The sequence below is a fragment of the Molothrus aeneus genome, chromosome 2, assembly GCF_037042795.1.
Source record: "Molothrus aeneus isolate 106 chromosome 2, BPBGC_Maene_1.0, whole genome shotgun sequence".
NCBI lineage: Eukaryota > Metazoa > Chordata > Aves > Passeriformes > Icteridae > Molothrus > Molothrus aeneus.
In genome coordinates this window covers 35840850-36129207 of record NC_089647.1, presented here as the reverse complement: position 1 = coordinate 36129207, position 288358 = coordinate 35840850, and positions in this window count along the sequence as shown.

Genomic DNA, 288358 nt, shown 5'->3' with positions numbered 1-288358 from the left:
AAGACTGTTTCCTGGTTATCAGAGATTCCATCTCTTCTGTTGAAATTGTGCTGAAGTAAAAAAAAAAAGCAAATTCCACAGGATGGGAGCCCGGCAGAAGAAAGAAATTTGGTTCTGTAGGTTTGCGGTTACTTCATGGACTTAGGAGGAGGGAAGGTGGGGACATTTCTAGAACAAGTGGCTTTCTCCCTGTATTTTTCCTTGCCCTGAATTTCTTCCTCCCCAAACAGGAGAGATATTTAATCCTTTCAGAGAACCCTCTTGGTTCAAGTAGTCTCTTGGCAGTTGTGACTTGAACACAGGACATCTCCTGTGGCTTTCCTAAAGACCTGCCATTTTAAGGAGTGTCTGATTCTTGTGTCATCTCCTTTACCACTTACCCTCCTCAGCTTATTCTCCTCTTTCAAGACCTTGAAAAACACTTTCTGCCTCTTGTAGAGTAACTTTACGTCCTGAAAAGTTGCCATTCCAATTTGAAAATAGTATAGGAAGGAAAAAGACAGATTTTTTTCTGTTTCTTACATCTGTATAATTTAATGTTTCTCAAAAAAATTTCTTTCCATTTTCCACATAATTTTTGCAAACTTCATACTCTGCTTGGTCCGTCATCTCATCTTTTTAATTTTTCTATTACATTGACTGCCAATGCCTCCTTTCTGATCTCTTAGACCACCCTCCCTTTACAGTAAAGATTTGCCTCATGATTATGCTGAATACAATTTCTTTCAGAGTACAATAAATCACACTATCCAAACTATCCATCTTTTCACAACTGTGCCTTAGCTTTGAGTTCCAGACAAAGAGCATTCATGTAAGTATACCTTTAATGGAGAGTTGACTGAATGCAAGTCTGACTAATGCCTACAATAAGTATTTAACTTACTTCAGTGTTACTATCTAAAAAGGTCTGTACTTTCTTTATGGGAAGCTTCTTTTAAAATTAGCTTAAATCAAGCCTGGGAAGAGATGTAATTCTGCTTGACTTGCAACTCATTTGTTCACTTATTTTATACAGTCATTATCACATTTATATATCTTACAAAGTTCTGTTAAGGTCTGGTTTCTTCACAGGTGGGAATGGGAACTGCTGTCTCTCAGCAACTGCTTACCAATTCAAATTAAATTAATTTTATTAAAATTACAACAGCACTCTCAGCATACTCAGTTAATTGTAATAGAACTCTGAATTTATAAAGCCTTTTGTCTAGAAACCCTGATGTATATTACATGTCTAGGTCAAATCAGTTCTTCTAATACCCCTGCAAGAGAGCTGAGTAAATATACCCCTAAAGACTGATTTTCTTCCGGGCTTGTGTTTAGTTACTCAGATATATTTATAGCCTTGAAAAAAAATCCTGAAGTCAGTTTTAGCGCAGAATAAATCCCTGTTAATTTTCCAGTATTTTTTTTTTTTCAGGTGCTTGAAATTACTGAACTGCAGCTCTTGGCAGCACTAAACTAGAGGCCTGTAAGGAACATGTGGCTGTATTTCAGAGGTGGGCTAGTACAGCCTGCCTTTCAGAAGTGCATGAATTGTGGCTTAATTCTTGGAGTTCAGATACTCACGTGGAGGTGAGATAAACGCGACTGGACATGCCATCAGCAAAATACACTGTAGATGTTTCTCTTGCTATGTCCTAAAGCTACATTCCTATTTAAAATCAAAGTAAATTTTTACATCTCTGTACCATATATATTTGGTTGGAAAAGTAATCTGTTTGTTCTGACCCAATGTATTTTAAACTGATTTTTAAGTTTTCCCAGTTTTAACTGGGATAGAGTTAATTTTCTTCCTGTTTATTACCTGGTGCAGTGCCATGTTTTGGATTTAGGACAAGAATAATGTTGATTACACACTGATGTTTTAGTTGCTGCTTAGTAGTGCTTACCTTAAGCCAAGAATGTTTCATCTTCTTATGTTGTCCTGCCAGTGAGGAGCTTGAGGGACACAAAAGGCTGGGAGGGGACACAGCTGGGACAGGTGACTGACCTAAGAGGTGTACCACACCATATGTCAACATGCTCAGCATATAAAATGGGAGGAAGTTTGATGGCCTCAATGCTGAAGAACAGGCTGGGCATCGGTCAGAGCAACTCTATGTGCTGCATCTCTTGTTTGCCTTGGGGTTTATTTCTCTCTCTCTCTTTCTCTCTCTCTCTGTGTTATTTTCCTTTTAATTATTCTTCTTGTTATTTTATTTTAATTATTATATTGGTCTTCTCTCAACCCACAAGTTTTCTTACTTGCACTCACCCAATTCTCTTTCTTAATCTGCTGGGAGCAGGGGGACTGAGCATGCAGCTCTGTGATGCTTTGTTACTGGCTGGGATTGAACCACAATACAAATTCAGATTAATTACGTTAACAAGTGCATTTTTATTTATCTTTTAAAATAAATTCTGCAGTTTATGTTTAAAAAAAATTGCCTGTTGTCTTCAACGAGAGTTTGACTATGATTGGTTTTGAGTCTACAATGTCTCTTACCTCTTTCTTTCCACAAATTAAAAAAAAAAACCAATAAATGCATCATTGCATTTTCATAGACATCTGCACTATTTAATCCACATTTTATATGTATTATCATTAAATTAACTTAATACCATTCCCCTTTCTCATTCATACCTTCATCCCAGCTGCTAAAATTGCAGTGTTCAGTGCTTTCTCCACGTTCATTTGACTTGGAAACCACACTGTTTATGTTAAACAAGAATGCTTATGTCCCCATCAGTGAAACCATTGGGTATTTTGTTTCATAAATATATGACACGTATTCCCATCTAAATGGGAAGATAACAGAGTTTGGGTGTCAAGGGCTGCAGACCAAAGAACATCTACCTGTTTCTCTGTCCATCTCTCCTATTGGCACCCCTTTGTGAATTAATTTAATGTGCTCACCTGGCTAGGAAGTAACTGAGAGAGAGTGACTGGGTCATTTTTTTCCACATTAGTGAGCTGAATCAGCTCAGAGTACAATATGAAAATAAAAATACTTTAAATGGTTCAAGTGAACCATGTTTTGAAGGTGCCTGTTTCTCAAGCTGATTTTAAAAGGAGTTCGTGAGGTGAGTTCAGAATCAAATGCCTACACTGAAAACATCTCTAACTAGGGAAGATAAACCTCACCTTAAGCAATTCTTGCTTGAGTAACCCAGTCTGCCCATGAATTTCAAACTGAGTGAGACATGCTGACAAGACCAAACTCCTCAAAAAGGAATGGCTATAAGTTTCCAGCAGCCGAGGTATTGGAACTAGGGTGGGAGACACCTAACTTTACTTCCTCTCTGACACTCCTCCCCTAGAGCTGTCTTCTCCCATTACTGTAACACAACACATTAATTTGTATTGTAATCAGGTTACATGCTGCAGGAAGGAAAGAAAACTTCTACAAATGTATCAGCTGTTACTGTCTATTGTTTCTCTGTAGAATTGCCTTTGTAATTCTCTTTTCATAGAAAAAATATCCATTAGAAAAAAAAATGTGTGCTTTACGTAACTGATAGTTTACCACAACAACAAAAGAATGGATTGAAAAATCAAACCTTGGAAAAGAAAATGCCTTTTCTTAATACATGATCCTTCCTAATAGCAGCTTCAGATCAGTGAAGGAAGTTCATTGCCTAGTTTAGATACTGATGTTAACATCTCACTGCCATCATGTTTCTTTGGCTCTTTTAGTAACAATTAAACAAATCAATGCTAATTTTGATCTGAAAGAGGAGATAGAGTACAGGTGTTAGGTAAAGGAATAAAAGGATTGATTCATTTATCATTTTAGCTAACTCTTCTGTTTCCTAAGAATAAAACAGAGATGGTTGTAGCCTGTTAAATGCCTTAGAAGGCAGCAGAAATGGATTAAAAAAAATCCCAAAACTTTTCCCTTCTTGCCTTCCATGAGAGAAATGGAAAGCTGAAAGGAAATTAAAATGCATCAGCTAGCATTTTCAAATGAGGAGCACTTAACACATGTCAGAGCAATGCCATCATCAGGATGAATGAGTTTGTGGAGACTGACTTCTCCAGCATAGCATGTACACAGACCTGCAGTAATCCTTCACGTGGATAACCATGCAGTGGTTACATAAGTGTTGTGAATATTTTTGGCAGTACTGAGTTTGCTGTTGGGAAGAAAAATATTACTTGTTTGACATCTAAGTATAAAAGTATGTTAGGGAGGAAAGAAAGAAATTGTATGGTCCCTTTAAAACTTTTTTATATAGACAATTGGTGGACAGTGTAAAAGCTAAAAAATTAAAATCAGACACTTTATATGGTGTACCTTATGTTTTTTCTCTCATTTGACACTTAGTGTGAGAAGACGTAAAAGCAGAAGAATAGGAATAGAGGTTCAGCACATGAGTAGGAATTCCACTGCAGAAGAGACAAGATTGATGTCTGGGACAACTCTCATGTTTAGAGCTCTGCTGAACAAGAAAATTGGGGATTGAAACCAGGAGACCAGTTAACTGGAATTCTTGCACACAGAATGATCTGCAGCTGAGGCTAAGATTGGTGACCAGGGTTCAGAGCAACACAGCTATGCAATGGTGGGATCCCTCGTGCCTTGCCCCCACAAGTTCCTTGGGCAGGGAAAGGAGATAGGGGCTCTTTTGCTGCCTTGTCATTCATTCCCTGACACCTTCTTCACTAATGGTCCCAGTTCATCCCTTGTTCTATACACCCTGAGGGAACATGCACTGATCAACTGACACCAGCTAATGCTGGTGTTGGTCATGAGAGGATTGCTTGCACGTCCCATTATGTTATTGGCACATCTGTCACTTGACAGAGAAGGTGACAGAGCACACATCTCTTCCTGTGCCTCCATGAAGTGCAAGAAAGCCTTCCCAGTGGAAAGCTGGACACAAGCTGAGGATGTGACTAAGTAGTCCTGGAGTTCAGCTGAACTCTGGGGAGCCCAGGAGCTAAATGAATCTATGCCTACATTTTCAAGTTTCTGATGTTCCAGACTTGTTACTTTTCCAGTAAAAATGTTCTCTACAACTTGGCAAGAAATACAGTCATATTTTATTCCTTTCAAGAAAACACACACTTAATTCTATTATGTTATTGTTTTCTCTAAGTCCTCATTCTGCTGTAAAGAAAGACAATGCAGTGTAAACAGAGAGAGATAGATAAATTATTAATTAAGCAGCCCTTTGCCATTTAGCTACAGGCAGTGTCAGTGTGCTTCTTCAATTCACTCCTGCTTTTTCCTTGGCAAGACACAAGCAGCAGATTCTCACCACCTCCAGGGTCCAGAGGAGAGGGAGGGTTGTGCTGCAGACCTGGAGACAATTAGGATAATTAGAGCACCTGAAGATCCTGATAGGGTTTTCGAAGGGACATAGGCACTAATATGATGGGTAAGAGGCAACAGTTTTAGTATACAATCACCTTGGGGTTTTTTGCCTTGCTTCTACTTTAAAAAAATAAAAAGGCAGGAAAAGATCTCTATCTCTGAGAAAAAGTGGCTAACAGCACTTGAAAACATAATAAATTTTATGGATAACTTATCTCTCTATTTAGCAAATGCTTACAAACTGAAGCTGAGATTCCCCGCAGGAGATTTCTCTCTTGCTGAGAGGTGTCAGCACATAAACAGTCAGGAGAACAGACCAAGTGAATAAGATTAGGCTTTTTTGTCTCAGTGGATGATATAGTTTTGGCTACACCTGTAACAATAACAAAAAGAGGAGCAAGGACCTTTTTGTAAGCACTGAGGCTTAGTTGTGTGGCCCAGCTGCATTCATACTAATCAAGTCTCTCTAGCAATTCTGTACCTTCGGTGGTAACCCAAAGAGAAAAGTAGGTTTTTTGGTTTAGTTTGGTTTGGTTTTTAAAAAACTTTTTAAAATAATGTGAGGTTAGTGTATCAGCCCATCAGACTGGAGGTTACACAGCACAGTTCTGGGTAGCATCTCTTGCATGTGCTGAGGTATCTGAGGCAGAAAGGTTTGCTGGGATAAGTGTGTAACACCTATACACAGCAGAAAGAGCCAATTGCAAGTTGTTGCTTTCTTACTGATGTTTATTCGTTCTCTCTAGGGAACTAATTCAGAACATTTTTTGTCATGGCCTTGGTAGAGCAAGTTGAAATTAAAAAAAAAAAGCTAGCAACCAAGCAGAGGAACTGAGCCAGGGGAGCAGTGCTGACATCTCTGGTTCTGTTTTTTGTGAATGTGCATGTGCCCTGGGTATCTATCAGCTGAGCCACTCTGCCCCACACAGAGTTAGCTATCATGTGATTCACTCCTAGCTCCATCATAATATCCAGATACATAGGTAGATCCAAGAATATCCAATACGTTTTAACAGCCTTTTCCAGACTGACTTCAGAACATGAACTCGGCTGCTTAAATTCTCCAAGTGTTTACCTTTCTGCTAGAACATTTTCCATAAGCCTCAATGACAGGTAAGGAGAGACACATCAGCCCTGACAAGAGTAAGACATTTCAAGTCCAGGTTACCTCTAAGTTGTCTTTGATCCTGTCCATCTTGCCTAGGCAGTAAAATCCAGGAGACCTAATTCGATGCTAATCCCAAGCAAAACATGGAGTCATTTCACCAGAAGTCTATAATGCCTGGAAGTTTATTTTTTGCTTGTGAGACTTAGTATTTCTACAATTTACTCAAAGAGCTTGCAGGGGTGGAAAAGTTACACCTCTCTTCCAGAAGGTTCTTATGAGGATAAATGATCCATAAAGGCATAGAAAATATCCATTGGTTAAACTTGCAGTTGACAGCAGTTTGGTGACACAGAAGTAATGCAGACAGCTGGATTAAATACAGGAACAGAAAAAGCACTTAATACTTGCAGAACTGGGGACTTCTGGAAAAAAATAAAGAAAGACCTTGGAGTTGTACTTACCTCAGTGTGAGCTCTCAGTGGATTTCTGTGTATTTCTGGACATCTGAAGGATTAAAGCCATTCTAGAGGTATGAACAAGGAATCCCTTCAACTCTGGTTTCTATTCACATGGCAGTGATACTATTCTATTCACATGTCACTGTGTCTTGCCAACATGTATTGTCCTTGTCAAAGAGAGAGCAGATATACTTGCACTCAAAAGGATCCCTGTAAAATGATCCACAGATGGAAAAGCAACCTTACAACACAAAGGTAGATTCTGTGCTCTATTGAGCTCTATTCTGTGCTGAATTCTGATCATGGAAGGAGGTGCTTTTTTTTCTCCCCACATTTTTGGCAGAGGAAAAACAAGATTCAGCACCTGAAAACAGAAGTTATACAATTTAAGACATAATAGCCTACTAGTGAGGATAATTAAAACTTTGAAACATTTGATCCAGTTTATATCTTTGTACTTGGGAAGGATCCACTGTCTCCTGATGTATTTCAAATGAAATTGTGTCAGTCAGAAGACAGATGCCTTAATCTAGCTACAGTTTGTACGGGTCTCATGGCCCCTTCTGGCCCTGGAATGAATTAGTGCAGATCTCCATCTGTGAATATTCTGCTTAGTTCTGGGTTTGGTCACAGAAGGTGCAGAAAAAGATACAAAGTCTTCAGAATTACTGATTACACTCATGGCTTACTGTTAAGACTGCAGTGAAAATCAAGGCTCATGCATTAAGCCTGTAGCCACTTGCCCTCAGGGTAAAGGAGTGTGAATATGGGTTCTAGATAAACAGAACTGAATGAAAACTAGAACTTTAAATTTTTAGTAGAAAAAGAAAGCAGCTTCCAGCAGTTTGCATGGCATGCACATGAAGTTACTGTGGAGTAGTATATATTTGTTTTAAGTCTATAAATAAACTTGTATTACAGGTTTCTGTTGCTATTAATACTTAAGGTCCCATGAACTGTAGTGTTAATAAAGTCTTGAATCTTTGTTAGTGTGAGATGTTCTAAGTGTGCCAGACCGGGGAGAGAGACAATTAATAGACTAGTGGAAGATATCCAGGTTAGGGAAGGCTCAGTTAATGGGAAGTCAAGAGCATGGAAGATAAGGCATCATGCATTGTCAGGAGCCAGAATTTTTTCCCAGCATTAAATCTTGTCTAATTTAGACCATTCAAGAACTACTAACAAGCTGGTTTGTTTACTTTTTAAAGGCTCCCAAACTAAGGAGGTCTCTCAGTATTTCTGTCTTTGTCTATTAGAATCCCAAAGTGTACTTTAAGAATAAAATTTTGAAAATAGGCTCCACTTTAACCTGAGGACAAAAACAGGGGATGAAACTTACTTAAATTCTGATACATAATCCTCTTACACATAAATATATGTGAATCTATAATGTTTACATACACCTCCTTCAGTATTTCCATGTTGCCCTTCTTTTATGCTACATAAGTTTAATAGAAATTCTATATCAGTTCATCTGATCAGTCTTGCAGCAAACTAAAAAGAGAGATGAAGAGATAGATTTTCAAACTATTTTGGGTTGAGAGCATTGATACCTCTGCAATTTCTCTCTCTTCCTCTGGAGGGACAGAGGATAGTGATCTGACTATCCTCTATCATGGCTGACTTCTGTATGGATGCAAGTAGAGGATGTTTGGTGGCTTGTGACAGGCACAGTCTGACAGCAAAACAGCTGTTCTATAAAGAACAGCGCTTATTCCACTGCATGATTTGGGCATTTGAGCAGTTGGGCATTATCCTGGCTTTTAAAAAGCACTTTTGTTTTGTGCTTAATTCTGTAATTGTGACACCGGTTGCCACCATGCTCCTACTTTAATAATCCCCGTCGGTCTTCAGCCATATGAAACTAAGGAATAGGAAAGATTATATAACAAGGTCAGATGTTTAGGATTTTCCTTGCCATGAGTCATATCTTCACCTTTATAAACACACATTTCTCACTAAATCAGTCACTCTCAAAGAGAATGAAACTCTGGCCAACAGGGAATATGCTGCCTTTCCCAGGTCCTAAAATACTGTACACAAAATGGGCTCAGCTTTGTTTGGTGTGGTTGTCTGGAGCCAATGGGAAGAAGGTTCAGGAACATTTCCAATGTACATCCTGAGCAAGCCATTGAGAAGCCAGCACTCACTTTTCATGTTCTGGAGAGAAGAAAGTTGAATTGGTGCTAAAATATGAAGTAAATGTCAGGTTTGGATCTGTTCTCCTCCCTGCTTTTCTAGAGCTCTCCGTATGACAAGCTTTCTGTGTGTCTCAATGTCTGAACAGACTCAACCAAATGTGTGTTGCTGAATCAGCAGGTCAGGGTGATGTGGACACAATCCACACCCAGCCCCAGAGAGCTTGGAGCTCCCAGCAGCAGGCTTGCATTTGACAAACAACTTTGAATTTACTTCTTCTTGCAGCTGTTGAGGAGATTTTAGTCTCTGAGTTTGTCATGCGACTCCTGAGCCCAAAATTCACATGGAGTTTTAAAATCAATGAATTAATTTAGTGTCTTGCAAAAAAAGTACATAAAGAAAGAGAACATTTGGAAGGAGAAGTAAAATACAGCTCTGTCCTTGATCTGCTCTATGAGTTTAGGTGAGTTATTTCATCCTTAGTCTCTGTTTCTCTTTTATCGTTCTTGGCTATTCAAGTATAGGCTCCCTTATGACAAAAACTGTCTCTCTCTATTTTGTCAGACAGCTCCTTGTGCAACAATGTCTTAGTCCCCAGGTATATATTTGATGTTTAGTAATGCAAATAAAAAAAATTAATTTACCACACTGCTAACATTTAGTTCTGTAAAATGCAAATTGTTATAAAGGCTTTGTTACTAAAAAATCATGAATGATTTGAGCTAAAATGGCTAACTGTTGTAAGTTTCTATCTGCTCTGCTCTCATCTTCTCCAAGGAAAATCACCTTTTCCTTGGAGAAGATGAGCTTCTCCAAGGAAAAGGTGATTGTCCCCATAGCCAAATAGATTTTTTGGGTAGCAGGAAGAACGAAATGTTTTTTCTGTTATGAGCAAGCACAGGTATATTTGGATACTTTTAATGGATTTATAACACACTGAAATTAAAGAGGCTACTCAGGAAATGACACTCATTATGATCCAGGACACTCCAGGGCACATCTCCTTTAGGCTAAAGATAAAGGTGTATAAATTTATGAGCTGTGCCAGGCAAGCTAGCTCTGGAAACAGAAGAAAAATAACCAAGTAAGTGTGTCTCTGTGCCCTGGTTAATTAGCATTGCCAGCAGACCAGGGTAATTAACTTATCTGCTGTGATGAATTAATGCTGTCCTGTGTGCAGGGTTCAATTGGATATCTCTGCCAAGCACTGGTAATATAATGTAAATGTTCCAGCTAGTCCAGCATGATGCACAGCACAGATCCATCCAAAATCAAGCTGTGAAGACTGCTTGGAATCACAAGCCATTTATCTGTGTAGTCCAGGTAGGAAAGTGTTCACCAACTGCTACATTACCCTGATTAAATACTTTACAGTTTAAATACTTTACAGGCATTTCCAAACTTCTTTTGAAACATCAGGCATGAGAAAGTGCCAAAAGCTTAATAACAGGTGAGAGACAGTGAAGTCATTCTTGTTTCAAAAATGTTTAGGTAATGATTCAGGAGGTAGAAATGTCCCAAACTGCTCAGCTTTCAAGCATAACTGCTTAGCTTTCAAGCATAACTGCTTTTTGACAGACAATCTCATGGGAGAAATCAGGCAGAAAAGACACGATCACCTTTTCCTACCAGCAGACAGACCATGTTGAGTAAGGATAGTGATATAGAAGACTGTGAGGTTGATATATTAGACCTGACAAGCACACTGCATGGAGTATGGAATATTGTGTGGCATACGTGTATACTGGAGTTGACCTGTCAAAATCTGCGTAAGACGGAACCACAGACCTCAACATTTCACTCATTTTGGAAGGCATGAGTCTCACTAAATATAGACATCCATACTGGAAATATCTACACCTGAGCTAGTTGCTCCCAGTTCAGTGGAGAAGATGAACTTTCTGAGTAGAATACAGACAGTGCAAAAGAAGCCATCTAAACCAGTTCGCATGGATCACTACAGGCAAGCCTATTTTAATTTCATTTGTATTAGAGGAAGTAGATGAGAATTATTAATTTACATAAACACATCTGCTAATACTGCAGATGTTTAATACTATGTCAGATAAATCCCACTGTCTAATTTATTCTCATCTGATATTCATGAATAGAATTGCATTACAACCTGCATTACTGAAATGTAGTAGTGATAAATATGAATGAAGAGTAAGTTGTATGCCTTATTAGATGACAATTAATATTCTTGGCCACACCTATCTTTTTCCCCCGAGAGAAAAATTGTGTGTGGCTATAAAGGTGTATGGAAAAAGATACACATATTTTGTATACAGAGCACAGCACAGAAGACTTTCTAAAACACACAAAGGTGGCTAGACAAGGACTTCACTGGATGGAGATTCAAAACAGCTGCCCATGCAAAGCCACCTCTTCTCATTGAGAACCAGTTCAGGTTCTCTGTGATAGGAACTATTCAAGGGTATACAGTCAGTTTGAAGGTGCTGTCATTTGGTACACACGTTCATCCTCTGCTGTCAACAGAAAGGAAATGGCACCTTCATAGGTCACTTCAGAAGATTTTAGATGTGAGCATCCACTGAAAGTCTGTCTCCTCCACTGACCTTGCAATCTGTGCCAGCCTTTGTTATGAAAAATGTCTATCAATCAGTCTTTGTAAGATGACAGTGTATTAACTTTGTTAACATAAATTAGTCCACATTATTCAGTGTACTGTAAGGATGTAGTGAAATTTGATATGGTTCATTCTCCTGCAAAAAAATCCTAAAGGTCAGACCAACTCTGTAAATAAGGATATTGTTTCTTGGAAGCTTATAGAGGCTCATGAAGGATAAAAGACACCCCTGGAAAACCAAGATAACACTAGCACCATAGTCCCTCTAGAGTCACAGAATCATTTAGGTTAAAAACACCTTTAAACCCTTGAGTTAAATCTTTAACCTAGCACTGCCAAGTTCACTACTAATCCGTATGCCCAAGTGCCATGTCTTAGAAGGAGCTTCAGGGATGGTGAGTCAACCATTACCCTGGTCAGCTTTCTCAAAGTCTTGAGAAAACTTTTCCTGAAAACATTTTTCCTAATATCCAATCTAAACCTCCCCAGAAAAAACCTTGAGGTGTTTTCCTTGTGTCCAATTGTTTGTTACTTGAGAAAAGAGACTGATCCCCATCTGGCTACATCCTCCTTTCAAGCAGCTATAGAGAGCAATAAGGTTCCTCCAAGCCTCCTTTTCTCCTGGCAAAACACCCCCAGCTCCCTCAGCTGCTCCGCATCCTACTTCTGCTCCAGACCCTTCCCCAGCTCCATTGCCCTTCTCTGGACACACTCCAGCACCTCAATGTCCTTCTTGCATTTAGGGACCCAGAACTGAACATAGGATTTGAGGTGTTGCCTCATGAGTAGCAAATACAAGGGAACGATCTCTGCCCTGGTCCTGCTGGCCACACTATTGCTGTTTTTCTAACAAGTCTTTGAAACCCTCCCAGCGTCATCTGGCATCACAGACAAGAAATCATATAGAGAATGTCCCCAGGGATGTCTGGGTCAGTAGACAAGCAGCAAAAGTGCTGCAGAAAAATGGTTGCTTGGCGAAGTTTTACCAATATTAATAAACAGTGAGTGATCAGTCAAATCATGTTTACCTAAACATTTGGAGTGCATAAGAACCATACCTAAAACTATAATCAAGGTGCTTAAATTTGTCTGAGACACCTGATACACATTAACAAATATGTACATCTGTACTTTGCATCCTAGCCTCTCTCCTCTGTCAGCAAGGGTCACTTGCAAATTTTCATAACATCTTACTTTACGATCTAATTAACTCAAGTAAGATAAATGCGAACCAACAAGAGTAGGGGATTGTGATGCTAAATCACAAATGATAAAATTGTTACATAATCTAAATTAGTACCAAGATTGCCTAGACAGAACAGGAATGTTTGGACTACAAGACTATCTACCTTTCTATTATAAGTCTTTTTGTATGCAATGTTATCACTCATAATTAATTTTATTACCAAAATTAAACAGACCTTGTACATGTGTAAGGAAATATGTTAGATAAAATCATTTAATGAACTGAGCTCAGATTTGTATGAACAGAATTAGATTATTCAGTAGAAGCAAGGTATATATTTTTTTAATAGTGAGCTGAAATCAGCAACACAGGGAAAGAAAAATGACTGAATCACACCCCCGGTTTCTAATGATTCAAAAAGATAAGGAGGACTTTTTTCTTTTTATATTATTAATAGCATTTTTACCAACTTCTTTTTGGAGTCAGGGTATTTTTAAACCCTTCACTTTTCAGTGGTAAAAGAAAACAAAAAGCAAACCCACCACAAGTGAACCACAAAATAAACTGCTATTTCCTCCTGCACATAGTTAACAGATTGTGTACCATCTCCTCAACTTTTAATTTTAAGTGTGCAGTAATATAATCCACAAAGGCTTCACATTGTATAAAACAGAGAAACTGGAATACTGAGCCATTCAATACATCACCACTATCCCCCATGTGCCATCCTGATTATCTGCTGGATACTAAATATGGCATCCTGATTATCTGCTGGATAGTTAAAAATTCTTAATTATGTACTGAAAACTTTATTTTCCAACCAGAAAATGCACTTTTCTCTCTGCAAGCAACAAAGAAGAGTCTCTGAAACTGTCATTGAAGACTTAGTGGGCTGTAGGGCTGACAGTGGAAATAGAGACATAGTTAGGCAATGCTTATTTCAATGGTATTCCTGAGCCTGTCAGAAAATGGAATGTAATACCTTTGACACTCTAAACTTGAGCCCTTCAGAAGGACTAAGTAAGGTGCTGAGTGGGGTGCAATCACAGCAACTGATGGGAAACATCTGGTGGAAAGATTTCGGTGGAACAGGCCACCTGAATCTGGTTCATACAATGTGATATTCCAGAAGCAAAAATCACTTGGCAGATTTCTGTGTTTACAACTAAAGGTCATACTCTTTCTCACACCTTGTCCAAAGTGAGAGCAGGCAACAGTTCATATGCAGTTTGATGTATGTTCCCTGCTGACATGAGCCAGAGCAGCCATCGGAAGCAGTCCTGAGCCACTCTCACTCCATCTGCTTATTTGTGGCCCCCTTCCACTCCTGATCTTATGTTGGCACATGTCAAATGACTGTTGTGCAATGGAAATGACCAGGGAACTGATCAGACTGAAAAATTACCTGTCCACAAAAAAAAAAAAAAAAATTTTCTCCCTTCTATAACTCAGTGCTCTGAGTTAAAGTGCTCTGACCTTGTCTGCTATGCAGTCAGTTCCTTTCCAGTGTAAAGGTAAGATATACTATGATTCCTTTTTTCTTTAAGATACATATAAATTCAGAGGGCGGGACTGAAGCTCAAGGTGACATTGCCCCAATCATATTATTTGCTACATTGCTTGTTGTGTTGCAGCATTACAATTGCTAAGCTTTAAAATGTCAGATATCTGTTCCTTCCCCTTCCAGTATTCTATTTGATATCTTACAGTGTTTTTGCCTCTCTGAAAAGCAAATCTGGAAATGAGAGACATTGATTATTAGTGTATTTCTGCTCTCAACTTTAAATTAGCTTCCAGGCTTTGCATAACAAGACACAAATTATTCATGTGAGAAAACCAAGAAGTGATTTATTATCATGACTGATTTCCAGTGAAGAATTTTCTTCAGATCACCCAGGAAGGAGGTTTTCCTATTTTAAATAAGATAAATTACAATTGACATTGGAATTCAAAACATTACTCTAACCTTTCTAGTTCTTTTGGTCATACAGAAACTAAGCCCATGAATTACATTGACAGCAATGTTCGTTAACTGTGTTTCTGAGCCCAGCTTGAAAAATCTGAAATCTTTTGCACAAGCTCAGCTCTGTCTATTCCTGCACCACCAGAGCACTTTCCTTACCTTAGGAAGACAATAATGCAGAGGTGATGTCTGGAGTGGGCTGGGAGCAATTTATGGGAGCAAACCTTTCTTTTGCCTGCTATGTAGAAATAAATAGAACAGGGAAGGTTATGCTTTTGGGATACACACATGGAATACACACTGACATGCAGGGATGAACACCAATGTTTTAATAAAATCTTCCCTGTGGTAAACAGAAAATCCATCTTTAATCCAGACCTGCAGAATGTGCAATTTCATGGAAAATATTACAACCTACTGCTGATATAAGGCAACAGGTTGATGAAATAAACTGAAGATTCAAGAGAAAAAAGAGGGCAATGGAAGGTTGCTTTAGGAATTCAGGTGCTAAAATCACTTATGGTAAATGGTAGGAAGCACTCTTTAAAACAAGTGAAGACAGATAAACTATCTTGAGTGTCCATTCTTGTTCTCGAACAGAAGGAAACTCTCCAAAGTAGTATAGACAAAGGTGAATGAGCTCAGGCAAAGCAATATATGGGGATGAGAGATTTGTGATGAGGATATTTCTCTTAAGATGCATCCCTCAATAAGCCCATCTCTTCTCTCTGTCTTGATTTTTGGCACCACAGACCTTCTCACCTTCCATCTTGAGAAAAACGAGTAGCAAGATGGGTTTGATCCCACTTATCTCCATTTAGGTACGTCTTCATCTCTTGCTGTGGATCTGTTGGATAGCTTTGTGGATGACAAATTGGTGGTTTCAGTACTCTGGATGTCGCTAAGAAGCAATGGCTGCAGCGATGGGAGACTTCTCTAGAAGAGACTGCTCTGAGTTCAGAGAGCATGAGAAAGAAAGGACTGTAAGCTAGAGCATGCAAAGTTTGGTGGCCTTGGAGTCTAATTCACTTACTTCGTGATGCCATCTCAGATAGTTCCTTTGGTATCTTAAGGAAAAAAAATCTTAAAATTCTTAGTAATGCTTAAAAAAAGGAAAATTTCTTTACAGAAAATAGTCATTGAGTTTCTTAATTTAAAGTTGCAAATGCTCAAACCTGAGTCAGCATTTAGATTTAAGAAAACAACAAAACTGTACATGGGTGACTGCTATGTGGGCAATTAAGCATCCAGTTAATATTTTAAGGCTCTTCAGAGCTTTAGAGCAGGGTGAAGATGATTGGACTATCAGACTTTTGTGCTGTTCTGAAAAAAAGAAAAAAAAAGGAAAAAAGACTCATCCATTAATCAACCTTTGCCCTAATAACCTAATGGAGTTCTAAAATGAATGGTAATTTTGCTATTCACTGTAATGAAAGGTGAATCTAACCTGTAGCTTCAGTTATAGTAGAGCCTGGATGCAATTTTAAGATGTTATATAGAATGGCTTTAAAATTGGTCTAATATTATTAGACCAGCTTTTAGCAGGATATATCTATTATTTTTCTCCTGTTTTATGCTCTTACCCCTTTGGCAGTCTTGAATCTTATTGATTGTAATATCTCCAGGCAGTGGCTATGTTCTTAGTGATATCTGCCTGCAGAGTATGTGGCACATTTTATTCAATATTGTAACCCAACAAATAGAAAACAATAACTTCTGGAATTATGGCTGCATTTCAATTGGCTTGTGTCTTTGAAAACCTTAATGTGTATACATTATATATAGGAAAAAGTAATGTGTGTCAAATTTGCTTGGAGACCCACAGCCCAAAAAACCACATAGACCTTGTGTTTAAACATATAGATTATGTCTATAGATATAGATTCCCACTCAAGGAAAGCATTTAAGTGGAACCAAGGAGATTAAATGACTTTGGTGTTTCCAGTCTGCAGGGGCTGCCTGATCAGAATGTGGCCCAGAGTCTTATCAAACTATAAATTTTACAAGTACTCAGTGAAGACTGATTCCAAGCCCTGAGGGCTTGCATGCTAAGCAGAGGACAGTTAGACAAGGAGTGAAACAAGATCTAGTCTAGGCCTGTTTCAGGGCACACTGGTTTGAAATCCATTTGGAATGACATAGACACAATCATTGTTTGTAAGATGCTGTTTCATCAGCTGCTTTCCATGTGTGGGCATTTCCACTGAGAGGCATTTGTTGTCTTTTATACAGAAATTTTCTAAACATGAAAAAAAGCTAGCATGAGAGGGAAGAATGAACTGATGTGTGTAATAAAACCCAAAATGGCTAAGAGAAGATTGTGATTATTTTGCAACAGCAGATATAAAACCTCTCTGAGTTGTGGTCCCTCTGCTACTTCCATCTCCTATTAAAACTGATGCTTTATTTTTGATTTAGAAATGTTTACAGTTAGTAAGGAACAACACTTAATCAACACAGTAAAGTTGCAAAAGATCAATCACTTCTCTCTGGTTTTCTAGAGTGGAGTTTCTAACACTTATCTGAATTTGTGGTGGTAATTTCAAGGACAGAGTTTGGAAGCAGCAACTGGAGAAGACTTGGACTACCTCTCTTTAGTGCCAAGAATCCATTGCACAGACAAAATGACATAAAGTCTTGTAATATAACACCTAGAAATTCTCAAATGAAAGTAGAATGGACCTGTTTCAAACAACTAGCTTAGATGCTCTCCTTAAAATTATCAGTAAAAGGGGAGTTATAACTACAATTTAACATGCATGTTCTGAGTTTTCCTTCCCAGCTGTCTGCCATTTTCTTCTGAATATTTTAATCTAGGCTCTAAACTCAGCATCTCAATCTGCTACTGAATGCTTTATATGGTAATACTGTTTTAAAGACTTGAATGAAATCCCTAGATTCACTCAGTTGTTAAAAGTTAAGCAGGTGCAGAATGAGAATAATATTTTTTTACTTCATGCTTTCAAGGATTGTTTTTCTCCTACAATCTGTAAACTATCTAAAGTAAAGTGTAAACACTTTAGAAAAGTTACATGTTGGTAAATACTTGAAATACTTTATACTTTAGCAGCAATATTTATGATTGAGCAGTGGAGAGACCTTGAGTGAGTGACTGAGAGGCCGTAACAGTCACAGACTATTTCAGGGAGAAACAGGCAAACTTGTCTACATAAAAAGTCAGTATTTTTCTCTGTTTAATTACTTAATTTCAAGAAGCTAGTTACAAAGTTATAACAATTCCGGACGGCAAGTAGACCATTGTTCTTTTCAGCTCCACAGGGAGACAGCAGGAACATCTGCAAGACACTGCCTCCCACCAGGCTGAACAAGGCAGGTAATGATGAGAACCCACATGAGAATAATTATATCAAAAACAATTTTAGAAACACAGCTGGGGAAATTCCAGAAGGCTTGATAGACCTGAAGTGTGAGATTCCACTCTTCATTAGGAAAATCTGCAGAATTCCTATGAATGATGTGGAGTTGTGTGTCAGTTTGGCCAATAAGCCAGGGTAGAATGTGGCCCAAAGTCTGCCCTGTTAAAGGTGTGGTTGATGAAGGAGATGTCTGCCAAGAATTCCAGAGTAAGAAACTTTGAGTATGTGCTTTCTGAGGAAGGGTCATTATTCTTTTGCACAAAAAGAAAACACTGGAAAGTTTTCAGACAGCCTCTGTTGAAAACTGTGTATTAAGTTTTGAAACATTTCCAGAGGAGGCCTGTTTCCCCATTGCCATGCAAAGTCATTTACAGCTTAGGCTGTGCATGAAACATACTAATGGACTTCAATTTATTGCTGAATAACAGTAAATACAGTGCGATGGAGAAACAGTTGTGGCAACTGTTTAAAGCCCAACTGAGCAGGACACCATCAGAAAGGTGCTGACAGCACTGTTGACATTGATACTTTTTTATGAAGTCTCTGTAATATGAATGACTCCACTTGGTACTCACAGCTACAGGCCCAGGGCCAATGTAACCAGACAGGCAACTTCTGTGCATCGCTGGTTGTCATCAGGTGTCAGGGATTTTCAGAGGAGACCCAAAGCAACTGGCAGCAGACCACATCACATGTTTGAGAAGAAAAAGTAGGTCACACCCTGATGTTCGTTCCATGTCCACCCAGCCCTCTCTCCTCCTCCCCACCTCATGGATGCTATCTGCTGGAAAAATCGACAACTGGACACACAAAAGCAAATAAGCTAAACTAAAGAGTATTAATTAGGATGATGTGTCAGCAGCAAGAGGCTAGAGAGTAATATTGATTTAAGAGTCTGCTGCTCCTTGACTACAAGTAAGCTGACTGCTGACTTGTCTAATAATTCTTCTGTAAACTGATAGTGTGAGCAGAATTGCCTTGAAGTTCCCAGATATATTCCATAATCAAAAAATTTTGACTAGCTGAAACTAGGTATCTCCCTTGAGAATATAAACATCAGTGTGAAAAATGGATATGGTTTCTGGTCAAAATAGAAATCCTTCCAGAATTTAAAAACAAGTTTGAAAAGTAAAGGTCTTGCACATGGCTGTACATGAGACTGAAACAGAAATGGGAAATAACACATTAGAGAGAGCAAAGATTACTTCTACTTCTCTCAAATCTCTGTTGGTTGCTCTCACTGCTGATTCTTAGAACACAGCTGAGATGATCTCTGTTTCAGGATGCTTTCCACAGTGTCCAAAGATGATTATTTAAACACAAAAACATGCCTTGAATGAGAAAGACTATTGGCCACTTACCCTATACAATAATAGTTCCCTTCCCAGGAGTCTTCAGATTAAATGTAATGAATACTGAATTACATGAGGCCACAGATTTAATGCACCAGCTTGAGGCTATGTTTGAGTCTAAACCTGCCCTGTATCTTCACTCCATAGAGATGCAGCTCTCTGCTACTCAGCTGTGAGCTGGAACTGACCTCTCAGACCCACTGGATCAGAACCTTTGGAAATGAACTGACCTTTAGCAAGGACACTGCCCTGTGCCTGCCCATGGCATAAATGGTTTCTGCAGGAGTTTTATCTGTCTTTATAGTGATTTTGAATGACTTTTTCTTAGCATTTTAAAGAACATCAAAGAACACTACAGATTGGTCGTCTACATAGAACATGGGATATGGAAAATTATTGTTCTTCTCACCTCTAGGAAGACAATGATGAAATGAATCTTTTTCTCCTTTTTCTAAGTCCTGTCCTAGTCTCCCAATTGGGAGACTCTGAAAAAAAATCTAACATCAAAGATTATTTGACAATTAGACATGTGTTTTTGTGTTTGATAGACTCCAGTGGATTATCTTTCAACAATAGAAAAGATCACATTCAGTTGTCTATGAAATTTTAAATATATCAAAATTTTGATTATTTTGAAATACTCCCATTTTTTGCTATGACTGATAGGAAAAAGAAATTAGAACCTCCAGAACAATCTTCCATTCATAAACTTGTTTCTTGAATTTCTGATTAACACATTAGTGCCAATTAAATATGGTACTCAGCATGATGCATGAGAAACTAGCAGAATAGTTCTAACATTAAAAATACAGTGAAAATTTTCTCACTGTCATACTCAACTGATACTTGTTTAACATATAACAGTAACATTACCAAAAATTTTAAGGGTATGTCACATTTGCAATAATAAAACTTCATATGCAGTAAACCTGTTTTCTTTGAATAAATGCACTTTGCACACATGCTAAAAGAATTCTACTAAAAGCATTTGAGATATTACAGAGCATAAAACATTAATTCATAAAAATCCACTTAGAATAAAAATACGCTGGTTTTGGCCAGAGTGGAGCAAAATTTCTTCATAGTAGCAAGTGTGGGGCTGAGTTTTGGATTTGTGCTGGAAGCAGTGTTGATGATTCAGGATGTTTTGCTTATTGCTGAGCAGTATTTACACCCTGTCAAGGCCTTTTCTGCTTCTCACCCAATCTCAGCCTGTCAGAGAGGAGGCTGGGAGTGCACAAGGACTTGGGAGGGGGCAAAGACAGGAGAGCTGACGCCAACTGACTCAAGGGATATTCCACACCATATGGCATCATGCTTGGTGATAGACCAGGGGGAAGAGTGGTGGTGGGGGTCGATCCTCTGGGACTGGCTGGGCATCATTTGATTGCTGGCAAACAATCATTTTCATTTCAGACACTTGTCATTCTTGTTTGGTTTTTTGCTTGGTATGTTGGTTCGTTTGGTTGGTTGTTTTTTGGTTTTGGTTTGTTTTGTTTTGTTTAATTACTGAGAAAGAAATCCTCTCCTGCAAAGAGGCAGCCACTTAGAGCACTCACAAAGCAGGAGACATCAGTTGGTTCTCAATCCTCCTTGGTCTCGTGCCTCTTTGAAGTGTTCAAAGCAGTAGGCTACGGAACAGGTTGCACAGGGACACTGGTAACTTCTTTGGAAGCAGTGGCAAAATGCTACAGCCCTGAGGCAAGAAGGATGACAAAAAAGAACAAATGTAATTCAGAGGCTCAGTTGTCAGACTACTTAACAAGCACTGGAGAGACCGTGCTCTGATTCCCAGGCAGCTGAAGGATTTGGCATTCAGATGGCAGTTGGAGGTTTCACATCCACTGGCAGCAACCACAGTTCCTGAATTCAAGAGTGCCTGGCACCCAGCAGAGGGGCTTTCCTGATACTCCTTGTGAGAGGAAGCATATGACACCTACATAGCCATTCTGAGTGCCCTGGATCCACACATCAAAGCACTGATTCACCCCACTGCACACTGGGCATTGTAGTGAGGAAATCACATACTGGAGCTTAACTGTCCTCTGGGGGTCATTCAAATGTTCAATCAGATGAAACCTATCTCAGCTGGCTGACAACAAAATCCAGTGAAGATAAATAGGTTTCTAAATTAGGAGCTTCATCTTGCTTGCTAAAATTAAGATGAATCTGAATCCCAGTCCTGAGATACTGAAATGCTTAAATAAGTACTTACTGAGGTGTTTTGATCTCTCCCTTAGATTTTCAATGCCTGTTTTTCACCTGTAAAATAGGGATACCACAATTCTGTCTTGCAAAGAACGTTGAAGTAAATTCAAGGGTTTGAGGAGCAACGATGGAGGCATTATCTTCCTCACCTGAACAAGAAAAGTGAGCAGAGCTCCCCTGAAGATGAGAGTAAAATACTTTTAAGAAAGAAAAAAAACAAAGCTGAAAGAAAAGCCTTAAGATGAACACTGGTTTCTTATTGATAATCTCTTTGTTTAAAAAGTGAGACTTCAGCAAGAACAGAAAGTTTTGATTTTTCTCAGTTTATGATCTATGTTCCCGAGAAGCTGAAAAATACATCTGTTCATTTTAAATCTTGATCAGGAAGCTTTAACTGAGTTTTTGAGATGCACATTTTTAAAATTTACAAGATGACTGCAGTGTTATGTTTTAGGCTTTCTTATGTCAAACTGTTTTCATTGACACTGGTACTCACTTCATACACCAATGTTTCACTCTTCCTCATTAAGCAGTCACCTCTTTGAAGAACAGGTGACTGCTTAATATTTAACCTATATTCAGTTGCAAAATACTCCTGATCAACTAAATAATTTTAAATGACACAGTTTCCATAAATGTGTTCTCACAGCTCTATAACTACAGAACATTGTGATGCTGGATGGAAAATAGCTGGAGGAGGTCTGGCTACAAAATTTCCTCTGTGGAAGTTATATTTTGAGGACAGCATTAAAAAAGATATTACATTGAACCGTTACAAAAATATTAAAACAAACAAACAAAAAGAAAATTAATTGAGAGTTGATGAAACATTACCTCCAAGCAGCTTCCCATGTCATTCAGACTGTGAATTTTTAATTTAAAATGAAAAAAACCCAAAACCAAAACAAAACACTGAAAAAACTTGCTAAGGAGGACTTAATTTAATTATATACTTATAAACATACCTGGGGTTTTTTAGAAGTAAAAGCCTACGCTCCTCCTCTGACTTGCTCCATGGGGATGAATTTCTGTTGTGTGGCAGATAGGTTCCACTCACATGCACTGAATGCTATGATAAAATTCCAAGGAAACTATCAGGTAAAATGCAATAGCAACAGAGAGCACTTGTGAGTTTAAAGATTTCTAGTGAAGCTGATAAGTAAAATAAATATGTACAGGGATAGAAACATGTGAGTGAGAAGATACACCTTATGATATTTTTTAGAAATTCAATGATTTTGAGTTTATATCTAACTTGAATAAAACACATCTTCAGAAAATAAATTCTTTAATCCATGCAAATTACCTGCTATAGGCTCACCTTATAATCAAAAATATTACTCTTACATCTGAATTTTACTGGGTTTTATTACCTGTTTTTCCCTTCTAGTTAACAACATTGAAGGTTTTGAAAGGGCAAAAAGCTTCACTAGAAGAGGCTTGAGATGCTTTCTTCTGTTGCCTAGAGATACATACTACTGTTTTCTAGGAGTTATATCTTAAGCCAGTAAAAAATCACCAAAAATTTTGTCGTTGGTACTAGTGGATACAAATGCCTTCCTGAGAGAAGATGGATGAAATACTAAAAAGGCAAATAACGTGGTGTAATATCATAGTTTCTATATCCCAGTTCCTTCTGTTTATCATAAGACTTTGTCACAATTACTACAAACAGATATAGAAGGTTATTAATTAAAAAAAAAAAAACATTAGGGGCTCTGACGTCAACTGTAACTTTTAATGATTGCTAATTTAAATTTACGTTGATGAACCATAAGGATGATGTAGCAGGAAAATTATGATGCCATGATTTTGTTACAAAAAGGCTTTTATAAGGAAATAGTCACAGGGAAAAATATATATGAATGGAATGTTTCTATCCTCTTATCAAAAAAGGCATATCAAATAGCTTACCCTTTCAATCTTCTTTCCAAATTCCTTCTTGTCATAAGCCTGAAGAGTGAGTGTGGCCATATTTATGTGCCCTGTGTTGAATACTCTATTGCTATTATGCTCAACCCTTTAAAAAAAAAAAAAGTAATTATTCACTGTAAGTTTGAAATCTATAACTTATTTGGAAGTTTTTGTTCACTGGTTTGTATCATTAGTATTTATCAAACTTGAATTTTTTTATCAGTACATGAGATGCCTTGTCTGAGCTAGTTATCTGTTGTCTATGGTTTCTCTAGAGTAAATGGACAGAGAAGGCATCCCAAAAGGGCAACTATTCACATTTATCTTAGATACATATTCTAGAATTGGATGGGCACTAGAGAAGTTTGTTTCTCTGCTCACTATGGCCAGTACCAGCTGAGGCAACTAATATGAGTTTCTGCCCATTTACACATACTAAATTCCAGACCTGAATTTACACATACTGAATTCCAGACCAAAGAAAGAAGTCACCTTTCAAAGAGTAGTTTCAAAACATCTCATATAAAATAAATAAAGAACTTCATATATATCAGGAAGACAAAAATCTTCTCAACTGTTAGCTGAATTTTCCTTCACTTGATTTTTTAGTTTGAGAATTTAACTGGTAATCAAAGGGCTTGGCTATGACAAAAGCCAATGTTCTGTCTGGGTCTTTTTAATTAAATGGCTCATTCCATAAAACACAAACACTTTACAGAGAAATAAGTTAATCTAGTACACCTAATTAAGCATTATATATTGAAGCCACACATCAGTGATTTGTGTTATATCAATGGACCATTTCATTTATCGAGGCTGACAGCACAAGTTCTTAAACACAATGATAAATGAGTTCCCTTCAATGAAATGATACTTCACCTTGGCAGTTCTCTCTCTTTTTTTGATACTTTAGAGACAGCTAAGAGTGATCAGCTCATAAACAACCTAAACAAGCACTCTTCCATTTGGTTAGTTTCTGTAGTCTGTCTCCCTCCCTAACTCTTCAGGGTTGCCTAGAGGTGACCACACTTTCCCCATCTCTCAGGTCTTTACAATAAGATTCTATTTGAAAGCAAATTTGTATGAAGATTTGTTGGCATAGCCATCATGTCTCTTTTGAAGTAATTTTGAAGACAAAAAACAACTCTGACTTTGTGAGACATACAGCTGGCTCTGTTTAATGTTGATAAGTGTTCATCTCAGGCCAGGGTGGAATTTACTTTACCCACATAGTGTTGAAGAAACATTTCTTTCTCCTCTTTTGCTTTTTGTGAGACTGTGGAAGTATGTAGTTCTCCTGAGCTCATTTAATTCAGTGAAATACAACATAAAGCACATTGATAAAAGGGAATGTATTGTAGCTTGCTTAAAGGCACTTTGGCTGAAACGCAGCAAATAATCTATAACCTATATTTTCCGCTCACCTTCATTTTTTATTTTTTCTCCCTTGTGCTTGATGTTTTCCATGGAGGTGTTTAAGTTTTACAAAAGATCTAAATATAAAATTCCTATTCACTTTTGTTATTTGATAGAAGTTGCAATTTTTTTTTTTCTGTGTGTTTTAATTTTGATTCATGGGCTGTACCTTTGGCCAGGTCATGTAATCTTGGATAACCAGAGACAAGCCATTGTACATTGTCTTACTGAGGAATAAGGAAACTAAATGTCTGGCTTAGGAAAGACTTGGAAAATCTTCTTTACTGTCCTTTTACAGTATTTAGGACTAATAACTACAAAATTGTTTTTGAAAACCCTGTGGCTTCTCTTAAAATTGTTTTACATTCTTGCAAATCAAAATCCTCTTATCTGGAATTGTTCCATAATAAAAGCTCTTAATGTTCTCAAACTGAATATGTGCCTGGATTACACAAACTGTTGGAACGCTGCCTCATGTTAGCTGAGTTACTGTGGATGTTGCAGGATGTCCTGTCTATTTCAGAGAGGCATGCATCTCCCTTAAACCTTGCTTTATATCCTTTACTCCTTGGTCTCAAAATCTTTGAGATTCTAAAATCGCACTAGATGCCTCAGTTCCGGTGAGAACTGGTTTAAGTCCCAGTTGGATGGAGCTTGGAGAAACCTGGTCTAGGGGAAGGTGTCCCTGCTCATGACAGGAGGTTTGGAATGGAAAATCATGACAGGAAAATTATGATCTTTAAATTCCCTTCCATTCCACATCATTCCATGATTCTATGATTCTTCTTTCACAGGTTTACCTCTGAAATATTTTGAAATACTGCCAGAAATGTAGTACCTTCTACACTGTGGATTCAAAGAAGCACCATGTCTATGTACTTTTTACTCTTAGATCTTTGAATTGTCTCCCAATGTGCTAAGACTGAATAAGGCATTAATTAAAGAAAAAGTTGTTCTCACTAGTTCTGTGTATGTTGCTGCTTGACTGTGAGACAAGGAAGAAATTGCTCAAAGTTTCTCCAAGAAACTATCAATTTCTAGACAAAATTAGTCTTTATCTAGCTATTTCAGAAAAGAGACTAATCAGTCATTGAAACCAGAGGCTCAGGCAAGAAGCTTCCCAATACTGATAGAAAAACGGGGTAATGTCTCTTGTATGGTATGAAAGTTTGGCAGGATACTCAGTTTCATATATGCTTAGAAATATTTATTTTCTTAACTTATTGCATGTCAGTAGGATATACAGCCCAGAGAAATGGAGCTCCTGAAGGTAGTCCCAGGGGGAGAGACACCAGGGTGCATTACAGTGTGAAGCACCATTGTCCTCACTTGTTCCTCTGATTACTTCAAGTGATTGTATATTAGTTTTTCACAGCTGTATCATTCATGGTGAACCACTGCTCTGGGTCTGGTTAGGATGGAGCTTTCCCTATTGCAACCCATATAGTGCTGTGCTTTTCATTGATGCCAAACCAGTGTGTTGATAACACACCAATGTTTCAGCTGCTGCTGAACAGTATTTGATAAGTGCTGATGCCTTTTCTTTACCCCATTCTGCCCCTTCAGTGAGTTGTTTGGGTGTGGGCAAGAAACTGAGAGGGGACATGGTTGGGACAATTGACTCAAATTGACCAAAAATGCATTCCATACAGTCTAACATCATGCTCAACAATAAACCTTAGGGGGAGTGAGGACCAAATTTTTCCAAAGTAGCCATTTCTCAAAGACTGGCAGGGCATCAGTCTCCTAATGGAAGGTGCTACATGATTGCCTTTGCATTACTTGGGGGTTTTATTCTTTGTTTCAGGGTTAGGGTATTTTTGATTTTTAGATGGGGTTTTCCGTTTTTTGTTACTTTCACTTGTTGACCTGTCTCTATCTCAATCCATCTTTTTATTTTTCTCTTGCTTTTGTCTTTCTGATTCTCTCTCCCATCCCACTAGGGGGAGTGACATAGAGACAGGGTAGGGGCTCAGCTGCTGGCTGAGGTTAACCCACTGCAGCCATGTAGCTTCTCTTTGTCCTCTAGACACATGATGGCAGCAAGCAGAGCTCTGAGCCTGCAGTGGATTGAACCCAGCCACATTCACTGTCTTGGAGAGATGGTGCTCACTCTCCTGTGCTAACAGCCTGTTAGCAATAGAGGCTGGAGGAACAGTTGAAAAATCTTTGTTCCTTCACTCTGAATTTGAAATCAAAACATAGAAGTAAGAATATGGAAATATGAAGCTCTTCAATACAACACCAGGAAAATAACCTGCAGTCTTGGCCACAACAATTCCTGGAAACTGTAACTCAGAGTTGTGTAGGTAGGTACAGCATACCTAGGAAGTATTTTAAAAGCCTAACCACCTTCCAGAGTTGTTCCAAAAAGACTTTATCTTCATCACCCAAAATAGGCCAGAATACAAGTATATAGCATTTAGAATTATCCTCAAATTGTTACTCATGACTTATGTCTGAAAAGGAGTTGAAGTAAAGTTTTTTACTTTATACTTTATAGAAATAAATTTCTATAATTATTCCAGTTTTCAGCTGCAACATGTATGGAGGAGTTAAAGAGAACATTTATGCTCTGATAATAGGAACAGAGCCAACCTGCCCCAGGTGGTCAGCGAGACCAGTGATCCTGACACAGTAGCCAACATGACTATCTTTGCTGAGGGGTACATGCGGTCTGGAGCAGAGTTGTTCTAGTGGAGGCATACTGCCCTCAAAACCTGGTCCAGGGTTCTCTGCATTTCTGCTCTGTCCTGCAAAATCATGGCTCTTGGAACTGTGGTCCACCACATGTTGCAAACATCTCCTTAGCTAGCCTGGAATTACTAGAACATATGCAAGAACACTGATAGGTGCTCTTCTTAGAAGTAAGTTTGAAATAATTACCCTAGGATAAATAAATTTTAAAGCTGTTTAGGCTTCACACATGGTTTTTCAGTTTGCTGTAGTGCCTTCAAACTGTGGCTTGGACAGTAACAAATGCAATATTCTAAAATGGAATGGGTGGGAGGGTTAAGACATTGCTTTGGTCTTGCAAGGGTGAAGAGAAACACTTAGAGCACAACTCTATCTGTGTATGCGCGTTACAAAACATTCTTCTAAGGAAGAATTAATAGAAGACACCCAAATAGTCTGGCCTGGGAATAGTATCACACAGGTCACTATACACATACATATTTGCATTAAAGTTTGAAAGATCTTTTATGAGTTTTTATCTTAAATTAGACCACGGCTACCATGCACAATTGGCAAGTATCTGATGTGTGAAATCAGCCGTCTGCAAGATCTAAGAGAAGAGGAAAGCTGAGACAAATTGAGCTCTGTTGGCCTCTCCAGTCTGATTAGTCCATGCTGTCACTTGAAGTGAAGCTGGATCTTTGGATGTCATTCTGCTGTTGTCTTACAGAGTGATGTTAGATATTTCTGCTTGTTCCCATTAGTGCCTCCTTGGAATCATAATTAATTTATATTAGCAAAGACAATTTCCATTTGCTATGGCAGTTCTCCAGCTCCCTCAGGCTTTTCAAGTAATAATAAATTATCTAAATAAGAGGTATTACTTCTCTTCTGTTACAATTTTTCACATTTTGAAGGTCCCTAAACCTATCCAGTAATGCATGTTTAACAAATTGGAATCCAAATGGCCTGATAGTCCTCACCCATATTCTTAATGTGGCTTTACTTCAGTGGCTTTTTTTTTTTCCTTGCAGTGATGTGCCAATCCACTGATCATAACAAGCTATATTTGGAGACCCACACATGCTCTTGTTGGGAGAATTAAAAGGGTGAATTTATAGCTTCCCAGTTGGATGGCAGAACCCATTTTTCATACTTGTGTGCACATACAAATGATTAAGAGAAAAAAAACATGTTCTGTCCTTTTAGCTACAGTCAAAATCAATGATTAGTGTCCCAAATACTTTCTGTCAAATACTGAACTTGGCATAATTGCACCATAGCTCATAGCTCATCTTATATAATTAATAAATGTTTTGTTGCCAGCAGAAAAAGTGAGGGGAAAATGCAAATTGATGGATGGAAATGATCTGTTGAGCTTGTATTTGGGGTTTAACTCAAGCAGTTTATTATTTTTCTTAGATGCCAATACTGGAAGTCCTGCATGCATAGATTCATTCATGTCATGCTTCAGCACTATTGGCAAATGTCAATAATTGCTACCATTTATTTTCTAAATGTCTCCATTTTAAGGATTGTGATTTGGCAGCTCTGTGCAATGAACTTGAGGGTCCGCTGCTCTGTTATCTCTCATTTCTGCAGAACCCAAAGTACTACAGCAGCTGGAGTGATTAGTAAGCCCAATGAGAGTGTCTCCGTGATCTAATGAGTGGAATAACCTCAGGAACCAGGAATTTTCCTTTTCTTCAGAATGGATGTTAGATTGCTGCATGAACAGCAGTCCTAGCTGTATTGTACCTTGCATGGGTGACAGTGAGCTTATGGATAGTGGAGTCTGGGTCCATCTTTGCCTCACTTACAAGCTGGGGATGAAGGGATTGAGAACAGCCCTGAAGAGAAAGACTTAGGGGAGGTGGCTGACAAAAAGCTCAATATAAGTCAGCCACATGCCCTTGCAGCCCAAAAAGTGCTTCATCCTGGGCTGAATTAAAAACAGTGTGGCCAGCAGGGTGAGGGAGGGGCTTCTTCCCTTCTATTCCTCTCTGGTAAGGCCATTCCTGCAGTGCTGTGTTCCTCTCTGGCACAATTAGCACAGGAAAGACATGGACCTATACGAATGGGTCCAGAGGAGAGCCACAAAAATGGTCAGAGGTTTGGAAGTTCTCTCCTATTAAGAGACAAGCTGAGCTAGTTGGGGCTGCTCAGCCTGGAGGAGGCTTCAGGCAGATCTTATTGAGGCCTTTCAGTACTTAAGGGGTACAAGAAAGTACAAGTCCAGTACAAGAAAAATGGGGCAGACTATTTCTGCAGGGCCTCTAGCAATAGGACAAGGGGCAATGGCTTTAAAGTAAGAGTTTGGGTTTGACCAGATATAAGGAAATGATTTTTTATGAGGAGAGTGGTGAAACTGTGAAATATGATGCCCCATCTCTGCAAAAATGGGGTCAGGGCAGATGGGACTCTGAGAACCCTGGTCTAATTGAAGATGTCCCCGGTCATTGCATGGGGGCTGGACTAGATGCCTTTTAAAATTTCTTTATGAGACAAACTAGTCTATGATTCTTGCAATGTCTTCTACCTCCTGCTCCTAGAACTGTGTACATCAGTCCTTGTAGGTTATAAAGCCTAATCTGTGCTCCACATTATTGCTGTCACTTCATCCCCCAGTTATTGGATGAAAAGTCACTTTTTTCGCAAAGATACACCTGACATGCACTGCAGATAAAGCCTGTACCAAGTTGTCAATGTATTCAGATGGGATTATACAAATTCTCCAATGTTTTAGCTTTTCACCTGAGGTGGATGGGTAGAGAACCCATCCTAGTATTTCCATTCTGCCAGCTCAGAAGCTGCATAAACTAGCAGCTGACATTCTTTGCAGTGATTATCCAGAGAACCAGCCCTTCTGCCTCCATCTGTGTGCATATATGGAAGGATTGAAAACATAAAAATATCTATGTGTAATTATGGAGGAAGACAAGATGACAATACATATAAGGAAGTTTGAGTTCATGTTTGATGCAAGAAAAATAAACCCTACATGTGTATAAATAGCAGGGTAATATTATATGAATAAAGCTTGGTCTTTGCAGTTTTATTGTTACACAAGTAGGAGAGACAGGCTCATGCTTTAAATTGAGATGGATTATTCAATGCTTTTTGTTTGTTTGTCTGTTTGGGGTTTTTTTGTTTGCTTGTTTAGGTCAAGTAACACCTGTTTGTCCACTTCAACCTTGTTCTTTTTCTTGTTTTGTATGAAGTGTAAACACATACTTTCCATAGGAGATGTGCTTATGTAAGACAGATCATGATCCACAAGATTTCAGACTGGGAGAGGTGCTCACTTTTTGTATGAGGTACAACATCACAGCTGCTCCCTGATAGAGGTCTTGATATCTGTTTCATAAGCTCACATCATGGGAAAACAAGTCTCCTGCTATGGGGAAGAGGAATTTACCACAACAAGAAGGTAGGAGTTGAGTGGTAAAGAAGTAATTTAAAACTTTTTTAACTTCTTGCCTGATTCCAGCCATGCACAGCTGCACTAGACCATGTTTTCAGCTGTTCAGACACTTCTGAAAAGTTCAGGCCCTCACACTGAAAAAAGCCAGTGTTTTCAGTCTAAAAGTTCAAATGTCATGAATTTGACTGCAGATAAAACTGAAAAGTTTGGACTAGAAATAATGAGAAAATTTCTGCACTTTATTATTGTCTTGCAGCTTTTGCACATTCAGAGCACATTTTTATCTTCTCTCCCAACTGGACTTGAAACAGGGTTGGATACTTTTTAGGTCTTTTATATTTTTTTTTTTACTAAAAATTATAGCCACTGTTTTGAGGACCCGCAGTTAAAAAAAAATCCCAAAGTCACAAAACTTAAAATGAAATAAGAAAAATGGTCAATACTGAACTATACAACATAAAAGCTGTCCAAGTTCAAACAGATCCATTTTCAAATGTCTAGGAAAAGAAGAATGGAAGAACAAATACAAGGCTGCCAATAATGAGAAAGCATAGTTACTAAGAAGGAGACAGAAGCAAGTTTGGGTTAACCAAGGACAAATCTTGACTTTAGTAATTCTGAGTACTCTGCAGGTAACTCATCTCTGCTTCACTCTTGAATGAATCAGATCTAAATTGCTCATCCTCTCCTATATCTGCCTGTCAAAGCCTGATTCTTCAAATGCAGCCACTGCTCAGTGATTCTCCCCCATGATATCCTCCAAGCCTTGTCTCTCCATTGTTTTTACAGAACTTCATTTTTTATCAAAATCTTGTATATGATTGGATTCTTCTGATCCCTTATATTGCAGGGCCAAGCTGACAAGGAATTACTACCTGCTATTAATGTTGCTATTTAAGGGATACACAAAAAACATGACGTGTACTTCCCTTAATCTCTATATATTTGAATTCATATACAATATTTTCATACACATACCTTAAAATGCACCCAGTGATCTATCTAGCTCTAGGTATTTCTACCTGTTGCAATGATAGGAGGTTGAAAAAAATAATATAAAAAAACAGCCATGTGGGCAAAATTTAGCAGTAAATATACATGGAAATATAGGGTCATTATATCTTTAATGGAAACAGCAGTACCGGTGGAGATTTATGTCCAACACCAAGTAGGATCATTTATATCAGTAACAACAGTATTGAGGATGGTGTTATTCTCATTCTTTCTTAAAAAAGGGAAAATAATAAAAAATTAGGAGAGCAGACTAAAATATTGGTTTTCAGCAGTTCCTTCCTTTCTTTTTTCCTTCTAGGGCCTGATATGAAAAATCTAAAACTTTGAGAAATATTTAAAACCCAAAAATCTCAGTATGTTGCATTTCGTTGGATGAATCTCTATTGACATGTCCATGGTTTACATTTATAGGCTTTGCAAAACATTTCTATTTCTTAAAAAAATTAGATTTCTTTTTTTGCTTTATAAAACAACATGAAGACACTGTGTTTTTATAATCACTCCATCTGTTTCAGAAATACTGTAGCAGACAAAATACATGTAAGTGCACAAAATCAAGTTACTTGTGAGTATATTTATCTATGTATATATTTTGTTACTGAAATACATTTTAAAAGTATGTTTACCTGTTTTATAATATTATATAAAGACAATTTCTGTGTACAGAGGAAATTATGTGTAATTCAATTCTTAATCTGAAGGAATTAAATACAGTTCCAAGAATTAAATAACAATTGTGTACATTCTAATTTTGCTCCTAAGAACCTTTCTTTTTAAATTAAGCTATTTTTCATTAAACCTAATAGCTGTGGGGAAGCCAAGTGGCAGAAAGCTAAAGCTGTGCCAAATCTAAAAAGAGAGGAAGGGGAAAGACCCAAAGAATTACAGGCTCATCAGTCTTAAATTTAGCCTAGGCAAAACAATAAAACAGCTGGTATGAGGCTTGACTAATAAGAAAGTAAAGGAAGAAATAATTAATGGCAAGCAATACAGAATTATGGAAAACATACTTCTGTTGACTAACTTGTTTAGATTAAAGTAATATTCAGATGGATACAAATAATAATGTACTGTAATGTAATAAACTTTGGGTAAATAAATGTACAGAAATTTTCCAATGAATTCTACTTTATTCTACAGAGGCACTTATTTAAGTGCCATAAATGGCTCACAGAAAATAGATGGGATGGGCTGTGTCTGTTGGAGCTACACAGTAGTCCAGAGCTCTTGGTTCTTGTCCCTTTCACAGCCCAATGTTTTTAGTCATGTCCTATATGAACAAAACAAAACAACTCCATAAAATTATTACCAATCCATATGGAGGAAACTGAAAGATTGATAAAATTATAAATAATGAATGAGATAAAGAGTTCTTTTAGTAAATAGGTGTGTGACTAACACTTGCAATAACACTTCAGTGTTGTGATGGTTGAAATAAGAACTGCTTGTAATTTAAATGCTGAATTTGGTCAAAGATTTCCTAGGGGTCTATGCCGTGTAAGAGGTCAGATTACCTTATCACTGTAGTACTTCTTCATCTTATAAATGTGAATGATAATACTCTGTTTTCTTAAAGCCCAGTATCTGGGAAATGTGATTGCATTTTCAGCTTCTTTTGAAAAAATAACTTGCAAAAATTTGTATAAAACTAGAATAAAGGTTGAGAAAGTAGAAGACAAATGGAGATAACTTTATACTTCCTATTTTTAAAGAAATCTTGTAACTTCTAAGCCAATCTTAATTTTTTTTCTGTGCATTTCTTGACAGATCAGAGACAGTTCCAGTTTTCTACTTCTGTGCTGGCTCCCCCAGGCAGCAATACTGATGTGTTTTTGCAAAGAATGTGTCAGATCTATGTGAAGGCAAAACTCTCATTTTCAGTGCAATAGTCCGTTTCTTCACTTCTTATTAAAGAACAAATGTATGAAATGATCAGGCCTCATCTTACTTTGCAGCTTGCCTAATGGTATCGGGCCATTCTCTCCCTACATTTTCCTACTACACCGGGGGGTTGCGATAGGACTTTGCTGCACAGTTACTGCGCTCTGAAATTTTTTTCATGGAGTCACTTAGCAAAAGAATGAGGAGTCCTGGGCTGAGCTCTGGGCTGGTACTTATAGGCTTTTTGAAATCATAAATACCCTTAATGTCTTTAGTTTTAGTCTCCTTCTAAGTATTGTATTTTTGAAAGAATAGAAATTAATCCAATAATTAATGACACTGTAACTATAGTACCATTACTATACTTAGAGGATATAAGTATAGTACAACTACTCACTGTGAGAGAAGTCTTAGTTAAAACATCAGCAAAACTGGAAATAGCTCTAATTATCCCACTGTTTGTTATCTGACATTTTCTTAATTCCCTGTGTTGTGAAAGCTGAAATATTTCTTCTCCTAGAAAAGTAGTTTCTGCTTTTTAAAAGATATAAAAGTGAATGGCCTGTCATTAGCAGCTGTATGTTATTTGCTTTCTCTCTAATAACAAGAATTCAAGTAAATTTCACAGAGAGAGTCAGCTTTTTTGTGCTGACGCTCTGCCTTTGGAAGGTTTTCCATTTGGCAAAGATTTTTAATTTTTTTTTCCATGCCTTTTCATTCATACCTTCCCCTCAGTGGTCTGTCTTCCTCCTTGATTACTTCCACTTGTTTTGCAACACGTGTGAGCTTTGTTTTGGCATATTTTGGTCTCTTCAGCTGACACCCATGTTGTCCTGATCCATTTTCTTGTAGTCACAAAATGTCCAAATTATCTTTTTTGTTTCTTTTCAATAGCATTTCATTTCACCATATCTCCTTTCTGAAGTTTTTGTAAGCCCTTATTTTTGTAATTTGTAATATTTAGTTTACTTTCCCAAAAGAGGCTCTCACATTGGCTGAGATTTCTTTGGTTTCTTTCATGTTCTTCCTTCCAGTATCTATGCCATGTCTCTCCTCTCTTGCCCTCACAGGTATGTCTTCTTCCTTGATTTTTTCCCCTGATTCAGCAGCATCTGTGAAGTTAGTTTTTGCCTTATTTGGTCCTTTGCACAGGACCTCATTTCCTGCCAGAAGGTTTGCTTGCAGTCCATAAATGCCCCAATTTTCTGGTTTTTTGGATTTTTTAAAATTGCATTTCATTTGATTCTATCTCCCTTGTAGAGAGCTCATAAGCCTTTCTTTTTCTGTTTCACAAGATCCCATTTCCCTTCTGAAAAGGAAATGAAATTTCCTTTCGGGAAGGGAAACAAAATCTTACGATTTCAATGGGGATCAATTGAGCAACCTTTGATGCATGCCCCTGCACTTGATGGTATGCCATGCTTTTTCATGGCTTTTGATTCACCAAAGATTTTTCTTTTTTTTTTTGTTTTTAAATGATCCATGCTATGTCCCTCATATTTTCCCCTCCAAGTTGTGTCATCCTCCTTGACTTTTTTCACCTGCTTTTGCAACATCCGTGAAGTTAGTTTTGCTCTTATTTAGTCCTTTGCACTGCACCTCACTTCCTCCCAGAAGACTTTCTTGTAATCACTAAATCTCTGGATTTTCTGGTTTTTTTGGGTTTTTTTCAAATGAATTTCATTTGATCATATCTCCTTTCCTGAGTCTTTCTTTTTGGTTTCACAAGATCCCGTTTCCCTTCTGAAATGGAAATGAAATTTCCTTTCGGAAAGGGAAACGAAATCTTGCGATTTCAATGGCGATCAATTAGGCAAGCTTTGGAGCATGTCCCTGCACTTGATGGCATGAAATTCCTTTTGAATGGCATTTATATCATGGAAGGTTTTTCTTTTTTTCTTTTTTTTTTTTACATATCAATGCTATGTCCTTCATATTTTCCACTCCAAGTTGTGTCTTCCTCCTTCACTTTTTTCACCTGGTTTTGCAATATCTGTGAAGTCAGTTTGGACCCCTTTTGGTCCTTTGCACTGCACCTGATGTAATCCCTGTCCATTTTCTTGTAGTCATTAAATTTCCCAATTTTGTTTTTCCTTCAGTTTTTTTTCCCTTGGTGCTATCTCCATTCCAGAGTGTTTGTATGTCCTTCTTTTCTGCTTTGGCCTTCAACAGGGATCAATTTGGGCAAGCTTTGCTGCATGTCTGCATGTCCCTGCACTTGATTGTATGCCATCTTTTTCATGGCTTTCGATTCACCAAAGATTTTTATTTTTCTTTTTTTTTTTTTTAACTATCCATGCCATGTCCCTCATATTTTCCCCTTCAAGTTGTGTCTTCCTCCTTGACTTTTTTCACCTGCTTTTGCAACATCTATGAAGTTAGTTTTGGCCCCTTTTGGTCCTTTCCACCGCACCTCCTTTCATCCCAGACCATTTTATTGTAGTCACGGAATCTCCGGATTTTCTGTTTTTTTTTTTTTTTTTTAATTGCATTTCATCTGATCATCTCTCCTTTCCAGAGTCTTTCTGTTTCAGAAGATCCCGTTTCCCTTCCAAAAAGGAAATTTCATTTCCTTTCGGGAAGGGAAACAAAATCTTGTGATTTCTATGGGTATCAATTGGGCAGTCTGTGGTTCATGTCCCTGCACTTGATGGCATGCCATGCCTTTTTGTGACTTTCCCTTCAGGGTTATCAAGTTACGATATATTTTATCTCATATGTATAATATGATATTTATCCCCTGACGTGGTGATAAATAGCACGGACCCCATGACCCCAGGAGGCCGAGCAATTGCTCCTTTATGCCTTACATATTTAGAAACCCATCACCCTTACAGACAGTCTGATCTAGAACGGACCTAATTGGTCCCTGAATCCAAACACCAGCACCATTGTCCAATTAGGAAATCACCCCTTGGTAAACAGATCTCCTCATCACATTCCACGTGTTCCCATGAACAGGTGCAGCAAGTGAAGATCAGCCTTGATTACCACATCCTTCCCTGGTCAGCTCACAGCCTTCCCCAGGACAATGCCCAGAGAAGGTCTGCCTCTTGCTGGCACCCTCTGACCAGAGAGATGAGGCCACAACTAATAGAAGAACACAGCCTTTGTGCTATACGTGTAAGGCCATTATTTGAGTTCCAGAGATGGATGGCTTTCCAATCCACTCTCCTTTGTTGTACTGTATCTGTGATTACCCTGGAGAATAAAAATAATGAAAAAGTGGCTCTCTTGCCTCTCTTCGTTATTACTCCAAGCAAAGAGTATCATTATCAGACTTGAACTTGATGTAAGAAGAACCCTCAGGTTAGTGAAAGTACAAGTAGTGAAATGGTAGCTTAGATTCCTTTTGGGCCCTCCCTTCCCACATGATAGCACTTGTGTAGAATCCTTTCAGTCATGTTATCTGTCTAGCAGTCAACCAGGATTCAACAACCTGGAGTATAAAAAACAAATTCTTAATAATCATCAAACCTTTTCCTTCTATAATGATACTTAAAAACCCTAATATTTTCTGTTTTCCTTTTATAACTCAGCATATTACCCCACTCCATCCTCCTTCTTATAAGCTTTCTGTTCTTCTACATTTCTAATAAAACATAATTCCACACCCTTATAGATTATACACTCTTCACATTTCCACCCTTCCTTTCTGCTGTCTGTTACATTTGTCACCTGTATCCCCAAGTATGGGTAAGGAAAATATGAGCTGTATCCTGGGGAATATTTTTTAATGGATAGTCAAACTTTTGAGGAATAATTCTGTAGCAAAATTACAGTTTTCATCCTGTCTTTCAGCCATCCCACTCAGTGGGAGAAATTTATCCACCTCTGCTGCATACTATTTACTAACCATTTTTTAAAAATGGTGTCTGTCCAAGTGGTTTACCATTGCTTGGTTAATTTGGCCAGAATTTGGACATAATATTCTGTACTTGCAAAAGCATCACAGATTAGAATTATAGGAAAAATATCAGAAAAATGTAAGTTCTTTTTAGAGTTGCAAGATGGGGCCTGCAAGAGACAGCAAGGAAAAGGAGCTTTGCAGGTTGGACAAAATGCTGGGAATAGTAGGAGCATTGCTGATATTGAAGAGAAGTCACATTGATTGTAGATTAGGGAATCAGTTTTTCATTTATTCCTTTAACATGATTTTTGGTCAATATGGCAGACTCTGTGTCACATATATAAGAGTCTATGTGGAATAAACTCTATTCATGCAGTAACTGAAGCAATAAATTCAAGTTCTGTGCTTGTTGGTTTTAGGGTTGTTTTTATTCAGTATGAGTACAAAGGACAAAAAAAAAAGAGCAAGGGGTTAGATCTCATGATTTTTCTTTCATTGAAGTAATTATATTTTATAGGGGTATTTTTGGTTGTTTAGTGAAACATGGAAAACTTCTCAGTTCCCTTAGAAACATCCTAGGCATTTAGAAATTTTCTGCATACGTTTATGCTGATGGAGATGGTAAAAGCCTTCTTTATTTTTTTTTTTTTAATTTCTTCTCACAACCTTAAATAAGCACGTTGTTCCAAATGTTCCAGTGTTCCAAAACTGGAACAAGAGTCTAGAATGTGATTTCACTGACACCAAACAATATTTTGGAGCAATAGAAAACAGAAAAAATAGTGCTCCGATTCACTGTCCCATGATTTTGGCACAGGACTTGATGGGTCAACAGAAAGGTTTCCAGGGGACAGTTATTTGTCTTGAGCCAAAATGCAATTTTTCCTTTGTTTTTTGTAAAGATACTTCCCCCGCCCCCCCCCCCCCCCCGCAGCCCCGATTTCTTAGTGGCATCCCAAATCCCTTTTATTTATTTTTGAACTGATATAAGAATTTTAACTGAATTTTTAGAAGTTAGAACAGTTTATAAAGGAAAACTCCTATTTTGAAGCAAAAAGTGGAACAGTTTCACTCTGAAGGATATAAGAATACTGGAAACCTGTAATCATCCTTGGTTATATACTGAATTCAATCCATTTTCTGTTCCAAAACTATAAACTTGAGAGGTTTCCTATTTGTTACTGAAATATTACCATTTCCACCTTAAATATCCAAGGGAGCATTAATCACCGACTATTAGGAAATTAGTAATTAAAAAACTCAGTTGAACTAAGAAATACCTAAGTCACAACAGTCCTTATTTGAGCTTTTCCACTTCATGGGAACTGTCATCAACAGGCTCAGTGGAAGGGAATACAATCCTGAATTATTTCTTCCATCTTTGGCTGAACAGCTTTGTTGAAAAAAGTGCTTATTCTGCAGTCATGTCTTGGAGGCAGAGGGAAGCCAGGATTTAGAGACTGGGACCTTCCAAGAGCATTATACACTGTGTTTGCTTTCTGCATACTCCTGCATCTTTTATTTTCCTTTTTAATGAACCTATCAATTAGGCAGATGAAGCAAAAATAGCATAATAGAAATAGCGAAGTTTTCCAATTCTTTAGTAGGGAATATACTTCCTTGGGGACTTGGCATAAAACCTTTCTCATTTTCAGGAAGATTATTAACTGTTTCTTGCCTACATGCAGCAATGTAAGTTTTTCCATGTGCAAGAGCCAGAGTAGTAAAGTCACGGAATCACAGCTGGCCAAGGATAAATATTTTAAGGTGCTGACCTGTGATGGCTCTGTTCTTGTGACTGACAGCTCCATAGTAACTGTGGCCAGAAAAATATGAGTGCATGTCCTTTTCTGCTGAGTGTTCTCATATAAGTGCATGAAGATAAAACAGAACTGAGTAGGAATGACATAGTGATCTACTGAATATTAAAACTAATTTGAAAATCTGTGGGGAAATCTGGATGCAAGTGAAGGTATTTATAACAGTTCCCCCATGACATAATGGAGCCAGAATTTCATCTTGTAGAAGGCAGAGGAGACTATTTCCTTGTTATAAAGGTTTTATTTTAGTCTATAAATTGAACTGTAAAGACACACATTTTCCCTTCAATTCCAAAGCAGAAACTATCCAAGAACTATAGAAAAATAATTTTCTTTTTTTCTTTTTACTTTTATTTTCTGTTTTTATCTTAGACTTGGCAATGCTGAACACAAAAATCAAATGTAAAGAAACTGGACATTTTGATGACCAGAGAATATAAAAATATTAACAGTCTAAATCTGAGGTCTATAATTTTCTCCTGGTTTTTGTCAATGTACTTATTTCAAGGCCTTACAGCATTGCTGTGGTCATCAGGGCCCAGATCTTCTGCACTACCCACACTGTGACATTTTATACAGGATGTCCTTCACTGGAATAAAATGTTCTGTTAAACCTGTTTTATTCTATGGCTGAATTCCTATGTAAGTCACACTTTCTGAGTGACACCTTAGGACTGGGATTCAGTAATATGACCCACTTCAAGTAGCATCAAGTACCCATAAGTTTTTTGAGATCTGTAGGGGTTTTATTAGTTTTAACCACCATATTGTCATAATACTGCCACAAATAGCTGAGTACACAAAAAATGAACTGTAGGCTATGTGAAATTATCTACTTGGTGGTGACTGGGGCCTTAATCAAGGTTCTCATACTTAGTTACTCTTCCCAAAACTCTTACATGTGTTGCAATAAAGCTAATTGAACTGGTTTTATCCTTACACAGTTTGTTTTATACCTTCCAGAGAAAAGAAAAAGTAGGATGTAATTCACAATTGAAAGTGTTTAAATCACTGAAGCTGAAGATACACAAGCTCTGAATCTAACTTTTCTTGATTCAGAGTTCCTGGTTTCATACCATCTATTAGGTTCAGCATTTACCAGTCTGAATTAAAGAAACACACTACTGAAAAAATTCTACTAAAATATTGATTAATGTGGCATGTGGTTTGGATAATTCAGACTTAAATGGCATGTGTTTGCTTCAGGTCATAGAACAGAGAACATTTTCTAGTGAGAGAAATAAAGCTTATTCTATCTTGCCTGATAGTTAAATAAATAAATTTACTTTAGAATGTACCAATATAAAAATAGGAGACCAGAATTAGATCTTTTTTGCAGAGTATACTCATTCATAGATGTACAGCATGCTGGTCCAGCATGCAGCATACTAGAATCAATTCTGATTGAATTAACCTGGCAAAAGGGAAGTTTCCTCAATGTCTTTTGACTTTGTGTTAGTTCAAGCATGTCTTTTAGATATAATGTAATGCCCCAGGTTGCAGATGTGAAACATATTAATATATATATATATTTCTATATATGTATATCTGCTTCCAGATATCCAAAATAAATATTTTCAATTACAACCACTTTCATTAATGTTAAAATTGGTTATACACAGATAGTAGTCATTGAAACATTTTTTTTGGGGGGTGACAAATTAGTGGGCTTTTTTTTTTTCTTTTTCTTGTTGTTATTTTAAAGAAGACTGTATTTTGACAGACTATAGGAAAGTGTCAGTCTCTTCTCCCCAGTAACTTGTGGTGGGACAAAAGGAAATGGCCTCAAGTTTGTACCAGGGAAGGTTTGGATGAGATATTAGGAAAAATTTCTTCACAGAAAGGGTTGCAAACATTGGAAAAGGCTGCCCAGGGAAGTGGTCAAATTGCTGTCTCCAGAGGTGTTTAAAGCGTGTAGATGTGACACTTAGGAAAAGGGTGTAGTGGTAGACTTGGCAGTGCTGGGTTAATGACTGGGCTGAATGATCTATTCCAACCTACAAAATTCTATGATTAAAATAAATATTTCTTATGTGTTAAGTGAAGTGTTCTATTCTAGAATTTACTTGTAAAATAAATATTAACACTGAAGTTAATTAGTTTTTTCAGTGCTTAAGCTGAAGAGGAATGTCTCTAACTTTTAGATGAACAGAGCAATGGTTTCTTTCTTTGAAACTGACCAAGTAATTTTTTTTTTTTCTGAACATGCTGAACAGGTAAAACTGTTTGTTTCCATGATAACAAAGGTTAATTAGAAGATCTCTTAAAGTCATCACATTAAGTGCGTATAACAAGCAAAACTGAAAAAAACCCAGGAGCGAAAAATTATTCAAAATTAAGTGTGAACTGAGTAACATGAAAATTTGATCCACCTTTACCAAAAACTACCATTTTGTGGGACCAATTTAAAATTAAATTCCCTTGTCTTTGTTTAAATTTTAATAAACTCTGGTGAGAAACATATTTCAGGAACATATAGTTCTCATGTACAACTGCATCAGCTTTCTTGATATACGCTTAACATACTAATACCTAGGAATTCTGTACAATGGGGCATCTCTTTTGGTCTATGATATGTCAAGTATGTACTTTTCTTGGTAGGGGTTGCACACAATCAAATGAGTGTTTTTGGATGCAAGATTTGTTAGGGAATTCTCTTTTCAGGCAGCTCTGGAAGTTCTATAATTTTACAGTATCTTATAGCTTTTCTGTAGAAAAACCTTTAATCTACAATTGGGCTTAACAGACCTTCAAAACGAAAGAAAATACAGAGATCAGAAAACATTGCTTTCCCTGTAAAAACTGGAATTTAAATTTTGCTGACTTACACTGCATTTAAAGAATTTCTGTCACCTTTTTTTACAACAGCCATTAAGACAGATTTTGTTGTTGTGCTAGAATGACAGCTGAACACAAATGATTTGTCTGAAGAGCTCTCTAGTTCACCTTCAGAAAGATTAACAAAACCTTCCCCCTATAACATCTGCAGTAAAAACCCACTCTTTTAAAGGGGCATTAGCAGAGCTGATGGGGAAGAATATTTCCTTTCCCCAAATTAACGTGCTTCCTGACTATGCATTCAGCTACCTTAGCTGTTAGGTGAAGAATACCTGAGTAAGAAGAGCTGCTTGTTCTCCCATGCTTCAGACCGAGAAGATTGCTACTAAGAAACTACATAGTTCAGCATCTTGTAAGGGCAGATGTCCTGCAAGGATAAAGTCTGAACTCAAGTAACGCTTAAGGACTCTTATCAATACCATAAAATCACAGAATCATAATATATCTTAAGTTGGAAGGGACTCACAAGGATCATCAAGTGCAACCCCTGGCCCTGCACAGGACACCCCAAGAATTACAGCATGTGCCTGAGAGCATTGTCCAAACCCTTCTTGAACTCTGTCAGGTTTGGTGCTGTGACCACTTCTGTGGTAAGCCTGTTCCAGTGCCCAACCACCCTCTGGGTGAAGAACCTTTTCCTGATATCCAACCTAAACGTCCCTTGACACAGCTTCAGGCCATTCCCTCGGGTCCTGTCACTGGGCACGAGAGTGAAGGGATTGGTACTTGCCCCTCCACTTGTAATGATACTGAAGACCACAATGAGGTGAGCCCTCAGACTCCTCTTCTCTAGGCTGAAAAAAAATGGCATAAGGGCTCCTCATAAGGCTTCCCCTCCAGACCTCTCTCCATCCTCCTGGCCCTCATTTGGATAACATTTTAATAGCTGAGTGTCTTTTTTTTTAATTGTGGTTTAAAAAGTTAACTTTGCTAGCATTTGGAATGTTTTTCATATCCTACACTCCTGGGAAATACTAGCTAACACAGTAAATCTCAATAAGAGTGATTTTAATTGCCTGGATTGAAAACAGTAATTTAAAAGTGCATTAACTTGCTCTTGCTTTACTCAGTTGCTATGTATATCTGTAACCCCGTGGTATGTGCGCCTCTCTATTACACCACCAGTCTCACTGCACTTCAGTTTAAGATGCAAAAAACATGGATGATGTTTTCATATTATCCTCTGTGAGGTGTAGAAACATTGTCACTGAGATATTAAAGCAGCAAATTGATAGATATGCTATTTCTTTTCTGAGTAGATGCTTCCTGGTTAACCAGAAGTTTTGGTATACTCTGCATCATCATTCTTGTCACCATCTTTTCTGACTCCCTAAATAATTTTTTTGTGCTCTTGCTCACGTTAAGAGGTGAGCAGTTCAAACTCTCCAGTGCAGTCACTCAGAACCCAAAACTGTTTCTAGAGCAGAGAGCTGGGCCACATGAAAATGCACGTACGTGACACGTATGCTGGCTGTCTCTGGAGAGACGCTGGTGAAAGGAGCTGCATGGGCTCTGTCAGGAGAGGCAGGCTGGCTCCAGCTGGCTCCAGCAGACCCATCTCAGGAGATAACTGGGCCAAATGTGGGGTGTCCCTGTGGAAACATATTTAAGAAATGGAAAAAAAATGCTGGATAAGCAGAGGAGTGAGGGGTGAAAAGTGAGAATCAGCAGTGTAAGCACCAAGGAGAGAGCAGGATGAGGGGGAGGAGGTGCTCCAGGTGCTGGAACAGGCGCTGCCAGCAGCCCACAAAGAGGCCACGTGGAAGCAGAAATTCACACTGCAGCCATTGTTAAGGACACACACTGGAGCAGTTGCCAGTGGACTACAGGAGAATGGGAAGGACCAGCAGAGTCACAGTTACTTAGTGACCATAAGTCCCATTCCTCACTCCCCTACACCATGTGGGGTTGGGAATATTAGGGGACTCAGGAGTGAAGTTGAAGCTGGGAAAGGGGAAGATGTAGCTTTAATTTGTGCCTCAGTTTCTTACTGCCAAAATCTATTTCAATTGTCAATAAATTAAATTAATTTTCTCTATTCAGCAACCTCCCTGGCTTTATCTCAAGCACCAATGGTTTTTCATCCACTGTTCTCACTGTCCCATTGAGGAGAAGCAGAGAGTGGTGGGACTGTGGTGGGACTGTGGCCCTTAGCCAAAGTTAGCCCACCACAACCATGAGTGTAGCTCCCTGCTTCTACACCTGGTTCATGACTACTGTGGCCAGACTGGGCCTTGCAATAATAAAATAAATCTTATACAGTGCGGTTCTTTTTACACCCTCACCAGCACCTGGTGACACAGCCCCTGCCCATGCTCTGCCTGCTGTGATAGAGCTGCTATCATAACAGGGTGAGAGAGAGTGGAGCCAGCCCAGCCCTCAGCTTCCCAAGAAAAGCTTTTGTTTGTCAGATTTGCTTGAATGCAGAGGAGCAAATGATAACTCAGGCATATGAGGACAGTGACCAGCATGGACAACCTGCTGTCACTCCTGTCTGTGCAGGGACAGCTTGACACCCAGGGCTGTGTTCACATCTCAGACCCTCATCACCCCCAGCCCACCCCACCTCCCCTGGGCCTCACTGCCAGGGCTGGGGCAGAGGGAGGTGGAGCCCAGCATGAGGGTGCAGACAATAAATGTGGTGTCTAAACACTGGGGAGCTGTTCAAGGCTTTGACATACTGACCCAGTGCCTCTGTGGCTGTCTGAAATCTCAGTATCCTGTGATCCTAATATTCTCTAATACCCTCTTGTGTAGTTTGTAAAAGGATACATGAGCACTCTCTCAGAATATTAATCAATCGGCACTTAAGCTGGAGAAATTGTTTCTAGGCTTTTAATGAGGATTAAGTGTATGTTTAAAAAGTAGTACAATACTTCTAATGAGAAATTAGGAAAATCCCAATTGCAACCATGTGAAATTCACCTGGTAATCCACTTCAAACAGGAATCTGCAAGCAGAATGCATTCAGGCTTTCCTAATAATTCGTTGTTTTTATTAATGTGCTTAAGCTTGGAATTCTTGGATGAAAAAGCATTCTATAAATTATAACATTATAATACTCCTATTAAACTTTTCATGAAAATTCATGTTCTTATCCTACAACATTATAAAAATCTGAGTGGTGCAATACACACACCCAATTTTTTAATCTGTTCTAGAAATATAGATTAATTACACAAGTTCACAAGTACCATTCACATTGTTTAATTACAGACCTTTAAGTCTGGGGAATCATGATCAATGCAATACCATACAATCACTAGTCCTGGATCCATGACCCTCTCCTTTTACAAATCTGCTGGATCCCACTATGACTGTCTGCCTTGTAACCTGATTTCAGCTGCATTAGGGGAAGGGAAATGAAGTTCTATATCACTGACTCATCTCACTCATCTCATGAAAATGCAACACCAGCAGTGTACACTGGTTTCTGAGAAATGTTCTCAGTCTCACAATTTCAATGTAATTTTCAATTCCTTACATAGCAAACAGAATACATCAGTGTTCTGGGTAAATTTTGGAAAACTGTAAGGTTTTCTGTTACCTGTAGTGGGGTGTTAACTGCTGGCTAAAATATTTGCCCATCATTAGTACAACTACTGCAAAAAGACCTCAACAAATTAGAGATGGACAATTACCAGCCTTTTGAAGTTTAACAAGGGGAAGTGTCAGAATCTGCCCCTGGGATGGGGCAACCCTGGATATGTTTGTAGGCCAGGGAAGGAGAGGCTGGAAAGCAGAGCTTTGGAATGGGACCTGGCTGATGACAAATTGAACATGAGCCAGCAGTGCCCTGGCAGCCAGGAGGGCCAGCCCTGTCCTGGGGTGCATCAGGCACAGCAGGGCCAGCTGGGCAAGGGAGGGGATTGTCCTGCTCTGCTCTGGTCTGGGGTGGGCTCACCTCCAGTACTGGGGGCAGTTTTGGGTGTCACAATAGAAAAGACATTAAACTAGAGAGAGTGTCCAGAGGAGGGCAATGATGATGGTGAAGGGCCTTTGAGGGAAAACCCCCACTTGTGGCATTCACATTCTCTGAAAAGAGAGAGACATAATTTTCTCTAGCAGGATTTTTCCTGGAGAATCACAAAGAACAGAAAACAATTCTTATCTCTATTCTCTGTTCCTGTTGTTTTTGCACATGTAGGATTTGTTATGAAGATTGTTTACCTGAAGTGATTTGTTAATTGGATTCTGCTGAGGATTGTTTTGTTTCCTTGGCCAATTGGGTCGAAGCTGTGTCCTGGCTATGGCAGTCACAGGTTTTTCTTTAGCATGTATCTTTTGTATAGTATAGTATCTCTTTAGTATAGTTATAACACAGTATTAATGTAATATAGTATAGTTTTATTAAAGCAATTGTTCAGCATTGTGAAACAATGGAGTCAGATGCCAATCATTCCCAGATGTTGGAATTCGATACTCTGTATCTGATACCCACTCACAGCTGAGGGCACTTGGTCTGTTCAGCCTGGAGGAGACTGAGGAGAGACCTCACTGCAGTCTGCAGCTTCCTTGTGAAGGGAAGAGGAGGGGCAGGCACTGATCTCTTTGACTTGTCTCCGTGACCAGTGACAGGACCCCAAGGAAACTCAGCATGAAACTGAGTCAGGGGAAGTTTAGGTTGGATATTAGGAAAACGTTCTTCACCCAGAGGGTGTTTGGGCAGTGGAACATGTCCCCCAGGGAAATGGTCACAGTACTATGCCTAACAAAGGTCAAGAAACATCGTAACAACACTGTCAAACACGTGTAGTGACTGTTGGGGATGTGCTGTGCAGGGCTGAGTTGGACGTGATGATGCTGGTAAGTCCATTCCAACTCAGCTTATTCTATTATTCTACTGAAGGGATTATTATACCTCAGCTTTTACTACCATTATTTATAGGAAAATTAAATGTTTTTGCTTTAGGTACAAGGTAAACTGTAATTTAATTTGGAAAAAAATTATGAAATATTTCTGAAATTATTTAAGTGCTTGTATCTGCAGTGTGTTTCCATCATATTTGAAAATAGAGAAAAGGTATAGAACACTTCAGTTTTCCACTTTCTAGAATGTCACTGAAGTTTAAATTAAGATGGTATCAGTAGGCCATCTGTCATTGCTTCTTCTGTATAACACATGACACCCCATTGCATTTTATTTAATTACCCCTTTATTAAGCATAATAAATTATGATTTACTTATGTCTTGTATTTTAGTAATTGCTTTGGTCTCTTTGGAATAGACCCTTTATTTCAATTACTCTGCTACAGACCAAAATATCTATCTGAGAAGCAGTTTAATCAATTTAACTAAAACTGATGAACACTCTCTTTCATGATTATGTTGCTTTTTAGTCTCCAGATAGTCTCTCATACTATTCCATGCTCCATCTGAAATTCAGATAAATAAATAACTGCATTTTTCCATCTTTTAGGAAAACGATACTCACATACTGAACTTTTCCTGTTACTTTAGTCTGTACAGCAGACAGAAAAAAAAACTTGTTCTGCTCATTCCTCATTACAGAAGTATTCATTTGAACACTGATACAAAGAATTCCAGCCTTTACCCAAAGAGAGCATTTTATTTATTTATTTAATATTATTTGCAAAATAGTAGAGATAGAAAGAAAACCTGTATTGCTAATGACATCAGCACTTAGCTGGCATTGCCTCTTTCCCTATTCTAACAATCCTAGAATGTAGAAAAACATCTTACCTACGGAGTTGTTACTGGGGAAGAGAAAAAATAACTGATGTTCATGAATACTTGCTAATCATAGATCTATTAATCTGCATGGAATAACAACTAAATAGAAAGTCATGATTTTAGGTTTGCATTAATTCATTAATTCACTTTTTTACTGAACCATAGCTTGGTGAGTGCACTGATTACTTATGCCCATATTCATTAGTATTCTTTCTTGTGCAGTGTGAGAAGCAGGCAACTGAATTACAATATAATACACATGACATATTTATACCCACATTTTCCTTGCTTAAAATAGTTTTGCCAGATGATTTCTTTGCTTCTGCACCAGCCTCAGATATAGTGCTCAAATCTTAATAGCAGAGTTACTTTAACTTCTCTGATAAAAACACATAACACAAAAATTCCTTACTGTGCTTTTTGAAAATAATGCAGGTATTTGTCTCAAAAGAGAGATTTCTGCAAAGAAGACCAGCTCAACATACTCAGGCATGGTATGAGTTGTTCAGCCTGTTGGAGAGCTCTGGGGAATCCTTAGGTGGCCTTTCAGTGTTTAAAGGGGGCTATAGGAAAAATCATAGAACCATAAAATGGATGATCTTAGAAGAGATCTTAAACATCAATTAAGTTCAATCCACCCTCTATGGACAGGGCCACCTTGCACAAGACCAGGTTACCCAGAGTCCTATTCACCCTGGGCTTGAGCACCTCTGGGGATGGGGAGTCCAGAGCTTCCCTGGGCAGCCTGTTCCAGTGACTCACCACTCTCACAGTAAAAATTTTTATTCCTAGGACCTAATTGAAATCTACCCTCCTTCAGCATAAGGCCATTCTCCTTTGTCCTACCCCTACATACCCTTATGAAAATTCTCTGGCTCCCTTGTAAGCTCTCTTAATTTGCTAGAGGGCTGCTAGAAGGTGTCCCTGGAGCCATCTCTTCTCCAGGCTGAGCAGCCACAGCTCTGTCAGCCTGTATTCATGGGACAGGGGCTCCAGACCTGTGAAAAACTTAATGACCCTCAGCTGGACTCATTCCAACAGGTCAGTGTCTCTCTTGTGCTGGGCCTGTTGTGACAGGACAAGGGGCAGGGGTTTGAAACTATGAAAAGGTCCATTTAGATTAGAAATAAGGAAGAAGATTTTTATGATGATGATGGTCAAACACTGGCAGAGCTTGGTGAGAGAAGTGGTAGATGCCCCATTTCTAGAAACAGTCAAGGTCAGGTTGGATTGGGCTCTGACAAACCTGATCTAGTTGAAAATGTGGGATGTTTGACTAGAGGAGCTTTACCCATTTTTTTTGAAGCCAAACTATTCTGTTGTTCTGTCCTTAGTGTAAATAAACAGAACAGCAATCTTCCTGCCTTCCAGTCCTGCAAAAAGGGATAAAAAGCATGCAAATGGTGAAAAGTAGGAACTGCTCTTTCCTCCAGCTTTATCTTTACAAATTGACAGACTAATTATTTGAACATATTTCAGTCAAAATATACACATTTGAAAATAAAGTTATTTTCAAAATCCACATTTGAATAGTAGCATAATAAGACATAAAAAAAGAGAGAAAGAAAAAAGAAATTAATTTAACAAGTGTATAGTCATTTAAAAGAAGAGTTGCATAACTCACAACTCAAGGTTTTCATGTGGTCTTTTCATAGGATGATAATAATAAATGGAAAAAACACAAATGTAACAGAATTTAATAATGCAGAAATTTGCCTCTCAGTAAAAGCTTAAATCACCTGTGCTTCCTATGTTTCTCATCCTTTTTGATACCCCAGATCTTCTTTGTATCAAGATTTTCAGTGCTTTTTTCCTGTCCAAACTTCCTGAAATTATTAGCAGTAAGGCAAAGGTCACAGTTCTCAGACTGTGAACCCATGACATCTGAATGAAGTTGGTTGGACTTAGTATTTAAATTCATTGAATCAATTTGATATCTAGATGCCCAAACTCCAAAATGGCTAAATTAATTCCTCAGATGCATCTTGCTCTCTCAAAGTTGGCATTATCAGGGCTCTCATAGCAGCATGAATACAACCTTAGGTCTTATAGATACATCAGGTGGTCATAAAGCCCTCAATGTGTCACGCTCTCCTCATTATTCCTTGGAGAACTTTTATGTTGTGAACATATGAAACCATAAAAATAACAAAGAAAGCCCTGCTCCCATGTTTTACTGTAGCTACTAGGTCAATGTAACTATGCCCCCTCACCAAAATCCACTGTCTAGTACGCTAAACTTTGTGAGCGTCATGAAACTAAGTGATTCAAAAGCTTTAAGCAAGCCTAAGTGGATTAAAATTCCACATTTTTCTGTAGCACAGTGAGCATTTTAGTTTTTCCCACTTATATGGTCAGGAATGCTGTACTTGCATCCTTTTACTTTTCTGAATACTACACTTAATTCTGCACATTATGAATTAACTGGAGGTATAGATGAATTCCATGGATCTATCCAGCTTGTCTTTTCCAGAAATTTAAATTCATATGAAGATATAGATAAGTTCCAAAATTAAAGAAGACAGTGAAGGAAAATGAATGACCATATTTTGTTATGTATTACTTGATATTAACCACTGGTTGCTGCCATTAGTTTAACTTATTGTTTTTCTTATCCACTCTAGCTCTTTGTGATGTGCGCTGGTGCGAACAGAAGGATTTTTGTTTACCTTACTCTCTACAAGTGGGGTCAATTCTTCTACATGTCACAGTTCTCTTGAGCTGTTTGTTAGAATTAAGGCCAAAATATATCTGATGAGAAAGCTGCACATTCTAATGTACAACTGTAGAATAAGTCATAATACTTTATTATGTTACCTTAGCAATATTTCTTCATTTTCTTTTTTTGTTAGCTATTACTTTTTAAACATATTATCTGAAAAAAGAGTTTTGAGTCTCTCAAAAAGAAAGAAAATTTTACATAATCACATATAACATTTTAAAACCTGTAATACATTGCTATTTGTTGAAAATTCCAAAACTATAGCATGTCTTTTTCCACAGAAAGCTTTGATTATGTACTGGTGTTTCTATGAGTCATATGGTCTGATTTTCCTGCTGATTCTAAGGAGAAGAAAGTATCTTTGAATTGTGAAACTCATGGAAATCTCCTACATATAGATATATATTTTAGAATTGCTTGCATTTTCCAGATTATTTGGTCATTGCAATATCATTCTGAGAGTCAGTGTGCACTGGAAAAAAGTGTAACAGAAACAGCTCCATGACCTACAGGGCTTTCTTGATTCTCATTCTGAATAAGGAAAAATAAATAAGTGAAAGTGAATAAAGCCAAAGCAATTTATGAAATTTGAAATAACATTCTATATGCATTGTATTTCTCCATTTGAAGAGACTCCTTTTGTCTAGTTTTTTGACTTGTATCTGTAACAGTCAACAAGACCAATTTTTTTTCCTAAACACAACTTCCATAAAGCTAGCAAATACTATCCCATTTTATATAGAAATCAGTAGAGAGTAGGTACATTAAATGACATGACAACACAGCATAGGACACCACAGATCAACCAAACCTAGATTGTTTCCACTGGTGACATCGCTCTCTTGCTCCTTTGTAAAAATCTTCTCTTGCCTCTTTTTCCATGCAGGCTCTTATGCACATAAGTTATCTGTCACACATAAATGTGTAAATGGCTGTTAAGCCACACCTGTGATTCTGAGATTTCAGGTTTTTCATGGCAGCCACTCTTGGTTGGGAGTAGCCTGCTGCAGTCACCTTATCCATTTGCTGCATCTGACCTGGCTCATATTTTATACAAATTGCAAGTGATGTAGGAAGGCTGTAGGAACATATGGTTAATTTTTTTTGCCAGGCACCCTTTATCTTTTCTCATAGAGTCATTCTTCACCTACAGAGGGAACAGAAGGACTCTTATTACTGTGTTTTGTCATATGTGACATCCATCAGTTCTGCACTTTATTTTCTACCCAATACATTTGTGGGTTCTTAAAAATTCTGCATGAATTCCACTTCTACTTATTGAATTTCAGAACCTTCAATTCTATGGCTGAAAGAAATTGAGAGGTGGTACCACCTTTATATATCCCTGTCACGACAGCATTGAATCTGCCTCTTTGCAACTGGATGTGTTTCATTAGACCTATCCAATGCACGGCACAGCCTTCCAGATGGCATAGACATGACTAAGACATGTGAGTAGGATTAGAAAGAAGTGGCCAAAACTTCCTCAGACTGGAATTTGAACTTCTCATAATCTGGGATTAAAACTATTATTGAATTCTTCCTTACTAATATTCCTTGTTTAATTTCTCTTACTTATTTGCTACTTTTTCTTTCACTGATAAAATTTATGTACATTAGTTCTACACACTGCTAAAGACCTATGATGACATCAACTATATCATGTACCCATGGGGAAGAGAAACAAATTTTCACCAAAATATTGGAGCCTTATTTTCAGTCCTCCCAGACAACCTCCTTAATAGAGCAGATATTTCTCTTTGGAGAATCTGTGCCTTCCACCTTCCCCTTTCTTTCTTGGCCTAACTATTTTTAAATTTTCACATTGGAATGCAGTCAACCAATGCAGAGACTACATTAACTATCTTAGTTAGAACACATATGCTGGTTGGAATTTTTTCATTTTTATAATTTATTACAGAAATGGCTTATAGAAAAAACCCAGAACACAACCTTTACAGTACTTTCTATCAGCTTGCTAATTTAGAATATTTGAAATATTTTCTGTTAATTGTCTTCAAAAAGAGAATTAAACTGAATTTCCCCATCAACTTGTTGGGTTTTTAAAATATTATATTTGGATACCTGTTCTTTCAGAAAAGGGTGAGGGGAACACAGCCATTCAAGATGGTTTCTATGATATATATAGTCAGACAGCCATAAAGCTCTAATGTTTTGGGGCAGTATTGCAAATACATAATTTTTTGCTGAATTTAACAGAAAATGAAATGAAGTGAAGATAGTTAATTAAAACAACTGAATTTTTCTTCATTTTCTATTTGCAAATGCCAAAACATATAATTTCAACTTTTTCTAAACTTCCATCCATTATGGATCAATTAATCTAGAGTTTTTAAAAGAAGTTTATTAAAGGAAAAAAAAGATAAATTTATATTATTTCATTAAAAATTTTGAATCATTAATAAATTATTCAGGATTAAATTTTCTCCTTTTTGCCTCTGTTATGTCTGAATCTCTTCTAAAATTTCATCTTAAAAACTACAGATATATCCTTTTTAACCCTCACAGGACAAAGATCTCATCAACAGTGTTTCGGTTCTTACATTGATTGAGGCAGGAGTCCTCTATGATTGATGCTTCAATAATTTGAAAATAGGAAAAATTATAACTTTGGAGTTCATCTTAATTCAGGTAATTCTGACTTTTGAATTAAGAAAAAATATAGAGCTACTTCAGATGAGTTCTATTCTCTCTACCTCCTTCACCATGAAAGGTTGAGATAGGGTGTACTGATAATAACTTTTTTGAAGTTACCGCTTGAGTTCAGATGTTGCCAAGTTCTTCTACTCTTTCCTGAATACCGGCAAATCTTGGAATTGTTTGGCAGGGACATGAAACAACTGTGAAATAGCAAAATGACTGCAAAGCAGTGATGGAGGAGGTATCTGCGCATCATAATACAGATGCCATATGACACTTTTCAGAGTTTTATGATACCTATTATACTGCTTGTCTCTTTTTTGTGATGTCAGAAACTTTTTTTTACAACTTCTGATCTTAAATGTTTTACACAAACTCAAATTTATAGTGTATTCTTAGATGGATTGCTGTCCTTAATTGAAATATTACATCTTCCTAGGGGATTATTCCAAAGTGATGGACTCTACCTTACAAAATCCTTTCTCCTGTGGCTTTTGGATTCTTTTGAGGGTCTTTTTGTTTAAGTCTTTAGATGCCAATTTAATAGGTGAGATATTCTTTTTGTCAAAGAATATCCAAAAACCAAAAAACTACACCACTCATATAGCATAAAAATTATGAGACTTTAATGTTACTTCTCAACCTTAGGAAAAGATCTGTTTATTTGAGAATTATTCAGTGAATTGGCATTCTAATAAGATTGATACTTTCTGAGATACGTTTCTCATTTCATCCACAAACTATTCCCAGGACTAGTAATCCTTCTGCCAACTACTCACCTGGTTTTAGCCGCTGGTGGGTGCCAGGCATGACCCTTGACCAACCTCCACCTAATTTCAGTCTCTTCATTCACTATCTTTTCTGACTTTTGTGTATCCTGATCCAACCAGTAAAATTTTGTCTTTGTTGCCAAAATTTTCTTGAGCTCTGAAGAGCAAATGCTGGAAGAATGGAAAAAGAAGGGTTTCTTACTCTCATACAGTGCAGACTCAGCACTGCTGACTTTTTAAGCTTACCTGGACTAAGGTTTTAATAATAAATATGAATTGAAACTTAGGCTATCATAAGTAAAAATCACATTTTTGACAGAAAAGATGGATCTGCTCTACAGACTGCCAGTCCCAAACTTCTGTGAATTATAATTTCACCAAAAAAATTGACTTGTTTGACTCAGCATAGGCAAAATGATTATAAATGTGAGGCTGAATATCTGCTTTGACTTACCTCTTTTAGAAAAGCTTCGCTTCTCTCAGGCACGCATTGCGGAATGTTTCCATCCAAAGATTTGACTAAGTGGTGGGCTAATACACAGGTTATCTTAGAATGGCATCCTCAGCAATGGCTGGTGCTAGGAGGTTGTGTACACTAAATTTGATGCCTTCCTTTCACTATCAAATGCTTAAGGCATTTCTCTCCTTTTTCCCTCAGAGGGCTTTGTAATGAAATTTAAATCAACATTGAAAATGACTATTACTATAGTGTACCAGAAAGGAGTTTGATCATCAGTAACTCCAGTGAAATAAAGAATTCTCTACAGTTATCAGCATTTAACCACCAATGTGCTCAGCAATATATTAAACAGAAAAACAGTTCTTCAGTTGGAGTGTGAAGACAATTATTTTTTCAAAAGTAACTTTTTTTTTGTGTGTGATAAGGTTCTAAATTGTAATTTGAATACATCAGACAAAAGATACACTGTCTACTGACTTGGTTGGGTTAGGATTTTAGGATAAGAAATAAAATGCTTGGTCAAAAAGACTGGTTTTCTAAGGAATTTTGACTCTGGAAATAGAACCAACTAATGGAGAAAACAGCTCAACGATCCTAGTTGTATTTTAATGGTGCATTTGAATATTCCACAATGTTGTATTTTACTAATTTCTGTTTTCTTGCACTTTGCTAAAGCACCTGAGAAGGAGACAAAGAACTGCAAAACTGGACTTAGAGTTGGATAAACTCCATCTATGCTGCTGAATTGTAAATAGGTGGGTGAGGGCATTAAGGTAAGACCTCTGGGCTGAGGTGTGGAGGCAAGTGAGAAGCTGTGTGAGGCTTAGCTGGAGCCAGGGCAAACCCACTAGAAGAATGTAAAACTTTTATGAAATAACTATCTATGCATACATTAGTAGATGTATCTTTGATCTCTGCCTCCCATGACTCCCAAATTACATAGCCTAAAGGGAGGATTTAGAAATTACCCTTATTTATTTTTCTCAACAATTACTACTTTGGGCATATCCTAAGTGTTTTGAAAATGATAGGAAACAAAAAGAAATACCAGATCCAAAGTGACAAATTCTACCTGTCTTTCTGCACAGCTGCCCCATGTTTTTGTGTGCCATACAACCTGTCATTTGAATAGTGTGCTGCGAGTTTAATCATAACAGAAGATGTATTTTGTTCTTACCCTTGCCACATGTACAATCTCTGTATTCCAATAGGTCACAAACATAATTGATTTTTTGCATCTGTGGATTATTCAACCTTTCACACACCTGACATTTTTTGTCCTTTTCCCTTCTCTATACTTATCATATACCTATGAATAGCACATCCTGAAAGAGGTAGAAAAAAATTAAGAACAGAATAAACTGGGTTTAGTAGAAAAGTTACTTTTCTGAAGATGTCTATGAATTGCAATATTTTTAAATGTTTGACTTAAAAAAAGAAAAAGAGAAGTGCTCTTTGATTTTTAGTATAAACCTTCAGATTTTGAAAGGACTACATATCACCTCAGTGATAAAACTGTCTTGTGTCCTTTAAAACAAATGTAATGTTTGTGTGTACAAATGACCCATTTTTCTTGCTTTTCCATTCATTTTAGCTCTTCTAATCATCCCTTCAGTCTCCTGGCTGCTTGTGGGTTGTGTCCTGCTTTTCTTTCCCTTAGGGTGATATATAGTCCTAGCAAGACAAAGGTCAAGTTGTGATCAGGAGAGGGATAATAACTTCACATATCAATATACATTTCTTCTTTCTTGACAAATGATCACCATTCCTCCTGAAAATTCCCTGCACCACATGGTCCCCCTTGACCTTTTGGTCAATAAATAATGCATTCTCTCTAAAGTGATTGAACTACCTTATTTGGCTGCAGAATCCTGTGTACCAGAAAATGTGGTACATAGGACAATGAAATATTACATAGTGGAAAGACTGCAGCTTTAGTTTAGCTTTTGCATGAAGACAGATTCTTTTGCATTCTGACCTTTTTTCCCTCACTACCCAATAACTTGATTTAAACTGAAGTAAAATGCCCAACATATCATAGACCAAATGAGATTTTGTTTTTTGGGATTTTTTTTGTAATTGGAGATGTGTTTAGAACAAAAGGGATTTAAATCTAAACGTATTTGGGAGTGGAGAGCTAGGAGGAGGGGAGGTGTCTGTTTTATTACTGCAAAATGACTTGGGAGCTGTACATTCATAATTTTTTGTGTTCATCAGTAGCAATTTGTCATCTGCTAACCTCCCACACACAAGCCCCCCAAAATAGAGTTCACCATTAGACCTGACTTACAAGTTCACAGCAACACTGACAAGACCTGTTCATATGCAACATTCCGTGTACAAGATAGAACATTCCATAGGGTTTAGGACCCATTTCTAGGTATGAGAAAAGATTGCAGGAGACTGTGGAGGTTGTAGAACTTATAAGCTTTATAAGAACTTATAACCTTTATAAGAACAAAATATTCTACACTTTAAATTCCTGTGGGAAATGAATCTAAGCTAAGATGAGCTAAGTGACACTGTGGGAATTCTGCCTACTTTCAAAGAATTTGTTCCACCAAATAAATTATCTTTTACATTTATTTGAAGAACAGGATCAAGACCACAATAAATAAACTGTAAAGGCTGAGCTGTTGTGTACTAGCTCTTTGAGTTATTTTAGTATTTTGTTCCTCAGAAACCTTATTTTAAATCCCAGACTTTCTCCTGGATGTATATCAGTGTTTTGAAAAGAGATCCTTGATCAAATGTATACTAGTTATTTTGTACCTTCCTTGCAGGTTAATAAAGTGTTTTATTCTGGAATTAATGTATTATATTTCCTACAGCATGGTACTGAGTAGTTTGGGAACACATAAATCATACTGAAACAGATTGTGATGAAATCAAACAGCATTGTTTCATGATAGACTGTTGGGTTATAACCTACCATTCCCTGGTGGAAAAAGTTCCATTTTTCTTTGCTTTCTAGGCTTTTTATTCCTTTATTTTTTTTTTTTCCTAAGAAAAACTGTACCTGAAAGTGCTAAAGCTTAAAGCTATAAGGAAATTGCCATGAAACTGAAAACCTTCAGGAAATTGAATGGACATACTACACACAACATCCAAGATATTATGTCTTGGTTCTGTTTCTTGGGATGTAATGTTGGAAATTTTTACTATACCCAGCCACAGATACATTTCTCTGAACAGAATTTTGACCAGCCTTGAAGACAATAAACCCATTAAACATATCAGAGGGAGCTCTCATGCTAGGCAAGAGGTCAGTTGCTCTCCCCAGAATCCCTACTTTTGAAAAACACCTTCTAAAGAAAATCATTACAAAGGTCTTCTCTGTGATGCCTGTGGAGGAAACATCTAGAAATATCTCAGCGATATACTGTTAAGAAGTGGTATTGGAAGAGAGATATTTTTCCTTCCATCCACTTAATTCAGGGCAAAATCTTTCATCCAACAAAGCTCCCAGTGCCTTGATCAATAATAATGTTAATTATGGGAATAAGATTTTAAAAAACACATCAAAATATAGATTCTGAGACTAGCCAATATTGTAGTGAAATTTTTTCTTTACTGCACAATCTTTCAGTTGATCCCCTGCCAAACTTCTGTAGAGATACAAAGACTCAAAACATGCTTATAGTTCAAGTATTTAAAGTTTTTCTTGCAGTGAATCAGTTGAATATTTCTGCAAAAACCTTAGAGGTCAGACATGGTCAGGTCCTCATGGCTGTCCAGCTTTTAGTAGTTTCTGGGTCAAAATCCATTCCAGATGGAATGCATTTCACCACTTCTTTACAGTTGGTCATAAAAGCTTTGGCTTTGTACCACATGCTTCTGCTTTTGCAATCTGCTTGCCCTCGTTACTGTACACGGTGTGCAAAGCTTCTCTTGTAACAATCACCAGATCTTCCTTCTCTGAATGTTGTAGAAAGGTTTACATACAGAGATTGCCTTATTTAGTCATTATGAAAAATAACATTTTATCAATATCTGAAACAAATGTGAAAAGTTCACAGATATTCTGTGCTTGTTCTCAGGAGTGCCCTTCTGAGAAGACAGAAGTTACTGCCCAGGAGTAACTTGTGCACATTACCCATGTCTTTCCCATGTGACTCCTTGTAAAAAAGGAGTCTTCATCTTCTTTGTAGCCACTTTTTAAATACTGGAACATGGTGACAAGGCCTTCCCTAAGCCTTCTTTTCTCAAGAGGGATTACATCCTGTTCTCTCAGCTTTTTCTCATGCAGCAGGCTTCCCATTCTCTATTTCCAGTTTCAGCCCTACAGCCAATTAAATTTTTGATAGTTTTAGGGATATTCTTCTTCAGTACATGCACAGAGATAAGTGGTTTTTCAGTTTGGCAAGAGCAATTTTAAGGGTAAAGTTAAATCTTTCAAGCTCTATTAAGTATCCAGAAAATCAGAGCCATCATGGCCCTTCTCTGGACCCTCTCCAGCCTGTCCACATATCTCTTCTATAGCAGGGAACAAAACTGAACATAGTATTTCAGGTGTGGCCTGCCAAGGGACAAGGAGAACATGATAATTTATTCAAAATTTGAAGCTGAGATGTCATTGTTTCAGGAGGAAAATAAAATTTTATAAAACACTTCAAAACATGTATTCCGAATTCTGAAAGTAGTCATTCTTGTAGTGGTTTTCTTCCATTTATGGTTCACAGCACTTTCCTTTTCCTGATTGTAAATGTAGAAAAAAGATAATGCTACACAAAGAGAAGGAAAAGACTTCTGAAAACATATAGGTTAACAGAGGAAATTGAATTTACCACCACAGATGGGCAGGGAAAAAGACATGGGATCCTGGCCTCATGCCTTAATCATGCATTATCCCACAGTAATGAGGGCATCAATAAAAGAAGAATGGTACCATGAAGCCAATTCCCTGTCTTTAATAAAATGTGCTTTTCCAAGTTGTAAGGATATCTAAGCAGGGCCCTGGGGTTTCAGGCCCATACATCTTTCATTTTTTTCTTTTTTAAAATGAGGCAAACCTTTTCTCAGAAGTTATTTGCACTCAAGAATGATGACAAAACAGATGATTATGTTTGCTTAAATGTTGTCAGCCTGACAAGAACAAAGCCTGTTTGAAAAATGCAAGTCCTTTTTTCCCTCACCACATGAACAGTTTGAGCAAAAGAATCTGGCACTGGAAAGAATGTGCCAAGACCCACTCACAGAAGCTATTATTTATATAGTACAATATGCTCATATCATCAAGACCTTGCTCTCTGAAATATATACCTCAGCTTGAAAACTGTCAGTACCTACAAGAAATGAGATGTTAAAAAAAAGAAAAAGTGATACCTACTGTTCAAGCATTGCTGTTTCGTTAATAAATCTTCACTGAGGAGAATTATTAATTTATACCTAGGAAATAGTTAGCGTCTTCCAGACACTTTTACTGCCATCATGCTATAGGAGAAGTATACTTTTGTTCACATGTGCTCTTAATCCTATTCAAAGTTAATGACAGTGTCTACTGATGCCTTCAAACAACAGGCAGCTGTCACTGCTCACTTGAGACTATTAGGACAGGAAGCTGCTGTTTAAATAATAGTGACATTAAACCTACAGCATTTTCTTGATATGATTGTTCTTATGTTTACCATTGTCTTTTCTATTATTCATTTAGATTGTGTTCCAAAGGTGTAACAGTAAACCATGAAATATAGCACAAAATGAAAATTAAATGTAATTCAAGTTCATTTTCTAAGTCAAGATATGGTGGCTTGCTAGAATTGCTTTTCTCAAAGGAGGAAATGAAAATATTTAGAAAAAACCCTGGCCAATCAGTGAGAAGATAAAATTCTACTGACACATGCACCTATACCTCTATCCATCCATACAATTTTTTAAATTAAATGAAAGTGGGCTTTTTCTAAGTCTTTCTAAATAGTTAGAGCTCCACTGGCAAATACAGTCATTTGTCAATGCCAACAACTGTTCTGGTGCCATCTTCTGTTAAGTGTATAGACTTATACATGCATATATTTATTAATTTATTTATTGATAAAAAATAGAGAAATTGATAAAATAAACTGCAATTATGGTAGAATATCATTCCTTAGAGGGATTTCTAGAATTACCTTGGAAAAGGCTGCAGATTGCAGGAATGGAGAGGGAGAGGAGCACATCACAAGATGGATAAAAGGGTGAGTCAGGAGCCAGTGCCTCAGCTATGGCATATTACTGTGGCTTCGTTGATTTCTGTAACCCTCCAGCCTTTCTACAGCAATATCTCTTATCTCAATAATCAAGCAAGGCATGACAACAAGGAATACAGTTCTGTGAGAACAGTCTGAGAAAGCAGGAAAAGGAGTGAACTACAGCTTTTAAATTCCATGACCCTTCCCCCAGCTTCAGGACTATAGTGAGGACTAAGATAGCTTCATGACAGGATGGAGATGTGACATTCCATTTTTTTTGGAATCTAAATTCAGAGAGTAGTAGAAATAGTTTATTTTTACTGAGTCATGTTCAGCAGTATTGTCTACTTTGAGAATCACAGAACTTGACACTTCTCCAGCCCAAACCTTAATCTGCAGTTTTGAACTGAGTCGCCTTTTATGCCTCCCTTTACATACATTTCATTACTATTCTTTTCTTTGAAAGTAGAAGTATTTAAAGTATTTCAGCCTTCCACTGCATGGAATACTTTGTAAATAATGATCAGGTTAAACAAATGTTGCAACAGAAGCCCAAATTAGTTTTCATAGATTTTAATATAGTTCAGAAAAAGCATTCCATTAATACCCTTCACACTTTACAGTGTGGATGAAGCAGAGTTAAATATTCTGTGAAGGTGCAGTCCAAAAATACTCCAAGGGAAGAGAAAGCCAAATGACAGAACAAACCAAGAAATGCAGCAGCTACACAGTGAAATACTGTGATCTTTATGTTTCCAGAGGGTTCAAAGCAACAGAACCAGCTCAGCTGGATAGGATTCAGCCTTGTTCTGCCCTACCTGAATAATAAAGAGACCCCTCACCTTCACAAATTTATGCTTGGAAACACAGATGGGTTCTTCAAGGTAGAAAACTATCCTTGATGTAGCCACCAAAGCTTTCTCTTCCTTTTGCTTTTCCTTTTCTTACAGCAAATGAACCTCCCCCATCTTGAACACTCCATCACCCTGGAATCTATAGTATTTGCTATTTTAAGATCATTATTTGAATAAAATTAAAATTTTATCACTATAATACAGTAAGACAAAACCAAGCTGTTTACATTATGTAAAGAACAAGAGCCCTTTAACATACACCAAAGAAAAAAGAAAGAAAGAAATTATTTGAACTTCCACTAGTCTTGCTCTTTGTTGTAGGCTATGGAATTGTTTTCTTTAAAGATTTTTTAAACAGAAGGCTATCAACCTGCTTACAGTGACTGGACCAGACCTGGTCAGTGAGGGAAGGATGTGAGTTACAATTAACTGTTCTGCAAATGTAGCTGTTTGCTAGCAGCAGGTGTAAGCAAATGGGAGATGGAGGTAGGGAAAGAGGGCCCAGAGAGAGAACAACAAAGGAGGAAGGAGGCAGTCCAGGAGCACAGACTGACATGCCCCAGTTTGTTGCTCCTTCATACCTTTTTAAATAGATGTGTGTCTATATACATTGAAATGAGAAGATTCAAATAAGTGCAATGAAAACTTTGTTGAACATTTACTTATTATACACATGAAAATACTGGCCATATCTACATGATTATTTTAGAATTAGGTATCTAGTTACAAAAATCTTACATTTTAACAGTGTAATGATAGTGGATGTAGAGTCATGTAGTAATATCTAATACTTGTCTAAAGTTTGCTGACCTCTGTAACTTAGGTTTAAGTAAAAGCTCTTTTTAAAAGACAATTAAAACTATTTATTAGTTTTATTTATACCCGACCTGCATATTGTGCTTCCACATCTAGACTGGGCCAGAATCAGAATCCTTTTTTTTTCCTTTGATGTTTTCTAACACCTTTGCTGCACTGAGACACAGCATCCAGCTGATGGCAAATAATTCTTCAAAGCACTCAACTGGGGGAAGATGCATATCAGCTGGGGGAAGATGCAACAGTGTCTGAAACAAGCAAAGAATCCTTTTCTGCTGTGCTAAGGTAATGCTTTGTCGTGCTCTGGCATGATGCTCTGGCATTGTAGTCATGCACTGGCACAGAGTCACCCATATCAAGTAATTCTTGCCATACTACGTGGTACCTCTTAGGTGTGCAATCTCCCAGAAAACAGTCTTGACATAGCTGAGGGGGATAGTCCTGCCATGGCCCAAGGACCTTTCACAGTAGTTAGTGAAGAGGATCAAAAGTGTAGATGAAGAAGACTTTTGGGGGTTTTTTAACAGTCTAGAAATTTGTTTATATGGCTTTTTTGTTTTCTTTGTTAGCCTCTGACTTCAGTAGTAGGTAGTGAGACCCAATGGAGAGATCTGTAAAGTGAAGACATTGGTGCTGAGGACCTGGTGTAAACTGTGCTTTTTTGGGTTATTAATTTTTCCTTGAACTGACCACCTTTTGGAGATGAGAATGCAATAGGTGTGCTTCTGGAGCACATTTTGTTAACTCTGACCAAAAAGGTGCCTTGGGACTACTTTGTGTCATGAAGCAAAACTCAGTAAATGATGGCTACTAAGAGATTAAATCCAGAAATATGTGTCAGATGAGAATCAAAAAGCTAAAGAAAATGCAACCACAGCCTGCACAACTGATGTACAAGGGCAGCAGATCACAGGCACAGTCTGAGCTTTTCCTGGTTACCTGACCAAGCCTTTCCTAAACTTAACTTCAAAGCTACAACTCCCCTATCACAGGGAAGAAGTAACTATGCCTAAGTCAGGAAATAGGGTAGGTGGTCTGAATTTGGGCTCATCCTTGTCCAGAGCACAGCCCTGGAAAACTCGGTATTCTTCAGTTGTTCAGGTAGCTTTAGAACATGCTGGGGGAAAATGGTAGTAAGAGTACCCTTGAGAAGGGATTTTTCTTCTAATAAAATATTTAGCTGATAGTAGATGTAAAGTCAGTGAGCCTCTAGTTGAAAGAAAACACCTCCTCCCCCTTGGACTTTCTCCAGCTCACAAATCTCCATCTGCTAATTGGCCCTAATCCACAGAAAAGAGCCGTCATAGAACATGGAAAATGCTGAAATGATGCATCGATCCATTTTCATGTTGTAAGCCAAAAAATGCATTTCTTTAACCTGGAAAACTAGGTAATTGAACAAGTAGCTTTAAAAATAAAACCAGAAGTTAGTGGGAGGAATTAAAAAAAAAAATAGGCGGAATTAAAAAAAAAAATAGGCTGGAGAGTCAAGTTAAGAAACATGATTATTAAGTAATAAATTTTTTTTTTGCTCAGCAAATGTACACACTTTAAATTAATCAAAATCAGCCCTCCCTCAACAATTGGAGCTGGTAAAAGAATTACACACTTAATATGTTTTCCATGCCTTCTCATTCTGCAATTAATGCCCTTTTTTTGCTATGTTAGAGCAGGTCCCTCTGCATGAACACAAGTTGCTCTTTGAACCAAACCAAATCCCTCAGGTTTTCAGTTATAAAAAAAGTCCTGATAAGAATAAAATATAAAAAAGCCCTTTAGGGACTTTTAAGCCAGAATGAAAACTGTAGCTTGCCTTGTCTCAGAATTTTCCACTCATTTTCTTTTCATATAAAGCCTGAGCTTCATCAATAAAACTAAATGATAATAACAGATTAGTCAAGACGTTTCTTGACAAAACCTCTCCCATTAACACACTAAACTCCACTCCCACAGAATTGAAAGATTAAAAATAAACTAATTACCCTTACTTTAGCATCCTTAGTAACTGGTTCCAACCACCTGGCTCACAGCTGCTATGGAAACTGTTCAATTAATCAAAATAAGGTTGCTTTTTTCCCTGATTATTTAAAGAAAAAAGAGAAAGGAATGAAAACCCGTACACAGTCAGAAAAACCTCACCCTTCTAAAATATTCCAGACAGACTTTAATCAGTCCAAAATATTAACATATGAGTACTACTATTGCAGAGGAGTTAGAATTTATAATAAGATGGTGAGAAACTTTTACTCTCTTCCCTGGCCTCCTAACACCATGATATGAACATCTGGTACAAGAGTTTATCCTTTGTTTAGTATTTGGTGAAAAGCAGAGTGAAGGAATGATAGCTTCTCTCAGCTGTCTCTTGCTCCATTTCCATTATGTTGGTGAAGACAAATGTGTGCTGCATTTCTTACAAATATACTAACCTCTGTGTGAAAGGTTCTGCACAGACAAATTTTAAGTTTGTTGATGCATAGACGCATGGTATGTGTGAGGAGGAGGAAATGTTATGTGTACAAACATGTTTTGTCCTCACCTGTGACTTGTAAACACATTTCTGGGAGATTAGGATTAAAATGCTAATTTAGTATGGTCCAGCATTTTCACAAGACATTAAGAAAATTCAGTAGTAAACCCCTCACAGGATCCTTGAAAAGCTGAATAGGCATTGCCTTTAATTATACAAATTCAATTACTTATTGTAAGGATGATCTGTTAAGCCTTACCCTTGGTTTCAATGAAGAATAAGATTATTATAATGTAGGAAAAAAAAACCCCAAAACATGAAATAAACAAGAAATTGGTAACTAGTGTAGTCCAAATTTAGATCTCAATAATTAATCAAGTGGAAATATTTCTCCCTTTGTCCTGCAGTCCTGTGGATTAGGTTCAACTATTTTGTAAAATAATCTCTGCTGAGAGACTCTCATTGCAAGTTCATGTAGGAATAGGACAAGGGGGAATGGTTTCTAACTGAAAGAGAGTAAGTTTTGATTAGATATTAGGAAAAATTCTTTTCTTTGAGGGTGGTGAGGCACTGGCACAGGTTGCACAGAGAAGTGGATGCCCCAAGTGTTCAAGGCTAGGGTGGATGAAGCAATGTTGAAGGTGGAAGGTGTCCTTGCTCATGGAAGGGGGATTGGAACTAGATTATCTTTAAGACCTCTTTCAAGCCAATGATTCTATGATTCCATGAACTAAGAATAAATATGGTATCAGTACTTTTAACTTTGCCAAGTAGCAAAAAATATCGGAAAATTTTCTCTGTTAACAAGATAGCCCTACAGACATATACTTGGTAAACTGAAATTGTTAAAATAAATTGTTCTTTAATGCATCCAAGTACAAAATGCATATTCAGGGCCAAAAAAATAAAAGAGGAAGATATGTTTACAGAATTTTCAGAGAAGAAGCATGTGAAGGCACATGCCTGACACAGAATAATGTCGACAAAATTTAACTATCTGAAAACATAGTAGCTCTCTATTAAACAAGGGAAAGACATTTCTCTTTGGGGCCAGTTCACTTATCTCTTTTACAAACCTTTCCCATAACAGAATGGATCAACTTTTGAAAACATCTGTTTTGTACTCTTCCCAATAGAAAGGAATGTAAACATCAAAATACCAGTCTTTTTCTGGGCTAAGCATACAATCAGTGTGGGTTCAGACCTACAAGAAAGACCTGCCTTACACTGCTGTGCCTGTGTCCTTCCAGTTCCCTCCATTTTTCCATTTTCTGAACTTTATGTTCTTTTTTTACGCTCCTGTAAAAACAGGTCCTGAAGAGCTTGGAACATCACAGTGAGCTAACAACTAAATACAGATTCTCATGTGAAACTAGGGCCAAAAAGACAGTGGGATTCATAGTTCCTAAGCCAAAAGGCAATGAATAGAAATGGTGTATGTAAGGATCTCTTTGCTCCTGTATAAATCATTGATGGAAGCAGCATGGGTCTAATTTTTACCATTTTCAGAAGAAAGCTAAAAAATCAGAGTTGATACAGAGAGTAGCAATGTTCTGATCCAAAGACTAGAGGATACATCTTCTAGCAAAAGATGCAGAGATCAACACAACCTAGTAAAAAGACAGCTGAAAATTAGTAAAATGTGTAGCATGTTTCTGTGATGGAGATATCATATATTAAAAGGACCCTGTAATGCAATAATTTCATTTGTTCTTTAACTCTGCTGAATACAGATAGGCAGCGCAGCCCTGCCAGTGTAGAAATGCTGTAATGTAATAAATAAGATAAAAAGTGTGTGATTACATTGATCTTGAGCAAAGTGGTATTATGTGTGCCTTGTGCATTGTGAGAGGTTCTGGGAAAAAAGAGCAACATTCTTCTGGTTGGGAAATAATAAGTATGTGAGTTAATCTGACTGGATTCCTTTGCATATAATAAAAATTGAAACAAAGGTATCCAAATGGAAAAAAGCAAATAGTCCATTTCACACTGATGTATTCACTTCAGTTTCTGTGAACTGTTTGATCTAACCATGTAGCTGATAAATGTTATGATGAGAAGTGTTCAGGAATACACAGAGAACAGTAGCAGATTTTCAAATATTTATGTTTTCATCTTCTTTTTTTTTCCTGTTTCAAACTATCAAATAGCATGAGTCTGCTTTAAAAAAGAGATTTTCATGCCAGCAAAAATGTTTCAATCTTTCAAACTGGAAATTTAAATGTGTTCTCCTTTTGGATTATTTTTGTAGTTTTCATAACTGGCATTCCACTGGGACTGGTATGTCTGCTGGCTGTGGGTGGGTAATGGTCCCACAAGGATATGCTTTGCTTTTTTCAAATAAATATAGGCATACATTAGCTGGAAAAGCATCCTGGGAGAAATTTGCTTCTCAGTTCGTCAACATTGCATGCAACCAAGCATTATTATTGCTTATTTGTGTTACAGTCGTGTGTAGAGAGACTGAGACTGTCGTTATTGTAGACATTTGAAGATTATACAGCAAAATAAAGACTCTCCAACAGGAAGTCTTTCATTAAAATTTTATGTATAGGAAAGGAATTAACAGTTGAGGGTAGTGAAGTAACTTGCAGAGGGTCACACCGCAGATCAGAATCAGAGCTACTGAGGAAATCCAGGATTGCTGATTCCCTTTGTATTACACTGCTGAACCAGTCCAAGGAAAGATTACTTTCTATCCCCATTGGGTATAAATATAGATAATCTGTCCAGAAGTCAACCAAACCTCACTGTAGACAGGAGAGATTAATTTATTTACACCACTGATAATTTGCTGTAGGGTTTTTCATCAGAATTTATGAATTGAACTTAAGGACATCAGAATTTAAAAAGAACAGAAAAATCATAATGCAATACCAGCATAATAACAACAAAGAAGAAAAATATTCTGAGAAAACATTGATCAAGTGGTAGATCTGATTTAAGACAAGACTAATGGGATGAGCTCAAAGGGGGTCTCCAGAGCCTCCAGAGGCCTTCTTTTTTCATTTAGTACCCACTTGAGTCTTCTCTCAGTTACTACTTATCCCTTTTTCAAATACTGCTAAATCAACCCTGCCTGACACCATTCATCCCATGGGAACCTTAAATACGCTTAAATACTGATTTTTTTTGTTTGTTTGTTTTGGATGTTTGATACTATCACAGAGCAGGTATCTTTATTTTCTCATTGTTCCATGATCTCCTGGCCCTGAGCTACCACTTCTCCACTATATTATCAGCTTAAATTATACACATTGTTTTGCTCCCACTATTCTCTGTGTTTTTCTAAGGATCAAAGTACAAACTACAGGACTGTGAGCCAACAACCTGAGAGCCTCCAGCTGGCAAGTTTTCAGCAGGCATTGCATCTCACCTTCTTCATGTTGGTGGGAAGTTCTGTGGCAGATTTTTATGCTGAAAACTCTTTCCTGCTCAGGTTTGGACCAGGCAGAGCTCTGAAAGATAACTGGATTTAGCTGAGAGGTGTTTTTCCTTTCCTTACATATATCCTGATTTGTATCCTTAAACAAAACCCAAACCAAAACAAACTCCCAAAACCCAACCAAGCAACCAAGCAACCAAACCTCCCCAAAACCCAAAAGAACCCCAATAACTGAAAAAGATTGTTTTCATTCTCACTAATCCAGCTAGACAAGACACACCTAGGTACTTGTAGACTAAGGAAGGTCATGAAGAAGCTGTAATACTTCCAAACTCAAGCTATACATAGCACATCACTTCTAGCTGTTGGTCCAAAAAAAGTAGGTCTACAAAACCTAGTGCCTGTAGTGTGTGTTTGATGGAGAAATTGCTGGGATATACAAACACTTATGCTATCTCCCTGCTCATAGTGAGCCAGTCCTTGTAGATCAATGAATCAAAACCTCCAGGAGTCCCCAGGTTATTTATTCTTGCGCTTGTTGCAGCATGAAGCTGCTGGTCTTCTAATATTTTCCCTTTCAGTTTTATCCACTCTTTAACAGATTTCACAGTCCAGGCTAGCATGGCGTGAGGTGATGCCTGCAAATTGACCAGACATTGCATCATAATAGTATCCGTAAAAGTTGGCACAGCACAATAAACAAAAGGAGAGGAAAATGTCAGGATAAAGTAGCACCTTGATTCCCAGGCTGCTTATCCCACATATAAGGAGCTAAAAGAAAAATTCCCTGGAAATTCTGTTCCCAATCTAACTTTTGGGAGGTAAAAAACTTATGGTCTCCTGCCAGCTCTGCCTAATTTGTAGTATCAGACCCTGAGAGAAGATGACAGCTGCAGACGGTGTGGAAGAAAAGCCACCTTGCAACATATTTTGTCAAGTTGCAGTCTCTGGCACTGGCCCAGAGCCGGTATTGCTGGAGACATGATGAAGTGTGAAAAGTCCTGGCAGGCATTTTAGACAAATAAAAGATGGGAGGCAAGGGAAAATCAGGACCAAAAGAGATTAATATTTGTGAGGTTTATAGCAGAAGAGGGAAAACAATAGGAAGTAAGAAAACCTCCACAGGGGATTTATTGCGACAGCAACAGATTAAAACCAGGATGGACCTGAAGAGGAAGCTTGTTTTTTCCAGCTGGACATTCACCTGAGAGCAGAGATCAGGTTATGAACAGCAGTCTGAGAAAACTAAATGGGCAATAATGAGAGAATTTGCAGCCTGAAAATGTCAGAAGGGTCAATGAGACAGTGTGTGTCTGTGTACAGAGAGGGAACAATGGTGGAAGAGTGCAGGATTTTCTAGGCTGGGAATGGTAATGGCACCATGAAGCTGTCCATTTATGATGGGACATAACTGCAGTCTTGCTTTTGTGTGTATGGGTTGATGATGTCCCAGCTACATGTGAAGGTGGGAATTGCTTGTCACTCCTCCCCTGAGTTCTTGTTCCCTCAGAAAGAAAGACCTGAGGGGAGAGGGGAAACTTCAGAACGAGCTTTATCTGGAGGATCAGGGACAGTCATAAGGACATGCTAGGTGACAGAACAAAGGTGGAGCCACTGCCTGGCTCAACTGGTCACACCTGCTGGGTGGTGGGGTCTGTTTGATCCGCTGGAGATCCCCTGTGTCCACATGGAAGTAGGACAAATAAACCACATCATCCAGGGAAAAGACAAAACCATTTGGAATAAGCTTAAAAAAACCCAAAAACCAGCAAAGTATGAGGTGAAGCCTGAGCGAAGGCCCCTTAGGTGGAATGCAATGTACAAAGTGCAAATTTCTCAAGAAAACAAAAAAGGTGTTCATGTTTCCTGGTACACGGGAAATGTCTGGATTGCATTCCTATGACAATTCTGGCAACTTTTTTCTGTCCAGTTTATTATATCAAAGTTTGAAGCTTTGGGTGAATTTTGTTACTTATGGGCCACCAGTAGTTATGAGAAGAAATGTAATGTTATTTTTGGCAGTAACATGCCATGTCTAGCAAAATCAATGACTTTTTATTTTCTCCATTATAGTTTTCGCAGGAAAAGTATATCCATTTCCTAACTGTGCAACGCATCACTGGTAGACCACAGAGTACCTATTTTGAGGTGATGAAACAGAAGTAACCAATGGAACACAATTCTCTCTAGTGAGATACAGACATAGTGCAGCAAGGGTAACCTAGAGAAACCAAACAACTACCCCCTGCTCCTATTATGGAGGACCAAGTTTAGAGTACTAGGACATGGCTCTGACTAAAGAGAAGGGAGAATAAAGATAGCTACATGGCAAAGTCAGAAAGAGTTGGCTGGGTAGTTGTCCAAGTTGCAGAGCTGGTGTCCTGAAATCAGCAGCACAAAAAATGATGAGGCACAGGCAGCCCTTTGATGGGAGGAAAGAGAGAAAGTGGTAAGCATCCATGGTGCATGGTAGTTCTTCTGGCTCTTCCTGTTGACTTCTAGTTTGCTGAATCCCCACCATCTCTTTCCTCTTAAAAAAAGAAAAAATCTTCATTCTGATTCTCTTCTTCTCATGAGTCATCTTTATTTGTGTCTTTTACCCTGTAACTTTTAAATCCCTGATTAAAGTATGATTTGATTTCATCAATTTCTCCCATGGAGTAATTTTGTCTCAACTTTGTCTATCTGCTACTGACAGAGAGTTGTGATGTCCGACCAAGTTTGAAGGGTAAAGAAGACAGCCTTCTAAGATGGAAAATCAAATTCTAGTTCTTGTCTTGGAAATACATATATATATATATATTTCTCTTCTTTTTCCTCTAGCAGAATTTGCAGGGAGCCTGAAGTAATCAGCCTGGCTGGAAAAATTTGATTCCACCCATAAAAATGGGGGCTTTTCAGGAGATCTTGTGAAAAGACTTAAGCTCTCCTGATCTTGGATGATCTCAGTAATACCTTCCTAGAAATGCAGAAAACTTTTGTTTTTGGACTTTCTCTAAACTATACTACATCTGTAGCTTGTTGCTGGGGATTTGAGTGAATAATGGGATGCATTTTTATACAGAGATGGAAGATTTATCATGTCTTCAGATATACTGAATGGCTACAAAGTCTCTTTCAATACACTTTTCCTGGTATTTTAATTGCCATGTTTTGGAATTCATTTCAGTTTCAAGTGCCACTGGCATGAAAAGGCCCTTCATTTCTAGCATATTGTTGAAGCACTATAAAGATGAGAACTCTGCACTTCTGCCAGGAAAGCTTGCTGATGGGCTGAATGTCTTGAGGATCAAAAGGTACAACCTTCCCTTTCTTTTAGGCTTCAATGAAGAAATTAATGCTAAGTCAAGATGGGTTTATGAAATTTAATACGTGCATGAAAGAAGGATTGAAGCAATTTTTTTGTGATAACAATGTACATTTTCAGGTAGGAAAAGGCTTGACTATTCTGTTTGTCATTGCCGTTTACTCTCTAAGTTAACATAATACCTTGAAGATGTTATTTATATATATATATATATATATATATATATATATATATATATATATATATATATATATATATAATAATTAATACTTTATATATACCAAGAAAATTATGGATCACAAAAGTTTCCCTCAGACATCCTGACTTACAACATATGTACTTATGCTTGAGGAGATAGGAAATATCATATTTTGTTACCACCCTCATCTTCTTGACTTGATTGTCCCATATCAAATAATTTAGAAAAGGAAGACATTAATTTTCCTAGAGCAGAAGAGGAGCAAGTGTAATGGGGCAGGCAAAGTGAACCAGTAAAACCAAGATGTGATCACAAAACCATGTCAGATTTGCTGTTACTCTATTGATACCTACCTGACACTTGTTAACTCCTTTGCCATGCAGATATTTATGTCTACTCCTCACCTTCAGCAAAGGTTTGTCCCTCATGTCTGTGCAGACCCACCTGAGGTCAAAAAGTACCTCAAGCCTATAGTTCTACCCGCATGGATCTTCTAGCAGGATCCTGTCCTGGATTTCTCATGTCATGCCATGAGAGATGCAATGATGTAACAGTCATGCCTGTGAGAATTACTGAAAATCAAGTGTCCAGTGGAGCAGAAGGATGTTTAGTAGCTAGAGGCCTCCCTAGGGATTAGAGATTTACTTACACACACATTACATTTATCCTATATGTTTTCCTTGGCAAATAATTTTAATTTTTTGCATGTGTACCATTCCACCGTATATGAAAACACATTAATTTCCTCTATGAAACATTCTGTGAACATATAGTTATTGAAAGTGTGAGAGGTTCCTACTGTGATAGGGACCATATGTAAACCTCATTGTAAGTCCATACAGACTGTGGTCTGTGGCTATCATTGACTTCAATTGCAGTCATAATCTTCAAAAGAAAAGGATATATTTTTCTCTTCTGCTGTTTCAGCCTTGTTTGTATATTATGCATACACATAGCTGTAGAAGTCCCTTTACAGTGTAGATTTAGATTTCTATGGTTTTCTCTTACAGAGCTCACTGCAGCATAGAAAAGGTTTGTCCCTATCAATGACACAGAAAAGATGGCACAGTTAGATAGAAAACAGGACTTAAGGACTTGGAGTCAGTCTTGATGAGTGGAGCTGGATCAAACAGTAGGATCTCAAGAAACAACTCAGAAAAGAATTCCCACAAGACAGGAGACATAGAGAGTAACAACTTCTATGCATTTTGAATACTTCTTTAAGCAATGAAAAGTTTAGGCAGAAGGGTAGAGCAAACTCGGAAGTGCCTATGAGCCCTCCTCCACCTGCTCCATTTTCACATGGCAGCTTCTCAGATAACCTGCAATTGCACTGCCTCCTTTTGCATTTGGACATGCCTACCATTACACCAGCCTGTTTATTGACATGGTGCTGACATAGGAATTGGAGTACAGAGGATTTCTCATGTATCAGAGAATAGGACTCAGTGTTTTTTTTATTAAAGTCATTTGGTCTTTGGTTGTTCTGCAGATTGCCCTGTGTGATACCATGCATCAGTGGTATGATAAGTACATCAAGCAGGTACTCACACTATTGCAATATTACCTTATTGTTGTTATTGGCTTTTTTCCCATCTCAGATTCCTCTGTTCAATGAATGCATACAATGTTTCCGTGTATGTAAGAGAAAATGAGAATGTGTTCTTTTTTTTCAGATTTTTTTACACATGCATGGGCACACCAAAAATGGTGCAGACTGTCACTTTGCCTTTTGTGAGCTTTTCTTTGATTTAATGTCTTTTCAAGACTAAATACTGTTAACTAAAAATAAGTACTATAGGCACCTGAACACCTATTTGAGAATGAGAGATGGCATTATAGGATGGACATTTTTCTTCCTGGCTTTTTGTTCCTTTTTCACAGACTCTCCTGCTAATACTAACTTAAGTAGCTCACAAGGGTGTTGTGCAGATTAATTAAGTGCTAAGTATTATTAAGCAGACTGCAAACCTAATAAAGTTTAAGTTGAACTTTTGAACCTATGCTGTTCATGTGGGTGCTAAATTAGCTAAACGAGCTTACATAATATTGCAGTATCCAGATGAAACAACCACGGTGAATTTAGGTATGTAAATGTAATTACTTGGCTTGGAATTTGGCCAAAACACCATAGACAGAGTACTAACCATGCTCCTATAAAAGCAGCTGCAGTTTTTTAACTAGTAGAATAGTACATATCTTACTTTAGATGGATTTTTATAACGCAGATGATTAGACTAGAAATGACAGAAATTATATTTTCTGGATTTTCACAAATAAATCTCAAAGAAACCCCAAAATATTCTGATTAGAAGCCATGTTTGGTAGGGTTTTTTTAATGAACAATCATAAAAATGGGGGCAAAAGCGAGGTTTTAGTAGAGATGTTTTTAATCCTGAAACAAAAATTATGTCAAGCTATATTTTTAATTGCAGGGGGAAAAAAAGTAAAGGGAAGTTCCACAACAGAAGTTAATCTATTTTGAATGTCATTGAATAGAGAATACCATGTCCCAGAGGATGATTCATTGGGTGATTGTTTCATCCTTTGCTCTTTAACTAAAAAAGATGGTAGAGATTCTGTCATCTCATTTATATTGACTATCCAAGTTATCTAAGTCTTGATGAGAATACTAAATTCTTTCTGTGTTCAAGAGAGCAAGATGTGACCAGGAATGACTCAGTTTATCAGTTTTAGATGCTGATCTAGAATGGGATAAATCTCCTAGAGGTGTCTACCTGCACCAGTTGTAGAGATCATGATCAAGTGTCAAGCTTTCATATGACTAAAGGCAGGTGAGAGGTGAGAAGTGAACTTCTCCTTAAAATGGCCATACTGCTAGTTTATGCCTCTCACCTGATGTGGCTCAGCTAGGTTAAATGAATCTGCTCTTTTGTGCAGATGCTATGGAAAATTGCTAGCATAAATTAAATGCATTCCAGGACTTGAAGGAGCATGAACTTCAGGCATGTAAAACATGACAGTTACTGGGACATGAGCACACCTTGGACAGAAGTATTTTTGCAATGGAAGAACTAAGTCAAAGTCTACTGTTGAACTTGGTAGATTTCAAGGGTTACTCCCAGATTTGAATACCTTTTTTAAATTTCCTATTTTTTAAATTTTTTTAAATTTAATCCCTATATGCTGAAATGTTATAATTTTATATAGAGGCTTAGTTTTTATGTCTACCTATACATGATCTTCTAGCAGCATGTACAATGCCAGGTCTCACATCTCATTTTACTGATTTTATAACTTGAACTCTGGTCATGGCATTGTCAAGCCACCTGAAGGTTGTGACCTTTGGGGTGCAGAAGCCATGAGCTGAGTCTGTAATTTATGAGATCATCTATCCCATGATGCTATTAAGAACTGGAGCCTTTTATTAAGGTTTTTAGGTCTTCAAAGCTGCTGAGGACTTTGCATGTGGTTATTGTAAAACCCAAATAAACCTGCCTTCTCCTGTGTGAGCACACAGATCTTTGCTAGGAAGTGCATACAAGCAGTGACCATTTTAGCGTTTATTATCCGCTACTTTGAATATAGCACACTTTCAGGTATAAGTTTGACCATCCATTTGGTATTCATCTCCAGGGCCTTCTTTCAAAACATGAAATAAATCTGAAATGTGTCATAGCCTTCAAAAGTCTGTTTGTTCTTGTGTGCATATCTTTTCCCAAAATCTCAATTTTAAAGACAATTAAAGCATGGCTTGCCCCCATGAAATGCTATTATGTAACAGCAAAGGGTTTGAAAGTGTTCACTGTGCAGATAACCACCATTTTACTAAAAATAATGGTTCCAGTGACACAAAAAATTTGCAAGCATTAATTATAAAGTTAATTCAAGGTAAGCAACCCCATCCAGATATCTTTATAATTGTCATAAAATTAATTCAAGGTAAGTAGTCCCATTCAGACTTTTTAATAATTGTCTCATTGTCCTGAGGAATAGAAGCAGTTTATGGGTTTTATTTCTTTCTACATTGCTCATGTATGGTCTTTGGAAGACTTTGCAAACACTGAATTGAAAACATTGAATTTTACAGTATTTCAGGAAATTATTGTACCATTTTATAAATGAAGAAATGAAAAAGAGTGGAATCAAGTGAGCCAAGGTGAAAAAAAAAGGTTTTGTAACTGAGGTAAAAATAGATAAGCAATTTTCATTATTCTGGGATACTCTTCAGTCTACCATTCTTCAGTTTGAAATTTCTTTTATAAGGAAATGGATTTATTGAATATTTCTTTCACTCTTTGATGGTCTTAGGAAGAGCGTAACAGTCAACTGAAAACACCTGATCCTAAGCAGATTCATATCAAGGACTTTCAAAAGCAATTTATGTTATGTATTTGAAGACATGTTTAATCTTAGAAGAAACAAAAATAAAGTAAAAAGGGGAAAGGGTGTGTGGGGAGCAAGACTTTTCTCATTCATAAAACTTCTGACTCTTAAAGAAGGGTGAAAATTAGTGATATTTGAGCAGGCTATTGGTAAAACTAACCTAGCAGGTAGACTTCTTGGGTGGCAATATTTGCTTTCCTCTTTTTACGTGATGATTCATATATGCAACTTCTCCTTAACAAGCTGAAGATAAGGCTCAGCTAAACATCAGTTAAGGCTTTGGGCTTTGCATACCTTTCCACTGTGACTACATAAAGCAGGTTTCAATGGCCTGAACTGCCAAGGCAGTTCAGACTAATGGTCCATTTTACCACTATCTTTCTGCCTGATAGTAGCTGGTGTTCAAATACTTAAAGACACAGAATAAGAACCAAGATGGATGTTCCATAAACTTTCCTGGATTCTGTCTTTTGTTGTTTTAAGAACTTCCTGAACTGGGAGGTTCCTGTGGTCCATTCTCTTAAATGGGAACTCTTCCCCATCACTATGAGGAATAGGGTCTTGAATCCATTGGCTTTTCTGCATTGTGTTAATGAGTTTCACAGTTTAATTCTTCTAGCACAAAAAGTAGGTTTCCATTTTCTCCCCTCTTTAACCTGCTTCCTGATCATCTGATGCAGTGGCAGCTGTTTCTTTACTCTTCATTATGTTTGAGCACTATATCATGCCACAGATGTTGCTTCTTGTCCAGAGATTTATGCATCGTTTATAGAAGTAATTTCCAGACTCCTCCAATTCCACAATACCAGGGAAACCTAGAGCTGTTCAAAATTTAAATTTCAATTCTGCTGAAAACATTAGTTGTGATTCAAAAAAAGCAAAATGATGTCTCTCTAGTTGGTAAATGGGAATATTCACTTCTGTTTCTAGGAAGAAAGCAAAATTTATCTAAATCTGCCAAAAAAAGGAGAGTAAATAAAGCAGAGCTGCTACATAGACAGCATGACTCCATAAGTGCCCTAGCCCTGAAGCCCAGCTGGAGGGAAAATTGTCAAATTCCGCTTCTGCCAGAAACTCAGTTTCTGCTGGATATGGAATTTGACAGAGCTTTTCTGCTTGTGGCTGGAAGCTGACAGCTACATCTGAAACAAGTTTTTCCCACTCCCCTTGAGATTCCTTCCCAAGGTATTCCTCACTTGTGAATTTTCCTTAAAATCATGAGCTTTTCCTTTTCCTTTTTCTCCTTCATGGCTTTCTATACTTTTTTATCCCAGCTGCAAGATCTGGTGAGTCCCATAAACTCTGGAGGTGCCTTAGTGCAGAATTTCTGTCAGTTGTATTTTACACCATCATTTGTCAAGTTAAATTTTAAAGTGCCAAGCGATGGGGATTTATTTAATGGCATTTTTCTTTGCAGAGTGACTTTGGTGGGTTTTTTTTAAAGTTCGCTTCCATAATCTCCTGCTAATTAAGATCTTTTGAGAGAGGAATATAAAAATTAAGCTTCCACTGATACCTCATTCTTTGTGAAACTCTCTGACAAGGCTCACTGCCTTTACATAAAATGTGATTCTTCTCTGAAATTGAGTGTACAAATTAATATATGAGATTCATTTTTACTTTCCTTATTGCTCTACTACTGGATGTCTTGCTACCTTCAAGCAGTACCAGTCTCTTACAAGAGACTCAATGACAAATTCTTGAACTTGAGTGACTTTCTAAATTGTTCCTGCCAAAATTAGCAGCTGTCATTATACCAGCTAATTACTGAGTCTTGCTGCGTATTTTCTTATGATCTAATGTCTTACATAACTTAGTGTACTAATTTTTCTAATTTATCTCAAAAATTATGGAATTTGAAGATGGAATCTCTCATTGCTAGAAGGAAAATGAGTGATGATAAAAAAGGCCCAAATGCATGGCTGAAGTATTAGGGACACCTCTGCAAAGCCTCTGAGCCTGGTTCTCTGTCAATCCTGATGTTTCTTCCATTAGATTAAGGTGATTTGGTGCAGAGGTGAAGGCTGCACCAGTGAGCTAAATTCATTGAGAAACGTTGTATCTGCTGGCTTAGTGTGAGTTAAGCTGAGGTCAGTTCTAGGTGCAAGTGTAAGGAAAAGCACAAAAGGATTATTTCCCATGCAGTACTTGCCTCCAGGCATTCAGCAGGCCTGCTCATTCTTCCTGAGGAGGATAGTGAAGCAAGGAGCTTTTATGTCAGACAGGCAGTTGCACATATTTTTGGCTTTTTACATCAGAATAGCATCAGAGGGCATGTAATAGCTGCTTAAACGGGGTTTATTATGTTCAAATTAAAACTGAAGCAACGTCCTTATAAAAAGGGGTTTGAGCTTGCAAGCTGAACAGGGTTGAAGGGGGGAGTCATCTACTTGCTGATTTCTGAAGTCAGCAGAACAGTCTCAGTGTCCTTCCAGGGGGTAAGATGTGACCATATTTACACAGACCCCTTTGCAAAAGATTATTGTTCTCTGAGATGTCATTATTTAAGGAAAAGTCATTTATACAGTCTAATGTCTATATAAGAGAACTATCCAAAATTTCAGATTCAGATCTTGAGGATATTATGTATTACAATGTAATAATATGCTGCTGATTTTTTTCAGGATATTTTCACTGGCAGGAAGTTGTTCCAGGGTAATTTTCTTAATGATAACAGGTGCTGCTCATACACTACCTACTCAGTGAATGCTCTTCCCTTCAGATCTCCAGTTGGCTTGGGCACTTATCAGTCAGCATTTTCAATAGGAAATGATAACTTTGGGCCAAATTAACTTGTGTCCAGGAACTCTGCTGTTATTGAATTATTAGATATAATGGCATCATTAATGAGAGCCCTTGCTGTTGTGTGCTGTGTTGTGTGAGGTTTATGTCATTATTTGATTTGAAAAGTTACCAAATGCTTGTGATAAGGTTGCAAGCTATACAGCATCACATGGGAAAACATTCTTGTTTGGATCTAAGCATGTTTTTGATTATATGAATTCTGAGTTCTGGACCACTTTCCACACCATCTGCAGCCAATCTGCATAGCCTGGGAAATTCAATCAGACATCTTGCCCATCTGTAAAACCAGAACTGTTCTGTTATTCTTTCACCCTAATTAATGGAATTTATTTCATTTGCTTCTTTGTTTACTGATAGCCCTGCACTCTAAGTCCCATTAAGATGAGTACAGGCTAGCTTCAACACCTGATTAAAACACTTCTAGAAGTATTATTCAGGTTATCTAAAAAATAATTTTAGTGATCAATTAGATATGTCAAATTGTGTGAACATAGCAGATATGGGAATATACATATTTTGTAGTTCCAGTCTTAAATAGGTGACTGCTACCAAAATCTCTTTTTGACTTACTGCAGTTTGGTATTGCAAATAGTTTTAGGAAATTAGATAATGTTGCTCAAAACAGGTACATTAAAATCAATGTCATAGAAAAACAGGGCAGGGGGATAGTAGAAGGTTAGAGAACCACTGACAGATTTAAAACTGTGAAAAAGGAATACTAAGATTTGGGCCTTGTGCTGCTGTTTCGTATAAACTGAAAATAATAATTAAAAAACCCCCAAAGCTCTTCAATCTGTCTCAGATAAACCACATTTTCTAGGCTGCAAATTTATTTTAAGAACAGATAAGACACAGAAAGAAGAAGAGTGAAAGGAAGGACTTGACACATTGCTATTACTACATCACAAAACTGCTTTGGGGGACACGAGCTTGCTCAAAATACCATTTGTTTTCTGAGCTGCTGCATAAACAGAATCAAATCCCAGCTGCTTCTAGGCTAATAGAAACTATATTAATCAAATAACAAAAAATGTTAAATAAAACACTCAAAAAATCTATGTTGTCCCTTGGTTTGAATTTCTGCTATGAACTGCTTGCCAGGTAGAATTTCAACTTCTAATGAAAGCTCAGTTACTCACTTCATTGTTTCATCCTTCGACTGAAGAAAATTCTGGTTGAGATTTTTTGTAGCAGTACTAAATTGATAAACTTGTAAAGCTAGAGAAAAATCCCTCTAGCTAATTCAGAATCATAAAATCCCACCCACACACATGCACACACACCTTTCTAGCTCTTGATGATCTCAAAAGTTTGCGTTTGAGGGGATACAGTCTCTAGAGGCAGAAGGTCAGGTGTGGGCAGCTGATATTTAAGAAGTGTTTTATGTCGGGATTTCATTATACCCACATAAAGCATAAGAAAAAATGCTTTCATAGGTCAGACATCTGACCCAGAGTTACAGGATGTGATTATTTTTGTGCTCTTTCAAACAAAGCCACAGCTCAAGCACCCGTAGCTTTGGAAAGGGCCTCTGGGGACTAGCAGCAGGCAAATGTTCCCTGTGACCCAAGGACAGCACCTTCCTCCTATGAAGAAGGTGTACTGCCCTTCCTTTGTGTACTTCACCTTAGCCAGAATTGGGCATTCAAGCATGAGAGGCTGCAGTGCATTTCTCAGTACATGTGCATATACTCACTCTTGCTTTACAGGCTCATATCCTAACTAAGCCCCATATTGCATCTTCTGCAGAGCAAACCTTTAAATCAAAAGATGAATGGGTCTAATACAGATTTTCAGTGAGTCCAAAAAATTAAATACTCTTTTAATGAGCTCTTTTTTGGACTCTCATCTACTTAGGGCAGTTATTCTCCCTACTGAATGTCTGGAAATTGCTGAATATTTTGTGGTCACTACCATCAACTACTAATGAATAAAAATGATGGTGATTATATCACAAGAACCAGAACTCTGAAAAGCTTTAATCACAACAATGTAACAGATTAATTAGGATGTCCAAAAAACAGAAACAATGCATCTGATTTTGAAATGCTTGACTGGGAATTTTTACAAGTGTACAGAGAATTTTAATAACATGGAAAATCAATTATATTTGTAAGAGGTATAATAATCATAAATACATAGTAAATGTTAGTGCCAAGTCTGATATAGTGCCTTGTGTCATTAGATCTCAAAGTATTTTATAAAAGAAGTATTCATTAACATCATAATGAATACCAAATTAGTTTTGTTAATTTGCATTATTTGCAGAGCTGTAACAGGGTAGAAAAGTAGGCAGATAGCTGTGTGTGCAGGTAAGTCAGTAATTTAGCTTATTTATTGGGGTGTAGAAAGTTTTAATGGAAGCTGAAAGGTTTTGCAAGCCTAACAAAGAAAGGAAAAGAAGTAAAAAAGAATACTATCTGATTTGATCAAGATATGGTAAACTGCAGTAAAAAAAAACAAAAAAGGAGCAGTTTGGCCTTTGTAGTTTGAAATTGCCTATAATGTATTTCTGAAGCTATGAGGTTTCATATGATTAAAGAATGGACTTCACACCTGTGCAATGGAATATTCTTCCCTGCTTTCAGTAGTTTAATCACCTGGGGCCTGCAGAGTTCTGGTAAATCCATTTGCAAGACATCACGGAAGCAGCATTGGAGAAAAACCTTGAGAATGGCAATCCAGAGGGGCTGCTTATTTTCTGTTTCCTGAAGTGTACTTAGATTTTTTTTCAGTTTGACCTAAGATTTCCTTTGTTTACCCACAGAGATATGGTGTATGTCTAGAGAACATGTACTGCAGAAAGTTCCTCTGAAGCACTATAATCATAGAAACAAACTCTATCACAGGCATTCTGTGGAGAGCTGCCTTGCATTCTGGTCACATGCTTTCCTAAGGAACATTTTTCTGCTGGGAAATGCTATATCACCTCAAGAGCATGAGGACAACTTTGCATTTGTAAATAAAGTTTACTTGCTGTTCTTTCTAAAAAGCATTTCAGTTTAGAAAGTTGGGGTTTTTTCTTTATCTTAATCTGATTTTATTATGGGTAATTTAATTGGGAAACTCAAACAGCTGAAAATAAAACAGCAACAACAAAAAAAATGTTGTAACTATCTATTCCAGTAAGTCAAAAATTACATCTTGTATTTTCAAATCACCTTTTGCAGAGCATTATAGATTTATACTTTGTTGTGGTGGGTTTTTTTTTTTTTTCATTTTCTTTGATTGTTTGTTTCCCCAGTCTGGAAGAAAATTGCACAGGAGATCTGTGGAATTTTCCATGAAGTTCAAGTTCCAGCTTATTAGCTCCCTGGTATAGGCATCTGAGTGAGAAATTTGGAGTAAATCTACACAGACAATTAAACTTCATTTTCTTATCCCTAATGTCACACACAGAGAGGGATTTAATTTAAACATGAGTTCCTTTGGTGCTAGCAATTGTTTGACCTGTTGTTTGACCCATGTATTTATTGAACAGATCCTTGCTCAGGACTCTTTGGTGAATTGCTCATCTGAGATTTTTGTAACAAACTTTCTGCCTGACTGTGTTCACTGGCACCAGATTTAAAACCACCCCCTTCCTAAGTTGAGTTTTCTGCATGACACCTGCTGTAAAGATGTGGAGCATCTCTTTCCAAGTCCCTCTGCTTGAAGACATTGGCAGCTGTAACTCTTAGTCACTTCATATAACCTGGAGAAATGTATAACTGAATGCATTTTAGGGATGCATAAGAGCTGTGACCCAAAGAATATATTATAAATGCATTTAATAAGTAATATTTATGGAACTTAGCTTGTAATGACAGAGTATTTTTTCCCTCAGCAGCTGTGTGTTTTACTCTCTAGTGCCATATGCTGTTATGTAGAAATTGTGATTAAAAATTCTGTCCAAAAAGAATAACGTCCTTTTTCATAAGTTTTTGACCACTCTCCATGTGGTGGTCTCAGGGAGACCTTCAGCTTCTCCATCTGGTCCCATGTTGTACCTCAATAAACACAGATGGAAGAGAAAAAAATAGTTTCTACTGAACAAACTTATTTACAGGCTGAGGAAGCAAGAGGTTCAAAAGTGTTTTGATATTAAGGAGCACTTCAAGAAAGATTAGAGAAATTCTTCAGACATTCATCACAAACAATCCTCCAGATGCTCACTACAAACTATCAGCATCCTCTGTTAACTCAAGCCAAATCCCTTTCATCAAAACGTTGCCTTGGCTAACTCTTAGGAAGCCAAAGAAAAATAAATGGGTGAAGCCTTTGAGTCAAACAGTGATGTGTGAGTTTTCTTATTATTTAAATGCTTGAGCATTTGTGGTGCAGTTTGTGCCCACTAACAGTGTATCAGATCATGTTTGGACAGGTAGGAACTTTACCAGATAGACAGTTTAGCCAAACCTGTCTTTTTCAAGCAAAAGAAACTCAGCCTGGATGGACATCAGCTGCTTCTGCTGCTTGCTCTCAGGGTCAGTGGTCAAGCCCTAGCCTGCTTTCCTACAATAGTCACAGCCAGGGAAACCACATGGCCTCTGTTGAAGAGGCTAATTTGCAATGTAATGAGAGTTTTTGGATAGCCTTTCAAAGGCTCTGTGCCCTAACTCCCTGTTACACAGGGACTCGAAAGGTCATTTGGAGTTGGGACAGAATCTACTGTGGCTTGTAACATGCAAAAAGTGCCACAGCCGGATGTAGATTGTTTGACTTATTCTCATTTCTTCTGCATGACTTTAAACTATCCAGAATCAGTGTCTCCCAGGGCTTTTAAAAGCCAGAAGTGTCCTGGAGATTTTCTACGTGAAGCAATTCTGGGTCTGCTCAGGCCAGATTCCCACTGTGTGCAAGCTAATGTCATACATATCTCCTTCATACATGCCTTCATTGCTGCTCTCCTTAAGTGTGGAGAGGCAATGCTAACCCAGATGAAAATAGTCCGTGTGGTACTTTAGGATTTTAGCTCATACATTTTTAAAATCCTGTACAGCATTAGTATATAACTCTAAACTCCACATAGAGTGTTAGTTACTGTCTCCCCATTTTGGTCAGACAAAACAATCCCTCCAAGGCTGAAATTCAAGGACTCCCTACTGCCTCAGGCCCCAAAAAGCATTTAAAAAAGTGAACTGGGGGGAGAAAACTGGGGGTATTTGACTTCATTACCCGAAGCTGTAATTGGAGGATTAACCCCTGACATGTAAATAGATCAAACTTATATCTGCCTGAAAAACCTGTGGCCATTGCCCATTTTGGATGTAGCCCCTTGGGGAGGCTTTGTCTGCCCTTAATGTACCTGAAGGCTCTTCATTAAATATATCTGCTTTATTCTTTTAACTTTGTCTGGCCTCTCTTTTTAGGTGAGCCCAAAAAAGGCATCACATGAATGTGGCTTATTCTTAGCCATTTTTTCAGGATTCCATGGCTATCAACAGCACTGGAGTGATCAGACATATGCAACACCCATTTCTTTGCCAGGCATGGATCCAGAGTGGTGCTGGGTGCCTCCTGATAGGGAGCAGGCATGCTCTGAGCTGTCAGCAGGAAGTGAAATACTTCAGCATCTCTAAGACTGGACCCAGTGTGGTGCACAAAAAACACTGCTGCCTGCTAGCATGTACCTAATTGTATTGAATTGTAGTACTATTTCTACAGTGAGATAAGTTAATGAACCTCAGCTGATTATGCCCTAGTTTACTTAATAGTTCACATTATTATTTAAATGTGAAGCAGTAAGTATGCCAGCCTGTAATTGCTTCCACTATTTCTCTTTTTTATTATACTGCATCTGTAGCATGTGATTTAATTATGCTTTACTCTATACTCTACATGTAAATGAAGAAATGGTCTCTTTTTTTTGTCTTACATTCAACAATGGTATTAGGGAAGGGCAAGCTGCTGGGAGGGTGAGGTCCAGGAGTGGGAGGAAATGCAGCAAGCAATTTGTGAGTAACTTTGACCAAGCCATATGGGTTGCATTTTCCAAAGGAGGACACCAGAGATCAGGGCACTCAGCAGCCATCTGCCTTTCTCTTATGTGTGAGAGGCTCTTCTCTGCTGCCGACGAAAACTGAGCAGCGTGGTGTGAAACAGAGATACAGCTGTGAAATGGCTGTAGATTCAGAAGTTAATGGGTAGTTTTTCAATCCTACTGAGTGCCCAGAGCTCCTGCTCCCTCCAGGGAAGTAGAAGCTGTAGAAAATCAGGCCACTGCTTGGGTTGCCTAAATAAAGATTTGGTTTCTTAGCTGTTATGAGTCTCAGTTCCAACATACACATAAAAAGGGTAACAGTCCTTTGGCAAAACACTGCTGCTTAAAAACATCACAGTTGTTTCTTTACCACTCATCACATCCACCTGGAAACTATTTGGGAGGAGCAGGGACAGCATGGAAACCTGCATGCCATCAAAGCCCAGGCCTCTGCCACTAACCCTGAGGTGACATACTTAGCACTAGCACCTCTCATGGTTCTGGCTCTGGAGCTCCTAGGTAGCAGCTTTCTGTGTGTGCTCTGGTCTGCTGGTTTGGGACCACTGCTGTCCTATCTCTGACTAATGAATGGTTTTATGCAGTGGGCAAGTTTCTAAAGGAACAGATTTTTACCTGGCAGTGTAGGCAGAAGAGAAGTTGATGTTCATACTCATAATCCTGTGACTGGCCTACAGCAGAAGGAGTGCCTGGCAGCAGGAGGGGAGGACAACATAGAGACTTGCAGAACAGATGGAGAATGAAGCCCTCAGGACCATCAGTGAAAAATACCCCAGGCTCTCCATTAGTAGCTTTTCTGCGGGGTTTCAGGTGATTTAATTCCAGAAATGCTCTGAGATTTGGCTAAAAGTTTCTTATATTATTGCCCCACATAGATAAATGTGAGGAAATATAGCCGGCATTGATTTTATTTTGCAGTTAATATACTGTGTGTCCCACAATTAGTGGTTGTGCTGTAATGCGCATATGCAAGTGGGGAAAATAAAAGCAGACAGAATATTTGGCCTTAACTAGTGCTCCTTAAATGCTAGGTGCTTATATATGCAGCCATACAGTAGCACTGGCGTACGTGATGATTATTGCCATTATCTGACAAAGTATATTTCTCCTCCTGGAGATGGAATCTATCTAATGAGTCTAAAATGGTATAAACATGAGCAGTGTATAATAAGGAAGTCTGCATTTTAGTTGTTTTACAGTGTTCACAACATGGGGGAGCTGATTAATTTTACACCAACATTTTCACTCTATGACACATGAATTGCAATCCTTTGTTTTAAAAAAGACATAAACAAAACCAGAAGCTAATAGGAAGATAATTGTTTTGCCTTTCTTCTGATCTAACCAACTATACACTGGGCCCTCAGTGAATATTATTGCAATTCATTTTGTCCTTGTAAGTTGTCCAGTTCAGAGCTAATTTTTTTACCCTATAGAGAGAATGACAGTGCCAAAATATGAAACATTTCTTTTGGTTTTTTGCTATGATTCCTGCACTAGAAGTGTGGCCTCTGGCTGGAACTGCCATCTCCTGCTTCTCTGGGTCAGTGACCAGTGTCATCTGCCCCTTTCTGCTGTATCAAATCTGACTGCATAAATGGAATTTCAGTGGACACAACAGCTACTGCCAAAATCCAGGCTCGATTGTGAATGGATTTTATGAAGTCTGACATGAGGGCTCATGCTGTCCTACTGTCTCCAGCTTGTTAGAGCAGGCAGCAGGCATTTTTCTCTAGTTTAAAAGAGAGCAGTAAATTCCAACCTAGCAGTAGTGCTGCACAAAGCAGATTGTTTTCAGCTAAGAATTGTTTTGGAAGAGAAAAACCAGAACTGTATTCCAATGCTTATGGGGAGGAGGAAGAAGGGGGGAAAGAGTCCTGAGGGTCAAGATTACAAGGGATTACTGCCCTTAAGGACGCAGATTGGTGTGTTACACTGAAGGTCCAAGAGTGGTCTCTGCTTTGTAGGGTCATGGTAAAATATAAAGATCTATTAAACAGACTTCTGATTTTGGATAGCCCCCATTTTTGATTTCTGCAACTCAGATGACCTGAGGAATATGGAGTTTTTAAGGCTGGTTTTACAGCTTTGAAGTAAATATCCATTTGAACTTGTGAAAATGAAGCTCTGGAGAGACGAGGAGAGATGATTTTTGGGAAATTTGACTGATATCCTTAGAAAAAAGCTAAAGGCACCTGATGAAATATAACAAAAAAAGCAAATATCTTTCCACTCCTATTTCCATTGCAGCACAGTTATATAGTCTGGATATAATAGAAGCTCTTGAGAAAAGGTGCCCTCTGATTATTACTTCAGGGTTTTAAAGTGACAAGCCATAAAGGGTGAATGCTGACTCTTTGATCTTAAAGAGCTTGAAAAGAGGAAGATTTACTCTGCTCAAATGATTCCAGGTAATTGTAAGTAATCCGAATTGAGTCTCCAGGCTGCAGGGCTTTACATAAGTGATTCACATTTGAAAAATTTCTGAATAAACATTGATTGAAATTTCATGAGTCTCTTTTTTAAACTTTGGTTAACCCACTCGGGCTGAGGCCCACTGTGCAAGAGGCCATGGGAGAAATGATGACAGAGGCAAGAAGGATGGAGGAAAAGGCTGTGGTTATGCTGTGTGTTAGTGCCAACCAGATCTGCAAAAGATGCTGCCCTTTCTTTCACACCTGGGTAACAAGCAAGTTAAAGAGTGTTATCAAATGAGCTGGTGTCAGCAGGAGGCATGAGCTCAGGGATGTTGGAGGGCCTTGTCCTACAGAGATTTTAGAGACAGAAAGTGTCTCAATGCCTCCTTTACAGAGAGAGATGTCCATGATCCTGATGTTCTGCACTGAATGTCTTGTGCGCACAGCCTGTCTGCAACTCTGTAGCACTGGGCTCACATGGATCCAGTCTTCAAATAGCTGGCTGCAAACTGAGAAAGGGCCAGTATCGGGAAGAAATTCTTCACTGTTGGGCTGGTGAGATCTACAAGTTCTCTGGGCAACCTGAGAACTTGTAGATGCCCCATTCCTGAGGCAAGTGTGCAAGGACAGTTTCAATGGGGTTTTGAGCCACATGGAATACAGGAAAAGTGCCCTGACCCTGGCAGAAGGGGCTGTAAAATACAACAGGCTGTACATAATCTCTTGTGTAAGGTATTCAGTCTCATTAATGCATTTTTATTCTTGAGAGCTGTAACAGGATCTAATTTCATTCTTAAATAGCTTTATTTTTAGAGCATTTTCTCTATTTATCTATTTATTTATGTATTTCGCAAAGATTTTCGTCTCCTTAAGTTGTCTAGAGATGCCAAACACTTCGAAATCAGATGAAGCACACATCAGGGACTCCCAGCACAGCAGTTGCTTTAATTCAGTTCTACACTTGAAGATAATTAAAATAAGTGCTGACTTGGAAGTTGACTCTGGTTGTATGGTTTTCAAGGAAGACAGGCTTGTTTAGTGCCTGGAGGAGAGATTCCAAACTCTCTCTATTGAGTCCAAGAGAAAAAGAATATTTTTCTTCAGGCTGTCCCTAAAGCATATGGGTATTGAGGGGGTGGATTTTTTTTTTAATATAACTTTGGTCTTTATGTACAAAAATATTTTTACTGTTCAAATTTTAAAGTAAACAGACCAGATCTGATCTGATATTTTTTTGGATGTTCAGAAAAGTGTAGATTACCAAAGGTTAGATGTAGGTATGATTTTTGGTGGCAAATATGGAGAGAAAAATTGCCACTAATATTTATCTATACCTGCCCTCCTAGTTCAATGCAATACAAAGCTGAAGAGTTTAATGTGAATCACTACTCATATAGACCCAGAGAAACACTGAAGTGTTTTAAATGAAGCCAGGTATTTAGAGAATACTCAATGACACCATCTCAGTTTAAGTGGCATTAATTTACTAAGATTGCATTAACTCAAGCTCTTGCAGCTGGACATAATCTAATGTTTCTCCCTATTTTCAGTCTTTAAATCAAATCTAGACAAATAAAAAATGCATTGAAGGCTCACTGAACAATATTTCTGGGTGGCTGCAAATTCTGCAATTACTACAACATGAATCATATGGGAAGAGAGAGTGAAAACCAGCCCTGTGAGTAGGGCAGAGCACTTTCCACTGGACTGTCTTTCTGTAGAACTGCTTACGCTGGATAATAGTTGGAGAATATCTGATTTATATGAGGAAATAAAACCAAGAGGAGTTTGTGAAGCATGAATGGAAATCTGAGGAGGTGAGAAAACTGCAGGACCAAAGTCATTATTGGAAGAGGGATGATTTGGAAGCTGGGCTTAATGCATGAATCAGTCCATGCACAGCTTCTTCAAAGTGAACATGCAGGAGGATGAAATGGGCACATGGAAGAGACATGGCTTGGGAATCACTGAATCAAAGATATGTATGGGGTTTTTCCAGAAGAAATGAAGACAAACTAGTGGAGCAGAGGCAGATTGTTGCTCAGCATGTGTGTTTTGCTCTTCAACTCACCTGTTTATGTATCTCTTAAAGTATTATAATTCTATGCTGAGCTAATTATCAGCCTACAGCTTGATGATATTCCAGTGTCATTCAGTGGATCAGAAAAAGACACATCTGTTTTCTTAAAATATTTCACACTTCATTTCAGAAGTTGCCAGTTTTTTATGTGCTCTCAAGGGCATACCCAATGCATTCATTTTTTTGTCTGTAATGTCAAGAAACAGGAAACTTCTTTAGGATTCAAATGATGTTTATAAGGTGATTCTTATGTTTTACTGAATGTAAAACTTTATTTATGGTATTTTTCTTGCAGAACAATCAAACAATGATTGTCATGTTAGCCATCAAATAAACCCAGGGCTTTTTTAAGGATAAAGAGTAGGAAAAGTGCCTACAGCATGGAGTTACTGTTTTCCTTTTGGCATCTAGGCTGAGAGTTATTAAATCTCAGGGTGGGTCACTTCTGTTATTATAACATGCCTTAAAACTCTGGAAGGTCTTAATACTTCAGGCTGTTAATGCAGGGAGGGCAAGTCCATGTAATGCAATACTGAAGCTTTTAAAAGTTGTTGCACCTTTCTGAGTATTAAAGCTCATTCTTAGAAGAAAAAAGTGTTTGCCTCATGGCCTATTCAAAATACAGCTAAACTGATGTGCACTAGGGCTACTTTACTGAATTGGCTGGAAATGCCTTTGTTTCAGCTTGTTTACATGTTTACATGCAAAGGTGCTGTTCCAAGTATGCGTGTGCTGTCTCTCTATGTGTTATGCAAAATCATTGTGCAGGACAATCATTTTCATGTGGGCTAAAGTGAAAGCTAGACTGGGAATAGCTGCACAGCTTGTTGCATAGAGGTGTATAGGCATTAGGAGGCTATATTGAAAAGAAGGACTTGTACCAATTTATATTCCTTATGCAAAGAGAGGACTTTATCTTAGGTACCTGTCATGCCCATGATCCCTTACTTGTCTCAGTTCTGTCAATTGCCTTTAAATTTCAGTGGGAATCTAGGCTGTAGAACTGATGGTCTCCTCTCTCTTTCAATGAACTCCTTCAATATTTTAAACTTTTTTGTTCTTGCCAACTGAAGCATATTGCTTGGCTTCTGTTACTTGGTGGTTTTCCACTCCTTTGAGTTAGCTGTCAGTATGTTAGGACTTTTCAAGCGATAAAATTGACTTTTGGGTGACTGTACCTGATGCAATTTTAAAACTTTTTTGTGCCATAACAGGCACCTGTGTGAAGGTAACATTCTGTGTGAAAACACTGGATGAAATTTCATATCCAGGGTTATTTGGTGTTTGGATTAAATCACACTATTGATTCTTCCTGACCTTAAAATGTTACAAACTATGAACTATATAAATTACATTATTAAATACTACAAGAACAAAAAACTATTAAATATGCTATGATGCAAAGTTGTTTAAAATATTTTACAAGTTATTTAATGATAAATAAAGTATAAGTTTTACTTTCAGAGAATGAAGGAATTTGAAGGAGAAAATTTTATTCTTTGAGAGAAATATTCTCTTCTACTTTAAATAATTCTGATTGCATCAATACATATTTTGGCAGCTTTATAAATAACATCTGTTTGTTTTGCATGCATGCTCTTAAAAGTTTATGGATTTGTATATAAATAGCCATTTAAGCACACATAATGTAAGTAGGTATTTCAGGTTCATTTTCCACACAAGTATATATCTTTAAAAGGCCTTCCTCTTAATTCCTTGTTCTGTTGAAAATACAAGTATTGCACAATCATTGACAATTTACTTGAAACTTTTAATCAATTTCCATGCATGTTCTATGACAGTGGAACTTTGGCAGGTCCTTTGCAGGTTAAATACTAAGAGCACTGCATATGAAAAAGACATTTTAAAACTCTAAAAAGCAGCCAAATTAAAACCAGTTTATTTAGGATTACATGAAACCATGGCATGAAGTTATGCTTCACTGTCCAATTTTCAAGTCTATCTTCTCTTCCCAAGCCATCAGAAATATTTTAGAACATTTACAAGAATTCTGTAACAATAAGACACTGATTTTTCACCCTCAAATGTAACAACTGTTTACATTTAGGTTTTTGAAAGCCATTTGACAGCTGTCTGAGAACACATTATTTAATTTTAAAAGGTTAAATTTATAAGCTTGTGGTAATGTGCTTTAGGAATGGAAATGTAGGCACAATGTTAACTTCAGGCATCAGTATAGACCATATAAAAAATGAAATTCCAGATGGAGGTCCATTCAAAATGCCAACTTTCCACACAACATAATGGTGCAATATTTTATTAGTATAAGACACATGACTGATGAATCAGGACCAAAAATAAATTTTTATTAGAAGGAAATGGGATTCAAATTTTTTGTGCATTATGTGTTTCCACTCCATTGTCCAGGTTAAGATGCAGCTGAGGACAAAGAATACAGGCCTTATCCTCAGATCTTAAAGCCTATGGATGAGAAAAGGGCAGGTGCCCATAAATGGTAAACAACACCAAGTACAGAAGTGATACTTGCCATCATGATCAGGACATGGTAAATTATGAAGGAAAAAATACTGTGGCATACCACTGACATTTTGTGGACACCACGGAAAGTAAAGTATTACAGAGATTTTCGGAAGAAAAAGGAAATGGGTTTATAGATGTTTGCGGTAAGTTTCTCCTAAGCAACAGTAGTTTAAGAGGACAAAGGACACTGTGGTTCCTTTGAAGTCTGATGCTACAGGTCTCTCCCAAACTTTCAATTCTAAATGAGTGGTAAAAAACTATTTGGGGCACTGGGAGTAAAGATGGATGAATGACAGCATGATGCCTCAGCTAAGGGATTCATGTACTGGGGCTCTGGGAAAACAGTAAATTATGGAATAATCATTGCAGCAGCTTTTTGGATGGATACTGACAGGCAAAGTCACCTGAACCCTGAGAACAACTGCTGAGTTAGGTCTGATGAGAAAGACAAACTCTTGTAAGAGTCAGAGAATCAGATTACACTGACTCCAGAGTTATCCCCCAATGGCACTGGAGGTAGAGGAAACTTGATTTCTTTTCTCTTGTTTCATTTTGTTCTAACTTTTACACAGTCATCTATATTACTCTTGTACTGTGTTGGGGTTTTTTTATATTTGAGAATATGCATGGCAAGTATTTAGTGACTGATTACAAAAATGAGTGCTTGAACAGGAATATTTAGACTTGGATACTTAGACTTCTACACTTGAGGCAGTCAATACAATGAAGAGTGAGGTTTTCCTCTTGAGACAAGTCTATGACCTTGACAGAGCTTCTAGACAGCTAGACAACATTCTTTCTCTCAGGTGATGAAAGAGAGTTCAGAATGTCTGGCTGATAGACATTTCATTTGTCAACACTAAACTCAAGTGAGATGCAATAATTCATAGTTTTCTTAATTAATTTCTTTTAGACTTCTTGTACTGTGTTGGAATTTTCATAGTTTCATCTTGATTCAGGATTATTTCTTTATTCCTTGTTTTTGGGGGGTTTATTTTGGTTGTTTGTTTTTTTTTTTAATTTTAGCTTCCCCTAAATGGCAATCTCTCACAAATGAGAAATCCTATTTTCTGGACTTCCTCCTGGGAAAATAAAAAGAAAGTTCTGCTGATAACCCATCAAAAAGTCAAACAAGAGGTCTGCTAAGCTGAAGGGCCTTATCTATCTGTTATCTACTTTCTACCTGTTTTTGTCCTCACTACTTAGTGGTCCACAGTTGTTAGTGAGTTGTGTTTTTCCCGTGTTCTTACACAGAAGGAAAAAAATACTAATTCTGTCCTACTGAGAAGAAGTTGTCACTAGGGAGACATGGTATGTAGCCTGATGAATGTTTCAAACTGACATGACTGATCAGTGCTCTCCAAAGTGCTCTTTCCTTCTGCTTTTGGTCTTCAGCTGTTCATCTCTACAGTTTCCCCTTAGAGCTGCAACTGAAGTTGGTCCAACTGATCTGTGGAAAACTAACCTACTAACACATGAATGAACCAAAAAGATTTCCATGAAATCTCCTTGTTTCTCTAAATCCTGTAGGGGATTATTCAATTTCACATGTTGAAGGAGACATAATGCCCAGTGGATGGGATGGAGTGAGGAGAGAGGAGAGGCGATGGTGACTGTCTCTTTGGCAATGACCTGAGGAGCTGCTGGATTAGGTGCAGGGTAAAATACCACAGATATTGGCTGGCTGAATCAAAACTCAGTCACACTTCCTACAAATTCTATATCCACATTGTTAGTCTATGTGAGTTTTGGCTGGAGATGAAGAGCCTTTCAGTGATCTGAGTGTTTTCTGAAGACAAGGCAGTATTGTTTGATTTCCCTGTGCTAAAATGACCTCTCCCTGATTTTGCCTGTTTCTCCGTGCTCCTGCTGCTACATGACAATGCTTTCCTGCCTTGTGGAGCAGTTCTAAAGACATTTTCAGTAAATACTGGTGCTCTAACATATTTGGACATGGCTATGTGGATCAGACACCCACATTTAATCTTCATTGTGACTTATTTGTCGGCATCAGGGATCAGATTCAAATTTTAGGGCATCACTTGCAAATCCCTAGCCCAAGGGTCACCACTTAATCCCAGGCTGATATTTTCCTTCCCACATACTTTTCTCCTGCTCTTAGAGGTTGTTAAGCCTTTCCAGGGAGCAAGGCCACAACTCATCATTCGGTGAGGACACAGCAGCCTACTCTCCCTTGGCCTCACACAGTTCCTTGCTGGTTTAGGCTGTCCTCTTTGTTGCAAACTCTGTCTTGCACCATTCCTTGCCTTACTTTTGTACCTGCTCTGACTCACTCTAGTTATTTTCTAAAAAAAAAATAAATAGTGAATTAAGACAGTCTCTCATGTCACAGATTCCAAGTGGAGTTTATCTTCTCTCTTCTCAGAGAGGACTCTTCTTCATCTTAGTATCCCATATATTTTCTGTACAAGTACTGGAGGTTGTTATTCTCATCCGTGGCTCACCACTCAATCCATGCAGATCCAGGCAGAGAAACCTATCTGACCCAGACTGTTGCTGCTATCCTATTTTCTCCAATTTGTAAATCCCTTCTTAACAGAGAAGCACCTTATCCACACTGACCCACTAGGAGTCCAGGCCTTTTATATTTCTCTCCCTATAGCTTCACCAGAGGCTGATTGAGATTGAGTGAGAGAGATTGAGTGTATTTCAATATTTAGACTTGCCTGTCCTTTTCCTGGGGGAAAAAAAGGATGTTCCAATGGTTCCTTTTACCTTCTGGCCTTGGCTATCTGGCTATGCATGCATCAAACATAATTATTACTGTACCTCACATTTTTTCTTATCTTCTCTTTCTGCTCCTGTCCCTTCCTGGTACCTTATTTCCACTGTATCTTACATAGTATATTTTCATCAAGGGGACCTGTGTCTGGGCACTCAGGACATCTTTTATATCTCAAAGATGAGACATAAAAATTGGGCAAGACAGTGAAGAGATTTCTTGATTGCCATTAATACTCTTATCAGGCTTTTCTGCTCTAAAATAATTCATGGCACATGCATGATAAATATTTGTCAAACAAATTCTAGCTAGTTACATGGGTCATACATTGTCTGACTTGTAGATAATAATTGTCAAAAATTACAAAAAGGCAGGTTGGAAAAATGCAGATACAGTAGGTATTTATTTGTGTAACTTTCAGTGGATAATGAAATTAAATAATTTTGAATATGTAATTTTTCTAATCACCAAATATATTTACATAATCCCTTTTTCTTACAGTGATTATAGGATTTGTGTGGCAAGACTTACTTTGAAGCTGCATATTATTTATCTCTCCATTTGGTATTCCATTTTTCAGCATAGATAGGTTTTATTTCTGATTTTCTCTTGCATGTGCAATCACTTCTTTTCCTAAGCAGCACTGTTCAAAGCTGAGAGATACTCTGGGGATTTAGCTTTACTGTATGTACTAGAATTTTAAGCTTTATGCAAAATTATTTGCTATCAGGGCTGAATATCCCTGCATACCCCTACAATAAATTGAGAGCTTCTAAAAGCTTCTGCAGACTGGAGGATCTGACAGAGTAAAGAATCACAGTATAAATGGTTGTGTTATGTTATCCTTCACACCTGTGTTTGTAGTGTCAACACATTGTCTTTGAGCTCTTGAAGAGACTTGGGCAAATATTTTTTAGTGATTCACCCATAAATTTTGCTTAATGTTATTGTTTGCAGGTAGGCTGCAGAGCTCAGGTCTCTACAATCAAGTGTTCGCATGCTCTGTAAAACTCTGCCTTCTGCCTTTGATAAAACTAATCCCAAATTCAAAATTAACCATTAATTTAATGCACCAAACTATTTTTGAGGTAGGTCAATAGTCCCCATCCAGAAAATGCAGAAGCCCCTTATGGTGACTCTGACTAAATGAAGGCATAGAAGCATGGTAATGAGCATCCTGCATTTTGTCTGTGCAAAGATCCTGGAATGACATGGTGAGAACTGCATAATTCAATCCATAGGTCAAGAATGCAGCTTTAAAGGTATCTGCCAGCTGGGAAAATTTTTCTTGCTTTCTGCTAGCCTGTGCTATGAAGCATAACATGTTTTCTCTCTTAAAAACCTTTATCTTCAATATTGTAATAACTAGTAGCTGGGGTTACCCAGTAAGTTTTTTGTGAATCTTTCCCTTACTTCTGTCCTCAATGTCATTATGCAGCAAGGAGTTTCACTGATGTACCTCAGCAACAAGATTTAGAGATCATATTAAGCAACACCCCTGCTCAAATAGGTCTCATAGAGTCAGCTGCCCACAACAAAAATGGTCATATAGCCCCTAAAAGCACAGCTGTTGCCCCACACTACAGCATTAATGGGGGTCTAGTGCGAGCCAAAGCTCTTTAAACACTTCCTACCTGATGATTTTCCCAGAAGTTACAAGAATGTATATTTACTTAGAAGAAAAAGCACTTCTTGTTGTAGTGTAATTTTTAGTTTTGGACAGTTTTTTTCTAACAACTTCTGTAAATGCATTGGAAGACAAACTAACCATGGCTCCCACTGTATGTGTGTCTGGGCTTTTTCCAGCTCAAGTGTTAGATTTTTACTAATGACTTCCAATGGGATGGATATAAACAATGTCTAGGTAATTGATATCACTAAACTCTGATTCTGTTTTCATTTATATAGGTTTGCTCTCATCATGGGAACAATTCCATTTCACCCCATGGTAACTTTAATCAGAATTTATTCTTCAGTATTTCATAAATTCTCATTTTGCAAAACTACTTCAACAATTAGTGTGAATGAAGATGTCCTGAACTGAGATTTTTGCTTGTCTGTCTATATTGAGCTTCGTTTTTTATTTATTTCATTTTTTCCCAGATAAAAAACAATGGTAAACTTCTGAGGGCATAAGTGACCTTATCTGTTTAGATGTCTGAAAAGCAAATGTAATGAACTAGAGATCTCACAAGTTAGAATTTCTGCTTAAAATATGTATAGTTTTAATAGGTTTTCAGCCTGCATATAGGACAAATCTCAGTCTGAAGTCTCCTCCACCAGACCTGCTCCTGCTGTTACACTCTTTTCTATTATGATTAATAACGTCTGAAATCCGAAACCAAGTCAGCTGCACTATAATAAACTTGGTATCAATTTTACAGGTCACAAATAACCATGTAATTCAATAACCCTCTATGTGTTCCAGACCAACATGGGACCACATGCTAGTAGGGAGCAATGAATGGGTAATTTGATGAAGAATGAAGACCATATTCAGGGAAAAGAGTCTGAAAGCATTTTCTGCAGGAGAGCAGGAGGCAGAGTCAGGAAAGGAAAGCATGTTTCCCAGAGATGGTTACTTTTAATGGCATGAACTATCTCCAGTCTTTTAAAAGTGTCTATGCATTTTGGAGTGTGTCTGAATGATGAATAATTCATCCTGAAGAGAAAGAATGTGAGCAGTCGAAGAACATGACATCAGACTAGAAATGGCCAGTCAGAAAATTGGTGAGGCAGATTAAACAAAAAACTTTGCTTTGAAGGTGAGATTCGGGATCAATATAAGGTGATCTCACTCAACTGCAGTCAATGTTACAGGAGATTGCATTAAGAATCAGAACCATTCCCTGAAAGCCTATGAAAATACTTAGAAGGAAAGGATTATGTGTTCCATATCTAGCTTTCAAAATGATGTGGTTAAATATGATTCTCAGCTTTCTTTTATATTTAAGAAAATTAAATTTCTTTGGTCACAGGTGTACAGAAAATCCTGACAATGTGAAGCAAGTGAACCCTACAAGCTTGGAAATCAGAAGACAAATTGTGCCCTTTTCCTCATTTAAACTCAATCTCTTGGTTGCACAGCCAGCTGTGTAGCTTTGCTTGGTCTCCCTTCCAATTGCTCTGCTCTGTTCTTCTAACAAAAATGTGCATGAGAAAGATGTTCTTTTTTTTACCTCTTAGGGATTAAATGTACCTGAAGGAGACTCATGACCGCAACTGACATCTGTTAGTATGTGCAGATCCTTTCCTGTGTCCACCTTCTACTTGCAGCAACTAAATCCCATCAGGACATAAGTTTCTGACACGGATCACTGATAGAATGTACATCATCTGAGAAGATCAGTCACTAAAATCCAAAGTGATAAGTGAATCTCAAACATATTCTTCCCTGTCATGTTTGTATGGCCTAACCAAGCAGATTTTTAGATATATACAGCAGATCACCTTTGTTGTCAGAAAACCAGAATATATGAGAAGAGATGCAGGAATATTTTCTTCGTTAGTTTAGGCAGCTTCTAAACACATGAATTGTGTTGTGTTTTTAGTAGCCTAGTTCCATTATGACCATTTTTGGCTCCTCAAACATTATTAAATATATGTATATATTCAAAATATATTATACATATTTACAAATATATGTGAAGACCACATGAGGGTTGCTGTAATGTTACATAAAACACCAGTCAATCAGGTGATTAACCTCCAGAATATTGGAGGACAGAACACTACCATGTGAAAATTTTGTTTAAGAATTTGTGTTAGTCTAAGCTACAGAAAAAATTGCATTATGATGCCCCTTGTATGAAACTTCAATATATGAAGATATTCACATTAATTTTTCATTTTTGACTGGTATCAGTAATATTAAAAGCATAATTGTGTTTAAGTTAAATTTTAAAAGCTTAAAATATGTTAATTAAAATTAAATATTTACTTTTTAAAATATTTAGCTTGTTTGGTTAGGTTTTATAAATATCTCAAAAATACAATGTATATTTAGGAAGAGAAAACTTCTCTAAAACCTTAAATTAAAGCAGACTTTCTTTTTTAAGAATTTGTATTTTGTTTCATTCACTTTAGCAGAACTCTTTGATAAACTTAACTTAATCTTTATATATTTTGTTTTTTTCCTATTCCAATTTTCAGTCACTAAAACATACAGCTAAAATATCTCATTTAGTTGTAGAAAAAAACCTTAGAATTGTGGAATGATCTGGGTTGAAAAGAACCTTAAATATCTTCTAAATTCAACCCCTAATATTATATAGAATATACTATTTAATCCATGGTTTTCCCAAATTCCTCATTGGCCAAGAGTCTAGTGAAGAAAATAAAGGACTGGAGATCGTATTCAGGTCATTGCAAAAATGGATGAAGGATGAGATTGTATTTTGGATCCTGTGTACAGAGGAATTCAGAGTGGCTCTTCCCGCCATGGGATTCAGCAATCTGGAAAGCATGATGCTGAGCTATCAGAACAGTATTTTCCTGCCCATATTGTTCCTTGGCTCTGGCAGCATGATTATACCACTTCTGAAGAGCAGGTGTTAAGTGAAAGGCTTTCCTGTGGGAAGATCTTCATGCACATGGGCTGCTGCTGATAGCTGGAGGATCTCTGGATCACATTCCATGGCTTGGTGTAAAGGGAACTGCAGAGCCTTCATGAGAAGCAAAGAAACTCAGCCAGCATCTTCCGTCCTGAATATCTTTGACTTCAATTCCAAACATAAACATCAAAAATTTAATGCCCAATGCAAGCATTTCCTACTGGTGGTTGTGGGGTGTGTGATATGACTAAATGAGACATTTGCACAGTCATCCAGAGCTCAGATTGTTTTACTGCCAATCAGAGGAGAGAAATGGGCATTTCGCTCCTTTAGGTACAATTAAACTCATCCTGGTCCAGACAACTAGAACAGGTCAGTGAAACACATCCTAGAAATGTCTTCTTCTTCTCTTGTAAAAACAAGAGAAACCCTGGATGTCAGGAATGGACCCTTACATTGGAGATGCCAAAACAGCTTGTCTTAGGCCTGTGCAAATGCTGACTTCCTGAGATGATGAATGGCCTCCTTCACTTCCTCCAATATTTCAGCAAGATTTTCCAAAATGTTCCTCAGCTTCTTGTTCACTGCCAGATGAATATATCTTTTTATAATTAATTCTTCATGAAGACCCGGTAGAACACTGTGCCTGAAGGTGAGTTTCCGCAGTGCCCTTGTTGCCTGCCACCTGAGAGTTACTCTGTGTTTTCCACAGAGGCTCTTTAAAAAAGATGATGAAAACCTGATTTATGCTTTGCATCCATAGCACTGGGCAGAAATGATGGTAACTGGCCTCCCCTCTTCCTTCCATTAATCATCAACAGATTGTCCAGAATATGCAGCTGCTCAGGTGCTGATCTGGATTCCTCCCAAGCAGGATAGCATGTTCAATAATATTTTCCTATACTGTGGCCCTTTGTTCTATCAATTTCTTGTATCTTCTCCATTCGTCTTTTGGAACGCAGATAAAATACTCTTTTTTCTGCTTTCTGGTGTTTTATTTTACTGAGCACCTGTAGGTGTATCTTCAGCTTGTTTCAAAAGGTTCTTGCAGGGAAGCCTCTGCTACAAAAGCTTTTCTGTTGTTTTTCTGCTTGGAAACCTAGCTGAACTTTTTTATGAACCTAGCAACTTATTTATGGAAAAAACACTTTCTTCTGACTTGTCCTCTTGAACTGAAGCCTGGTTTATTTGTACAACTCCTCCTTAGTCTGAAGTTGGAATCTTCTGACTCAGTAGAGCCTTTATTATAGTCTCAAATATAGGATACTTAATTAAGTAAATACACCAGAAGGTGTAATCAATGTAACTGACCACTCAGGAAGGTTAAAGGCCTTCAAGATACATGTGGGAATGTGATTCAAGGCAGTCTGGATTCTGCTTCTTGTTTCCTGCTTTGCTGCTTAATCTTTCTCATCTGGTGTAAATTAGTCTAATTTTATTACAGCCAATGTGAATCCACTGGCTGGGATTCACACCTCTGAAAATATCCACAGAAACCACATTGGTTAAATTCTTAGATGGATCACAGAAACCTTGTTGATACTCATAGACAGCTATTCAGTAAAAATTTGAAGCTAGTATACTCTAGGAAGTGTTATTCCTGCTGCTTTCCTTGTCCCATTTCCATGTATATTTTCATTTCCACATATATGTTCGCCTTTCCAGCAAGATATGAGACACCCTTTATGCTTAAGATAAAACCGAGCAAAAGCTATATCCTGTGCTTCTGCCACATTATGCCTGGCATCTAATCCAGGAAACTGAGAGAGAGAAGAGTACTGTGTGGCTAAGTCAGTCACTAGTGTTTAAAAATACTCTCAGAAGAGTCCTTGTCTGGGGTCCCTAACGAGGAAAACATGGGCCTGTTGGAGTGATTTCAGAGGAGGGTCACCAAGATGATCAGAAGTCTGAAGCATCTCACCTAAAAGACAGGCTGAAAGAGTTGGGTTTGTTCAGCTTGTAGGAGAGCAGGCTCTGGAGACAGCTCATAGAAGCCTTCCAGTACCTAAAGGGGGCTACAAGAGAGCTGGATAGGGACTTTTCACATGGGCATGTGGAAAGGAATGTGTAAAAGGACAAGCGTATGACTTTAAACTGAAAGAGGGCTGGTTTCAATTAGACATTAGGAAAAAATTCTTCACTGTGAGGGTGGTGAGGCACTGGAGCAGGTTGTTCAGAGAAGCTGTGGCTGCCCCATCCCTGGAGATGTTCAAGGCCAGACTGGGTGGGGTTTTGGGCAGCTCTACATGCATGTAGAAGTCAAGCAAATGTCTGAATTGATTCCAAAACAACTCGGAACAGGAGCCAGCTGTAGTTTTGCTAGAAGAGGCCCTACCACTGGTGAACATTTTCAAAAGTAGTAAGAAAATCGCTTGGAGCTTTAGAACGAGGGACCTTAGTTGAAGCATCAAATAGGTAACTCCTCAAGGGTGATTCTTCTAAGACTACTATGTTGATGAGTCTTAGATATCTTCACCCAGAACTGTTTGAGAACACAGTGGTTGCAGTCTTCCCTGAGGAACTGGCAGCATGTCATTACACTTGTTTGGCAGCAGAGCAGGAATTTAGGGAGCAGCCTGGGGACAGAAGTAGCACTTTTCTCTCCTGTGACCTGCACTTTGGTACACACAAGGGAATGTGAGTAATTGAAAAAGTGCAGGAGCCTAGAGGCAGCTGCTCTTATGCCCTGTAGTTTTACACAGGGTGGGCAGCCAAAGCAGAGAAATACAGAAGTACATAGCAGCAATTTCTTGTCCTGTATGTCCCAAGAAGAAGCTTTTTGGGCAGTCTTCAAATGCCTAAAATCCAGAAGTTGTCACCAACTGGTCTCAAACCCTTCAGCACCAATTACACATCCCATTCTCCACCTGGAAAATCTGAGACATGAAGAAGAAATGAACATGCATGTACTGGTGCTGGGGACACTGTCAGCATACAGGGCTGTGAAGGCCCAAAACATTTCTCCAGTATGGGCATGCAGATTGTTCTCTTAGATGGGGCATGACTCAATGCCAAGTGAAATCAGCACTACATGCTTCCATTGGCTGCAGTGGTAGCAGATTTTGTCCTTAATGGGTATGTGGATTATAAAAGAGTGAGATGTACAGGCTTTGAGGGATGGTTTTATTCTGTTCTTTTCCAAAGACTTTTATTTTATCAGAAAAGGGAAGAATTGGTGGGCTGGGTATTTTAAATACAGCTTTTAACTTGTCATCAATATGTTTTAAAAGAGAGCTGTGAGTTGAAATTTTTATTCTTCTCTCCTCTAACCTCTTTTTTCCTTTTTTTTTTTTCTTCCTTATAAAGAAAGTTGTAAAGTATACTTGAGTAGAGGTAGTTTGAGGGGGATTTTTTTTCTATATATATTCTTGAAGTATATGGTTCTGACCATTATTTTTGATTACCTGTTCTGGCATGACCGAGATTTCCTGTATTATTTCTAATACTTCTTTTTCCTCCCTGGGGAAATTTCATGTCTGCTTTTAACATTTGTCCTTTATTTTTACTTCGTGAAAACTGAGGCAGGGAATTAACTTTGTGTCACTGCCATATCTATTTTTTAGTTAATAATATCTTACATTTACAATATCCTCCTCTGTAATCTCCTTGGATGACCTTCCTGCCCTAACCCATTTCTATCGCTTCTATTGTCTCCTAACGTGTTACTCTTTTCACTTTCTCATCTCTCCCTTCCATAATCCCCATTTTATCTCTCACATTTGGTCCCTTTGTAACCTTGATTACTTTGTACAGAGCATTTTTCATTCACATTGGCACACCTTTTCCTTGACAGTATATTTACTGGGTAGGTAGCATGCACATACACAACATTCCCTGAGGCAAACATGAATTTTACTTTGAATGCCTTCCAATTTCGCTCACTTGCTTCTTCCTTTCATGATTCTCTTTCACTTTTACCCAACGGTGTCAGTTCTAACAAAGCTTGCTTCACTGAAATTGAACAACCATACTTTTTCTTCTGTATAGAAGAATACTCCTTTGTTTACTTCCTTGGTAGAAATGTAATTATATTATTGCTGTATTTGCCCTGCTTCATGCCTTTGTGTGCTGTCTAGATCAACTAACCAAAAGGACATTATTGAAAGCTTATTTTTTGCCTCTATTCTTCTACATTATATATATATTAAAAAAACCTTACATTTTTACTTTTTGTTCTCTCAAGAGTCTTTCTCTTTTCTTTCCAACACGTATTTTTCCCTCCCTTTGTCTGCTCTCTCCATGTGCCTTTTGTCCATTCTCCATTTCCACTCAGTTGTTCTCTTTTGAGAGTTTTGACACTGGCTTCAATATAACTTGTGTTTGAACTCATATGTCTTTCTCCCTCTGTTCCTTAGATTGCTGCTAACACTGAGAATCAAAGGTTGTAAGCCTGTGCTCTGTCGCTTGCAGTAAACTTGCTGGGGTCACAAAAAGCTCAAAAAATTTCCTGTCTTCTCAGGAGAACCCTGGATCACTTCTGCATGTCCCTCTCCATCCCACTCCTCACAATGAATCCAGGTGACCTCTGGTGCATGACTGCTGTTAAGGCTTGTTTTCTATTTGGTGTATCCATAGGCAGTTTAAAATGGGCTTGTGTGTTGCATTCCTAAATTTAAGGTTGGCCACCTGCAGATATTTTTGACAAATTAAAAATAGACTGGTTAGAGCAAAAATTCTCAGGGAGGTGTCTCATGGCTCTCTGCATCCACACCCCACCAGCCTTAAATCTGGCTGGATATATTCCTTCTTTGGAGATTTTGGCAGGTTTCCTTTGCGTTGTTTCCAAAGGACATGATTACAGGACATAGTTTAGGTGATAAATAGCTGTGCCAGGATGGATGCCAGCATGTTCTACTTTAGTGCCTCTACACTAGAGAGGAGCAGAAAAAAGGACTAAGCCTCGTGCTCACGGGCAACATAGTTGAGCCAGTGAGTATCAGACATCAGTCCCCCATGTAGGTGCCTCAGGAGTGAACAGGGAGTTTATTCCATTGCTAGAGGAAAGCTGGTCATTCAGAGCTTTTTGGGCAGGAAATACACAGGCAGATTTTGATCTGAAGCTGAATTGGAACACCTGGCATTAGCTGCAGGTTAAGAATGCTCACGAGGGAGCAGTCATGCAGACTGCCTGGTAACTTTGTATTCGTGGTCAAAAAGGCAACATGGGAGCTCTCCTGACTGGACAGGCTGTATTGACTTCACTTCTGGGCAAGAAGTTGTCTGCACCTTCTCTTGCTTTACTGCAGGCTATTTATCAGCCTTTCTTACCATCCTGCCCCAAATGAGAAAAGTCTTTTGTATCCCTAGCTTCCGGGAAGCTAATGCACTTGGCTGGACGGCTTGTTCCAATGCCAGCTCTCAGCTCCACCCTGCCCAGACAAAGGCACTTACCTGCTGCAGGGCTCTTCCTGGACTAGAAGAAACTTATTGCCTCAAGCTAGTAAAAATGTAGAGCCCTACAATAAATTGGCTCTCAAAGAGAGCAGTTTGGCTTTCCCAGCACTCAACAAGTCAGCACCCTCTATGCATATAATTCTCTCCCTAGATATTTTCATTTACAAAATATTACATCTTGTCTTGCTTGCAAATTATAGATTTATTCTCACAGAGGTATCTAATCCTCAGTCTCCTGAAAGCTAATCCTGTAGTCTACATTTTCCCCAAAAATACTCAACAAAGAACATAAAATAAAATATAAAGACAGCCAGGCTCATGTACCTTTTAAAACTTCAAATTAGTCCCATCTGTGGCATGGCTGAACACAGAAATGTAATATAAAATATTATACCCATACTTATCACTTGAAAGATTTGGGGGCTTAACAGAATACTTTCTTTTTTATGTGAAGATTTAAACCCACATTTATCTAAAATTAAAAAAAATAAAACAAAGTATTTTTTTTCCGATTAGTAATACAGATGAAATATTTATAATGATAGGGCAAATGTACTGAAATTTTATTCCAATTTTCTAAAGCATTTAATATTTCTGAGATTTAAGTCAAAAAGAATGGAGCATAATAGCCTAGCAGGGTAAAAGTCTTCTTTTTCAGTTTTGATACCTTAATCAACAGTTTGGACTTGAGTCTGTTGTGAAGTCCAGACTTACCAGATGTTACTCTCCTACAGTCAACTGATTTACATGGTGTAATGCCAGAATGATATCAGTTTCTCACTGAGATCCTCCTCTTCTTCAAGTCAGGGTAAAACTCAAGGAAAAACAAGGAAGTCAAAGAATTTATTATAACTTTATAAAAGCATTGGTAAGGAAAGAATCAGTCTGAATAATCAGTCAAAGTCCTACAGTTCAAACCTTACCATTTGTTTTAAAGCATTACATTTTTTCTGATGTGAAGGAAGTTAGACTTGTGCTTCCTTGCAGGAAGAAGTCAAGACATTTTGCAATTAATTTCCATAGATCAAGAAATCATACTAAACTGAGGAGGGGGGAGGGGGTGCTGGGTGTTTGCCACAGACATTATCCAATTTTTCATGGGGTCTAAGTGTGGAAGTGAGAGAATGAAATGTAGGGAACTCTCACATTTCTTTGCTAATATTTAATGGAAAAAACAGATGAGAATTACTAGCTTTTTAGCTAGAAGGAATAATTTTTCTGAGTGCTGTGACTGTCTGCACTAAAAGACATTTTGTAGGTTTTGTTCATTATGTGGTGTCAGGTGATTATTATTATGGTACTCCGAAGTGAAGGGATAGGGTCCTTTGTTTCTAGATTAGCAGATGTAAGATCATTTATCTTTGGCTCTCTGAAAGAAAAGTCTCTTATAATGAGTTCGTGTTGTTTGGCACCTATGACAGTTAGCTACTCAGATCATCTAACGGGCAGAATTTTGTCACAGTATTAAAGAGGTGTTTTTAGAAACGTTTAGCCCACTTTCAGGAATGTGACTGCAAAATATTCTCAGGAAAGGGAAGAATATGGCACTGTCATGTCAAGGGTGGGGAGATTGTCCCTTGCATTTCTCTCTTTCTTTTTGAGAAGCAAAAGGAGTGCTTTAGATTTAATGCATTCTCAATTTTCAAAGCTTTCTCCTTTGCCTGAAAATATCCAAATCTATGCTTGCACATGCATATGTGCAGCTCTGCACAGAATTCCAAAAGGTAGAACTGTCTTATGTTTCCAACACTGGCATCTTTTTGATGAGCTGATAGCAACTGAAATCTTTCCTGATTCATCACTTTTAGTCTGGGAAAGCTACTAAATACAGAAGAAAATAAATGAAAGAGGACATAGCTGTCTTAAGGGTTGATTCCCTGTGGAGCACAGAATCCTGCCTTCTCTTTCCATCAAACACATAGAATTTACACTGGAGTTTAGTGACATCTGAAATTATAAAAAAAAATCAAAATAAGATTTGAAAAAGAACAAAGGCAACAACAGGTAAAAGAGATACAGAGAGAGAAAAAAATGAACCCAACCAAACCTTTTTTCTTTACCTAAGTAGGAAACTAGACTAAGGTAATCAAAAAAAGAGCAGAAAGAGAGACAAAGAGCTAGACCATGACATCGTTACTTATGAGGTTATTCAACAAATGGTCTTCTTTTTGATGTAGAACAATCTTCTTTTTATTGTCATTTTTACTGCTGTAGCACAAAAGAGACCCCTTTATGGGCCAAGACTCACAAGTTCCTTACACTGTGAATAATAAAAGGCATTTGTTATTTTCTGAGGAGTCCCTTGTGATATGTTCCCCACTATGCTGCTGTGAGGCAAGGATAGAGAGCCAGAGCCTGCCCTGGGGGATGACTCACCATCACCAAGTCTGAAAAATTTCTTCTCCTCACAATTTTGTGGAGAGGCACCCTGCAACTCCTTGGGCCTCCTGATCACAGTGTGGGAGCAGCAGGTGTGTTTAATATCACCAGTCCTGGAGTATTGAGATGCCACTGTGATCAACATGAATTCACTCCCTTATTATGAGATAGAGAGAGAGAAGGTAAAAGCAAATTAATTTTTTATGCTAAACTATCAGGTGTAAGTAACTAGTTATTGTATTTGATAAATCAAACAATACAAAGCTATAATTAGCTTTGGTTTTGATTTTCTATCTGGATGCCTTCCAGCTTCCCCAGCTGAGCTCTGGAAATCCCCAAATGATGATCCCACAGCCTCTCTGGACAACCTGTTCTAATGTTTGACAAATTTCATTGTGACTTGCATTATCTTTATTCCTAGCTGATATTTTCCTTGCTGCAGCTTTGGATTCCTGCCTCTTCTTTTTTTCACAGGCCATGGCTTGGAAGAATCTGGCTATCTTATAACTCTTCCATGAGGCAGTTGAAGATAGCAGTTAGGTATCCACACAGCTTTCTCCTGTTCAGGCTGAGAGAGTCCAGATCCCTCAGCTTCTCCTTGAGTGTCTCATGCTCTACTCATGAGATTTGTCCTCCACTGGGAAAATTATTGAAATTTATTTTTTAATGTATACCTTTTTTTCTAGAATACCACAGAGTTAAAAAATTGGGCACAGTATGCCCAACATCAGTGCCCAAATGCTAAAGAGATGAGACCTGTTGACTGTGACAATGTTAACAGCCAGGAGGCTGAGGGAGATGATTCTTTTTCCCTGTCTACTGTGCCCTCACAAGACCCCCACCCAGAGTACTGCATCCAGCTCTGGGGTCCTCAACATAAGAAGGACATGGGCCAGTTTGAACAAGGTCAAAAGGTCAGAAGACATCAAAAAGATGATCAGAGGGCTGGAGAACCCTTTCTGAGTAAACAGACTGAGAGAGTTGTGGTTGTTTGGCATGGAGAAAAGTTTCCAATGAGACCTCATTGAAGCTTTCCAGTACTTAAAGGCTGATTATAAAAAAGAGTGAGAGTGACTTTTCGTACAGAGAGATAATGATAGGACAAGGCAGAATGGTTTTAAACTGAAAGATTTAGATTAGATGTTATTAAGAAATTCTTTACCCAAAGAACCGAGTAATGAGTCGCTGGAAGAAGTTGCCCAGAGAAGTTGTGCATGACCCATCCCTGGAAGTGTTCAAGGACAGGTTGGATGGCATACTGTGCAACCTGGTCTAGTGGGTGGCATCTCTTCCCACAGCAGGGGGATTTGAAATTGATCATCTTTAAGGTCCTTGCCAACACATATCAATGTATAATTCTGTGATAATGAAGCCCATGGTGCTGTTGGGCAGAGAGCACAAGGCTAACTGCTCCAATCACATTTCAGTTCAGTGTAAATTCTTCAACCTCATATTCTTGATTACTATTTAATTAAGAAAATACCTAACCTCTTAATTCCTTTCATCTAAACCAGTAATTGCTTGACACAGCTTTCATAAAAATAATATCATCTCCAGCTGAATTGCATCTGCTTGTCCTAATGTTCTGCAGGTTATGAACCAATACATGCTACATACAAGTTCATGAGCTTGCCTCTTCCTGCCAGACCAATTTGCATATTATTTTTCTTAATTTCTGAGTATATATGAGTTTATATGCATAGTTTTTCATAAAATTTAATTTACATAAACACTTAAGTGAAAACAAGAACTGTGTTTCATTAAGTAATTAATTGCTCACGGAGTGGAAATCCAACAAGAGGAAAGATAAACAGCACTGAGATAATACTTTTTCTGTTGTAGATAACCCCTAAAGGGGCTTTTTGGGATTGGGAACTCAATGACAGCACTGTAAGAGATGCCATCTATCTGTAGTATACTGCATGAAGAGTGAAAGGGAATAAGTATTGTGGGACGTGTAGAAATCGGGCATCCATGTCCGAGGTCCGTGTCCTAGAGGAATAAGCATTGCCAAGTTTGGTATCATAAGTGACTCTTAAGGAAGATGGGAAGGAAGACAAAGAAGACATATGATAACTGTTACCAAGTATATAGCACTTGAACAGAATGAAGAAAGCAAAAATTTCACGCTTATATACACAGAAACTGAGCAAAAGAAAGGCAGAGTTCTAAATATGAAACAGGGAAAGGTGCATTGTGACAGCTTTGTCAAACCAATGTAACTTTGGTTTGAGGTGCCAGAGAAGAGGCAGGTGGGAAAGGATTTTAGTAAGAGGTGTGCCCATGGCCAAAGTAGAAATTTCTTTGGTGGCAAGTTGAAGGTGGAAAGATCAAGGCAAGATAATATGATTGGATGAAATTTTATATCAAAATCTGATGGATAAAAGCCTGGATTAGATCATATGTTAGTTACCTGCAGAGTTTGTGAAAGATTAGCCAGGAGCAGCTGTCTGCATGAGGTGCCACAGCAGAGTTCTCCAGGCTCAGCCTCAGACCATTGCAGAGGTTTGCCAGTCTGCTCAAGAGAAGGGGAGGTTGCTCTGGACTGTACTCCACAAGAAATGTTGCTATAAATATTGCTATAAGGAGGACAACCAAACTCATGAGGTCTTTCAAGATGGCATCATAAAATATTGAGAACATTAAGAAAAGAAAAAGACAATTTAAGCTGATCATTTTCTTTAAGAAACTAGAGCTAGAACAGAAGTGTATTATGTCTTTGCATTAAAAAAGAAGAAGGAAAGAAGAAAGTGCTTAACCCTCTAAAAGGAAAATTGATGGAGATTTCCTTTGAGAATTTTGATTCTGTGGCATCAAGTGTCAGGGAAAACGTTGAACAAAAAGTAAACCACTTAGCTACTGAAAAGAATAGTGAGTTCTGATAAAGTTGTTGCAACAAATAAAGGAACTCAAAATAGCAGTAATTTTAAAAGTCATTAATGAAAAAGAAAAGGAGAAATTGAAGATTTAATAACCCTTTAAATGAATGGCATAAGGCCTCCTTGGAATGCAAAAGATCTGAATGACCTTATTAAAGACTTACAAAAATAGGAATTTACCTAAACCCACAGAAAGTGGATGGAGTTGTATTACAAGATATACACCAAGAAACCAGAGGTTGTTAAATTAAAATAGGACAGAAAAATCACTTACTGCAAAGTTTTTTAAATAAAGCACAAAATCTAAAACAGACAGCAACTTTAGAGGGGAAAATATTTATTTTATGTTATAGGATATGCCAGAGATCCTGAAATATGCAAGGTCAGACAGTAGTAGCTGGAATGATACATATTAAAAGCAGTATTTCTAGAACAAATCTCTTGAGAAATTATTTGTATGGGTTTTGTCCAGCTGCTGGAAAAAGCTTATGAGGTTGTTGTTTCAGAAACATTACTATGCAGATGGTGGTGGTTCAGACCCATTGTGTATTTCTCCTTCTGTCCTGATTTAGCCACAACTCCCACTAAAATTGATCAGTGAATGGATTACTTGCAGAATAACCCATTTACTTCAGTCCCTGGCTGAACAGTTTTTTCATGCTTGCTTTGTCCCTTGTATGTGGTTTACAGGATAACGGTATTCCCTGATGAGTTTTAAATTGGATTTCTCAGCTGAAGAAACGAAGTGCTCATTCACTAAAACAGTGATAGAGCAGAAGATTTTTGGTGTCTGTGGGAACTGAAGCTGAGAAAAATTACTGTGGTCAGAGAGTTCCTTGGATTTTCTGATGTTTTGATGTCCCATGCAGTAGGGCACTAAAACTGCCCTTCTGGTGTGATGGATTTGCAGTTGGAGTCTTTCCAAGTACCACTACTCCCAAGTACAATGCAGACACTGATGGCTAGGCTGTGCAATCAGGAAGCATTTGAGGAACAGAAAATTTAGCAGTAAGGTTTTGGAGAGACAGTAGGTGGAAATGAATGTAATCATAATAATTCCAACTTAGAAATAAAGAGGGAGGGAAATGAAAATGCCGAATCACTTAATTTTGACATTTTTCAAGTATCTAATATTAAGTGATGTATTTTATCATGGAAACATGAGAATGCTACTTTCAACACACTTTTTGAGAAAATCTGCCAATTCTTTGGTATCAAACCAATATTTTTGGCTTAAAAAGACTGAAGAGCCTTTTTAAACATAAAGAAAGAATAAAATGATTGACATTAAATCATACATGTAATTTTATTTTTTAACAAAAAAAAATTATGTTGAATTTCTCTTTTAATTGAAAAAACAATGAACATTTTCTCAGCCCTACCCAAAAAAGGGATTTTTGTTCTCTTTGCATTTTCTTCCCTGTGGCTATACTGGCCTCAGTATCCAATTTTTACTATGAAGTAGAAGAGTAAAGAGGTTGATTATTAGAATTAAATGTCAGTCAGCATGTCAGGTTTGCCAATCCACTTGCAGGGATCCATCACATCTGCAAACTTTAAAAATTACTGAAGTATAAGAAATGTGTGAGGAAAAGGACTGTCTTTTGAAGAGGGCATGCCACACTACAGATAGGAAAATGAGACACAGGGTAGCCAAAGCTGACTACTCTGTCAATCAGGAGCACAATTTAGTTCTTTGTCCAGCAGAGTTGTTCATCGTAGTGTCCAGAATATGAAAAAACAAACTTATTTTTTCTTTCCTGTTGGTTGTGAAGTTCTCTGCATATTTACAGAATGGCAATGACATTTGTTGAGCTTCCCTAGGCATCTCCATTTATTGGAGGCATTTTGGGGTTTAAAAAATGCCCAGAGAAATAGATATTTTTTTTCTCTTTCTCTAGGAAAAAAAAAATCAGAAATAACAACATGGAAGTTGATTGTAAGGTTTGTCCTTTTCTCAGAGAAATTGCTTTTGGGTTACGCCTCCAGTGGAAGATCCTTCATTTAGCTTTAAATGCAGGGCACAGTGCTCTGGAGAAGTAAATATATCCTGAGCCTTGGCACAGCCACCTGGCACAAAGAAGGAACATATTAATATATCCGGTTTTCTCCTGATTTTCAGGTGGCCCTGTGCCATCCTGGGTGGGAGCTCGAATGGTCTCCAGGAGGTTGTGTTTAGCTGGCCAGGCACGATGGCTTCTTTCTTACAGGTCAGCACAAGTCTGTAATTGGCACTGAGGGAGATACAGCAGAAGTCTATAAAATGATGAGAGTCAAGTAACTGGCCAAAAGGGAATCATTATTTATTGTCTCTCCCAATACAAAAACTAAGGAGATTTAAATGGAACTAACAGGTGTCATGTCTGGAAAATCAAAACTAGAGTGGTACTTCACATAACTTGTGAAACTCAGAATATTGTACATTATAAAATATGTATGAGTTAAAAATGAAAGGGCCAAATACATGGAAGAAAATCCTCAGGCAAAAAAAAAAAATTAAAATAAGCAACCACACCAAACCAAAACCTAAAACAAAACAGAAAAGAGGCTGCCATGAGAAGATTTCTACTGGCTTGTAAATGCTGGAAAAATCTCTCATATCCTTCTGTTCTTTCCATTACTAGAGACAGCTATTAGCCTAGTCCACTCTGTCTTGGTTTACAGATGTTCTTGTATCTTCATGGTCTTTGCTGGTGGGAAGAATCAGACACTGAAAACAGAAGAGCTTGCAAGAATAGAGACATGATTAAGAAATAAATACTATCCAAGCAAACTCAAAATTAATATAAGATATATTTTTCTCAAGGGTACAGACTATGCAGTCACTGTCAAAATAAACTATTGAGACAAAGAATTTCACAAGTTTCAAAAATAGTTTGGAGATATACTTGGAGGACTAGAATAAGCAGAACAAAAAATTATGCTAAATCCTGTTAGTCAGTGTTTAAAACAACCAAGTATTATAAGAGTGTGATATAAATGTGAACCAGATTATCCCATTTTGTAAAATGTAAGTTGTTTAAAATCTTCTCTGAATCTTCTGGTTCTGGCCAGCTCTGGTTAGAAGCTGGGAATGGGACTGTTGGGTTTGGCATAGTGAGTTCTTTGATCCTGTGGGTATTTCTGTGACATAGTGTGCAACTGAAAAAATTGAATGGAAAGGAATTGAAATTAAAAGAAGCAGAGTGAACAGAGCTCTAAACAATGCATAAAGATATGAACCCCTCTCCCCCCAACAGTATCTGGTGGAGTTTTCATTTACCTCTGTAGCCTTTCTTTAGTCTCTGTAGACTTATGGTAGTGGTTACATGAGTACCAGTCTGTACAGAGGCCCTTCAGCATCAACTTTCCATCTTGGTTAAACCACACCAACTGGGTAAGGCTGACTTGTGGTGCAGGATGGGGTGCAAGGACACCTTGGGAGAGCCTTCACCAAACAGTGGCAGCCTCTTTTTACCTGTGCACTAGGAAAATACAGGTTTCCTTTTTAAAAAAGGACAAATAAAACAAAACAAAAAAAAAACAAAACAAAAAAACCCACAAAAAACAAACTAAAAAAACCCCCAAAAACATTCAAAATGGATTAAACAGGAAAATATAGTTAAATAACAGGCTTGTTAATGAAACATGTCAGATCTCTCCTCTATGACATCCAATAAGACATGAAACTGGCCATATCAAATTTGTTTAAAGGTCCATCTAACCCACTATCCTTTCAGTTTAAGCAACCAGGAGTGGATTTTTAGAGAAGCACTTAAGAATATGGCCAGCATGAAGTAACACTGTCATAATGTCTAACTTGATGGATTCATGTTCCTTTTTTTTTTTTTAAAGAAATCTTACCTCCCCTTTGGATAGGCAAAGCCTTTCACAAAAAGCAAAAAAAAACCACCACACAAAAAACCCAAAAAATAACCAACAAAACAAACCCAAATAAACCTCTATAGCTGAGCTGATAATAAGAATTTGCCTGGAAATTACCTGTTGTTAAACATACAAGATTTGTTAAACATTATTCTCTTTTTCTTTTAAATCTTTTCTTTTCTCTCTCTCTTTCTTTTTTTTCTGTTGGAACTGACCCAGTTTTTAAATCCCTGTCAGAGATCTGATGGTTTGTAAAAGAATCCATGCAGTGTATTATAAATCAATTCAGGCCTTCTGTAACTGATGAAGACAGATAGTGCTACATCAGTATCATCTCACCATTGAAGTAGTTAACCTGATACAGATCTTCCTAACACATGTTTTTCCATGTGTTAGCAATGGAATGAGAAATCCAAGCCTTTGATGATGGTTGATGCTCTTTCTTTTCATATCTGTGCATCCCTTATTAAAAGCTTGAGGCTTCAGCCCTGTGACATGCTAGGGAGGAATTAAAGTGTATCCCTACTCAGCAAAGCCTGTATCCATGTATTCCTGAGGTCAGAGCGGGGTAGGCACATGCTTAAATATCTGCCTCACAGTGAACTTCACATGATATTAAAGTTAAATCTGTTCTTAGAAAATATCCAGCTGGATGTGAATGGAACTATAGGTGAGATCCGATGGAAACGATCGTTGCACGCACTGCTCCCTCCTGTGGGCACCATTGTGCACCAATGCAGCAGCGCTTGTGTCTGTGAGTTGGGAAATTATTTGGAGAATCAAAACCAGCAATGACAGACTTCTGAAGTGCTGAGAAGTCCCATTTTGGTGTTTTTAAAGAAATGTTTTGATTTTTAACTTCAAAATGTCTTAGGAGAACAAAATCAAAACAGGAATGTTTTGATTAGCACCTAAAGACTTTCTGAAATATTTTGTCACATGAAATTAGGTTTTTTTTCAATCTCCTTCTAATGAAAAGAAAAAAATCAGAATTTTTAAAACTAAAGAAAAAGAAAATTCCCTGATATCTCTGTTAAAGATGGCAGAGCATGGGTTGAAGGAAAAAGATGGTTTCTGTAGAAAACTATTAAGGATGAGAAGGAATATATTTTTTCCAATTACTTGTTTTGGTAAGTTTTACTAGAGGAATTCCAATATCTTAATTTTAAACTTCAGTTTAGTTAATTTGGTTAAATTAAATATCTTTTTTCTGCCCTTAAAAGTCATGATGGAAACAAAATTTTAGAAAATATTTTTCTTTAATACAAAAAAAATGTAAAAAAAAAAAGAACAGTGTTAAAACTGTAGTTGTAATATTTACAGGCTACTAAAAGAAAACTGCATAAAAATCTTAACTTTATAAAAAGAATATAATGACAAAAAAAAGAAAAACAATAAAAATATTTCTAGCCAAAACACAAACATCCCAAAGGGAACTGAAGTTGTGCTTGACTGTGCTATTATTTCATAGATGTGGGGGAAAAATCTCTCCCTTGGAGGCCTTAAACCTAAAGGAAACAGGAAAAAGGGAAGATGCAAAACCCAGCTTGACAGAAGGAGGTAAACATCGATTGCTATTTTTTTATTTTATTAATATGGTTACTAGGTACGTATTATTGTATAATTGCCTCAGATTACCTACCTAGTTCTGTCTATGTTACAGTTTGTACCATCTGATCTTGATTAAAGACAAAGTGTTGTACAAGAATATAAAAACTGATGTGTTTGCGGTACAATAGTTAAAATTTTTGTTCTAATAAATCCCTCTGAGCTTCCTCTGTGTTTTGGGGTTTTTTTCAGATAGTCAATTCTGTCAAGTGGAACACTTATTTAAATACTTCCTATAAAAATTCACAGCTAAGTGAGCTAGAGAAAAATAATAAATGGCTATCACAGAGTGTCTACATAAACCTTCATTTCTGACAGGGCTATTGGGAGCACTAATCGTAATTATATGATTCACTTGGCTTAGTGGGTGCAGCATGTTCAGAAAGGTACAACATAAAAATAAAGGACTGAACGACAAATCCTATTTCACTTAAGAGTTTTTCTTATAACCACCTTTGATTTAAAAAAATTGTCAGATTAATATTTTCATGTTTTTCAGACCCCAGAAAAGACCTTGATAGATGTCTGGAGAGGACACTGTGGGTTTTTTCCAGGGAGAAGGTGTCCTGCCAAGCTGTAAAAGACAAAACAGAATGAAAAGTTTGGGGCAAATATTTGTTCCAGAGAGTTCAGTGGATTAAGGACACATTCTACTTGCTGATCATCTGAGTTCCTCTTCATAGCTATATGTGAGTTCTAGTGATGAAAGGTTCAGATTTGAGTATAGACATAATCATATTCACTAATAAACAAATCCAAAGAAAAGTGATGAACCAACTCATTCTCATTTCTGGGAGAAATGCTCTAAGGCAGTTCAGGCTGTGTCTCTGCATTGTAATACATGCAAGTTGAACATAAACTTTGTTTTCACTGTGACACATCTGAGGGAAATTAAGTCTTCTTGTTGCATCTAAGGGCTGATATAGCAGTGGAATGTACGACACAAGACATGGCATTTACAATTGATTAAACACTGTAGTAAAGTCCACCAATGTCCAAAAATTCCATTCTTCCTAGAGATTAGGCTGAACCAGAAGCTGAAATGTCTAAAGATGCATGTTTTGGGAGTTTATAATTGAAATTGAAATATCTAATCTCAGCCATTATTTTAGGGCACAAAAGATTGGATCAGCAGGCTGCTAGTTTTAGACACAGTAATCTCTTTGTTTTTTCTGTAACACAACTTAAAAATGAAATAAGAAGACAAAACTGGCCATAATGAAGTGGGACAATAATTTGGTTTTACAGGATTTTTTTCTTGTTTTCCTAAGGATTTGTGAGAGGGGGAACCTAACATTTGAAAACTCACTACAGATGCACAATTTTAGGATTTCCTTTCTGATGCACAATTCAAAAATTAAAGAAGGGAAAAGAAAACAAGGTTAGAGGTGTGACCAAAGTCACAAATTGTAATAATTCCACGTAGAAGTCTATGTTTGGAAGTTATTTGCAGGTTTTTTATTCATGAACTTAGCTAGGTTGGGTCTTGTGTTCCACAAGCTAAATAATTTAAATAAGTAAATAGTGATTGTCAGTTGAGCTAAGGAGGGATTAATGCATCTTTCTAGAGAGTGAAAGTCACAGTATTTGTGAAAATGTAAAAAAAACCAAACTTTTCTTAAATTCTCTATGCAGTGGATAGATAAAGCTACTTAAAACGTTCCTGGAAAGTGATATGTGGAATTGATTCTCAAATTTCATGGACAATATAAAAAGAAATTTGGAAATCACTCATGAAAGTGCAGTAAGAATTGTTTGATATTTTGGGAAACTGACTTCTAACCTGCTTGAACTGTTGCTTACCCATGGGAGAGTAAAAATTTTTTTCTATTTAAATTCCATAGCCACCTATATTAATTTCTAAGACTGAAGGTTCTTATGCCAGCAGAATGAGAAGATAATACAAAACTATCACAATGGAAAGTGAAGAGAAATTCTAAGAAACAGCTACAGAAACACTAAGAATTTCAAGAAATTTTTGTCATGAAGGATTATAAGTTGTGGTTAAATATCAATATGTTCAATTTTCCAGCATTTCAATTCTTTAACAATGTTTTGTATGCTTTACTTGAAATTTACTGAAATTTGAAAACATGGTATAGGCTAAGTGTAGTAATTTCAGAGCAAAACTCAGTTTCTTGAGATATGTAAAATAATCTTTTTTTTGAGATTCTTGCAGATTTTAGAATCACCAAGTCTTAATTCTTAGTTCAGAACTTAGTTCAGAACTTAGTTCAAAACGGCATTTTCTGGTTATGAATATCATTACTAGAATGTGGTCTAAGAAATCACTATTGTATTGGGCCAGTGGGATGGATCATAGGAAACCAAAAGACTTTTTATTTGCATGCTGCATTTAATACACTGTTCTCTTTTTCCAGATATTTAAAGAATTGCACTTTGACTCTGAGCTTTATTAACTCTATTACCATATTTTCTGAGCCAGTCTTTTTGCTATTGTTTCAGCAATTTCCATCCTTTTCATCCATCTGAGAGATTTGTGGTGCAAACAAATCATTTTCTGGGCTGTTGCTCAAGTTTTTACAGGGAGACATATCTGCACTTGTGGACACTGAGATCTGACAGATTTGAAGGGAGACACTCGAAGGCACTAGTTTCTTCCATTTTTGGTGAAAAAAACCTTTGTGCTGTTTTACTTCCCTGGTTATTTGAGGCTCTGCACTCAATATAAATTTTGTCAATTAAGTGTTCATCAGTAGATGGACAAATACTGAACATAAATGTGGAAACAAACCTTAAATACTGGCTTTGCTCTACTCCTCCATAAAATTGGATTAGAAATATTTTCTGGAAATATTTTCCATGATTCACTTACAGTTAACAAAGTCTGCTATAATTTCTGTTACTGTATAATTTGCTGAAAAATTCATGGCAGTGGATAGAAAAGCATGAGAACAACACAAGGTTTGGATTCATCCATGCACCTAAAGCCTATCTATCTCCTAGTGATTATTTTCAGTTGACAGAAGGGCACTATTTTGTTGCACTTTGTAACAGGCCAGGAAAGTAGAGAATATAATTGTATTATTATCACACTTAGGAAACCTAGCCAAGGATTTTGTGCCAGTACTGTTCGTTTAAAAAATCAAGTGGTTCATAGTTGACAGAAGTTAAAATCTCAGTATAAAACAAGACATGAGAAAGAAAGAAGCCTGATGAAACAATAAAGCAGTTTAATTGATTTTGTTGTCGACCCTTGTCAGGTGCTTGATGCCCCATAGCACCATAAGAAGGAATTGGTGAAAGCAACTTCAGTTTGAGGTAGCTAAATTTAGGCATCTGCATAAAGGTGTCACCAGTGAACTGATGGTCCATTCTCTCATTATAGCTAGGGATATGGAGCATGTCCCAAATGGGCTCCAGCTGCCTTTGTAGATGTAGATGACCCTTAGCATAGGTACAGACATGGGACACAGCTCACCTTTCCCTGACACTGTACCTTGCTGAGGTTGGAAGAAACACATCACTGTGAAACAGATAATGAGGAAACAAAAGTCAAACCTACAGGATGCACTGCAGATTTCTGATTTATTGTTATAAATGGCATCTTTACTAATTCACAATATATTTATGACTACTCAGAAATGCTCTTGTAGAATGTAAAATGTGAAGCAAATGGAGAAATGTTATCTTGTACAGAATACATGACTCACTTTGGAACTGACAAAGAAGATTTCTTCCAGACTTTCTGCAAAGCATCAATTACCTCAGACAATTTGCTGCCAGGGGCAGCAACAGCTATACCTCTGGATTTTTTAAGATAAAGGAAATATGTCATGCTGTCCTCCGTTGTAATGTAATGGGCCTGTTAAATGTTGCAAGGTTTTCCTAGGGAAAAAAACAAACCAAAAGAGGCACAAAATGAAAAGAGCAAATGAGGGCCTTCTTTCTGTCGATCATTTTATATGATTTTAGGATATATCTTTCAAAGGATCAGAAAGAGCTTATTATTGAAATAAGATCCCAATAAAAAGAATTGAAGATATTTTTCTAGAACTTCACTGAAGTGTCTCCCACTTTTTCAGCATCAAACTATCAACAGAAGAGTTAAGAATGAAGGTAGAAATCATTTTGCAATTGCTGGTATATAAAAAGTCTGTGAATCATCAAATGGGAATTATTTTTCTGCATTAGGATTCTGCTAGTTAGAGGTGGAAACAATTAGTGCAAATGTAGAGAGAACAATGGTAAAGAATCATTAAAAATTTTAGTTTTCAAATATAAGATCTACTTTCAGTTCATCAGTACTTATATCTCTAAATTTTTTTTTAACTCATTACAAAAAGTAATAAAATTCTTGAGTAGCAGGATCAGAATCTGCCTATCCCCATTTCTCACTTCTTCATTCATCATCTGCGAAAAAAGAGAAAAAAAAAGAAAAAAAAACCAAAGAAGAAAAAAAGAAAAGTATGATGGAAATGAAGTCTAGCTTCATTGATTTCACAAATAACAAGTTTGATCCCATGGTGATCTGTGGAAAACACTGGGGGGGGGAAAAGAAACTGCAACAAAAATGTGAGAGAAGCTAAAGGATCTGCATTTAGAAATTTGGCCATGCTATGTCTTGACATAGCGACTAGTAAAAAATCTAAAGTAAAGACCTAATTAGCAATCTACCAATCTACCATTGCAGTGCACACTACAGCTGGAACAGGATTGTACAGATACTTAATTAAAGAGTGAAATGCAGCCAAAGATGCACAAAACCCAAAAAGATGTTTGCATTGAAAGCATCAGTACCTCTTGATGCTGCTTCCCATACTTCCTATCTTAAAATTGTTGCAAGTTTTCTGAGCTCAATGAAATTTGAATTACAGAAACTTCAAAATACATTTTTAAATAGTTGGTTTTGATCGGAGCTTACATCAAACACCAAGTGCAAAGGGTTTCATAATAAAAGACTTTGTACGCTTGAAGAGCTAGAGGTTAATTGTTTCGTTTTTTTTTTTTTAGGCATCTAGGGAATATTTTGAATTAACAAAAGAGATATAGCTGAAAGTGTGCTAAAAAAATGACATAGCAGAGGTATTTTAATAAAAGCCTTTCAAAATGCAGTTTATAAATATTCTAGTACTGCAGTGTACCTGTATATCTTAACACATTAAGTGAATTTGGTGCTCACAGGATAGCTTTGATTTACAGACTGGAGATCAACATGGTCTGTGACATAGTAAAATCTTCCATATTCTCATTCTAACACTTCTAGATCATGGTGGCCTGTAATTTATGGGCTCTCAGCTGATACACACTGCTATTGCATTCACATGCCCATGATTAATTGCACAAACCTTTGTTGCACACAGGAAGGTGACACAGATCCACATGCATGAAGATGTGTGAGCAAAGTGCTAGGCTCATGCCACACATCAAATCCAATGCTGGAAGTTACATTTAGGGGAAAGTAGGAAGAGGGAGAGAAGGGAAGATGAAACACAGTGAGAAAAGGAAGAGGGAAGGGAATAGGAAAGGGGGAACTCTCCAGTGCCAGGGAGGAGGAACAGTGATGGATGCCCAGAATTAGTGTCCTCAGGTGGGGGCTCTCTCCATTGCACCAAGAAGCAACAGCAAAGCTGACTGATGAGGAAAAGAATGATGACACTTTCATGATGCTTTTACCCCAGCATCATAATACTTTTAATCAGGGATGGCTGAAGCTTCCTATTCCTTTTTTCTGCCTGTGAAACTATTAGCCCTGGCTGGAGCATGCTAATTGGGCACAGATGTTGCACATCCATTGGCTGCTGAGACTCTTCACATCTAGCCCTGGATAGTACTTACCAAATATACAACTGGCTATTATCTACTGTGCTGTTTTTCTTGTTTCTCTTTTGTGTAAACTGAAAACTACAGAGCGAGAAGTGAAGCCCAGTGTTTCTTATGCTGGCAACATTTGCTCCCCATGAGAACAGCAATATCAGGGCTTGGCAGGCACAAGGTTGTGAGGGCAACAGCATCATAACTTAAGCACGGGAGAAACAAGGAGAAAGTGCCACAGGGACTTTGGAAAACCACTGTTATGACACGTTAAGGGAAAGAGTACAAAGCTGCAAACTCCAGGCCCTGAGCACTACTGATGTTAAGGCAAAAAGGCATCTCTGCCACCGGGCTTCACTGCTGACCCAAGAATTCTATTTTTTCACCACTTTGTGTAATTCAAATAGTCAGCCAAATACTCCTCCAGGCACTGGTCCATAAAGGTACTTTTACCTCATTTGAGTGTCAATGCTGGAGAACTCTCAGTCATTTCTCCTTATCCTGCAGGTGGAGGTGCCAGGCCCAAGATCTGAGGTGTGACAGATGTTTGTAGGAACGTGTGGCCTACTCCAGTACAAACATAAACTAGGTCAGCAAACCATCTTCGCCTGAGGAGTTGTGATTAGCAGCCCAGGGCAATGTTTTCCAGCTGTCCCACCACAGTTCTCATGAGCTGGTCTGTCAGTCTCACAGATGTAGCACAAGGGAAGTAGAAGAAAGGAGAACTGAGCTGTTTTCAGAGTGCCTACTGCAGGCACCTGTCCCTCCAGGGAATCCGAGGGAGATCTGACACTTCTCTATCAAACTCTGTGTCTCTGCCGTTACACAGTTTAGAAAGAAGCATGAACTACTGAAATTTGGGAACAGGAAAGGGCCCTATGCTTAGATATCTAGTGGTCTTGTTAACCCAAAATGATTAGATGATATTTGCTGCTTTTAGAGTTTAAGTGTGTTGTAGAATTTATGGTTAGGTTTTTTTGTTTATTTAGATGGAATACAAAAGAACTTTAATTACCTTAATGTTCTAATATATTCTTGACAGCATGCATCTCAAGAAATGTATAAATAAACTTCCTGAAGGAACTAAGATTGGGTAATACTACCCACTCATTCTAGTTTTAGGGAATTGATTCCTGAAAAGATGCCTCATTTGAAGACATTTCTTCTAAACACAGAATTGTTTCTTTACAGTTCTTTATTCAACTTCATTTTTATGTGACATCTAAAGAAAATAAAGAATGCCACTTAGACTGCATCTTTCTCCTGGAAGGTGTTTTGTTGAGGGATGACAATGGGGAGAACTGTCCACACAGGAGCATGTGATACACTTAAGTCAGCTTTCATCTCCATGGGGAATGCAGTTTTACTGCCAGCTTATAAAAGGGGAGTGAAAGGCAAAAATCTGGCATTGTGTTGTGGGTCTAGGCGCAGAATACTTCAAGCACACTGCAGACATCTATTATCTTGGAGGGAAGTCAGGCTTCTCTAGATCCAGAGGACACTTCAAGAGCCTTTGTTATAAGAATCCAGTGGAAACTGTAGAAAAATGTGTATCTCATTGCAAACTATAAAGAGAAGTTGGATGCATTAAGTACAACATTAGAATTTGATCTGATGGCAAAGACACACTTTTAATAAACATCGTTATATATTGGCCTTACCAGGTAAACTGTCAGCATATTAGAAACTGGCTGAGCTATGAAACACTGAGAAATTAAAGCAGTACAGTAGGAAGCAGATGGCATTTTCAGTACATTAAAAATAGCATTTCTTGCAGTACAAACTATTTGAAAATTCCAGTTATTGAGATGTTCTCTATGTGCTTGTTCATAAGAACTCTTCCCAAAATAAGCAGAAGTGGGAAAATAGATGTTTTTGGCATAGAAAGAAAGCAAAATTTCTGAAAAGAGTGAAAGTGTGTAATCCTAGCAGATTAAGCTCTGCCTCCAGTCTGCATTATTGATTGCATTGATCTTTTATAATATCCAAAATATTAATTTTATCTCATCTTTCAAAATTTTATTTCTATTATTACATAGTAAATCACACACTTGGGAGAAAAACTAATTTGAAGGACAAAATAAAAATATTGAATTAAAAATTTCGTAACAAAACAGATTTTTCTCCAAAGAAGATATCAAAAACCAAACTCTCAACTGAAATTTTTCCATTTGACAAACAAGATGTCTTAGTGAAATAATATGAACAATTTTGAATTAGCTTCTCCTATGAATGTCAAGTTCTGAGTCAAAGGGTAGTTGAAATATGCAATACCGTTAATTTCTTTAAACTCCTGTTACAAATACAGCCCTTCAGGAAAATTCCCTTTGCAATTTTCTTGTGTAGTGGTCCATCATTTAAAACCTGTGTATGAAGGGTTAAGCAGAGAAAAGTGATTGTTTAAGGATTATTTTAGTTTCTAGTCTGGCAATTGTCTCTTGGCACATAAAGTGACAGGGTGACGTAGATTAATTTATCTATGTATTTCTTTGCTTGGATGACTTTTTAGGTACAGCCAACATCTATCATTCCACCCTGTATCATCCTTTGGTAAGCAAAATTTGTGGCTCCAGAACTCAAACAGGCAAAAAGACTACTTGCAAACTGGGAGATTTGGCTGCTTTAGAGTTCTGAATGTGCTTTAGAATTTAGTGGATTCAGGACTGAGCATAATCCAAATGTTTGTGGGGCTAAACTAACCATAATTATCAGCTTTTACTGAGCAGCTGTATTCACATTCACATATGGCGTTGCACTGCAGAAAATTGGGATACTCTGCTAAGTGTTTTGAAAACTGAAACAAGTATTACATGAAAACAAGAAGTATTAAGTGAAAAGAAACTCTATTTCTTGCATCTGTAGTGGACCACAAAGCCTCATCTAATAGCCTGTTTCAACCATGAAAACTAAAGATGAGAAAGTTATTGCCTCATCCTAACATGCTGAGATGGTTGGATTAGGGTTTAAAATGCCAGCAGTACATTTCCCAGACATGAGACATGACATGTCCTCTTCAGAAATAGAAAGGACAATAATAAAGCTGGAAGGGCTTAAATCTGTGATGCCAATAATTTTAAATGTTTCAGACATCATGCTTGCCAAGATCTTCGAGGTCAGATCAACCAAAAGCTTATGGGTCAGGATTAAAAGGAGGACAGGGACAGGTGACATTATAGTGGGGGCCTGCTAGAAGCCACCCAGCCAGGACAATTGAGTGAATGAAGCCCTCTATGGACAGACAGGAGCAGCCTCATACTCACAAACCCTGCCTCATGGGGGACTTCCAGCACATCAATATCTGCTGGAGGGGCAACACAGCAGGGCACTGGCAATCCACAAGGTTCCTGGAATGCTTTATGATAACTTCTTTCTCCAAGTAATAGTGGAGCCAACAAGGAGAGGTGCTGTGATAGACCTTGTTCCCTTGTGCTACACTGGACCTTATTCTCACCAACAAGGGTGAGGAATGTGAAGCTGAAGAGCAGTCTGGGCCACAATGACTATGAAATTGTGGAGATCCTTAGGGCAGTGAGAAGGACACACAGCAAGCTGACTGCCCTGGACTTCAGGAGAGTAGACTTTGAATTCCTCAGAGTTTTGATTAGTAGAGTACCAGGGGATAAAGTCCTGTAGGGAAAAAAATCTTAAATGACCTGATATGCAGTACCAGAAACTGAAAGTTGTTACTTTTCTTTAAAACAAACGTTCTTACTTTTTTTTTTTTTTTTTTTTTTTTTTTTTTTTTTTTTTTTTTCCTTCACTGAATATTTGAAAGTGCCTAGGATTAATTTTCCACTGACTTGGCCAGAGGAAGACAGTGATGTATTTTATCATGAAAGATATCTTGGTAGTCTGTATACTGTGGAAGAGAGGAAACTCTGTGTATTGCATTACAACACAATAGATAGTCTCATTTCTACAATGCTTACAGAGCATCACACACACCAAAATGTTTTGCTCAAAGAAAAGCTGAATCTGGAGCTGGGAGATCAGCCTCTGAAAATGGAGGTCAGCTTGAACAAGAAGGAACATCTCAGCCTTGCACAGCTGTTTTTCACCAAGGCACACAACAGCAACATTAGTCCTGGTCCCACTGGCTACACAATGGCTGATCCAGGCCAGGATGCCATTGGCCTTCTTGGCCCCCTGGGCACTTGCTTGGCTCATGCTCACCCACTCTTGACTAGCACTCCCAGGACCTTTTCCACCACATAATTTTCCAGCCATTCTTCCCCCAGCTTATAGCACTCCTGGGGTTGTTGTGATCCAAGTCCAGGACCTGGCACTTGGCCTTTTTGAACCTCACACAATAATGAGGCAATCAACACAGATGGTTTAAAAGTGTTCTAGTAGAAGGACAGAGAATTCCACATCAGTTTAGCAGAAATTCCCCAGAATTCAATGAAATTGTACTTATTAATACAGTACTTCCACAATTGGCTTACATAGTTCAGCAGACTTCTGCTGCTGCTTCAGCTACTTCAGAGAAAATTTGGAGAAAAGTTATATACCTGAGGGAACAGTAAGTTTTTGTTACATCCCATCATTAATTTCTTCATTGTCATGGTAGCCAATAAAAGTAATATGCATCCATCATGATGGATGCATCATATAAAAGTAATATGCATGCATCAAAGAGAATGGGGAGACTAAATAATTAAGCCTCTTTGGAAGGAAAAATTACTCATCAGCAAGTTTGCTATTTCACATTAAAAATGAGTGTTTGAAGTCACACTGAAATGTGACTGTATTCCAGTAATTGATCTTACTGAAAAACTCTTCAGAAACAGGGTGCAATTCATAGCCCTCAATGGCAAATTAAGGGAAATAGGCAAACACTCAAGAAATTCTGTATGTGGACAAGCTGAGATGTATGTGATGCTGCCTTGCTGCCCAGGGAGACTGGTGTCTGCAGCTACAGAATTTTATTGTACCTAAAAGAAATAAAGATAATAATTTTTTTTTTCATCTTTGGAATTTTTCACCTCTTTGTCTTACACCAAACTTTAATTTGCTAATACTGAACACTTGACTAACACTTGTCTTACAGCTTTGGGCTTCTTTTTGAAGTGCTCTGAGTGGCTCACTGATGTCCAAACACCCCCTTTTATTGACCTTCCCTCTGTATCATCCTCCCCTAATGATAGACTGCATTAGATAAGCAAGTCTTCTTGATTCCTATTGGAGGTATAGTCCTTCAATCCACAATGTAGTAGTATTCTAAGCATCCATTTGAGATTGATTGTGAGTCATTTGCAAAGAAATACTGGTAGGAATAACTACAGAGAAGAAAGTGCTCATTCATGGATAGCAAATACTGTCCAAAAATGTTTTGCCTTGGCACAATTTTGCTCCCCACCTTCCTGTTCACTGACCTCTTATTGTACTGTATACTATAAAGATTGTGATATCCACTGTGGAAAAGTGAACGACCAAAAAAGTTTTTCTAAATCAAGAAAAATGCAGGAAGATGGCCAGATAATGGATTAAAAATACTCAGGTGTAAAGTCCAGAGTCATCCATGATCCATACTGAGATTCACACAGAAGTGACACAGATTTTCCATTTTCTCACAACACTGAACTCCAGTTGCTCACATGTGGTCTCCCTTATGTGATTCATTTACTAGTATTTATAGTTTTTCTGCAAAAATAAAAATTAAAAAAGGTTTATATGTTGTTTCTTTGGAATTAGAGCATGTTCCTACTAAACCATGATCAAATATCTCATAGGAGAGTCAGTAGCCCATTCTGGAGTTTCAGCACCTGTTTTTTATCTTATTGATTTGTAGTGACACATGAGTCAAGCAAGCTTTCCTCAGATTTACTGTTGATATTCACCCATCTACAGATTCCTCAGAAAAGAGTATTACTCTGAGTACCCTCATAACTGTTTATAAATAATTTACCAACTGTTTAAATACGGGTAATTACAGTAGACAGAAAATTACTAGCATGAAATTATCCCTTTTGGCTTCTGAAATAATTCCAAATAAGTGGGTAAGCCATTTTCTACATTTTTACTTTTACTGTACTGATTTGATTGCCTGAAATTAAAGATTGACATCCTTGGAGCCCCAGTTATTGTTAAACACACTGTGGAAAGCTTCAGAGAAATGTGGGCTTTATTGTTTTTCCCTCTACATCATTCTCTTCTCAAACAAGCTTTTCTAACCAAGAGAGAGCCTGAAAGCTTTTAAAGTGATTTTTGGAATTTTGGTCCTCAGGTATTGTTCAGTATTCCCAGACTGCTCCAAGATCAAGTGCTAATTTCATCTGGATCCTTACATTTTAGCTATATTGCTAAATTAATAATATTTTATCACTTTTAAGCAGTATCTTACAATCTGAGATATTTCTAGTTGTTGTTACCTTATATGGACTCACTTTACAGGAAAAAATTTGGATCATGGGGTTTTCTTCTTTTTTTTCCCCCACATTCAGAACAATTTAGTGACTGCAGTAAACATCTCAGTATTTTTTGGTTTTTGACTTCACTAAATTTTCAGTTGAGATATTAGTGGCATATTTACAGTTGTACTTACCATTAAATTGCAGTGGTAGTGGAATTAGGGTGGTACTGGAGAGAGAATTTTTTTTAGGTATTCAGAATTACAATACACTGGACAAGCTGAAACTGAGCATTCAGTAGACTCCCAGAGCATCTTCTTGCTGTGCACATTTCAAATGCCTATCAATTATTTGTCGTAGACCAGGCTTTATCAGGCATCTGGTTGCAAAGAAAGAAATCAAGATTTTGATTTCATAAAAATCTCCTTGAAACTTCTATTACACATTGAAATGTTATTAGAAACAAGATATTAAAAAAAATAGCCCTCCTTTCCTGTTACTTGAAGGTATCTTTTTAAAACACAATTGAATATATCATATAACTTTGTCATTATTATAACTAGTGTTGCCTGACTTTTTTAATAAATTAAAAGGAATGAAAATATTTTTTGATTTCCCATAGAGAAAACTTGAGAAAAACTACTCTACAGTCCAAGCAGATATATTTTTAAAGTTATCCTAATATCAAGGAAAAACAAATCTATGAAAATCATACTTCAGCCAACTTTCCCCCAGCCTGAATTCCACTTAAATCTCTGAGCCTGGTATTTCCCATTGGCTGCCTGCCTCTTAAAGGCCAGAGCCAACAAAGATATCCCAAAGCTTATGTGGAATTTAGGCTGAATAAAGGCCTCCAGGGCTAGGTGTTGGTCATAAATTAGAGTAAAAACAAGCTTTACTTGCTTTCTGTTCATTTTACATGGTAACACATCAAGGCTGCAGTACTTGTGTACATGCCTGAGAACTGAATCAAGGCTTTCAGTGTTCTTACTGCTGTCCCTTGCAAAACAAATGTCTCTGTTTTAAATGTCTTGTGGTTGGGTTTTTTTTTTTTTGTTGTCATTGTTTGTTTTTGTTTTTTGTTTTGTGTCTTGTTTAAGTTATCCATTAGGTTTTCAAAATACTTCTATTTCAGGAGTAGTAGACATTTGACAAGTTTCAAAACTTCCCTCTGATTTATGAAATTAACTATCCTCGTCCTCTACACAGGGCATATGATGCTCCATATCCTGCAAGCTGTGCAAATTCCTAAATGAGATGCAGGGGGTGGGAATTAGGAATCATTAACACAGGCTCTGGCAGACTGACTAACCTTACCCTGCTGAGAAGTGGGTGGAAAGGAATCACAGCTGGAGTTGCTTGAGTACTCTGAAATTTTATCTTCTGTGCTTTGCTGTACATCATTCCATGCCTTCCTGTTGCCTCCCTTCTCTTGCTACCTATACTTTATCTGGTTTTCTGGTTGAGGGAAGTATTGATGTACCATTAGAATGGTACATAGCAAGACAGGGGTGGAATATGAGAAGGGGTGGTGGGTTGACCCTGACTGGAGAGTAGGTGTCCACCAAAGCTGCTTTATCTCTCCCCTCCTCAGCTGGACAGGGGAGAGAAAATGTAATGAAAGGTTCATGAGTTGAGATAGGGACAGGGAGAAATCACTTACCAGTTACTGCCATGGGCAAAACAGATTTGACGTGGGGGAATTAGTTTATTAATTACCAATCAGAATTAGATCAGGATAATGAGAAAATAAAAACCAAACCTTAAAACCTTTCCTCCACCCAGGCTTAACAGCGTGTACATCTTGGAGCCAGCTGGCCTTGGCTCTGCTGGACATGGGAGAAACTTCCAGAAGCTTCTCATAGAAGACACTGCAAGCCCTTTGCTAACAAAATCTTGCCATGCAAACCCAATAAACCAGGTAACTGAGACGGTGAAAATAAGTGGGGAGATGCAGGAAATGGGGATATAGTGATTCCCTAATGAGAGTCACTCCCCATAATAATGGGGAAATAGTGACTCCCTAAGTGTATGTGAAGCCTGTCACAGAGGTGGGAAATGCTGCTATTTACATCAAGAGCAATGGAAACATCTTCCTTGATGAGTGTTAGTGGTTGAACTTCTCAAATCCAGCCTAGAATTTTAAATAGTGGTGATTGTGAAAAGAAGCATCCAGGTATTGCATATCCCTATGAATGTGGATTGATGTAGGTCCTTTATAAATTTCAAAATAACACATAGGTCCTCTATTTTGATTACTTCATACACCACTGGAGTTACTCCTCATACTCTGTCAGTGATCTGTTAGCATCCTACATTTTTGTTTTCATTATTCAGTTTCCTTTGTTCATTTTGGAGAAAATAAGAGCAACCATTCTTCTGGAAACAGGACCACTTCTTTAAGAAAAATCTCTTCCAAATTTTCCCTACCTAGTAAATAATCTAGGCAGAAAATAATTGTTTCTTTCCTATTTAGGAGCACTGTTTTTATAATTACCTTTTTAGCAAGATATTAATTAGATGAAATCTGTATTTTTAACTTCAACTAAAATTTCCAGCCATCACGCCCACCATACAAAGAACCTTGTCTAAGTTTTTTATAAGATGCATGGTAAAGGAGATATAATCCCCCAGGCCAGGGAGTGATGAAACACGGTAACAAGCTTCACAGCTCTTATTATTAACAGCTCAAGGTCAGACAGAGCAGCACCTTCCAATCCTATGTTATTTCATAGAAACATACAATTATGATGAAAAGAAGAATTTTCAGCTCAATTTCATAATTTTTGATGCCTGTGTAACCAGTTTACCACATAAGCATTAGAATTCATTGGAAGACCTAACTGAACTGGAGATGGAGACTCTTTTGATTAAAGGGAGCATTGCTGTTCAATACCAGAAATGTGCTGCAAATTTCATTGTATCTAGCAGATAAATAGAGTACTAAATGCCTGTTATTTTTCCATGGAAAAGCTATTTTAAAAGATCACAGAGTCAAGCTTCATCTCTGACATAATAAATCAGTCATCACCTGGTCCCATTACTCCACAGCAACGATCACTTCCTTTTTCCTTCACCATAATTTAAATGATGTTAGATATAGCAGAAATGAGATCCCAATCCTAAGCATCAGCATTCTGCAAATGATACAAAACAATCCTTCACAGCACATCAATTGGGAGTTCTCAGTCATGAATAACATTCTGGGTATCTGATAAGTTCCCTAAAATGCATATTACTTAGTATGACTGACTTCCCTATCACAAAGACTGTAAATTACATTTTCATAAACATTATTTTCATCATACTATAGTTTCTTACTAGTGAATATAGAGGAGAATTATATGTATAATCTAGTAGACAAAGCAGGCTCACCAATAAATATGAAAGAATGAAAATATGATTATTATTGCAAATGATTCAAAGAATTTCTATTAGCATTTGAGTTGATGAGAGGGCACAGTACATGCAAATAAATTCAAAGACAATAAATAAACCAGTGAATTTTTTTAAATATATGAATAAGTGAACAGGAGCTATAATTATTTACGGGGGAAAGCATGAGGATGACATGAAATATGCATTATAATTCCATACTTTTTACCTCTGACAGTAAAAGAGAGATTCTCTTCTACCATATTGGGCTTTGATCTCCTAATCATTGTCACATCCTGGTGCTAACAGAAACTCTCAGACTGAAAAAAATGGTTGAACCATCACACCTTGGGGCAGATCACTATCAAGTTGCGAGGCAGTATGTCTGAATACTCTATTGATCTTCAGGCATAAAGGAAAGATGGAGGGGGAAAGAAATTAAAACAGTGATGAAGTTGAGGGTTTTAAGCAACACAGAAACCCCTGATTAGGCATCTTACACTGTGCAACATGTGCTGGCTAGGCAGCAGGTGCAGGGACTGCCTGGCTGTGAGAAGGGAGCAATCTGAGATTGTTTGGGTTGGCACAATTGGCTGGCTCCATCAGGTTTGCCTTCACTGTCCTTGTCCTATAATTTGAATGTCAGGATCCCTGCAGATGGGCAGTTTGTGAAGTACTCCCAGACCACACCATATTTCACCTCTGTGGTTATGTGGCATTTATGTCTTTGTGGCACTTGAGGTGAGATATTGAACATACAGGTCCTGGAGCCAGCAGAGCTGCCCATCTCTGAAACACAAATCTGTTCAGGATAACAGAAGTACAGCTGGAGATGGACTGTTGCTGGTTTAATTTTAGAGAAGGTTGTCAATTAGTGTGGCACTAATTCATGTTTTATATAGAATCATCATGATGTAGGCAAGAATTTGCTGTCACTCATTAGAGAGAGCACAGTAGCTTAGAACATAGTTCTCCAACTGAGGTGTGTGAAAAATCACTCTAAGCATGTTAGTTGAATGTGAATGTCATTTAAAGTGTTTTCAGTCAGAAGTTTGATGCTAAAGTTGCACAGCCAATTGTGAGAAATGCATTCCACCACTGATATAAAAAGTCTGATAACTTGTGGCTTAAGTCCTTCCTCTATATTTTTGTGTATCTTTTATCCTAAAACATGAGATTGTGCTATGGATGGTATGAGCTTCTCTTGGATTGAGTTACTGCTTCATCAATGACAGGATGAAAAGAGTTTATCAGTGAAGGATAGATTTAGACCTACACCCTGAATTATGATGCTACCATAATAAATTGGACCTGCTGCGGTTGTTTTCATAACCATAACTACCATTAGATTTTAGTTCAGGTATTTAAAATTACATGCATGCACTTAAGGCATGCATGCACTTAAGGCATAAAAACCTATGCAAACCATAGCAGGGAGTCATACAGTTTATCTAACCTTGTAGTCAATGAGCTACTGTCAGTTCAAACTACTCTTTCTCTACCATCTGACAGAAAAATCAAATTAATCCTACAGCAGCTACCTAACTTTTTTATACCTCACTGAAATGTAAGTACTTGAACCTTAGAGATAAAGATGCTGCCCATTGGGTATTTACACTTTATGGGCCTACAGAATAGAAGCCTCTGATGAGCTCTAGAGATGACAAATTTTACTAATCTGCAAGACCAGTACTTCCCTCTGGAAACTGTAGAATGGTTCCGGCCTATTAGTCAGTCTTTAACCTGTGAGAGGTGATTCTAGATACCCAGGTGTCATATACTTTTAATTATTACTATTAATGCTTTAATTTTCAGAGACTTGGATTTGTACCTCCATTTCTAATCTGTTTTTCAACAGAACGCCCTAGATGCTGAGTTGTAGACAGTCCTTTCCTTAGAAAAGATATCTGTATTAGACCTATTAAGGTTTTGATTAAGAAATAATGTAGAGTCTTCTTTACTGGTACCCTGTTTGCTCTAGTGCAAGCCATGCTTGAAAAGGAAAGTGTTGCATTGCGGGAAATTTTTATGATGCAGTACAGAATGTGTGGCTTGTGTGGCTTCCTGTTAATGACACTCCATAGGAAAACAATCAGCAAACAAAACAAATTCAGGAACTTTAATCTTCAGTGGCATTGTCGTGGTTTAGGGCAAATTTGGAGGAGAATTTCCAAATTAGAGCCCATCCAGTAAGCAAACCCACACAGACCCTCCCCCCAACCGGTTCGGGAAGGATTTCTCGGAGAGGAGTGGAAAGAACCTGTTTGTTTAACAAGCACAGCACCCCCCAGCACACAAAATGAACAATACCGGATGACACCGCTCTGAAAAAGATGACAAATTCAGAAAGTCTCTCTTGGGGGGTGGTCACTCTGTTCTCAGTCCCTCCGGCACTGGGGCAGCTGCTGCAGGCCACAAGGTGCAAACTCTTGGTGTTCCCAGGTCCCTGTCTGGAGCAGGTTTGAAATGGTCAGAAAAAGGAAATGAGAAACAGTCCAGGAAGAAATTGGACAGTTTAGCTAAACTAGCTAATGAGCAAAGCAAGCAGAAGCGAAGCAAGCAAGAGCGAGAGAGAGCAAAGCGAAAAGCAAAAGCAGAAAAAGCAAAAGCTGCAGTCTCTGTGTCCCGCCAGGCTGATAAGAAAACCAAAACAAAACTTTCCCTCTTCAGAGCCGGTCTTAAAGGTACAGAACATAATATCCAACATTAACAGAACACATGAATGGGGATACAAGCATCATAACGTCACCCTAGGACAGGCATAGTTTACAATATCTTTTCTGTAGAACATATGTAGTCATTACTGTCTTTTTCCATAGTGGGAACTCTTTGCTGTCCCATTAATTACTCCATACTTCCTTTAATGGTTGGTATATCAATTATCCTACTGCAGATTTTTTTAAAATGTTTCCAAATGTATTCTACCATTAACAGTAGTCAAATACTCATCTTGGGTTTATTTTCTCTATTTATTTCAAGAATTACAGAATGTTTGCAAGAGGAGGGTTTGGGAATATGACAGGATGCTCTGCGATTATGTTTGTAAGGAAATCTTAAAGGACCATATAATTTTCAAGCCCTTGTGAAGCCAGTCCAATAGTAGGTGTCAATTGTTTTACATGGGCTTTATGGTGTTCAGCAGACTACCTGGCTGCCCATAAAGACAGCATTAAATATATTGTCTAAATTCACCACCTTTCTCTCCTAATCACACTGCAAACAGAGGTTTGTTTTGAATCCTGTTTATAAGCATGCATGAGTTTATATCAGCATTATGTTAAGAACACTGAATACCTGGTGTTCAGATGGTACTTCTGGGATACTGTGAGCTTTGAAGATAAGGATAGAGACCATGAATCCAAACTGACAGCTTTAGGCAAGCAATATACTGTTTCAAGAACATGGAGTCATGCTTCAGTGCTCTGGGCCAGATGACATTTGCCAAGTCTGGAAGATTTCCTTCCTGTTTATTCTTCTATATTCCAAAGTAGATGGTATAAATGTATTAAATACTAAGGGATTGCTTGTCAAGATAAATCAGTTTCTTCTAACCAGCTGATATTGGTAATTGTTGAGATTGTTTCACAGTATTTTCTTGCCAGAGAGCAAATAATATTTTACTCTGTATCTGCTTCAACTCTTCTCATGAGTTGAATAGGATCAAGCTTTGAGCTACAGAGATGTTGATGATTTGGTCAGATATAGTGAGGGACAGTAGCAATGTATAGTTAACACTTAAGTAAGGGACTTTTCCCCTTGTAGCTCCTTATGGATTCTGACTAAAGATGAAAAGGTAGAAGGTTGTTGCATGATTACAGGCAGGCAGTCACAGAATTGAGGATTCCTATTGCTGTCATTAAATCTGTGTATTTTAGGAAAGGCTACTTTGGCACATTCCTTTAGAACATGTGCACATTGCTTTGTAACACCACTTAAGGTGAGACTGTAGTATGCTGTGGCTCTTATGAATTGAAAGAAATATACAGAAAAAATAGAACATCTCTCTGTCCTTCACAGAAGGACATACAATAGTTTGAGTTGGAAGGGACCCTCATACCCTATCAAGTCCAGCCCCCTGCAATGACTGGGAATTTCTTCAATTAGATCAGGCTGCTCATCGCCCCAACCAACCAGAACTTGAATGTTTCCAGGAATGGGGCATCTCCCACCTCTATGGGCCGTCTGTTTTATTCATATACAAATGAGTCCCACGTGACATTGCAGTTTCTGGGATTTCTTTTAAACTACTGGTTATATCAAGGATATTATTTGGCTCGTATTTACTACTAGCTGATCTTTGTGTAGCTCCATATTATTTTGCTCAGCAATAACTGAGCAGTAACTACATATAATGACTTCAGAACAGCTATAACCAGCTTGGTCAGGGTAAGTTTCCTTATATTTGGCAACAGTGTTAAAGGGGAATATTTTTTTCCCACAAACCACTTCAGATTGTTATAATCACAGCCCATTTTTTATTATGCTAGAATATTTAGACAAATTTTCAAATCTTTGGATTTCTTCATCATTATAACAAATTCTAGTTTTGCTTTCTACCAAAATTAATATAATTTCATATTCCCTTAAGGCATGCATTCATGCCTTTTTTTCTTGTCCTATTCCTTAAGCCAGTGTTATTAACAGAATAGTAATCTGGGAATAATGTTTGGTGGCTTTGGAACAACTGTTTACTTGTCATTTGGTTGTTAAGCATTTTTGTTAAGATCAAAAGCCTTACAGATTAAATCATTACCTGAAGTGTTTTGAACTTTTGTAAAAGAATCATAAAATATATGATTAAGTATGAACTTAACCCTCTTGAAATATCTGTCTCTTTCTCCTTTTTATCTATAAACATCTGTGTCTGATATTTGCTGTAACTGATACTTTCTTACCTGGTTATAGTTCCATGATACAGTCAATTTGACTTAAACATTACCACCCCTGTTGGATCATTAAAGTAAGGATTGCCTGTTATAAAATGTATAAAACTTAAACCAAAAACATAAAAATGAACAATAATAAAACATGTGGTTTTAATGGTGTACATGGTGGAATAATTACAAATTGTGGGGCGAAACCAGTCTAAGAAAAAAAAAGATACATTCTGGTTGTACCTGCCTTCTATTTGGACATGTCAAAATTCTTTTAACTGTTCATTAGCTTGACTTCCCGATCTCAGGAAAATAATATCTTATATTACCTTAGCTTTACATTTACAAGAGACCCTTTTTAAACCTGAAGGCCTATGTGAAAACAGACTTCACAAACAATTGTAACCCACTTCTAATAAGAACAACAGCAATGGAGATTGTGTTGAAGTTCCCAGGTTATCATTGTCATGTCCAATCTGGTAATAATAATAATAATAATAATAATAATAATAATAATAATAATAATAATAATAATAATAATAATAATAATAATAATAATAATAATAATAATAACTTCTTTTGAACTAAAAATATGTAGTTGAAGTCATCATCTGATGAAAATCAATATTACATTACTGGAGCTATTGTATGAGACTGTCAGCTACCAGAAAGTGATGCACCTCTGTTGACAGCAGTGCTTGCTTAAGACCAGCTGGAAATGTGAGTCACAGAAGGCCAGATGGATATCTCACTTAAAACCTTTATTCTTGCCTTGCACATACTGATAATATGCTGCAAATTGCTATTTTTCAGTTACTTTGATTTACAACAACTGAAGTTTTTTGCTAGTGTCCTGAGCTCTTGAGCTAAAGGAGATTATTCTCCCTTACCTCTGCTGTTACAGAGGGCACAAACTGTAGAATAGCTCTGAATCAAGGGATTCAAGAACTTTTTTCAAAGTCATTTAGAAACATCAAATTTCTTCATGACAATCTGGATATTTTCCCATCCCTGTCTGGGATATAAACTTACCCGCATCTCTAGGTGGGCCTCTTAAGTACTGCTTCAGCAGCAAAGGATTATCTGGTCCGGGAAAGATATCAAACTATTCCTTGATCACCTCTAACCTGCTTTCAAGATGTTAGTGAACAAAATAAATCACAGAACACATTGACACTTCTCATGGGTGACAGATGGCCAACCATTGCTACCCTGTTCTGGAGGTAGTTCTTTCTGCTGCAGTAGTATTTGAATCAGCCAATCAGTATTTGATCAGCTTGCTGATCAGAGGATCTGGATGGGAATCTTTTCAGTGCAATGGACTCATGTGGTTTTCCTCAAGGATATTTGTAGTGGATTCATCTGTGCCATCAGCCTCTACCATCTCACATTCCTGGTGTTTAAGTCTTGCTGTGGGGTACACTGTATCTTTCCTCTCATAAGGAATCTCCTCCATCAGTGGAAAATGAAGGAGAAAAAATGTGAGACCAGTCAAAAGAGCGTGTTTGAAAAATTTGAAGTGCTCTGGAGCTGTTGTATGAAAGTGAAATATCCCCGGATAATATAACTAGTGAAGCAAGTGATTAGCAAGTGAAGCTGATGAGTTTTTTCCTGTCTCAGATCTGGAGACAGCCTGATACAGTGCTACTAAAGGGAGTTTGTCTGTCCTCTTCAGCTTACCTTTGCACAAGGTCCAGCTCCTTGTGATGCAATCCAGAATGGTAGCTTACAAAATTGTGTTTCCCATCACCTTATTTTTATAGAACTGAGGAGAGACTTCTATCATAATGGCAGAAGAAGGCTATGAAAAGTACAAGGGATTGAACTTCAAAAGGCCCTTATGGATTTAAGAGTATGTACTCTCTGAATCAAAGTTGCATATTGTTATCATGTACATTCAGACTGGCTTATGAGTTTGCCTTATTTTATGGAGAGATGACATAAAATGTCAGCTTTACATATTTTATTTAAATTATGATACAGGAAAAGCCTAAAAGAAGCATTTAATGCTTGAAAAAGTGAATACTTTACAACTTTTAGAGAATACTATCCTTATAAAAATAATATTTTCAATATTTATCCAGAAACATTCTCATTACATTTTAAATATTGTATTTTTCCACAGTGATGCCTTTTTTATCTTCAATTGAAGATTTAGAGTATTGGAACAAGTCTAATGCTAAACAATAAACAAAAGCACATGTCCTCTTTAAAGGGCAGGCCATCTCTAAAACTTATCACAATGTACTGAGCAAAGATTTTCCCTATGTGCTTCCAGAATAATCTTTGCTGGGTCTACTGGGAAATGATGTCTTCAATACAGAGCACAAAATCCATACATTTATTAAAATGCTGGGTTGTTTTGCATCATCATTGCCATACCAGAACTGCCTGACAAAATTTAAAGTACAGGACAAAACAACAGCACCTGTAAAACCTTACCGAAATGTGGGGAACGTGTGAGGCAGGGTTGATAACTCGCCTAGGAAACTTCTACATCAGTGATGAGATTTAAAAAAGCATAACTCAAGTTAGCAGTTGGGATTCAGGTTGAATTAGCAGAGCTGCCAGTTAAGAATACAAAGTATTTCTTGTCCTCTCTCCTCTTTAGGTTTTTACACTTGGGCTTTTTAATGTTTGAGTAAAAACAAGTTCCCTTGAACAGGGAAATTGGACGAGGTGAACCCACTGTGGACCCTTACAATCTCACCCATTCTGTGATTCTGTGATATGAAAAGACACATTGCTTTTCTGACCAGATTTTTTTTTGGGGGGTGGAAGTTTTCTAGGCATTCTTTCCTCCCTGTAATTTGCTTCCGTATCAATATAGCACAGTACAGACCTTGCTGAAGAGAGACTGATGCGCAACACATCTTATTGCCATAGCTCTGAGCCATGCTGATACAGAAAACCATAACTTCTGCAAGACCATGCTTCCTATGCTAAATGGAAGGAAAAGAATTGGGCAGAATTACCTCCCTATTTGCATGTTAATTTTACCATTAATTAATTACTCAATTACCTGTTTCCCTAATCTCACGGGGAAAGGTGGTGTTTACATATGTAACTTAATTGGTAACTCATAATAATGTGTAACTTTAGAAAAAAAAGATAAAATTTGACTTTCACATTTTATTGCCTGTTCTTCAAATGTGATTTACATAAAGACAAAGAGTTACAAAATACGTGCACAGTTTAACTTTCAACTTTGTAAAGCTAACTGTAAGCATAAACAGTGGCATGAGCAAATATGCAAAATCTTTTCCCTCCATTCCCACATTTTTAGAGCTAAGAGCATCTGACAACAGCCTAGAGGTATATAATAACCCTGAATAGCGTGAAAATGTGATAATTAATGCCTCAGAATTCAGATTTACCTTTAAGTGTAAAATGTAATTTGAATTCTGAAGCAAGGCAGTAAAGAAAAGTGTTTGGAAAATATTTATCTATGTGACTGTGTTTTACGACACTGATCTTATTAAAAATGCTAAACACTATGTTTAGGTATTTAAAGATAAAAAAATGACACGGAGAAAAATTCCATGTGAGATCAAATCAGAACAGGTGGCAAAGCAGTATCTGGCCATGCAAAGGCTTCATGCTAGGAAAAATCTGCACCAGGTGGATTCCCAGGGGCTTAGCCCTACCTGAGCAATGTGAAGCAAGCAGTAGAAGGTGATAATAATTTAGTCTTCTGTATTGAAAAATATCAATTTGGACAACAATTGGGACAGCTCTCGAGAGAAAACTGCACAGAAGCTGGCAAATCTCAGTGTGAATCCAGTTTCACAATGTGCTTTCAAGTGAGTCAGCACATGTGTTTGAATAATGCTCATATCCTTCTGTCTCTTGGAAAAGGGGTTTGAATTCAGTTCACATGCATATGTGACAAGTAAATAATTCAAAATGTCTGAAAAATAATATCCTGAGTTGCTTGATAGAGATCTGTGAATTTATTACACAACAATAGATAGTGTATGTTAAAACTGAATCTTTCCTGGAATTTCAAATGAGGGCTGCTGAATAACTGTCAAGGTCTCTTCCTTGAGAAAATTTTGTTTTCAGTATTTCTTCCTCCTTACTTACTGCAATGCATAGTCAGTGTTTGGATAAAAGACAATTTAAAAGTTTCAATAAATAAACAGAAAAATTAAATTATGGAGTAAATTTATAAAAGAGAAAAAAGAAGCCGCAGATGTTCCTCTAAAAATTCATAACTTTAAATTAGCATTTTCCACAAATAAAAGTGATTCATCTTCAGATCCAGGTCTTCGACAAATTGTGTCATTTCTTACATGGTAATCAGTCACAACTTTAATTAGAAGTTGTCATTCACCCCTACATACCACATCTCTGGCAGAGATCAAGTACGATTTTGTACAGCTGCTATCCTGATTCTCCTGTCATCTTTGGCCTGACTTTGAATTGCTTCCTCTTTTTTCTCTCTTTTTTAGATAATCCTGCTTTTTCTTCTCACCCCCACTGAGCTGTCAAGCGTTTCACTGCTGTGATATGGAATCATTGCCTCTGTAAGACTGAAAAAAAAAGCCCTGCTTGCACTGGGTTCTGATCAAAGAGAATCATTTATAGGAGAGATGCAGCAGGAACCTCAGGGAAATTTTTTTAGCAGCAGGACCATGATAAATGGGAAAGACAAAGCTAGAGATTTTCAAACACTTTTTAAAACTTATAAATACATGATTAAGGTTTCTATTGTATAATGTTTGTATTTTTTTATTTTCCTTTTTTTTCTTTTTTTTAATTTCTTCTAACATTGATGCCAGGCTTTTCCGTGCCACAGTGAAATGGGGTCAGACATGTTCATGTAGCTCATGTGGAAACAGAATAGCTTAGAAAACCTAGAAATTGCAGAATTGCCAAGGGAAGGGAAGGGAAGGGAAGGGAAGGGAAGGGAAGGGAAGGGAAGGGAAGGGAAGGGAAGGGAAGGGAAGGGAAGGGAAGGGAAGGGAAGGGAAGGGAAGGGAAACTGGGAATATTTCACAGGAAGTGGAAGGTACATGAGGAGAGAACAGAGATTATCCTTTTGAGGATGTAATGAGAATAGGTGATACCTATTACACTCATACCATATCTGTGTTGTGAACCTTCCTGTTGCCATCCTTGTCATGACTGTGTTAAAAGGCAAAGTTAATCCTGAGCTTGCAAAAAGCACTCTCCTGTTGTTCTGTCTCAGATTTTCTGTAGGTTGTTTTGCTCAAAGCTGTTGGTGTCATTCCTTCCCACAGATTGGTTGCTATTAATGGGACCATCCAGCAATTAAAAAGAATAAATACTGTCAAAAATGGAAATTTTTGATTTTTGATCCATTATTATATTTTTTCTCTCAACCCAATATACACTTTTAAATAGATCTGTCTTGTGCTGAGCATTGTATTAAATGCAGAAAGTGATTTGCTATCAATCATTTCTTCAGCCAGGAATAAAAGAGAATGAAAATAGAAAAAAAATTCTAGGCAACTTCCTTTCAAATTTTACAAAACTGTTCTGACATTTTTCAGGATGCTGCAATGCCCAAGATCCAAATATGTTAACTCTGCTAAAAACAAAGAGATACAGAACTCTATTTTTTTCTTCTTGTATTTAATCTTTTCAGGATGATAATACAATAGAAGATACTGGTACGTGCTGATACTCTGTCCTATTTTTCTAACTGGTTCTAATGAAATGGACACAGAAACATCAGAATTGAGACTCCTATTGTTTCTAGCGACTACTTCTTACTTACCATTCATTTACAAAACACAACTTAAGGCAGATACATGTTGTCCATCAAGCCCAGAAAACCAATCTCTTTCCAAGGTTTGAAGCACATAATCCAGCGGTTTATACCATTAAAAAAAAAGTCTTCTACTTTTGCAAAACATCTCTGAAGCTTTTTTGGGTGCATTTGGGCTGCTGTCTCCCTTGGGGCTGCATTGCTTCATGCTTCACTGAAGCATGAAGTCACTTTACACAGTTAGAGGAATAGTGTGTAAATTTCTCTGAAACTGATATAGGGAAAGGTTTATGGCTTTGATTTCCTATGGGCAAACAAACTAAACAATCAACAAATATTTTCATAAGTCTAGGTGTGAAAACTGCCATACATGAGCCTGAGTTTCAGGAAGAGACTGCCTAAATTCTTAGATCATAACTCCAAAAATAATTCATACAGTAAAAATAGTGCTGGTAGACCTTTTGTTTCAGTACTTAAAGCAGTCATCTACTGTAGATTAACAGAGGGTGAGCCCACAGCTCTGGTTTCTCACATAAGTATCCAGGACAGGAGGCTACAGAGAACTTACTGCCTGCACAACTTGAATGAGTGCATAGCAAGGGTGGGAAGACGCTGTAGCCTCTTGGTTGGATATGCTGAGGGGAGAAGTTTGCTGTGTTTATGTATTTTTCTTTAGAAAGAACATCCAGAACTTAAAAATTACACAAGGAGCCAATGACCCAATGAGGAGGTCACCTCTATTCTACCCATCTCCTACATTGGTTGTGTTCTTGTGCTCTGAGTCACAAAATAAAAGGCTTTGATGTGCAGAATCCCACATATGGGAATGCCTCTGCAGCCACAACCTGATGTCTCTCTCAACTGTTTTCCATGTCCCAACACTCATCATGACTTCTGTGAACCCCAGGCTTGGAGGCAAACTTTCTTCCTCTCCCCATGCTTACAAAATAAACAACTCAGCAAAGTGAGCTGTCTGTACCAGAGGTGGATGTTTATATTGTGGGTCATTCCTAAGCTGAATATCACATTATATGCAATGTGTAGTATCTGCCTCACACATGTAGCACTTATCTAACCCTTAAGATGTTCAAAGCCAGGCTGGACAGGGCTTTGAGAAATCTGGTCTAGTGGAAGGTGTCCCTCATGACAGAGGGATTGAAACTACATGATATTTAAGGTGCCTTCAAACCCAAATCGTTATATGAGGCTGTGAGGACATGAGCCGAATTTATCATTAACATCTTTGTTCCATTGATGTTACTGAATTATGTGTTTTGGGGGTCTTTTTTTCCTGGCTATCCCCTGTCCTTTGGGAACATGGCTGAATTAATCCTATTAATTTCCCTCTGGAGAAAGAACAAATGAAATCAGCAGTATCTTTCACTTTTCCTTGATCAATGTCTCTCTAAATCTGTATGAACCTTCCAGAGTGCCTTCAAAACAGCTGTAGTATATATGTTTTTTACCAGCAGTAAATTATATTTCTTTGACTTTTGATAGAAAAATGAAAAACTTTACTGACACTTTGTAAAATTTACTATATGGCTCAACTTAGCATAAAAACCTGCTTCTATGTTCAAGTTTTTTAATGCATCAATTTTTTTATTTTCCAATGTTCAGATAGTTAAAAACTTTATAGAGATCACACAAAAATTAAAGGCAAAACCAGCATTTTCATGCTGCATACCTGACCCAAAATAAACTACTTGAAATGCATGAAAAAAGCAGATATTGTAATGAAAGCAAGAGGAACAAAACACAGTGGTAATATTTAATAAAGCTAGTGTGTCTAGGCAACTCTGAATATGATATGCAAACCAGAACTTTGGACTCTATCCCTTGAAGATGCATTTCATCTCATTAGCTGAGTACATGTTTAATTTTAGGTATATGCAAACATGGCTCAGAAATTAAATGTAAGTGTGTGCATATTTTCCTTCACTGGGAACTAATTTCTCAACCAAGACCTAAAAGATGACAAACTGCTACTATGACTGCTCCCAGCCCAGCAATTCAGCTTTTTATTTTTTTCGTTCAGGGTTTGAATTAAGAGCTTTTTACAGGTGCTCTAAAATGGTTATCTCTTTGACTGTCATCTTTATTTAATTAGCCAAAAATATGACTAGGATCTTTTACAAGGTATTTCTTCTATTTTGCATGGTAGACTTTTTGTGTTTAATTAAGCTGTTAAGGACTGTCAGGTAAATATTGTCTTGTATTATAATAATTGGGTTACTCAGCTGATCACAAGATTAGATATTTAGAGCCTTTTCTAAATATCTTCAAATGCCTGTCAATTTATAAATTCAAGCTATTTTAATAAAATATTGGAAGATTATAATAGATTTTTTATACTTTATTTTTATTTTCAAAGTGTTTTTTATGCATACTGAGAATGCTAAAAATTCCTTACCTGGACTGCTGAGACCCTGAACTGGACAGCATAATAAAATTTTATCTGATTTAATTGCATTCACTCTGCCTTGCTATGCCTTGGCTGGCATACAAATTTTCCAAGGAAGAAACAGATGCATAATTTCACAAAATGTCTCACACTTTAAGATACTATTCATTTCAAACCACTTTCATCATTTTGTAGTGTCATAAACAACCTGAATGCTAATGACTTGGATTTCAATCATTCCAAATCTCACAAGAGAAAAGAAGAAAAAGACTGCTTTGGGTGTCCCTTTTAGAGATGAAAATCTGACAGTCATTGTACTTTACTTGAATCTGACATTGTATATTGCACTAGTTTGATAAAATCCATTAACAGAAAGATTTTGGCATTATGAAAATATTCAACAGAGCATATTGAATAGGTCCTAAAAGATCTAAATAATAATGACCTGAAATATCTTTCTAGTCAAATATTGTACCTGATGCTTTTGTAGAAATCCCATTAGAGTCTGAATCTGAGTCTCCAGAGATGGAAAAACAATCCATGTATTACTCCATCCAGATTTCTATTTTGTCCTCAGTGAACTGCTTTTCAGGAATATGTTAAGCAACTTGATGAAAACAAATACATAAATACTTAAAATATCCTCAGTGTAAAATGGCTACTATGTTAAAAATATTTCTGAGGAAATTATGAGTCTTTATTACATTTTTCTTATCTATAAGAAATTAGTTACAATTTTTCAAATGGGTAAGAATGGTGATCAAAGTCATAACTCTCATACATTTGGGGTTTTTTTTTTCCCTCCTCACACCCCCTTTTACCTCAAGTAGACTTTTTGACACTGACATTTTCTCCACATGGTTCTGTTTAATGGATAGAGCTGTGGTAGTGGTGGCACTGTACTCTGAAGAAGAGACTCCTGCATTTGAGGGGCACTTTAGGGCTCTTGATAGTTATTTTGTCTCTTACAAGATCTTTTTGTGAGATCCTTTCACAGATCCTTTCTTAGACACAGCCAGCTCATGAGCAAGTTTCTCTCCTGCATTCTTGAGGATGTTGGACACAGCTACTTTCTGCTTCACAAACACAACTGTAGTTTTACACAACTTCTTGCAATTTTCAACATGCAGTGCTTCATTACTTCTTGGCATGCCTATTGATTAACACGATCAACTAGTTTTGTTACATTTGTGACTAAAAATAATTTTCTTGTTTTGTTTTCTACTGGGTCTTACATATCTGCTTTTTAAAACATTCTCGATTATTACTATTAATATTTTTTCCCCTATGAGCACAGGAGGAAGAGAAGGGCTGTGGTGTGCCCCTGTGAGAGCTCTGAAAGCACAGGGCCTCAAATCTGTACTGGCTTGTATTTGGCTTAGAACATTTTTTTGGACAGCTTTTTCCTTCCAGTTTTGGTAGGTGTAACCAATGACTAGAATAGTGATGAAGCTAGAAATATGAAGATCAGTTGAGTTCTGTGTAAAATTAAGCTCTAATGTAGTTAAGAAGACTGTCTTAAGTCATAGGTAAATGTTTCATGTGGAAAAACATAGGATGATGCATTTTAAATACTATCATGCCTTCTGTGCTCTTAAAAAGATTTGTGAAGCCTGTTACCATGCAAACTATATTCTAACTTTTATTTTTCATCAGAAAAACTTACTTGGCGCACCCAAAAATAGTCCCAGAGAGGAAAAAAGAAATATACAGGAATCATAAGAAGACTAATCCAAGTATATAACTGAAGAACCACCCACTGACAACTGGCACAGAAGTATGATTTACTGCAAATATTTTCACCAAATTTGAATGTCTTTCATTATAACATTTACTTTATACAACTTTTACAAGTTTTACAACTTCACCCTTATTTTCAAATTCCCTCCTATTTCATATATTTATTTAGTCATGCCCTTATTCTCCAGATGAACTAGGAAAAAATCAGTGGTCTTGTACATAGTTTTCACTGCTGCTTTTATTTCTTCTCTTTGCAAAGGTACTTCCTCCTCTGATTTATCCACTAAACATCTAACCTACACAATTAGCCTCAAGTTAATAATCTATAGTAGTCAACTTATTATTTGCTCTGCAAGAAAAAAATCAGACTCTCTTCTAAGAATAATCATCTTCCTCAAATTCATGCAAGAGGATCACATTTACTGCCAGTCCTTTTGGTAAACAGCAAACTTGGTTTCTTTTCAGAGTAGGAATAAGAGGGCAGCCTGCACATTGCCTTTATTTCATCCCCCAAAAATCATTTTTGTGTTCTTATGAACTGCTAGTATTCCTTAGCAGAAGAAATGAGAGGAAGTTCATCCCAGCCAAATCTGTGCTCTAAATTATGCTTTACATTTTTAACATTTCACTGACACCTGTGCAAAGAAGAACTGTAGAAACAAATTACTACTTCCCACTTTGTTTCTGTTTCTTGCTTCAAGGGAGTGGGGGGTGTAGGGAAGGAGATGGCAGTTCACACTTTTGACACAGGGAGGGAGGTTTGTTCATTTAGATTTACATGTCTCCTCTGTAAATCCCTTCACCTTAGTGGGTCTTCCCAGATGCCCTTTGCAATTTCAGAGCGACTGAATCATTGCCAGGGCAATTCAGTTTAGCCTACGGCAGATGTCTACAAGAGATAAGATGAATCATGCTCTAAAAAACCTTATTTTTCCTTGTTGTCAGAATGGGCAGCTGAGAATACATGCTCAGATGTAGATATTTACAGTGTGAAGTCAGGCAGAATGAATCTAAGGCTAGAAACCTCCTCAAGATGCTGTTGATGTCCAACAGAGAAACTAATGTGAAATCTGTCTACATCTTGTTAATTTAGTGGTTGTACTAAAGATTGTATGGTTTGGGAGAGTTTTTCACTCTCAGTGTGGGAAAAAAAACTTAATTTCCATCTCAAGATCTTGCTGTTGGAAACTTCTAGCATGTGTTTTGTGTATTTAAGCTGAAATCTGGTTTGGTCAAGATGTTTCTCACTGTATTTGCTCAGTATCCATCTCTTGGCTGCAGTCTGTGAGTTCTGCTTTGCAACAGATATGAACAAAGAAATATGTAATGGTTTATATGATTGAAACAAGGGTACAAAATCCAGCACTTTATGGTGTATTCAGCACTTCATACAGTATTGACATAATTTGTAAACCTATAAATGCACATTGTGTTCTTGCTTCTCAGTTTTGCTTTGAAGTCTTTCATGACACAGGATGAGGTGATACCCTTCTTCTATCACTCATTTTTAATTTAGGTATATTGAAATGCCAGACAGCCATACTTAAAAATCCTTTTTTTTTTTTTTTTCGCTATGTAGCCCTTAATTTAGATTCTTATTTTTGTTTGTTTTTCTTTTAATATATATAAATGAACCCTAGTGAAGACAAAGTGCCTTCCTAAATATTCTCCGTTTATGACAAAATTCTAATTTATACATCTCAAGCAAATTCCCATCATACAATCATTCCTGCTGTGGGTAGCTGCAAAATTATTGTGTCAGTGAAGATATTTGCTCATAAATTACTGGGGTATAAAATACTGCTGCTTTTTGTTTATACATGATAAAAAGAAAATAATTTCTGTACCCAGAAGTGTGTGTATTACATTTTTCCTTGCTCTGTCAGGCTGGTAATACCCAAGACACCAAGTCAGCAAGAAAATAATTTCAGTGACATTCATTAATTTTCAGGAAGTTGTCAGAACTAAATTGATAAAACCAGCATATTAGAGGTGGAATAAATTTTCTTTAAAGTTATTCCTCTTTTATTCTGAGATTCAGAATGAAAAGAGTTGTTTGGGTAGTTTTATTGTTATTATCAGATTTCACATTATCATGCAGTTCTAGAAGACTTGTAATTATGAATGTTTTTTCTGCAAAGCAAATGAAATACAAGATTTGACAAGAATGTCCTGTCCTGTGATTATGAGTTCATTTCTGGATCTCAGAAAATGTCTCTGTGCTTTAGGTAGCTTCCCATCTAAGCCGTCTATGAACCATTACTGACTCATTGCTGCCAAATCTAAGAGAATCACTGTTTTGTGCTGGAAGGTTACCCTTCATGCCAAATTAATTGATGTTGATTTGAAAAATTAGTGGGGGAAAAAGCAGACAACTTCTAGGCAAGAAACTGTTCTTCAAGGTTCCGTGTGACTCAAAGCCTTTCTATTTCATTGCTTTTTTCCAATTGTATTAGTTTGCCTTATAAAAATCTTGCTTCTTTTGACAGATTTTTCTTTGTTCATACATTTTGAATGCCAGCGCTGTGACAGCATGTGTGCTTCCCTCTCAAGGATATCTATGTGAACTGGGGGCACAGAGCACAGAAAGGTAGCCAGACTCTCCAGGCAAAGAGATTTGTCCCTAAAGAGTCTGCTTCTGCAGCCGAGATGTTCCTGCCGGTGAAACCCCTGGTAGCTGGTTGGACCTATGCTCCCCTGGGTAGCCAGATACATCCTTGCTCTCCACCTCTCTCTCTCTGGGTTTTCCCTCCCCTCTTTAGCACAATAACTGTATTACCAGCTGCAAGTGTCTGTTTTAAAAGAGTGAGGGGTGTGTGTTTGTGCCATATTTCCAGCTGGGCCCGCACACCTTTCTGGGAAGGATCTGAGTGCGCCCAGAATCTTTTCAAGTTGAAGAGCCCAGCGACTTAGCTTAGAGCTTTGTTCTTCTACAGACTGTGTGAGCAATAAATCTCTGGCTCAGTGGGTTTCAACCCTTTTTATATTAGTGGTCCAAGTATTCTCTGTACAATTGCAGATGAAAAAACAAAGTAAAGAAAAAAATGAGAGAGAGAAGTCTGGCCATTTATCTAGTAAAGTTTACTGTCAAAATTAGTGATATTACATTTCCCTGTTAATTGTGCTGAATTTTGGCACCAAAATGCTTTTCTGAAGTGTGACTCTCCTCGGGATGAAAGGTTTTAATGATGGAGGAAACAAAATTCTAAATGGAAAACCAGCAAGGATGCAGCTGGTCTTCAGATTAGAGGTACACCAGGTGAGCTCACAGCAGGCACTGAAGGGAAGGACAGAATAGTGTCAGCTCTGTAGCCTCATCTTCATGGTCTCTAATTACACAGAACTTTAATTAACACAAAGGCCTTCTGTCTTCTGTTGTGCCATTTTTTTTCACAATACTCTTTTTGCTTATGTCAGTAAGGGAGAGTGTAAACATGGCCCTGAGCCCAAAACCAACATGTAAAGATAGTATCAATAGGAACCTGCCCGTGGTGCTTCTGGCTTAATCACCACTGTTAGCTGCGTGCTTCAGTTGTTACTGGAAGGCTTTAACTACTTCTGATTGCTGCATTAAATGCCTTGACTGCCCCTCTCCCAAAAAAAACCCAAAAAACAAACCCCAGAAAAAACCCAGAGTTTTTTTTTAAATACATTGAGTGAATTACTTTTTTTTGATGCATAATACCTGGGGAACATTAAAGAAAGACTGTCTCATGATACTTCAGTGGAAATTACCTGTGTTGAAAATTTTCTGCCTGCATTCTGACCTTTGCACTGGGCAAAATGTATCTGGCTAAATTTAGGTCAGGAAATGCACTCTTGAATTCCAAGCAAGGCGATAATATTTGTTGGAGGACTTTGTTTTTTTCAATTTCCACTTATATGTTAGGAGAATATTTGTTTTCTGTCTCTCAGCTCTGTGATCTTACTTCCCCATAAAGGAAAAAAAAAAAGATAACAAGGGGCATAAAATTCCTAACTCTTGTTCCATACCCTCAGGACACTTTAAAAGATGTCAATGTACAATTTCTCATGTCTAGACATTACTTAGTTGTTCAAGCTTAATTCTTTATAAAGTGTCAGTGAGACCTGCCAGACTGATCATCTTGGAAGACAGAATCTTTCTCTTAGCTCCAGAGCACTAAATATTTGAAAAAGGAACATAATTTTCTCCACGCTTTTCCAAGATTTGACCTTGGTATGAGCAATCTAGGATACAAAGAAAGACTCCCTGCTCAGCCTGAGCAGATCTCAATAGTACCATGTCTTCTCCTGTTCCAGTTAGATATGTTTCCTATTTGGGTGTGCAAACAATACACTGGAAGAATTATCCATGTCCATATGCAGGTGTGAGATTAATTGCTAGTTCTCAGTAACATGAGGGCTGCATTTTACTAACTATTCCTGCTGTTGATTCCTACTGCCTGATGGTTTGGGGATGCATAGCAACATTCAGCATGAAATAGTCAGCAGAATTCAGAGTTTCTCAACATAGACAGGACCAACCAGAGCCTGTGGCCTCAAAAAAAAAAAAAAATTGTTTTACAGCTTGGTGCAATCCCCTGGGTCATCCAGACATAGCAAAAGAAAACCTAGTGCCTGTTCCCTACCCTACTGCTCTGGTGAGCTCATCTGCTCTGGGTTGTCACATGGTTTCATTTCTGTGCCATAGGCACCTGGGATCTCTGATTAATCTTTGGCAGAAACTGGAAGAAACTGGGTACACACTCCAATGCTTAATGGATCTGCAAAACCTAACTTCCCAGAGCTTGGCAGCTGCAAAAGAGCGCCATTGTTTCACAACCCTTTGAGATAAATATAAATGTTGACCTCTTCAACCTAAGTTTGATTATTAGATACCTGTTGGAATGAAGCAAACTACAGTAAAATATATTTTTGTGTGTCTACAAAAATCATGAGTAGACAGAGACCATTTTATTTTTATAAACATTTTGAGGCTTTGTGTGTCCTATTTTGAGACAATACTTAAATCTATTCATTTGCTTTTTGCAAGGTTTCCTATGTCTCCTCTGGTTTTCATCTAATGGAATCAAAGCCTCCTGCCAGATTTCTGACTCACTGAAAAGCCTTTCACACAGGCTGCCATGTAGTTAAGAACCTGCATTGTGTAACTTTGAGAAGCTGCATTGTATTTAGAACACTCTGTTTATTGGACAGTTTTGTACCAGTTAGGATCTAATCGTCTGGATGACTTGTTGACACTAAGTTTGGGATGAAATTTGAGGTTTACTGTAGCCAAGTTCTTTGCCATGCCAACAGTACAGACTCCCCTTCTTTAACTACTTTTTTTTTTAATCTAGGTTTCTCTGTCCAACAAAACAAACAGAGCTGAGCTATGCATGTTATTTAAAATGGAAATTAACACTGTTCTGGTTTCACAGCATGATCAAGACATAATTTAGTCATACTAGCATTTTTACATTGCTTATCTAATTGGCTGTGCTTTTACTCTGGATTCTGGGCTGCAAATTTCCAGCATAATTCTCTAGGAATTTGCCAAGCAGCCAGAGCAAAATAAAGGAGTTTAACTCTGAAGTTTCCCTTCAGTCCTTTGTCACTAATTGTTTGAGTTTGGATGAATTGCATAGTCCTCAGTCTTAATAAATGTCTAACTATCTTTGGAAGTGCTTCTTTTAGTTCCCACCATAAAGCAAGTTTCTCTTGAGTCATGGAAGCATTAGTGCTCACTAGACCACTCAGTAGTGTTTGCACTTCTTTCCTGTTTTGTCCCTGTTTTAGTTCCAGTGCTCAGAAAAAGGCATTTCATTAAGTTTTCATGGCTTAAACACTTCCTTTTTCTCACTACCTTGACACTATTATGAACAACAATATGTGGGTCAAAGAAAATGAAGCACATAACTTTTCTCTGAATAAAACTCCCTTATCTTTCCATGTATTTAACCCTCAATATGACAAACACAAATACTAATTTGATTATGTCAAGATAGCTTAATACCATGGGACAATTTAATGTATTTTCTTTTCCTCACAGACAAACGAGGCAATCATTAAAAAGTGAGGATCATCGAATGTAAATCAGTTAATGAAAAACTTAAACAGATGCTAAGTTCAAAAAATGTTGCATATCTTGCACATAGGGAGTATTCCACACATTTTCTTTCATTGAGAGCACAACCTCAGGCACAACAGTCTGCTGATCTTCTCCTTAGGATATGATTTTAACTAGTGGGAACTGTGTTTCTTAAAGAAGTTGTTCAGAAAGTATAACTTCTGGCTGATCACAGAGAGAGGATAAATCTGATGAGGGGAAAAAAAAACCCAGATTTTTTTAAAAATCAGATTTTTATAGAAAAATAAAGTAATGCTAATTCAGATTGCATAAATGAACAGCTTTAACCCAATGGTTCCGATGGAGAGATGCTACTGTCATTCCCCCTGAGGATTGTGCCTACCATGCAAAAAGAGTGGTACTTTTTATCTCATGGGAAAAGTTCCAGTAAACAAGCTTATGCCCATAAAAGAGAATAGGAATGCAACCAATGATTTAGATAGTATTTTCCCTAAACATTACAATCTTTTAAAGGGGCAATATTCAGACAAAGGGTCTCAAGGATTCAGAACAGTCTGTGCAGTGTTTTGCTACCAGGTAATCTTTTTTTATGGAAAGTTTATTCAGGTTACATTATAAACTTCAGCATGAAGAGTTTTGATGCAATAATCATGCCCTCATTCTCCACATCTGTCCCATTACATCTAGATTATGCTGACTGAACATCGTATTGTTGCATCTCTTCCTGAAATAAAAATAGCTTCTTATATCAAAATCAAGGTAATTTTATTTAGTTTTAGGAACTGTCTTTTCTGTTGGGATAGTGGTATATGTAAATGTAAGGTTTTAAAACAATGCATCTGGAGCTTTTTGCCTTGTAACAGAGCTATGCTCTTATTGACTGTGTGGTAAACATAATGTAATAACTTCAAAACACAGTCACCTCATAACCTGAAATCCTTATCATAAGTATGCTCTAAGGAAAAGGCACAAGAGCAAAGTTATTTTCCAGGATCTTTATTCGTGACATACTTTTTAAGTATTTTTTTCTTTTTTCCTTCTGTATATGAGATATGAAGATATCTGTTCACGTTTCCATAACAATGACTTTCACAGAAGTGTGATGGAGTGTGTCTGCCATGCACCTGAATTTTATTAGTTAATTGGATCCCTCCAACTGATGTCATGCATACTGGTATGAGACTTTGTGACATAATGGTCTCTCATTCCTAAGACTTGTCAGAGTAAATTTTATAGGAATTGATCAGTCCAGAAATAATCAGACAAAACTTACATGAATGCAGGGCTAGATTCACTTCTCCTAAGTCAGATGGCCAAAGGGTAATAAATCAGCTCCTGAAGGGCAGCAGACTGGTTTTTGTTTTGCTGTCACTTCCCCAGCCCAAAGAGCCAATTCCCCTCTTTAGCCACTTCAATATTTTGGATCAGAAGGTTTCATACTGAATGAGGCATCTGGCTTTTTGTCTGACCTGTGCAGATGGCAGCTTAAGACCAGCAAAAAGATTTTTATGATTGCAAATGTTCCTCTCTTTAGCAAAGACATCACAAACAAAGACCCATCTCTCACCCAGAATCTTCCTTGTTTTAGACTGGGAATTAAAAAAGACAGGTCACAAATTACTCATCATACTCTATCACTAGATGATAGAATAGTACTAAAGTTAAATGAGTACTGGAATTTTACACTACCAGTGTCAAAATGCAGTAATCTCAAGGCCCATAAAAGGATTAGGAATTCATAGAATGGTTTGGATTGGCAGAGATCTTAAAGATCATCTATTGTCAATCTCTGTGCCATGGTCAGCACAGAGCTTCTCTGGACAACTTATGTCAGTGTCTTATCATGTGAAAAAAAAAGAAGTTAATCAAAATACAAAGGTCATCTAATCTACTGCACAAACAGTTGCCAGAGAAGGTTTTTTCATAGGGGAAAAAAAATATCCCTCTATTGACTCACTACCTCTTCTGCCTCTCTGATTTTACAGCCTATTAACTCCAAGGTCAAGAGGGTAGGAGGAGGTCAGGGTTGAGTACAACACGGTGAGTGGTTCTGCTTGAGACCCTCCCTTACTGGGTATTTATGTCAGTCTGAGGTTCAGCAAGTATTAAGAGCTGTCTCACATTTAGGGTGTTTTAGGATTTTGGCAGCTGCCCTTAAGGGGATTAATCAGAACTGGACTTGATTAAAGGCTGGGTGTCTAATTTGGGCAGAGGTAGAAAGGTTCTGCAGGTGAGCAAAGTAAGGAGCTTAAGCATTTATGGTGCAAACTTTCATTTGCCTAAATCTGGATGAAGAGCAGATGCTGATGTTGACTGAGAGCTGAGAATAGGCAGTGTGAATCATGGATTGATACTTAATCATTTAAAACATCCAGATGGCTAGTTTATGGTAGATGAATTCAGGTTTCAGAGGGTAATCACATCACCTTGTTTTAGGTATATAAATTAGATGCCAAAAATAGAAAACTGATCTTTCTATGTTCCCTCTGTAGCCAACAGGGAGAGACTGGTCTTCTAGAAAATTAATCAAAATTAGAGTTTTACTCTGAATTCTAGAGAAGTCTGCTGGTCCTGGCTGATTTTAGATGATGTGTTGAAAATTTTTCCTCCATATACAGTGATTGTATCTCTACAGACTATACAAAATCACTGTTTTCCCAAATTGAAAAATCTTGATTATGCATAAACACAGCCTCAGGACTGAGATTCCAGAAGGCATCAATTCATTCAAAATCTGGTCTGAACATGCATGATTACATTGTATAAGCCAGCAAAAATAAATATTCTTTAAATTTTGAGAGGCAGTAGACACAGGAAATTTTGCTTAGTAAGCTGCTGAGAGATGAACAGAAGAGGAAATTGTTAATAAAAGTCAAGCAAAATGCATCAATTCATGGTTACAATGCAAACAAATCTGCTTTTCTGTCAGGTGCACAGGCTAAAGCTGCCTACAGGCAGTTTTAATTGACAAGCACAGCATTCATTAAATAGATAAACCATACAAATTCTGACCTTGTCTGTATCAAACAGGGCAATATTAACATAAGGATTCCCTTCATCCATTTCATTACGATTTATACTGGAGAAAATTATGATGAAAAAAAATATTATGTGCCCATGTACCTATTCAACATTCTGCATGTCCTTTACTGGGGGAAATACATGGTTGTTATAGCTCATGAAAGGAAAATAATACTCCTTAGTTTTACAGTATGGGAGTACCAAGGGAATATAGGATTGCTTAGCATAAAGAACAAATCTTTCACTTACATTGTCAAAAATCCAAATGATAATGATAATTTATTCATACCTTTTGTTTTAGCTTTTGGGATGAAAGTGATTTCCTTCATCCTGTCCTGAAGTCCAGTGTGTGACCCTTCTCTCCTAAGTGTCTCCAGCAGCACAAAGACATGGCACAACGTGTAATGGATAAGATCAATTATTGAAAGGGTGACTGAGGTCTCACTATTTCTTTAATGAGCTAAATTTAATAATTATATAAAGACATATGAGGACACAGTGTGAAGCTAATATAAAATTTCTTCTTCACATTACAACCGTTATCTTGAAGTGATGATACAACATGCATGAAGTTGATCTGAAGACTGCACACAATAAATCTATCAATATCATGAAGGTGAAGACTAACTCTGTCAGTGATTTTATGTGAGTAATTATGATCTTTATGCATAGTTTGTAGTTACAAGCAAAACAGCAACAATGGTTGTGACAGCTAATGCAACTAATGTCTGTGTATTTCCAGTTTTGTCTGTCGCTGTAGCTGCCTGATCAATCAGCCACAATACCAAAAGAGATAGAGTAGTTTTTCATCTGAATTGCATCCCAAAGCAAGGGCACACATGTACAAAACTTAGACAACAACAATTTGATGACAATCCTCATAAAAAATATATATAACAAAATAATTCATTTGCAAAGCTTGGCTATATCTTAAGCACAGATCTTCAAACTTTCACCTTCAAGCTATCATTACTCCAGATGACTGCAGTCACTACTAATTTTTTCAGCCTTCCAAGGTGCAGTCATTAGCAGTCTCACAATATCTATAATTGTCTTTTTATAGTTATAAAGCTGCAGCAATGGAAGAAGACAGCTTGTGCCACTTAAATGGAACCCTGCAGTGCTGTTTCCTGATAACACAGAAGATTATGTATGGCACCTGCACAACCCTGGGATTATGAAGGGCTGGATAAGAAAACACAAGGAAAAGCTTGGGGAAAGGCGGATGATCTTTAGTCAGTTTGACAGGAATAGCAGAAACTCTGCTGGAAAGAGCAGGATAGGACCTCAGGCAAGCTTACTCTTTGCAGCTAATTTTATGTAGCACATCACAGTGTGATAACCTTGGTATGAGAACAAGCCCAGAGGTGAAGTGTTTCCTTCAGATTTGTTGAAGTCCTTGTGCTAATTAAGCTGTATGTAAACACCTCCACTGAGTGATAGCTCAGGTCTTCTCCCTCATCATTTTGCCTTCCTCCAACATGAAACACCTCTAATAACCCTTGCAACTTGACTGCCCTGTCTTGCATACTGTGTCAGATCTTAGCTCTCCTGTTCTCTTTGAGCATGCCACTAGATTTCACCACTGTTTTCCCATATGGCATCACTCGCTCCATCCTAACCACCTTGCAAGAGCCACAAGGATGTCTTTGGCTCTGCTCTGTGCTTTCCCAGACACTTGTCTAGACCACTATCTTAATATCATCTTCTAAATGTTCCAACAGCTTCTAAAATTTCTTCCTCTGGCTCTCTATCTCTTTTTCTGCCAACTATAACTTCTTAATTCTCTCCTTGAGGTAGTTTATAATTTCTTGCTGCAGATTTTATTTTGTTTTGTTCTGGTTTTTTTATTTATGCTTCAGTTGCATTTTCTATAAACCCAGAGCTTTGTTTTCTTGACCTTGGCTTTGAACAGACTTCTACCATACAGCAACATATGTGTATCTACTTTCATGTGTGAGCTCAGTCATTATCATCATTAAGACTTTGATTAGAATTAAATTTTCAAAGTTTAAATAAAAATTTTCTTAAATAAGAATGAAAAATACTCAGGAACATAGTGTATGCATTATTTTCATTCAGCTGTTGTGTGTTAAATAATGTATACTATCTCACCTTCTCTGTTAAGACAGAAAAATATCTGCCTTCTGCCTACTTTCTGAGTTCTTCAGTAGCAACAATCACTTGGATTCTGAAACATCTTAAGAAACAAAGGAAAAATTGTTTTTTTTTTTTACACTGAGAAGAAGTCCGACAAGAAGTCTGACAAGAAGTTTACACTTCTTGTCCTGGATCTGGAATGCTACTCAGGTTTTCCAATATAATTTTACAGGGAATTTCTTCAGCCATGACTGGAAAGTTAGGGATATTCAGATGCCTTCACATGCCTATTTCTAGAGTTTACCATTAAACATCTCTCCTTTTAGGCAGTCTTTACAGATGTGTCTTCTGAAACATCAAGGCCTAGATTTATTTCATTTCATTTACATGGCTGATGAAGATGATGAGTCTGTGAGAGCAGTTTTTCTGTGTTCAGTGGAGAGTAGTTTGAACAAGATGTTTGCATATTAGAGAAACCAAATTCCATATGTGCACTCAGGAAAACACTCAGGTCTTAGGAGGAATGATCCACCCTCTGAAGTTTCCAGATTCTTGCCATTGTCTATAGTGATACCTACAATGTCTATGATATTTGTACCAATTACAGTGCCTGTGATATCTTATTCTTATGGTTTGCTTAGGTATTTAAAATTTGTGTTATGAACCTAAACCTGGTCTATTTCTAAAGAGGAAACAGCATATACAAGTCAACTGCTTTTAACTTTTTTTATGCCCTGTTTTAGGGCTGATCCATTGTAAATTATAGAAATCATAATCTCATTAGAAGTCTTGCTGGGGAGGGCCATCATGCTTTCCATTAGTAGCCAGAGAGGGAGTGAAGTGACAGCAGAGAAGAAATGAAGAAAAGTGACAGTGTGACAGGAAGAAACCCTGGTTTTTTGAAGTCTTTGTGTAGGAACTCTGGAATTAGACACAGCCAGACATGTTTTCCAAAACAGGCAAGTCTTTAAATAGTCTCTTTATGCATGAAAATACAAATCTAAGTGAAAACTTTCAAACCTTTTTAATAACATTGATCAGATTATATTAGCCCAATATCATGTATTGATGACAGTTCTACTCTGAGAATTATCTTATAACTTAACATCTCTTACTATTTTTCTTCACTACATGGCATTTCTTTAAATTCTTATCTTTTTTTAGATCCTTATATAAATTTGCCTAAGAGAAGGAAGCTAAGTTATTATTTTTTAATGTTTTTCCCAGATGGAAATTGCTCGTGTATTTTCATGCGCTTTTTTAATGAGAAAATATTCTATTCTCATCCTCTGTTAGGCATTGGGTACTTCTTTTTGATTTTTTAAAATAAGAGAATATATTGCAATCAAAAGCACTAAACTCCTTTGCTAGGTAAGAGGTATACGCTAGAGAGAGCTTTCAAAAAATCAAATCAAGTGTATGAAGTACTATAGAGATTATGTCCTTGTACTCTTGTAGGAGAAGAAATAATAAATCAATTTTCTTTGCAATATTTATTTTTCAAATAACAATTCTAAAGCAGACTGGTAGTTTATGTGCAGAACCAGATCATTCTTTCCATATCAAGTAGAACAATTTTGTCAGACTCACTTTGCTGCTAACGTGGATGTCATGCAGTTAAATATAAGCTGACAGAATGTACGACATAACTAGAGTAGATCTTATCCATAACGATCAATTTTTTCCTCAAAAAAATAAAAGCCCTGTCTTTGGAGTGGTTTTGAACTGCCAAGGGAAGATAGTACCCTGACAGAGGATATTCCCTTAGACAGTTTGAGAGTTCTCAGTGGAGGTCATCAATTATATGGATACTACTGTCCATGTACATCTCTGCAGAGTCCGAATACTTCCTCAGCAGGCTTGGAGTTTAATGCCAACTCAGCCGCACGTGAGAGAGTGAGAAAGTGAGAAAACTCATGATTTCAGATAAAGACAGTGCATGGTACCCCAAGGTATGCAATATCCTTTGGTCACTTGGGGTCATCTGTCCCACTTGTGTCTCCTTCCAACTTCCCGTGTTACCCCAGCCACCTCACCAGTGTGGCAGCATGAGAGGGCCTTGACATTCTGCAAAAGCTGCTCAGCAACGACAAAACCTTTTCTGTATTATCACCACCATTTTCAGCACAAATCCAAAACGCAGTCTCATCCTGGCTTCTGTGGAGAAAATTAACTCTGCCACAGCCAAAACCAGCAGAGCCACCAGCAGTGCCACTGAAATTTTTTAGTATGAGAAAGTATAATTTTCTACACAGACAAAACATTTTTCATTCCCAAAGTTTAATTTGTGAAATTATTTCTTCTTGTGTCTAAGTGTCATTAAAGCAAGTGTAGAACATGGAGTGTAAAGGCCTTTTTGTGTCAAACACTGTGTCCATGCAGGCGGCTGAAACAGGTGTGCACATGCACATGCACACATGTACTGTTGCTAAATGATTGTGTCTAAATGTTAATGAATAGAAGAAGCTGAAAACACCTCTTCTTTTTTTTTTTTAAATCACCACAGTAACACCTCCCTTGAGGACAGGGAAGGAAAGTGAAGAACAACAGTTACCCTAAGTGGCATAGTTGGGTAGCACAGAGACAAGGAGGTCAACACAGAATGGTGTCAATTCAGAGCCAACAAAAATTGCTGTAATTCCTCAGCAAGGCACCTAATTGGAATCATGCACATTGACAGTTTCACCAGTTTTACTTCATGCTCTGGAGCAATATAAAAACCACCTTGATTGTTTATCTGTCCCAAGTGCCCATGATAGCAAACACTAAATCCCAGAAATGGCCATTGATGCACATGAAGTCTCTGGCACAAGCGACTGAGCCACCTTGTTCAGCGGGATCTATAGTTAAGGGTCTAGCCAAAGACATCTGATTCTAGACACAGATTTATCATGGCTATTTCCTGTAACAGCCCACATAAGTCTGTCCATCTGACATGGGAACAAATGTGCACCTGCTCAGTCTATCCTTTTATTAGGTGAAGATGAAGCCTACCCTTGCAACTACAAATACAAGATTTGAGCACCCTTGCAAGTTGATTTGGCATTGATACATGATCTGTAAGGAATACCAGTGGGAGCTGCTTAGGTTTCAGCAACTTTAAGGACTGTCATAGAATTTTTCAGAAGGTTAAAAGACTTCACATGATTTGAAGCTAGTCTCAGCATTAAAAAAATAGTACCACTCAGACTAAATAAGATGACCATGGTCTGATTCTTAAAAATGCTGTACCACCTGAGGAAAAAGGTTTGAAGAACTTCTGCTCTTCCTCCTTCCATTTACCATCTGACAACGAGTATCTTCTGATTTGAGGGCCAGTGCATAGGGAGCACAAAAATAGCACGTGCCTGAAGATATGAAGCATAGAAACCATAGAGCTTTTACTATCCCTTGTAGACACATTTATGCAAGGCTACAGACCATCTCTAGTGTGCTCAAATTCACATAGCTACAGAGACTGGGAAGCCTTGCTGAGAAAACTTCATGTTACTGGCTCTAAAATTAACTGTAATTTACAAGTCAGTATAGTCACAGAGTAGATAACTATAGCATATAACCAGTGAGGACAGGAAAGAGGACGGGTAATTAGATATAATCAGTCTTTCCATATCTAATTGGTATTGACTGTGTCGTCAAAGCTTTAATCTTCTCTATTTTCCTACCACCATCTCTTCTTTTTAATCTGGTTTCCTTTATGGATGAAAAATCATTTAAACAACATTTAAGGACTATAGACATCATTATATTGATTGAATGAATGAATATTTCTTCAGAACCAGAGAAAGACTCCTGTGATTCTTTTCTAAGGAAATTTCACAATTTTTTTCTGGATAGCCAAAATCCTGCAGCCTTGTCTTCTTCTCTAGAGTCCTGCAGCAGTAGGTTATATGAGACTGATCACTGGGCAAAAACATATTAAAGAGTACAGCTGTGTCTTGAGACTGAGAGCATTTGAGTTGGGGCAGAAATATATGCAGGGGAGGAGCTCATTCTGCTGTAAGCCTCTATAGAATCTGGAAACAAGAATGTAAACACCTGTTTCAAACACTGTTTATGAAGACACTTGTTAAAAAAGGGTAAATCAGTCTAGTTCTATGAGAAGATCATCATTATGCAAATTGTCTCTCAGGGAGCTTAAAATAAGTAAGTTCCTACTTTCTGAAGAAACATGACTGAACTGTCAAATATTACTTAGTAAGAGGATTATACTGGATTTGATTTTACTTAAGACTTTCATAGAGAACAGTTTCTCTCTCTTCACTTTTAGTGAGCCACTTGCTTTTGAGATATTGGTTTGGATTCAACATTAGTCTTAATTGACATAGGTTTAATTATTTCACTTGAGTCCTTTATCATAAAGCTTCATGTATTATATAATTAAATATAAATAGAAGGATCCATGCATGCTATAATCCATGCACTGGAATGGAAGGCAGAGAAATAAATAGAAAAGCCTGGTTTGTGACTTTATGCCCATGAAATATATAGGTTATTATGCAGCAGCAGACTTACATGATTGATGTGTGTGATTATTTTTTGGTTTAATTCTCCTTCTAATGATTTCCAAAATATATCAGTATGTGATCCACGAAACAGACACTTGGAAAATCAATCAGTTGCAAGAAGGGTGAATTTAACACTAAGAAATATAAGTAAAATCATGAACACAAGAAGAAGAGAAATCGGGGGGGAGAAGAAGAGTTTCAGTCACATAATTCAATCTCATGCAGTGAGCTTTTTGCTATGGTCATCAACAGAAATCCTCAATTTGGATGAAATGTTACATCAGACCATTGAAGAATCTAACTTCAGAAAAAATGGACACATTGGACTTTCCTCAGGGTGTTTTAGGGTGGGACAACCAAGAATATGTAATTCCTTAATTTGCTTCTGCAGTTTGGATTAATTACACTTATATCTGGCTGATGAAGAAGAGGCAGGTACAGAAGGAGATACAGTTAGATCACCTAGAACACACCCAGGAGGGAAGCAGAATGGGTCTGAGGCAATAAATAACTTGTCCTGGTCCCTCACTTGACTACAGTGAGAGAGAACCCAGAAAAGACAAAATAGGTTATTACCTACTCTATTCCTTTATCCTTTCTGTGTTAGTACAAGAGCATGCTGTACTGTTAGTTACAAGAGCCTGCTGTACTTTTCTTCACTCATCCTTTTAGCCCTGTTTCACTGGGCTAAAAGGATGAGTGAAGAAAAGAAGAAAACCATCTGCTTGTGAAATCTGTTTGCTTACCACAGTAATACTGAGGTACCATTCAGACTATCATGGAAATACTTCACATATTTCCTAACAGCAGCCATTTAGCTAAAACCCAAGAACACAACAAGTTAAAAAGAAGTTCTAAGAAATCAACTAGAAGAAAGTATTCAAGGTTTATTTTGACTAATTCCATAGCATCCTACTTTGCTTGTCAGACTTTTACTTGCCTGAACTTCAAAGAATTTCAAGCAGCATTAGAACAAATTCATCCCTGTTACTCAGCAATTTCATCCTTCATACATGTCTTTGAAAGTCTGTGCTTCAGATCCAAAGAAATAGATGTTATGCAAATTAAAACACTGTAATTCCTTTGGAATTGCCACATACATTCAGTTTAAACCATCAGGAGCTGCACAGAGACAGAAGGGATAAAACTCCTACCCTTTTGATCCTAGGGGCATTACCCCCCTCTGCCTGAGCTAGAGAAGTGCTTGTGCTATGCATAAGCATGTGGCCCTGTCCACAAAGGTCCTACTAATAGAGAGCACAGGCTGTGCCCCTGTCACAGCCCTGCATTAACCTTCAGGCAGGTAGCTCTGTGAGGGATGGAAATGAACTGCAAGGATGGACTAGGTGCACAGGAGGGTAAGAACAGGGCAGAGGTGAGGCAGGGCAAGAGAATTTATTGTTAAACCTTTATGTCATATAAAATAACCCAGCTTACATGTCTGCAGTGTCAAAGCAAGGCTTCCACTTCTCCCTTTCAGTCAGCTCCAGGTAATTGTATCCATACTGACAGGACAGGAGTGTGCTGGGTTCAGATATGTCTCTACTCTTTTGGGACACAACTGTCCAACTCCAGGCTTAAACCAATGCATGAGCTGGTCCAAGTGCATGATAGATGATCAGGGAATTTTGTCATAAAGAAGAAGATCCAGCTTTAAACTGACACAACATCAAAACCACATTACAGCTCTTAGAAGAAATAAACCCTTCTCAGTTCAGAACAGACTCTATATAACTCATACTAAGAAGAAGTCAATCTTTTTCTCAGTCATATGGCTGTTTTTGATAATGCATGACTTCAGCATTGAGGGATGCCCCAGTGAACAGTTACATCTTGATGGATTTGGTTTCTAAGAGCAATGCACACCTTGCTGGTATAATGGGAAATAAAAAATACTAATTTAGCCCTTGTTTGAAGAAGACAAAGTCCCACACTCACAATAGGCTGTAAGAATACTAATCTGCAAAATATGAATAACTGTTTGAATGGAATCATTATTTCCCAACAGGATTTTACACATTGGGAGATGTGATGTAGAAAAAGACAGCTCAGGCACTGACATCTCTAGTGTCAATGCTCTGGTCATGCTAAAATACCTGTTAACAGAATAAGAGACAAGTATTTTTTACTGGTATAATTGAAGTCTTAACAGTCTATTATGGAATTTAGCATTGTTAGTTCTGATGTAAATACTATACATAGAGAAGAAAATACAGATAATGTTACAACAACAAAAACAACAATAATAATAATAGCAATAAACAAATACAGTAATTTCTAATTGCTATACACACCCTTTTCCTGGTGTTCTTTCTGTTGTTCCTCCAAGCCCTAAGCTCAGTGATTCCATTTGGGAGTGAGGTGAGGGAGTTGTCAGCACCTGTATTTTTTCACCAGGAGGAAATATTTCCTGTTTGTGCTTTTTCACTCTACAATCCATTTTTGACTTCTTTTTTCTTAAAACATACTTTTATACCTGTTTTTTTATATTATTCTGTAATTCCTCATCATATCTGAATTTACAGTAGATGATGGTTTGCCTTTTACATGCACTAGAGAGTATACCTCTATTTTTTATCCCTAATGCCTATTTTTTGACCAACCCCAGGACTGCACTTTTTTAACTGATATTTTGTGTGGTTTTTGTAACTATGGGGTTACAAAGCCAGAGTCAGGCTGTGCCCCATCTCTTATTATCCCACATCTGCACCCCTCTGTGCCATCCCTAATCTCTTCTTCACAAGATGTCCCCTTTCACAGCAAGCCTGTATTTCTCTAACAGCATATTTGATAATTGCTTCTTTCTGCTATCTGTATAAAACTATTTTTATGCTTTACAAAGATAAAAAAACCAAAGGAAATTAGCCCCAGACACCACTAAATTAAACACGTTGCTCTCACAGCTAAACTAATGGAGTTGCAGGCTGGACAGGTTCAGGCAGAGCAAGTCTGGTAGCCCTCACTGCTGCGGCCTTTCAAACTCAGTAAAAAACCTGTAATTTGTTACTACTTGTTACTGGCAGTAGCAATTGTGTAGGATGGGACTACACAAACACATATCACACATGGTTTTATCTGGAGTGACCTTAATATAGGCTACTAAAACTGGGGTCTGGAATACACAAAGGGGGTAGCCCAAATCAGTCCAGTTTCCACCGATCTCATGATTTCCTCTGAGTGTAATTTCTGATCTCCCTGTCTACAGACATGTTCCCATCTCATTTGAGGACCTGGCTTTATGTAAGGAAATGTGTCAATAAACCCCACTCAGGATAATTAGGACACCCTCTTTGCAGAGGCCCAATGCACACCAAATACCTGCAATGGAAATCAAGCAACATCAGAGCCTTTAGAGATTACAAATCCTTGCTTTCAAGACAGGAAATTGTGTGACAACAGTATTTTAAAGCAGAAGAGTTCAAGACAGTGCAATACAGATGCAACTGGCCCACATGCCTTTCCCTTCATGCTGGTAGTTGACAGTGTGCATTATAGTGACTTAATGGTGTATTTATCACAAACAGCATTGTCTAATGAATGAATACCTAATGAGCCTCCATTAAGCTTCAAGTGCCCTGTTTTAAACCATTAGCTCATTACAGTAATAAGGTATTTTCTACTGCAGAGGAGTTAAAGCAAACACAGCAGTTCTTTGAAGCCAGATGACTGCTTAAAGCAAAATAAAAGAGAAAGCAGAATTATTAATTCAAAGAAATAGAAACCAAATCTACTATACATGGGAAAAAAAGCAGCTTTGAATTTTTTTTTCTTTCTCTTTCTTGGTAGCATTTTAGCATTTTCTGGTTTGGAAAAAAGGCAATTTATATTGGCAAGATAAGAGCTTTGACTTTCACTATTGAGGGTAGAATAGTATGTCAGTCATGAATTGTCTGTTCTATTAGTCTTTTTGCCCTGACTTTGGATTGGAATCAGTTAAATTATAGCGTATGAGACTTTTAATAAGGAATTTCCCCTTACTTGTCTTGAATTGCTTGGTCTCTTATCACAGGCCTTTTAATACCTTAGTTTGGGAACAAAACTTATTCCAGTGCCTCAGGCAAGAGAAGCTGAGAGCTAGTGAAATATGTATAGTGTGATAGGATTTAGAGTTATTTGAAGAATTATGTAAGAGAGATATTTAGATGCCTAAATAGATAAAAAATGGCCTGATGGCATTTTTAAAAGCACTTGAGTCATGTAAAGTTAAATGTGAGGCTGGATGCCTGCAGTATATCTGTTTCCCTAGGTGCATATCCATTTCCCTAGGTGCATATCCAAACAAAGCAATGAAAGATTTCCAGTCAGAAGAATTAGAAAATTATGACTGCAGGTACTTTTATTGAATTTCTGAATAATCTACAGACTAATAATTAGGTAGGTCTAATCTAGAGTTCATAGAATTCAATTAGATACTTTATACTGATTTAATATATTTTATATCAGGTTTCTGTAATAATAGTAAGTTACACTGAATAAGGAATTAATCTCAGAGAATTAAAATGTATTTGTGGATAATATGCGAGTAGAAAGTGGGCACAAATTTTAAATTATTTGCTATAAATTATTCACCCAATTATTTTGCATGTAGATAGATAAGGAATAACTCATTAATGATTATGTATTCTGAATAAGCATTGGCAACATGATGAAAAAGATTTATCATGAAGGATCTGTCCATCAGTAGAAAGATTCACTGTAAAATATTTCAAAGACTCCCATTTGACTCCTAATCACCAGCTATTAAACAAAGAATGGCTGGAAGCTGCCACTGTTCAGAAGTAAAATTGGTGGGGGAAATGCTGTGTGGCAGGAGCAGTATTTTTAGTACATTTCTCTTCTCCTAGCTCCTGTTGGAGAGGCTGTGTCAGTGTGATTATTCTTTTAGGAAACAGAATGGGAAGAGATGAGTGGAGAATATGTAGGCATAGGACTCAGCCTTCAGCTATTCTATTCTCATAATTTCCTGTAGGAAAATTTTAAACCTAATGAGGTCACATATTAAATCCTTGTTGAAATTAATGAGTTTAATATTTCATCATTTCATCCATCTCCATATCTTCAGTGTTTCAGTGTGAGCTTAGGACACTTGCAATTTCCCTCCATCTGGCTCAACCTCAGTTTGAAAAAAAAAAAAATAGAATAGAAACAGTTATGTCCAACACATAAAATGAATTCCTACTAGATTTAAAAGAGCAAGCAATGAATTCTAAATTTAGGAGTGCCTGCTACCCTTCTTTTAATTTCACGCTTTGCTGTGCCTGCAGTCTGCTGTGTGTGCATCGCTGGGTGCAGGACACACCTCTGTGTCATGGCTCTGTGTGTATGCACAGGGGTATCCATGCATTCCTGCACCAATTGAGATCACAGTTCCGTGCATTCCTGGCTCTGTGCAATGCTGTGGCTCCGTGTGTGCTCACTGGTGTGCCTCTCTGTGTGTATAGAATCATAGAATTACAGAGCATCCTGACAGGGAAGATTCCCCCAGAGACCATTGACAAAGTCCAACTCCTGACCCTCTCCAAGAGTCACACCATGATCCTGAAAGCATTATCCAAACACTGAACTCTGTCAGCCTTGTACTGTGAGCCCTTCCTGGGGGAGCCTGCTCCCGTGCCCAGCCATGCTCTGGGTGTATGTGTTTTAAGGTGAAGGAAGAAATGGTCTTCTTGCTGTCGACATATGCCCAAAATGCAAACATTCTGTTTGTCCTTTCCAAGCTAAATTATGGTGCAGCTATTTCATTGTGGCTTAGCCCATTTTAGTGACCTAAAGAGTTATCTTTGAATGGACATGAGATAATTCAATCTTCATGCTGCATTAGCTCTCAGCAGAAATGCAAGGAAATTTCAGTTACAGGATTTAATAGCGTGGTAAGGAGGCGATTAGAGTGCATTGTATGGACTGTTTTATTGTAGTGATTTCACATAATACCATGAAAATAACTCCAAATCATCACCTCCAGGATTGTACAGCTTGTCACTGTCATTTTCAATCTTGGATAATGCCACCCCGCAATGTATGAGTGAGTGCATATCGGCAGAGATAAAAATAATTAAAATGAAAATTCAGAACTTTCAGTGTGGATATACAGAATGCGGCAGAGAAAAAAACAAACAAACAAACAAAAAAACTCCCCACATTCTGATATGGTTCTATTCTGCTCCATTTTCCTACCTGTGTAATTTGGCATGTGTGCTTGGCTGTAGGTATTCACAGCCATGTCAGAAACAAGGCTAGTGAGCCAGGCAGAAAAGATATAATTCTCACAGCAGATCTGAAGGACATAAGGAAATTGGCTCTGTTAGCAATGAGCTTCCCATTCATCCCAGATCCATGTTTCACTGTGAACAAATTTGTGGACCCTCATCTCATAGAGAGCTATGAACCAAATTTCTACATTTATTAAAAATTTGGAGGAAGGAATCAAGTGCACCCTCTGTCAGTTTGCTGAAGACACCAAGTTGGTCTGGAGTGTTGCTCTACTGGAGAGCACAAAGGCTCTACAAAGAGATTTGGACAGGCTGGACTGGTAAGTTGAAGCCAGCTGCATGAGTTTCAACAAAACCAAGTGCTGGGTCCCGCCCTTAGGTGGCAATAACCCCAGGAAGCAGTACAGGCTGGTGGGGAATGGCTGGAATACTGCCTGGTGGAAGACAACATGGGCATGTTGGACAACAGTGGCTGAACATGAGCCAGCAGAGTGCTCAGGTGGCCAAGAAGGCCAATGGCATCCTGGCCTGGATCAGCAATGGTGTGGCCAGCAGGAGCAGGGCAGTGACTCTCTCCCTGTTCAGGGCACTGGTGAGGCCTTACCTCCAATCCTGTGTCCAGTTCTGGGCCCCTCACTGCAAGAAGGACATTGAGGGGCTGGAGTGTGTCCAGAGAAGGGCAACAGAGCCAGGAAAGGGTCTGGAGCATAAGTCTGGTGAGGAGAAGCTGAGGGAGCTGGGAGTGCTTAAGCTGGAGAAAAGGAGGATGAGAGTTGACCTTCTCACTCTCTACAGCAACCTCAAAGGAGATTTTATCAAGGTGAAGGTTGAGTTCTTTCCCAAGTAACAAGTGACAGAACAAGAGGAAACAGCCTCAAGTTGTGCCGGGGTAGATTTAGATTGGATATCAGAAATAATTTCTTCATGGAAATCATTGTCAAAAATTGGAACAGGCTGCTCACAGAAGTGGCTGAGTTGCCATTTCTTGAGGAATTTAAAAGACATGCAGATGTGGCATTTAGGGACATGATTTAGTAGTGGACCTGGCTGTGTTGGGTTGAGTTGGGCCTTTTGACTTTAACGGTCTTTTTCAACATAAGTGATTCTGTGACTCTATGATTCTAAACTTATTTTATGCAGAGAGACATTGCCAATAGATTCACAGACTCACCACATGCAAACATAGTGTCCACACCTTTTCAGGATTAGTGAGTTAGTTCATTAGCTTCTCAATGCTAGAAACAGAGAACTGTGCCTTAGCGTAGCTTCTTACCAGTCTGAGAATAACAGAGCTACAATGTTGAATGAATTTTTTAGCTGCTTCTAGGGATATTGAGGATGAAAAAAGACAGGGAAGGACACAGAAGCAGTGCTCAGAAAGTGGTATTAAGTAAATACTATGCTAATGCTAATGACTGCCTCCTTAGTCTGCAAAGATTGTCCTGGGAAGAGATGGCATCACTTTTTTCCATAGATCCATGTTTGCTTGTCCTGCCATATCTCACCTGTGTGAGGAAGGAAAGCAGCTTTTAGCTAACAGTTGCTCTCTTCCCTCTGAGGGATCTGGCAGTGAGGGCAGTCCACACGGGAGACTAATGAGACTGCTCACGGACTATTACTCCCAGAGCGGGCATGTGGAAGGACTTATAGCTGAGCCTGTAATTAATAAAGTGGAAGCTGAGAATGACTGGCAGGAGATAAGGAATCATTTCTGGGAAAGGAGCAGAAGGCCTGTGCTTGGATCCAGCACGGTGATGGAGCAACACTGCTGCTGCTCACTAATGGGTAACAATTGCAGCTGGGAACAGTGCTCCTCAGCTGCTGCTGCACATCTGCTCAGCTGGGTGGCCTCAAACCTTTTCCCCAAGGCTCTCACAAGTGCCAGGAAGTCAAACTTTGTCACCTGAACACTGTGAAGCAAGACACACATGTTTGTTTCTGTTTCTCCACTTACCAAGGATGCTGGAGAGGTGAGAATGATCTGACAGCTGTTACTAGTTAAAAAGACAGGGAAAGGAAACAAGAAAAAGGTAAATGATAGGCACAAGTGATCAATACTCACTGCTGAGTGCGTATTATTGGTGAACAGTAGGTCTCAGCTTGTTCTCAGCTGCAAACCTCTGTACTGCCCAGATTGCTGCCTTGTAAAGACATGACCTGGAACAAACTGCAAAGCAACAGCTCTGAAGTGTGCTCAGTTTCCTCATACAGTAGTCAGCTTTTGTTTGGACCTTGTCTTGTTTGAAACAAGACTAGTTGGTAAGAAAGAGGTGGCAGTGACATCAGAATGAAATTCCCTGAAATTTCCACCTAGTCAAGAATTACCAACTGGCCATTAAAATGAAAAAATGCTGCCATATTGTCTGTATGTGTGTATGTTGCCACTGAGACTCTCACAAGGATAGAAGGAGATTAACAATGGAGTTGACAAAAAAAAGGTGTATAGTCCTAAATACAATAGGAAATCAAATGCTATTTTTATTTTTCCTTGAGGATAAAACTTCAATTTAAGGAGAATAACACTCTCAAATTTCCCATCACTTCTGTATGTAACTTATGAAAAACAACACCTACAGTGGACAGCAGGGATAAAAGGGAAATCCCAACTTTGCTACAGATGAGAAGATTATTAAAAATGTATAACCCCCATCTTAATTACAAATGACATAATCTGCATGTTGATTAATTCTACTGGTGACTTGCTTTAAGCAGTACCTCCACAGTGACTGCATTGTCTTTTGAAGGTCTTTCTGTATTTGTACAAAATCTCAGCTGTGACACAAATTATTAAAGTCAGAAATTGCTGTTTCTATTGACATCTCTTAGAGGCTTCTTTTTTATTAGTTCCCAATATACTGCCCAGAAAAAAATTCAGGTGCACCAAAGAAACTGCAGTAAATGAATTTTAAGTTGATGAGAATTCACTTCCTGAGAGTGCAGAGAAACTGAAAGAATCTTTATAGGGCAAGGAGAGTAATTCTTGGCTTTAGGACTATCTGGGTGAACCAGCACTGCTAGGCAGACTGACATCAGGCTTGGATCAGAGCAGGGTAGGAACTGCTTCATAGGAAAGTTGTCAGCTAAAAAAACCAAACTGAAAAAAGATTAATAAAATCTCAACACAGAAGATCCCTGCAGAGTGTTATTGATCAAATAGTGGCTACTGTGCCTTCATCTCCTAATTATCAGTTAATTTGTTTTTGCAGTTACTAGGTGCAGATCAGTTGTATGAAGTGTGGCCCCTCTCATGATGACAGCTGGGTTTTCCATTTTCTCACAACAGATTTGAGTTGGTATTACAGAGTGCTTTCCACTCCACACTCACAAAAATATTTTATTAGATTGTAAATGAAGTTGTCTTGTTCTCTGAGGTTATTTTCTACAGCAGTTTCATTTCTTCTGTCTTTTTCTCTTATTTTGTTTTTATTGGATGCTAAGGGCAAAAATGTAAAACAGCATCAGTAAAAGGAACTAAAAAAACCCCAAAATCTTTAATGTACTTGGAGAGAGGAATTAAATTGTACTTCCAATTCCTCAGTCCAATAGCTTATACAATATGAAATGGAACAGAGTAAGCTCTTTTACTATTTCAGCTTCCAGCAGTGTAGTTATAGGTAAAGATGTTTCATGCTTCCCATTATAAATACTCATTTACACAGCTTTACAGAACGTCACAAAAATTCACTCTTGATTGAAACTTACTTAATGAGGTCATAACCTAAGAACAATTTCTGAGAAATGTTGGGTGAAATTGGGTTGATGGAGAGTCAGGCATCTCATTTAAGCACACTGAGCAACCTGCGAATCTAACACCAAGAATTTTATCGATGTTCAAAATACTGAGGTGTAAAAAGATAACCTGCTGTGGCTGATGGAATCAGCACAATCACAGGGCTCATCTGAGCCAATTAAAGCATCAGTAATGCATTGTCAATAGGTCACATCAAATGCACCAGCTGTTTTTAGGACACTGAGCTAAGAAATGCTGGCAGTATATATAGGAGGAGGGAGGGATGACAAAAAGCTGGAAATGAGCAGTCAGTGAATGTGACTGCTTGTCTCAACTAGCTTCTGCTTCCAAGACATCTTTGTCTTTCAAGCTGGAGCCTGTCTACACACCTTTTCCTGACACCATTAGTTTTTCATAGGATATTTTTTAAAGTTTGTTTGTTTGTTTGTTTGCTTAGTTAACAGAAGTAGTCGCATCATGGGCAAAACTCTTCTAGGGATCTTCACCTGCTTCCACTTAAGCAAATTGTGCTGCAAAACAGAATCATGGTACAATATAAAGACACATACACACACACACACACACACACAAATATACAAACATACACAATATACACATATACTCGGATGTATGTACTTACATCATGGGAATTTTTCTGTCCTATTAAAATCCTTTTAGAATGGTGGATTTTACCCTCGGAATCAGGAATTTCTGAAGCTCCACCTCTCCCATCTATCCTCTTTGTTGTTAAAATCCCTAAAATAGTGATGTAAAACATGAGTGATGCACAACCTATGTCTGCTCTCATTCAAGGAGATTCTAGCTTAGTACTTTGGTAAGTCAGGTGTGTATCTAACTATTGGGTTCTGGCATCAGTTCTTTCTCTCAGGAAATACTCATTTGATTGTACATTGTGGAGTGGGTAAAAAGAAGAGACTGAGAATATACATCATGATTAAGTGATTAAGGAACTAAATTAGGGCATGGCAGGATCAAGTTTAATGATGATGAAGTAGAAACTGAGAACCACCACAGTTCTTGTGCCTCCTTGCTTTTGCAGTCTGGTCCCGCGGCCACTGGAGCTGATGGGTTTGGCTAGCCGCTCCCAGAGTGACTGGTGGAGACCATGAATCCCGCCACTCCAAGGTCCTCTGCGAGAACCCCTGGGTAGTGGCTCTGTCTGCAGCGTGGTGATGCAGGTGAGAGCAGGACTGCGAATCACTGAGGCGAAGGAAGGAAGGAAGGAGTGGACACACATATGGATGCCAAGGCGCTTTATCGACCCAGGCAGGGCCAGTAACGGTGTCAGAGAAAAACTGTTAGGGAGGCACTGATAAAGGGGAAGGGTGTAATGGAAGGAGACACAAGGGACCAATGAACGAAGCCCAGGGGAGGAGCGAGGGACACAACTGAACCAATAGGAATAGCCCAGGGGAAGGAAAAGGCTCAGGGGACAAATCATATGTTAGGTGTGGGAAGATTGACATAGAAATTTCTAGAAATGAAAGGGGGTTGGTTACAATGATGGACAGGTAACTGGTGGAAGGAACAAACCATTATGAGAGAGAACATGGGGGGGACCGAGGGTCAAACCAAATTCTTAACTTTACAATAAACCCATATAGGACACACAATGCTACAATACATCATGATTAAGTGATTAAGGAACTAAATTAGGGCATGGCAGGATCAAGTTTAATGATGATGAAGTAGAAACTGAGAACCACCACAGTTCTTGTGCTTCCTTGCTTTTGCACTCTGTGTTAGCAGGCATACAGTAGGTGTCTTCCTTGTAGCTTGATGGTTTATAGCCTAAGCCCCATATGACCTTAAGAAGTATAGCACATTTTCTTTTTTCAGTTTTTTCCATAAGTCACTAGTATAGCACATAGAGAGGCCAGTGATCATTGGTTTTGTACCTGCCTGAATCTGTGGTTAAAGCAGATCAAAGACATTTCTTTCAAAACTATCTAACTTTGTAATTTGAGTTCTGTTTTCACAAAGGCCTTAGAATGCAGTAGCTGAAAGAGGGGACTTTTTAGGTCTTCAGTGACACATCCTTATGTGTCATTTAGTCATCTATCTTTACCCTGATGCAATGTTTTATTATGTTTCATCTGACTTCTGGTAATTACCACTAACAGCTGCATGGTGAAATGGACTTCCACTGGTTCCCACTCTTTGCAGTTGCTGTGGAAAGAGGCTGCATCCAGACAGCCCCTTCTATTTGGACAACTTACAGCAGCTCAAAGTACAATGCTAGATGAAATAATTTGAGAGAGTAAACCTGAGGAAAAGATGCAAAATTAAGGTGTCCATTTGCTAGTCTGATTTCAGGTATCCTGAGGAAGAATTAAGTCCACACTGCTGGCTTTGCTTCAGGATTTCTCTGCCCATATTATCTTTCTTATTTTTTCTTTTGTGGTTTAATTGATAAAATAACAAGTGAAAATATCACCATGGGGGTTATGGAAAAGAAAAAGAATACTTAATGACTGATGTCGTCTTGAGTTCAGTGATTTCACTGAAGCCCCTCATAGCCTATTTATTTTTCCAGGCAAAATTATAGACACAAATAGCAACTTCAAAATTCCTCCTTTCCAATAATACCCACTGACTTCTTACACGAAAATGAAGTATACCAGCGTGTAAAGAGCACAGACTGTAAAAATAATTGCATTCATTCTTATTAAAATGTCCAGTCATTTGCTGCAAAAGTACAATTTGTGGCGGCAGGAGAAAGTAATTTTTAAAATAAGTTATTCATCCAACTATTCATAGTATTATTTAATCAGTAGATTGTATGCAGACTTTAAATGTAAAATGTCCAAAATCATTGTAGTGAATTATTAACAGTTGATATCTTTGGGAAGGGAGAATTATACTCCTTATTTGCAACGCTGGGAGAAAGGGAAAGAGGAAAAGATGAATTAGATCAACCAATGTGTCACATTTTTCATTCTCTAAAAATTTTCATCTTCCTGCTGAGCTTGGAGAATGTTGTCCTAACAACTGTAATTTTTAATTCTCACAAATTCCTCAGGAAGCTAAGACCTTAAAACTTATCAGCTTTTAGTAAAGCATCATATTTTGGTGCTTTTGAAGATGTCACTTGAACATAGTTGTTATTCTAATCAATAGCACATATGTTTTCCAGAAGCTTGGCCAAGGCCTACCAAATTTCATACATATTGCATTAAAGCATATTTTCTGCCCTGTGGTTCCCTCATTTGTTCTTATAGCCCTTAGTCTGCAAAAACACATGCTTTCCTTCTCTGTATTGGACAAAGTTGCTGGAGGCTACTCACTCAATCCCATTGGCCTATGAGATAAAAAATTCATGTATGATGCATTTACCTCCTTTCAAATTCTGGCACTTTTTATGTGTGTGCGGGGAGATTACCTGAAGCATATTTGGCAGTTTTGCAGAGTTCTAATACGTGCTACCTGTGTATGCAAGCAATTTTCTAACAACATATGGTGGGCAGAAGGAAACCTTTAGAAGCACTTTGTTTTTCACTCTAGATGATTTTAATAGCCTGCAGAGATCTCCAGATTTTTTAGGAAAATCTGTAACAGACAATATATAACTTTGTTGAACAAAAAGCAATGACAAACAGCCATTACATGTCTGCTATATTTTTGTATGGTGTCTGGCATTTCCAGTCTGTAATTCTCAGGTTTACAGGTTTATGATATATCTTGTTCACTGACATTCTTAGTTCACTGGAAAAAAAAAATCAAATTTAATTCTGTGCTTGTTTAAAAATAGCACAAATAAGGAGAAGCTATTATAATATATGACAAGAAAGTACATCAATTGCATTTACTAATCTTTTATGCCTCAAAGCATGTCCCTTACACAAAGAAATCCTTTCATTCCTGTAGATCTGATTCTCCAGGGCATGACACCCATTTTAACCTAAGGTAATTTTATCTCTTCAGATAGCATTGTACTTCAATGACACTGGTGTGATGAGGTAGAAAATTAGTGCTGTTTCTATAAGGTAGCTTACACTTAAGGTAGCTGTTTCTATGCTCGTTTTCTGCAGTCAGAGACAGGTGCTGGAAATCACAAACCTGCTCCTCTCCTACCTGAGATGGCCTCTCTGGCCTCTCCTTTGTGCTCTTTGGCCTCTCCTGAGCACAGTGGTCACACAATCATTTAGCTCTGGGCTCAGTGCTGCTTGGTGGCAGCTGCTCGGGGCACAGATACAGCAGGACTGCCAGCACCTGAGCACTCCTTCCTGCTCTGCATGTCCTTGGGAAACACCCTCTGAGGCAAAGGATCGGCACTGAACCTCCTCGGTTTCCATGGCCATTTCTGGCAGTAGTGAGCAAAGAAATAACGAGCACAGTGTACAAGGCACAGTTCTCCTGCCTTCAGCAACCTGCACCACTCTCCACAGTCTCATTTACTGGCACCAGAGAAATGTGTTTATTAAATAATAAGAGGAAAGCAGTGTTTTGCCATTCCTTTTGCCATTATTTAGAAGTGGATTATTTGTGGCAGAGAATAAAATAGACTGAAAGCAAAGGATAGGCAGTACAGTGTGTTTTTGTGGCAGACCATTGGTTTCCTGAATTAAAAAACATCACTGAAAGACACCAGAATGCAGTGATGTCACTGAATATAGTAGAACCTTCCTTCTATGGAAATTCTCCAGAATCAATATTGTATGTAATTCTGCTAAATCAGATATACAAGCAACATGCTAATCTCCTAAATACAGATTATAATTAAGTTTCTTCTAAGCTTTCATGAATTCATAATCAAAAGACAGCATTAATTTATTTGGCATAGGAAAATGACAAAGACCTCATATAGACGAAATGACAAGGCACCCAGAGAGTAGCCCAGACAATTGCTCAGTTTCTTAGTGCTGGGAACTTGGTGTTTGACTTGAATTAGTAAAATATTCAAAATGCTTGTGTATGTTATCACAGAGTGGAGCAGTCTGAAGTTATTTATGCTGGCATGTCTGGTATTCCTAAGAGCTATAAAAATACAGCTTTTGGGTTAGATTTACTTACATTTTGTATCAGCCTGGAAGCCAAATATAGCACTATTAACTTAAGTAGTGGTGATTTTACTCATATGAAATGAATGTTTTAAGAAGTTAAATAAATTTTTGTTTGTTTGTTTTAAAAAGCACTGGGTACATCTAATAATTTAGATAGACCTTTTTTTACTAAAGATTTTCTTTATTCTGTATTTAAAAAAACCCTCAGGAGTATTCAGGCTATTGGTTATGATTGTGAAAGGTGTTTATCCTCACAAAAGAACAAAAAGACTGATGATAAGATGTTAGATTTCTAACTTGCATCCTGAATTTCATTGTAATTTTTGTTAAGAAAAGTTTGATTCTGGCATTGAAATTTATGTCAAAGTAACTGTAAAGACTACAGTTTCCAGGATTTGGGTGCTAGCAAATCCACTTTTTAAGGTGAACAGTGTTTCTGTTTTCCCTGGGTGCAAAAAGGTATAGTTAAACTATTTAAGACTTTGGGACAACCTCTGAAATTTTCAGCCTACATTTGCCAGTATCTGTATCATACCTGTGTATTTGCAAATAGGTATGATACAGGGTTTTCTCCTGACAACTGTGTGACTCTTCCTCCTCCTGCTGTTCATTATCCAGAAACATTTTCAGAGAAAGATCTTATTATCTTTTGGGTTTGATCAAACAAAACTCTTTCATTCTTCCATTTCTTGAACATTTATGAAGGCCTCTTTAACTTCTTTTTCACTTTGAATTAACATGATCCGAATATCAGAGAGTGAGATGGCACTGGAGGAGGTCTCCATTTCATGAGATACTTTAAGAATAAACTTTATGTGAAAAAATCCTTGGTGTTTCATTGCCATCCTACAATCATTTAACACAACTACTTTCTCCTCTTCCTCAGCTATTTACAGCTGACAATCACCCCATTGATAATAATTTGCACTAGTTTCCTTCTTATGTTGTTTGTGTTCTTATTTTTTCTAGTCTTGGAGTTGCCCTGCCTGTTTTGATGTGGTATTCTGACATCCCTATATATTGATAATACACTATGAAACTGAGTCATGAGCAAATTTCATTAATAGACAAATTTCCATTTAGTTGAATGGTGCCTGGCTATTTCTTTTAATATGCCATGCAAAGATGAGCACCTTTGGAAAATTCTCTATTTTGTTCTTCTTGATATCTAGGATATCATAACAAAAGGTTATAACAAAGGTTATAACCTTTTTTTATGAAGACTTCTTTCCTTTTCTATCTTGTATATGTAGCTTCCTTACTTTCTAGCATCTTTTTTGATTGAATAGTCATCCATTTAGGAGTGAAGTCCCTTTCAACAAGATTTCCCCTTTTTAGGGACATGTTCTTGACAGCACAGTCCTTTGAAGAAAAAGGACTGAAAAAATTCAGAAGTTGCTGTCTTCTAGAAACCTAGTTTTCTTTCTGTTCAATTCTGAGCTAGTTTCAAGAGCAGTGTCCTCCAATGCAGTTGTTATTTGTTCATTTCTACAGATAACTAAAAAAACCCATGATTTGGGGGGAAAAAAAAAAAAAACCACCAAGAAGAAAATAGAGAATATTATAGTATTCTCATTTCCTTTCAAAACTCTGTCTAAAGCAATAGTATATTGTGCATTTATCTTTTCATTTCCTGGAAAACACTGTTGACTACCATCTCCAAAAATAGTAGCCTAGTCATTGCATAATGTCGTATCTCCTGGCAGGAAAAAATAAAAAGGCTTCCTAATCATGTTTTTATGCAGTGTTTGCTTTCCAAATTATATGAAGGAAATCTCTGACCTTGTCCAAATCGAAGCCTCTAGGAGCTCAAGTTCTCCCCTTTTGTTTCACAGCAGCAGTAGACAAATCACTAAACATTTCTGTTAAAAAAGGAAATAATCCTTTTTCCTAATCACTTCAGCAGCCTGGCTACAGTCTTGACTTATATTAATTTTTGCTTCATTTCAGGCACCTAGGCTCATAGTCCTCCTTTATCCATTACAGTTGCAGCTGCACTTGTCTATTTTCCCTAGGATCAAGGGTGGAAATACCTCATCTCCCAATTTTCTTTTTTAACTCCTACTCTAAAGCTTTTTTGATGGGTCTCAATGGCCTTAGCCAAATATTTCTCTACTGTAACATGAAGCTGAAGCATGTTCTTTCTATTTATACCTCTATAAAGTTGAATATCCCTGAACTGTCATAATTTAATCAACTAATTAGTCATCTTTCCATCTTCATTATCTTATCGTCTCACTTTCTTTGTCAGTTATCTGAAAAGAAATAATATTGATCAACTGTGCCTTACCACTGCCAGGCATCTTTCTGTGGGCTGGCACAGAGATCCTTGAGTTAGGATGCTTGTCAATATGTGAGATCTATGATAAATTGAAGAAATCAAACTGCCAAAAGATCTGGAGTGTGTATGGGAAATTTCAGATGAAAATATTTAGAATGGTTCCAGATCAGGATAGTAAAATACCCAGAGTGAAATTTCCGTTGCAATAAAGATATGATACTGAGGTTGCAAACGGTTGACTAGAAAATATTGCCAGAATAAGCAAGTCCTTTTCTCTGAAATGTTCTAAATGTGGTCTGAAAAAAACCCTCTTATGGTGTCCTGATTTCCAGTTGGAAATAAAGGTTCACAAAGGCAGCAATACAAAAGGTAAGAAAGGTTTTGAAACTATTGTTACTTCTAACAAAATCCTCATGTTTGTAAAATACCACTGCATTTTACAGTTTAGAAATACAATCAAGCAGACTTTTTTTTCCCCATATATAGCAAACACTTTGTTCATTTTCAATAGTAATGAACAAAGTCTGAAAAATCAAAACAGAAGTTTCCATTTGTGCAATAATAAAAGTTTGCTGTCATTTAGAGATACATAGAATGATCATATATATTTAAAAAATCAGTATAAAAGAAATTTTTATCATTCCTTTGATTGTGTATAAAATATCACATCATTACATGATCAATTCTGTTAGCATTGTGCTGTAGAATTCAATAAACTGCTGCTGAGATTGATTAATAACTAAAACAAAGATGAAATATTGAATTAGTCTCAAAATCCTTTGCTTATACAGAAACAACAGATAAGTCCTACCATGTGCTATAAACTAAGAGGTAATGAAAGAAACAAAGGAAGCTGGGCAGGAGTCTACTTTCAGTTCTACAAAGTAGGATCTGAAGACATCTCTCCTCTACACAGAGTGAATGGAAAGAGCCAGGCTCTTTGAAAAGGTAATTTATTCACCCTTTCATAAACACCTGCATTAGACAAATCATCCTCTGGAGATGTCAATCTCCCTCATTGATTTGCGAATGTAGCTGAGTCACATGAGCTCACACCACACTTCTGGATGGAGAGGGTAGGATGCTGAAGCACCCCCTTCATTTCAAGCCTGTGGGTGAATTCCTACCCCACTGAGATCATGAGACTTCAGTGCTGACTGACCATGACCTAGGTCTTATAAGGAGTGGCTGAGGATACCAGGGTTGTTCAATCTGTACAAAAGAAGGCTTGAGGGAGACCTTATTTCATTCTAATACTATGTGAAAGGAGGTTGTAGCAAAGTGGGGATCAGCCTCTTCTCCCACGCAGCTAGTATCAGGACAAGGGGAAAATGGCCTCAACTTGTGCCAGGGGAGGCTCAGGTTGGTTATCAGAAAATTTCCTCCTTGAAAGAATGTTAAAGCACAGGAACAGTCTTCATCCGTGGAAGAAAACTCAGTTCCAAAAACTGTGTGGACGTGACACTGCCCAGTGGGGTCTAGTGTGTGTGGTGGTATTCAGTCAAAGGTTGGATTTGGTGAGCTTGGAGGTCTTTCCAACCTTAATGATTCTATGATCCCTATCACTATCTTCTTCAAGACAGGATTTTAGTAATGTATGTAAAAGTTGATTAAAATATCAAATCATCTTTCCCACTCAATCATCCTGGTATGTTTTTATACTGAATTATTTCAGTGAAAATTCACTACATCATAAGGTACTGCAAAAGCTGATGTTCATCCCCAAAGAGTCTTGTGTAGCCTATTATAGCTCCTGTCCCTAATATTCAGAGATCAGTAAATATTCAAGGTGATTGAGAAAGAATTACAGTGAAAACATCATGATATCCATTCTCTTTTCCTCTCTGAAACTATTTTTTTTGCAAAATCTTGTGCACAAATTCTTATTCCTTGTGACTTTCTAGTCTACTGATTCCATCTGAACTAGAGGATGGATCCAAACCAGGGTTCAAAACTGTATTTTGTTTGGTCAATATTTTACAGATGCATAAGGATAAAGGCAGTCCCAGGGATTTGTTCATTATTATCTTCTAAAGGTGTCATGGCTACAGATTTTGAAAGGTAGATACTAAAGCATACATGAAGGGAGGGCTAAGAAGGGCATAAGCATGAAGTGAGTGATACTTTTCCAAATCTTTAATGTGTAATCTGAATCAGTTAATCAGAGCAAATTAATTGAACCACTATATAGAACATGACCAAGCACCCACATTTTTTACTAGAATCCTAGTGGAGTTATATACCATGGGGCAAAGAGATTCTTGAAATTAAGTATGCAATACACACTTCAAACACATGCCACCCCCCATCCCTGCATCATTGTCATGTTATACCCAGCACATTTACTAAAGGTCATGAGAGCCCTTCAAAATGCACAGAATCAAGAACAAGGAATTAATATCTGCAAAACCTTCTGAGATTAATAACTCAAAGAAAATAAGTGAAAACTTTAACAACTGATTGAATCAATTTTATGGAGGGGCAGGGGTGTTTCTGTACTTCTCCTAGTATTGGCCCAAGGCCAATCTCCAGTGGAGATAAACTGGACCCAAATAAAACCAGACTTAAAAAATATGAAGACTAGAATAAATCAAATTCTGTGGAAGTTTTGACAGAGCAGATTCACATCAGAGATTTATTCTGGTATAGCTCCCATGAAATCCATCATTGTACTGTACCTGGAAATATCATATTGTCTAGAAAAGTCACTGGAAAATTGACAGATTCCCAGTTGTATAATAGTGTATATATTGGTGTAGCCTTATTTCTGTGAGCCTACAGATCTTTATACCAATGACTGACCAACAACATGTAAAAGATTTCTGTGGACTTTACTGTAATTCCCTGTGGCAGTGGCAAAACTGCAGGAAAAAACGACTGCTTGTTAAGGTGTGTAGAAATCCCTGTTTAAAAAGGATGAATGCATGCATGACACTGAAAGAGCAGACCTGAATTTGACAACAGGGGAACATTGTACATTTCGGATACTGCTCCTCACCAGCAAAGCTCCTCTGCTTCTGCACTTCTTGAAAGGCAATTATTACAACTTCTGCAAATAAGAAGGGACTGTTGAAACGGGAAGTTTTTGTATAATAACTTTAATTTGATCACCAAATTATCCAACACTTCTACCCATCATCATTCCTGTGGTGATAAGTGGTCTATCTGCTAAAGCTGGGCACTGGATTTTGTCCAAGTGACTCTCTCTGAACTGAAAAACTTCTCTGTTCTACTTTGGCAGCTCAGTGCCCAAAGAAGTCTGCTAATGGACAAGCAACCTGGACTTTCTGGGGGTTATGGAGGTCATTTAATCATATAAGATACAGGTACATGTACGAACAGTACATAGTTATGTGGGAAGTGGCACAATACTGCTTGGATTGGAACTTTCCTGTAATTGCTTGCTTGGGGCATTAATAAGAAATAACATCCTACAAAATTATCTACTTGAAGACCTGAGTGTTGTAGCAGTGTAACATTCTGTGGTTAATCTTCTCAGAGCAAAAACTATCAGTAAATATCACACTCTAGTTCAGAAATCTTTAGTGGTAATTTTTAACTATTTCACCATTGTGCCTGTTTTTGAGTTCTCTGCGGCAGGTGCAGCAAAGAGAGAGAATAAAAGCCTCTTTCTGCCTTTGGTTGAACTAGAAGCCAGAATAGATGGTCACCCAAATAAATACAAGGTAGAAGTTATCACAAAGAAGGCTAACAAGTGTGTAATCAGATTTAACCTTTGTTGAGATTAGGATTATTATTCTCCTTTTTCAAGATACTAGTTTCTGAAGTATGTATTATTTCTTGTCTCTGCTCTTGGAAATTGCTCCCCCAGCACCTCTTCAGTGGAGAGTTCAGCTAGGTGCTACAAAGTTCCTGGCACTTTCATCTTGTCCAGGCTGATGTTATCTTTCTGCTTTGCCCTCTTATATAAGCAGGCATTTCTTACGCTCTTTCTGTTCAAACCAAAACTCTGCTGAAACTAGCAGGGGAAACAGTGAGGCATGATTTTGGAATACCTATTTCTCTTCTCAGTAGAGGGGCTTAGAATTCTAAGTTACTAATTGTATCTTTAGAGAAGAATCTAACCAATTATGCATATTTCACTGTGGTGAAGCAATATGCTTTTGTGCGGGAAGCCTTAGAGGCCAAGACTGTAGGGGTATTATCTTTTCTTTCCAGTAACTCAGAAGAATAAAGGATCAAAACTGAATGCTTTATCTAATTGTAACTCAGATGGTGAATTCATTTAGTGTCATCTGGTAAAGGCCAGCTATTTGCCTAACTAGGGATGTGGAGCCTGAAGGAGCAATGGAAATGAGACGAAAATGTATAGTCAATCAAAATGCATATTAGCAAAGTTTGAATCTATTTTTATAAAAGTATTGTAAATTTTAAATGGCTGGATTACAGTAGTTTTTCTTTCCTTGATCTACTTAATACATATTCTGGTGCCAGAACCTTTAGCTGCTCCATTTCAATAAAGATGAATCTTTGTGTCCTAGTTTTCCTGTACTCTTCTATACTTTTTTTTAGCAGACAAAGAGTTGACTGTTCTTTTCTTCATGTATGCATTTGTGGACATGTGCACAAATGAATGAGGTTGCACAAAATCATCCCTGCATGCTTCTGTCTATCTAAAGAATGTATGCTCAACTGCAGAAATATTCCTTTATTTCACAGTCTTCGTTCTTCAACTCTTCAGTGGTTTTCAGTTTTAATGCACCATCTTTCAAGGAGTAAAAGATGTACATGACCTTTGTCCACACATCGTTGATTCTATTTTTCCTAGCTATCGCTTTATTTCAGCTGGATCCACTCCTCCAGATCTCTCCCCACTACTGAAGCTTAACAGCTTCACAAAAAGTTTCTTCCCTGGAAGAACTATGACCCTGGCAAATAATGATGGATTCCCTATAAACTGATGTATCACACCAGCTAGAAGCTCTGCACAGTCAAGATTCTCCTGGATGCACATACTTGGAGGCATAGCTTGGCAAGGAGATTTGAAATACTATGATGGCTAAAGAGACCAAGTATTCTGGGACTGGTGGCATGGTCAGTCACTTTCTTCAAGCCTATCAAACTAGCCTTGCACCAAACATTCAGTGTTTAAATCCCAGAGACATTTCAGATAAATAATCACTGAGTTATTGGCAGGGATTGTTAGTCTAAGCCTTTTAGGACACACTGTTTATTTTCCTTGCAGGCCAAACTCACATATTGCTCAAACCATATGAAATTGTCTACAAGAGATGGCACAACTATGAATATCCCGTTTTACACAGTAGCTAGCAGCTGGGAGCATGAAATCCCTTACCTGAAGAAACTCGAAGCAACATTTCCAGCTTCTGCTCATTTGAGCTCTCTGATTTTTAAAGTGCTACAAAAATATGTGAAGCTCTAGGAAATCAATTAAGTCATGAGGTGCCTAAGCATCCACCTTCTGAACTTAGGCTAGACTTTTCTTAGTCCTCTTCAGGATACAACTCTGCCATCTCTTTTCTTTTGTCAACTTCTTTAGCTGCACTGTACAGATAACATTTTTAGTTATGAGAAAACAAACTTCTGCCACAAAAAATTGACATGTTCAAAAAAAAAAAAAAAAGAAAGCCAGGCCTCTTTTTAAATGTAATGGGGAGCAGATCCTTCTGGATTTTCAGAAAAATCAGGTTTTATTGTGAACCTGTAGTTTTCAGAAATTCTCAGTCATGAAAGCAGCATTATCTTGCTTTGGGAGAAATTCTGTTGCTGTTCATGACTCTTTGGTCCAATATGTTCCCTCTCCTGCCCTCACTCAACATCATCTTTAACTTAGGTATCAGAATTTACACAGTCACCCTTTACTTCTGTAGCAAGCAAGCTCCTCTGGATGACAATTCATCTAGTCTTTAAATAGGCACAATATAGTAAACCAGACAACAGCCCTCTCCTGTCTGGGTTTTCAGTGCAACGTGCATCCAGCTCAGCATTTTGCCACTTTGTGATGAATCATATTGTGTCAAACCTTTCAGTGTGTTTGCCACAGTTCATTAGAGTTAGAAGGGGCTGTCTGCTCAGCATTGCTGGTATGTCTGGGGAACTGCTGTGCTGTGAGACTGACACAATGCTGAAAAATTCCTGCTCATCAAAGGTGGAAGAGTTGAACCTTGGAGATATGTGACATACTTTAGGGACATTATGGACGTAGATATTTTCAGCCTCTTACTCCAAAGTACATCAGAGCAAGGCTGCTAGAAGATTCTTTGGGGTCTCTTTTCCTCATGGAAAATACTTCTTAGCCAGACATGTGAATATCATCCTGCCTGATCTCTTCTAAGCTGCTTATGCTCAAGGAAGTATTTTTCTTCTGCTTAATTAAACAGCATCATGATTGCTGTGACAATAACTCTCTTTAAAATCACCATGTTTATGTTCTTACCTTTCTCTGTACCGTCCAAGTCACATCTATTCACATGATGTAAATGTCCGAATTTGTATTTCAGTGTTGTCAACTTTTATAGGCTCATGTCTTCCTAAACTAGCAATGTAATTATAACTGTCTACCTCCTGGTATTTATTATTAATATGAATATAATGAAGTGGGTGATTAAGTAGTCACTGGTTACTCCTGTAATCACCAGACCAGCCCCCTAAGGAAACTGGGTTCAATAACATGTCACTGGAATGATAAAATCTTAATGAGTCATCAAGGAGATGCAGAATTGTGAGGCTCAGCAGAGTTTGAGTCCTGTTTATCATAAAAATGAGAGGAGTTGAGGCTGGGAGAGGAGGAGAAATACCACAAAATGGAGGGATAGATACTCAGTTAGTGTGATTTTCATTACCTCTCTTGGATCTCTGACAAATAAAACCTACTGCAGATCTGCCCTTCATCATTAGCACAGTAGTTGCAAAACCTTTGTTTGGATATAGAGTTCTATTTCCCACGCTCAGCTGCTGCTTGACATCTGCATTTATTCAGAGCATGTCAGAGATGGGACCACCTCCTCCCCATCTGCCCCCTACGCTCACCTCCCCATCTTGCTTTCAGAAAGAGTATCTATGATAGGAAGTGATTTACAGAAAAAGAGTTTCCAAACCCTCTGGCATCTTGGATCTGCTTATACAAGTGTGCCCTGATTAATTCAAAATTCTTCTTGTTCTAATAATGCTCTCATTTCAAAGCATCTTTGTAGTTCCTTCACTATCTTTTGTTGGCATGCAAACGAGCAACCTCAGGTATGGATGTTTAACTTTTTTTGTTCTCCCTTTTTTCAAATTCTTATAGGCTTGGAGAGATGTGATATACTCTGGGGTTTTTTTACTCCCTCAATGTATTCTTCATGTTATTAATAATTCATATTCTTGAGAAGGGAGGTAAAAAACCAAATTACTCACAGCCCTGTTAGACAAAAAGAAGTGACAATGCCTCCGCAAGAAAGACTGCAGGTCAAGTTCAGACTTGGGAGAAGCGGCTGCAACTCTATTGAACTACTTCCAGATTATTCATAACATCAAGGCAATATGTCAACTGCTCAATAATGTATCCTACTCCAACCTTCAATTAACCTTTTTATTCTTAAGCATTTAGCTTGGTAAATCACACAAATTAATTTACTGAGAAGCTAATAAGCGATGAGTCAAAAGAATCAGGAGCTGGATGATTAGGTGTTTAGTTATATGGTTTATTATTTATTTAAACTGAATTTTGATGAATTATTGAAGCCTTAACATTATTCTTTTTTCTTTATTCAAAGTGTGTTGTTTCCAAGAGCAGAGATGATTTTCTAAGAGCCCCATATGACATGATCTAAGGCACAAACATTTGCTTCAGTAATTTGATATTTCAGTATTTTGTGCCCTTGAGGCACAACTGTTATTCCAACTATATGCAAGGAGTTGATACAAAAATAAAAATAAACATAAAAATACATACTAAAAGAAAAAGAGCAATTCAAGTACATATATCTAGAAGTCTAATACCTTCTCAAACATCATCTGTCCAAAGTATCAACACACCAGATACCATGACACAGGATCTACAGCAGAGACACATCATTCTGCAAGTAGCTAAGGTACAGTATAATCTCTGGATTGTCACAATACCCCAGTGTTTAAACACATTTCTTGCTCCCTCACAGTCAAATGACCATATTTATACCAGCTGATACACAGTGACCGTGTGTGCCTGAGGGCTCTGCCCTTGCAGCAGGGGAAGGCATTTCAGCTTAACTAATTGGAGAAGCCAATCTGCATGAAAACTTCCAAGAGAAATAGCCAGGCCTTTGTAGGTAGTGACAGAGAGAAGTTAATAAGAGTAGAACTTCAGATTTAAATGAAATTCTTCCCCCTAAAACTGATATATGCCTCCATCCTGCCAAAAAAACCCAAATGGCTTCTGATGACAATAGCAAACACTAATTTATGGCAGAGAAGAAGCATTTCATCATTTATTTCAGCTCAATTAGAGCTTTCTTTTTTATTTTAAGGGACAAAAAGCTTTAATTTTTGTATTTCAAACCTGGCAGCTGAAAGCAGAAAAAAACCTACTGATTCATGGTGGTAGACAGTAGATTTTACAGATCCAAAGTGCCTGGGTGAACTGACAAATTCCTCTCTTTGTTTCCCATCTTCCAGTTATTCCCCATAGCTAAAGATACATATGGTCTTGGAAAATAATACATCCATAATATACTTTTGCATGTATAGTTTTTTCAATGGGTTTGGGAAACTATCTATCCTAATATTTATGAATAAAGATGAGTGCCTGTGAAATTTTCTTTTATAAAATGTAAGTCTACTAAAAAAGTGGGAAAAGTAAGTAGTTACTGTTCCCTATGAATATTGTTGATCAGTGTCATGAATTATGCATGTTATTCCTCCTGGGTCCAGTGTCCTCTGGCATTTCTTAAGCAGTAGCTCAATATTTTCTACTACTCTGATAAATCATTCAATAGAGAAAGGGTAAGTCCTGGTTCTTGAGCCACTGTTCAGAGGCACTGACTGATGTGGTTTGTCAAACAGCTTAGTTTTACATTCCACAGCTGAAAGTCTGACAACCAAGTCTTTATAGTCCACCAAGGTCATAGGGACACAAGAGTTGTGAAGTGTGCTTTCAGCTTCTTGGATGCTGAAAAATGGCTTGAAATTCAGCAAGAAAATTTCTGCTTCTGGAGAGACAAGGGTTTCTCTGATGTTTTTTATCTTTTTCATTACAGAGATAACAGAGATAACAATGGTGTCCCAAGGAGATGGTATTTCTTTCTTTAAGGAGAATTAGAGGTCAGATATTTCTATAATGTTCACAATATCTATGATAAAAACTATTCAATGAAAATAACCTGGGGTTTTCTTTTCAGAACCTAATATATTCTATACAGCTCTTCTATGAATGTCATGAAAGAGACTGTGTAAAACTGATGGAGGACTTCCACTCTTCACAGATTATGGGTTAACTAAATAATGCTTTAAAGAAAAACAGTGTGGTTTCATTTCAAAATGAGTGGTTGCAACCCAACGCGAAGCACTAACAATTTATTCCCACTGCTGTATAGTACAACTTCTTTTAAGTTCCCAAAGCTAAGTGAAATAACAAAGTAACCATGTTTTCCTCTTAATACATCTTTTCCTCTTAAATGATTTTTTCTCCATGCTCATGGAGCAGATCGTAATGGAAACCATGCAAAGGCACATGGAAAATAAGGAGGTGATTTGTGACAGCCAATATGGCTTCATGAAGAGCAAATTGTGCCTGACAGATTTGGTGGTTTTCTATAAAGGAGCTGCAGCATGGTGAATGAGGGAAGAGCAACCTATGTTATCTGCCTGTACTTGTGCAAAGCATTTGACACTGTTCAGCATAACCTCTTCATCTCTAACCTGGAGAGATGTGGATTTGACAGAAGGACCACTTGATGGACAAGGAACTGGCTGAAGGTTGCACTCAAAGGGCTGTGGTCAGTGACCCAGTGTCTGAGTGGAGAGCTGTGACAAGTGGCATTTCTCAGGGTATTTGGACAGGTGCTGTTTAATATCTTTGTCAGCGACATGGACTGAGGGATTCAGCACTCTCTTATAGAGCTTGTGGGTGATACACAGCACTGTGGTGCATCCAGCAGGCTGGAGGGAAGAGGTGCCATGCAGAAGGACCAGGACACACTTGAGAGGGGGGGCCCATGAAAAACATCATGAGGGGCAACAAGGCCAAGTTCAAGGTCCTGCACTTGGACTGGAAAAATCACAAGCACAAATACAGAATGGGCAATGAGTGGATTGAAAGCAACTCTGTGGAGAAGGACTTGAGGATACTGGTGAATTAAATAGTGAATATGACTGAGCAATATGCACTTGCAGTCCATAAAGTCACCTGTGTCCTGGGTTGCATCCAGAGCAGTGTTGCCAGAAGGATCAGGGAGGAGATTTTTTCCCCTGCTCTGCTCTCATGGGACCCCATCGGTAATGTGTCACGGACATATTATATGAAAAATCCTTTTGCTAGGATTTTTCTCCTGAGAAGCTGAGAGGCGTCAGAAATGAAAAGTAAACAATAATGATCTGCTGCTGTGGAATGCAACAGGTGCATCTTTGATTGGTCTGATGTGGTTGTTTTTAATTAGTAGCCAATCACAGTCCAGCTGTCTCAGGCTCTCTGGTCAGTCACAAGATTTTGTAATCATTCTTTTCCTTTTCTTTCCTTGATAGCCTTCTGATGAAATCCTTTCTTCTATTCTTTTAGTATATTTTTAATATATAATTTTCTTTTAATATCATATATATAATAAAATAATAAATCAGCCTTTTGAAACATGGAGTCAAGATTTTCATCTCTTCCCTCATCCTAGGACTCCTGCAAACACCACCACATTAGTGCTGTGTCCAGCCCTGCTGTCCCTAGGACAGGAAGGACAAGGACCTGCTGGAGCAAGTCAAGAGGCAGAACACAAAAATGATCAGAGGGCAGGAACACCTCTTCTATAAAGAAAGGCTGAGAGAGTTCAACCTGGAGAGAAGAAGCCTCTAGGGTGAACTTATGGCAGCCTTTCAGTACCTAAAGGGGTTGTATGAGGGCAGGAGAAGGACTTTTGACAATAGCATGTAATAATAGGACAAGGGAATGGCTTTAAACTGAAAGAGGGCAGTTTCAGATTAGATATTTGGGGTAAATTCTTTATTGTTAGGCACTGTCACTGTCACAGCCCAGAGAGGTTTTATGTGCCCCATCTCTGGAAGTGTTCAAGGTCAGGTTGGATGGGTCTTTGAACCACCTGGTCTAGTAGATGGTGTAACAAGACCATCTTTAAAGTCCCTTCCAAGCCAAAGCATTCTATGATTGTGTAATTCTATGATGTTGAAAACCATTATGTTCTGTATTTTATTTGAGGTACAGAGACATGATCTGTAGGATATTCAAAACACACAATTCAAATCAGAATCATGAGCACTCATGGCAGATAGAAATAAAAGTTTTACTTTTTTTCTGTCAGGGACCAAAGATGAGTACAATGCCCTGTATATCTACCCAATTGAATGCCACAAGGAACATTTAACAGATGTGGTTAAAATGTTCATGAAAGCTCTCTAAAAATACATATGACTAATACAAAATCTTTATTTCAAGGTCCCAAAGAGCATAAAACATATTCCATTCTTAGAAAAATTAATGCAGGTGGAAAAAAATTCAAAACCCACTAATCAATGTCAGAACTAAAATCTTGCTCCTTGGAGCATTCTGATAAATGCAAACAGATCCAAGGATCCTGCAAGAAGATAAAATTAGCAAACAGAAATTATAATTTATGGATGCAAATAATGTGAAATATGTGTCAACTCTCTCTTGCCTAAAATAATTGAAATAAGAAACTAGGGGAAATACTTGTCTTTTTAATGTTGGAAGAGTAATAGGTGAGAAGTTAAATCTCTCCATAAGGCCATCACTTCATTTCCAAAACCTTGCATGCAAGGTAGTAGATTTACTTCAAGAGAGCAAGAGCTTCCACAGCTACCTAAAGCAGAACAGTCCTGTAAACATCATGTATCAAATACATTTGACAAAACCATTCTATGCTACTGTTACTGATATCTTTGTTAGGCATTTGTCTTGGTGCTTATTTCCTATTTTTATATCCAGCTGGGCAAGGAGCTTGACATGCTCACACCTTCACAATATATTACATGGCTGCTTGTTAGTACTCAGTAGGGAGCTGATCATAAAGAATCCCAATTCTATTCTTGGCTTACTGAGAGATGCATGCTGTGTGCTGCCTGGGGAACTGAATAGTCCAAACTGATGTAGTTACCCTAACAAGCAAGACAGAAAAGGAAATAAATTGGGGTCTGACATATTGGCATGTTGGCCTGGAATTCTTAGTCTGACTATGTGAATCCTCTTTTATATCATCTTTAGTTCAAAAGCTTCCTTCTAAACTGCCATCTATGTTAGGTTTATGACCTTGTTTAGTAATAATAGCAGAAAAATAGACAGGGATTTTAACAGCAGTTAGGAGTGATATTTGTTTTCTTCTTTTCTATTCATAGAGGATATAGGAATATTTGCTGAAAGTCTCTCTTTTCCTCTTAGACTTTTGTCTTTCTTTACTTGTTTGTTTGATATGAAATTCGTCCTCGTAATTGGATGGTATCATTCACACAGTAACCGAGCTGTCATAAAATTAAATTTCCGTGTATGTGTGTTGTCTGGGAATACATTTTCCTCTGTATCTGAATGGTGCTGAAAACTCTCTGAAGAGTTATCATCAGACTCTGTTGCCCTAGGACTGAGTAGAAAAGAAGCGATGAGGACCAAGACCATTTATTTCCCTTCCAGAAGGATACAAAGAGAAACAGTCCCAGGGATAGCCTATCAAAAGGCCATTATTATATTATTTTTCTTCCCCTGTCCATTTCTCAAACCACTTTAACACATTTTGTTCATGCTCAAAGTTTTCAAACAGGAGATTTGGGCTTTGTTATTGCACTAATTCTCAAAGACACAGCTGAAGTGAAACCAAGCTCTGCAGCATGACCAGACAAGACACAGACATGTGGCACTGCACCAATGCACAGATAATTTTTGCTCACACAAAAGGATTGCAGGGCTGGAGGTAAGTCTAGCTCACACATCAGCAATGGGCCTTCACAGCATTTAGAAGGTGCCTTACCCACAGAACAAGTAAAATACCACAGCTATATTCAGGTCAGTTTTGTGACAGGTTGATCCAGAAAGTAGATAACATGTGGATGTAATGTCACTAAAACAGTAATATCACTAAAACAAGGGATGAAGTATCCCAGAAAAAGGGATAGTATATCCAGAAAAAGGCATCAGATTGATGAAGACTGATTTCATGGCTATATGAGCTCCTCTGCTCTTAGCATATGAGCTGCTTAGCAGAAACGCCTGACAGTTTCCTAGTTTAGTTCAGTGTATCTAGTAAAGAGATTTAAAAAAGATCTCATGTGAGTGATGGATTAGTTACATTTCTTTTGCCAGCTAAGACCACATGTTTGGTTAAGATCTACCAGCAGAGAAGATAGAAAGGAACAGACAGATGCTCCTATCCCATCTAGGATACTCGCACTATCCAAGAACTACTTGCTTGGGTTTGATTTAATTTATTTAATCCATTGTATAATATAATTTCATAACTGAAAAAAAATAGCCTTGACTTTCATGAAAGGATATTAGCCAGCACTTTTGTGTTCATCTGTAGTTTTTTTGCTGAGGTTGAAGGGAAGAATATCCACTCTATATTACTGGCAGCTATTTTAAATCTCCTATGGTACCTCTTCAGAGCAAAATCAGCTAATAGCCCATGACTTGACTAATAGACAATTAGACCAACAATGAGGGTGAATTTTACTGATGAAAGAAATTTTTTCTCTTGAAAATAGATTGTTTTTTTCTCTGTCAAAGCACTTATTTGTATAATAAAGAAAAACAAATGCCTCTTACTTTCAGAGCAAACATAACCCCATATGGTATTTTTACTGACACTCAACTTCTAGTAAAATTTATTCTTAGTAAAGAAAATTTGAAACAGGACATTAAGTTGAAAGTATTTGTAAAAGTACAAGCAGAAAAGAGTGTTTAATGATACTATCCCAGGTGTCAGAGCAAGCAACCAGTGAATCATATTTACAGTTTAATCTTTCCATGTAGTGGACATGCAGCAATACTAAAGATAGCAACTTGCAATTCAGATACGGGGACAAGGCTTCCCCTGTCACCTTCTGGATCTTTTGTCAGTATGTGTCTCTACATTGAAATTGATCAAACCATTTATCATTTATGAAGCATTTTCTACACAAAACACATCACAGAGTCCTACAGAATGAAAGAGAGAGAACAGAAATGTTAGTTGCAGATTAAATAGTCAGAAGACTGTTGCATAGTGTGTGAAAGCACTGGAAGAGTGAGATGAAGGCATTGATTTAGCTACTTGGAGACACGTAACAGGCAAAAAAGGAGGACACTGAGTAGATCAGTTGTACTTCTGGGGTTAGGAAACCAGCCTCCAAACATAGGGAAGGAACTTGCTATGATTTTGGACTTTCACAAGAAGGGCAGTGAAGACGCAGCTAGAGAAGCAGTTTTGATTTCAGTTTTGATTTGATTGTGGTTTGAACACAAATGCACAGAAGGAGATCACAGCCACTTCCTGAGTAATTGGGCTGTTTGGAGGTTTTCTGAAACAGCAATTGAGGAGGTATCCCAAACCATTTGGGGTGGCAGTATCCATGGAAGTAGGAGAACACAGTGTTTTTAAAATGTCCTCTTCAAGTTCATCATCTGACAATCTCTTCAGTCAAACTGGATATTTGGTATTCATGTATGGTAAGATGGCACCATGTGCTTTGCTTGTTTCAGAGCCCTGAAACGTGGTGTGAATTGGTGCTGCTGAGAGATGGGCAACTGTGTAGTTACTCCTGAGGAAGAAGAGAGGAGGAAAGAAAAGAAGGCATCTTTCATCTAAAATCAGTTGTCTTTTCATGACAACTTGTTCAGGTAGCAAAATTAACAGCAAGGCTACCTACCCTCAGAGACCTGTAACTCTTTCAGTCTGTTTTCTCTTCTTTCCACCTTCTGTGGGACAACCAATTCTAAAGAGAATTGAACCAGCCCTGCTTAATCTAAAACATCCCTTCCCTAGCTGCCTTATTTTGATGCAATGCTAGCACATCTTTCTCTTCCCCCTCCTGCTTTGCAGGAAACCCTGAGCACTCTTGCTAATTAAATACTCTGCAGGAAACATGCAGAGAAGAAACAGACTGGAGCAACAGGCAAGCAATCTGGCACAGCTTCAAAGCCACCAACTTGATGGATGTGTGCATCAGCAATCTGAGCAGCCTGCTCCTTGTCTAAGTGATGGTGACCCATGAAAGAGGGTTGCAGGAGTCAGCTATTGCCCCATGTGCTCAGGGAAACTGCCTGAACTCAATTTGGAATCTTGTATAACCTAAGAATCAATACTATTCTCTTTTCTTTCCTTCCCATCCTTTTCATTTTTCCCAAATACCACTTTCACCAGGGCTTTCTGAAGCAAACGAAAAGTGTCCAGACATTCTAGGAAAGATATGTGTGTATTCAGATCATTTGGGTCATGATCACATTAAGAGTTATACAAAATCCATTAGCAGAAACTGGTTCACAAAATTCTGTTTCTCATCTGATTAGGGTTTTGGTTTAAAGTTTTTTAGAGCTGTAGCTCATGATTCCTTCATTAAATGAGTCAGAAGATTTGGGGGGAAAAAATACTAATTTCTCTCCATCTTACACATTTCAGCAGATAAATAAAGGAGTTTGATGTCAAACATCACTCAAAGGGGTTTATGTATCTGAAATACCTAAATCATGACTGAATTGGAAACTTGTTTTCTACTTCACTCTAAAATTAAATAAGATGTCTTAACTGATTGTGTGGAAGACTCAGTTGGAAAGGTCATATTTTAAAATTTATTTTACTTTCATTGTAGTCCTGTGTCCTTCTCTCTCCCTTTATCAACCTTGGTTTGTTTGGTTTTGTTTTTTCCTTTCTGGAACTGTAAAATACAAAAATCATTCTTGTCACAATTATTGTTAAAATCAATATGCCTTCATACAATATTTTGGACAGTTAGAGTATTGCTGAAGTACTCATACTTTTCAGTCTCAATAGGGCACTATGGCTGTTGTTCCTCCTAAAAGGAGCCTAACCACATCATTAGGAAATTTATCATAAAATAACTATTAATTGTTTGGCAGTGCTTCAAAGTGTCACATCACTCACACAACACGTCCTTAGCACATTCTTGCTTAGCACTGAAATGAAACCTCACAATTTTCAAAATTTCTCTGCAGGGCTGTGCTACATTAGTCCTACATGCAGCAGATGCAGTGTTAATATTTTATGCATGGCTGGGTGCAGGCAGGCTTTAACCAGGGAATTCTTCCCTCCAGGTATTTCATAACTTCAGTGGGGAAATACTTTTGTTTAAAATCTCTCCTCCTCTGTCATGGAAAACATGCAGCCACTGTGCAGCCACCTCTGCACCCACACAGCCTGAGCCCTGGGTTTGTCACCCTTACCCCCTTCTGTGTTACTGCTATTATCAACAATTTGATACAATAGAGATGATCTATTTCTGCATGAGTAGTTAACCAAAAAGAAGAAAATTATTCAGATTATACTTTTATGAGAAAGTTTTGAAACAGGACTTCTTAACATGTTCATACTGCTGAAATATTTAACCCAAACCACTCCTTCCCGTGAGCACATGCAGTTTCAACAAATTTATCAAAAAAAATCCAAATGAACCCGGAAAGCACTGAAACTTTGCTGAGAAAGCTCCAACTCTAGACCCAAACACAGATTTTAATGACAGAATCAGTGAATTAGACCTCAAACTGCAGTTCCTTGGAGGTCTGACTGGCACTTCTGGAGCAGAATCAGGAGGAAGTTATTTTCTTCTTCTAATTATCTTTCAGGCTAACACATTATATATTTGGATGTTTTGATTCTTGGATAAATATCAATAATTCATGCATCTTCTTTTAAATATATCTCAGGTGAGTGTTCTCATTTTGTTGTTTTAGTCTAAAGATTGCATCCTTGGGGATCAAAGTGGGAACTCTTAAGGCAGCAGTTTTCATCTTCACACGGCAGTTGTGTCCCAGTACATGCATTTCAAGCTTAAATTGATTGAAAAAATGGACAATGAGTTGGCTTGACAGGGAAGCACCCTCTTGCAGAGCAATCTGTGGCACAGGACCATGCCATTATCACCCACCTGTCACATGTGGCAGCTTCTCCTTGGAGCACTCACACTGTGGAAAAATTATCAGCTGAGCCAGCTCTGGCAACTTCCACGGGCTGCTTGAGATGAACCAAAGCTGTGGTTGAAAGAGGTTAATGAGGATTTTTGTAAAGCCTGTCTTTAACCAAGCAATCTGAGCACAACTTTCTGACTGTTCAGACACACACAGAGGAGGGTATCTCTCTGAGGGTTACTGCACATATGTGTTTGGGGATGATTTTGAAATCACTTTCAATTTCTCTTTTCTCACTGGCTTTAGCCTCTGAAGGGCATCTACTCAGCATGGCACAACATTGGCAGAGCCCTTTCCTGTAGAAGCTGTGTGATTCAGCCAAATCTTTTTCATCAGTACCCTCGTACCACAGTTGGAAACAGCATGAGCCAGCAAAAGCAGGTGTCTGTCAACATGCATCCGGGGTATTGCCAGGATAACTAAAAGGTTTTATGCTGCAGGGCTTCTTCTATATCTCTCACTGATGTGGCTTCATAGTTTTGTTGTTAGACCTCTCTTTCGTGGCCATGCAGGTGCTGACGGATTGGGCAGTGGGTCTTGGCAGGGAAAGACTACAGGATCATCATGCCCACCCCCAAGGTTGCCCACAGGATCCATCCTCCAGCTTGTGTCTCAGCTGTTCCTGCAGCAGATGCTGAGCTACTACATGGTTTGCAGCACAGCATGCAGAGAAAACTCTCAATCAGCTCTGTGAATTATGATTATTAAGCAGTTGCAGCATGAAACGGCTGAACTTCCTCTATTGTAAGGATGGAGGGAGAGTCAGTCTCCTTCGAAACAGGGACAAGACCACCAATCCTCAGAGTAAACATCTGGGATGTAGATACTTAATTCATATGGGCACATTTGAACTTTTTAAGCTGCATACCCACATCTCCTCCCAGTAGAGAGAATGGATTTCAATATAGCTAAAAAACTGCCTGTGTAAGAGAAGTATCCAATTGATTTTTGCGCATTTGCCTGCTTAAATACAAAGGATTCCTGATAAATGTTTGAAATCAATGCACCAGCAAGAACCAAGCAGCATTTGTAGTAATGCAGCTGTGAAGCCCTGAGACAGCATGGAAGCAGACTGACCTCTCTCTTCTTTTGAGCTGGTCCTTGGATGTGCAGCAGCTGCTCTGGTGCTATTCAGCTCTGCAATGACATTTTTTTCCCAAGATGTGTCAGTTCCATGAACAGAGAAATTCAGCAAAATGAGGGCAAGTGTGACCCGTACTTAGCATTATCAAAGCAGGGGGGAAAAAACCACAGTAAAAATCTATATTCCAGCACAAAGCAACACAAGTAGACAGCTGATCTATAGCTGTCATGTGGTTATCATACTGATTAGTCAAACAGCGTGTCCACAGCATCAGGAGAGATCCAAAACTTTAGTCTAGAATAAAGTCTTATGTGTTATGATAGACAGAACAAGGACAAGCTCCTACAGACTCAACTACATCTTAATCAAGCTCTGAATTAAACAGAAGGCTCCATCTTATTACTGTAGTCTTTTAATTGTAATTTCAGCAGAGAAGCGAAAGCCACAGAGAGATTTTAAATAACCTTTCTCTTGTTCCTCAAGAGCAAAAGTACTTCCAGCAATGCTGAGGCTTTTATACAGGTTGTGTTTGCTGTGCACATTTTCCAAACAAATGGGCTCGGAAGCCAGTGGAATCTGGGTCAGCTGGGATGCTGTGATCCTTGAAGTAGCTTGTTTGTGCAAATGACTTGTAAAATCTGCATTCTCAAAAGTCAGCCACATTTTCTGATTTACACACTCTTATTTTTATTTCCTTTTTTTTGTTTGTTTGTTTTTTAAGCAACATTTATTTCTGCCCTCCTCTGGAGGTTTCTTAAGAGGGAGGCAAAAGTATTTTATTCTTCAGAAAAATATGTTGGAAAATTCAATAGTGCTTCATGTCTCTTGCCAAGCACAGTAATTACACAAGCTACAGCAAATATTTAAAGAAAAAGAAACACTTTTTCTCTCATTGCCACCTTCGTTGATGATAATAAAAGAGTGAGACAATATTAAAGAGCTTGAAATGAAAAATATGTATGGAGAAATTGAAAAATGAATTAACACACAATTGTCTTCCCATAGGATATCTCCTTTATTTAAGGGAGAAAATCTTCCATTTTAGAGGAAATGTTTTTAGAAATAATTATGAATTAAAGATGTTTTCTTATTTTTATCTTGTTAATTTTAAAGCTGTTTTATTATTTTTATCTTGTTATCTAAAAAAACTCACCCTAAAATAGGCAGGTGGAATTGATGGAATATCTTGGTTGTCTTTTTTGGATTAATTCCTAAGGAACAGAAATACCTTTAATGTGTCACACTTTTAATTACTTCTCTAACAATATTTCCCAGACAACAGAAGAAATTTATCCAGCATTTTGGAAAGGGAGAACACAAATTGGTCATACTGGGGATAGTTTTGTATATTTTTTTATTCCTTGGTAAGATATTGCCTATTTTTCCTCAAAGAATACCTCTTTGCTGGATAGCCATGTAATGAAAGTTATATTTATTATTCCCTTAAGGCATTAGGTCAGAAAAAAGCCTAAATCCAGAGCCCTCTCTGACACATCCCTGCATTTCCAGACCACTGCCTGTCTCTGAGTTTGCCAATGACTGAATTACCCACTGTCCCCTTCCCTTAGAGGCTGACCTTAAATCCTGTCCTCATCTGCGCAGGACAAGGCTGAGAATTGCTGCAAGTGTCATTGGAACAGATGGAGGCAGAAAAGGCTGGCTGTCATTCCCTGTCCTACAGCTGTCCCCACAGGTGACAGTCATCATACAGTCATTTCTGCTGGAGTTCCTTCAATTGTCCTAAAGCCTTGAAGGTGCATAAGTTTCATTCAAGTCCTCAAGTGAAGGCAATAATATGTAGATGTTACCATATCCATTTTTCTCTCTACCTCACTGTTTTTCAAGGTTGGTGAGGAGGAATATAGTTATTTTAGGAATTCTACCTATTTGATTAACTGGAGGGGGAAAACAAGGGTGTGCTAGTCCTTTTTGTAATGTATAGGGACTATGTGAGTCCTATGAACATCCACCTTCTCTTTCAACATCTTCATAGTGCTTCACTGAACTCACTTAACATCCTCCCTAACTGGCATAGACGTTAAAACATATTTTGAATTTTCATTTTTAATTTCTTTCTTTTCCTCATTTTAGATCATTACTCCTAGTTTAACCACCTTAGGTTTTTTCACCCACTCTATCATATTATTTCCTCTAAATATATTTTCTTTCTGGCAGTTATCATAAACCTTCATAACCCTGTGATTTTTCTCTGAGCAGCATTAAAATTCCAATAGAAAAGGATAATCAGAGACTGTCTGAGTCAGTGCAATTTACATCTACTTAAAAATGGCCTTATTTAATCTGTAGTAAAATGCACTTTATTTTCTTCTGGTATGGAACTTCTTGAATGGAAATCATGATTTCCACAAGTGAAGGTTTTGTGCTTTATTAAAATTTTTGGTGTGTCAACTAAAAGATATTCAAGAAATTCAATCTGTGGTAGTGCAGTTTCAAGTCTGAATGAAGGAAAGAGTGACAATTAACAAAAAGAGACACATAATAGAGTTCTGCTCTTCATGGGGCTACCACATGTCAATTGAGCATCAGTCAAGGCAGGAGGCTGTCCAAATCTATCAACAGGTGGGATCACTTATGCAAACCTCAGCAAGGAGAGATATGAATTTCAGGAATCTCAGGTACCAGTCAATTTCTCTCCATGACACTGTAAGTCGCTACTAGACATCAGGCTCTGCCCCAGGAGTCACAGGTGTCTGTGTTGGCAGAGACAGATTCCCCTCCTGCAGGTAACACAGCCAGCTGAGGATGCATGTATTTACCAAAGCTATCAGGGACTTTGCTCCTTTTTATTCCATTTCTCCCTGACATTACCAAACTAGTGTATGTGTCCCAATATTCCGAAGCTTCATGCATAGTGATGGGACAAGGGGGAACAGAATTAAACTAAAAAAGTTGAGATTTAGACTACATGTAAGGAAGAATTTTTTACTGTGAGGGTGGTGAGGCACTGGAACAGGTTGTCCAGAGAAGCTGTGAAAGCCCCATCTCTGGAAGTGTTCAAGGCCAGGCTGGATGGGGCTCAGAGCAACCTGGCCTGGTGCAAAGTGTCCCTGCCCATGGCAGAGTGATTGGAACGGGATGATTTTTAAGATCCCTTCCAACCCAAGCCATTCTATGATTCTATGATCACATGGATAAATGAATGACCTTAAGTTTGGCCAAAAAACTATTATTCATTCAGTGAAATTTCTAAATGTAACTAAGGATTTTTTTTTTGCCATTCCTTCAAGGCAATTTCTGGGGTTAGGGTCATGACACACAACAAAACAAATAATCCTGAATGGAGCTTATATTTCTCTGGAAATAAAATACTTTTGTCTTCCTGCAAAATGCAGAATTCTAAAATGGTGTGCTTTGCTCCCTGTCTGGATATTGCTTGTCCAGAACAATTATCATTTTAAATTTGGAGACAGAATGCTCACAAGATTGTGATTATCAGTTACTTGGCTTATCAATTGCTGCTTTTCCTTTTTTTTTCCTTTTCCTAATCTTCCAAAACTGATTAAAGCCTTTCATTATTGTTTGTTTTCCACCAACATTTTGATGAGGTCGTAGCAGATGAAAAAATTCTTTAATTAATTTTACTTTTGCAGCAGCACAAAGGAAAAGATGGGAGGCTGTGTCTTTTCTTTTTCTGAGGGTAGAGCTGAGATTTGTAGGAAGGAATTTCCTGTCCGTGGTCCTGATACACCATCTCACATCATATGTAAGTACTATCTTGCATTCAAGGTATTCAAGGTATTTCAGTCTCTATTTTCTTCCTCAGTACAGGATTCAGCACATCAGGATAAACATCAGTGAGAGCAGGATGTTGCTCTATTCGTTTTGCCAGCTCTACTTTTCTTCCCTACAGGGCATCAGGAGTGTCACTGGGTGAGTGCACATAGCACCAGCTGTTTGCCTGGTCCTTGGCCAAATCCAGACTGGGTCAAGGCACCATCCCACAGGACCAAAACCAAGGTGTGCAGGCACTCTGATGGTTATCAGTGGGAATTAGAGGGGGATCAGGACAGACATGCTGGGTGGCTCCCAGGTGCTATTGGCTTAATCTCTGTACTATCGATCACTGATTGCCAGGCTGTGTCATCCATCTTCCTCTTCTCACCCTTGAGGGGAAATCATTCAGAGGAGACTTATTAAAGCCAAAGAAAATGTATGTTGACTCAAGGAGAGGCAACACAGAATAATTGCTCAGGACCTGACATTTTAAATGCTTCTTCTTACTCTGTTTTTAATGCTTCTTCATTTGGGGTAGAAGTTGTTATAAAGTAGTCGCTTATGACAGTAATTGGAACTGCATACAGTGTTCATTAAGGCCTAAGCAAGGAAGAAAAGGATGATCATCAGGACATATATAATTGATGGTGCTGCATTAAGTATTATAGAGCAATTCTAATTAGAAAACATCCCAGGTCTTCTATCAATCATCCTTTTCTCATTCACCTTTTCTGTTTTGCTCCCCACATACATTATTCACACAGCCTGAAGCAGGTCCCTTGGTGCATTTGCTGTGCAGCCCTGATGGTGGTTATCTGGAATACGCCTCATGAGGAAAGAAACCACAGCGCTAGATGCAACACAGGCTGCAATACCAAATATCTTGGTTCTGCAAGGCTCACCACACACACTCATCTTTTGAATATCTAATGTGTGTGGTTCTACTACATTTGCCCATTAATGAATGGGAGAAATGTATTTCAAAAACAACATTTTCCAATTATATCTCAGGTTACTGTTGGGAATGGGGCTTTAGTTAGCTTTTGAGGTATGACCTTTGTGTGTGTTGGTGTGCATAAGGATAAGCAGACTTGCAAGAAATTCAAAAATTTCCCATCCTCTTTTGCTACAAAATTAAAAAGAAAAAAAAGAAAATTCAGTTTTAGGGGGAAGAAAAGGGATAAAAGAGGAATTTTTATGGATTTTTTTCCACAATGAAAGCAAAATTGTTTATACTTTAAGTTTTTTAAAGCTGATTTTTAAATCAAAATACAAAATTCCATATAAAATGAAAATAAACTGGTTTTTATTTTCATAATCAATGTTTTATCATAATAGTATATCAATAATTTTTTTCATAATCAATTTTTTCATAATCAATATTTTATTAACAACTTGTTGACATTTATAAGAAACAACCCTAAAGCAAGCAGGGATAATAAAAAAATTGTTGAGAGTTTTGATGAAGTTTTTCTGTCTAGATGTACTTCTGTCATTGTCTGCTATCAAGCAGCTAGAGCTGCCTGAGAAACAATGCAAGCTTTGAGAAAAGGCCTGAGAGCAGCCCAGCACTTCATAGCAGCTGCTGAGCAGTCACCGAGCATCAGGGAGGGGACCTCAGCAGATCCGGACTCTGCTGAAGGATATGAAAAAGTTCCCCAGTAATTGTATCTGGCTTTGATCAAAAGGCAATGCTAAACAGGGGTAAAATTAAATAACAATATTTTAAAAGAATTACAAAAAAAAAAGAAAAATTAAAGCCAGATTTGTCCAAGTCATTGCTCTTAAATAGTTTCCATAATCCATCATATTCACACTTTGGCACTGGAGCACCATTGTAAAAGAAGACCCAACAAATAAAGACTTTCTATGATGATTGTCAAAAAAATGAATGATTGGTGTTACTGTAAGCCAAATAAAAATCTGTAGTTTGCAGTCATCTTAGCCACATACTGAACCTACTGGTGCAGATCTGATTCCTGATTTCCTGACTCATCCCTGTACTTCCAGATGGACTCTTTCCTAAGAAATTTACATGATACACTGCGGATGTGTTATGAGCCATGGCAAAAGGTGAGAGTAATCCAGGTTTTTGTTAATAAATCCTTTGGGGTGGATTAGAGTCAAACAATACTAAATGATCAATGTTTGTACATGTTACATACTTAGTGTTTATTGTAGAATGAATTGGTTGTACAGGCAAACAGGTATTGTTGTTATCCATAGGAGCATAACAATATGAACCCATAAAATTATCACTTAAGAAAACACATGAGAAAGGGAAGGGAAGAATAAGAGTAGAAAGATCTCACCACCCATAGTCCTGGCAGTGAGACTTGGTTGTTGCAACAAAGAGTCAATATCTGCCTCACAGGATTTTCTTCTTCCCTTATCTTTCCAACACCCAGATGTAGCCTGAGGTGGGGTGTGCTCATCCTCTGCACCTGGGCAGTTATTTCCAGTTTGCCCCTTAAATGTTCGAGCCATCAGCACCCCAGTCTCTCTTCTGTGTGGCCTGTGGATACATTCTTCTCTCCAGACCTGGGACAATTAGACAATAGCATCCCCTTTTTCTTGTCTCAAGTTCCTGTCACGGTCCAGATTCCAGTTTGGGGAGCAGTGGACTTCCCTGGTCACAAAGGAACAGTTGTTTCTTTGCAGTTTGCCACAGTGGGCAAAAGTCTTCCCATGATTTTAGAAATGTCTAAGCCACTAACATTTCAGTGTCTCATGGGACAACAGCTGAGTCTGCATCTCAGAATGGGACCATGAGGTATCCATACTGCATCACCTGTGAAGCTCCAGTGTGCTAGGGGAGCTAGAATTTTCTTTTTTTTTACTAATTAAGATAAAAACATCACAGTTCCATTCAAAAAATTCAAACACACTGCTTTGACTTTTCCAAAATCAGTCTCATGAAAAAGAGGTAGATGAAAAGTTTTTTAAACAGGCAATAGTGAAAAAAGTTTTGTGCATTTTCTTGTTGAAAAGAAGATTAAAATTAATGCAGGTTCAATACTGTATTTTTATTATTATTAGTTTATAATTATAATGGTCATAGAACATGGGACTGGAATGAAGTTCCATGTAGTGTAGTGGCTTGCTTTTTTAGTCACTACATGAGATGATCCCTGTTATTCAAATCCTCAGCCATCCCAGTTCATTTCTCTTACTCCTCTTAGAAGTGCTTTACTACACTAAATCCCCTTATGTTCCCTCTGAGAGGAGGAGACCCCTCGGGGATTGTCTACATAAATCATGAAAACTCTTGAAGCTGGTGGCACATGGGGCTAAGGTAGATAAAATTTATGTCTAGGGACCTCTGGCTCTAAACTGAAAAAGCAGGATTTCTTCTCTTTACAGCTCAAGCCACTGCCAGTACAGTGGTGAAAATTGAGAATGCAACCTGGATTTTACTACCTGAGGCTGATACCTTAACATTTTAGAAATATATCGCTTTCACTGAAGGATGACTACTATTCTATTTCCCTTAAAGAATGAGGAATTGAACCCTTTTTAATGTTCTGGGAACCTTTACTGAGTATATATGGATTTCACTACTCTGATTGTGCTGTAGTGAGATGGCTGGTGATACCTTCCTTCCCCTAACATGCAATGGCATTCTAGTATTATGGGAAGCCATAATCCTGGCAGCGTGGAAATGTCTGATGAGTCATGAGGGTCCAGTAATGCATTTTCCAGTTGTGTCTCTTGCTGTCTTTCCATCTTTGTTTCTCTTGTTTTATTTTCAGCATCTAAAGAAAGGGGAATGAGGCTTTACGAATACTCTGCATGACACACTTTGCTTAGAAGAGCTTATAGAGAGATACAAAGTCTCTTAACTGACAGATGCTGCTATCCCGCCCCAGGCTGCCCTGCAGAAATGGGGGAAATGGGATAGCACGAGGAACTGCTTTTATCCCAAACTGCCGCTGGGAAGCAGTGCTGTTTCAAAGGGAGCTTGCCAGCCTAAGACATGGTCTGTTTTCAGACAAGCTTGAAAACAACTGAATAATCAAACCAGTAACTGTGGATACTGTTTGGCTCTTTACCCTACCTGTGTGCTCTGCACATACTTGCCTCTGTCCCCTTCTATGGGACAGGGTGCCACGTTCCTTGACCATGGGATCACTGTGACTGTGATGTGACTTCCCCATATCTGAAGGCAGACAGCAACCCAAGATAAATACTGTAGGTAGACCAAAGGCCTGATTAGAGACTTCCTAAGCTGCAATACATGATCAGACCATTGGGTGTTTGATAGCTACTGATGGATCTGTAAAAAGATCTAAATCTTTCTGATTTAGATTGCCTGATGCTGTGCAGTGGTATCTTCTGGGTATCTTCATTCTGCAGCAGTGAAATTGGTTATTACTTGGCCCCATCTTTGTGTTCTACTTTTTCAGTGAGAGGACGGGAAATTGCTTCTCCCTCCACTTCCTAGGATGGAAGAAGTCCCAGAATTGGCAACAAAGGAGACCAGGGAGTGAGAGACCTAGGAAACTCCTGCTGCACCCATATCAGGTCGAGTGGTCCTCACACAAAAATGGATTTTAAACATTCCTTATTTCTGAATGCTTTGAGGAAAGTTGAACTTAAACTCAGTAGCACAAGATTGGAGACAAATTTTGAGTTCAAAGACAACTCTGTGAAATAGTGGCTTACAGGACTGTGCTGCCTGACTAATGAGCAGTAAGATATCCTAGGATATTTATGAGACCAAGTCACTTCATGAGATCTTCCGTAAATGATATGTTCCCCTCTAATGGGATTTTCTCTAATCAAAATATTTTCCAGTCTAAACAGAAGCTGGGGCTGGGGAGCTGGCAGAAGCCACATTTGAACAAGAACTAAACACAAAAGGAATAATTAAAGACATACAGCCTCAGACACTAAGGTGAGAAGCTCTGGTGCCAGCACAAGTGTTCTAGAATGTTCTGGCATGGTGTACAGGGTGGGTCCTGAACCAGGGGTACCTCACATGGAGCCAAGAGCTGTCAGGAGCCTGTAGCTCACATGGCAGTGTCCAATGGGACCTGGGCAGGGCCAGAATGAATGGCAGCCAAGGCTCCTGCTCCTATAAAAGCAGCTCCTGGGTAACCTGGAGCACTGCCAGCAGGATGGGCAAACAGGCCGTGGCAGTTCATGCAGGAAAGGCACCATATCCCTGACAGCTCAACCAGGGAGCCATGGCATCCACTCAGCAGAAATTGTTGGATTTGATGATCTCAAGAGTCTTTTCTGCTTTAAAGGATGCTAAGATTCTGTAATTTATTCATTTCACAGTCTGAAAAAAGTTTTGATTCATTTTACATTTTGTATGCTCAATTTACTTAGTATTTCTTTTATTCTTTTAAAAGTAACTTCATGAAGAAATAGGAATTATTTTTGTATGCTTTCAATTTGCAATAATCACTGAGCTGACTGAGCCCCAACAATAGAATTTGCAAATCAGCCTGTGTCTTACACAGTGGTGAACTTGGGTGTGGGAGGAAAAATGACACCTGCTTATTTATATTTAACAAATTTTCTGCTTTTTCACCAGCTTATCAAGGATTTTAAAATGCTGGTCCATGGAGACATCATGTGGAAAATGGCAGATGAAGGGAGGGAAAGTAGTTTAGTTGTTTTGGTGACACAGATGGGTCAAATCCTGGACTCAAGGCCAAGCTTTAGAATCAAGGTTATAACTGAGTGTATTATAATTACCTAAGCTTATTTTCTGTTGGTTTTTGTTTATTGAGGGCTTTTAACCTCTTTCCTTTCATATCTTTAAGCACTACTTTGGCATTTCGGGACTAACTTCTGATTAAAAGACAAGGCCGACTAGTGGCAAAGGTTCTAGACAAATGAAACAGCTTCTTTTCCTTTTTCTTTTCTTTTCTTTTCTTTTCTTTTCTTTTCTTTTCTTTTCTTTTCTTTTCTTTTCTTTTCTTTTCTTTTCTTTTCTTTTCTTTTCTTTTCTTTTCTTTTCTTTTCTTTTCTTTTCTTCTCTTCTCTTCTCTTTTTTTTTCCTCTTTTTTCTTTTCATGGAGACCCATGAGTAATTTTCTATTTAGCTAACCAGCTTATATTTCTGGCAGCTAATTAGTGAATTTAATAAAACAATTAATTCTTCTTTCTGAAAGATAAATTGTATTTCAAAGTCAGGGAAAGCAAAAGTATTTGAGCAGTGAAATGGGACCTGCTGTTTTTAAAACACTAGACTCAAATCCACTTCAAGATACCGCAAAACCAATTCTTGGATATTCGACTGCACTATCACTCTAGACAACAGGTAGGCTATATTTATCTGTATCTGTATAGACAACTTAATTTTCTTGACAGAAAATGATTTGACTTCCACTATTTATTAGCCCAGTGCTCATTTTGAAGATTGTAATTTCTGTGTGAGCACAGTTAACATAAGTGCTTTTGAAAATGCTGCTGTGAGTATTAGTTTTGTTATTTCAGGGAATATGAATTTTAAATGCAAGCTCCTTGGGTTCTCTGGCTTTAGTAAGTTTGGACACCCAAAGAATGGCAATGAAGCTGGTAAAGGATGGAACAAGTCATATGGGGAGTGGGTGAGGGAGCTGAAGTTGTTTAGTCTTGAGAAAAGGAAGCTCAGGGATGACCTTATCACTCTCTACAATGGCCTGAAAGGAGGCTGGAGCCAGGTCAGGATTGTTACTTCTCCCAGGTATCAAGTAGTAGTACAAAAGTAAATTGTCTCAAGTTGCTCCAGGGGAGGTTCAGGTAAGAAAAATCTGTTCACTGAAAGAGCGGTTAAACATTGATGCTTATGATGCTTAGGGAAGTGGTTTAGTGGCCATCCCTGGGGGTATTTAAGAGATGTGTAGATGTGGCATTTAAGGACGTTGGTTTGGTGGTGGACTTGGCAGCGCTGGTTTAATGGCTGGACTCAATGACCTTAGAGATTTTTCCAAGTACCATAAAATTTTCTATGATTGTATAACATACATCTGGCTATCTTTTAATTCAAATGAGAAATCTAAACTGCCTAAACTCAATTTCTTTGCTTTTCTACATGCTTTGTCTGCCTACTGAAGGACAGAGTACAGCATCTCAAGATCCAGGTAGTATCAGTTCATCACTTAAAATTGTTTTCATCACACTGGCTTATTGCGGAAATCTGACTATCTTAATAGAATGAATTTTAATCTACCTCAATTTGAAGTAGACATGTCTGCGGACAACATTTCTGCATCTATATTTTTCATGAAATAACAAAGAAATGTGGGGTTTGTTTAGCCATCTGCTAAAATTTCTTTAATTTAAATTGTAGAAGCTGTTTTGCATTAAAATCATAAAGGATAGGGAAAAATAATGAAGACATCCCAAAGCTCTGTTAGCATATGCACACTAAACTTCACCTCATGCTAATGGTCACAACTTTGTTATTTAGTATGCAACTATCATTCAATCAGTGCATAATGGGGTATTTTTTTGGTCAGTTACTTGTCATAGTTCATTGTTTTGATGTGTTGCAATGTCATGCACAATGAATTAAACTGCAAGAAAAGCCAGTGTAGGCCAAATTACAGTGCTGTCTTCTCTCCACACATTTTTCAGCTAATAAAACACAGTCACATTAAAAGAAGGAAAATTATAGAACAAAAATGAAGGAAGAAATTTCCTCTTCTTTCCTACTTATCACAGATTTTTCTTCAATAGGGAAAATTGATTTGAGGCTAAGATATATTGGTTTGCATTGTCATCAAAACAATTGGAAGGTTTACCTTCAGAGCCTGCCAGAACTCATTTTTGTACTCTATAATCCCTCCTTCACTGGGCCATGAATAAAAAGGTTCATTACGTATAATTTTTCAGGTTAGAAACTTGCAACTTTTTCTCATATGACAACGTGTTTGGGGAGAATGTTTGAAGCATCTGCACAGGTGCTTCATTACTGAGTTTCAAGTTCTTCCTTATTTTGTTCTTTGTTGTGTAACCTACAAACTACCTCCAAACAGGACAAGAATTGGTTCTCAAGTGCACCAAGCCTTACTATTTATGACATTGGCCTTGTTGGAATTTCCTTTTCCTGAGTACCTCCTCTAATCTCCATTTCTTATCTAGTCCAATCTTTGCTGGCCCCTATTTTTAGAAGGGGATTTTGTTTTAAGTTTGCACTTGAAAAAGTATTTTGCAGCTATGACTGAATGAGATTCATCTAGACAAGCAGTGCTGTGGAGACATCTGCATCCAGTGAAGTCACTTGGGCTACACTTGCATTTACTACAAATAAAATCCCTTGGGATTTATAAGTTGAGAATGTATGTTTTGTAATCAAAGTTGCAATCAACTATGGTACACAGTGCAGACACTCACTTGAAATGAACTCTGAGTTTCAGGGTCAGCCAGTGCAGTTGATCTATCACAGGAGGTCCCTCTTATCCTGGCTTTCTTATCCTGGATTTCTATAGGTGTCACTACCCTTTAGTATCCACCAGATTCAACTCTGTGACTGAATTATAATGAACTCGGATGCCTTGTTTCATAATGTACAGGCTGAGTCAGAGCACCTAAAGTGGTGTGTTGCCCTGGATTTACCCTGCAATATCCTTTTCTGTATTCCACCTACTTAGTCTAAGTAGTAACAATATTTCAGCAAAGCCTTGGTTTTAAGCTGTTGTCTACCATGGCAACATTTTAGTTACCTTAAAAATTCTCAGTGCCAGACTATTTTCTTTTTAAAGCTATATTTTTCATATAATGAAAGTAAAATAATAAATTACCTAAACCTCTGAGCTCTTCTTGTATAAGACTGGACTTCTCACCTAAGGGTCTGAGATCCCCAATGGGACTGAGTGTAAGACACATTAAGAAAGTTCAGAAATTTACTGTTTGGAGGAGCCATTTCTTACAATAACTAGTATGAAGGAAGGGAATCCAGCTCTCCTAACTTAAGAGACTAAAATGAGTTAGGATTGTGGGTGCTTTCATGTCTTTCTGAATTCATCAAGAGATTGTTTATCCAGGAAGTAGGAAATTCCCTAGGATAGCTGAGATCTTTATGGCTGACAAGATCTCTAAAAATGCATAACATCTTCCACTGACTAAGAGATGAGATCCTAAATTAGGCAATTCTGTTCAGCACCTGAACTGGGGCAGCATAAATCTGGTAAAGATGCAAGCATCATAAATACTTTAAAATTATTTAATCTTTAATTCAGCAAATTCAGACCTGACATATGGAGTTGCAAGGGAAGTCTTATTTCCCTTTAGAAAGTACACTTATTTCTGGAATGTTAAGTACCATGCTTTTCAGAAAGCTCCCCCTTCATTATTGCTCCCTGATTACTTTAATTTATAATTATAATAATGCAATTTTCCTATTAACAGCTCTTTTGATAATAACATCCGTACCAGATGCTGCTTTATCTTCTCTCTGCTTTGTGGAGCTTTCCTTTGTGCTCTAGCACCTTCTATAGATTGTAGATACATTCTTCTGTAGCCTGAATGTTAAGTATAAAAGCCTCATACACTGTTTTTCTCACTAGAATTAACATCAATTCCACAAACATTTCTTTCAAGTTCAGTCAAACTGATACTTCTTACACACATTATGTTTCCCTTTTAAGGCTCTTTTGCAAGATTCTCTCCTTGTTACTCAGCATCACAGTAAGGCTGATACCTTTCACACACAAAATGACCTGTCAGGGTGTCTTTCTCCTGTGAGGTTTATTTGCTCCTGGAATGCTGTTCTTTCAATTTTGTCTAAACCAAACCTAGTCTGCATTAATAACTTCTGCCTCAAAAGGAAATGAGTGAGATCTTCCAGAAGCACTTCTCAAAACAGAAACAATTTAATCCTTGGGTTTTTACCCTTTTCTCATCATTCCCACTGGGACAGAGGGGAAGAGCCTATTTACAAGGTATAGACTGATAGGCTGATTTTCAGTGTAAATATAGGCTGATTTTCAGTGTAAATATTTTACCACGATGAAGGAAGCAGCTGCCTCTACTATTCAAAAAACCAGGAGTGCTTATGTTACATCCTGTCTTGCCAGTAACTTTTAAGTGAGTTGTTTCATCATAAAAAACATGTGCTTCATCATTTTCCCCCTCTCATGTTATTTTTCTGGGCTTTCTGACTGCTACTGTAATACAAATAAAGTTATGTGACCAGACTGTAAGTGCCTCTATTTCAATACAGGTCATTCAAAAATGTTATACTTTATCCCAAATGCAATTGTGGGGATACACTCCTAATGCAATCAAATATTCAAGACGTGGCTTCATCCTCTGGAGGAGTTTGAAGCTGTTGTTTTGTTTCTCATTAGCAGTAGACAGATTACATTTATTTTAGAAGCTGGATTTCTGCCATTCCATTACTCTACATGTCTCTCTGGATCTGGCTCCAGAAATCTTTGTAAGGTCCAAGTACCTGCTGTTGTGTTTATAGACAAGGAATTTGGAGTATACACAGTGAGAAACACCAGGTGAAAATTAAACCAAATCTCATGTCCTAAGGGATTCTTCATTATAAAATGGAATATCTTTCTAACTAAATTAACCAGATAAGGCACATTCCTTCAGCTCAATTTTATTTCAAAGAGGATTTGTGAAAAGATTGGTTTGCTAACATGTGGATATCAAACCAGGTTGGAATTGTAATGAACAAAAAGCAAAGCAGCCTAGCTGAGAAAAGTCACTGGACTGCAGAGCTGGGGCTTTAGATGAACAGCATATGAATTTGGAAAGTTAGCAGTGTTCCCTGCTTGCTGGAATCAGGTTAAAATGTTGTTACTGCAACTTGCATCACCAGCCACTGGCATGTTGCACCCTGGAAAGCACGTCTTCCCATTTCATAGAGCCTGCTGTGAGAATTCCCTGTTCCTTCAGTACTATTAAGCAATGTTCTGTTGCTCTTGGTCATGGCAAAATGATTTCTAGGAGAAAAGGAAGGAAAATCTTTAATTACATATGTCTACTGTTTAATTTCACAGTATTTTTCCATACCGAAATATAATAGCTAAAGACCAAGTGATAAATCATAGTGGAATCATATGCTTAGAAATGTGTGGTGCCATTGAAACCCTAGAAACATGATGTCAGCACATTTTGCCCAATCTCTTTTTTTAAAATCCCTCAATGGAGATTTTCATGGATGCAGAACAGTCAGGACATCCAAATTAAGTGTTCATTTGGGTCTTTCATTTTGAAATTACTGCCTTGGCTTGCCTTTGTTTTATTATTTGAGGTGATCACGTATTGCAGTAAAAAGTAAATTTTCAGAGTCCCTCTCAACACAAAAACCCTTCAGTTCTGTTGACATGAAATATTTCAAAACAGAAGGAAAAGATTCCTGTTATTTTTTTTTCCCTTGGAGAACCTTCAAATATGTTCCAGTTCAGAAAACAGCCAAGTATCAAAATCCTAAAATTTTTTAGAAAGTCCAAAGGCATTGTCTGAAATTTGTACTGCTACTCAGGACCACATTTTCTCAGCCAGCACAGGCTCAGCACCTAGAACTAGTCTCTGGGTCTAAGATATCTGGCATTAGCTATGTCATTGATTTCCTTGGTAAGTGAGACTAGTCATTTGCTCTCTCACTATTTCACTGTCCTTATCTACAGAAAGGGAAAAAATGATACTGACCTTCTTTGTTAAGTGTTTTGAAATGTGTTGAGGAGAAGGGCACGGCATTCATCTGCTCTTGGCCTCTCCAGAGATTTTGCAGCACAAATGGAATGCATTCAAAGGGCTTCAGTCAGGAGCAAGGTTTGCCAAAGCAGAGCAAGCTGTCTGGAAAACAGAAACTGAAGGGAATAATAAGAGCGCATCAAAAAAGAAGTACATGATCCCAAGTAGAAAAGACTTCAAGATGTCCACAGACATTTTAAAAGTTTCATAGAGGGTTTTCAAAGGCCTCCTAGGAAATCTACTTACATTTAGAAAGGTGAATATCATAAGAATAGTGAAAGGGAAAAGCCAAGTGTCTGAAAGACCTATATGAGGATTACAGCCTGGAACTCTTTATCTGGAGTTCAGGGTGAAAAGCTTTGACCCAAATGATAGCTGGTCCTTTTTGCTGAATAGGAAACTGCAAGTCTTTTCTAACTCTGCATTTCATACAGGCTGTGCTAGCTGAGGTGCTGTATATCAAACTTTTTATAAGGACCCTCAAATTGCCCTGCATGCTAAAAGTTTCTCCTTGCCCAGCTGAGAACACTAATTGATATCTGAAAATTCCTAATGATAAAAGAAATAGCAGTAATAGCAATAGTAGTAGCAGTAATAGGACCTTGAGCACAATGAGAGACAAATTAGACAATAAGAATGAAGTAATATTTTTGGGACATTAAAAAAATTAGTTCTCCAGAGCAGATATACTCCCTATACCTCTAACTATCTATAGATATGAATTATCTAGATATTATATAGATAGGAAGTATCTCCTTCTGTAGAAAAAGTAACTGCCCTGGCACCCTTAAGCAATAAAGAGGGTTTATTGCTGGTTCTTGTAATACAAGAACTAGGAAGGTCCCAGCAAAATTGTTAGAAAACATGCTAAAACCAAATCAGAACTCTTCCTCATCCCACCAATCACAAAATTAAATGTGAAACTCATTGCCACAGGATGTTATAAAGATAAGAGGTTTTAAAGAGGCTCTAAAAAGCACAGGGATCTTCCTGAAGGATGAGTCCAGCAGAGACAATTAAATAGGATGGTCCAGAAGCAGGCTTCAGCTCATAGAGTTGGCAAATTTCAAAAAATGTGATTATCCATTTTAAAGTAATTTCTTACTAAACCATTACTCTCTGATCCATATTAAGATATTTGCATGTTGAATCTGATGCAGTACCTGAGCAGTAACTGAAAGTGAATATAAGTTTGGACTGTTTTTTATTTTAGACCTTATGAAGCAGTATGAGCAACAAAAGAGCAACAAAAGAGAAAATCACACTTGGAAAAGACCCAGGAGTTGCTCACAGTAGACACTGGCACAGTATGTTGTGCTGTGCAGTACCTATGAATACCTTCTTATTTTTATAGTCTCAGTAAGGTGCAGTATGTGTCACCTCTGATATTAAATGAACTCAGAATTCCAGGAAATGGAAGTAAAAAGCTAGACCTTATAAATGTATCTTTAAAGATGACCCAGGAAATTAATCTTTTCTATTACGGACATCACCTTTTCTTAGCTTTTAGGTTCACTAACAATATATCCACAATATTATGCTACATAACATGTTGTCTTAAATAGTGGCATATCCTCACATAGGTAGAGGGAGCTGATATTTAATCTTCAGGGAAAGAAAAGGAATAACTCTTAGGGGGGACAATTGGCTGTGCCTGGAGGTTAGGGAAACAAGGAAGAGTTCTTCAAGTGTGCAACCTCTATGGATGAGGAACGTTACAGATCTCTTTTTTTGGGGGGGGCAGGGGTATGGTTCTTTACTATTTTATGGTATACTCCTGCTTGGCAGAGACCCTGCTGTAATTTCACTACTCTCTTGCTTTCCTTTTGTCCCTTTCTTGCACATCTTTCTTACACTGCCTGTGGGCCTTAGGGGAGGTTGGATGACAGTAATGTCCCTTCATTTAAATCCAGGGCTCATGAGCCTAGCTTACTCAAGTCTTAGCATCAACTGCAAGCTGACCCAAGTGCTAATGTCTTCCAACACCCAGCCACCTGCTCCTGGGTGTGTGCCAGCCATTGTACACATGGAGGTACTGTGCATTTAAATGGGTTTCCTTGCTTCATTTTCCTCTTTGAGCAAATTGACAGTGTTTGCATGCAACTACAGGCATATGAATGGCAATACGCTCCCAGTTTCGAAAACTATTTAGGTTTGAATATTTGAACTCCATGGAGGTCTATAAAGAGCAGGGAAGAGTTTTTGGTTGGTTGGGTTGGTTTTCTGCCTGCTCCTTTGGGAAGAGGTACCTTAACCTTCACCAGGCAGAGGGAATTTCACACCACATATCCCAGACTTTAGTGTGCAGTCAGATAGGCGTTAGTCCTTCTGTTAGCCAGATACACTCCCTGAAATTACATAGTTTGCTCATTTTCATCCTTACCCCCACTCACCTTCAGTCCTGAAGGAGACAAGATCAGTAATAAACTAGCTTTAACAAGCAAGATTCATGGTCAGATTGTTACCTGCAAAACTGCAAATGTTACAATCAATAGAATGTAACTGCAATCTTCAAGTAAATTTTACAGTTAAATATTTTTCCACTTGCTTAGTTTTTATTAGATTTTATTACCTTTGAATTCCTAAGTTTTTATTATGAATCCATTATGCAGTTGCAGAAGTATTCTGCTTTCAGGCTTCCACAGGTCTGAACATTCATCTTAGCACTGGACTCAATTACATCAGCTGGGTTTGTCACTTATTTTTAAGGCAAATCAAGTATTGAGTCATGTAAACAGCATAAACAGTTCCTAATTTGCTGATCAAAATATTTTTCAAACATTGTACTTCTACTGGATATCTTATAGTGGTTTGGTGGTGTATTTTTTGTTTGTTTGTTTGGGTTTTGGGGTTTCGTTTGTTTGCTTTGGTTTGGTTTTGGTTGTTTTTAAAATTTCATTTTATTTTTGATTTTGTTTTGGTTTTTTGGGAGAGGGTGTTGATGGTTTGGTGTATTTGTTGAGGTTTAGAGCAAATTTCGGAGAGAACCTTTTAAAGGAGCTCTGGTAGGAAAGCAGATCTGATCGGCTTTTCTTCTTAACTGGTCCGGGAGAAAATACTTCTTTGGAGAAAGGTGGAAAAAATCTGTTTATTAAACAATAAAACCTAAACAATATTAAACAATAAAACCCCTTGTACTCCAAAAGAGATGACAAACTGAGAAAGTCCCTCCCCGGGTTGCGGCTCAGCTCACTCAGTCTCTGATCAGTCCCTCCGGTGCTGGAGATGTCGCAGGCTGGGCCCGGCCCGGTGGGCCACAGATGCAGCTGCTGGTGCTTTTCTGGGTGTTTAGTTTAGAGCAGGTTTCAAGAGGTCCAAAGAAAAGGGAAAAAAACAAAAGTCCAGGAACTTCTTTGCCTCAGCTAGGTAAAACTAACTAAAAGCAAAAGAGAGCTCTGTCCCGCTGTCTGTCCATCTGCAGACAACAACAGTCCAGGAGCAGGAATGTGGAGGAGTGAGTGCAGTGTCTGAAAAAAACCTGCTGCTGCTTCTCTTCCCCCCTTCACTCTCTGGAACACTCTTAAAGGTGCAAAACTTATTATTCAACATAAACAGAATGAGATGATTTGGGATAAAAGCATCATATAGTCAACCCAGGACATTCGGTTTTTGCTTTTGTTGTGTTTTTTTAATTCTACCTACCATACAGTTGGAGTTATTAAAAAAAATAGCATGTAGAGCACATGTAAGAAAACATTCCACTCTTTCAATCATCAGACTATGCTCATAAAGCCTTTTATGCCTTTATCATGTTTCATATGTTTCTTCAATTAAAATTACTGTTCAGCTATTTTGCTAAGCAAGTATGGAGTGCCTGCATGTTATATCAACAGTGCAGAGACAGATTTAGCAACACAACTTTGTCTATAGACTTCCTCCATCCTACACACTAAATCTTCATTTTAGAGCCTTTAGTGTTACAGGTGATTTATGCCAACCTCGTGATTGCAGAAACCTAGAGTTAAAAGGATAGACAAGACAATCAGTAATCCATCAATTACTAAGGAATTGATTCACATCACTTGCAATTATCTAACCATAGGCTATTTAATTGTAGCTTTTCATCACAAAGTCTGCCCTTCTGGTCTGCATCCTGTCCAGCTCAATTTCTGTCTTCTCAGCCAAGCTTCCAAGTCAGATCCCAACTGCCACACAAGAAGCAACAAGTCACCTGAGTTCCAAGGCTATTACTAAATCAATAAGAGCAGTAAACCAGTCCTTGAAAATGCTATTTCTGAAAAGGGACATTTCTCCTCTGTCATTGCCTCTTTTATATAACATCTGTTTCACAGATGAAAACCAGAGATGCCCACTGAGGTCAATCTTTCTGTTGTGGAAAAATGCCTGAATATAAAAAGAAAAACGAATTAACCTACTCTTTTTTTATTATCCTTATTCTATAAAGTACAACTAGACAGAAATGAAATTTTCTTCAGCACTTTAAAAAATGTAATTGTTTTAAAGCTTGTCTAAACTTGCAGTTTGGCTTAAAGGCATCTCTCACCAGAAGGACAGTCTCTGTGCTTTTTTTACCTCTTAAATTCAGCCACAGAAACAGAAAACCACTCACAGAGTTGTCCATGAATGATGACCAATTGTGAAAACCTTGAAGGTCAGAGAGATTTTAATGCATTTGGAAGCACTTCCACGAACCGAACTTCCACAGAATTCTCCTTGCAAAAGTTAGTGGGCTGTCTTCTTTAAAAAAAAAAACACAGTGAAGAGCTGAACTTCTTGTTCACACTTACAAATCAGGTGTGAGAAACTAGTAGTTGGAGAGATCTTGCACTTAGAAAACTAAAATTTATCTGCAAGTATTATTTCCAGCAGTTGAACACCCCCTAATTATCCACATCATCTCAGAGCAGGTGGAGTGTGTTATTGCTTTAGTCTAGTCTCACTACTACCAAGGAGACAAAGTCAATCACACTCACTCTTTGCTCTGAGATGTAAGGTAGGGGAGATTTCTGCACAGCGATGAGGGTACCTCGAAACTCCTTTCAAAGTGCTGTATTCCACAGTGGTTTTGACCATTTGTCAGTTACCGTCAGGAATATTGAGTCCTTAAAATTTCACAGAGATCAAGGGTATTGCCTGAAGCAAAGCCATGTATTCAGTGAACTCTTAAAGAAAGCTTTCTTTGCTCAAAGCTAAAAAGGGGATGAAATGCATTATTCAAGGTCATTCTGAAGGAAAAGGTTGATGCCAAAGAGAGAGACCATGACTCATGGCCATAGGACACACCCTTTCCTTGGGTCGCAGGTTTCCCAGTGCTATCAAGTGAGGCATCTTGGCATTATATATTGCAAGACATCCCTGTTGTGGATTCTCCGGTGTTTACAAAACTGTTCTGTTATACTCACACAGTAAATCTCCTTCTACATAGGAAGAGATAATATGCTGTTTGGTAAACACAATTCTGCTGCTATCATGGGGGTTGGTGTGGTTTTTGGCCCACTTCTCCACCTTCAAACCTTCTCAAGCCCTCAGTGACAATGAGAAAGACAATCCTAGAACACAGTGCTATATTCAGGGACTACAGTCTGTTCAGCTCAGCAAAGAGAAGGTGGTGAGCAACTAGTGTCTCAGACTCTACATGAAGAAATGTGACAATAGGGACCTCTTCAGCTTAGCAGGAAGAGATGCAACACTGCAGTACTTAAAACATGTAAAGTAAACAAACTTAGAAATACTGGCAAGAAAGTTATTTCCAATACTATTTAACTGGAGAAAAACTCGTTGCGTGCTAGGGACTTTCCTAACCAAAAAGAGATACTACTTTAAAATGTGCACTAATATTTCAGACAGTGATTAATTCAAAGATAAAATACATGTGTGTTATAAAAATTGCCAAATTTGTACAAAATATAAAATTTATACAAAATATTACATTTGAAGAGTCTTGTTCTAAAACCTAGGAACTACTGGAAATAGTAAGAATTTACATCAAGAGATAGTGGCCTAAGGAGAAATGGGGTTAGTCCGGAATGGTGCCTTATTAGAAATCCATGAGGAAGAATTTAATCTGTCTCTAGGATTTGACTGAAGTGAGATTCCACTGCAGTGTGAAAAAACCTAAGATTGTGTGGGTCTGGTGCTGCCCACACTGTGGCTCTGCCTGCAGTGAAAAGCAGAATTCCCAGATGAGATCCCTGCAAGGGGCTCTCTGAGGTGTGTCTGACCATGCCATGCCTTTACTACCTGGCAGGTGTTACCTGGGCACTGGCATGCTGCACTGATCAGGCAGCTGTCTTCTCTGATACACCTCCTGCCCTGACCAAGAAAAATTCATATTTCTGGCCAAGCAACAGTGGTTTTGCTCTTATTGATGCTCCTGCTTGGATACAAGGAGGTTCTGCACCAGTTTCTCAAAGCAGAATTCAACAGCGTCTCTCCTGCTCCTCTAGTCTCACTTTCACTGTACAGTGTTTTGGCCAAGCCTATATCGACCCAGTGCAATTCATCCCTTTTCTGCCCAGAAATATTTATGCCTCTCACATCTGCACAAGGACAGATAGCTTCCACAGAATCTGAGACAGATCTTAACCCTTGCCCTACGTTGTCCTTATCTGTGCTAAGAGGGTGCACCCAAGGAGTTGCTCTCCCGCCATCTGCCTGTGCCACTCCTATGGCACCCCAGGGCTTTCAGAAAGAGAATGACATGTAAATCAAATGGTCGCCATGGATAACAAGTAAAATCTATTCTAACCTAATCTGACCTATTCTAGTGTAACTGCCATTATATATTAATGTGTGGTTTAATAAATGCAGTTATATATATAATATTATAGTTCTGTATTACTCTATGCTGGGTTGCAATATAATTATAGATCCATTGCACCAGGAGGTCTTCTGATTTGAGGGGGGAAAAAAGAGATTGGAGTTGAATAAATTATGGATTAGAAGGGAAATAAAAAATGGACTGCAATGGCTCAGAGAGCATGGGAATTTGAATTTTTATAAGGATTTATTATGTTTACTGTATCTGCATTAGTAAAAACTGCAATTGGCTGAGCAAAACTTTTTTCAGCTGACATAGCACACAGCATTTATTTTTCTCTTTTTTTGCTAAAGAAAGGAGATGCTTTTTTATGAATTAGTGTACTGCAATACTAAGTTTTATATTATCTATAAACTAAGGTAATAAAAAAAGTCACATCATTTTAACCTTGGAATCCAAAAGGGAATGTGGCGGATGTGTAAAAATTTAATGCTCTCTAGTGTCTGGTTAAGTGGTCAGTGCTGATGAGTGGGAGTTTTAATTTGTCTTACAGTAGTATATTTTCTTGTCATTTTCTTCCCAAAGGTTCCCTGAAGTTTGGGCTGCATTTCCAAAGCAGCTAGGCCATGTAATCAATCTGCTGGTGAGGAGATGAGGGGATCTTGACTGGAGCCTTTTCTTGGTAATTTGAAGATCAGCTAAATGCTAAGCTCTTGTCTCATATCAGAGTTGTTTTCATGGTGCTGTGTGTCTTGCAACTAAGCTGCTTCAGTCGGAAAAAAAAGGCATTTATGCGTGATTGTTGGCATGTGCTTCATTTCTTCCTTTAGATCTCAGACCAGGGGTTGTTCAGGTGCATTTGATGCCTGTATAGATAAAGCTGGTGTCATGAGCTGCAGTTGTATGATAGGCATATAATGTCCTTCGACTACAAAGGCTTGTGGCTTTTACAGTATCTCTCTTGGCTGCTGCATTCTGGAAAAACAAAGTATAAATAATTCATCACTAAACTACGCTAAAATAAATTTTGATGTATTTTAGGAAACTCCCAATTCAGCCAGTGACAGTTCTGGATTGAAAAGCTGAACTGGTCCAAATGAACCCAAAAATTTTCCCTTCTTTTTATCTTCTTGTCTTAGATCAAAGCAAATGAAAAGCAAACACAAGCTCTCTGGTTGAAAGAAATAAACAAGGCAGTTTCATAAGCATGGGTTTTCAAGAGAGATATGCAGATATTTTACTGTTTTAACTGCTTACTAATATGTAAATCCAAGTTAAATGTAACTGACTGTGTGGTTTTGGATACTGATGTATTTGCTATTTTTCAAAAATGTCTATTTTCCTGAGTTCTTCCTTGTGTTTGTATAAAATATTGTCTTGTCTTCTCTCTGACAATCCTGACAACAAAAGATGATGCAGTAAAAGTCTTTGGACTGCATGTTTGTGTGGTTGTGCCTAATGCTTGCAATTCCTATGGGATAAGAGCTGCCATACAAATGTAAAGATAAATCACAGTGTTCTTTGAACTGATGACCCTTTGCTGCTGTCATATTTGACAGGATAAGCAGCAAGAATAGCAATTCTCTGAACAAAATGCCTCAATAAATCCTGTTCCTTTCTAATTTTTCAAAATTAGTCTATCTTCACATATTTAAGGACTTATTGTTGAGTATTTTCTTCAAAGAGAAAAGAAATAAAAGTCAAAGTTTAGGCTAGAATGAACTTTCAAAACAGCTCTAAACTTGTGGGTTTGATTTGCAGTTCCAGAAATGAAATATGTACCTCTGACTGTAACTCTTGCTGAAAGGTAAGAAAATTGGGCTACTTTTTATCTTTTTATTATCTTTTTATTTCTTAGATCTACCATTTTTCTTTCTTTTCTTTTTTTTTTCTTTCCTTTTTTTCTTTTTCTTTTCTTTTTTTTTTCCCTGCTGGATGTTTTCCATAAGCCAAAAGTCCATTACCCACAAAAAAGGTTCAACTGACTTCTTTGAAACTTTATGAATTCTCAAATATTTCCTCAAATAGTGTGTTTTTTCAGTGTCTGGGCTTACATTTCTATCCCATGCTTACATGAGATACATAAAACAGGTCTTGCTTGTCTATGAAATGTCATAGCATTTTATCAAAATACTAAATACATTTTTTATATCTATCAAGTACATATGCAAAGAATCTTTGTTACCATGCTGCTTTCTTCATAATTCTTACAAATTAGTTCATTCAAATTTACTGATCCTTTTTGTAAAATTTTTATTTTCATTGACAAAAATAGCATTTATATTAGAATTGTCTGAACTTTAAACATACATTATTTGGAGTTTTGGACATCGCCAAACCTTACAGATATCAATGCAAAAAACATTAAAGCAACTGGAATGAACTGGCTCTGACAATCTTAGAGTTTGCAAATTCAGAAGCCTTGCTAAGGTCATGTTGAAAAGGAAGGTGCCTCTCATCTGCTCAAGAGTTAGTCAAATTGTCATAAGAAGTGCTTCTGGTTTTATTTTGTGACCTGATTCACTACATTTCTTTCTGACTCTCTTCTTTTTGACCCATGGCTTACTGGACCTGAACCAGAAACTCCCACTGGTTGAGAACACAGAGGGTTCCCTAAACTCATTAGTGGCATGGAAATTTGCCATCCTCATTGTGTACCACTAGCTTGGCAAGCTGATACGATGACACAACCTATTCGCAGTGTAATCCATCCAGTTGTCTTTTTCCAAAGGGAAACATCAGTTTTATTAGAGGCCGAAAGTGATAGATGACACGGGGATTGTAGGATCTTTTTTTATTCTTTGCCAGAAAAAGACTAAGCAGTGCCATGAGTTAAAATGTTTCTCAGGTAAGTGGTTGTCACCATGGTTATATATGAAAGTCAATATCCACTTTTAGCTTTTGACCTTTTCATTCAAACTTCAAATTTTAATAACAAAAGTCCTGAGTGTTTAGAAGGGATTGTGACTCCTATCAAAGAACAAATATTATTGCATAATTCAATTAATATTTAATGTTCATCAAATAATTGGGTTTTGTGTTTTTCTATTCTCTGTTCTGAAGAAGGAAATGCAGTGAATATAACATGCATTTATTGCAACTTGGTAAAGAAGCCTGACTTAGAAGAATTCAGGCTGGCCTAAAGGAAAATTTAACAGTGAATCAGAAATGCCATATTTTAGAGGAAATAGTATTGTTTCAGAGACGTCTTGCATGTTGCACATCTTTACCCAGTAAAGTTAAGGAAAGCTCAGGAAAACTTTGCTAAAAGCAGAGGGATTAACTCAGCAGCCATTGCATCATCTGAAAGAGATTGAACTAGTCTGCAAAGCAGATGATAATATTGTCTTTTAAAATGTAAAATTCTAGCATTGACATAAAAACACACAGAACTGGTGCTGTCTCTCTGTCAACAGGCAGGAGATGGACTGTGCAACTCAAAGGGCCAAATCCATAACAATATCTGTCCATGACCACCATGTCCCAAATTCCATCAATTTTGCAGCTCAGATTTTCAGCTGTCTGCATATTATCACCACTCATCTTTCCATCTGTGCCATCTATCTTATTTTTGCTGTCTCAACTAGATGAGAATTACTTCCTGTTCCTATGAGTTTCCTTAAGAAGAAAGAAAAGGCAAAAGGAATATTATTTTTATAATTCTTTCTGTGAACTTTCTTGCCAGTGCGGCTTTTGTGTGTTTATTTCAATTGAATTATTCTCCAAAGCCCTAAACAGAAGCCATCTCATGACAACACTGATGTCTGAATCTGAGCCAGCCAGTGCCCAGCGTGGGCACCTTCAGGGAGCATGTCAACTCATCTGTCAATTTTAGACATTGACTATAGGATAAGGCTACTCACATCCTAATATACTCATTTCCTTCTTTGGGTTCTGGAGAGAATTTTTGGGGTTCTGAAAAGAGCTCAAGATATGTGTGTGGAATATGTGCGTGTGTGTATGTGTGTGTATCTGAATTTGAAGAAAAATCCTGTGCCATGAACACATCAAAGTAGAATGGTTCCTGAGTTTAGGATGATGTGACAGAGGGTGTTGTCCAAACAGTTTTTTACCCTTTCTTTGCTTTTTTTTTCTCCTTCTCCTTTTTTAAAAAAATTTATTTCTGTAATTAAAACAAGAATTTCTTTTTTTTCACAGAAGTTTTCACCTTTTTTTGACAGTCAAAATTAAAATATTTTAACCAGTAACTAAAAGGAAATCAAACTGTTTCATCAGATACAGTTTTCTCACATATATTTCTGTTTCCTACAGATTCACACTAACTATAGCCTCTATATGGCAAGAGGCTTTCAGTTCTTTCTTAAGGGTAGAAGAGAAGACACCATTGAAATCTTCCCTGAAAAGGCAATGGAAACTCATTTCAAAGAATTTGTTCCCTGAGAGTTTTATTTAAGGTAACTCGAACTGCTGAAATAACTTCTGACAGTTAATTGCAGATTTTACCGTTGCTGAATACGTAAAGTAGCTCTGAGCCTTATACATTGATCTTTGAATTCCTACTGTGTTATGTTGTGTCTGTATAAGTTCTGTTCCCCCTATCATGCAATGGTTTTGCCCTGGCTCTCCCTTCCCTCCCTTGTGCTGCCAGTTATCCCAACTCCTCCCCAGTTGCCTTGGAGATCAATGTACCCTTTCTCAAATCCCTCCACAGTGCCCTGTCCATCACTCGGCACTCCCACCCTTCTCTCTAGAACTCTCTAGAAACTTCCAGCTAGAGCGTCGAGTGATTGGCTCAGGGGCTGGGCCCCACCCTGGGCCCCACCCTCAAGTTATCCCCATTGGTGTTCTCCCTAAGTCAATCTTTTGTATCCCACTCCCTTATGGAACCCTATTCATCCAAGGACTGACTCCTCCCTTGTGTCTCTCCCTCCTTATAAGCTCTTGCAACTCCTCCCTCGCTCTCTTTGTTTTCAGTTTCCCCTGGGATCCAATGAGCCTGGATTCACCACAGCTGGAGAGCGCTCTCTTATTTCTGCTGACTGTAGCCATAAGCCAAGCCACGTTCTACCACAAGGTAGCACTGCTGTCATAGCACAGAGCGTTTGCCTCAGGTGCTGTCCTGAACCACGGAGATTGGGATAGTGCCCCCATCCTGCTAGCGGTGCTGGATAGCTAGCCGGGACATCCGAGAAGGACAATCTTTCTCCAGCTGGACTGCTTCACTACTGTGTTCAGATATCCTTCAGGCAATCATACAGAATGATCAGTGCTGTTTTTTAATATTTTTTCTCAGTTTCACATGATGTGTCTGAATCCTTGTACCTTGTATAAACAGAGATCTTAACTGCAAGATTTGATTTCTCCACTGTGCTCCTTACTGTTGCTGTACACTGAGAAGAGAGCTTTATCTGCCTCAGCAAAAACTCCTGCTCTGTTTGACATGGTATGGAGTCACTCAAACACAACTGGGAGCTTTGAATGTTTTGTGCTGAGGCTGCCACCATCTGCATGGCACCAAGGTCTTTGAGAATAACTACTGAGTGTGTAGCAGTTCTATACGCAGTAACCTAAAAAGGAAATCAATCCTGATGCACCTCAGGCATAAATGTTTAATACCTTTTATCTTATCTCTTAAAAGTACTTTTAATTAAAAACCGGGACATTTTTCATTTTCCTTCTTGTAGAAACCTGCAGAGGGCAGGAGTTAGAATAATGCAGTGTAAAACGTTATCTTTGGCATTTTTAGAACAGCATCATATATTGCTTGCTAATTGCAGCAGAATATTTTCAGAGCATCTTAAATTTGTTCTTTCATAATACTCCCCAAAGAAATGTAACAGAGGAAAAGGTAAAAACCAAGATGTACTTCTAGATTAAGAGTCCTTTGGTTCTTCCAGAGAGGTTACCATTAAAGGCTAAGACCTTTCATTTTTTAAAGCAATATGCAGTCATCTGCTGATATTGCCTAAGCAGCAGTCAAAATGATTTTGTAGATCATACCAGATTTTAATTTTTAATGAGGCTTCAAACTGCTGCCATAATTTTTTCATATTTATACCAGCAGGCAATTCTATAACTGAGACAGATTTTATTAAACTTGTTCTCTGTTTAACAAAACAAAAAAGCAACTGAAAATAACAGCAAAAACTTCAGCTCCTTCAATGCCAGATGCTAACAGATTATTTTTCTTCCAGGAAATGATTGTGTCAAAATGAAAAAGAAATGGGATTATGTGAAAATCCTTGTTTATATATGTTAAGAGGTTTTTTTGCCATATGAAGACACTTTAAACTGTAAAATCCTAAGGAATAATCAGGGATATATTTTTGCCTCACTCTGTCCCTATCTCATTGATGGGAAAGCCAATTGTAGATCAAATTGGCTTTGTATAACTTTTTGATAGATAAAGCGTGTCTTTGGAGCTATTCTTCCAGGTAATATCTGAATTTTCAAGGATCCATATGCCTTCTGTTGGCAGAAAGTGTTTCAAAAAGAAGTTTAGGAACACATTTTTGGGCTGCTTTGCAATGCAGACTCAGGGGGCTTCAGGCTACAAACCAGTGTGTGAAATGCTCTTCCTTTTTGTTATTTCCTTTTTGCTGTAATGCAGCACAACTTCACCGAATGAGGTCTTTATATCTGTATTGATCTGAAATAGCTCATATAGGAAGTTCGTTATTCAATCACAATAAAAACCTATGTGTTTGATTATTTTGCTATTTTTTTTTTTACTTTGCTTTCCATGCAGAAATAACTTTTTTCCCCAAAACTTCCTCAATATTTTACAGCTATTCTGAGCTCTTTTCCCATCCCCCTACACCTGTTTCTCTCTCACTTTGTTATCCCCCCTTTGATTTTAAATTTTTAACTAGAATACAAATGCTTCCTCTACTGTTGAAATGCATTATTAAAAAAAAAAAAGGTGTCTGTTCCAATTACCTTCCTATTCATGGGACTGTGATTGACTTGAAACAGTTTCCCCAGAGAAAAAGATGCCTTGATTGAACTGAAACTGTTGCTTGTGATAGAAATAATTGCAAAAGAACCTCGGTGTTTAAATCTTACAATTTCTGCAAATGCGTTATTTGTTACCTGAGGTTTGTTCCTCATTGTCAGGCAGAAATGTGGTATATAAAGCTTTTTCAAATACAGGCAACAAGAATTAGGGCAAAACACTGCTGCAGAACAACACAGCAGGAACCACAAAACAGTAGCACAGACAAATGCAAAAAAACTCCCTTGTTTAATTATAAGGTATCCACTGCAGTCTGATAAATTATTAATTCTCATTATTGTTGCTTTATAACATATCCAAATGGATTCCAAAATTCCAGGAGTGGAACTAGGTCTTCTCATGACAAATCCTTTAAAGATGTGTAATAAATATTTATCTAATCTTCAAAACCTCCCAAAGGCAATTCATCCCATGTACTACAAACACTCATCTATTAGAAAAACTCCATTTGTTGCACTCTGGAGATGCTTGATCTTCTCCGTCAACTTTACAGAGAATCCCTTTGACTAGGTTGCAAACACTTTTATAATTAAAATGAGGTGAGATAAGTCCCACATGAAATAAATGAAGATAAATGGGCCATATTTAAATCAAAATATTATGTGCCAAATTAAGCTATAAAATCTATGATGGAGTTTACTATCAAAACAATGGTGAATAATTCAAGTCATCTACTCTCCCAGTGGAGGCAAGAGAAGTGCTACAACTGGAAAGTGCATGGCAGATGCTTATGAATAGAGACTAATATTAAATATGTTCTCTCAGTGTCACAAAGAAGGCAAGAAATAATTAATGCCAGAATCTTTGGACACTGAAAGAAGTTTTCAGTCACTCTCTGTTTTTAGGTTGGAGAGAGGCAGTCATGAAAGCTAAATCCAGTCTCACATCTTCCTTTGTCTCCCATTTTAGTCAATGGAATGAAATAGAGACTATTACTAAGATGTTGATTTAGGTGCCTGCTCTAAATTGCTCTCTCTATCAACTGCAGCAGAAGCTTGCAAGGGATTAGTCTCAGTCAGCTAAGGGCAACCTTCTGCTGTTGTGCAAAGGCAGGATAAAGCCTTCACCTCAGACAGGAAAATGTGTAATGGTGTCATCATTTTGTTGTCAGCTGCACAGAAATCTGTGTTTCACTTGACACTGATATTAAGCAAGTTCTCCTAGCTCTCCACTCCTTTTTCACAAGGAATATGAATCTTGGGATGGCTGCCATACTTGTATAAAGCACGTGTACTTTCACAGGTAAAATGCCCTGGGTTTAGCCCATGTTGGTGACTGTACTTTTTGCAGTCTAATGATAACATTGATTTCTCCTTGTAGAGCATTGTGGGCAATCTGAATTCGGCCCAAAGTTCCATAAGCAGAAAAACATTATTTTACTGCTTTGGCTTCAGGAGATGCACAAGGGTGTAAAGAGTAGTTCTTTGACAATACAGCAGTGGAGGTAACACAAGAAAAGAAAGAAATGCCATCCAGGGAAAAGCTCAAGAAATGGGTCCTTGAGAACCTCATACTGTTCAACAAGGGCAGCTGGAAGGTGCTGCACCTGGATAAGGACTATCTGAGATATGAGTAAAGACTGGGAGAAGAATATATTGAAAGCCCTGTGGTGAAGGACTTGGAGACAGTCATGGATGAAAAGCTGAACATGAAACAAGAATGTGCTCCCAGCCCAGACAGCCAACCTCATCTTGGGTATCACCAGAAGCAGCATGGGCAGCAGGGCCAGGGAGAGGATTCTGCTCCTCTGCTCTGCCCTTGTGAGACCCCACCTGCAGTGCTGTGTCCAGCTCTGGAGTCCTCAGCAAAAGGAAAATGTGGACCTGTTGAAGTGTGTCCAGAAGACAGTCAGAGGGGTGAAACGCCTCTCCTATGAAGACAGGCTGAGACTCTTGGGGTTGTTAGTACAGGAAAAGAGAAGGGTCTGGCAGAACCCTTAGAGACCTTGCACTACTTAAAGCAGCCTTATAAAAAAGAAGTAGTATAACTCTTTAAATGAGCAGATAGTGACAGGACAACAGGGAATGCTTTTAAACTAGAAGAGTAGAGGTTTAGATTAGTTGTTAGGATTAAATTTTTACTGTGAGGGTAGTGAAGCACTGGATCATGTTACGCAGAGAAGTTTTAGATGCTCCATCCCTGGAAGTATTCAAGACCATGATGGATGGGGCTCTGAACAACCTGATCTACTGGGTAGCATCCTTGTCCATGGCAGGGAGGTTGCAGTCAAATTATTATTAAGGTCTCTTCCAACCCAAGCCATTCCTTGGCTCTGTGAATAAATATGCTCCTGTTCGCAAGGTTAGCTTACACAAGAAGGAGATTCTGCTGAAGCTGCACCTTTCAATATTATTTATAGGCAGTGTGGAGTTCAATGAATGACATCTGAGGAAAGGACAATTAATTTTTCTTTTTAAAAATGCTTTTATAAGAAGGAAAATCTGAACCATACATATGATCTACATGAACCCCAGACTATTTTTTTTCCATTTTATGCAGGTCAGCTGGAAAGTAATTTCTATTCTCTGCTACCTCTGATTTCCCTGTCAGCATTCAAGGTCCAGGATCACTGGGAGATATCAAACTATGTAGTCCAAATGGCATATAAATGGCCCTGCTTCAGTTTTTCTCAGTTTAGAATTATTACTCTAATTTGGAAATACCTTAGAACATCTGAGCATCTCCATATCACAAGGTTTTGCAAATTTACAGAATACAGTTAGAGATCTTTCTGAAATTGCTTTTTCTCAATGAATTCTGGCTGTTCCTTTAAATGGCTTGCTGGTAAGCACAATCTTAATGAGGAGGGGTGCTTGATCACTTCTAATCACTTTTGCCCAATAAGAATTTTTCCCACTTCAGCTCACACAAAGGCTACCATCATTGCTAGAGAAGGAAGAGAATTGATTTCTACCCTTCTACGGAATGGGAACTATGTAAGAGAATGGAATTGATGGGAATCTGGCTATGGATGTTTCAGCTTGCCAGCATGCATGTTTAGCTGAGGCAGAGGGAGGAAGGATATGCTCCAGAACACCTACTGGTCAAAACTTTTACCACCTATCAGCTTGCAAGCAAGTCTGAGCTTTAGACAACATTTCTAAATATTGCTCATTAATCCATCAGGATTGGTGCCTCAGAGCAGACCATCAATAGTGAGTATAAATTACTGCAGGAATGTTATGCTATGCTAAAAGAGCGCTAAATAGCAAAATGAAATGCCCAAACCCAAAAAATGTTGCCAAGGCTGTATGCCCAAATGAAACTGAAACTGAATGCCTATGTGAATGTTCATTATAAAGCCACAACTAGTGACACGTTCATCTATGCTTTCACACAAAGACAATAGCTTATCATTCTGCTTTTCCTACAACTTTTACTTTCTATATATAGCATCTTGAAGTTCTGCACACTGTTTCTGTACCTTACTGACAAGTTAATTTGACTGGAACAGAAGCTTCCATAAATAACAATTGTAACTAGGTTACCATGCTATGGCCCATTTATCCTCTTTAGCAAAGCAAGCCAATACGCCAGAACTCAAGAATTTCCTTACTCTTTCTAAACAGTCACATTACTGAATTTTTTCTTTAAATGGGCAGGAACAGGAAGAAGAAAATTAAGGAATTGAACAATGAAAACTATCCAGTTTAGAACATTAACTAACTTCAAGAATCTTAATTTATTTCTGATTCATTTTCAGCTTACTATGTTTTTTTACAATCATTTCAGGAGATGATAAAAGAAATTATAGATCAAACTTTGAAATTTCCCTTTGCCTTTGGGACATTTGTACTAGGCCCAGAGCACACATATAGCTATTCTAAAAAATTCTCTTAGTATCTTCATTTATGCTCAGATAACCTTTTCTGCTATAGTGTTCTTGGATTTTGCAGCTGATGATATCAGAAAGTTTAAGCAAGTTTAGGAGAATTTGCATCTTCTCTTCTCCTCTGACTCTCAATAAGACCAAACCTCTGAAACAGAGAGTAAAGGTGAATTAAATGAAATGAGGAGACCTGATCTCCTTTGTGAAAACCAAAATGAATCTAAACCTCAATGTTCATGTATTTTGTACTGTAAGACTGAAACCCATCTAAATCAGCTTGTCCTTCTACAATCATATAATCAGAATACAGAAGCACATTTAGCACACAGTCTGTCTGTTTCACACAGAGATGCTAAAAGTAGGTGAATCATGCCCTCAAAATATCTATTTCTTTTCACTGATTTATTAAGAAAACCTAAAGGGCCTACTGAAGATGGAGATACCTATGATTCTATCTAATATAACATGATTTTAGGAGAATAGGATCAATGTTTTGAAGGAAATCAAATTAAGATACTCTACAACATCCCTCTTAGCCCAAGAATGTAATTCTTGAAGATGTAAAACTTATATCCAAACTTTCAGATAACACAAATACTTCCTTTGTGTCTCAGGTCTTTGAAAACTAGGTAAATTTCTTGCTTCATAGATAGAGAAGATCATAGGATGGTTTGGATTGGTAGGGACCCTAAAGATCTTCTAGTTCTTACCCCACTGCCATAAGCAGAGACACCTTCCACTAGACCAGGTTGCTAAGAGCTCCATCCAGCTTGGCCTTAAACACTTCCAGGGATGGGGTATCCACAGCTTCTCTGATCAGCCATCAAATCTAAATCTCCCTCAGTTTGAAGCCATTCTCTCTTGTTCTGTCAGTACAATCTGTTGCAAAAAGTTTATCTTTCTTCTAGGCTTACTTCTGGTATTGGAAAGTCACACAGGCTATCACAAAGCCTTTTCTTTCCAGGCAGAACAAGCCTAATTCTCTCAGTCTTTCTTCAATGGAGAGGTGCTCCATCCATCCAGTCATCTTGGTGCCCCTCCTCTGGACTCACTCCAACAAGTCCATGCCCTTCCTGTGCTGGGGACCCCAGAGCTGGATGCAATATCCAGGTGGGGTCTTACAAGGACTCAGTAGAAGGGCAGATTCACCTGCCTCTCAACAGAATCACTGCTTTTGAGTCCAATCTAAGTATCTGCATGAATCTTCTCCCTAACACATGCCGTGGAATTAAATTCACTAATTCCTGTAATGGTCCAGGCAATTTCTGCTTGACCTGAAATGTATGTCTTAGAAAGACTCTAATGCTTTACTTGGGTCAGAGGTTTCAAGCGATCGAAAATGCATTCTAGGCATGTTGTCCTGACCTCTGTCACTAAACTTGTACAGTGCATTTCTAGTTTAATTTTGTTGAGCTTCCACTTTCAGTCACCCCATTGTACTATCTACTGGCAGATTAAAGAGCCTTGCACTGTTAGAAGTTGTCTCTCTGGGTAGATATTTTTAAATGTGGTCAAGTTACCTCTTAACCTCTTTTTCTCATATTTTTACAACATTAAAGAAGGAAAAAGAAAAAAAGGAAAGATGAAAGAAAGTCACATTTGGCAAGTAGGTTCATCTGGACATGTTCAGTTGAAAATCAATGTTGCAGTTGTGTGGAACTGAAAAAGGAGCATGTCTATTAATGATTTGCAGGGTATGGTTTCCAGGAAATTCTGTGAACATCAAATGATCATCCTACTGGTTCTGTTGATGCTAGTTGAGTGGGTATCACCCGCCCTCTACTGAGGGCAGGGTTACTGCTGGCTGAATCATATATAGAGCAGCAGCTGCAGCTTTTCTACCCAAAGGAAGAGTACAATCTGCATTGATTTTTAAAGATAAAGGACTAACAGTGGGATTAACAAAGTCCACTTTATCTTTTATTTTAAAAACTAAATTTTAGCACCTCTTTTAAGTAATTTAAGAATTCTTTTCTTGCTTGCTCTATGATTAATCTGAGTCAAAAATGTTTCACTTCCTTTTTTTAAAATGGCATAGTAAGAAATCAGTCTTTCTCTGCCACTGATTAAAAAATGTTGCTTGGATAGCAAGCATCTGAGGAAGACTGTAGCACTTTTAACTTACTGCTGTAAATGTTCTTCTAATTAATTAAATCAAAGCAGTTAGTCACTACTGCAATACACACGTCCAGTTATCCCAGCCTATCTGTTGTCAGGAGTGGTCCTGATCGTTTGTGGCAGCCACAATTCTGCTCAGCTTCCCTGAATATGAGATCACTCAGAACTCAGGTTAGTTCAGAGCCATTTTCCATCCTAATCAGCATTTCTCATGGATCTGCTGTCAGCACAGCCCTCTGACTCCAAGGAACTTGCTGCTTTTTTTAAATGGCCTGAACTGGTTCAAAACAAATGAGCTTCAGAAGAGTGTTAAAGTAGTTATTTATGTATTGTCTCATTCACTGCTCATGGTAGAGCTACTACAGGCTCGCAGCTCAAACAGAGCACATCCTAGCCCATGTTAGTCAGTGATATGTAATTTAAAGTGCCTGTTGTACTGGTCATTCCCCCTGAAGTTCTTCCTCTAAGTGCCTTGCAGCCATTTGAAAAGAGCTCTGCATTTATTTTAAGTGTGTAAACTGCTAAACCAAGAAAAAAAAACGGGCAAATTATAAGTATGGCAAAGTTTATGAGCTGGACATAATGATAAAAGATTTTGAAGGGGTTCCCAAAAGTGACTTGGATATATCAGAGAATTTCCACATGGGCAGGATGGGCAGATCTTTTCTGCCCCCATGGAGATGGGCAGGTGTAGGCAAGTTACAATCCAAAGCCACTAGTGTGATGGCTTTCCACACAAATTTCTGCTTCTTTTCCTAACTCTAATCTGTCCCTTTCTATTTCACAAAAAAAACTTGTGCATAATTACTCACCCAAACCGCCTGTTTGCACACTCATTTTTTCTAAGAAAAGATGTCTCTTTTCCATGTTACAGACCAAGATCTAAAATCATACTGATACCTGCAATGCTGTTCTCACCAATTTAAAAAAGCGGTGTGTCATTTTTATGTTATAGTGAGCAGAATAGCAATGAGAAAGAATTGAAAAATGTTATTGAAGAAACTCCATATGTTTCAAGATCCCCTGAGATTCACAGGGTTGAAATGGGAAGCACTCTGAATTTCTCCCCACCAGACTCTTCCCCTAGAACAGGTAGTCAAGACTTTTCAAACTTTCCAGTTTCTTGGGGTGCTTTTGTTCTCAATGTCACATAGAAATTCTAGGGAATGGCAAGGGACTTAAGATGACTCGAAAATGAAATTTTCTTCCTGGAAATTTATTTATTACTTGGGTTATGTGGGGAGTTTTCAAGAAATAAAATGAGCTTCTGAAAATCAGGAACAAATCTTTCCTAAAAGGAAATAGTCACAGGAGTTCCATTTTCTGGGAATTAAGAGGTAATTTTCCAGTGTATCCTGTCTGTCTGAATCTGCTAACTCTCTACCTGAAACTCTAGGGAGCAGATGTCTGAGGAGCCAAGGGAGCCAAGCTGATGAGAAATATTAGGCTGCATCAGCTCCCAGTTGATCGTCTAATAGAATCTAGCCCTAATCTTTCCAGTGTGTGCAGAACTGTGAAGACAAAGTCTTGGCTTGCACTGTTGTTTTACCACAGAAACATCTTTTTTTCCCATTTGAAGTAAAATTTTAAGTATGTTAGGTTCAAATGCATTTCCTGAGGAAGTAGGGATCATTTAAAACTGAGGCTGTTGTGGTCTAACAAGAAGCTTGCTAGTGCAGGTTTATACAGCTGCACAAGTTACTGCTGATAAAACTAAGCAGCATTTCAAATGCTCATGGGATAAGCTTGGAGTGAATATGCAGGAGAAAAATCCTTTTCACACACAAAACTTTGCTTTCATCCAGAAGTTCTGGATCTACGGTGCCAAAAGACAAGAAAAGACTGATAGCACCCTGGACATATGATGGATTTGGTCCTTGTCTCTGCTAATTCTTTGTTTTATGCACATGAATTAGGCAGTTCCCCAGACAGGGATGTAATAAGGACCTGAACACTGAGGAGGGCCCACCCATATGTGTTTATATCTGTTAGTGACTTTCTGTGACTGGAGAGGCTGGTTCAGTGGAACAAGACAGTTTTTTCCATCTCCCTTTTAGGTGGTTTTTCTACATGAATGAATACATGGATTTGCACACGTGTATTTAACTGCATTCCCATACATTTCTTTGTGTATATTCATGTATCTTTGTGCATATGTAAATATTCTTTGTATAAAAGCTCATGAGAGGTCAAGGTGATCAAATATCTCACTCTTCACACATTACAGTCAGAGTGTGAAAGCAATCACTTGAAAAAAAAAAAGAAAAAAAAAAGTAGGGGAAACAGAATGAAGTAATTCCTGTTCTTTCTCCTTTGTTTCACAGCTGGCACTCTCAACGTCTGTTACCCAGCTCCTGCGCCTCTCTGTGTGACCGGGGGGAACTGGAAGGAAATGCAGAAATAATGGATCATTTGAGCAGCCCATCTGGGTTAGGGAATATGGGAAATATGCTGTACCCGCAAGAATTTGTTGCTCATGATGCTATAGTGAGCTGGACCCATACTCTCACAGGATAACTGCTTGTATTAGCAAGGCTGTTGTGGAGTAGCTCATAGATTATGGTTTAATTACTGCACATTACCTCATTCCCTACTTGCAAGTTAAAAGGAAGGTTCATCCTTGCTCTTAACCTGCCTACGGCTTCCATGCAAATCCTTTTCACTTGGGCCTTGTGAATGAGCGTAGTGTTGGACACTATAAGCCCCTACTCTGATGTCTTTCTGTACAAATCATGTGAGATCTGGCAAACTCAAAAATATTAAGTCTATTATGCAGCTTATGTATCTGTTTTTCAAAAGCCACTGAACTGGATAAAGCAACTGACTGTTCTGTGGAAGGCTGAGTTTTATCCTCCAAGTGATAATATTTTTTTTCATCAAGATATCAAGCAATTTTCCAATCTGCTCTTTGGACTTTGAGCACAAGTATATTTTTTCTAATATAGCATCTAGCCCACACCAGACGTGAGATTTCTCTATTTGCTGCCCTTGAGAAGATCTCAACTTCTATAATTTTTTTTGTCCATAAAATCCAGGCTATCAGTACTATGAATGCTAAAAAATGTAATTTTTCACTTCTGCTACCTGTTAAAATGCTGAGTGCACCATTCACCAAGGTGTTTCATTTATGTAACTATGCTAATTTTCTTCTGCCATTCTCCTGTTCATGTTGAAATGCAAAAAGCTAAATTCATTAAGGCTTGTAAGGGGTTTTAATTTTGCTGGCTGGCATAAATTATAGAAATGTAGTAAATTTATCTCCAGTAAAATTTGCAAAGGTGGAGTTTCAATGAAAAATTTTCTTTGGAAAAATTATTCTTTGTATTTTAACACATGCTATATAATTCCTGCTCACAAAGAATAATGAGAGAACTACTGGCACTATCTTACTCCAATTAGTTTTTCCCTTTGCCTCAGCCTCCCTGAGGCCAATACAGCTCTATCTGTTCTAAAGATAAACTGAACTGTGTCATTCAGTCCTCAGTGTTTTCAGGTGGACCTTAAGCCAGTATTCCCTTTGAACCCTTATGTGATGAATAAGCAGGGATTTTGTGTTGATAAAAGCTTGAACTGATGGATTGCAGCTCCATCTATAGTCCCCAAACCAGGGTGGCTGTGGCTCCCAGGAGCTGGCAGGGCATCTGACAGGGAAGGACCACTACACTTTTCCCCAGGTTTTAGGTACTGAAAAGACAGGTGTGGAGGGCTGAGGTGTTTGCTGCCCTGCCCTCCTGGATCTGCAGAGTACTTGAAAGGTGTTATGGCCAGATGAAATCACTCATTACTTCATATTGCTGTCCCAAGCTGTACACAACCAGCTCAGGAGCAGCTCCACAGATTTACTCTATGACATATTGATAAGACAGCTTCAGACATTTCAACTTAATTAATTATTATCCTTATACTGTTCTCCTAAGCATCCATTGCTCACCACTGTCTGAGACAAGATACAGCTAGAAAATTTTCTTAACTCAGTATGAAAGCTCTGAATAATCTGTTCTCATGAAAAGTTGGTCTGAAATCCTTCAGTAGTTCTGCAGGAAAATTGAACACTAGAATTTGATGCCAATTTTGTCTATTTAAAGTTGTTTAACTTTTAGATGCCCTAACAACCATACTATTGTGTTGGCATTATATGCTGGAAACTTTATTTAATATGTCCTGCCAAATATGAGGGCTAAAATCAGACAACTGAAGTCTAATTGAAGTAATGAAATTGTGTTCTAAAAATAAAAATAAATCAATAAAAAGGGGATGTATTGAATTTCTCTGTTATTTTCTTCCAGACAGAAGAAGAGAAGTGCAATTTCAATGCCAATGTGGATTGCTCAGGCTCCTGGGGCCGTTATGCTTTAGCCTGATGCTACTAGAATTCTGGGAGTTTGTCAGGCTTTTCCTGAGCATTCCCCATTGGCAAAATTGAAGTCAAATCATTTATTTCAAAGAAAAAAACTAAGACTAATGCTACTTTTTTCATGCAGCTACTATCTGATTCTAAATAAGTTGTAAAATACAGTACAGTAATGGCCCATATCTCTTTGAGTTGTAGAGGTGTAAATACAGAGGTTTTAAGTATGTCTACAGACAGTAAAATCTTTGCCCCACTCTAGTAAAGGGCATTACCCTATCAATTTAATATCACCTACACAGAAGAACTTTCCAAGAGAGGTTTTCAACTAAAGCTAAAGCTGCAAACTCTTTCAAAAGCAAGTATGTCAGGGGCTCCTTGTTTCAGTGACTTTCTGCAGGTATATTTATTTTTTGGGGGGAAAGGGTAAAGACAAGGAGGTAAAGCCTCTAGCTTCACAAAAGGATTCCTTCTAAAGGGAAAGCTCATAGAAATGGGAGCAGTAAATGTCTGCCTCTTGAGTGACTACATTAACATCGACTCTTAAAATTACAAGATTTTCAATGACCAGAATAGGATCTGTTCACAGCTTATACATGAACAGAGAATTTGACATTTTGCTACCATAATATCAGGATTACCAATATGAATAAATCTCAAAAAAACCCCTTGGGCTATCCTGTATTAGACTACCTATGCTTGAGTCCTGCATGTATCACAAGCACAGGGAATATGAACAATCTTAGAAGTGTTGGATTTGTCATGTACCCATGGAACACCTACATGTGTATGTTTTGTGCACAGTAGCCATTTTTCCTGATGCTTTATTCTTGAGGCCATATCATAGACCCAAAACATTAATCTACTGACCTCAGCATTCTTTACATTTACGAGAAAAAAGAATCACAAGATCATCTACACTAGACAGAACTTTTAAGATCAACTCAGCTAAGTTAACCTAACACAGCCAAGTCAACCATTAAACATTTTCTTAAGTGCCACATTCACACACCTCTTAAATACATCCAGGGATGGTGACTCAGCTGCTTTCCTGTGCAGCCTGTTCCAATGCTTGAAAACCCTTTCAGTGGAGAAATGAGAGTAATAGCAGCATAATTTATCTCTGTTGTACTGCCAACTTCCAAATAGTGGCAGGGCTCTATTTGAACCCCAACAGGATCACATAGATAGGTCAGGGAGTGCTTCCAGCATCCATTGCAAGGGAAGGGAAGAGAAGAGATCCCATTTACCTCCACTGCAGGATCAGGATAAATGATGCTTGAATCTGAGGTTAACTAAAACTATAAATCTGGTCAGAGGATGAATCTCAGAGGGAGATACAAAGCAAGGTAGGTTAGTCACGGGAGATTAGGACATTTTGTTTAACATTACATGATTGAAGTAGCAAATAAAAGCTGTTATCTGATGGGCCTGGCGGTGTATGTGAAACCAATCAGTTTCCCCACACTGAACACTCTCATAAACATTTATGGTCAGTAAGCCATGGCTTTGGTGAACAAGACAATGCAATTCTCATCACGTGAGATCATCTTTTCTGGAAAACATCTATGATGTATAGAGATTTTTTTTCTGATATCATACCAAACCTTCAGACAAAGGCCCCTGGTAGTATTTCTGGCCAAATCTTTTTTGATTGGAACTTCTTCCTCCCATCTTAGAATTTCTGACAAAAAATGCACCCTTGTATTAGAGGAAAATTTGTTTTCATTTATTGAAATATGTAGAAAAATTCTAAGAGAATAAAGGTATAGGTTACTGGGAGGAACCTAATTTATGTTTTGACTGTAAGTCAAGTTACTGTGACATCCTGATACTATTTTTACAGCCAGGACCTAATTTTTTTCCTGAAAAACATGCTCTTTGCCAAAATTAAACTCTACACTCTCTGCATTGCTCAGTTGCATTGCAAACCAGGAAAGAGGCAGATATATGAGGCTAATGCCTTCTCCACCAGTTACCTACTCTGAAAATTGGTTTGATCACTTGAAACCACCTCAAGCGCACACAGAAAAGCCTGTGCTTTTCTCACTCTGTGTCAGTGAGATGGACAGCACTGCAGCAGCTGTTGAAATATGGGGGATTAAATGTTCCTGATGTAGGAATGGAATTTGGCCAGGGGTTCTGACATCTCCTGGACTCTCTCCCCCCTTTGAACTCTGAAGCTCAGCAACAAAATTCATTACAGATCACTGAGCCACTCTCACTTAGTCTCTGCTCCCTGGAAGGGTATTCCAGTATTTTGTTCTGTTCTCATTTCTGAAGGGATATAGAACAGAATTGGACCCCTCATTCATACACATATCCATAAATTTCAAGGGCTGTAGCAAAACAAGTGTGAAGATGTCATGACAAACAAGGGCAGATATACCAGGCAGAGGGTCACTAAGGTGATATTGAGCCAGTATTTCTCTCTGCACTGTCAGTTCCCTCAGACAACATGAAATTACTTCTTCCAAAATAGATTGGATCAGCTGTCCTCTCTCTTTGGGCTTTTCTAAACATTTCTATTTGCATTCCCTCTGGACACACAAGTCAAAACAGATCATCACAAGTTTGCAAGCTAGATGCTTGGAAGATTGTCACACATCTGTGCTAAATTCCCTAAGAACAGAACTGACAAGATACCTGTTAGAAATCATTATCTGTGAGCCAAGGAAGAGATTTCTGTATAGTTCTGAGTGAAGGCTTAGGGCAGTGTATAAGACTACAGGGAAACTAACAATTTTGGAGAATTGTGCTTCTAATCTGATTCGGGGAATTATAGTTTGACATTGCTTTGTCTTTTTATCCTCACAAAGGCCTTTTTTCCCTTGTCACAGTGAGGTCTTTCTACTATTCACATTAGAGACTTTACATGAGCCTTCATAATTGTTTCGTATAAAATACATTGATTTCTATCATCTTGTTTAATGATGTGGTACATTGTTTATAAGATAATGCAATGAACCCACTTTGAACTCATTCTATTATCCCATAAGTAATGCAATAAACTGCTTAACAGGGCAATTAAATCAAGTGATTTCAGGTTAATGTTATTAGACAGTGTTCAAGAACATGCAACTTTTGTTTTGAGGACTGGCTTCCCTCTTAAATATTGGAAAATGTACTTTGCTAATGTTTTTGTTTGCATTCCCTCAGGTACTAATCATATTATTCATTGCTCAAGACCAGAAATATTATAGCAGCTTTCCAAACAGAGGAGAGTGTTAGTGTAGCCTCTAGGAGCTTGCAGCTAAGCAATGGATCTAATAACCTTGGAGAACTCCCCAGGGTATTATGCAGAGTATTCAAAGCTCAGGAGAAAAAACCATTTCATTATACAGACAGGAGAAAATCAAATACATGAACAAAACATAAAGGTTAAATGTATTATATGCTGAAAAAATATCAGGCTGCCCAACCCACATATCATATGTGATTCAAATTTTTGAAATGGATCCTCATGACCCTTTTTAGACAGCATCACTTTTTTTCCATATACCTTTTTTGGCACATCCAAAACCCTAGTTCAAATAATCTGCACTACACAGAATTACATTAGGAACTGTTCCAGTGAAATTAAATCTCTATTGTGCATCTCGAGTTTGCTCTAATGATTACTGCTCCACTGAGTATGTAATTTAAAGTCCCTTGTTAATAGATGAGGTGCTGAACACCAACAGCTAGCACTTCCAAACTTCACAATTGAAAAGCTATCTTGCTTAGAGCTGTAAAAATCTACTTCCAACTGGACTTTCATGAAACAATACTGACATCTAACAGCAGGAATAATACTAATTAAATATTATTCTATGATTTCAAAAGGAGCCGCTTTGCTGATATTTTTCTTTCTTAAGGTTTTCAGAAAGAGTATTCCAAAATTAAGTGCAACTGTGGACTTCTTACCTGGATTCAGATTTCCAAAATATGGCTAAAAAGAGATCCTGATAAGCAAACAGGTAAAAAAACATCCAAAGCAAGAAAACAAAACAATGGCTAAATCCATTATGCTCTTTTTTTTAAATTTAATTAAACAAATAAGTAATGAAATAAGGATAAAATAATAAATATTGGAATTTTCTGCCCTTCTTTGGGCTGAACAGTCTCAACTCTCTCAGCCTTTTCTCATAGGAAGGTTGCTCTAGTCCCTCAGTCATCTTAATGGCTCTGCACTGCAATGTCTCTAGTATGTTCTAGTCTCTTTCCTACTGGGAAACACCACAGACATGGTGGCATCAGCTGTGCTGAATAGAGAGAGGATCACCTCCTTCAATCAGCTGACAATACTTCACCTAAAGAAGCCCAGGATTCTATTTGCCTTCTTTGTGGAAAGGACCCACTGTTGCCTCATGTTGGACTTGGCGTCCATCAGGACAAAGTACTTTCCACAGCTTTCCAAACTTCTACCACACATTAGTGACTGGGGTAGTTCCTCCCGAGGTGCAAGACATTTCATCAGCAAACTTGAAGAAGAGCGTTTGCGCCAGCACCCAGATCATTAACGAAGATCTTAAAAGGAATTGGATTCAGTATGGACTCCTGGTGTACTCTGCTAGCTCCTGGTCTCCAACTGGACTTTGTGCTACTCATTGCTCTCTGGGTGGTTTTCAGGCAGTTTTCAGTCCCCCTCAGTCTGCTTGACCAGCCATTTGTGAACACCTTGTCTATGAGGATCTAATGGGAGGCAGTCTCAGAGGCCTTACTGAAGTCCAGCTAGACTATGTCCACTGCCCTTCCTTCATCTACCAGGCCAGATATTTTACCACACAAGTTTATCAAGTTGGTCAAGCATGACTTCCCCTTGATGGATGAATGCTGGTTATTCCTAATGATTTTCTTGTTCCTCTTGCACATGGAAATGGTTTTCCAGCCTTCACCTTCCCAAGGATAGAGGTGATGTTGACTGTCCTATAGTTCTCTGGGTCCTTCTTCTTATCTTTTTTAAAGTTAACAGTGATACTTTTCTCTAGACTTCATTTCTCTCAGACATCATGATTGATCAAAGGTTGTTGAGAGTGACTTTGCAGAGGCATCTGACAGCTCTCATGGGTACATCCTGTCAGGGTCTATGAATTTATGTATGTCCAAGTTGCTTAAGCACTCTCTAACCTTATTCTTCTCCACAGAACAATTTCCTCACTCCATTCTTTACATCTGGCCTTTGGGACCTGAAGATCCTGGAGTGTGCCATTGCTTGAGAAACCCAAGACAAAGAAGGTATTCAGCCATGTCCTGTCACACAGGTCCTTTTTCTTCTTGAGCAATGGGCCCACAGTTATCTTATTCTTCCTTTTGCCAGCTGTGCATTTGTAGAAGGTCTTCTTGTCTTTGAAATCCCTGGCTAAGGCAAATGGGCTTTAGCTTGCCTAATTTTGTCCCTGGATGACCAGATAATGCTTCTTATCCTTCCAGGCTACCTGTCCTTGCTTTCACCCTGTGTATGCCTCCACCCTCTATATGCATTCATAACTTCATGCCAAGCTCTTTTGGAATTCCATCCCATAATCTTTTACAAAGGTGGCCTGATTTCTCAACAGTGCTGAGCACTCAACACCTTCTACTGATACATTTGGGAAATTGGGTGATACACCACTTATAAGGAAAAACTCTTAAGTCCTAAACCATTGATAAGCCCTGCTGAGGAAATCAGGAATTCAAATTTTTTCTGTGGTTTTTTTTGATGTAATCTTAAACTGAATTTCACTAGGTCTAAATGACAGCTTTTCCCATCTGTACCAGCTAAACATTCACTGCTTTTGAGTTCAAGTGTTGCCACTTGAACCATTTGTCTCACATGCATATTTTGTGATTTCTATTTCTATTTCATTGTTTAAATTGTTTGCAGAAAATTATTCACATCCAAGCAACTAATCCCTTCTTAATAAATCTTTGCTATACGGTTCTCATAAATTCCTTTCAACCTGCTGCATAGATGTTTTATGAACAGTAAGAATTCTTCACATTTATACACATTTTTAACAAGCACTGAACAGACATTAATTAAGCAGAACAGAATTTTCAGAACCGTCTAAGGAGGGGTCCCTTTGAAATCAGCCAGAGTAAACATTTAAACTTCTTGTGGCAGTGTAGAAATCTCATTTGCAACCATAATGGCCTCAGTGATGGTAACTAGCACACATCCTTTTAGACACAAACTGCTTGAAATACACAGCTAAGGAAATGCCCTAGGACTGCAGGTTCGCTTAGGGGCACTGTTGGAAGCTTTGAAGGCTTCTGTCTAGCTGCAAGCGTGACAGCCAGGTTACATATGCTGCTTGGGCACTCATGTTCATCAGGAGATACAGAAAGTTATTTGACAAGGCTGAGATGAACCTCACTTGGATGCTGTAATCTGCTTCTCACCTCAAAACGAGATAAAGAGGAGGCACTCCTTGGTGGCCATGTGAATTTTCTAGACCTAATTCAGAAAAATAGATTCCCTGCAAGCAGTGCCTGAAATTAAAAGAAAATTGAGGTTAGACAAAGAGATTCAAAATTCCAAACAAAGCAGAGCATGTCAGGTTCACCTAACAGCACAATGTTTTTTTAATTTGATTTTGTTTAGCAGAATGTTGCTAAACATTCTGAAGGTTTTTTTTTACTCTGCTGTACACACATAGTATTTACACACTTCAATTTTTCATTTCACCAAACCTGAAAAATGTTATTTCCCTCTGCTTTATTTGACATAAAACTAAGCTATACCAGAAGGGCTGACTTTATTATTAAATATTGCTTTAAAATTCTTTTTTATACAGGGACTTCTTTTTTATACAGGTTCTTTTTAATACAGGGACTACATTCTATTGAATCCAATCTGTTACTTTTCCTCCATATTTTTTCCTTTTTGAGATATCTATCTCTAGCATAATTACTAGCTAGTCCTAAAATGTAATTTATAACAGTTAAATGGGTCTGAATTACGTTGTACTTAGAGAGGAAGAGTGAAATGGGAAATGCAAATTTGAGTTCACGTAAGTTTTTAAAAAGTGAGCACTAATCCTTCAGGGAGTCAGGATTTGACAAAAGAACTATGTGAATGATGTATGCTCAGAGAGAGCATTGCTGATAAAGAGCTAAATCCTGATCATTCTCAAGTGTGTGAACTGAGTGAGCCTGATTTTTATTTATTCTCTCACTCCTCTTCTCACAAGGATGGCTGGAGAACTGGAGACGGTGACTCTAGACCACTTTTTTCACTCCTTACCTTTCAAGCCTACATATTGGGATATTCACATGGAAGCAGCATTTATCCAGCCATCATTTCCATAAACATTTTCTGATTCTTCAATGTCTCTGACTGAGTTTCTGATCTTTGGACACAACTGTATATTTCATGCTCCAAGGTAATACAGGGCCCCCACATGGCCATGGTCCCAGTCAGACCCCCATGCTGGAATCCCATCCTCCATCTCTCTTCAGTTGTGTATGACAGAGATATTCTTCATCCAGAGCCTCACATTCTAGGTTTGTCACTCTGTTTTAAGGCTCCTATCAGTTATAGAAATGAACTTTGTGCAGTTAAAGGTGAGGCTTGCCAACACTAAAGCCATTATAAACAGGTGGTAATGAGCGGAAATTATATTAGATCACTATTTTCAGAAACTGCTAAAGCAAATCAACAAGGCTCTAAAAAAATTCTTGCCGGGATGCTGGACAAAATTTTCATCCCTCTATATTCAACATGGACTGGAAGAGAAATCAAAACATTCAGAAAGAAGCAAACTGCAAGATGAAGACAGCTTACCTTGGTCAGTAGAGAAAAATAGAAGCTTAGAGCATTTTGATTGCTTTCCTCCCAAAAATAAGTCATGAAAGTAAAAGAGGATTTTTTATGCTAAATGAAATTGTCCACATGATTGGAACCAACTTTTGCCAAAAATTGTGAAGATGTGTAGCATGAATAATTTACGAGAAACTTTTCAGAAGAAGACATGAAAGCAAAAGCTTACTATTCACCAGTTTGCAGAAAAGGAATATGTGACATGGCAGCAACCTGTTATCATGAAATGAGACCAGCTGATCCAAGAGATCTGCTCTTTTCTGTCACTAAATTTAAGAGAACTTTTAACACACCTTTCTTTGCTTTTATTTTTTTTAGGAAGGTAACTGAATGTATCATCTGGAGTTGTTCCCTCCAAGTTATACAAAGCATGCTATTTTTTTGTGCTTTGCAAGTCAAAAGCTATCACATAAAACAGGAACATCTCACAAATTGTCAGTGCTGGGATTTGCATATATTATTACCATACTTCCTAATTATTTCTGGTTCTATTTGCATAATGAAAAAGGGAATAGTTTCTTCTAAATAACAGTAAATATAAAACTGTGCCTGCCACTCCTCCATAGGGAAGGAACTTTATTTGTTTTGATCTAAAGACCTAAAGTTGAAAACTCAGAGAAAGCTAAATAAAAAAAAAAAACCAATATAAAAAACCAAATAAGATCCTCTTCCGGGTCATCCAGGATATATATTGAAACAAATTTATTATTACCAATACTTGTAGCTCTAATTTACTGACAGATAAATGATTCCTGTATTTTCTCAGGCAAAGTGTCTAAATTACTAAATAAACATCTTGGTGATCTTTCAAGAAAGTAGATGCTTCAGTTCTATTTGCTTTTGTTTTACTATTAATGGGGCATGTCTAGCTGAAAAGGTTGTGAAGATTTGTGCATTGGATGACGCTTTACCCTACCCTCACTTAGAGAGAAGAAACATTTTATTGATTGCATATCTGTCTTTTTTCAGAGGCCATCAGCCAGAACATCAGACACACTCACTTGCTTTAATGGCAGAAAGTTAATTTGTTATTGTTTGGTAGAGATTGGAATAAAAAAATATTAATTATATAAAACCTTATTAATTATATAAATCCAGGTATATTTGATCCTTTTTCATACTTAGCAGCTAAAAATATGGAATGGATAAATTCTTGCTTGCAGTACTGTGGTGGGAGCCATAGACTGTGAGCTCAGTTCCCATCCCAAGCAGAGGATTTTTACATGACAGAGAGAAAATCACTCCAGGAATATTAAGGAGCCCCAGCACATTTTTGTGCTATACGTGGATGAGCCAGCTCTGAACAATATGTCTGGACGAACTCCATGCAAAGGCAGGAGGCTGAGTGGGAAAAGAACAGCCAAGACAGTACACTTCAATCAAATAATCTGAACTCTCAGGGAAGCAGCCCAAGTGGACTGCTTTACTAACATCACTGTGCACCTTCCAAATTAAGGAAAAAGCATGATAAACTGCAGAGAGGGGGAGCCTTATGGTTTTATCTCTTGCCACCTGCAAGAGATCCTCCTTCACAGGATGGTTTTGCAGGTGTCCTTTTGCATATTGTGCAATGACTGACTACCATGATATAAAATGTTAATTTCAATAGACAGAAGTGCTGAACCGCAGGACTTCAAAACACACAAAAGTCTCTAAATATAATTTACTGTCCATTATCACCTGTCTTTTATTATCACTGGTACAACAATTTGCTTCCCCTTTAAAACAAAAAGGCTAACAATCTAGCTGACTTTGGGAGACAGCTCAGCAGGAACATGAAGGCACCAAATGGGGATCAGAAAACCATTTGAAATATCTGAAAAAGGTAGTAATAGGAAGAGGAATGATCAAAACTGTCCAATCTATATTAAGCAAATGTGAAATCTGCCATCGAAACAATCCTGATACAAGCAGAAGGGTAGGCCAGGGGTAACAAAGGCAGGAGATTTTCCTGGAGATTACTAGTAAGTAGATTTTGCTGAGTTGCCACATAAAGAAGGATACAGGTATGTATTGGTGTTGGTTGCTACCTTCCAAGGATGGCCTGAAGCTTACCCCTGTCACACTAACGCAGAGAAAGAGGTGGTGAGAGTTTTGCTCAATCACATGATTAAATTATGAGCTGCTTCTCAGTGAAAAACTAAAATTTTCTGTCAGTCAGAGGCTCAAGGATTGCCATTACACCTGTGTGATATTCTGGATTATGGACAGGTGTAGAAATTTGATTAGATTTCTCCTCTTGGTTCTGTAGAGGAAAGTGTATTTAAAAGAGGCTCTAGTCAGAATGTACCATATTGTGATTTCTTTAGGTTTTCTAGCTAAGCAGATGAGAAACAAGAATACAAATAGAGAAAGAGAGCAGAAGAGTAGAAAAGAAAGAACAGCAGAAGAGTAATATTTGTAGTTAAAAAGGAAATGTGAGTAGAGAGAGGGGAGACAACAGAAGCCCTGAGCAATCTAGCCTCAAAACTGGAAGTGACAGACAGAGAAATCATGCTACCTATTAAAAAATAATTGTGATTTCCATACATGTGCCTTCCTGAAACAAACTCTTCTTGTTTAGTGCAAGGCCTGCTGATAAACAGAAATAACTAATGCTGATGATGATGATGATGATGATGAGAATAATAATAATAAATGTATAAGTATCAGTGAAAATATTATTACCTGTTGAGTATTATTCTACTCATGTATGCAAAAGAGTAAATTCAAAGGAAAAATAGCTGAAATTGTGAATCTGCAGAAAAATGTGACAGAACATAAATATTTTCTTATTCATTGCTACACCAATAGGACCTGTATAATTATTATGTATAGTTAAACACCATTTTATAATCCTAAAATATATAGGATTTATATTATAGTATATATATATATATATATCTCCTTTGCTTTAAACACTTTTTAGATTTTTAAAAGAAATTCCTTTGAGATAAGCTGAGGACAGTCAAAACCAATTTTTAAAAATGCAATGTCTATTTTTCATTCATTGTTACTATGAGGGAACACATATTTTTAAGATCTCTCTCTTATGTACAAATCAACAGAAGAATCACAGAGTAAAGTATTAACCTGGTATAAATTACTATTCACAATAACCACAGTTTGTATCAGCCAAGAAATCATCCCATGGCTTGGTTTTAATTAGAAAAGAAAATGTTGAATTTTTATTTAAAGCATTACTACTCTCTTTTTATTTTTTTGTTCAAACAAACCAGCTTGGAGCACCATAATATGCTTTCTCGTGAAATTTTTAATATTTTCTTTCACTTTCAGTGTGGTCAAGAACAAATATGGAGAAAAGTGGACAGGTTTTTATTAGATTGACAATTTGAATTGCAACCAAGGCTGCAGAGGAGGGAAAGAAAAGCATAACTTGGGAGAAATTGCCTGCCTGACAATCCAACAATCAAGTACAGATGTATTTTTCTTTTCTTCTGTAAAATTAATGTACTTTACGTGAAAACCAGTAAGACAATACATTCAAATGCTTTGTCCAGTCACACATATACTACTAATAAAAAGCAATACATAGAAAAATACTAGAACCCACCTAGAACAGAACTTCACAGTGAAGCATTTGTAAAATATTGTATATATTTTATCTTACATATACAGTGTATATGCATAAATTGTACATGCATGTAAAGTGCAAATATATATATGTACATGATATACATCTACATATATCACCCACCACTTGACAAAGCTCTCCAATAATTGTCCTCCTTGCTTTCAAATAGTGCAATAGGGGAGCAACATCATTTAACCCATTTTCCAGGTAGCAAAACAGAAGACAGCCTGGGAAAAGCAATTTATGAAACCTGTTGAATTGTTAGAATTTAAGTCCCCAGTGTTCTGACGTGTTGTTGTGTTCCCCAAACAGGGTCATACCCTCGCCTGAAGGACTGTCTAAAAAAGCCCTAAAAGGATTGAATAGGGCAGGGATTTATTGGAGCACCTTTCTCTCAAGCATATAGGACTGTGCTTGTTGCAACAGATGTAGGAGTCACTCCTGAGAGAGAAACTTCTCTTCTGTTTTTCCAAGTGCAGAGCACAGCTTTGTTCTGTTTCAAAACACAGGAGTCAGGGGTGACCAGAGCACCTCCTTTTAATATAGCAGTCAACAGTCAGAGAACTTCTTCTGAAGATAGAAAATTTAGGCCTGAGATTCTTGAAGTCATCATCCAGGAGAGAACCAGGAATCTTGATCTACCAGCCAGGTTGCTGCACCAAAGACTCTTTTGGTGATTCGGTCAGTAACACTTAATGTACAGTGAGAAACTCAAGCCTAAAGCCCAGTGTCTATCCCATGAGTGCCTTATCCAAGAGTTAGGGAGTCATTTACCCACCTGAGATCATTTGATGTGACTCAGAGTACACAGAGGGTCATTAGAAGGGGAGCCCTCCAGAGTTCAGTTGCTAATGTCAGTAGGCAGTTGAAAGGGCTTTCCAAAATTGAAATTTTGAGCATAAACAGCTGAAAATTTCTTGGAAGCCCTATTTCTGGCACTTAAATTGTGCTTTGAATCTGACCTTTTGTTTAACAGGTATGACATCATTCATCTCTGTTCTGTCAGGAGGAATTAATTGCAATCCATATGCTAAAGTTCACTTTTACAGAATCAAAATCTAATTATAACCTTGAAATTCTCTTTGTTCCATTTTCAGAGAATAGAGGTGTTATAGACCCAATGAAAGAGGAACATATATTCAGCAAATCCTTTTTCTCTTGACAGTTAGGAATGGAAGGTAGCTCTGATTTGAGGATTTCCTGAAGTTTCTCTAACACTGAGTTTCATCTACTGTGAACATTATAATAAAAGGGGGTCTTTTGGAATGACAGAGTTGTTATCCATTAATTTTTCATTCTAGACTTGTGTGAATAAAACCTTTTAGCTGCTGCTACTCCAAGTGTCTCAAATGACAGTAAAATAGCTACCAGACAGATCTTCACCATAGGGTTTGATGTAGCCTCGTGGTAGCACCTAGTAATACCATGCACTTCTCCAGCACCATTTTTCAATAACTTCAAAGCACCGGCTGGCTCTGACCAGTCCTGTGAGATCAGGGAGGGATTTACATAGAAGATCCTTCTCAAAGTGTAAGCACATGCTAGGACACAGTGCTGAACATGAAAGAACCGTGCAACGTCACACAACAGCTTGCAATGGGGTTTAAAAAGAGTAGGTTATCCTTTAGAATCCTGCGCGAGTCTACTGGGAGAATGCGTGCAACTCAGCCTTTGAGCCTTCCCATGAAAGGCAAGGGATTTGCACTCCCCAGGGTAAATTAGTATAATGCCCTTGAATTCCAGTTTTTTCTGTGAAACTGTAGCAGCAGACCAGCTGTCTTCCTCAGATCTAAACGAAGGCTGAATTTTTTTCACAACTAAATAATACAGGTGCAGCTGGGGGAAGAGTATGACCTGTAATTGCTGTTATTGATTCATGAGCCAGGAAGACCATATTTTGGCTTTTAGCTTCCACACCAGCAGTGGTTAGAAAAATTATCATTTTGCTTGTCTTTTGACCATATCTGACATAACATCAATAAGACAAAGCAAGCAGGGCACCCTGCAGTGCTGTTCTTCTCTCTGCAGACTCACTTTACAGCACATGCATTTTAGAAATGCTTTGTTGTTTTGTTCATACAGATCAGCTGTATCATCCCAAACTACAAACAATGCTTTGTATTTTCCAAGTAAATGCAGGAAACTAGAATCATAGTAATGAAAATCTATATAGACTTGTTTTAGTTTAATTGAATTACACTTAAACACTTATCTTTAAATTCAAGAAGTTGTAGTACTGGTGTCTGAATAACTGCCCAACCTCTTTGGACATCAGACCAAAGGAGCTGGTTTCAACAGCTAATTCTTGACCTGAATAACTGGAAAAAATCAAAACTCCTCTAGAAGATAGGGAGGAAAATTCAAACACAGAAATTAAATGGGACATACATTTATCTGAGTATGATGCCACAAGATAGAATGCGTTCCACCTGCAGACTCATTCCATTGTGTGATTTCATCCAATATTTGTGATTTCTCAAGATTTCCAGTCTGCATACATTTGTGAAAGACATAAAGTTATTCCAGAAAGTATATGACCATGATTTCCCCAAGGGAGGACAGGCCAACAAGCATGTCCTGTGACATCTTATTTATGAAATGTAATGCTTTGAATTTCTTCCACCTTTTTCTCCACATTCATCGAAGGACTCACCACGACCTATTCCCTATTGAACTTAAGAGAAGAGCAACACTGTCCTTGGAGGGCCTACACTCGCTCACATAATCAAATTTTGGCTCACTGTCTGTGGAAAATTGTATTACTCAAAGAGAAGGAAAAATTTCTTTCCATTTGTGAACACACTACACATGAAGTAATGATCTTCATTTCATAGCATGGCCTACATTATTGTCAGCAGCTTTACCCATCACAGAACAATCAAAAGTATCACAAAATAAAATCAAAAGTAGTCATCTTCAAATGTTAAAAAAAATAATAATGTGGGATCATTTCATTCTTTTAAACCATCAGAGAAGGAAAAATAGTGATAGAAACAAACTCAACCTCCTGACAGCAAAGTATTATTTTTTTTTATTGCAGTGTAGAAACACCAAAATATTGTGAACTGTAAAAACAGACAAAATAGACAAAGTTTTTCATGTGGATATTTTATTCTCATGGGATTTTCTGAAGAAAATTACCGTAAATGACTTAGCAAGTGTGCTGAAAGAGGATAAAATCTGTAAAGCCAAAAAAAGTCAGCTGTGCTAAAAAGCATTGAGGAATAGTATACTTCTGTAGTCCTTAATTCAAATGAAGTCACTCAGCACTAGGAAAAACATACCTGAAATTACAAAATCATCATGGGGAAAAATAAATGGCAAAAGAAACAGAGCATAAATAGAGTTGTCCCAAAGGTTGGAATCACTTAGCTGCATCATGAGAAATTAGGGGACTTACTGTGAAAATTATGAAAGGTAAGGTGCACAGAAAAAATCATTGTTAAATTACATTGGAAGTGAGTTTAGAATGAAAATAAAAGAGATACACATCTGTATACAATATGTATTCAGCAATTTGGGTTTTATAGTTGAAGGGAGTATTTGATTTAAATACTGTGGCAGAAATTCTAAAGGGTTGGATAATTTTATGATCACAAATAACATTTGTCATTATGTATGTTGCCATTATGATAAGGATAATCAACTCTCATGCTATAGGGCATAAAGTTATCAGCAGTGGGATGTGGGATTTTCTCTCCCTACCTATTAGGTGTCTAGTTAGATTTTTCTTGTTCACCTTTGCTAGTCAGTTCAGTGAAGTATCCTCCAACGCACTCAAGTCAATTCTTGCTGCTCCAAAGAAACCTTATATAGGCTGTGCAGGGGTGATTTTTATCCTGCTAGGCTGAAACCCCTCCTTTTGGAGGTGAAGGAATTTCTTTTACTGCAAACCAGAAGATGAATACAGGGCTGTCATCAAAATTAACTAATAGCTAATACCTTGTCTGTATGCATTCATTTACTAGATTAAATGGCTCTTGGGGTCTGAATGAGGCTGAAGGGGGTTTATTCAGAGACAATATTGATCAGTTCATGTTCCTCCAGAAGAATAATCTTAATTGGGCAGGAGAAATTTGTCTTGAATCAATATCTTGTTGACAATAACAGTTTGATGGTGGAAAGATATTTGAACTGACAAAACTTAAGAGATTATATTTGATAGCACGCTTGATAGCAGTACCTCACAAACTGTGAAGAAATAAAAACAGGGAAATAAAGGAAGAAATGCTGTTAAATGCTTAACTACCCTTTCTGAGCCTCTCCCACTTTATAATATATGAAGTTTCATTTCAAGACCTTGCTTTATCCCTGCTGAATCAATGTAACCTGTGCTTATGAGAATTCTGGCCCCAGCACTCCTTGAAAATAAGGCTAATGTGAAACTTGTAAAAATGTTGAAATTTTCTGGAAGCTTCTTGTACTTGTAGCTGGAAGTCTATTTATTTTTGAAGTTTTTTAATTTGAGAACGAAGTAATTGGGTTCCAAAAATTCAAATTTTTCTAAAAATTAAAGACTTAAAACTAAAGTAAACTAACCTAAAGATTAAGGTGAATTTATAAGAACAAAAGACTACTTTACCATTCCCTTTTAAAAAGTGTTTATAATGACAGAAATTAATTTAAATTAATTAAAAAAAGAAACCAAGAAAAAAGTCTAGCTGTAGATATTCAGGTTTGCCTTCAACATAAAGTAAACTTTTCTCTAGTCGATAGAGAAACTTCCAACTTTTCTGAATATTCCTTAGTTGCAGCAGTAAAACCTCTCTGTACAGGTCTTGCTTCTGATATTTCTGTTATGCATCTGTTGAAGGATTCAATTCAACTCCAGGTTCAAATTATAACTAAGCAGAACCTGGAACATACATACCTTTATCCCTCATCATATTACAGATAGACTCAGTAGGCTGGAGGCCAGCATTTGGTAGGACACATTTGGTTTGCGATTATTTCATCTTGAGATGAATATTCAAGTAATTATTTGCTCATTTTACGTGGCTCCATTTTGCAGGGGGAATTTGATTTGTTTGCCTACATTCAGCACAGCCAGCTCAATCTTCAGCTATGATACAACTGTCCCTGTAGGTGCTGTGTTACCCCAGTCAACCCCATGGCACTGCCAAGGGTAGCCCACAGATTCCCAAATCACTACAGAGACCCAATGCAGAGAGAGAGAGAAAAGGCTCAATTTCCTTTTTTTATTTCATTTTTTTATGAATTAAAATGGTTATTAGTCTTAGGACAGCTGCTACACGCAGAAAGCCCGTAGTGCCAGAGTGGAAAGGGCAACCAGCCCTGCAAGAGACACTCCTTCAATATGGACAGAAGAAGGACACAAGGGCCTTGAATAAAGATTTACTTACGGAAAACAATAAAAGCTAACACAAATCCAAGGTTAACTGAAACATATAATTAAACTTCACATTTATTTTAATAAAATACAATATTGACTTTGCTCTTTGAAGTAGATTAGGTTGTTGACATTATAGCAGTACAATAAACAAGCACTAAGCTTTTTACTAGCAGAACAGAAAATTAAAGCTGGTTATGACAAGACAAATAAAATGAGTTTATTCAGGACTGTATAAATCATCAATAAGAATTATTAATCACTTGCCTCCAAAAAGCTAGATTATTTGATCTGCAACAAAACTGGGGCTGTGTCAGCAAGTTGGATGCAAATCAAACAACATTCAGACATCTCAAAAATTCTGAAAGTATGTGTCTGGAATACAGATGGAGACCAGAAATTTAGTGAGGCCTTCTTAGGGTAGTAAAAATATAAAGTAGAGACCTTTTTTAACACTGAGATGTGGTTATTAAAATTAGTCTCTCAACAACATGGTGTTTCACAGATAAAACACTATCCCTGGTTTTCTAACCTTATTTTTAATGTATGCTTTTACAAAGACTTCTCCTTTTTTATATGCATGCATTTTATGCAGGCTAGAAGCTATAAAATACTAAGCTGTTCATTTTGATGCTTTATCATATTGTATTACCTTTCACTAAAGAGCCACACAGTTTCTGAAAAAGTTTACTATAATTTAAGGCTTGCAAGGCACAATAGCACACTTTGATTCATGTGTTTTATATGCAAAGTCGTGTTGTAATGTTTCTGATCAATAAAGATGTTCACTCTGGCATGGAGAAAATTTGTCAACTACTAATATTTTACTATCTGTTTACCTAAAATATTGTCTGCTCCCTCAATAAAATACTTGTTCCTGATCTTTTCATACCATATAAATAAGGATTAAAAGTAAAATAAAAATAACTTTAAGTAATAAGAAGTTTATAACTTCAAAATCTATAATGCAGAATTCAGATGTAGCAAGAACTTCACATTTACCTTAACATGGTTCTGGTTCATAATTCATGGTAAAAGCTGAGAATTGAATCTGTTTGGTAAATGGTCAATCCTATTTTGCTTGCTTAAATCTTTCTTTATTTCAGAATGGATTTTAACATTTGCTTGTGGTTTACTGATAAAAAAACCCACTCTGCTCTTGAAGGAGGAAAAATTGTGAAGATATTGTGCTGCCGTTGTCTTCCTCTTACCAGCACTCCTTTGAATGCTGGTTAGGATAAAAATGAAGGACATATGAAGGGGACTAAAACTTCGTAGCCTTCTCTTGCTTATTGACCCCTTTCCATATTACGTGGCAGAGCTGCAAATAAAGCAGAAGTTTGGCCATATGATCTCTTTACTACAAAATACAGAAGATACTGACCAAGTTTTGGACAAAGAACAAAAATAAGGCATGGAGGTAACATGGAAGATTAAACATTTCTAAAGGAAGATTGTGCCAGGTTAGACTGCTAGACTAGTTTCCTTCTCTGAACAAAAAGAAAAAATAGTACATTGAAGATTTGTACTTTGGTGAACCTTTTGATTCAATACAGCAGGAAAAATTATATTAGCTGGAGAAGGTAGAAATTATAAAGTTAGAGAAGAGGTGAAAGTGCAAATAACAATTTGTTGTGTAAATTAAAATTGCTTTTCCATGAAAGAGGGACTGTTCATCTAAAGAAATATTATCAGTAGAGTTCATCACAGTTTGGATTCGAGCCCTCCTTCAAATTATCATTATTGAGCAAAATACAAAAGTGTGGATGCAATTATAGCTCAGAGTTGGAAGATATCTTTTGTTCAGAGAAAAAGCATAATATCTCACAGAAAGAAAGTAAATCTGGATGCTTCAAAGAAGTGAACTAATCATAACTTTTGCTGTGAGCTGAAGGGTCATCACACAAGGCAAACAACACAGCAGGGACAGTGAATTGCTGGCACAATGTTACCACTCAAACAGAGAGGGCATCCAGGGGTGAATCACCTGGAGAAGTGCCTCTAGAGAAAGTACGTTTATACCATTGTAAAAGTGCTTGCTGAGAGCTCACCCGGCATCCAAGAAAATGCAATTACTTTTGACCATGTGAGATCACGGCTAATAAATTTATTGAACTAGGAAGACTTCCTCATCATGACAGGAGACTAGAGGAGCTCATTTTCTTCACCTTAGAAGGCAAAAAGCTGGCCAGGATGCAAACATCAGTGAAGACAGACACTCATCAGTTCATGAGAAAGCAGGGCATAAACAGGCCGTGAATACACTTATGCCTGAAAATGGAATGATGCTAAAGCATCATATTCTGTGAGAGAGTTTTGGCAGAACAAGGGAGACACGGGACTCTATGAATGCAAACAGGGCCTGCCCAGAGATCATATTCTGTGTCTGCTCACCACATCAGGTGGTGTGGATGGTTAAGGAGAGCTTTTTGTACGTTCTTAGCTAATAAAAAAAAAAGTAGAGGAAAGGCTCGTCAAGATACAACGTCAGCAATCAAGGACTACAGTGGTAGGAGGTAAATTGAAAGAGGCCAATCTACTCCCCCAGTAAAACAAACAAACAAACCTAAGGGTTTTCTTAGTTTACTCTTGGGAATAAGGCAGAAGAGTTGAACACACATTGTGTGTTCTTGCTTGTATTAAATGTTGTATATATATGTATACACTTGTGTACACAAGTGTATACAAGATATACATATACAAGATATATGTATATCTTGTATACACTTGCTTATTTTTGTATTTTATTCTCTTTGCCAAGCACAATTCAAAGATTAAATATAGGCTTTTCTGGGACCAAGGCTTTTGTGACCCTAAAGATTTTAAGTTCTCTCTCTGAAGAGATTCCCATTCAGTCTAACTCAGTATGCAGTCTTATCTTTTAGCTTCTGGCTTGAAAGGGCTTAGGTTAGAATTCAGGTACTGATTTAAAATATAGTAAAACCAGTAGGAATTTTACTATTAAAACCCACCAAAAAAGTTAGTGCAATGACTTTGCTGAAATAATTACCTAATAAATAAATTCAGAGAAATTGGATTGTTTAGTCCCTGAAATACATAGTAGTCCAATCCCTTTGAAAACATTTTTAGTTGTGTAGCAGATCCTACACACAAAAGGTTACAGAATATATTTAAAGCCAAAAATGTCCAGGACAACCTACTGTGAGTGAAATATGATTCTGTCATTCAGTACTGCTGTTTTCTTGAAATGTTGTTGGGTCTGATGTGGAGACTGGCATCAAAATGCAAGTCAAAATATGTAGAGGTTTCAGATATATGTTAGATATTGTTTTGGGCTGATTTCTTTTGACATCCAGCTGTGTTTGTGTTTGGGAGCAGTGCTTGAAATCAAGGGTCATCTCTGCAGGCTACTATGCTGAGAAAAATTAACTGGCAGAGTAAACAGAAAGGGTTTGAGTGAAATACCATTCACAGCTGAATGGGAATACTTCAGACTGGTTACAACAGTGGGGACATTGTCATAGGAAAAAATATTTTTTGACAGACTATGTGACAAATGTGTTTTCCTTAGGATATTAATGAGTAATAATTTCACATGCTTCCCTCACTCTCCTATTTCAACAAAATCCAGGTATACCACGGCGCTGGCTGAGCAGAATTATTCTAAAAATATTTATTTCTTCCCCTTACACCCCCAGAGCTCCAAAGACTCATCAGCTTGATTTTTCTCACTGTTCCTAGAATTGATCAAATGCTAGGAATTTAGATGATTGCTTGGAGCATAAAAGACTATATTTTGTATAGAGTTCAGAAATGAATAATAAAAGCTCTGGAAATTAGCAGATTAAATTCGAAACCCCAAACAAATTAAAGAATTTGCAAACTGATGGGAATTGTCTGTTTGCAGCTGTCTTGCGTGAACAAGGATGTAATGGCGGGTTTGGTTTCTATTTATTGCAATGATCAGGAAGGTATGTTTCTTATGTTGTGCTTATATTAAGAAGTCATGCTTTGTACTTTCCTTGTTAGGAGTTAGGTAATGACAAACCAGAGGTCATTTGTCTTCACACGCCTAATAATACACCAAGGCACACCCAAGACCTGTTTACTTTCAGTGCCTGCTTCCTGAAGAGAAAGTGTTTTTAGAAATGCACAAAATCATACTGAGTTTAAGTGAGGGAGAACCTGGTACATGTAACAGTCTCTTAATCATTGAAGACTGATGAGATACTGAGATCTGCACTTACATTGTTGGATATTAGTAACTACAATTAGAATTATTTATGTACTTGCATATAAATTTCCATCCCCTCACTGCTTCCTGTACAAGCCATATTACAATGAGGGCGAGATGTATTTGAGAGTCACCCTGGCACTCTTTTAACCTCAAAGTGAGTAATAGGCTCATTAGAGTAAAATGCTTCTGCTCCTCTTTAAGCATATAGACCAGGGTATGGCAAATTGTTCTGCAGAATTGTCCTTTTCCACATTGATTAAAATTACTTTAAATAATAAGTGAATGTGTAGATCCTTGCTCTCTGAATATCTAAATTTGCTCAGATGAATCTCATTTCCTTGGACAATGAAGTTTGTCTACTATATAAATGTTTGCATAGCATCAGTATATAAAAGAATGGGTGAATGGTAGATCGGATCCCTCTGCCCAGCCACTTGAAGATGTTTATTGAAACATAGCAATTCCACTTGGGAACTGGAGTCCTTGAGAATTAGAACAGTTCTCTGACTTCAGCACTAGCCAGGTCCAGGTGCTTCTGGGAAACAAACAAAACAATCAAGACAACTGTAAAAGATGAATAAATAATTTCCTAATCATAGTGTGATTTAATTTCACCTTGAAATTGAAGCTTCTACATGGTTCAAAACTTGTTAATTAGTTCTAAAAAAATCTTATCATATATGTGAATATTCTTTTGTGCCCTATAAATGTACATTTTGTCTTGTACTCCAGGTAAATGCAAAGCTTTGGTTAACAGCTTTCTACTAGTAGTCCTTGGGTGTTTCACACAGAAATGAACATGTCTAGCCCATGTCTTAGAGCACATATATGTTTATAGAAACAATGCAAATAGCAAGTGTCACTGTATCGGTTTTTGGCAGATGAGGGTTAATTCATGAAGATGCTAAGCAAATTGATTCCATCACAGAAAATCCTTTACACAAGTTCTTAACTTGGTGATTTCCAGCCTTTGTCATTTGCAGTGTTTTTTAGAAATATCACCTCTGACACAAATACAAATAGCATCTATGGTCCCACATTCCTTTGCTGTTCTCTGAAGTCATTTTAGAAGTCATTGATTTCCATAAGTGTCAGGTAGCAAAGGTTCAAAGTCATTGTCTTAAATGAGGCAATCCTGTTTACCTAACAGCTATGGCTGTGTGTTTAAGTAGGACAGCTCTTCTAGTACAAAACATTTAGAGCATTTAGAATATGCACAGTGCACAGTGTCAGATACAATAAAGCCCTACTGTGTTTAGCATGTATAGGAATTTCTGCAAATCTATGTCATTTCTTCCCTATGATATTTTACAATTGAATAAGTATAGTCTCCGGTTCATGGATTTAATCTTTTTCTTCATGTCAGCTTGGGAAAAGCAGTCTAAACCACCAGTTCAACATTTCCAGAGAAGAAATAGAAATGAGATTTAAATGTATTTTGTGGGGTTTTTTTTAAATCTGAGGTGGCTGATGCCTATTGTCTGTGTAGTTTTCCTACTCATTAACATGTCAATTGAATTTCATTTATTGATTGCTAAGGAAGAATCTGGAGGGTTTAATTTTCTTATATTCATTTTAATTAACCTTCCTTCTTAAATGCTAAATTCACATCTCTGCAGTGCATAAACAATTTAACATGTCCTCAATATATCCAGATTTTTATGGCTATAGGATACTGGGAAACTCCATTGTTTGTTGGCTACACTAAAACAGCGTCAGTCCTTATTCTTCCTGCTCCCAGATGAGGGTCTGTGTATGGAGGGGAGTATACAACAGAAACATAACAGAAAAGTTACTCATTTTATTCAAAACATAAACAACAATGGGGGAATTTTGAAAGTGCCCAGTGTTGGCCTAAAACATTTTCAGTTCTACAGAAATGAGTGGTAAGACTCCTGCTGACTTCAACAATGCATGGTTAAAAAACAGCATCATTGGCTTTCTTTGTAATAAGACAGTTGCAGCTAATTCACAGTACAGACAGTCTCCCAGGTTCGTGGCTTTTTTGAAATTATTTTGCAATACAAAGGCCAAAAGCACAGCTACATTCCAAGCAAACAGAATTTTTCTTTCTATATTTAGAGGTGGTCATGCTGTTATTTTTAACTGCTTCATAATATGACTGTGCAGCTCCGGTTTTGGCGTCTATGTTTCTCAAAAGTCTCTGCATTATAGCAATTATACATCTCTATAGCAGGTAGTCTTATTAAACTGTTCCTCTCTGTTTCTATCCCACTGCTTCTTCCAAGTGCTTGGCACACAGTTTTTCATGCTGTAGAGTACCTGGTTAAAATGACCCTATCTTCACTTCTTCATCTACTTAGACAAACTTCCTGGATAAAGAAAGAAAATTTCAGAGTTTTTGCCCCCAGGGACATTGCACATAATGTACCAGAGTGCACCATTTTCCATTTGGAACATTGACACTAGAATATTCATGATAGCAGTCAAAAAGGTGAAAACCTGTGGTTTCATTAATTACTTTATTTACCTCTAGAAATCTTTCGTTTCAGCTGCTAATCTGTACCTGTACATGTGATATCTGGGTCATAAAAAGTAAAGTCAGTGTATTGTCCTTGATATAATTCACATCAGTTATGCACAGATCCTTTAATAGTTCAACGGCTTTTGAATTTATATAATTTTCAAGTGAAAAGGAAAGAATTGTTACATTTAGTCAGATTCCACTATGTTTGAAAAATATAACTAGTAATAGAAATAAAGAAAAACTGAATTTCCCTCCACTCTGAATTGGTAAACCTCCTGACAGAGAAGCACAGCACACTTAGTGTCAAGGGGCTTGAAATTTCTGAAAAACAAACCTAACATGCACCTAAATACAAAGATTAGCTGGAATATAAGGAGAATCATGATTTTGGAGTGCCTTTCCAAATATGGAGTGCTATGCAGGGGACAATTCTCTCAAAAGTTTAAATGTAGGTGTTTCAAATCATCCTAGAGAAACACAGCCTTTTGACTCCGAGGAGACCAACCATCCTGAGGTTGGAGGAAGCACTTCAAAGGCATTTTTAACTTTGTTCTGTGTAGGGAATAATCTATTACTGTCTGGATTCTTCCATTAGAATGCTGGACCCAGTGGCTACAGTCAGCCAATGCAGTTGCTGTGCAGGACCTGCCACTTCAGAGCAGCTTTACCCAGAGGTGACAACACTCATCTGCCCTGAGAAAAATCAGCTGGGGGAGTTAAACCAACACTGGCATTGAATGGACAGTAAGAAGTATATAGAAGAACTGCCTTCTCTCAAGAGTTTTGGTTTGTCTGAGGAGGTAGGAACATCTCTCACTAGGGAACTTCAGACATCTCTTGGGTGACTCTTTGCTGATGCAGAATCTTTACAAATCTTTGAAAGCAGAAGAGAGACTTCAGCACTTTGATCATGAAGATGTTGGTAAGGGCCTTTGACAAGTGGGAGGCTCAGCAGAGGACAAAGACAAGATACTGCACCTGGAGGCAAGCCATGCAGGCAGACACTGCTCCTGATATTGTCTAGGTTTCAGCACTTTCAAGAGTGTTTTCAAAGGTTTATCAGGGTCATCAAGCATCAAATTCTTTTTGGATCTCTGTCTTTCATAGGAGAATCTCAGTGTAATCTCACTAAGTGGAAATATTTTGATAACTTGTATCAGCAGACAAATTAGCACAAATCCGAGGTAATGTTCCAGGAACACAAAACAGACTGCAGTTTTCACATGTATTAAATAGTCAGAAAATTCCTGTGGGGGTTACCTCACCTGCTGAACTGCATTCAAACTTCTCACCTGCCTTGTTCTCATTAAGGCCATATTTTGCATAAATTGACACTTGGAGCTAAGACAAGGCATGACCCCTCCTCCCTACTTCAACAGAGAGGGCAGGGTATGGAGGGTATGTAAGAAGCAGAATTATTTATTTTAATTAATGTATTATCAATAACAATAATAGTAATAATAGTAATAATATTAATAGTAATAGTACTAATACTAATACTACTATTAATAATAATAATTTCTTTATTTCATAATTAACCATTGAAAAAGTCCAATATACTTTCAGCATGCTACTGTCTGCACTGCTGGGTGCCTCAACAATTTTGAAGTATGGCACTTTTGGAACTTTTACCTCAAGAAAAATCTGAAATACAAGCACTGATTCTCTTGGTGATTTAAAACTAATGCTGGCCAATTTTATTTTCAGCTAATGCTTCTAATGTGGCACTTACCTTATTTTTTGTGATATTTTCTCTCTTACAAACTTAACTGCAACTAGATTCACTTAGTGATCTCACTTCCATCAATTTTGCTCCTATTAAGGATAATTTGAGAGAAAATGTCCACAACAGAAAACAGAAAAAAAAAAGCATATTTGTTACTTCTAAATATGGCAGAGTCCCATCACTTTGACTTGCTTTTCTCCATGAAGATCCTATAACAGCAGTGCTTTAAGACAACACTGGAATGATGAGACTTTGGTCTCATCAACTCAGATGTCTTTGCAACTACAGTTACAAAAATAGTGATAGGCCAAGGAACATTTCTTTCATCATATTTGGAACAGTGGGCTGCTGACTTGCAACACACAGCCAGTGTTGCTATGGTTTTAGATGACCTGGGCAGATGAATTCACCATGAATTCATCTCAGTGGAATAATCAGGGAGACAAAATAATCTATGTCATCATGGCCAAAAGTTTTGGTTGCTTTTGAAATATCCACAGTTTGAGATTGGCCTAAAATAACCCTCAGGAAGCACACTAATGTGCCTCAGATTGCTAAAGCCCAACAGTAGGCAACGAGTATTTATAGGCCATTGTGATGGCATCTCTGAAAAATATTGGTGTGATAGCATTGCATTAGGTATCCTGCAGAGATTTCTCACATAATTCTCCCAAGTTCTCGGTGTATTCCTTTTGTTTGGTAAATAGTTTTAGTTCAAGAACTTTTTTAACTCTCCAGGCAATAAATTTAGCCCTTTTGTGAAATTTTGCAAATACTCTGTGAAGTTAGCATTAGAATGAGCAATGAACTGTGTATTCAAGCTCAATAACTGTGTCATGGGAAATTAAAATTATGAGCACCTTTACAGTGATTCATTTTATCTCAGTGACTTCCCATAAGAACCTTAGGGGAGGAGTTGCATTTTCAAGTATTATGGCTCAGTATCTCCCCTCTGCTAACATAAAAGGGAAGAAAGAATCATGAACAGGCCATACTAAGCACTTTTTAAAATCCCAGTTTTTGACCAGTACTCAGTTTCCAACCTTGGCTATTGTCAGAGCCCAAGCAGAATTTGCTGGTCAAGCAGAATTTATCTGTTCAACTCAAAGAGATTTTGCTATGTTGGTATCATACAATGCAGTTTTGGTTATGTCATGCCAGGACAGAATGAATACACTACAACTTAAAACCAAAAAACTAAAAGAGAAATTATTAAATTATAGTCTTTAATTAGAATAGAATTGTGAAGATAACTAGGGAGTGGTTATTGTTTATTTTCTTGAGTACAAGAAGAGAACCATCCAAAGAAGTGGTGAGACAACACTTTTAAACAAAATGTGATTTTTTTTTCCTCATGAAGTGCAATTAAAATGCCAATATCACTGCCACGGGATATTGTGAAAGCCAAAATAAAATTAATTGACAATTTCTCATAAAACAGTTTCAAGCTGGGTGTTTTTAAAAGATAAATAATGCTGAATTTACTGGAGTAGGATCATCCCCTACCTGCTCTGTTTTTGTATTTTTCCCTACTGTATCCCCATTGAGGCACTCTAAATAGACCTATTAGCAGCAAAAAAATATACAATCCAGAAGAGTCTTTGTTCTGACCCAATATGACTACTTTGTATGCTTATGGCACATGAAGCTTTTGCTACTTCTTACAAAAGGTTTCCTTAACATCCCATGGCTTCTCAGACACAGATGGAGAAAAGCAACAAAATTGCTTTAAAACTGTTTTGAATACACTTGTGAGGTAGAAACACAAGTCCTTTTTGAGAAACAAGCTTAACTGTTAGTGACATGTAGATCAATGCCTGCATTATTTATAATGTTCATTTCCTCACTGCAAATATGAGCCTTGAATTTGACCTCATAGCCTCTTCTCTTCTAGAATTCCTATGTACTCTTCTCTTTGAAGTTTTTCAGGCTAGCAAAAATCTCTGCAAATTTGTTTTGATTTTCTCCCAGACTGCCAGAAATTGGTGAAAACATGAGATATTTTTCAATAAAAACCTGAGGCTTAGGCAGGGTTTGGTTTTTAGACACCTTATTTTCCATTTTTCAGAAAGACTGACTTTGCTGTAAAGGTTAGTGCTCCCCAGTGACACACATGCTGATGAGTGGGCCACAGGAGCCTGGATCTGTCCTTTGAGCTGAAGAGAAACATGACCATAACTGAAAGCTCTTCATTTAGCCCCAGTCAAGACAGTGTCAAAATAAGCCGAAAATCATTTGGACTCCTGTGCTTATGTACAGTATGTTGTGTCCACGCAAGTCCAGAAAAAAACATCCTACAATTTCTGTTACTTTTTAAGTATTTGAGCTTCTAATGTTTTTATAATTATACAGCCTGGGAGTTGATTTCTTCTCCCAGTGTTTGTGATCCTAATTAAGCCTCACATTTTTTATTAACATTTCATCCTATTTTGTATGGGGAAGCAACCTCTGGAGATGCTGTTCTGTTGTACTGTGACACCCGAGGCCTTGCATCTCTCTAATTACTGAGGCCTGCCTCTGCTCCATTAGGATACTGTCCTGTTTAATCCTCTCTTGCTTTTACAGTCTGGGAATGGTTTCTTTTCCTAGTATTTGAAGTTCAAATTAAGTCTCATGTTTATTAGTAAGAGCATCATTCCATGGGAGAAATACAAGCCCTGTGAGAAAGATCAGAGAGTGCTGTGCCACTTAGGGATTCCCGCAGTACGGAGGGGGTCGGGTCAGCAGCACAGCACAGGCAGAATTAGCTTTGTAGGGAACAAACAAACAAAACCCCTCACATCTTCAAATCCTATCTGAAGGCCACAACAAAAGCCTGAAGCTTAGGGAGGTGCTTTCAGTTAGCTTTGATAAGGGTGCAGAGAAACTAGGAAGGTCTGAACATAAGATTTGCATAAACCAAGTAATCATGGCCTTGTGGTCTGGGCTCCAATAGAGGAGAGCATGGGGGCAGTAGTGTGAGTGTCAATGACTAAGGAGGGAAAGCTTTTTATGCTGTTCTGCTCTGTCCAAGAAAGTATCACTCCCTCTTGCCACTGTGACCACTGACACAGACTTGTGCAAAGCCCTCAGGATATGTCATTGCAAGGTGTACAAATCAGAACAGCTGATCTGACAGCCCCATTTTTATACATACCTTGCTGTCCTGCCTCTGTCCATTACAAGTTTTAACTAAGACTGATGTAACAGACTCAAAAGAAGCAGTACTGTGAGGTGGTGAACATGAAATTGTGTTGGCACCCCAACCTCTGTTGATGGTTCTGCCATGGACCTGCTTTATGTCATACATAGAATTAAATCAATGGTTTCTTATCCAAATTTTGCTTGCCACTTTTCTCTCCAATGCCTTTTCCCTGATGTTTTATCATGTTCTAATCAACATCACTCTGCTGCTGACTCTGTATCTGTCTCTGATATACAGCTGACTCTGTATCTGTTTGCAGCTCAAAGACATCTGCTTAAATGTAATAATGAGATGTGACAGCAAAAGCAGCACAATTTCTGTGAGGAGTCTTCGCCCTGCAGTTATCAAGGTTTCAGATTTTTCTGACTCACAAGAATATCATCCTCAGCCCTGTGAACTCCTGCTTGCTTTGCAAATCTGGATTCACTTATCTGTAATGAAACTGGAACAAATGGGGAAAAATTTTCTACTGCCACATGAATAAAAGGACAGCAGTCTCCTAAAAGGTTGCAGCCGTCTGCAATCTGCATTGGTAGAGATTCAGACAATTTTGTGATGGCACCAAAACTGAATTGCTTCAATTTTCAATAAAGATAATGGAACAATAATGGTCTTGAATGCAGAGAACAAAGGCAGGATGACCAGTGATGCTATGGAAATAATAAATAACTGTATAGAAGAAACACGTAAAAAGTGCAATGCTATCACAATCTTGAAGGACCAGATAACCAACATCTGGCCCAGTGTTACAAGTCTAGCAGCAGGGAGTTTTAACTAGACTCGTGAAATCTAAAGAACATTTTTATGACTGGAACAAAACAGGTATAGTTCACACAGCATGTGGATAAATACTGAACTGCTGAGCTAAGGACAACAATGCTCTTAAATACTAGCAAACAAAAAATAGTTAAATGAAGAAAAGTGATAAATAAGGAAAATCGCACAGTTTAGCAAACATTGTCTGTGCCTCACTAGTACGATAGCTCTTCCTGATAAGCTAACTGATCTTATAAACAAAAGGTCTAATCTACTTGGGATTCAGTAAATCATTTCATATAGTCCCACATGGAACATTATTAGTTAGGTTAGGTAAAATGTGGATCAGTACAAGATTCACAGTAGAAGTACAAGATTCAAGTAGAAGGGGGGAATAGCTAGAATAAAGACAAGTGAATTGGTTGTTTCAAGAGGGAATTACCAGTCTGCAGAAAAGTTACCTGTGGACATCCACAGACTTTGCTTTTGGAATCAACTGCACAGGTGAAATTTGCTCATGCTACAAATCTAATCATCACAGAGTGTCTCTGAATCAGCTTTTGACAGCAAAAAGAGAGTTTGCCCTGTCCTCAGTCCAGGGTGATGGGGTATAAGCCACATCTGATCCAACGCTATATAACCAAACATCTTTAGGCTTGATTTAATAAATGAGGAAAGGAGAGACTCTCACACATAAGCAGAACCCCAAGGCATTTGCAAAGGATCTAGCTCCCACTGTTGGGTTAGAGACTGTGGTTAGATCAAGTCCACAAAGGGTTATGCTTTCATACCCCAAAAGAATAACCAAGATGCAGGAAATAAAGAGGAAGAAGACCTGTAGATTAGAGTAAACAAGGCAGGGCACAAGAAACCCAAGGTCTAGAAAAATAACATTTTGCCAGAAGTTCATTGTTATCAGGAAGAAATATGAAATAGGAAAAGGTGGGTACAGCTTTATCTAATTATCTAATTCCAGGATGAAATTAATTCGCAAATGTAATACACTGACGAAAACACCCTCCTAATTTCAAACACAGCTATGTTATTGTGGAATGTTGTAGTAAGACTACTTTTTATATTTTAGCAGAATCACAGTATGAGTTAGATGGGAAGGGACCACAGGGGGTCATCTGGTCCAACCTCCCTTCACAAACAGGGCCATCCTAGAGCACATAGCACAGGATTGCATCCAGATGGTTTTTGATTATCTCCAATGAGGGAGACTTGAGAGCCTCTCTGGGCAACCTATTCCAGTGCTTGGTCACTGCACAGCAAAGTTCTTCCTGATATTCAAGTGGAACTCCTCGGGCGTAGGTTTCTGCTCATTGTCTCTTGTCCTCTTGCTTGGCACCACTGAGCAGAGCCTGGCTCCATCCTCTTGGCACCCTTCCTTTAGAGACTGATGGGCATTGATGAGGTCAGTCATCAATCACTTTCTCAGTCATCTTTCCTTGAGGCTAAACTGGCCCAGCTCTCTCAGCCTGTCCTTGTAAGGGAGATGCTCCAGTCCCTTAATCTTCTTTGTTGCTCTCTGCTGGACCTGCTCCAGGAACTCCATGTCTCTCTTGTCCTGAGAAACCCAGAACAGAACACATCACTCCAGATGTGGATAGAGGTGGTGCCCCTAGACCTTGCCTGGGATTAAGGTGAGTGTGACTGGATGGTAGTTCCCTATGCTCAATCACATTCATAGGGACAAGAAAGGTGAGCACAGAAGGCTGCGGATGACAATATGAGCACCTCAGAGCCTTTCTTCTGGGATGATATTTTCTTTGTTTGTTTCACTACATACAGGGCTATGTCCTTATTCCTCATTTGCTTACTATGAATGTGTTGTTACAGTGGGATTCTGTATGGGTAGAGCTGTGCTTTGCTTCCTTCTGGCTAATACTAGCTGATGACATGGGCATTTTATTTTTGTTTCGGGACAAAGTCACTAGAGTTAATTTAGGCCATAACAGTAAGAGAGAACTGCTCATTGAATCAGATGCTGATCTCAGCAGGGAGGAGGTAAATGATTTCCATGTGGTAATTTAAAAATCTGTTCCTTATTGTTTCTCATCTGTTAGCTGTTGCCTCCCAACTGGGCCTGTGCTTGACTGTGTGCTAATTGGACCCCAAAAGCATTGGTAAGAAGGGTCAAAGAGCCAAAGCCTTGGTTTGGATCTTGGCCTATGATACAGGGAAGCCATGCTCTGCTCAGCACCTGGAAAATGAAATGCTTATATGAAACAGAAGACAAGGTTAACAAAAGAACAAATTGCTTTAACCTGATCATAAATACATTTTGGCTGGAATTCTTTCTGAAATACTTCACCTGATCATAGCAGTAGGATTCTGGAAAATCCAGTTTTGGAAAGCATTGCATGGTACCCCATCCAGTCAACATCCAAGAACAAGCTCAGCAGCTGTGGGCACCCCTTCAAGTTCTTTGTTCTTACCTTTGAGAGAATTGCTAAGAAAACTCTGTCCTAATCCATATCTTAGGTCTTAATGCCTGGGCCAGAAAAAAAGATGCTTGACTTTTGGTTCTCAGGTGGAGTTGGCAGAATTGGCATTTATGACGACCATCTGACCTCATTAGGCATAGAAGGCATCAAGAGATGATAAATGTGTAATACCATAGCACCATTTTTGCAGTTACATTTTAAGAGCTGAGCAGCATGTAATGCCAAGCTGAATAAAAAGGTTCTATTTTAAATATTGCTGTCCTCGTGTGTTGACTTAAGGTAAGTTGTGTGAGTGGTACACACTCCCCCCAGGCCATGAGTCAGGCAGACCTAGTGTTATCTCATTAGCAGGTATAGGGACACAAAGGGTGAATTGGAGAAGATGGAATTTAGAAAAGACAATGGGCTTAAGGCTCGGCTGTGTAGCAGCCAGTGACAGGATGACACTGTGTATATGTACAGATTCCAAAAAGCACTTGGTGCATGTTAACTGCTCTGCAAACTCATATGATCCAATATGTTTGTTCAGCCAGCTTCTTTCTGCCTGCCAGGTGGGTTTGTCTGTAGTGTCTGATTTCTCTACAACAATCTGGTTTTGTGCATGTGTTCCCTCTTAAAAATATGGCTTAAAAAAAGTTATTTTCTAATTAGAGTTTCAAAAGACAAAATGCTGATACAAAACAGCTTTCAACATTTTCACACATCACCATAAAAGTAAGCACAGGAAAGGTGAGTAGATAAGATTTACTGTGCTACCTTAATTTGTATTTAATAAATACCACTCATAAAAGATAATGCTCACATAACTATAATGAAATAATTGATTGAATGAGAGGGTGAAATAAGAAGGGAGATTAATTATGGTCACAGTAAAGTTTTACATTAGTACTTCTCTAGAATTTATGGAACAAGGAATAGCTGCATGGTACACTTCTTGAAATCAGAGAGAGGTGCTTGGTTTTGAACTGTGTTGGGACCAGAGAATGAACTACGTAGTTGATTCCTATCATGTTCTTATCATGTTCATGTTCTATCATGTTCATATTCTTTAAAAAATCTGGCTGAGGCAGGAATTGCCACTGATTTGTTGTTTTGGTTTTTTTAAAGTAATTTACTTCATTCCAGTGAGCAATAGGTAAAGCTGTTAAAATAAATGGATGTCACCAGACATATAAATGGTGCCTTGTCTAATGAGCCCTCTGTGTCTCATGGAACTGAGATATCTTTTATCATCTCAGTTACTGAAGTGGGCACTAGTTAAGAGCTGCAATATTAGCTACAGCAACCAGGAGAACAAGTGGGTAGACACATTACTTTCAGCTTGTTCTTTGAGGTGAAACTTGGGGTACATAATACATAAAATGCAAATAAAATTCATGGTGGTACAGATATATGATTATATATCTATAAATAGATGTGTGTGTATATATATATATTTATAAAGCATCATATAGAGACTACAGATGGTTTTATCAAGTCGAATATCTCCTTATATATATTTTAAGATCTTACTGGATCATTAGATCATCTGTTTGGCCTTCAGGATATCAAAGGACACATCATTTCAATCTGTTCTCCTTTACTGACTCCAATAAGTTAACTTTGTATATCAGTCCAAAAGATATCCAGCCAATATCAATAGCATTTGAAACTCTTAGCAGTGGTTTTAAAATTTGTGTTGATGTATTTTTATTGATCTTCTTTTCTACATTCCCCCTCTCTGTCACAAGATCAGTAATTTCCTCCTATGGAATCAATTGGTCCTGTAAGAGAGCTGGGGAATCATCTAACAGATGCAAGGGATAAGTTCCACTAAAGAAAACAAATTAAACAATACCAGATGGGAAGGTAATCCTGGGGATCAGAACAACCAAAGATCATCCTGAAAGGCATTTTCAATGGACCTTCTTGGGATCATCCACTCAGAGCAGACTCTAGGAAACAAGAGGAAAAGGTAACCCTTCTTACCAATGAAAGATATGAAAAAGAAAAAAAGAAAAGAAGCTTCATACACGGTGACAATTAAGGTATACTGAATGTGGGTGACAGCTAATAGAGTGGAGGAGCCCTAAAAAAGCCTGGAAAACCTTAGAGACTAGATGAAAATTTATGTGGACATAAGGGGTCAGCCCAAAAGGGCTGTCTGAAGGTGACATATAGTCAGAAGATTTTGAATAATATCCTGTGGAAGTTAATCACACTCCAAAGGGAAATAGCATAGAGAAATGCAGGTATTCACTGTTTAATGTGAGAGGGAAGGTTGAGTGAGACAACACATAACCTCTTAACAACACAAGGTAATTCTTCACTGTGTTCCTTAATTATATACCATAAATGTCAGTCACAGTTCATGTTACCTGTAGTTAACTGTAATCCACCGCATAAACCCAACATAAATTAGCCAGTTTGTACAGGTTGATGTTAAGTATGCTTCAGAATAGGGTACATCTGATTGCCAGTGGAGATGGAGGGAAACATCTGCAATATCAATCCATAAATCTCACTTTCCTAACCTGGAGCACTCTTAACCACACTTCTTAGCAAAAGATCTGCATCAATGTAAATTTTTGTCACTGTCTGCCTGTTGAATCTTCTAAATCTGCCTTGCTTGTGCAGGGTGAAAAGAATTCCTCTTGAGGCTATGGCAGGTCTCTTCTTGTAAAAATGACAGACTATTAGAAATGCAATCCATTGTGTGGCAAGGGAACAGAACTTTTATTCTAGGTTTCTTTATAAATGAATGTATTAGAAAATGTGGTTATCAGCAGGCTGTTTATGATCAGAAATATTTTCTTATACCTTAGTGCTCCTTATATCTTTAGATTAGACACTTGTAAAATAGGCCATTATGTGTAATAAAAAGCATTTAATGAAACTTTCATTTGGAGGACATTGAATTCAACAGATTTAACTTTGACACTGACAAATTTCTCACAAGAGATGATTTGCATGGAAACCACTGGGGTCTCATTTTAGTTCCTGTAATACACCAGAACAGTGATTTTATCATTTCAAAGTCATTTATAAGAGCCTGGAGCTAAATGACACAATGGCAATGCTTAGGATTGCAGCAGTACATCATCTGCATAAGTGGCATAACTTTCACTGCTGTGATAATCATTCCCAGAGCCTATATCATACATATAAACATGTTTCAATCGGGGGGAAAAAAAAGGTCTAATTGATCAATTATTTCCCAAAATGTCTTATCATTATGCAGCACATGTTTATCTAAATTTTAAAAAGGACTGAAAGGTATAGTATACTGATTAGGTTATAATTTTCATACCTTTTAGTAGACCAGATGCTATACTATTACAATTTTTCACAGTTATGTACAACACTGAGGTAAAAAATAAATACAATTTACTAATAAATTTATGCCAGGTAATCTCCTTGACTGCAAGAAAAAAAAATCATAGAATCTAATTAATACTCTAAAATGAACACTCTGTGTGTCTTGGACAGACCCTGGATTGAAATTTTTATTTTAAAGCTGTTAAATGATAGCCAAACAGACCCACCTAGCAAGAGTCACAAGTGCATAAACAAAAAGGGCAAAAAGGAAAATCAATGCAAATGTATAGCCTCCAAAGTAGAAGGATCAATATCCTCTGATGTTAATACCACAGTTAGATTTATTAACCACCCAGGCGTCTGAGAAAGAATTTATATAAATACTTATCCCCTCTATTATAAGGATTTATATTTGAAGTTCATCTTTGCAAAAGTCTATTATAGTAGGCAGCCTCTTTACTTAAAAATACTCCCTACAGCAGTGACATTTCTTGCATAAATCACTCCCTAACTGCTACAGAAACTGAAATGGGGTTTTAAGCTCCTGATGACAGTTCTTCAAAAACATCCAAATTCTTTTTTTTGAGGACAGTTTAGGTGAGACTTATTAAAACTTATTTGAGGACCTAAATGTCCCTGATTTCACAGAAGCCAAGAGTTTCCTGTTGTAGGCCATAGTCTTTTCATTCTGCACTGGGAAAATGGGAGATCTTCCCAGCAAAACCCAGAGGTTTTTTGGTTGGTTGGAGACCACAGCAGTGGGCAACAGAACGGGACAGGTTGTAACTCACTTATTTCAGGCCCTTCTGCATGTGGCATATATTCACAATGCCATCACAGGGAGAAATTCAAGGAAGTACTTTTTTAGATAGTACTCTCAGTATCTGGGCAAATACAAAACCACCAGCCTTCAAAAGTAACTTGAAGTGCAGAATTGCATGTGGCCCAAAGATGACCTGTGGGGACCAGAGGAAAACCCAGTTCTTGTAATGGTTTCCCTCAGGCTAAATCCTTCACTGGCTGGGCAACTTCATATCACAGGGTTTAGGTACAGCTTTCATTTATGCCAACTGTGACAAATAAATAGGAAGACTGAGATAAGTAAGAGCCAGCCCACATTCCCAGCCAGCAAAGAAAACAAGCAAGTCACACAACATATATAAAGACAAGCACCAGGCACCAGAGATACAGCCTGGGTCACTTTGAGAAGAGAAAGCAAAGAGAAGAGAAGAGAAGAGAAGAGAAGAGAAGAGAAGAGAAGAGAAGAGAAGAGAAGAGAAGAGAAGAGAAGAGAAGAGAAGAGAAGAGAAGAGAAGAGAAGAGAAGAGAAGAGAAGAGAAGAGAAGAGAAGAGAAGAGAAGAGAAGAGAAGAGAAGAGAAGAGAAGAGAAGAGAAGAGAAGAGAAGAGAAGGATTGTTCCAACTATTTTGATTTCCTGTTATTAACTCCACTGTTAAGTTCTTTCTATTGCATTTGTATGCTTTCAAGGGTACCTGGCTCTTAATGTATTAATTCTTCCTAGTACCTGAGTCTCCCAAGTACTTGTGCATGCCTCTGTGCTCTTAAATAGTGGCTATAATCAGTACAATTGTGGTTTTAACAGTTCTGGTTTCACTACATTAAGGTAGTAAAAATCATTGAAAGGATTCTTCAAAATTATTATCTTGCCTTGGTGCATGAACATACGTGTGAGCAGGTTTGCAACTTACAACAGTCTCTGCTTGAAAGAGGCAACACAGAGGAGGGAACGATTTGTTAGCAGTGCTATCAGGGGAATGTTCCCCCTCTACCCATGTGTGTAATCTGCTTGCTCTAGCTATCAGTCATTTTTCCTATGTCCCACTCAATGGTATTTACTTGGAATGAAATCCTGCTTTTTGAACCTGTTATTGTCAGTCACTGCTCCTCTGCAAACTGACTTCAGAGACTGATTTTTTTTTTCAGATTTATGCTTATGTTTTCTTCTAGAAACTAGTGCCTCATTTGATATAGCACAAACTTATCATCACAGTTTCTCTAAGTATTTTCATATGAAATATTTCCTGCCTAGTAGTAGCCCCATAGCAGATTGGCAACTGTGCAAAGGATGCATGACGTACCAGGGAGTCAGAATATTTCTAACTGTGTTTCTATCTTGACTAGGACATAGGAAGAACTGACACCATAGGAACCCCTGACTCTGTGGGGGAAGTACAGCTGGCTCTCAGACACACACCAGACTGGAAAGCTTAGCTTGAGACTGTGCATGTTTAAGCATTAACACTATTTATGTTATTGTTGTGTTATTCAGCAGCTGCAACAACCTTTGGGGATACCTTGCTGTGCTTGCTGAGACAAAGCTGTGAAGCCAAATGGCATTGTGCCTGAATAAGACCCAAAGTTGGATAGATACTTATATTCCTGCAGTTCCTTCATTTTTGCCTTGAGTGCCCCATACTATGAGGTTCAGTACTTATATTAAAGATGCTTCATTTTGTCAAGGTGAAGGGTGTTCAGCCTGCTGAATATTTTGCTTAAGAAGGGATTTACTTTCTTTCTCCTTTCCTGCAGTTTCCCCCCTGCTGATGGATGATCTTTCCCCAGCGACCCTAGAGAAGGTATTTTTCCCCAAGTGTGAAATTGATTCCAGCTGACAACAGAGTGTGTCAATCACATCCCACTTTTGTCATCTTCAAAGACTCATTTTCCCCTTATTTAAATTGTATTTTCATAATTGAAAATTGCTTTCAGATGACTTAATGAATTCCTCCACTATATTAAAGGCTGAAAGCAGATGAAATGCTGCATCTTTCAGATTAAGTGCATTTTTATAGAGAACTTTTAGCAGAAGCTTCAGCAACAACAGCAACATTTTTTGTGTATTGAGACATGCCCACTAAAGAAGTAAATCAGAGTGGTAGAAATGGCATTTTCCACTAGCACTACTGCAAGAAAACAAGTCCTAAATTGTATTTTGACCTTATGGATATACTTGTGAAGCTTCTGAATTGCTGGAGCTGACATCAATCTCCAAACAGCTAAAGTGACCCATTGATCAACTGAGATTTGCATTCTTTCTTGTTGATATAGTGCTGCATTTTCCATTGTGATATCTCTTTAGAATGATAAGGATGACCCTGGAAAGCATAAATGCTGATGGCAAAGCATACTGTGCAACCTCTATTAGCTATCCACAGTTCGTCTTATGATAGCAAGTAGAGAGAGACATAAACTGTTTTCTTATGATGATACCCCTGATCACTGGGGCTTAAAATGCAGACTAGTGCAACAAAGTAGTAGTTGATAAACACAGCTTAACTAGTAAACCATCTGAAGTTATGCTTTGAGACACTGTAGTGTAAATATCTGCTGATATTTATGCGTCAATTATTCATGTAGTTTATTTAAAAGCAGCTTAACTTTTAAGACCTTTTTTGTACAGAAGTGTGAACTAGCATTTGTTTATATTCTAAAAATAAATAGCAGTATCTATATTTGGATATCAGACTTTTTAAACTCTTAATACTGTTTCTTTTGATGGTTTGGGTTTTTTCAAAAAGCTGGACAGTGAGTTGGTATATACTGGTGGGCTTCAACACATGATTAAAAGCCAGCATCTCCTGGATTAGAATGAGTCAGACTGATTTTCCAGGCCCATTTTTCTACATACTCATTTAAATGCAAATTTAGAGTAACTACTGTAAAACAATGAAGTTGCCTCAGTTTTGTCTGGGTATGCACATCGTCAGAAACAGGACTGCTGTGTTTGTATGTGTTTGTATGCATAAATCCCTCTGCCCTTTTACCCACTTGGACTTTATCTCACTTCCACCTTTTTTGGTAGTAGTGGTACTAATAGTAGTAGTATGGACAGAGCAAATGCAGTTCAGTCCCTTTGCACAGTAGACCTCCACAGTGCAAAAAGCTCCAAAAGAAGGAGAGGGGGAAATGAAGTGTGTAGGTGAACAGGTAAGATATAATATGATATAATATGTAAGGCCTAAACAGGACATAATTTTGCACAGAACTCTCCACTTGAGATTATCTCACAAACCTGACTCAACAGAATTGTATCTTGGTTTGCAACCTACACTTTGGTAAATGTAGCTTTAAACACCATGGCCTTCCCAGTACCTAACTCTGGTTCAAATTATCTGACCTGAAATCGCAGTCAAGCATAACACACCAGCTCTGTGTAACAGGGAAGAGTTGTAGTTATTTATTTCACATTTTTCATGAATAATAATGTGGTAAAAATAGTCTAGGTGCTGCAATGCAAAGAAACTCAGCATTATCTGCAATGGGTTTTAGGGGAAAAAAAGTTATTAATTTTTCATATAATGTAATGAATATCTGAGCCAGGGCACCCCTGGTATATGACACGATATGTATGAGTGATTTATGGACCAAACTGAGGCTGATGAGTGATGACACGTTGGCTCTGTATTATTGCCTAGTTTATTGCAGAAAAGCTCTAACATGAAAAAAAAACTTTTTTCTATTAGCTTTTTCTTAAATATCACAATTGATATGTCTTAGAGATATAGCACAAATCTCACAGCTGAGAAAGCTCTAGTAGCTCCAGGCCATCTTTCAGAACACGACTTCTAAGTTGCATAGTAGTATAATTTAAGGCTATCCTTCAGTACCCAGCACATCAAAACATATTTTTAAGAGAATGTTAGAGCTGACTGCATTGACAGAATCCTTTTCTTTCCTGCAAGGTCTAGAATTTGTAGCATTAGCAACACTTGAGATAAGTGATGATATCCTGTTGTAGATTTGGCTTACCCAGCTCCTGATGAGATCTGTATTTCAAGTGCTTCTCTTAAGGAAAACTGAATTTTGATTTCATGTTTGTGAGCAAAGCTGTAGGGTATTCAGGCCTCCCATTCAAGATATGCCATAATTGTATGAACAAGAACTTGTCAGGCATGTTAAAGCTCTTCGCTGACAAGAGTTTCACAGCTCAAAGGCTCGTCCTGATTATGTCTTTCTCATAAATAACATCGATGGTTTTCAAAGACAGATTTCAGAACCTACTAAGACCCACATGTAGAATCTTATAGATTAAAAAAAGCCTTTGAGATCATCATGTCCAACTGTTATACTGGCCCTGCCAAGGCCCCAACTAAACCATCTCTAGACACTATATCTACATCCTTTAAATACCTACATGGATGGCAACATAACCACTTTCCTAGGGACCCTGTTCCAATGCTTGACAGTAGACATTATTGACATTATGTATGTGAATATTTTTTTTTCTTCTTTACAGTCTAAACCTCCTCTGGCACAACCTGAAGGTATTTTCACTTATTCCATCGCTTGTTACTTGGAAAAGAGATTGACTCCCACCTGGCTACACCCTCCTTTCAGGCAATTGTAGGTCCCCTCTGAGCCTTCTTTTCTCCAGGCTAAACACCCCCAGCTCCCTCAGCCACTCCTCATCAGCTGTGTGATCCAGACACCTCTCCAGCCCTGTTTGCCTTCTCTGGACACACTCCAGCTCCTCAATGTCTTTCTTGTAGTGAGGATCCCAGAACTGTGTGCAGGATTTGAGGTGTGGCCTCACCAGTGCCGAGTACAAGGGGACGGTCACTGCCCTGGTCCTGCTGGCCACACCATTGCTGATCCAGGCCAGGATGCCATCGGCCTTCTTGGCCACCTGGGCACTGCTGGCTCAGGTTCAGCTGCTGTCACCAGCAGCCCCAGGTCCTTTTCCACTGGGCAGCTTTCCAGACACTCTGCCCAAAGCCTGGAGTGATACACAGGTGACATGACACAAGTGCAGGACCCAGCACTTTGCCTTGTTGAACTTCTTACAATTGGCCTCAGCTCATCAAGCCAGCCTGTGCAGATCCCCCTGCAGAGCCTTCCAGCCCTCCAGCAGATCAACATTCCAGCGTAGCTCAGGGTTGTCTGTGAACTTACTGAGAGTGCACTTCTGAGAAGCTCCTCTTATTGCTCTGATGAATGGACATTTAACTTGTCTGGCATGATGTTAACATCGAGCCCCATTCAGCAACACACCTGATGTGTGCTGTACTGTGAAGTAAACACCTGAGATAGGAATAATTTTTGCTAATTCCAATCCGCTGGATGTGGTGCCCTGAACTACACATTTAAGCTTCCTTAACTGAGAAGTGAGAGATACATTTTGATATTTTAGGGCTTTACACTCAACAGCATGATTGTATGAGCAGCCCATTTCTGCAGAAATAATCATAGAAGAGTTTGGGTTGGAAGGGACTTAAAAGAACAGCTAGTTCTCAACCCCTGAAATGGCCAGGGACACCTTCCACTAGACCAGGTTGCTCAAAGCCCCATCCAGCCTGGTCTTGTACACTTCCATGGATAAAGTACCCACACCTTCTCTTAGCAACCAATTCCAGTGCCTCACCACCCTCACAGTGAAGAATTTCTTCCCAATATCCAATCTAAACCTGCCCTCTTTCAGTTTAAAGCCATTCCCTCTTCTCTATCTCCACATTTCCTTCTAAAAAGTCCTCTCCAGCTCTCTTGTAATTTCTTTGTAACAACTAAATGTGCTGTAAGATCTCCTGGAGTCTTCTCTTCTCCAGGGTGAACAGCCACAACTCTCTTAGCCTTTCATCATGGGAGGTAATATTCCCATTGCTTTTCATTCCCATCCCAGGAGCGCATTTGTGCCTTTTTCTTTGCAGTGCTTTTGTACTTTAAAGAATTTTATTTTTTCACCAAATTGGAAATGAATGGCAAGTACTGGATCTGCTACTGAGATGTTTTTGTTGGGGAGGAAATAAGATTAGCTGTTAAGACAGGTTCAACTCCCTGTGAAGCCAGTGTCTTTAAGTACTTATCTTAGCCAGGATGAATTATCCACTGGAAGGATTTGCCACTCTCCACAGGCTCTGAATCTAACTTACCCTGAGTCATTGCTAACACAAAGAAAGCTGCATCAAGGTTAGCCAAAGCCCCCAGTATTTCACGAGCACATGACAGTACTAGTCATGAATGCTAGTGGTTGCATGGATCTTGTTCCAAAGCAACAGAACCATGGGGGTTTTTTTGCATTTCACTGTGTTCTTATCAGTTTTTCACATGTACATTATGTTGGGAAATAAAAAAGCTGAGAGGAAACATTAATCAGACATTCTAGAACAGAATCTGGTATATACAGTTCCTGACCCCACATATGTTGTCACTGCAGAAATAATTTTCCTGTATCTTGAGTATTTTGTGCCCAAAATTGTAATACTGAAAAGTTATTTTCAGGAAAGAAACACTCAAGTTGTGAAGCAAAGAAATCAAGTGGTATGAAATGCCATGTTATTGGGGCTGTGTTGCTAAGATGAAATGGACTGTGCACAATTTGATCTTATAACTGGAAATTGTTGCTTAAGAAAAGTAGTCTCATTTGCAAGGCTATTTGGAAAAAAATGACCGTAAGCATTTTTGTAAGTCATGCTCCATGTTGAAGCTTCAACAAAACTCTAAAAAACGAATGCATTTAACAGAATCCCTGGGAAAAAAAAAGAAAAAGAAGATACTTTCCTCTTCAATTCATATATAATTTTCATTATCATTGTAGCTTTGGTATTATGTTCTCCTACTCCAAAAGTATTATTTTGAACTGAAGAACATTAGAAGTTAAATAATACTGTGAAAATGAAAGCTAATTATAATATTTTCCACATTCTTTTTTTTTTTTTTTCTATTCAAAATAGATAATGCTTAACTGACTTAGTTCTTGGAAGACTTTTTCATTCTACAGAAGAGATAAATAGTGCAAAAATAGACCTTCTCTAGCAGTTTCATTTTATTTAAAGAATACCTTCTGGCACCACAAAAAGAAATTTATATAGGCATGGATGGTCACTTGCTACAGACATGAATATGAAGCTGGAGAGGGCAAGAAAGATTATGATGAGAAAAATCTTTTGAAATAAATGAGTGTGGAAAACTGGGGCAGTCACAAGTCATGGATTTTATTTCAGATTGATGTGCACTGATTTGTATATTATAAAATATTGCTTGCACCTCTGGAGAAGAACAATTATAATATGAGTCACAATGGATGTAGCTTAATTAGAGAAATATAGATTGGATTTTTTTCTAGTCAGAAGCTTAAGGGAGCTCAGGACGGTATAAGGAAATATTTATTATTATCATTAAAGCTTTTCATAATCACTTCTAAATGACTAAAAGCCTCTGGGTGGAATGAAATTTGGGGTCTTCCTACCACACAGGAAATGACATTGTGATTAACATTAACACTTATTTCCCATATTTTATCCTGAGCCAATGTCTAGTTCATGTACCTTGAATATGAAGATAAATTAGACCCATCCATGGGAAGTTTCTTCCTAACCCCAAAGTAATTACTGGTAGCTATAATTTTAAAATCATATCACTTTACACATTTATCCCACAATTACCAGAGAAACCTTATGGATTTACATGACTTATTAGATTTCATTACATCTTTTTAACTAATCTTTTCTTGGCTATTATTTTATTTCCCTTTTATTCTATATTACATGTACTCCTTGGATGATAAAAAAATGGGAGACATTTTTAAAGTGTTCAACAATTTTCAAGGTACATAGCTTTCAAACAGCTTTCATCTACTGCCAGGATATCAACGATTATGTTTACTAATGAAATATATATGTTGAGATACATATATGCACTAATCATATAGATAAAAATATATACTATACTGTGTATGTGCTATACATACTGTGTATGTACAGCATCATTTTATAAAGAAAATTAACTTGGAAGTGAAAGGTTCATGATTGAAAATTTTGCATTTACTTGAATTTCTTGCCTTATATATGGAGCATAAAGCTACTGAGCTGATCAAATTATTTGAATATTGTCTTTTCTTAAATGAAAAATAATGGTAAAACAAGGGAAAATAATTATCCATGATGCAATAAAATCTCATTGACTTTTAATCTGCATCCTTTCTTCCAATAAATGTATTCCACTTTCTAAATCAGCAGAATAAAAGAGGACATATCTTAACTGCTATCTAATTTTAAGGCTATGCTTAGATGAAGATAACATTGTTTTAGTATCCTTGTATGCATCATCAGCAAACTCCCAATAAGGGCCTCTAGGCATTTGGAGACAGATTCTCTTCTCATTTACATCACAGCAAACACCATTCATGAAAATTAATTGAAAGGAGAATTCAGCCCACTGAGCATAAATCCAGTTTATGAAAGGCTGTTAAACCTGACGATATGAATTTACTTCAGGATGAAATTCATTAGATGTTATTTCAACCTGATATAGACTTTATATAAATTAGGTTTTATCTCTTTGTGTTTTATTGCTTATTTTAGAAAATTTCTCTTTAATATGAACTGCTACTCTAAAAACTAAGGTCATGTCTGTATACTGTCACACTCTAGCAAAGGATTCTCTGCAAATTTTAAGAAAAACCAAGAAGTGGCAAAAATGCTCACCCTTTCTCTGAGAATATGGTGTTAAATGCAAAATTATTCCAATCTATTCATCATAAAATCTTGTATTAAATCACTCTATCTTTGAATAAGCTTGTTTGCAAGTTGTATGCATTATATGAAACTTTAGACCAGGACTGTAACTTCTATACAGCTAAGGTTTAGACTCCCTTCCTTTAACAGAGAGAGAGGGACAGGTATTCCTAGAGGTCCTGGCTAATCTTGCCATAAATGGGTTGGGTTTTTTAGCAGGGGCTGCATTGCCTTGTAGAAGTGCCTGTTTGTCCCTACTGTTTGCCTATACAGCTGACTTAGAGCTAACTTAACTCAAGTGAGATTAATCCAACAGCTAATATTTTTTTTCCCCTGAACTTCCACTATGCAGCAGTTGGAGATGACATCAGAAACACAAAATTCATAGAAAAACCAAAGAAAATTCAAGAAAAACCAAAATGAACTCTACTTTAAGAGAAATGCATGTGATTGCAAAGATCAGATAGCAGAGAACAAATTAAAGGGTCTTTTAAAAGACTCTCAAGATGTCTAAGTTAGCGTTACAGTTAATTTGGTTTTGCTCTCTGGAGCTTGATTTTCAAATGAGGATTTTTGGCAGGATCAAAATGGGGGATGTACAGGATAACAACTTCCAACCAAAATATTACTAATAACTAGGCACTGGGGCATTCACCCAAACCTTCTCTTTTGTTTTGTTTTGCCAGAATACTACAAAAAAGAATAATGAGAAAGTGAGGTTGTGTTGGATAATTAACATTGGCACCTAGGAGCTTCAGGAAGACTAGGAATCCTCTGTCTATTAACTTTATCACCATCTGAAATCATTGACTTAACCCAAAGCTTGTTTGTTTGTACACTTGCTTGTTTTCCCTATAGTCAATTAATTTGCTGCTAATAACAGGCAGACTACAAGAACTGATAGAAAAGAGTATGAAAGGGGATTTATATGACTGTAATTCATGCCACTGAAAGCCCACTAGAGGCTCAAGAGCTTCTTTTAAGAACAGATGCAATTGTATGTGTAGTATTGTAATTGACCACACATTTACCCTTGTTTAATAAAATTTGGACGTGCACAGAATGACACATTTGACTGAATGTACATGGTGGAGTTATTACACTGAAGAGAGTAATTGTAAGCCAGAACTGGAAAGAAATGAATACAGAACATTTAGTTATAATGTAAGCAAACACATAAAAGCCTGCCAAGAATATGACGGTGAATATTGAGATTCAGTAGGACAATAAAATTGATAATAGAAAGTGTAGAGGATGCACAGCTTTTTGACAGTGCCAGAATAGAACTTACAACAAAAATTCTTGGAATCAAAACTGTGCATCAGATGAACCTATGGATAAATTATTTATTTCTCATCTGTTTATAGTCTTGCTAATTAAAAACCTGGTCTCTGACATTACTTGGAAATGGAATAATTTTCTGTTTGCCACTTATTCAAATGATATTGTTTTCAAGATAGTGCTGCTCTGTCATATTTGTATTTTGCTTAGTCGATATTTATCCAGTCTTAATTCCAGGAATCCTGCAACTGAGTCACTCCTTCTTAATGGTTAACACTATGGACTACTTTTGCTCCCTCTCATGCAACAGCAGACAAGAAGTCTAGATGTCTGTGTCTTTAGAGAGCATGAATGCCAGGAACTTTTTATTGCCTTAAGTTATCCTCTGCTCTCCCTAACAGTTTTCACTTATGAATCTGAATTATAGCCTTTTCTCATTTTAAGGTCAAGTAAAAATTTAAAGAGATAAAGGAGGAAGGGTAAAGGTACAGCTGCAGGTGATGGGTCTGCTGGGAAATAAGAATAACCTACCCAGAAAGAAAAAAATGAGGAAGACTGGTAAGACATAAGGAAAGAAAATTTCTGTGGATTAAGTACTGAATGAGATCAGGGTTCATCCACAACCTTACTTTTGGGAAAATCTTTAATTTGTCTCTCTCTCTTGCCCTGCTAACCAAAGATCAATCTGTCTGCAATAATCTATTTTCTATTTCCCAAAAACTTGATTTTTTTTCTCTACTGTTCATATCAAAATTCTGCTTGTTCCTTAGATTTACACCTAAGGTTTACTGCTATTAGGTCCAAAATATTACTGATATTTTTTATATATACTTTGTTGGTTGTAGAAATGGTTGTGGGTAAAAAAGTGGAAAGAGGAAGAAATCTATTAATCAACAAAGTTGGTTTCCCAAGAGGCTCCATGATCTCCTTTAGTTTTCTGAGATCTTGCATCATGAAAATCCATAGGTTCTTTGAATAACAGCAGATGGGCCTGCCCAGGGTCACATCCAGGAAAATTATGGTAATCATGTGGTTAAGTGAAAAGTGGTACACAATCAATCTTCTCACTTCTTTGATAGCCATGAAATCACTGAAGTCATTATTATTTCATGAATATCCCAAACTCAACAGAACTCAATAGACACTTCTCAAAGATTTAGATCTTTCCCAATGACAATTTTCTCATGAAATATCTTTCACTCAAAATGTAATGCTAAATCTCCTCTTTTGGATATGGGACAACTCATCAGAACTGAGCCCTGGTCCCCAGTTCTGCCACTATTAAACTGTGAGCCTTCACCACCTCACATCTCTGAACCTCTTTTTTATTTTTACTAGTTTGTCTTCTCTATATACTGTGTGAAGGCTGTTTGTAACAGTGACCTACAGAAAATGCCTTATGAACGTAGGCAATGTTCTCTAGTGGACAGCCCCACGTAACATAATGAAATAGCGAAAAGTGTTCCTCAGATTTCTTGTTCCTGGGAGCTCTTGAACACTCATTTTCAGCACACATTTCCCTGTGAATCTTGGATTAATGGGATAGAGTAATTAATTACTTAGTCACATATAAATGTTCTATATCTAAACCATGACATCTGCATTTTTCTGAGCTGGCCTCTATCAATGACATTGTAAACAATATTCTATGCAAGTTAAACCAATTGTCTTCAGATTAATCCTGTTTGGATTATGTTTCATTGTGGAGTATTTTCTTCCAGAAATAAAAAGGTATTTCTCTAGCTGCAAATACCTGGCTGGAGAAAACAGGCTCTTTGAATCAAGTCAGTGGTGGAATGTCTAATTTTATCCTAAGGATAAAACCATCAAATATGTTGCTTTCTTCTAGTAATTAATTTATCTATTATTGCAAAATGTTTAGTCATATTTATGAAATTGTATACTTTGCAAGGAGGTTTAATAGTTGAAGAGGTACTTTCTGGAGGTTATTGTAAATACACAGTCAATAACATTCATGCCCATATAAACAATATTGATTTCAGCCTCTCACTGAGGTAAACTATTCTAAATCCTCCTTTTTTTTTAATACAGTAACATAATAACTCTTAAGACTTCCATAAAAGCAAATAGAAGCCAAACATAACTCTACTTAAAAAATGAATGCCTTTACATATACTTAGAAGTCTGGAGCATAATGTTTGGATATTGTGAGAAGAATAAGCATTGGGAAAGAACTATGTCATTAAAAGGATAATTATGGAATGAAGACCACATATTTAGAGGATAATTATGGAATGAGAACCACATATTTTTGTAAACCTAACCATTCTGATCCCGGAGTGCCTCTGCGATTCCTTCACAGTAGAGGGTGAAAGACACAACACACAATGAATTCCAATTATCTCTTTGTAGGATTATCTAGATTGCAGTCAGTTACTTACAGATATTGTGGTGCAGACACAACCCATAATAATGGATAATTAATGGATAATTAATGGTGTTACTGTCTCAAGGACAATGGTTAACCATGGCTAAGTTTGTGCATAGTTTGGAGGAATTGGCAAAGCCAACTAGTAACAAGTTTAGCACAGGCCAGAGATCAAATGGAAATCTGATGTGTTTTTCTGAGTACGAGGTGGGAGTGGCAGAAACCTGGATATCCATATTACCCTTGCAAGACTTCAGGGATTTTTTTTCTTCTGCCCTGTTGTAGTCACATATTCCTGTGAAGTAATGCTATTTCATCTAACTCCACATCTGATGGAATGGTTCAAATAACAGCTAAGGGTCAGAGCTTGACGTGTCAGAACTGGAGTACAGGACCAACACAGACAAAATTTCTCTAAACATATGTGGGCAGTGGGACAGGTAGGAGAGGGGAGGCTATCAGTTAATGAAGAATTACAAGCCAAGGGTAGGCAAGTTAGTTTATTGAGAAAGTCAATGTATATCTATCTCTTTGTATAGCTCAGAAGGCAAGGATGTGGGCTGTGTTTCCCAAAAGTCAACAATCCATGTCTGCACAATATTCCTTTGACAACCAACAACTTTGAGATTTAGAATTAAGATAGGAAAATCAGTACCACTTTCTAGTCACTTCTGAAGTGCCATCATAAGTCCAGCCCACAACTCAAAATTTTGGGTATTGATTTTATAGTCACCTGTAAGTGGTATTAAACACAAAGCAGAGTTTACTTGCCAACATGTTCTGGGTTTGTTGTTTTTCTTGGCTACTGTGCCGCCCACCAGACGAGACTGCAGATTGATTTCTGCTGAGGTCCATAATTTATACAAGCTTTTTTAATAGGTATTGGACACCTGTCTGTGGTTAATAGTAGAGTTAAATCTTATAAGAAAAGGAACTGGGTTGCCAATTTAGACCTGAATCCTATATTTCCAGCAGAGAACAGAGTGAGCTTTGTTTCATGAAAGTGCAGGCCTTGCAAAAGTAGCTGTAGTTAGAACTTTTAAAGGTCAGTGTTTGAGTAAGACTTTAAAGAAGAAATAATGAAGGGTTGACTCTATTGCATTTAGAATCTAGGTTAAAAATACCCATACCCTAGCAAAAAATAAACCTGGAATAAGGGCTTTTTTCTTAGGATTTGGGAACAAAGATTGAAGATGAATGTATTTGCATAGATGAAACTAATTTCACAGGCCTTGACATTATCTGATAGATCAGAAATCTAATATGCTGAGGTCCAGCTAATTCTAATATGCTGAGGTCCATTCTGAAACAGTCTAATGCTAGGAGCATTGCTTCACTGAAATTTTAAGCTAAGCTATATGGTGAATGGGGAAATTGGCATGGTGGTAAAGCTTTATCCACAAAAGGCAAACATTCCTTTGTTTGAAAGCTATATTTTGAATTACCACAGAGAACCTGTTCATATTTTGAGCTAATTGCAGTGTCCTGAATGTTAAAAAGTCCAGCTCAATGAGACTTACTGCTGAGCAGAATTGGCTGCAGTACTCTTTGAATACTTTTTGAAGAAATCATCTGAAATCAGGGTGGCTCCTTTCAGTCTGAAACCTAGATCATGCTCAGTGTATTGTCAAGGTTACGTATATCAGGCCATGCAAAATTATCAGCACATCCTTTACATTGCAGTAGATGCTAGTTCTATTTTTTAAGCCACAGCAGGAATTTCTTTTACTTCCAGGGATACTTTAATTCCCCCATCCATTTTCTATATCTCCAAGCTGAAGTATGTTGCAAAGAAAAAACACAGAGCATACCAGCACCACTAGTCACAGTGGAGACAAGGAGAAAACAAGAAACTGATATGTTCAGAAAGTAAAAGTAATCTGACATTGTCATGTATTGGTTGTTATAAAAATTTTAACATTTATCACATCTCACACCACTGTATTTCAGCTGGATTCAAAGAAAAACCTCTTGTGGAAGAACTGAAGGTGGCATGTCTCAAGTTCATTTCCATTGAATAACTGAAATGTTGATGTACTCTGCTGCAGCCTGAGTGTATATCCTGAATTTATATTCAGATCTCTGACAGAAGAAATTTTGTATATCCAGTCACATGCCAGGGTAAGGCTTCATATATTCAAAGATCAGTCATGTTTCATCCTTATAGAAAATTCAGTTCTGCAAGGGGCTAATAATTCAAAATAAAGATATGTAAAGGTAACTTAAAAAATCACTTGTTAATTTTAAACTTCTTGCCTGTGCATTTCTGAACATTATCTCACTCGTTGAATATTTTCCCATTTACACTGTAAAGGCAGCTGTACTGGCTCATATCAAGAGTTCGTCAACAGTGCCCATAAAGGATAACTATCTCCATAAATCAGTGTGTAGACGAGTGATAGTGGAATAGGCCATGGGATTACAATGGGATTGCCTTACATCTGTTTTACACACATAAATAGTGAGGTTTTTAGGCTACAGTCCATTTCAAAGCTTCTCCAAAATCTCTTGATGTTCTCACTGTACATTGCCCTTCACCTTTTATACAAAGCTCTGTTTAACCTCTTTCACTGCCCACCCTTCTTGACCTTACTCAAGCCAGACACCTATTGCATCAGGAAAAGGAAGACAGGCATGTGGCACATTTCTCTTCTTGTATCTTGACATATTGTCAGGCAGAATATGACCAGGAACCTTCTACCAGCTTCTTGGATACCTTTGGAAACATGGAGATGATGTCGGGTTGTCTGACACCTGGTAACTTTGTCTTCACAAACTACGGGGGGTTTTGAGCCTATGATCTTCTTTTGAGCCTAAGATCTTCACCACCATCATTCACAGATCCTCAAATTTATTTTGTTTTGCTCAGATTCTTTTTAAGTAGACTTTTTCTTTTTGTTTATTTTAGTCAGGAGCTAATGACTTTCCAGAAGAAGTTAACCAGATGGAGCCCTGACCCTAAGTCAGTGCATTGAGATCTGCAAGAAATCAGTGTGTAGCTGATTGCTTCTCTAATTCTATTACATCTTCCAACTATTTTCTGCTAAGGGGAGTTTCTGAACTGGCTGTTATCCTGCATATTTTGAAATCTTTTGAGAATTTCAGTGTCATGTTCTTGTCTAGTAAGATCTTCAACCAATGTCAAATTTGGCTGTACACAGCATTCTTTTGCAGGAAAACCCACAATGATAGCACATGTTCTGTGTAAAACCACTGCTTTTTTTGTTTATATGAAAATTACTTTTACTGTAATTTTTCATTATTTGGCAATTAATACTTCTTGTCTTAAAAAGAATGATGAGTAATTGAGTCCTACCTATGCCTTCCATGCCACACATAATTTTATAGAAGCTTATCGTATCTCCTCTGAAATATTTGCTTTGAGGACAAAAAAAAATCTTCACCTACTCAGCTGCTTCCTGTAGAAAAAGCCTCAATATCTTTTAACCCTTGTTATCTTTTTTCTCAGCTCTTTCCAATTCCCTTTTAGAATAAGGAGGAAAAGCACAACACAGAGTGTTCCAATGGCCTGCAAAACAGACTTGAGCTATCTGTACCATCTTGTTCTGTCTTTGTCATCTGCAGTGAAAGGCAGAGATCATCTCAAAGAAAACTACTTTTTGTCTCAATTTTCTTGCTTTTTCCTACCTTTTGTTTTACACCATGGCCAAAGATGCCATAGTTAATGGCCAAAGCTGCTGTAGAAGCAGTGACAGATCTCAAAAGACAGGGAAGACAAGCCCTGAGATTCAAGTGGAAGTCAAGTGTAAAACCCATATGTGCAAACGGCATCAGTTATGACCTCACCTAGGGAACTACAATATTACAGGAAAATAAAAAACCCACACTGAAAATTCTCTGAGTTTTACACATGGGAATTAAATAGATGTAACTGCTATCATCAAAATGAAGTGCAAGTA